Below are 288,358 nucleotides of genomic sequence, written 5' to 3'. Positions count from 1 at the left end.
CTTGTCCAGACAATTGTTGCACAAAATATCCACCCCCCTCATAGGATTCACCGGTGACGCTGTCCCGGCGGAAGGTGTCGTTGAGCTGCCTGTGACTGCGGGCGTCGCACCCGCAGAAGCCACGGTGCGACTCGGGTTCTTGGTCGTCCGTGTTCCCTCGGCCTACAACGCTATCCTCGGACGACCCGGCTGAACGCCCTTCGCGCGGTGGTCTCTACGTACCACTTGCTCATGCGGTTCCCCACGGCGGTCGGGATCGGAGAGGTCCGAGGTGACCAACCGACCGCACGGCAATGTTTCCTAGCGACCCTCAAAGGGAAGAAGCCCGAAGCCCTAAGCGTCGAGTCCCTTGATGCCAGAGACGAGGTGGCCTTGCGGCAGGGGGAGCCGGCCGAGGGTGTGGTCGAAGTTCCCCTCGAGGAAGGCCGCCGGACCGGGTGGTCCGGGTCGGCGCCAATCTCGACCCGGGAGCTCGGGCCCGGTTGGTGGAATTCCTCCGAGCCAATGCCGATGTATTTGCCTGGTCGGCGGCCGATGTACCTGGGATCGACCCGGAGGTCATTTCTCACGCCCTCAACGTCGACCCGACCCACCGACCAGTGAAGCAGAAGAAGAGACACTGTGCCCCGGATCGGATCCGGGTGGTCGACCAGGAGGTAGACAACTCTTGGAGGCAGGATTCATAAGGGAGGTGAGTTACCCCGAGTGGCTGGCAAATGTTGTACTTGTCCGGAAGGCGAGCGGGAAGTGGAGGATGTGCGTCGACTATACCGACCTGAACAAGGCGTGCCCTAAGGATAGCTTTCCGCTTCCGCGGATAGACCAACTGGTCGACGCGACTTCCGGATATCAGCTGCTGTCTTTCATGGACGCCTTCTCCGGTTACAACCAGATAATGATGGCCCCACAGGACGAGGAGAAAACTGCCTTTATAACAGACCGGGGGCTGTACTGCTACAAGGTAATGCCCTTCGGTCTGAAGAATGCTGGCGCCACTTACCAGCGCCTCGTCAACAAAATCTTCAAAGAGCAAATCGGCCGGAACATGGAGGTGTACGTGGACGATATGCTGGTGAAGAGCCGCCATGCAGACCAGCACATCGTGGATCTGGAGGAGACTTTCACCACCTTGCGGAAGTTTCGCATGAAGCTGAACCCAGCGAAGTGCGCCTTTGGCGCTTCGGCCGGGAGGTTCCTCGGTTTCATTGTCAACCAGCGGGGTATCGAAGCCAACCCGGACAAAATCAAGGCCATCCAAGGTATGTCCCCTCCGACCAAAGTAAAGGAGGTTCAGGAGCTCGCTGGAAGGGTCGCCGCGCTGGACGATTTGTGGCAAAATCGGCCGAACGCTGCCAACCATTCTTCAAGGTGTTAAAACGCCCGAAAGACTTCCTCTGGACGGCCGAATGTCAAGCAGCATTCGACCAGCTCAAGGAATACCTGGCGTCTCCTCCCCTACTGTCCAAGCCGCAAGAAGGGGAGATGCTCTACCTCTATCTGGCGGTCTCCCCAACCGCGGTCAGTGCGGTGCTGGTTCGGGAAGAGGCAAAGCTCCAGAAGCCTGTGTACTACATCAGCCGGGTCCTACGGGATGCCGAGACGCGGTATACGAAGGCTGAAAAGATCGCCTTCGCGCTGCTGACCGCGACCAGGAGGCTCCGCCCCTATTTCCAGGCCCATTCTGTCACCCTCTTAACTGATCAACCACTACGACAGATCCTCAGCAACCCCGAGAATGCGGGACGGCTGGTGAAGTGGGCAGTAGAACTCGGTGAGTTCGACATCCGCTACCAGCCTCGACCCGCCATCAAGGCCCAGGTGCTCGCGGACTTCCTCGCTGAGTGCACGGTGCAGGAGGCGGAACCTAGACCGCTGGAAACGCCCAGTCTCGACCTCCCGACCTGGACGCTTCACATCGATGGGTCATCGAACCCCGAGGGTGGAGGGGCCGGGCTGGTCCTTACCAGTCCTGATGGAGTGATAGCCGAGTATGCCTTGAGGTTTGGATTCCAGTTACCAACAACGAGGCGGAATACGAGGCCCTAGTCGCAGGACTCAAACTCACCGGGGAGCTCGGCATCCGGCGTTTGAAGGTCTTCACCGACTCCCAGCTGTGGTCGGGCAGGTCCGTGGGGAGTTCGAGGCCCAGAGCCCGACCATGCAGAACTACGTCCGGAAGGTGCAAGCACTCATTCCCGACCTCGGCAGTGTCGACATCCAGCAGGTTCCCAGAAGCGAAAATGCCAGGCCGACAGGTTGTCCCGCTTGGTGGGCGCAGAGGCGCACAACTTGTCGAGGGCAATCTACCTGGAGACCCTGGATGCCCCGAGCATCGGCGAGCTGGAGCGGTGATGGCGATTGATCCGGAGCCGTCTTGGATGGACCCGCTCGTCGCCTACCTCGCCGAAGGGATCCTCCCTGAAGACGAAGATCAAGCTCGGCGACTTGTCAGGAAGTCCGCCCCACTACGTACTCTATGAAGGGAGGCTGTATCGGACCTCGTTTACCGCCCCCCTCTTAAGGTGCCTCCGCCCCTCGGAGGCGGCCTACATCCTCGGCGAAGTCCATGAGGGGCGTCTGCGGATCGCACTCGGGGCTAGGTCCTTGGCGCACAAGATCATGAGGCAAGGCTATTATTGGCCTACCTTGTTGGAGGACTCAAAGGATCACGTACGGAAATGCGACGCCTGCCAGCGCCACGCCAACGTCCAGAGAGTCCCTTCTGTCCCCTTGGCACCAATCACCGCACCCTGGCCCTTCGCACAGTGGGGAATGGATATCTTCGGACCATCCCCCGTCGCTTCCGCCCAGCGAAATTCTTGATTGTTGCAATCGACTACTTCACCAAGTGGGTGGAGGCAGAGCCGCTGGCCACTATCATGGAGGTGCAAGTCCAGAAGTTCGTGAAGAAAAACATCATTGTCCGATTTGGGGTACCCCGGGTCCTCATCTCGGATAATGGTCGACAGTTCGACAACAAGCATTTCCGTGACTTCTGCGAGGAATTCGGGATCGAGCATCGGTTCACATCTGTGTCGCATCCCCAAACCAACGGTGAGGCCGAGGTGACAAACCGGACAATCCTCCAAGGAATTAAGGCGCGAATCGGTCGGACGGGGCAAGCTTGGGTCGAAGAACTCTGAGAACGTTCTTTGGGCGTATCGGACCACGCATCGGACCCCTACCGGGGAGACGCCTTTCAGCCTAACCTATGGCACGGAAGCGGTTGTCCCCGTGGAGCTCGGACTCCCCTCGCCCCGGGTGGCTACGCACCGACCCGAGGCCAATTCGGAGCAACTCCGAGGAACCTGGACCTCTTGGAAGAAGCGAGGGAAATGGCGCAGGTTCGGATGGCGATGTATCAGCGGAGGGTGGCCCGATATTATAACTCCAAGGTCGACCAAAACTTTCAGAATCGGAGATCTGGCGCTAAGGCGAGCCAAAGCATCTCAACCCGCGGAAGGTGGGAAGCTGGCGCCAAATTGGGAAGGCCCGTATAGGGTTCGCTGGGTAAACCGACCTGGCTCCTACCAGTTGGAGGCCCTAGATGGTCGAGAAATTCCAAGGAGCTGGAATTCCGCTAACCTACGGGTGTATTACCAGTAGAAAGACAAAGCCAGAAAGACAGTCAAAAATGTATAGTCCTTTTCATCTCAATAATTTCTGGTTACAATGGCGTGTTCGTGTGATTACAAAGAATTCCTAGAGGGGAATTGGGGAGTAAAGAAAGTAAGAAAGAGGTGGGGACTCCGTTAAGCTGAAGATCTGGGATCCCGACCCTCCATCCGAAGCAGCTGCAATCCCACCGGGCGTGGGTGCTTCCCCCGGAGGCCGCCATCGACGCCTCACGCAAAAGACGAAGAGCCGGCGCGGACGAAGAAGAAGTTCGCACTGCTTCTAGAGGAACGCCACCTCCAAGGGATATTCCGGTCCTCCCCAGGAGAAGGGGAGGAAAGGAATACAAGGGAGAAGAGCGCGAGGGGGGCGCGATCCCCGGATGAAGCGTCTAGCGCAGAGCTCAATCGGGAGGTGGGACTGAAAAGAGGGGGGATGTGATCCCGGATGAAACGCCTAGAGCGGAGTTCCGCCGGGGAGAATCTCCTTGTTGATCCCAGATGAAACGGCTAGTTGGCGGAAGTCGCGAGGGGCGCGCCTCCCGTTCCTCCGGCAGGGGTTTCCCAGCCACGCACCCGAGAGGAGGTCCACGATCCATGGCAACCTGAACAGCTCCGGCTTGGCAGGCTCCACCGCACCTGCACTTATATTATAGCCAAACTGTGGCCCCCCGGTCGTTTCCGATGCGGGTGGCTCCAATAAATGCGAGCGCATCAAATCCGGAGCCGTTCCGGCTCTCGAGGCGTATCCTCCCACGACCTCTAAGCGTCGTTCTCCTTAATTGCATTCTTCATGCAGGACACTCCGGGCGGCGTCTATCCCACGGCCCACGTATCTCCGCACGCGCCCAGGCCGCATCCGCCTCGAAGAACGCGCGTATCGCGGCCGCTTAACTGGCACTCCTCGCAAGCAGCAACTGGCCGATCCGATTTCCCAGGTAACGCCTCAATTAGCATTTAATAGCCTTCTGGTGTTCCCCAGGCGACGCTTCGAGAGGAGGAGAGAATAACGATCGGCAGCTGGCACGGAGAAACCCCGTCGAGCGGCAAGTGATAGGCGCACGACCAACGAGTGGAATTCCCCGAGGCTCGGCCCTCGGATGCCAGGCCTAACCCGATGATCATCCCCGGAAGCAGACTAGCCTGAAGCCCCGACCGGTCGCCTCGCTTGCGCCAGCCTTGGCCGACCAACGAGCGGAATTCCCCGAGGCTCGGCCCTCGGATGCCAGGCTAACCCGATGATCATCTCGGAAGCAGACTAGCCTGAGCCCCGACCGGTCGCCTCGGCTTGCGCCAGCCTTGGCGCCGACCAACGAGCGGAATTCCCCGAGGCTCGGCCCTCGATGCCAGGCTAACCCGATGATCATCCCAGGAACAGACTAGCCTGAAGCCCCGACCGGTCGCCTCGGCTTGCGCCAGCCTTGGCCGACCAACGAGCGGAATTCCCCGAGGCTCGGCCCTCGGATGCCAGGCTAACCCGATGACATCCCGGGAACAAACTAGCCTGAAGCCCCGACCGGTCGCCTCGGCTTGCGCCAGCCTTGGCCGACCAAACGAGCGGAATTCCCCGAGGCTCGGCCCTCGGATGCCAGGCTAACCCGATGATCATTCCCGAGGAGCAGACTAGCCTGAAGCCCCGACCGGTCGCCTCGGCTTGCGCAGCCTTGGCCGACCAACGAGCGGAATTCTCCGAGGCTCGGCCCTCGGATGCCAGGCTAACCCGATGATCATCCCGGGAGCAGACTAGCCTGAAGCCCCGACCGGTCGCCTCGGCTTGCGCCAGCCTTGGCCGACCAATGAGCGGAATTTCCTGAGGCCTAACCCTCGGATGCCTGGCCTAGCGCCGGAAGAATTTCCTGAGGCCTAACCCTCGGATGCCTGGCCTAGGCCTAACCCTCGGATGCCTGGCCTAGTGCCGGAAGAATTTCCTGAGGCCTAACCCTCGGATGCCTGGCCTAATGCCGGAAGAATTTCCTGAGGCCTAACCCTCGGATGCCTGGCCTAGCGCCGGAAGAATTTCTCGAGGCCTAACCCTCGGATGCCTGGCCTAGCGCCGGAAGAATTTCCTGAGGCTTAACCCTCGGATGCCTGGCCTAGCGCCGGAAGAATTTCCGAGGCCTAACCCTCGGATGCCTGGCCTAGCGCCGGAAGAATTTCCTGAGGCTTAACCCTCGGATGCCTGGCCTAGCGCCGGAAGAATTTCCTGAGGCCTAACCCTCGGATGCCTGGCCTAGCGCCGGAAGAATTTTCTGAGGCCTAACCCTCGGATGCCTGGCCTAGTGCTGGAGGAACTTCAAGAGTCAGGAGTCGGCGAGACGCTACCAAGAGTTAAAAAGAGGAAGGACGAAAGTGAAATGGGGAATACTTTGTTTGCTTTAACTTTCGTTGCATCAGGGCCGAGACCCATACAACATGGCAAAACGCCAATATACAAAGAAAAGAACAAAGAAAAAGTACAGAGGGTCAGCTTGGAGGAACCCCTGGATCGGGAACGGCGAGCACGTCCGCGAAGGGTAGGGAGACGGTTGGAGAACCGGCAGGTAATGGCATCGGAGGGGAGTCGAGGAGGGAGACCCCACTCAAGTCAATTCCGGGGTATTTAGTGGACACCCTTGCCAGGCCTTCATCGAAGCCTAAGGCAAAGGAGTCGGACCCCGCATCCGACATGTCACGGATGAACTCGGCGGACTGACGATAGGCCTGTACCGCCTGACGCCCGATTTCTGCGCCCTTCTCGGCCAGCGCCGCCTCCGCTCGCTCCGTAATCTGAGCTTTCGCTTCCATGACCTTCGCCACAATCCGGTCGTCCGCCTCGGAGGAGACCCTCAGCAGATCGGCCCGAGCCTCCGTGTGCTTCGCCTCGGCAGCGACGCGAGCAGCCTCAGCCTCCTCCAGGCGCGAGTGAAGCTCCTGGTTGCTCGCACGAGTCCCCTCCAAGGCCGACTCCAATTCGGCCATCTTGGCTTCAAGAGATCGGGTTCGGTTGCGGGCGTTGTCGGCCGACTGCTGGGCCTCCTCCCACCTTTCCCAGAAGTCGGCAGCCTTCCGGGACTGCTTTTCGGCTCGCTCCTCCGCCTTCCTGATCTCGCTTTCGAGACCCGAGGCAACCTTGAGTTGCTCCTGACCCTCCAACAGTTGCCTCTCGAGGGCGGCGAAGCCGAGTGCCCGCTCTTCGGCCACCTGGAGCCTCGCCTCGAGGTCCCTGGTCGTTCTCCCCGCCGCAACCTGGCCTCCCTCCTCTACAGCTTTCAGTCGGCTCTCGGCCTTCGCCAGGAGCCTCGCCTATTCCTCGTGGCTCTCCTCCAGACGGATCATGTACTGGGCGAGCTAAGAGACAGGAAAAATGAGAGCGTCAGACGGGGATCAATAGAGCCTATAAATGACGAAAGCGACCAAAAGAACACTCACCGACATGAGACAGACGCAGCTGGCAGCTCCGACTTCAGGGATCCTCATCTGCCGGACCTGCCTACGGTCACCCTCCAGCAGCACCGTCTCGATGAGGTTTCGGGCGCCGGCGAAAGTGAAGGCCGACTCCGACTTCGCCCCGGAGCCGGACGGTGGTTCTGCGGCCTTACCCTTACCCATTGCTTGAGGGAGAGTCATGCCGACCGTGCTCGGGGCGGGGGCCGCGCCAGAAATCGACAGGGTCCCGCTCGGTCGGGGCCTCGGCGCGCCCCTCCTTCTCGTATCATCCGAGGCCGACCGAGTCGAAGGCCGGGCTGGGGACCGAACACGGGCGCGCCCGGATGACACCTCCGGAAAAGCGGTAGTCTCATCACTGGAGGGCTGATACGGCGTCAACTGTCGGTCCGAGCCCGCGGCGTCCCCCTGATCGGTGGGCCCGGACCCGTCTGTCGGCGTCGGAGTCGCCTGCTGGCGGGGCTTCTTCGCCGGTGGGACCCCGCTCGGAGGAGTCCGTTTCTTCCTCCGGACCGCTTCCAGTAGGGATGCCCTACTAACAGCCATTGCCCTGTCCGACTGCATGACGTCGTCGATTTCTGCAAAAAGAACGAGATGGTTAGAAACTGAGAAACTGATGGAAAGAAGAAACGAAAGAGGAGAAAAGAGCTAAAAAAGAAGGAGTGATGGCGGGCTCACGGTCGGCGGGGACCGAGCTCAGACCGACGTTCACCAAGGCATCCTCGGAAATAAGGCGAGCCACCGGGGGGAGCCGGCCCTCGGCAACCAACCTCTTCAAAACGGCGACACCATCGGACTCCTCCCTTGACAACCTCGATAGGCCGATCGGGGACTTCATCGGCGTCTCCCAGGTTGTCCCAATTCCCCAAAAGGGATCTACGTCGATGAAAAAGAAACGCTCCTTCCAGCCATGAATGGAGGAAGGAGCCTCCTTGACGAGGCCGCACCCTCGCCGCGCCGCAAAGCACCACCACCCTCTGTCCCGGGGGTGGCCGTTCAGGCCGTAGCATTCCCAAAAGACATTCAGGGTGGCGGGAACCTCGTGCATGCGGCAGAGAACCTGGAAGGCCGTCAGGGTACGCCATGAGTTCGGCACCAGTTGCGTCGGCGCCACTCTTAAACCTCGAAGCACCTGCACGGCTAAGTCCGAGGGGGAAAAGCGGAACCCAGCCCGAAGGATGTCCTCATTGATGGCGACCTTCCCTGGAGGAGGATGGGACATCCTCTCCTCAGGCCCCGGGAGCGTAACGTTGCAGGCTTCGGGAAGGTGGTACCGGGCCACGAACCTATCTAGGTCTTCGGGGACCAGCTCCGACTGAATGCGGTCCGCTCTTACTTCGTCCATCCCTAACGGCCAGAGAATCTACGGTCAGGACGGGGTCAAGAGGGGAGAAGGGACCGGAACGACTGGGGTACACTAATACGAAAGGAGAAAGTACGGAGAGCCCTAAATTGAAGAATGGGGCAACTCACCGGAAGGGAAGGAAGAACGGCTCCAAGAGCATCAAAAAAGGAGCGAACGAACAGTCCGACAACAACGGCAGCAGCACAAGGGAGAAACTCGAGGATGCCTGTGGAAAGAAAGGCAGACGGGGAGGGCCCCCGGTTAAATAGGTGGAAAGGCGGGTGACGCCTCGGTGACGCCAGAGGACGCCTGGCTGCCGAAGGATCGTTCGCGCCCCAAAGGCGAATCGACGCCATTAAGGAAGGATGTCCGCCGAAATCCGCAGACTGCCAGATCAGCGACAACCGCCATACGCCATAAAGAAGGCGGAGAGCTCGGAGCGCGCGCGCCTTTTCGAGGGATGGCGGCAATCTCGAAGCGTCACTCCCTTCACCCGTTCCCCTCCTGGTTCCAGGCTCGGAAGTGGGGGGCTACTGTTACGGGGGAACTTAGCCACCATGCCCCACGTGACCGGCACGCGCGCCCAGGAAGACTACGGCTGCCCCTTGATCCAGCAATCCGACCTCGGGTCGGATATCTTCGGCTCCGCAGCCCGACCCCGAGTCGGCTGCCCCTTGATCCAGCAATCCGACCTCGGGTCGGACATCTTCGGCTCCGCAGCCCGACCCCGAGTTGGCTGCCCCTTGATCCAGCAATCCGACCTCGGGTCGGATATCTTCGGCTCCGCAGCCCGACCCCGAGTCGGCTGCCCCTTGATCCAGCAATCCGACCTAGGGTCGGATATCTTCGGCTCCGCAGCCCGACCCCGAGTCGGCTGCCCCTTGATCCAGCAATCCGACCTCGGGTCGGATATCTTCGGCTCCGCAGTCCGACCCCGAGTCGGTTGCCCCTTGATCCAGCAATCCGACCTCGGGTCGGCAATCTCTTGACAACAACAGACTGTTCCCCTGAGGCACGCCGCGGCCCCCTGCTCCACTACTTCCTGCAACGGCCGAATCCGGCGCTGCCCCACGATCCCCTGTAACAGCCGTACAAAGCGGAGCTCCACTACGCCCTGCCATGGCCGTACCCAGCGCTGCCCCACGACGCCCTGTAACGGCCACGTCAGTGGCAACCCCATCGTGCCACACGATGACCAATCCCCAGAAAAACCCCCCAGCCTGATATATATGGGGCTGGGGGGGAAGGGGGAGGGTAAGAAAGATTTTCCAGAGTATCATCTTACCTGCTACCTCTCCTTCTCCTTCTCCTTCGATCTCCCCTGACTTGATCGTCGGAGGGCCCCCACTACCCTGGTGGTGGTGCGAGGCTTGCTTGCAGGTTTCACGGCGGAGGGCGGAGCGCAACCAAAGCAACTCAAAGGGAACCCCGTTCACACCGCTGTGCCAATCGTTCTCGGTTTGGACCCCCAGCAACAAATATGATGCTCGAGCTTCGAAGCCACATAATCATTTGGCCTCCACGGGTGATCCACGCGAAGCTCTTGGATGATCGACATCCTCGGAATTGCTAGCTCGCGAGGATGTGCTGTAATCTTGAAACAATCAACCCTTGATCGTTCCTTTGAAGGCAACGGAGGAGGAGATGAAGGAGATCAAAGAGAGCTTGTGACCTTCACGTATTCTCTCCTTTTTTTCAAAACTTAGGCTATCCAGAAATTCACACACACACATATGGAGGAGATCGCATGGAGGGCCTCTTTTTGCCAAAAAAACCCACACCTTCCTTCCTTCTTTGCACCAATTAATTGCTATCAAATGGCAATTGAAATCCCCATCAAATAGGGACCATGTGTGGTGGAATAAAAGAGGAGGTGTGGCCATTGAATGCTGCATTTGCATCCCTAAGGAATAGGGATTCATTTCTTCCAAAAGAAAGCAGCCGCTTGCCTCCTAATTTTGCGTCCCCTGCTAGGATCTCGCCACATGTCACTTGGCGCCATCAAATGAAGGAATTAAAATCCTAATCAAATCAGGATAAATTCTCTTCATAGCGCCACACCATAGATCCTTGCCATGTGTCATCATGCGCCATCAACTAAAAAGAAAAAATCCCATCTATGGCGTCATTGATGTGAGGGTGACATGTGTCATCTGATTTCCAAAACTGGGTTCCTAATTTTCAGAAATTGATCTCGAATTCAAATTTCAAATATTTGAATTCAGAATCTTCATCAGATGAGGATCTTGGATCATGTCCAATCCAATTGGGTCAAGTCCCATTAATTAGGTCAAGCCCAATCTTCTTGGGTTAAACCCAATCTAATTAGGTCAAACCCTAATGTAGCCCAAATTGAATCTAATTCAATTTGGCTCAACCCAAGCTCTATTACTCAATCAAATTGAGTCAATTAAAAATCTAATTGCATATTAATCCTCCAATAATTCATTAATTATTTTATAGCAACATTTTACTTAGGATAATATGTCAATTGAATTGACCAAATTATCCATGGATGATTCTTAATCGTCCATCAGCCTTTATAATCAACCTAGAAAACTTCTATGCGTGTGATCCCATAGGTTCGAACCTAAGCCGGTAGCACAGGAATGATTTCCTGTATTAATCGATGTGACCATCTAGCAATGGTACCCTACGTCCGGATAGGCCGAATTATTGCGAAGCAATATTCTGAAATCCTGGACTATGGTTACCGTATAATTCATCCCTATAACACCTAATGCCAGGATGACATCAGAGTTCTATCAACTCTGTAATAGTACATCCACTCTGTGATTCAATTTTTACAAATCTTGTGGCATCTCACAAGGATTACCCTGGCCAAGATTTTGCTAAATTGAACACAAGGGCATTAACTGTTGCCACCAGAAGGGGTCAATTCCATCTTGACTCACACATCGACTTCGCAAGTACTTGACTACACCCAGTGACCTTCCGTCCTTGAATTAGAAATTTAGTTAGTCCGATACCAAAGTACAGTGAGTTGCTTATTAATCACCGTGGTGATCTCAGGTCTGAGGGACACATATACCCATATCCACTCGGAACACTCTTGACAGCAGAGCATTCCGAAATTAGTCACGTTCAGTAAAATGTACTCCTACACTTCACCTGTGTGACATATTAGTGTCTTCACACTTCTTGGTTAAGAGGACAACCAACGTATATGTCACACAACAACCTAAACTCGATAATGCTGTTGTCCTATTAACAGCATATCATTTGGTTATGAACTGGTTTAAGGACTCACAGATAAATCCTCCTTTATCATAAAAGAATCCTAAGGACTTCATCATACTACAAGAGTTCAATTAAAGATATACAAAAAAATGATGAATAATGTTAAAATAATACTTTACAAAATCAATCATCAACATGCTGACGATTGACTCTTAGGGTAGAATTTCCAACAACTCCCACTTAGCCTAAAGCCAATCGGCACAGTATCTAATACCCATCTTTGACTTGAAGTCGTTGGACTCTTTGACGCCAAGGACTTTAGTAAATGGGTCAGCCAAATTTTCTTTTGTATCAATCTTTCGAAGATCAATGTCACCTCGTTCAATAATCTCCCGAACCAGGTGATAGCGTCGCAGAATATGTTTGGTCCGCTGATGTGCTTTGGGTTCCTTCGCTTGAGCTATGGCTCCAGTGTTGTCACAAAAAATGGAAACTGGACTATCAATAGAGGGTGCCACTCCAAGCTCGGTGACGAACTTGCGCAACCATACGGCTTCCTTGGCGGCATCAAATGCTGCGATGTATTCTACTTCGCATGTAGAATCTGCCATTGTGTGCTGCTTGGAACTTTTCCAGCTGATTGCACCATCCTTAAGAGTAAAAATATAACCCGACATGCTCTTGCTATCATCTCGATCCGGCTGGAAACTGGAATCAGTATATCCCTCAAGTTTCATATCAGAATCACCATATACAAGCCACTGGTCCTTAGTATTTCTTAAATACTTAAGGATAGATTTTACAACCTTCCAGTGGTTGCTACTTGGATCAGACTGGTATTTACTCACTACTCCTAGTGAGTACGCCACGTCTGGTCTTGTACATGTCATGGCATACATTATAGAACCCACTGTCGAAGCATATGAAATTCTATCCATACTCTCTCTTTCTTGAGGAGTTGTCGGACAATTCTTCTTAGAGACGTTAATTCCATGGCCCATCGGAAGATAGCCTTTTTTGGAATTAATCATGCTGAATCTCTTCAGCACAGTATTAATGTACGTAGATTGGGATAATCCAAGCAATCTTTTAGATCTATCTCTATAGATCTTCATAGGATGTAAGATGCTTCACCCAAATCTTTCATGGCAAATTGAGATGATAACCAGACCTTTATTCCTTGCAATGCAGGGACGTCATTTCCAATTAATAGAATATCATCCACATACAAAACTAGGAATATGATTACTAAACCATTGACCCACTTATAAATGCAGGGTTTTTCTTCATTCTTAATGAAACCATATATTTTGATCACCTTATCAAAACGTATATTTCAACTCCGAGAAGCTTGCTTTAATCCATAAATGGATCTTTGTAGCTTGCACACTTTAGACATCTTTAGATGGAAAACCCTCAGGTTGTATCATTTACATCTCCTCTTCTAAATCTCCATTTAGAAAAGTGGTTTTAACATCCATCTGGAAGATCTTATAGTCTAAATATGCTGCAATCGCAAGCACAATCCGAATGGACTTGAGCATTGTCATAGGAGAAAACGTCTCGTCATAGTCTATACCATAATGTTGACGATAACCCTTGGCAACCAGACGGGCTTTATAGGTTTCCACCTTTCCGTCTGCACCCCGTTTTCTTTTGAAAATCCATTTGCACCCTATGGGTTTAATCCCTTCAGGTGGGTCAACTAATGTCCATACATCATTGACCTTCATGGATTCCATTTCGGATTGCATGGCTCCAAGTTATTTATCATAGTCTTTTCTTTGCATTGCATCCATGTAAGTGATCGGATCCTTATCGTTTTCATCTAGTTCGATACCCTGTTCCGAACCAAGAAACCGTAGTATCTGTTCGGCTGACGTGGTACTCTACCTGATCGTCTTAATGGTACATCCAAAGTGGGTTCTGAATTTGATCTAATCAACTCAGACTCAACTGGTTCAGTGGATGGTGTTGGGTCTTCTATATGTTGAATTTCCCTAAGTTCAACATTAGAGCTACTACTTCCTTCTCCAAGAAAACAGCTCTATTGCTTACAAACAACTTTTGTTCTTCAGCAAGGTAGAAATAATATCCTTTAGTTTATTTAGGGTAACCGACAAAGAAACATTTGTCAGACTCGGCTTCAAGTTTGTCTGTTTTCAAATGTTTGACATAAGCCGGACACCCCCAAACCGTAAGGTGAGAAAGTACCGATTTCTGTCCCATCCACATCTTATGTGGTGTTTTATTCACAGATTTACTTGGAACTTTATTAAGTATATAACAGGCTGACTCAAGCGCATATCCCCAAAAGGATATGGGCAAACTTGCAAACCCCATAATGGATCGAACCATGGCTAACAAGGTTCAATTTCTCCTTTCTGATACTCCATCATACTGCGGTGTACCAGGAGGAGTCCATTGAGAAAGAATCTCATTCTCTCCTAGATATATCAGAAACTCACTGGAGAGATATTCTCCTTCTCGGTCTGACCGAAGAGTTTTAATACTTTTGCCAGTTTGTTTTTCTACTTCATTACGATATAATTTAAATATTTCAAATGATTCAGATTTATGTCTCATTAAATAGACATAAGCATACCTAGAAAGGTCGTCTGTAAACGTAATGAAATATGAATACCCATCTCTAGCATTTGTACTCATTGGACCATATACATCAGAATGTACAAGGGTCAATAAGTCACTAGCTCGTTCACCTTTTTTGGTAAAAGGTGATTTGGTCATCTTACCAAGAAGACATGACTCATAGGTTGTCAATGATTCACAATCATTAACATTGAGAATTCCCTCTTTACTAAACCTATTCATCCTGTTCTTGTTAATATGACCTAGCCTATGATGCCAAAGGTAAACATCCGTGACATTATCTATTCTAGGGTGCTTCCTTGACGTGTACATTACATTAATAGGTTGTGATAGCAAGTAGATGTCATTGCTCAATCGTCCATTCATTACGGTAACACCATTCATAATGATATCACAAGAACATTTCTATATTGAAATTTCATAACCGTTCATGGCCAAGAGGCCTACGGAAATTACATTCAATAAGAACGTAGGACAATTGTGACAATCACTCAAGACAACTACATGAGCATTGAAAACAAGTTTGAGATTTCCTAAAGCTAGAACTGGAACAGATCTTCTATCTCCAATATTCAGGAATCTCTCGCTGTTTTCAAATCTCTCATTGACCTGAAGTCCTTGCAACGAATTGCATATATTAAACGGACTTCCAGTATCTAATACCCAGGTCGAATTATCACATACAGAGAAATTACAAGGTGTTATCATATAAATACCTTGATCAGCAACTGATTGCCCTTTTCTCTTGCTTGGCCTGTTCGGGTCAAGTGAGGCAAGGTACTGAGGACAATTCATCTTCCAATGCCCCTGCTTCTTACAATAGAAGCATTCTGCCTAACTCTGGTCAGCCTTATTTTTTTTGGTCTGACTATGCTGAGTTTTCAGCTTTCTAAGCCAGCTATTAAAATTGGGTCCTATCAGCTTATCACTATCCAATAGCGATCGGTTAGTGGCCATTTCTGCATAAAAGAAAATTGGCTTATTAGTGGATGAATTGACTAAATTCTAAAGACTTGGACTTTAGTCTAAAGGTCCTCCCACTATTTTATACAAATTTGTAGCCTCTATCTCAAATTCGAAAAATTATACTTAAATCTTTAGTGAGCACTCGAACCCAATTGATCGCATATGGGCCCGAGTGTGGCTCGGCTAACCCATATGCACCTATTGGTAGGTTCTAAACCAATTGTTTCACCAAATAATTTCTAGTGATAATTTTGCCCCAGTCTCTTTGGTAGGCGTGTGGCGCCTCCACCGAAGATTCTGGTTAGGTCCAACCATTAAATAATAGGATTTCGTGTAATCAACTAATAGAGGACCAAGCCCGAATGTGGCTCGGCCCACCTGACCACCTATTGAAGGTACACTTGACTCATCATATATCAAATAACAATTCCAATGCCCGATAAGCACCAGATGTGTAACGCCTCTAATGATTATCGAAACTTTGGACTCATTATCATCTAATTTAATGGGAGGCTATGACATAGTTATCCTCATAACTATTTCATTTTAAGGACCTAATAATTTTAGAGGATTTAATTAGGATAGATAAGAAGATCCGGTTAATCTAAATTCTTCCACTGACTTCACCAAGTCAGATTATAAAGAATTAGATTCAAACCGGTTAAGGAGGCACCTAAATCAGTCAAACTGATTTTTCTTACAGGCATGGGTTAGCTCGAATCATTAAATGATCTAATCAAAAATGATTGACCAAATCAGCCAGGTAAGTGAGATCAGTGAAGGGATATGCCATTAACTCGACAATGACGCATCAGTGCGAGTAGCTCCCAATTAAAAACCATCGGTCGAGTCTGCCGAATTTACCTTAGACACTGACTGGTTAATCAATTTTGATTTTGACCATCCTAATGACTCGGGCTCAACCACGAAGCCTAAATCAAGTTTCATCTTGGTCTGATCAAAGACATGGAACCGATCAATCTATAACTATTGTAAATTGAATTGAGTTATCTTGATTTGATCTAATTACTACTTAGTTAGATTCAATCAATTAACTCAATCATTCCATGATTTGATTCTAACCTTAGGTCTAACCCAATTAGAGAACTTGACTTGAACTAACCCAAATGCCCCATGAATTATGCAATGTCATTGAAATTCAATTCACAATTCTAGGTCACTTAATTCTCAATTAAGTGTAGTTTTATGAAAACAAAATTTAGATCATTGTATAAGTCTTAAATCAGATGTTAATTACAAACTTTTAGTTCTTAAAATTAGATCTAAATTTGTGAATTAAACATTCTGATTTCATATTTAATTCATGTTTAAATCATTAACGATTTATGTTCATATATCACATATATCAACTAACATGAATTAACTTAAATAAAATGCATCATAAGCATTTATTTTCAGATCTGATATGTCTTACAAAATCAGAGATTAAAAGGATCATAAATTGCATTTAGATCTAATCTAAATAAGTTTATGATTTCAATTTTACATGTTCAATATATCACATATATTAATCATAAAACATGCATCACATGCATCAAAATTTCAGATCTAGTTAATCATGCATAAACAACAATTAAATTAATCATAAATTTATTTTAGATCTAATCTAAATACATTCATGATTTCAAATTTAATTGCAATGATTAAAATAATTTTAATCAGTCTTTTGAGGTTCATCTTCAAAGATTGCACACAATGGCACCCCTACACGCCATAGGAGATTACATCGAATGGAAAATGAGGGAGATGATCCCTTCTTTCTCCTATGACCGGACGGCCTGGTGATTGATTTATCAGATTACTTTACAAAAGAATAAATAAGTTTTATAACATAAAAATTTAAACATCGAACCTGGCTCTGATACCACTGATGGGGTATTTACAACGGGCTGCATGCTGAAAATTAAAAAATTTTCTTAAAAATCGTGGCTGCACCTGATCGGGTTGCCTACGTACCCCTTCGAAAGGGGGATCAAGCCACACATAGTTCTTAATGTTTAAATCGCAATGAAAATATAGAATTAAACAGTTTAATTCTAGCATGCAGAATAGATTATAAATAAATACTAAGACCGTTTAAACGATTATACATAAAACCAACTATGCATGATTATCGTTAAATCTGAAAATAAGAGCATAAGTAAAGTTCTAAACTCGACTAATTTTGGATCCAATCTATCTCTGAATGCTCATTGAATGAGATCTGGAGATCACTCCGTGAGGAGCCCCAAAAGAGGTATAACCCTCGAGGGATTAAACCCGATTAAAACTTAGCACACAATTATATCTCTAAATTAAAACCTTTATGAATTATAGAGACAAATGAATATGATGCTCGAGCTTCGTAGCTGCACAACCGTCTGGCCTCCACGGGTGATCCACGCGAAGCTCTTGGATGATCGATGTCCCCGGGATTGCTAGTTCGTGAGGATGTGCTATAATCTTGAAACAATCAACCCTTGATCGTTCCTTTGAAGGCGACGGAGGAGGAGATGAAGGAGATCAAAGAGAGCTTGTGACCTTCACGTGTTCTCTCCTTTTTTTTAGAACTTAGGCTATCCAGAAATTCACACACACACATATGGAGGAGATCGCATGGAGGGCCTCTTTTTGCCAAAAAAAACCCACACCTTCCTTCCTTCTTTGCACCAATTAATTGCTATCAAATGGCAATTGAAATCCCCATCAAATAGGGACCATGTGCGGTGGAATAAAAGAGGAGGTGTGGCCATTGAATGCTGCATTTGAATCCCTAAGGAATAGGGATTCATTTCTTCCAAAAGAAGCAGCCGCTTGCCTCCTAATTTTGCGTCCCCTACTAGGATCTCGCCACATGTCACTTAGCGCCATCAAATGAAGAAATTAAAATCCTAATCAAATCAGGATAAATTCCCTTCATGGCGCCACACCATAGATCCTTGCCATGTGTCATCATGCGCCATCAACTAAAAAGAAAAAATCACATCTATGGCGCCATTGATGTGAGGGTGACATGTGTCATCTGATTTCCAAAACTGGGTTCCTAATTTTCAGGAATTGATCTCGAATTCAAATTTCAAATATTTGAATTCAGAATCATCATCAGATGAGGACCTTGGATCATGCCCAATCCAATTGGATCAAGTCCCATTAATTAGGTCAAGCCCAATCTTCTTGGTTTAAACCCAATCTAATTAGTTCAAACCCTAATGTAGCCCAAATTGAATCTAATTCAATTTGGCTCAACCCAAGCTCTATTACTTAATCAAATTGAGTCAATTAACAATCTAATTGCATATTAATCCTCCAATAATTCATTAATTATTTTATAGCAACATTTTACTTAGAATAATTTATCAATTGAATTGACCAAATTATCCCTGGATGATTCTTAATCGTCCATCAGCCTTTATGATCAACCTAGAAAACTTCTATGCGTGTGACCCCATAGGTTCGAACCTAAGCCGGTAGCACAAAAATGATTTTCTGTACTAATCGATGTGACCATCTAGCAATGGTACCCTACGTCCGGATAGGCCGAATTATTGCGAAGCAATATTTTGGAACCCTGAACTATGGTTACTGTATAATTCATCCCTATGACACCTAATGCCAGGATGACATCAGAGTTCTGTCAACTCTGTAATAGTACATCCACTCTATGATTCAATTTTTACAAATCTTGTGACTCCTCACAAGGATTATCCTGGCCAAGATTTTGCTAAATTGAACATAAGGGCATTATCTCCTGTCACCAGGAGGGGTCAATTCTATCTTGACTCACACACCAACTTCGCAAGTACTTGACTGCACCCAGTGACCTTCCATCCTTGAAGTAGAAATTCAGTTAGTCCGATACCAAAGTACAGTGAGTTGCTTACTAATCACCGTGGTGATCTCAGGTCTGAGGGACACATATATCCATATCCACTCGAAACATCTCTTGACAGCAGAGCATTCCGGAATTAGTCACGTTCAGTGAAATATACTCCTACACTTCACCTGTGTGACATATTAGTGTCTCCACACTTCTTGGTTAAGAGGACAACCAACGTATATGTCACACAACGACCTAAACTCGATAATGCTGTTGTCCTATTAACAGCATATCATTTGGTCGTGAACTGGTTTAAGGACTCACAGATAAATCCTCCTTTATCATAAAAGAATCCTAAGGACTTCATCATACTACAAGAGTTCAATTAAAGATATACAAAAAAATGATGAATAATGCCAAAATAATACTTTATTAATTTGTCAATTCATTTACAAAATCAATCATCAACATGCTAACGATTGACTCTTTGAGTACAATTCCCAACAGCAGCCCAAGAGGGGGGGTGAATTGGGTCTCTTAAAAAAATTATTAACGTTAAAACGTATGGAGAGTATGAGTTACTAATATCTTATAGATTCAGCAGCGAAAATAAGATTGCACAAATATGACAGTAAATAAAAGTTAGGAATGCAGTAAGGAATATACAGAGGAAAGGAAGAGAAGAACCACAATCAAAAATACTAAGGTTTATAGTGGTTCGGTACACTCCTAGCACCTACGTTTACTCCTCAAGCCTAGCTTGAGATTTTCACTATAACCCAGTAGATTACAGCCTGATTGTTTTTCGGGCTTACAATCAAAAATTCAGTTGGTTTTCCCAGGCAATCAACCGAAAATCTTTTGTTTTTCAGGATCACAAACAACCCAGTTGGTTTTCAGACAAACCAACCAAAAACTTTAGACCGTTTGTTTTTCCGGGCTCACAAACAACTCAGTTGGTTTTCAGATGAACCAACCAAAACTATCATCCTTGCTGAATACACCCGATTTAGCAACTTCCAATCAAGGCTTGGAACAGCCTTTACAAGTTTCAAATCAATGAAACTGTTACAGCAGCAATTAATCCAACTAAAAGAATGCTGTAACTTGAAAACTTAAAGCTTCAGAGCATATAAAAAATAAATCAATGAAAGCAAAGCTGAAGTCGATGAAGTAGTTTGCTGTGGAAGGATGTTCCAATGTCTGAACAGCAGCTCTTCACGATGCAGTAAGAAACTTCGACTGATCTCCTCACAATAGAGAGTTTCTGATTACAGTACTGGTGAGGAAGATGAATTGTTAAGCTTTTCTTCTCTTTTTCTCAGTGGAAACTTTTTGTTTTCAATGGAATCTTTTCCCTTTCCTTGTTGTTTCCATTCTGAGGTTTCCTCGTATTTATAGACAAATTCTTCGGCGAAATTTGAATTCCTTTCTTTCCGTTCTGATAATAATCTTTTTCTGTTACAGAAGAAGACAAAAGTCGTTCACAGCTTTCCGTTGTGGTCCCAGCAATACAAGGGTCGACTCATGTATCTCAGGGGTCGACTCATTTTCTTTCTAGATCGGCACTTCAAATCATAGAGAGAGCTTTTGCTGTGTCATCTTCAAAGGGTCGACTCTTAATTCTTAAGGATCGGCTCATCTTCATTAGGAGTCGCCTCTTTAAACACAAGGGTCGACTCATCTTCATCATTCCTTGAATAAAACTTATCAGAATCAACTTAAACTTATCCTTTTTGCGTAGAAGTTGACCAAGTCTTTCAAACATAAAACTTTAGACTTCTTCTCAGATCTCCATGGACTAGATTAAGATCAATTTCTTTTAGAACATATCCAATGAGATATTTGTGAAGAACTTAAGATTTTGCAGTGCTTCAATTCTTCTGATTTTTCTTGACTTATAAAACTTCACAATTAAGCCAATGTCATTAGTACACAACATGATCTCAAGTGTTTTGTAATCATCAAAATTCATCCTTTAGGGTTGACACATTTCTATAGACAATTTATTTGCAGAGATAACTTCTAAGGAATTTACTTCATCCTTTCCTAAAATCACTCTAACTGCCAACTGCCTATCAGAATGTACTGTTGGAGTAGGACTCTCTCTAGGCATTCTTAGAACCCGAGCAATCAGTTGCTCATTCACAGTTATCTCCTTCCCTTTCACACAACAGACAAATCCACCTGACCTTCTCTTCAAATAACTATAGAAATCTCTCACTAGGTCAGGATAAGTAGGTAGATCTAATGAGCAGAGATTTCCCCAACCTAAAGCTTTTAACTTTTCTCCAATTGAAAACCCTTCTTGTTCAAAAAATCTAAAATCAATCCTCCTACCTGTTGTCACAGCTTTTTCGGCACAAGATCTAGTGGTTGTGGTAGAGGATGAAGGAGAAGTAGGGATTAAGGGTTCCCTAGGGCTTGGCTCATCATTTCTATGCTTTGATCTTCTTTCCTCATGGGTTGATCCGATAGATCTCTTCCTTCGGACCGCTAACTGCTTTCTAGGTTCCATTCTTGCTAGAAATATTTGAAAATGGGAGAAAAACTCGGTGTGGAATCTTGAAAAATTTAGGAAAAATGGTTTGGAAGAGAGTTAGGGCACGAACGAAATGAGGAGTAGGAAAAAACAGAGTCGGCTTGCTCTTAAGTGAACCATCCCGAACTCGAGCAACTCTAACCTTTTTGTGCGAGTCGGCTCGAGCACGAGTCAACTCGAATAACTTCTCGAGTCGGCTCGAGCACTGCTTTGGAAGAATTTTTAGAAGAAAAAGAATTGATCAATTCGAATAATTTGAGTTGAGTAAATTGAGTTCTAATAGGGATCTTAAGAATGAAAAATCTCTAAGAAAAGGGGTCACAAATTCCTAATTCCCTTCTAAGAATACTAAACCTATCTTCATTCAAAGATTTTGTAAAAATATCTGCGATTTATTTTTCAGTGCTTACAAACTTAATTTTTACATTTTCGTTTTTAACATGATCTCTAATAAAATAATGTCTGATTTCTATATGTTTTGTTCTAGAGTGTTGAATAGGATTTTTAGTTAGATTTATGGCACTAGTGTTGTCATATTTTATGGAAATTTTGCTTTGTTTGATGCCATAATCCTCAAGTTGCTGCTTAATCTATAATACTTGAGCACAGCAACTTCCAACTGCAATGTATTCAGCTTCTGTCGTAGACAATGCAACCATGATTTGCTTTTTGCTGAACTATAAGATTAAATTATTACCTAAAAATTGGCATACACCACTTGTACTTTTTCTATCCAATTTGCATCCAGCAATATTAGAATCACTATATGCAATTAAGTTTAGTATGGAGTCTCTAGAATACCATAACCCTATGTTTTGTGTTCCAATTAAATACTTTATGATTCTTTTAGTAACTTGTAAGTGTGATTCTTTAGGATATGATTGATACCTAGCACACAAACATACGTTGAGCATAATATCAGGTCTACTAGTAGTAAGATAAAGAAGAGATCCGATCATACCTCTATAAAGCTTTTGATCAGCCTTTTTATCTTTTTCATCTTTGTCTAGTTTGCATGAGGGGCTTATGGGTGTGCCTATAGGTTTGCTAGTCTCCATCCCAAACTTCTTGATTATTTCTTTGACGTATTTGGTTTGGTTGATGAAGATTCCCTCCTTTACTTGTTTGATTTGGAGTTCGAAAAAGAAATTTAACTCCCCCATCATGCTCATCTTGAGCTCTTCCTGCATTAACTTAGCAAAATCTTGACAAAGAGACCTGTTAGTAGCACCAAATATAATGTCATCCACATAAATTTGTACCACTAATAAATCATCATCCTTTTTCTTTAGGAATAAAGTAGTATCTACATTTTCTTTAGTGAAGTTGTTTTCAAGTAGATACTTACTAAGTCTTTCATACCATTCTCTAGGTGCTTGCTTTAAACTATAAAGAGCTTTATGTAGTTTGAAAACATAATTAGAAAATTTATGATTTTCAAAATCTGAAGATTGTTCTACATAAACTTTTTCATTTATATAGCTATTTAAAAAGGCACTTTTGACATGCATTTGAAATAGTTTGAAATTTATGGAACATGCAAATGCAAGCAATAATCTAATAGCTTTAAGTCTAGCTACAGGTGCAAAGATTTCATCAAAATTAATTTTTTCTTCTTGGTTATAACTTTTTGCAACTAATCTAGCCTTGTTTCTAATTACAACTCCATTTTCATCCAATTTATTTCTATATACCCATTTTGTTTCTATAACTGGATATTCCTTAGGTCTTTCAGTTAATGTCCAAACATTATTTTTTTAAAACTAATTTAGTTCTTCTTGCATAGCCATTATCCAATTTGATTCAATTTCAGCTTCTTCTATTGATTTTGGTTCTACTTGAGAGACAAATGCCAAATGATTGTTTATATTTCTACGTGATGATCGTGTTCTCACCCCTTGAGATGGATGACCAATGATTAAATCTTTTGGATGACCATATGCATATCTCCATTTCTTGGGTAGATCATGATCTTATTGTTCATTAGTATCTTTTTTAGTTTGTTCAGATTCTTCTTCGTTATTTTGATTTGAAGATTCATTAATAATTATCTTTTCAATTCTATTTTCTAAAATACTTATGTCATCTTCAGGATCTTCTTTTCTTGAAGAACTAGAAGATTCATCAAATACAATATGAATAGATTCTTCAATAACAAGTGTCCTTTTGTTGAAGACCCTATATGCCTTGCTAGACAAAGAGTATCCCAAGAAGATACCTTCATCTGACTTGGCATCAAATTTTGCTATGTTGTCTTTGCTATTATTATGAATGAAATACTTACATCCAAATATATGAAAGTAATTAATATTTGATTTTCTATTATTTAAAAGTTCATAAGGTGTTTTCTTTAGAATAGGCCTAATTAATGCTCTATTTAGAATGTAGCATGCTGTGTTTACAGCTTCAGTCCAAATATATCTTGGAAGATTGCTTTCACATAGCATGGTACGGGCCATTTTTTCTAAGATTTTATTTTTTCTTTCTACAACCCTATTTTGTTGAGGTGTCCTAGGTGCTGAAAAATTATGATTTATTCCATTCTCATTGCAAAAACTTTCAAAATGGTGATTTTTAAATTTAGTGCCATGATCACTTCTAATTGAAATAATAGTTGTGCCTTTCTTATTTAAAACTTTCTTATAGAATTTTTGAAATGCAGAAAATGTTTCATCTTTATGTGCTAAAAATAGTACCTATGTGAATCTAGAGAAATCATCTACTATCACAAGACCATATTTCTTTTCTTCTGTGGTTCTAGTAGGTCCAAAAAGATCTATGTGAAGTAGTTCTAGTGGCCTAAAAGTTAAAACAATGTTCTTAAATTTGAAAAAATTCCTTGTTTGTTTACCTAATTAGCATGCATCGCAGCTTTTATCTCTTTCAAAATTTAGCTTAGGAATTTCTTCAACCAAGTCGCACTCTTATATCTCGGCATACACAATATGTGAGGCTGGCATCTTGCTAGCAAGAAAATAACACCCCAAATGTCCTCATTTTCTCATGATGGGGAGAGGAGAGAGGGAATAAAAGAACCTTTATTGTCAAAGAAAACCTTTCTTATTTGGTGCTTATAGTTCCCGTCCTGGTAGCCCAGTACAGTCACTGCTGGCAGTGATGACATGACCCACCTTTGGCTTTTGTCTTTGCATACCCTACCTTTGCTTTTCTCTTTGCTCGGACAATCCCACCATCATTTTCTCTTTACTCCATAACATGCTATATCGGTCCATACTAGTGCAAACTAGTCATATTATTCCAATACTGAAGAGATATATGATATGGCGAGCATGAGCATACCATGCATCGATAATTCGAGTTAATCTCTCTATCGAGCATACTGATACTATTTCAAAATAGTACCGGAACAACATCCAGCACCAAAATTGTGAGCTTTTTTGATTTTGTTATCATCTCCTTGGCCCATTCCACAACATGCTTTGGCATTTGCATCAATCCCAAACCCTAACGCTAACCTTTGTCAAAAAGCCACCAACCTCTCATCCATCACCTTTCCTCTCCCCTCAAACAAAACCTTGAATTCTCTCTTCTATTCTCTTTCCTCGTGTTTTAATTAGTCACACCATATCAAAGCTAGAGCTAATGATGGAGATGCCGCTAATCCAACTAAAGATTGAGGAGGTGAAGTAGCAAAAACGGATGACAAAGTCAAGCATCATCTCCACCATGGAGCTCCACCAGCGGGATGACTGCAAGGGGATTGTCAACAATGTCTCCGCTCGTGGTGTCAACAAACAACAAAGCTGAAGAATAGGAGCTTCGGATCACTAGAGGCAATTGTTTGCACCATCAAAGAGATGGTGGAGGAAGAGAAAAAGGTTGACGTAGGGAAAGCAGTGGCAAATGTAGCTGAGGAGGAGAACACCATGGTGGTCGAGAAGGAGGACAAAAGTAAGTTAAGATTTTACAAGGAGGAAGAAGAGGGGGAGGAGGACGATGAGAAGGGGAGAAAGTTGGGGTGTTTGACGGTGAATGAGGAGCTGTCTAGATCACAAAAAAGCAGAAGGCAATGATTAGGTTGTTAGCAGTGGCGGGAGCATTTCTTGGCAATCGAGAGCTAGGAACAATGGTTGACGATGGCATGGTTTGTAAAATAGCTACATTTGCCCCCTCTTCTCTCCATCATAAAAAATGAAAGAAGTTTGTGAGTGTTAAACCATTAATTTCTGGCCACTTAGCTACCAGCCAGGCATGCCATGATAGCTGACACATCGATGCATTATCTATCCATGTATTATTTTTGCATTACTTTATCGTTACTCCTAAATCAAAATCTCCGAGCTATTGCATCTGTCTTGTTTCTCTTTTGGAAGAAAAAAACACTCTTATCAAGTATCAGCACCCAAAGCATCCTTTTGGTTATTTGAGCTTATGTTTTGTGTCATTACAAGTGTCATTTGACTTTTTAAACAGTCACCTATGTAAAATCCATATGATTTATACAAGCAACGGCAAATAATAATAATATCTAGCATCCATTAAAGGTGGCATGTAGGTTGGGATTGTCATGCATGTGCAATAACCAGAAAAGAAGGATTGTTGATTTGGTTAGATACTCCTTTTCTCCCTTATCTCTTTCTAATAGTTTTTTATAGATGCAAGCCATGTTAGTTGGCAAATCAAAAACATCAATGTTATTGAGGCCAATTATAGTGATTTTGCATCCATTTCTTGAAAACTCTAGTCACAAGGAGCAGACACCACAAGGGAAAAAAATTATGCTTATTACTTGGTGAAAAAAAATGCCTTATTCTAGATGGAATTTACGGGGTCTAAGAGTCAAGTATGATCCAAGCCCAATATTAAATCATTTATTCTAAGATTCTAATCCATTCAAATATTAGAATGGGTCACACTTGCAAGATTCCACAGCTAGGGAAGGACTTATGTTCATCAATGCTCGCTCTCCCCGTTCTCTCCTCACATGTATTTACTGGTGTGCTTATGAAATGCAGTGTATATATTAGTTGCCATCTCTATTTAGTATATATCAAGCTATGTTACAATCATTCCATTCCATGCTGGTGATACACATACTTGACAGTCACATATGAGACCCAATTGATTTGTAATTATCATAACACCATTTGCAGTTGGTTTTACTATGATCAACACCCCAACCTGACTTGAAAAAAAAAATTGGATGCATTAGAATGAGGCATTATGATAAAGATTTTAACTAATTAACCTGGTTGATGAGTCTCAATTCTTGGGTGCTTGTAAAGCTTCTAACATATACATTATTAGATAATTAGAGAAACTAAATTTGGAATAGCATTAAGAACCAACCTTAAATAAATGTTCTAACCATATTCCCATATAGAATAAGCATCGTGATCCTCTTTACTATGTTTATAATGTTTGTGCTCTAGCGTACTTGTCAAATTTACAAAAAAAAAATCGCAGGCGTTGCAAGCCCACCCCACCACCCATGGCTATGTGAGCACATGTTTCTTGGGTACAGTTGTTATTTGACCTCTTAAAAACTCATCCTCATGGAAAGTCCCCACATTTTCTATGCTACAGAAAAGGACAAACAATAATGTGTATCATCTCTTAATGGTAGAACGGGATGTCATTAACTTGTTGCTTTGTAAGACCCAGTAGAACTAGGCCCAATCCACTTGATTAACCTAGTTGAAAAGTATGTCGGCCCAAAAAAGAAAAAAAAATTGATGCATGTGTTGCGCACACGTGAAGAGGGAAGTAAGAATTTGACAATCTTTGATTGAATTTTTTCACCTTTTTTCATTGCCCTTGGAAGCCCGATTTCGAACGATGATCGCTAGATGTTTTGTGGAAAAGCATGATGCCCTATTTTCCCTATTTTGGTAAGTCGGCCCCTATTTTTTTCTTGATTGTGGGTGTTCCTGCCATCGGTGTTTGTCGCTGGAGTCTTCCTCTGGTCCCTCAAGATGGCTGGAAGCCATGATTGAAGCTCCAACAACCGTGATGCTGTAGATTCCAAGATATCTAAGGGGTTGAAACCCCTATTTGTTACTGGTTTTAGCACCGTCGGAACTGCCTGTTGCCATTGGTCGCGTATTGGTCGGCCATGGGTCTCTTAACCGTAAGGTACCACCTGCGGCCACTCTCTCTCTTCCTCTTTTTTGGTTAGAGAGAGGCTTGTTCTCTCTTCTTTCTCTCTATTCCTCATTCTTTCTCTCTTGTTTCTCTCTCTATCTGAACTTTCTCTCTCTACTCTTTCTAAGGTGTTGGATCTAGTAAGAGACTCCTCCCAGTGATTTTGGATCGACCCTAATGAAGATCTTTAATCCATGGTCGTCGGACAGCGTGTCAGTTTCCACCTTAGCCCTTGCTGAACACTGTTAGATTTTATCATCCCAATCTTTATTGGACCACTTGTACCCTTGTCTGAGCATGCTTAGATGAATTTCATCTTGATCGGACTGACGGGCACTCCCGCTTGATCAGTCTATGAGAGTGTTAGAATTTAGAATTTTTATTTTAAAAATAATTATGATGAAATTTTAATAAAAATATAAACTTTGAATATTAGACTTTCAGAGATTTTTGGAATTGATTGGATTTGTTAGTTGGATTGGGCTCAAAAGGTAAGTAATGTAACTTTTTCTTTCTATATTTATCAGCAAATTATTAAATAATTTTTTATATGAAATTATTGATGCATAGTACTTCAATTATTGGATATTTCCTTATTCGGAGTATTAAATGACTAATGATTAGAAATGTTGATTTTACTATGCATTATGTCCGATTGATTTTGATACCAGGTAGTTTTACGAATTTTTCGATTTGAAATATGAGATATATTTTTGAAAAAAAAAAGAGTTTTGATTTGAAAAGAAGTTGGACTCGTAGACAAACTAGGTTTTGATACCCAACTAGTGGGTTTATATGTTGGCATTTCGATATCCTGCAAGTGAGGGTTATATATTGGCACTTTGATACCATGCTAGTGGGGGATGTACATTGACACTTTGATATCATGCCAGTACGGTTATATGTTGGAATTTTTATACTCTGTCTTTAGGGGTTATGCGGTGGTACTTTGATATAGTCATAGTTCATAGCTGTCGAGATGAACTTGATATTTTAAAAAAATTGACTTGTGAATAAACTTTGAATTTTGAAATAACTTGATAGTGTTTAGATTTGGTTTTGAATTCATATACTTTGCATGCTTAATTTAGCATAATATCATTATTTTATTGCTTGATTATCTAGCTTAAATGTTCATTACTTATTAGACTCTCTAGCTTATTATACGATTTCTTATTATTTTTTTAGGTTCAAAGAACTAGTTTGACTTGGAGATTTATCGTGGGAGAGCGACTAGAGACAGAATTTTGACATCTTTAGCTTCGATTAGGATTTTTGTTAAAGTTTGATGCAAGATTTTAGAATATTACTAGTTTTGTGTCACATTTAATTTTGATTTAGTTATTTAAATTAAAATTTGAACATTATTATTTAAATTTATTCTGCTTCTTGTTTATGGTATCATGATAAAATGCTTTGCATATTTATAGAAAGAGATTCCTATGAATAAGCGGTAGTTGATACGACCTGCTGGCTAGGGAACTCAGATCAAAGGTGTGACATATTTACAACCCAAAGAAGTGTTGCTTGTTAGGCTAGCTCCCTTTACACTCCTTTCTTCCTTTTCTCTAATAGCCTTTGATGAGAGCCACGCTAGCATCTAGGTTAAGAGTAATGCTCGGATATTATGGCCATATAACATAGAGAAATAACACACTTACATGTCAGCATATATAGTATGTTAGGCTGGTATCTAGCTAGCATGCAATAACATCAAATGTCCTCTATCTCTACTTCTCATGATGGAGAGAGGAGAGGGGGAATAAAAAAGTACTTTTTTTTTCTAAAGGCAAACCTTCCTCATCCGTTGCTCTTGGCGGACTGGTTCCTTGTTGGCCAATACCATCCTTGGTCGCCAGCACTGACACTAGTGCACACGACAATGTCCATACCCTAATCTTTCATCCTCACAGCCCCCATCTTCACCGTTCTTTTTTTTTTGTTAGAACGGAAGTATCATACTAAACATGTACGAATACTGTTAGATGTATGCCCTAGAAGCCAATCTGGCTGACACATTGTTATTTCTAGAGACATAATTTTGTACTTGACTATTTATTATTGAATAAATAAAAGGCATCTTTTCATTCATATTATTTATGTGTCTATGAATTGTCCAAAAAATTAATAAGATGATGATACATATTCTCAAGAGTTGAGAATTTGAGCCATGTATCATTGGTGATTAATTTCTAAATGCTCCTGATCAATGGATCATCACGAGGACGGTGATCGATCCGATCAGTGCACAGATCACTTTCCTTCTGGAAGGACGAGACTTGAGTCCACAGTGTAGGGACACTGAAGTGATAGTGCAGGTGCTTGTTAGAGAACAAGGGTACTGAGCGTGACCAAGACAAGAAGTCACTTGGATGTCAATCCACTCGTCAGTGACTTGCTTGATGTTGTAGTAGTGTGACTGGTCCTTAGACCTGCGGTGCTTCGGCTACTCACAGTGAGGTTATTGTAGTTTGACTACACACATACATGTTTTCTAGCCATATGGGTCCATGCAGTGTAGATTGGCTGCAGTAAGTTCACTGTAGGAGTAGGGTATGCACCTATAAGGAATCTATCGACCTTGGTAGATAAGGAGAGATCCTATGTAATTTATAAGACTGAGTTCGTAAGACCTCGGCCAGGGCAGTATGCACAGTGGAGAAAGAGTTTCCCACTCTCGAACTTAAGTCGAATAAATCTTCACATATGACAGACGATGGGGTTTGACGAGTTGTCCATGACCTCCGTCCTGTAGGGATCCACGATAGTAAGACTGTATCACATGGTAACTGCACCTAGAGGTTCATCATTCTATTCTACTGGGTAGCCACTACATGCTGCTAGGTGTCACTGGTGGATAGTGGGACTCACAGGGATTATCTCGATGATCGATAAACCCTAATGAGTAGAGTTGGAATCGTTCCAATCCATTGAAAGGAGTTTTCAATGATATTATGATAGAGATCATAATATATCTCACTACCAGTCAGAGTAGAACCTATGGGGTCACACACACTAGAAGTATTGACCGATTCGATGGTTGAATAGTGATTAGGAATCACAAATAATCAATTCGATTGATATTTAGTTGAAGAAGGAACAAAGGGAATTAATTAATTGGACTTGAAACAAGAGTCCTACTTCGAGTAGGATTCCTAAAGTCCTAATTGGATTAGAACTGGGAATCTAGTTGGAGTAGAACTGGGATTCCTGCTTGGAATAGGATTCCTACAATCCTAATGAGATTAGGAGTTTTGAATTAAAATTGGATTCCTACTTGGAGTAGGATTCCTAGAGTCCTAATCGGATTAGGACTTCGGATTCAAATAGAGTCCTAATTGGATTAGGACTAAAATTAAATATATCCTAATTTGGATTAGGGTTTCTTAAGTCCTAATTAATTGTTAATCTAATGAATCAACATGACTCCTAATTGGGTTAGGATTGAAGAGTTCAATTGAGTCATGGTTCACTTAAGTTCTAATTGGATTAGGACTAATATAGATTGAACCCAATTGATTCATGTTTTGGTTAATCCTAATTAAATTAGGATTAAACCATGAGAGAGGCACCTAATCCTCTTTGGAAGAGGATTAGGTTAACCAAGTAAGAGGGGCATCAGCCCCTCTCCACTTGGCTAGGGCGACATGAAGAGAGGGGCCGGCGCCCCCTCTTTGGCAAGTTGTCATGGAGCTCCTAAATGTTAGGAGCTCCACTCCCTTTAAAAAGGGGTAAGGGGCGGCTGACCTAGGGCATACTTGAAGCTCTCCTTCCAAGCCGTGGCCTCCCTCCCTCTCTTCCCCCTTGGTTCAGCCGCAAGCAAGGAAGAACATCCAAGGTGTTGGCGGCTTCCTCCCTGCTCCATCCTTGTTCCAACGCAAGGAAGAAAAGAAGGCTGCGTGGGGATTCTTCTTCTTCCTCTTCTTCATCCTTCTTCTTCCTCCTCTCAAGTGCATTCAAGAGTTGAAAGAAAGAGAGGAGATCAGCCATCAAAAGCTATCTCTGCAAGGGAGCTAGCACCCCGGTGAGATAGAGAGCTTGGATCGGTTCGTGCTTCGTGTGGATACCCGTAGAGGCCGGGCACTTGAACGGCTTCAAGCGAACCCTCTTCCTAAAACCACGATCATCAGTTTGCGGTGATCATCTACCTGCACAAGGTGAAGATCTGATCTTCTAATATATTTAAAAGTAATTAATCCTTATCTAACTACGAACGGTCTAGAAACGGCGTTCATGCGATGAACGTCGATCCCGCTTATGCCGATTCCGCTGCCATCTGAATTTTGTTTTGAAATATCAGCGGCATAGGCGGGTTCCCAACAGTGGTATCAGAGCCTAAGCTTCGTAGTTTAAGGTAAGAATTAATTATAAATAGGCTTATTAGATCTGAAAATTGAATGATCATGCATGCTGAAAAATTTCTGCATGCAGAATTTTTCTAGGGTGCTGATTTTTACATGCTGATTTTTATATGATAAAAGGATGATTCTAATAGCATTGTTAATGTGATTACAAAGTATAGAATTATGATTAGCATGATCAGCAACCTATGTCATGAGATAATCAATTAATTATCAGATCTGAAAATTATAATTGTTGCATATGGTGATGATCATAGGATTCAAACCCTTTTGGTATCAAATGTAATGACCTGCGATGTGATCTGTAATGTCATGTAATTTTTCAGATGCTTGCATGCATCTTATTTGATGTTTTGAGAGGCCTGCGTGCCTCCTAAAAGGGAGATGTAATTTATTTTTATTTTTATTTTATATCTGGTTGTATTTCTATGATATGATGTACGTCAACGATCAAGTAGAAGATGATGCATGAGATGAGCAGGGGTCTAAGCGGTTGATGGCGATTGGATCAAGAGTTGGTCAAGGATCGAATCAAGGAGGCTTGGAACCAATTTAAAAGTTGAAGACCAGTTGATCGATTGACGTGCATGTGCTTGTAATACGACCTAACTAGAATCCATGATCATCACCTATTTAAAGTTTAGCTTTAATTATTGCTGCGATTATAACTGCCTGCAATGTGCCGTTTGCATGTGATGTGAATGTGAGTCGGGTAGATAGGTTTACATGTGATGTAGCAAACCCAATTGAGACCTAAATTAAAACCTCCTCAATCAAGTCGAGAGTGAACCGACATGAGCAAGTCATATTAGATTAATTGATCTAATTGGTGTCTAGGAAAGCATGAAAGGTGGTTACTTAATTAGGACCTTACTCTCTGAGTAAGGGGAGCCTCCCACCTGCTTACCTGGCCAATTGTTCGATTACCTCTTATGAAGAGCTCAAGTTGCAAACACTAAGATCTGATTAACCAATATTAAGTCAATAGGTCTTCCACTGTAGTAGAGCTGCTAAGGCCTTTCTGATGTTGATTTGTCTCGGCTGGACACAGTGGTCAAGTTGCATCGGGGGGCTGGACCTCTCTATAGACATGAGATGTTGTAGGGTAAAGGTGGGGTTGGGCACCAATAACTGTTAGGTGAGGACCCAATGACGACTTTATTCCTACGGTTATACGGTGGGTCCGACTTAACTAAGAAATGGGACCAATAACTGTTAGGTGAGGTCTTCATGGCTTAGAGACCAAGAAGCACTGCAACATGCTTGAGAAGCATTGTACAAGAGTTGTACATTCATCAATCTATGTGTCATCAATAACTGTTAGGTGAGGTGGCATGTAAATCGATGGAACCGCAGTACCCACTAGAAACCCTAGCCGTGTAGGATTTCCATTTTCCTACCAGGAGAGTGTGAGGAATTCGAGAAAATAGTGGGAGTTATATTTGTTCTAAAAGGACCTTAGAACAGATTAGGATCAAGTACAAAAGTCTAACTAGAATCTTTACTCTCTGCAGATACAATGTCAGCTTCAAACCCTTTGACCCGTATTCTTGAGACCAACCGATTGACCGGAACCAATTACAAGGACTGGCTTAGAAACCTCAAAATTGTTTTGGACTGTGAAAAAATAGGCTACATACTCGATTCAGATATCCCCACACTACCAGCACGTCCTACTGATGTTCAGTGACAGATGCATCAAAAATGGCTGGATGATGACATTAGAGTCAAGTGCTATATGATGGCATCCATGTCTAATGAACTCCAATGCCAGCATGAGAATCTCAAGACTGCTAGGGACATACTAGCATACCTGCAAGAGTTGTATGGTGAGCAGAGTCGCACAGCTCGTTTTGAAGTGTCCAAGAGGCTCTTCAAGACAAAGATGCGCGAAGGGCAGTCCGTCCATGATCACGGTCTGACTATGATCAAGGATCTTGAGGAGCTTGAGAAGCTCGGAATGAACATGCACAAGGAATTGCAAGTGGATTTGATCCTACAATCACTTCCTGATTCATTTGGTCAGTTTATAGTAAACTACCACATGAATAAGATTGAATGCACTAAGACTGAACTAATCAACATGTTGGTAACTGCTGAGGGAGCCTTGAAAGGTTCAAGGGGCAATGTCCTTACTACTGAGTTGACTTCTGGTTCCAAGAGAAAGTCTACTTGGAAGAAAAAGAAGCCTGCGAAGAAGCAAAAGAAAGACAAGAAGTCAAAGAAGGAAGTTCAAAAGAAAAAGGCCAATGACAAAGGAAAATGTTTCCACTGCAATGTCGACGGCCACTGGAAGAGGAACTGTCCTTCATACCTCGAGAGCCTGAAGAACATGAAAGGTGACAAACCTTCAGAAGGTATAGATTTGCTCATAATTGAAACTAATCTAACGGTTTCTTCTACTTCTAGTTGGGTTATAGATTCTGGTTCTAGTGCACATCTGTGAACTACCATGTAGGGTCTAAAGGAAAGTAGAAGGCTGGCGGAAGGTGTGGTAACCCTTCGGGTTGGCAACGGGGCAAAAATTGCTGCTGTGGCTGTCGGCACCTACCATCTGCGACTACCGTCTGGTTTTAGTTTATTACTTAGAGACTGCTATTATGTACCTGCTGCTAGCAGAAATTTGATTTCTGTTTCATGTCTAGCACAGGAAGGTCATGTTTTTACATTTGACAAAGACTGTTGTTCTATTTATTTAAGAAATAAAATAGTCGCACGTGGTTTTATGATTGACAGTCTCTATCATTTGCATATGGATGTATCTATAAATGTGTCTGAGCAAGTAGTGAATGCCAAAGGATCCAAAAGGTCCAGGGATGAGATAAACCAAAAATATTTGTGGCACCTCAGGCTTGGCCATATTGGAGAAGACAGAATGAACAAAATGGATAAAGATGGGCATTTAGGCTCATTGACTTTCGAGTCATATCCAGTTTGCGAGTCCTGTCTTCAAGAAAAAATGGCTAGATTGCCCTTTGTAGGACATGGGGAGAGGACCACTGAAATACTTACCCTAGTACATACAGATGTATGTGGCCCATTCGATGTGCTAGCCAGGGGACGTTATTCGTACTTCATTACCTTTACCGATGATTATTCACGGTATGGGTATGTGTATCTTATGAGACACAAATCTGAATCTTTTGAAAAGTTCAAAGAGTTCAAAAATGAAGTAGAAAAACAAACTGGAAAACCCCTTAAGGCTCTTCGATCAGATCGAGGAGGAGAATACCTTAGTGGAGAATTCCAGAACTATCTCAAGAAAAATGGCATAGTCTCATAGTGGACACCTCCGGGTACACCTCAACTCAACGGGGTGTCAGAGAGGAGGAATCGGACCCTATTGGATATGGTCAGGTCCATGATGAGCTTCACTGATTTACCTATGTTCCTTTGGGGAGATGCCTTACTCACAGGGATTTATTTATTGAATAGAGTTCCCTCTAAATCAGTTCCTACCACACCGTATGAGATATGGCATGGTAAGAAACCAAGTCTTGGTCATCTCAAGATTTGGGGATGTCCGGCCCATGTCAAAAGACTGCAGGCGGACAAACTAGAGGCTAGGACCATAAGTGCTCGTTTTATAGGATATCCTAAAGAGTCATTAGGATACAATTTTTACGTCTCAGAGGATCACAATGTGTTTGTGAGCCGTCATGCCATCTTCTTGGAAAATCAGTTTATCCTTGATAGAGGTAGTGGGAGGAAAATTGCGCTTAAAGAGAAAGTCTCTGAAAAGCAACGAGTCATGGATCCTATCGAACCCATTCATACAAAGCCAGTACACAATGTCCCGCAACCACCTCGCAGATCAAGTAGGGTCTCCCATCCTCCCGATAGATACTTAGGTATACTAGAAGAGGATACCGAGAAAATGTTCCTAGTGGGAGATAGGGATCATACACAAGATCCCAAAACCTACGATGAGGCGATATCTGATATCGATTCCGAGAAATGGCTGGAAGCCATGAAGTCAAAGTTAGACTCCATGCATTCCAACCAAGTCTGGACCTTAGTAGATCCACCAGAAGGTATTGTACCTATTGGATGTAAATAGATCTACAAAAGGAAAATAGATTCGGATGGAAAGGTAGAGACCTTTAAGGCAAGGCTGGTGGCGAAAGGGTATAGTCAACGCGAAGGCATTGACTATCAGGAGACCTTTTCACCTGTAGCCATGCTGAAATTTATCCGAACATTGCTTGCCATTGCAGCATTTCATGATTATGAAATATGGCAGATGGATGTGAAAACTGCTTTCCTAAATGGACATCTTGATGAAGATATCTACATGGAACAGCCTTTGGGTTTCACTTCCAGTGATGGAGATCACAAGGTCTGCAAGCTGCAAAGGTTCATTTATGGACTAAAGCAAGCATCTCGGAGATGGAACACTCGTTTCAATGACGCAATCAAAACGTTTGATTTCATCAAAAACGAAGAGGAACCGTGTGTTTACAAAAAGGTTAGTGGGAGCGCTGTCGTTTTTCTCGTACTGTACGTGGACGACATCCTCCTGATAGGAAATGATATTCTCATGCTAACCTCGGTCAAGGTCTGGTTGTCAAAAGAATTCTCCATGAAAGACCTTGGGGAAGCATCCTATATTTTGGGAATAAAGGTCTATAGAGATAGATCTAAAAGGATGCTTGGCCTATCACAGAAAATGTATATAGAGGAAGTGCTGAAAAGGTTCACATGGAAAACTCCAAAAGGGGTCTCTTACCCCTTAGGCATGGAATTCATCTCTCCAAGAAGATGTGCCCCAACACATCTGAAGAGATTCAACGCATGAGCAAGATACCCTATGCATCGGCGATAGGGAGCCTCATGTATGCCATGCTATGTACACGACCTGATATAGCCCTTGCTGTGAGTGTCACAAGCAGATATCAGTCGAATCCAGGTGAAGAACACTGGACAGCTGTGAAGAATATTCTTAAGTACTTGAGAAGAACTAAAGATTTATTCTTGGTTTTTGGAGGATCATCAGAGTTAAAGGTAGAAGGGTACACAGATTCAGACTTCATGACTGATGTCGATGATAGGAAGTCAACATCTGGATATGTGTTCTTGTGCAATGGTGGTACGGTGAATTGGAAGAGTTCTAAACAACCGATCATTGCTGATTCTACTATGGAAGCTGAATACATCGCCGCCTCTGAAGCTGCTAAGGAAGGCTTCTGGTTCAAGAAATTCATTGCAGAGTTGGACGTGATGACATCAGATGCCATAACACTCTACTGCGATAATAATGGCGCCATAGCTCTTGCTAAGGAGCCAAGGTCTCATCAGAAGTCTAAACATATAGAGCGGCGCTTCCATCTCATACGCGACTATGTTGAGAAGAAATATGTAGAAGTGCAGAGAGTAGACTCCGCGGATAACGTAGCAGACCCGTTCACTAAGCAGCTAAGTCAGCAAAAGACTGAAGCCCACCTTGAGAAGATGGGGCTTAGATATATGACTGATTGGCTTTAGTGCAAGTGGGAGATTGTTAGATGTATGCCCTAGAAGCCAATCTGGCTGACACATTGTTATTTCTAGGGACATAATTTTGTACTTGACTATTTATTATTGAATAAATAAAAGGCATCTTTTCATTCATATTATTTATGTGTCTATGAATCGTCCAAGAAATTAATAAGATGATGATACATATTCTCAAGAGTTGAGAATTTGAGCCATGTATCATTGGTGATTAATTTCTAAATGCTCCTGATCAATGGATCATCACGAGGACGGTGATCGATCCGATCAGTACACAGATCACTTTCCTTCTGGATGGACGAGACTTGAGTCCACAGTGTAGGGACACTGAAGTGATAGTGCAAGTGCTTGTTAGAGAACAAGGGTACTGAGCGTGACCAAGACAAGAAGTCACTTGGATGTCTATCCACTCGTCAGTGACTTGCTTGATGTTGCAGTAGTGTGACTGGTCCTTTGACCTGCGGTGCTTCGGCTACTCACAGTGAGGTTATTGTAGTTTGACTACACACATACGTGGTCTCTAGCCATATGGGTCCATGCAGTGTAGATTGGCTGCAGTAAGTTCACTGTAGGAGTAGGGTATGCACCTATAAGGAATCTATCGACTTTGATAGATAAGGAGAGATCCTATGTGATTTATAAGACTGAGTTCGTAAGACCTCGGCCGGGGCAGTATGCACAGTGGAGAAAGAGTTTTTCACTCTCGAACTTAAGTCGAATAAATCTTCACATATGACAGACGATGGGGTTTGACGAGTTGTCCATGACCTCCGTCCTGTAGGGATCCACGATAGTAAGACTGTATCACATGGTAACTGCACCTAGAGGTTCATCATTCTATTCTACTGGGTAGCCACTACATGCTGCTAGGTGTCACTGGTGGATAGTGGGACTCACAGGGATTATCTCGATGATCGATAAACCCTAATGAGTAGAGTTGGAATCGTTCCAATCTATTGAAAGGAGTTTTCAATGATATTATGATAGAGATCATAATATATCTCACTACCAGTCAGAGTAGAACCTATGGGGTCACACACACTAGAAGTATTGACCGATCCGATGGTTGAATAGTGATTAGGAATCACAAATAATCAATTCGATTGATATTTAGTTGAAGAAGGAACAAAGGGAATTAATTAATTGGACTTGAAACAAGAGTCCTACTTCGAGTAGGATTCCTAGAGTCCTAATTGGATTAGAACTGGGAATCTAGTTGGAGTAGGACTGGGATTCCTGCTTGGAATAGGATTCCTACAATCCTAATGAGATTAGGAGTTTTGAATTAAAATTGGATTCCTACTTGGAGTAGGATTCCTAGAGTCCTAATCGGATTAGGACTTCGGATTCAAATAGAGTCCTAATTGGATTAGGACTAAAATTAAATATATCCTAATTTGGATTAGGGTTTCTTAAGTCCTAATTAATTATTAATCTAATGAATCAACATGACTCCTAATTGGGTTAGGATTGAAGAGTTCAATTGAGTCATGGTTCACTCAAGTTCTAATTGGATTAGGACTAGTATAGATTGAACCCAATTGATTCATGTTTTGGTTAATCCTAATTAGATTAGGATTAAACCATGAGAGAGGCATTAGGTTAACCAAGTAAGAGGGGCATCAGCCCCTCTCCACTTGGCTAGGGCGACATGAAGAGAGGGGCCGGCGCCCCCTCTTTGGCAAGTTGTCATGGAGCTCCTAAATGTTAGGAGCTCCACTCCCTTTAAAAAGGGGTAAGGGGCGGCTGACCTAGGGCATACTTGAAGCTCTCCTTCCAAGCCGTGGCCTCCCTCCCTCTCTTCCCCCTTGGTTCAGCCGCAAGCAAGGAAGAACATCCAAGGTGTTGGCGGCTTCCTCCCTGCTCCATCCTTGTTCCAATTCAAGGAAGAAAAGAAGGCTGCGTGGGGATTCTTCTTCTTTCTCTTCTTCATCCTTCTTCTTCCTCCTCTCAAGTGCATTCAAGAGTTGAAAGAAAGAGAGGAGATCAGCCATCAAAAGCTATCTCTGCAAGGGAGCTAGCACCCCGGTGAGATAGAGAGCTTGGATCGGTTCGTGCTTCGTGTGGATACCCGTAGAGGCCGGGCACTTGAACGGCTTCAAGCGAACCCTCTTCCTAAAATCACGATCATCAGTTTGCGGTGATCATCTACCCGCATAAGGTGAAGATCTGATCTTCTAATATATTTAAAAGTAATTAATCCTTATCAAACTACGAACGGTCTAGAAACAGCGTTCATGCGATGAACGTTGATCCCGCTTATGCCGATTCCGCTGCCATCTGAATTTTGTTTTGAAATATCAGTGGCATAGGCGGGTTCCCAACAAATACAACCAAAAAAAATCAAAAAGCAACTCCTCCTCGCCCACCTATAAGTGTCCACCCAAATGGTTGGCGGCAAAGAAAGCCGCCCAATCAGCAGCCTCATTGGCCTTCCGGAATACATGCTTCGCCTGGATTACCAATTTATCATGAATCATAGTCCGAATATCTCTCAGCAGTAGGTGGTAGTCGCTGACCCCTCCTAAAATTCGCAGAATCCATCCAATAACCATCGTGGAGTCGTCCTTCAAGAGGACCATCCTTCACCATTTCTCTCTGCTTGGATAATCTTACCACCGCCTCCGCGGACCGCACTGTTATTGATTCCATCCGGCCATCCCACCATCCTCTCGCATATGTTAAATCTCTCCCCTATCTCTTCTCATCTCCCCTTGAACAAAATCTTGAATTCTCTCTCTTCTCTCTCGTTCTTTCTCCCCCATCATTCCAATAAGTTACACAATGTCAGAGTGGGAGTTGGTGATGGAGTTGTGGCCGATTTTAGAAAGATCGAGGTGTGAAGTAGTGGACAGGATGAGAAAGTTCGAACAACATCTCCACCGCGGAGCTTTGCCACCCAGAGGATCATGAGGGGGATGGTCAATGACGACTTCGGTCATAGTGTCGAGAACAACAGAGCCAGAGAACAATGGTATCGGGTCATTGGAGGCCATTATTGCTACTATTCAAGAGTTGGTGGAGGAAGAGAAAAAGGTTGAGGAGAAAGCAGCATTGGAGGTTGGAGAGAAGGTGAAGTCGGCGGTTGTGGAGGATGAGGACGACAAAAGGAATGTTGTGGTTGAAATTTGGCCTGAGGGTGACCACGCCGGAGGAAGCCGAGGAGATGCTAGCTGGGACGGAGAAAAGGGAGACACCTCCTATGCTCCGGGGTACCTACACAAAGCCTTGGCTAGGGATTCCGGCAAAGGCCCTCCGATGGCTAAGTTAGCAGAGCTTTTGGACGGATTTTTGAGAGCCTTTCATGGTCTCTATCTTGCCTTTTATGACTTTTTGTAGCTTAAAATGGCTTACCGAGGGCCTTTTTCTATTTTCTTTTTATAGGGTGAGGGTCTCGGCCGTTATTTGAAATTTGGGGCTGAGCTGCGATCAGCTGGTCATTAGCTGGAGACGGCATGAATCATGGAGATCAATCCCGTGGGCAAAGGATTCGGGAGATATCTTTTCAGATTTATTCTGAGGATGCCCAGGTGGCTGAGGTATGTTCCATCCTCATCATGGGAGGAGATGGTCTTGGCTAGGTGGCGTGTGGCCAAAGCCAGGGCTCACTTGAGGCATACGGTTTTGGCAGTCCTTATGCACGGCGTGGTGTTGGCAGATATGGCAGGGTATAGCTCTTGGCCAATATATTTTGCTTTCCATCATTTGCCCACTGTTTTTCGAGTTTGAGTCATTTCTTGACTCGAGCGAAGGAAGTAATTGAGTTGTCGATCATCCTGTTTTCTTTTTCTTTTCTTGTCATACTTGTAAGATCGGCCACTTAAGACTTTTTGTAGTCGACCATTTTTGTATTCAATCTGACCTCAAGGTCGGCACCTTTTATGCTCGGCCTTTGGCTTTGTATATCATTTTAGGCTTTAACTTAGGCACTCGAACTAAGGTCGAGGTGACCTAAAATTTTTTCTAAGGTCGAGGGAGCCTCTTTTGTTCACGATCGATACTGCAAAGTGCCCCGAGCTTGGCCTGGGACGTCATTACCTACAGTCGAGGGAGACTCTTCAGCTCGCTGTCGACACTGCAGGGCGCCTTGAGCTCAGGCCCAGGATGTCATTACCTACAGTTGAGGGAGCCTCTTGGGCGCTCGGTCAACGCTGCAGGGCGCCCCGAGCCCGAGCTTGGGGTGTCATTACTTGCAGTCCAGGAAGCCTTGTGGGCTCGCGGTCGACCCTGCAGGGCGCCTTGAGCTTGAGCCCAGGACGTCATTACCTGTGGCGAGGGAGTCTCTTGGGCTCGCGGTCGATGCTGCAGGACACCCCGAGCTCAGGTCCGGGACGTCATTGCCTCCTTGATGGCTTCCACAGATTCCTTCGTGCACTTCTCCCATCGCATAGTCGGCCCCTGAGGGACGGAGACATTCAAGGAGTGGCGATGTGAACGATTGGCGGTATAGCTTGCCCCTGTACATGAGGTACCGAGTTGCTTGGCACTCAATTCGTCGGGCTTCAAGCTTATCCGCAGGGAGGATTTTGTTTTATAGGAGGTTAATAAGGGGCTCCATCCAGCTCGATTTGGTTTTTTTTGCACAGGACTGGTGTAGTCTTTGGAAGCTCGGCCGAGCTGGACATCGCTAGCTTTGACAGCAGGTCAGCCCTCGCACTTTCCAACCTAGAAATGTGCTAAATATCGAAGTTATTTAAAGTTGAAGTGATGTCCCGTACCTTTTGGAGGTATTTCATTATCGACGGCTTCCGAGCTTCAAAGTTCCCCAGGATTTGGCTCATCGCCAGTTGGGAGTCGCCGAAGACCTTCAGGCAGAGGATGTTGAGCTCTTTCGCCAACTTTAGCCCTGCAATTAGCGCTAGGAACTTGAAGTGCAAGGCCTGCTCTGCTACTACTCCATTCGAGCAGGTGAGGATGAGGCCTGCACCACTACCCCCGAGGTCAGGGAGCCATCAACATGTAGGATCCATGGCTGTCCGTGACTCTGACGGTCACATCCTCGGTGGGGGTCGGAGGTAACCCTGACCCTCGATCTCCATGAGGATCTTTGATGAGAGCACAAAAGTGCGATCTACATATCAACTAAATTAGTGTTATTGTTGACTGATAATGATAAATTCACTGGTTTAATATTATATTGTTATTTGGCACAGGTCATTATAAATTAAAGTTTAAATGCGCATTTGGTATAGACTGGGTTTAGAGAGATGCATCATGGCCCCAAACCGCGCGGGCCCAATCCTGCCATGATCTAATCGAGCACATTTGCACCATCCAAGGATCACAGAACCGAGCCCGATTTGAAGACATAGAGTAGGAGAGCTAACAGTGGAGTCCCACCAACCGACCACATCCTTCCAAATTAGTCTTCGCGTATCTCATCCCGTAAGATCACGCGAGCCCAAGCATCAAGTTACAATGAGCATCTCATGCGATCTCCAGCTTCATCAAGGGAGAAGAAATGGTCCCACGATCAACCGAGCCGTGCATTCCTCCCAACAATCAAGCCGTTCACCATCCGTCTGCGTTCACAACACGTCGAAGCAGTGCCCCAGCCTCGTTGTCCAGATTAGCACCCCATTCCAGCATCACATCTAGCCAAAGCTCCCACCTCCCGAACTTCAGCGCGTCCCCAACTTCCCTCACAGTCGCTGCCAGCCGTCAGCCCATCTCGTCTCCCATCTCCACGCTCCCATCCTTCCATGATCCAAAGAAGGAAACCCATGAATCACCGACCCCCTCCTCTGCAACAGCCCGGATGACCACCTCTCCTGTGATCGCGTCCAGCTGCGTCCGAGCTTCCCGGATCTCTTCCGTGCCCCAGCGATCCCGTGATCAATCTCCTCCACGATCCGCCCAGCCACGGCATCCCACGCTGCAATCAAGCTCCTCCGCACGTCAACCTCCCGAAATCCTGCGGCCAGCTTCACTGATCCGGCCGTCTGCAATCAATCCAGCGCCCCAGCAATCACGCCGTCCTCCTTCCGGATCGACGCCCGTCTGCAGCTCCTCCGCTTTTCCATGTCCAAGATCCCGTGATGCATCCAGAGATCCAGCCGTCCTAGCCTCCTCTAGCCATCCACGTGTGTCTCGCATTCATCTTCCGCATCCCGGACGACCCTCTTCCCCGATTCCAGCACCCGCGGCCAGCTTGTTCCTCCCTACGATCAAGCTTCCATTACCCCTCCATCAGGGGATCCATCGGCTGGCCAAAGAGGTGGGGGCGATCTATAAAAGAGGGGAGGAGGTCGGCTGGTTTGAGGAGAAAAACAGGGGAGCTCGGTTGGGCCATGAAACAGGGGGGTTCTCGGTTCGGTTTGGGGAAGAAGAGAGAAAGAAAAAAAAGGAGAAATGCTCTGTTTTCTCTTTTGAAAACAGAGCATGTTCTATTTTTTTTTTAGTTTTTAGTCTTATTAAGAGTTTATTTTGAAAGCATGTGTTTTGGGGTTTTTAGTTTTATTTTAATAGAGAGTTTTATTTATACTAAAGTTGTAATTTCTGTTGTTTTTAATTTCCGTTCTTCAAATTCTGTAATCTTTCTTCTTTTTTATGCAATACATTAAAATTTCTTTCATGCAATCAATGTTCCAGTCTTTAATATTCCTAGCACAGTTTTCATCCATTTTATGCCAGAGCTTTCTTTTCCATTAAATATATAAATGCTTTTCGAATTTAAGTACCTATCTTTCCATTAATTTCAAGTAGAAAATATTCTCCGGTAGATCCGAGAATCCGTCAACATCCCCAATGTAATGTTTTTCTTCTATTATTCAAAAATCGATTTTGAATCCGAGTGAACGTTTTAATTTTTATGCAACTCCAATCGTCTCTCTGTGGATCAACCTCTTACGACCACAATTCTTCGAGTAGAACAGGTGAGAGTAAAATTAATTTAAACTTTGTTTGTCGGTTCTAACAACGATCTGTTTAGCGTATTTTTAGTTAAACAGGAATCAGACAACAATCTCTACTCGGGTGGATGTGAGGAAAATGTTTTTTCCAAACTTCTAGAGGGAAGACCTTGGGCAAGCCGGGCTCTTGGGCCGAGGAAGATTTTTCTTGCGCTGGGGGGATCTGCTCCTTGGTTGGCCGTGCTCCTCATGGCGCTTCTTCTGCATATAGGTAGGCCGTTCGGCCGCTTTCCGCCGTGAGGCCATGGCTTTCTCATCCTTGGCATGCTTTCGAGCTCGAGCCAACATCTCTGCAAAGTTGGCAGAGAAGTTCTTCTCGATGGAGAAAAGAAACATGTAGGACCGAGCACTAGTCTTCAATGCTGCCATGGCGATGGACTAGTCGAGATTGTGAACCTCCCATGTAGCCGAGGTGAAGCGATCAATATAGTCCTTTAAGGATTCTCCCTCCTGTTTGATATCGAGAAGGGAGTCTGAGGTCCAGCACTGATGTCGGCTAGTGGTAAAGTGAGTTGCAAACTGCCTGCCCATCTACTTGAAAGATGGAACCGAGCCGGGTCTTAGCTCGAAAAACCAAATGCGAGTTGTCTTGCGGAGAGTTGCCAGGAAGGCCCTACAGAGCAGGACGTCTGTGGCCCTTTGGAGTGTCATAAGGGCTTTGTAGCCTTCCAAATGATCCAGGAGGTCGGACGAACCATCATACAGCTCGATTTGCAGCATTTTGAATCTCAAGAGGATCGGCTCGTCATCGATCCATTGAGGGAATGGAGACTCAGTTATGAATTTGAGCTCGGCGTCGCACTTCAGGCCTTGGTCTCAGAGAGCCTGGATCTACCACTCCAAGTTCTCGACTTTTCTGTCGAGCTCGGCGACGAGCAGAACTCCTGTTGCAGCTCAGCATGGGGTGGACCCCACCTCCGATGGTTGTTCCCAAGCTCGGGGCTTTAGATTTCGACGCAGGCTCTTAGGGTGATGGCTGCGCAATGAGCCCTCCTAGCTTAGGGATTGAGCTTGGTGGAAGCTTCGGTAGTGGAAACGCTCCCTTTGGTCGGCCATCGTGCACTACCTGACAGGGGAATGACATCGTGAGCGCCGTCCTGTGGACCCGCGCCCACAAGGAGGGGGTGCAGGCTGGGCTCCCGCCTGCTACAGGCCTTGAACGGCCGCGGTAAGCATTTGGACTTGCTGGACGAGCAGGTTAAACTACTCTGACTGGACCCAAGAAATTTGATCCGCCGGTGCCCCAGGGGGTGGGCTTTGGAGCAAGTTGCTGGAAGTTGGTGCTCGGCGCCTCGATGCATTGGAAGCTCCTCGACTCCTCAACCTCATGATCACGACTCAGGCCCTTCCTCTAGTGCCAAATTTTGTGGTTGAAATTTGGCCTGAGGGTGACCACGTCGGAGGAAGCCGAGGAGACGCCGACCGGGACGGAGAAAAGAGAGCCACCTCCTGTGCTCCGGGGTACCTGCACAAAGCCTTGGCCGGAGATTCTGGCGAAGGCCCTCCGATGACTAAGTTAGCAGAGCTTTTGGAGGGATCTTTGAGTGCCTTTCATGGCCTCTGTCTTGCTTTTTATGGCTTTTTGTAGTTTAAAATAGCTTACCGAGGGTTTTTCCTATCCTCTTTTTATATGGTAAGGGTCTCGACCGTTACCTAAAATCTTGGGCTGAGCTGTGATCAGCTGGCTATTAGCTAGAGACGGCGTGAATCACGGAGATAAATCCCGTGGGCAGAGAATTCGGAAGATATCTTTCCAGATTTGTTCTGAGGATGCCTAGGTGGCTAAGGTATGGTCCATCCTCGTCATGGAAGGAGATGGTTTTAGCCAGGTGGCGTATGGCCAAGGACAGGGCTCGCTTGAGGCACACGGTTTGGGCAGTTCTTGTGCATGGCATGGTGTTGGCAGGTGTGGCAGGGTATGGCTTTTGGCAGCAAGTATGGCTGGGGCAGCAAGACATGGTCCTTGGTTGGTATGTCATGGCATGGCCAGTAAGCAATAGTTCATGGAAAGGGTCTGGTTAGGCCGGCATGTTCGGCCATATATGTTTGGCAAGGTCGATAGGGGCTGGCTAGGCCAGGATGTTCAGCCACATGTGCTTGGCAAGATCGGTCTGGCCTCTGGTCGAGGTCAGCTCAGCCTTTAACGGGGTTCGAAGTCGACCTGGCTCTTAGCGGGAGTAGGACGATCCATTGCGAAAAAACACTCTTAAACACTCTTTAGAAGTGCCATTTTCCCTCTTAAACATTCGCCAATGTAAAATCAATACTTAATGTAGGTTGGGATTGACATACATGTGTCATTACCATCAAAGATTGTTGATTTGATTGGCTCTCCTTATTTTTTCCCCTTCTCTCTCTCTAAGAGTTTTATAAGCCAGCCATGTCAGTTTTCAAACCAAAGACTTCAATGATGTCGAGAGCCATTGTAGTGATTCTGCATCTGTTTCTTACAAACTTTAGTCACAGAAAGTAGAAATCCAAAGAAAAAATTATATTATGGTTATTATTTGGTGAAGAAAAATACTTCTTTCAGATAGAATTTATGGGGTCTAAGAAAAGAACAAACCTTACGCTAGGGCAATGCAAACTCATCTGTCCCACTTGGAAGGCCCTATGGCTATGGCAATTTTTTTTTTTTTTGGTAAGATGAATTTGCTATACTAATTTCATAAAATAATATCTATATAAATTAAAAAATAAAATATATAAACAATCAGCAGCAGTTCATAATATGCCGCCTGTATGATTGGCCGCAAGACTCTCTCTCTCTCTCTCTCTCTCTCTCTCCTTCTGTCCTCTCATGCGGACTGCACGTAGGTGCTGGCATCGATGAATGTAGGTGCGGACCACGGAATCGCGATTCGAACTGAATGCAGTTGTCCCCCATCGAAACTTTTGATTTGGCCCCCACGCAGGCACGCACCGTCCCATCAAAACGCCCACTACGCCCCAGGCTTCTCTCCCCAGTCCCCACCCCTCCCCTCTTCGTGCCTTCGGTCAAAGCATCCGCATCTCCGTCAAACTTCTCAAAAAATCGTATCTTCTTTTCCCCCTTTTCCCTCTTCCCCTCTAACGGCCAAAGAAAATAAACGGAAAGCAAGGCGTGACCAACATTTCCTGTTCCTCCACGGCTGCTCCACTCAGCCCCATCCAGATTTAAATAAAAAATCGTATTTTTCCTAATTATTCTATTATAAATAAATGGATGAGTATACATGGAACCAGTTAGCAGTGCACGGAAGAATCGAATGACATCATCAGTGCATTGAATGGAGAAGGAGTCATCCATGGGGATGTGGGGGGAGGCCGGAGATGGTGGTGGAGGCGGCTTGGGGAGTGGGAGTATGGTGCCTGGTCCGATCGCCGGAAAGAACGCGGGGAGCATCGCCGAGAGGAGGGCGGCGAGGTCCGGGTTCATCCCCACTCCGAGGCTGAACACCGCCCGGTTCCGTAGCGTCAGCCCTCTGTCATCGCCGGGCGTCCGATCGCCGTTTCTCACCATACCACCTGGTCTCAGCCCCACCGCGCTGCTCGACTCTCCAGTGATACTCCAAAATTGTCAGGTCGGTAGGTTCTGCAGCCATTTGCTTGATTCTTTAAACATTGGTAGCGGCTAACTGCTGCGATGTTAGTTTGTTTCATCCATTACCCATCTATACATGTAGAGTGGTAGTTCTAGAGCCATGGATCTGTAGTGAGACTCTTGTTCTGTGATGCGACACTTTGTGTTCTGTGATGCTGCATTTGTTGCTGATTATAGGCTAAAGAGGGGTAAAAGTAGTTTTGAAAATGAAAATCGTATGGGATGAGGTAGTAAGGAATAACTTGATATCCCTACATCTTTTATAAAGTATGGTCCCAAACAGAGTAGGAAAAGGATTCATGTAGTGACCTCAGCTAGTTTGGGATAAAGGCTTGGTTGAGTTGAGTATTTGTTGCTGCTTATATGATCAAAAGCAGAATGAAACATGTTGCCGCCAATTCTGAGATGTCGACGTGGACCGCCTCCGTGGACTTATGAGACAACAGACAAAGATCAGATGACTTGCCGAATTGGCTTTAGTCGGGCCCTCCGATACTTAAACTAAAGAGGGTTTGAAGTGGGGATGAAGGAGAAAGAAAGAACAAGGAGAGAATATTTCCAAGCTTAGGTGATTTTTACATTAGTCATTATTTTCTTATGGAGGGCCTCTAGATTTATTTATAGCTGGGATTCCGCATCTTCAGCAATCATATCTCAACAAACTCTAGGTTGTGCTGTAACTACCAGCTGACGTGGCGCAACAACCCGGAGGCTTGCTGTAACCGCCCAGCAGTTGGTGGAATTGTTGGAACTCTGCACACATTCGAGTGGAAGGGTTGGATCGCCTTTGTTGTAAGAGGGCTCAGCTCTGCTCCAGCTGGTCATTGGGCTGACTAGTCATCTGGTTAAGCTGAGATACCTCATCTTTGTAGGTCAGATGCTCCTGGTCTGCTCGTCTCAACTCTTCTGGTTAGCCTAGAGGTTCTGATCTAGATGCCTCGGAGAGTTTAAGGGGATCCCCTTGCTGTCATGTAGTTGGTGAGCTTGGACAAATCTCATTGTGCCATCTCATTGTGCCACATCACCTTGGTCATTCAATGCCACAACACTGTCCTCCCCACTTCTGAGCCCAAAGTGCCTCTTTGGTATGGATGAAGAAATAACCATCTATCGGTTTGTGCCGTTTTAAAGAGAACCTCTTTGGTATTACCTGAAGGACGAGTCCTAACACTCTACTCCTAAGGTGTCGCTTGACTATTTGGAGTAATGTTGGTGCGACATGCGTTCGCTGATCTCGATGGGAAGATGACTGATTGAACTGATCCAGGTCGTCCAAAATTCTTTAAAAGAGGGTGGAGGCCTCTACAAATCTGTTACGCTTGAGGGGGTTCTGAATGTTCTTTTTGGTTGCTCAGGGAGACTCCTACAAAATCAGCAGACCATATAACCTTGGACCATCCTTGCATGGTGGTTTGGTGGCTCTTTCTCCTTCTTTTCTTCTGAGGAGGCTGATCCCCTCCATTTATCTTCTTTTTCCCTTGTTGCATGATGACACTCCCATGGATCTTCCTTAGGAAGGGGGTCTTCAACATCACATTAGATGTTCCAGCTGGCACTACGAAGGACCATGGAAAAAGTGGCTGAAGTTGGGGCCGATTTAGGACTTCTCTAGAACAGGCTGGCGGTCGAAATGGTTCCTAAAGACGCCGATGACAGTTGGAAGGTTGCTAAAATGGAGGCCAAGTTAAGGGTGCTAAGGACAGGGCGAAGGTTGCTAAGTTGCAGGCCTCCAGAATCGCAAAGGAGCTGCAGGAAGCCAGGCGACAAGTTGTTGAGGTTGAAAAGAGGGTTCTCTGAGCAGTGGAGATCACCGGTTGATTTTTAGGAGGAGATCACCGAGTCCTTCCTTTAGGGCTTCTAGGAGTGCTAGAACGAAGCAGCAAAGCTCCAACTCGACCTCATCCATCTTATCCCCAGCAGGAGCCATGCTAAGAGGAAGCGAGATTTGACGAGCGAGCGCCCCTCATCGGAGAGGGGAGCGTAGGCCTCTGCATGGTATTCTTTGCAAAGTTGTGAGATGGGGTGAAGGGTAGCCCCTTCATGATCTCGTTGGAGTCATCGACCTTGTCGGGCCAGAGTTTGGCCAGTTCGAGGCACCTCTTTTCTTGTAACTGTCTAGTCTGGTTTTAGACCTGTCACATAATTGATCATTGTTATTGAAATGGAATTATTTTTGAGTGTACTTGTTCTTTTACTTGTTATTGGGATGCTTGCTCATAGTCATGTCAAAGATACTAAGGTGAACCTAGCTAAGCTAAAGATATAAGATTTCGAGGTTGGTTGAATAAAACTAGAAAATCAAGATAGAGCCATAGTCAATAGCATCCAAATATTCAAGATTGGCTGAGTATTTTGAGACGAGGCTGGTTTTAAACTATGAGATTATAACAAGATGAGATCATAGTAAGATGAGGTCACAGTAAGATGAGTGAAGAGAGTAAGCCAGAATGCTTTCTGAACACATGATAGCAAAATTCCATGAAATGCCCAAAAACTTTACATATTGGAACTCCATAAAATCATCAATGCAAGGTTTGCCATCTCGGTACCGGTGCTACACTAGCAGAGTGTCGGTACGGTACGGTACAAAATTTTTTTGGCGTACTGAGTGTCAGTATACCACCCATATCGGGTACTAGTACTAAATTGGTACGATCATAGATCATCGAACTGGCCCGTACCGGCCGGTTCGGGCCGTATCGGATTGGTCCGGCCAGCTACTGGTACAACGGAGCCATGAAAACTGGTATGGGCCGGTTCTGTGCCGGAGACGAAGAAGATGAAGAGAAGGAGAGAGAGCGCGGGAAAAAGAGGGAGGGAGGAGACATGTGGCCGCCATCGGAGAGCCGCGGAGGGACGGCGGGTGCCGACTTCACTTAAAAATCTCCGAATTAAAAAATTTAAAAATTTTTAAGTTGGCAATGAATTTGCTGACTTCATTTAAAATTTTCAAATTAAAAAAACTGCGCCCCCGCAGGTTCCCCTGCCCTCCCTCGGCATTTGCTGTCCCTCCGCGGCTCTTCGATGGCGGCCACGGGTCTCCTCCATCTCTCTCTTCCCCGCGCTCTCTCTCGTTCTCTTCTTCTTCTCCAGCTCCAGCGAGGAAGAGCTGGCTAGTTTGTACTGGCCAGTTTCGGTACGAACCGGAACCCTACCGGTCTGGTAGGTGACCGGTACGCCTACCGATGCCAATACGGCGGACTTTGGTTATAATATTTTCCGTACCGTCCGGTTTGGGCTGGTACGGCATATCGGTACGCTACCTAAATCGGATATTGATACCGAGCCGGTATGGTATGGTATGCCGTACTGCCTGGTTCCAGCCGATACGATGTACCATGCAGTAATGTAAGTACCATTCAGTATGGTAAACATATCAATGCTTCTTTCTTATTGACATACAATGCTAGCATGATATCAGCTTTATGCCAGTACTTAGCATCTAGTCTGTGCCAAACACAAACAAGGAATGACAAAAGCCATCACGTTATGCACTATTATAGTGCCAGCTTGGCATGCCAATGACACAAAATGCTCCAACCCTTGCATACAAAAGTAAATTCTTATATGTATATTTATAAATGTTCTAATATCTGTATATAAAGGATGGTGTGCTAGGTTTGTAAATAATACACATGGTATTTTATTAAAGTAAGAAAAAGATTGTGACAATTTGTTATAAGAAGTGGAATCTTCCAGCAATCTAGCCAATACATGGAATATATGAGAGTTGAAGCATCATGTTTTCTCCAAGTGGTCTAATTCTACAGAATATCCCAAAATCTTTTGCCAATTTAGCACTTCGGGTCAATAGAATCATTACGCTTCATTTTTTGGAGTGCTACAAAGTACAAAGTGTTGTTCCTGTTCCAATGTTCAAGTTTTTAAAAGTGTTGGCAATCCAAAATTCATAAAAACTGAAGGTTAATATGAGGTACAACCCATACAACAACAGATGCTCCATTATCACGGTAAGCATCAAAATGAAAGTTGCAATCTGGAAACATTCTATGCAAAAGATCAATTGCTTAGAAACCCAGTATTTGCTTAGAAAGCCACAACTCGTCACATCAAGTCATGTTCTTCTGGTTTAGTCTTGAGATTTAAAGGCCACGGAATATAGTTCTACTACAAATTCTCATTCAAATCTAATTTGATCTGAATTCTATAACAACCTTGATCACTTCCACTAATCTGTAAGATTAATCAGCTTCAGAACTGACACTAAACTGTTTTTGAGAGGAAACCACCAGTTGAATTGATCCAGATCTGGTTTCAGATCGGTTACATAGTAGTGAAACTGCTGTCTTATCACAGCTGAACAGGTATAACTTAAGAATAGAGGAAAAGAGGAAGTATTATAAAAGGATAAAAGAATAATATAAATAGAATAGGGGTAAGGAAGAAAGAGAAGGAAATGACCTAAATGTGCATTTTGTTCTCATATGAACTCTGTACAATTTTCCTAAGACCTTCACAAAGTTGGATCAGACAAACATCCTTTGGTGAGGCCCCTTAATAGATCATATGAGGAGGGCCTCTTAGCATGCCATGCGCCCCATCCCACAAATCTTAATGTACCAATCTCTTTTCTGTAAGAAACCCACTTAACAGAGAGTTTTTTTTTTTTTTTTTTGCTAGACCGTAACAGAGCTTTTACTAGTGCGGCCAAATCACAAAATGGGAAAAATGATAAGGGATTATTGGGCTTTTTGCTCCAACTCTGATTTCTTCATGCACGCCATATGTTCAAATAATACACTTCTAAGAGATACCTCATTTGGCCATATAATACACACCTCAGACAGAGGTAAAATATTGTACAAAACATTATTTTGCAAATACACAGTCCATGGCCAACTAATACACACACAAGAATTACGTCATTGTGCCATCCAATACTTATCACCATCCAAAATAATACAAATTGGGATCCAACCACCCAAGATCTTGTGTCAATTAAGAATATCTCCAAGGAAGAGTGGCCTATGGGCTGTAGTGTTTTTGTCACCTCTATTATGGGTGATTTTGCCACCTCTGCTGCAATGACAACCAATAGGGTATCTTCTCTTGCCTTATTCATGCCAATTTGACCTTGGGTACCTCCTGGAGGCCCTCGGCATGAGGTTTAGCCTATTGTTGATAATTGATAGTCCCATCCTCATTGGACAATTGCAATGCTGATGACGGTGGAGGCCAGTGGCGGTTAGGAAAAGGCCAACAAGTTCAGCAGATTTTGGACCTTGGGTTTTGACAAAATGAGGAGAGTGAGAGAAAAGAGGGAATGCTGAAGGGGAGGTGGAATGACAGATTCCTGACGGCAGATGAAGCTCTTGGTGTTGTTGAAGTGGAGCTGGGCCAATGCATTGTAGAAGAATGATAGCTAGACCTGAATGGAGGAAAGGGAGAAAACTTGCAAACTTGTCTCCTGCTAGTTTCCTTTCCTTGCTTCTTATGCGAGCGCATATTTTTTCTTGCTTTTAGATTTGCATTTGAATGTATGTGTCAACATATAGAGAGGTCTCCATATGATCAATTAATGCGTGCTTCCTAGATGTTTTTTTCTTCCTTTTAAAAAGAGGCTTGTCCAGTCACAAATCCTACTCTAGGACTCTCTAGAGAGGAACTAATCCCAAGCCAAATACCTGCCTAGAACTAGGAAGATAAATGGTTGGTTGATTACTTGTAGCGTAAATTGAGTTGAATTAGAAGTCCAAACTAGCAAACTAGTCAACCATTTATTACACATACAAAACTAGTTATTTTGGTGTCAATTACATCTCAAAAATAGCTCCTAATTTACTCGTAAAATCTGAAGTGAAACCTAACTGAATTAGGACTTGAAGTAGACTAAAGGCCCTAGAAAAATATTGCCAGTCAAGTCCTTGGGATTAGCATCTTCTCTTTTCAAGAAAATATTAGGATTACTAATAACTCTTTCATAGAATGAAAAAATACATAATTTGGGATTGGCAATTTCATTTTCCAACCATGGCTGGCCCAGTTGCTATGTTCTGTTACTACTTTGCTGCCATAAGTCCAGCTTTTTCTTTCTACCACTCAGACACGAAAGCAAGCAGAATCCCTCACGACTAGTGTTACCTAGACACTTGGCATAGGTGCCAAGTTTCCTCAAATGTTGGAAATGGCAGCCTCCAAAAATCTAGGCATGCATACATAGCACACACATATGTGTATCAGTATGTATGTGTCCTTAGGTGCTTATTCAAGAAAAAGAGAAACATAGACTTATTTATGCTATTTATAAAATAAATTAATGGAATAGCCATGAGTCTATAAGTTGTTAAATTTGTTTGCTAGGTTCACTTAAGCTATGTTGAGATAGCTAAAAATTGATAACTAGCCATGACATATTTATATTTAAAATATAAGGACATTTTGTTTAAAGACTTCATGTAACTTTGATAACCTTATATTAACAAGATAATGATACTTTGCTTAAGTGTCCATATAATCTTGATAATTTTAAATTTAAAATATGAGAATACTTGACATTTTGCTTAAAGTGTCATATAACTTTGATAACTTTATATTAAAAATATAATTATACTTCGCTTAAAGCATTCTTATAATCTTGATAACTTTATATTAAAAATATTAGTACACTTCACTTGAAGCATCCTAAAAAATATAAGGGAATTTAATTCTTTCTTTTTTTCGAAGTGAAGAAGCTAAGTGGCATTGTTGTTTTTGGTTTACCCTTGCCAGAGATTGGCTTTAATCTGTCCATAGTATGCATGAGCTAATGGGTAAATAACTAGGTCATTCTTATGCATGTAGCAGCTTTAACATCAAAGACATACTTGGGTAGATGACATGGAAATATGCAATCTTGTCATGTAAAATAAAATTAGGTGATCAATGTTATATATTAATACTAATGTCAGCAATTTCTGCGTACATAAACTAAATTCTGGCAATTATACTAGATAATGAAGTCTTCTTCTCATTTCAAATGCATATGATGTTTCTCAAAACTCGTTGCTGGATTACCAAACAAGCAAAAAAATGTTTTAGATTTATATTATTTTAGCACAGAAGATTTGTAAAACAGTGCCAAAAATGGATAATGTGGGGACAAACTGGAGGGTTTCTGCTTTTGTATCTTTCTTTATTTTCTTTCTTAATTAGGAATCAGCATCTTACCAAGTTCTAGCTGATGAGCTGGTAAAATATCTCAGCTGGACGTTTTTTTGTTGAATATCATCAAGAACCTTTAATGAGAAGAGAACATAATTGGGAGCTTCATTAGCCTCTTCAAAACATGTATGAATTCTCTTTAGAAGTTACAACAATCTCTGCCCCTTTATTTGTACAGTTCTTTCGATTGCTGTCAAAAGATAGAGTAGCGCTCGTTTGTTGATTTGAGTCAAAGGTAGAATACCTTGACCTACAAAACAATAACCTTTTAGACTGCAAAGATTTGGTTCCCTTTGGAGCCTAGTACAAAGTAGCACTGAAATCATTCAAAAGCTTAGTTTAAATGACTTCAGAGTTTTGTACCTCAGCCAATAACCATCCTTTTTGTTTTTCATAACTATACATATCATTCACTTTCAAAATGCAGACTATACTGCTTCTGAAAACTTTTTTAAAAAATTAGAAAATGAGCTCTTTTATATGCAGGACTCCTATGCGGACTTTGTTAGGATTCAACTCTATCAAGGATTCTTAGATGGCAGCAGATTCATATGTGAAGGGTTGTCACCAAACTGTCCTCAGATTGGTTGGCCACCTTGGTGATTGGGTCTTTGATGGCTATCAAGAACATGGCCTATACGAATTAAAGTATTACTGGAGAGGTTTTCTTTGCCCACCTTCCTATCCTCCTTCACACTATGAGATCTTTATATGACTTTTTCGCGGCCATCTTATTTAAAAACTCTCTCATAGAATTTGAAACTTTCTTATCCTTATGCATTTTGCATGAAAATGTATGTACTCAAAAAACCTACATGCAGACAGCTTATCAGATAACCATGAGCACCCAGCTATCATATGGCAAAGTAATGTAGGATGAACATCATTGTATATACTTTCTTGCTAGTCTTTCCTAGGTGAAAGTTTAGCATGTATTCAGTAAAATAGAATCTACACAATGTTAATGGATTCAAGAAATATTGCTTACATAAATATTTTCGACAATATGATTGTAATGCTCATTATTATAATGACCATGCAAACACTTGAAGATGCTCACGTGTATGGTCTGCCGTACTGGTCCGTACCGACTGGTAGGGGCCGGTACGTACCGGTTCGGCCTAAGACCAATACCAGATCAGCGTGGAATCCGGTACCGGTAGGTTATCGTTGAAGAACTAGTACGGGACCGGTACGGACCGGTATGGAACCGGTACAGGACCGGTACGTATCGGTCGGGCCGCCACCAGTACGCCGACCGGTACCGATATGGCGGATCTTGCTCACGTGCAACCATTTTATGCTTCAATGGTGTTTGGAAACTCTCCCCCATTCCGCCTATGTTGTGCTTAATGTATAATACTTTGTCCATACTTGGTCATAAGCCCAGATAAAAGAGGAGAGTTATGGTAGGTTGACGGCTAGTGCAAAACTATAATCACAACATATAAACATGAATCCTTATGAGAATAGAGCAGGTTGGATGAAATGGAGAAGTACAATTAGAAAATTGTGTGATTGTAAGATACTTGCCAAGTTGAAAGGAAAATTTTGCAGGATAATCATACAACCGGCTATACTTTATGGTACAAAATGCTGGACAGTTAGAAAACAATGCATACAAAATGAATGTGGCTGAAATCAGAATGTTGAGATGGATATATAGTAATACAAAAAAAGATGGAATAAGAGATGAATTCATTTTTAAAAAGTTGGAGGCACCAATTGAGAACAAATTGAGAGAAGAGTGACTTAGATGATTTGGACATTTAGAACATAGGCCGAGAGATGCACTAATACAAAGGAGTGATTTGATACATGTAGAAGGAACGACAAGGGGTCAAGGTAGACCAAAAATCACATAGGATTTGGTAAGAAAGGACCTGATATCTTAACATCTTTTAGGAAGTATGGCTCTAAACTGCACGGGATGGAGGAAACAAATTCATTTAGCTTACCCCAACTAATTTAGGATTAAGGCTTAGTCGAGTTGAGTCAAAAGTTGTTATTGTCCACTCTTGAAGCATCGCAACAATAGTTTTCTCTCTCATCAATTCTTGATGCATGTTACTATAATTTTTCCAGTCTGCCTTTGTTGGTTTCACTCATATCACATTATAAGAGTCATGTGGAGCACTGGATGATGCCCTAGTAGTAACAAATCCTGAACCCTTTTCCTCAAGTGTTCTTGAGGTGCTTCTTATGCTCTTGCTCATTTTCTTTATCACTCTGCCAATGTGTTTTGTTAGCACAAACTATTGTATAATGTCCATGTCCCATTGACCTAATATGTGTAAGGTTGTTGATTTCCCTTTTTAAAGTGTCATGCACACAACATTCTATTTTCAATCAACTTTGAACTTGCACTGCAAGAAAAATCTGTTTATTTCCTTTTTTATTCATATTTTAGATGGCTTCAACATGAGTCACATGCAACATTGGGGGAAGGTCTAGAAGTACCGGAAGGGAACCAACACCACCCACCCCAGGTGCGAAAATCCCTTTACTTGATAACCTAGGGCCTGTTTGGGAAATCCAGCATGATTGGGCTGAATTTCCTGCTGGATTCATGGATTGGGCTGCTCATTTAAGCATGGCTCTATCAACCAAACACATCCCATCCCAAATCCTGTTGGAAGAAAAAAAAATACCTTAATGGATTTTTTTTTCTTCCTGCAGCCTAATACCTGGGATTTAGTCTGGTATTTGGGCAACTCCTTCGAAGATGGAACTAGATGGGCCAATAGGCCCAATTCTTGCAGGATATTCAGCCCAATCCTCTATGAATTTCCAATCAAATCCTTAATTATTCCAATATCCTTTGATCTTGAGAGCCAACTTATATACTTCTTCAACATTCCAAAACTTTATAGCTGCATCTCTGCTGGTAGATACCCTAGAACGGAATTGTTCTCTTTCTTGCAATCGTGTGTCATTAATATCTTTTTGTAGTAAAATTTGCAAAGTAAGAAATCATTCTTGAAAGTTATGTTACAACAATGTGCTTCTTTAACTTCTATGCCATATTTATCTAAGCAAAAATGTCCAACACATGAACTTATTTCTTCTTGTAATTGATCTGGAAAATTCCTTCTCTAGGCACAGCCATCCCCAACTACTAGAACTTTTCAACTACCTTCTTTGGGTCATGAAATTCGGGCACTATATGCTATAAATGCATGTACAGATAAAATCAACTGTGAGGATATTGATTCGTCATTCATGTTTAAGACTCAAACTGACAATGTTTCTGTTCCATGTCTGCAAAGTGCTCAACAGGTAACTTTTGACCCTCTATTATTGCTGTATCAAATTTGCGTACAGTTCACATATCAATATTGAAACTGAGTGTTAAGTGTTATCTTTTATTAGTAATGTTAGGGTTGGTGTGTTGGATCATTCTTGCATATTTTTATTAAAGTTATTTAACATGTGTCAGTAACTTTTTTCCATCAAGTTTCAACTTTGCAGATGATAACATTGAGGGCAAGCAATGTATCCCAGTTTTTATCAGTTTACCTTTTATGTTACATCTTACTAGACTTCAAGGGGTTGGCTTGGTCACTTTGTTATGACTGCAGTAAGCATAAGAATTTTACTTCAGAAACAGATTTCAACAAATACTATGGCCTCATAAAATTATTCCACTGAACTTTTATTGCCATGCTTGCACAGAAGATTAATAGAATTTTGATATTGGAGGTTAAAATTTTGCTAACTGGATAGGACCAACATAATATGAATTGGAATGAAATTAAGAAATATCATAAAAGACCCATAATTTTACATATAATAGAAAAATAGCTGGAGTTCCAACAAATATTGATGTCTGCCTGCAGGAATGTGGATCAAGTTTGGTCATTTTCTAATGTCATGTATACAGGTAACCTTTACATAGGTTATTGCTGTGCAGGAACCAATTTCACATATGTATGGAAACCAACAAATAATCTCAATGTTGCCAAAAAGGTCTAGGGCAGTATGAAACCAATAAGTGAATTAATGTGAAACTAAGAAATTTCATGACGGTTTAATAAAAATGAAAGTAACAATAAAATATTATGGTTATTTTGGCGAGAGGATTATATGATTGTGGATTGAGAAAGAACTTTTGTAATGTAATATGTTCAAGAAATTGTTCTGTAGGTTTCTATTATGCGGGTAAGCATTTTGACATAAGCAACAAACTCTGACCAATTGTTAAATGTTTGGTTTCTATTTCATGATATTATGGATTGACTTTTGATTGTCGTGAATCTAAAGCTGTTTAATGAAACCAAAATTTTTTCTTTGGAGTTTGTTAGAAACGTTTCTTTAACTGTTGTAAACCACTTTGGACTATGTGAATTTTATCATTTTGTGTTTGCTTTAAGATATCTAAACCATTTTACACACAATGAAGAACTTCAAAATATCTTAATCTGATAAGCAAGTTGAAATATTAGGTCTGTTGTATATGAGTTAAAACTTATTTTCCCTTGGTGTTAGCTGATGTTACTGTGTTATTTAGTTCCAACTAACATCTTTACTATCAACTTTGGAGATGTGCTGCATTTACATGGGTTCTAGGTGAAGTTTAGCAACACATGCTGTGCACTGAACAGTTACATGAGTTCTAGGGATCTACACAATTACAAGATCAGCATAGAACTTAGCGGGTGCCATTTACCTGCTTCTACATGTATGTTTTTGTTATTTGAAGTTTTTCAATTTGGTCCTTGCTTTTTATGATTTTGAAGGGCTCAAGGAACACCAAAAACAAGTAAATCTCTTCTGTAATAGGTTAAATTGTCCCTTTCATCTATAATTTTATTTGAGACTACATAATCACAAGAAACCATGAATTGAATGAATAAAATGAGTTGACTAATAACATAGCTATTTACTTCATTTGACTCTATTTCTAAAATCTGCTACATACTTTACAAGATAGAATCTAAAATTCATTGCTTCATAAGAGAAAAGAAAACTGCAACAATGTTTGCTTTCACTCAAAATTGGGGCATCTTTTATTGAAAAGTTCAAAGAGATTCTAATATAAAGAATATGTTAAACTATAATGCTAATGTACATCAAGACCTCACTTTGGGACTCAAATGTGTCCATCATGATACCTGCCATCAAAGGAATGCCTTGGGGCATCTTGATCATTTAAAATTTAAAGAGATTCCAGTCTAAAGGATAGTATATAAATGGGGCTTACTTTGGGTCTTCTTAGAATGTCCATTATGACACCTTCCATTGAATGAATGCCTTATGCATAGGCCTCCATGTATTGGTTGAGTTTTTCTTAGAATGTTGCATCTGATCCATTCAACAAAATTTTAAACCTTACATAAAAGGAAAAGCAGGAAAAAATATCAAATGAAAGAGCTCCAGACCACCTTAATAAAAATGTGTGTTTTGAAGATGATCTACATGGGTTTAATAATATTAAGCATAGGGCAAACCTGTAATGCTATTTACTGGCTTAAAGTGTATATTGAGGTGATCCATATTGATATCAACAAGTTTGCAATTATATGGTTTAGTACATATATTAAATGGTGTGCACCATTGTACTGTGGGAATATCCTACTTGAGTTGTACAGTATCTCACAATATTGTATGGTCTCAATTGGCAATTCATGATCATCGGTGGACATCTTTAATGTAGCCTATCAATGACAGTCAATCTAGCCAAAATCAGCAACATCATATTTGGAACATGATTAGACATATACTAGTTCAAGTAGTCCTAGTCACAAAACTAGCTATAACATTCTACTAACTAGGATTTAAGTGCCCTTGGTACTGAGGGTGCTAGCTTGTGGCTGGTATTGTACATGCCATGCCATCTACCAAGTATAGAAAAAAGAATAAAAGAACTTCTAGTTCCATACTGAGTTGTGTCAACTAAGGTTCTCATTTACAATCTTGGTACCGGACCCCCATGCCAGTACCATGCTGGTACAATATTAGTATGTCCGGTATGTGGGTTAGTTTGGTGTACCGAGATTCTGTAATGCATTTGACATTGGTACGGTATGGTTGGCCTTGTACAAGGAAGTACGCATTTATATGGCGAACTAACCCTTGTTGAATACTTGAATCGACATTGGTTGATATAGGCTAGGATGGCAATACTTGGTACCTATCCAGTGCCAAGTGTTTGTTAGGAGTATGCCCTAGAAGCCAATTTGGCAGACGCATTGTAATTATTCTGGAGGCATGAAATTTGTATTTAGTCTTTTATTAATTAATAAAATCAGGCATTTTCTTCATTCATGTTATTATATGTCCATGAATCGTCCTAAGGATTAATAAAATGATAACACATATTCTCAAGAGTTGAGAATTTAAAGCATGTGTAATTAATAGTTAATTCCTATATAGCTCCTGATCGATGGATCATCACGAAGGACGGTGATCGATCCAATAAGATTAGTGCACATATCACTTTCCTTGGTTTAACCCGCTAAAAGTTAATGAGTTAAAGAAGAAGAAATTGCAATTGGATTGCAATTTAATTGATTTAATTGGACCTAATTAAAATAGGCTTAATCTTATTGGATAAGGATGGAAAGGCCTAATTAATTAGAACTCCTTATTAGATAAGGAACTTAGTCCAATTTGAATCCTAATTGGATTAGAACTCATATGAATCAACTTGAAGGACACATTGGGTTCTAAATGGATTAGAATTCAATTGATAAAGTGGGACCATGTAATTCCTAATTAGATTAGGAGGCTAATGCATGGAAGGAAGGGTTCCCTTCCTTCATGTGTGTGAAGCAAAGAAGGAGGGGCGTCCGCTCCTCCTTCTCACACGCATGAAGAAAGGAGGGGCGAACATACTTATTTGGTCCACGCCACATGGAGGGCTGATAGCCCTCCTTCCCTTTCACGTGGATTGCTACATGGCATGAGGAGTGCCTTTGGATTTTCTCTAATCTCTTTTAAGTAAGGGATGTGATAGAATTAAGTAAGGGGTGTTGCAAAGTTTGGAGGGATGAATCAAGGAGTGATTGATTTCTGAAATTACTCCTTATTTGTATAGGCATGAGATGCCTATTTAAAGGGCCATGGCGTGAATCATAAGTGAAATTGAAGCCTCTTGCTGCCGCCTCCCTCTCCCCTCTCCCTCCTTGGCGTGAGCAAAAGGAAAAAAAGAAGCATCTTCTTCTTCCTCCTCTTCGTCCTTTTTCTTCCTCTCAAAGAAGTCAAAGAGTTGATTCAAAAGAGGAAAATTCAGCAATCAAAGGTGACTTTTGCAAGGGAGCTAGCACCCCGGTGAGATCTTGGAGCGATCTGTACCTCGTGTGGATACCTGTAGAGGCCGAATGCTTGTGCGGCTTCAAGAGAACCAGAAATCCTACGATCATCAGATAGCAGTGAAGTTCTACCCGCTCAAAGGTAAAGATTAGATCTTTATAAATTCTATACAATTAGGAATTGTAGTAGATCTGAAATTAATCTAGTCTTTTAATTTTAATCTCCCTTTAGATTTCATAAATCTGAGTTAGAAAACTATAGAAAATTTTGAAAATCTACATTCCCTAGAACGTTCATGAGATGAACAACCCCGCGTGTGTTTTTCCGCTGCGATCGTTGCAACGCGTGCGGGGATAATCCGACAGTGGTATCAGAGCCGCATTTAAGGGATTTAGATTAAGATTAATAGGCATTATTAGGATTTAATTTAGATCTGAATTTTTTATATGCTTGCTGAAATTTTAGTATGCAGATTTTTTTTAATATAAAATCTTGATCTTGCATGTTGTTTTAATTAAAACAATGAGATTGCAAATAATTAAAACATGTCTTGCATGATCACAATTTTAGTTGATAGCATATCTAAATTTTTTAGATCGGAAATTAGATGCATGAGATGCATTTAATAGAATCAAAATTCAGGATTCACGTGAGAAGAGTCGACCCCAAGCATGCTCGAGTCGACTCCAATCCTATTCGAGTCGACCCGAAGCATACTTGAGTCGACTCCAAGACTAGCCGAGTCGATCCAAACACACTCGAGTCGACTCCAAGGCTAGTTGGGTCGACTCCAAGCATACTCGAGTCGACTCCAATTCTATTCGAGTCGATCCTAAGTATATACGAGTCGACTCCAAGAGACTCAGGAGCTCTCGGGTTAATTGAAGTCCACCCGAGTCGACTCCATATCAACTCGAGTCGACTTCAAGCATACATGAGTCGACCCCTGTTTGAGGATGCGTTTAAAATGTATGCATGAGATGTATGTATTAGTTAAAAAGAATTTATTTGCATGAGATATAAATAAAATCCTTAAACAATAGGACATTTACATAAGATGTAAACTGAAACAATTATGTCATTTACATAAGATGTAATCACATAATATATGAAAGAGTTTCATATTTACATAGGATGTAAACTTGAACCAATGTGACATTTGCATAAGATGTAATTATATAACATTTGGTTTGGGATAGATTGTTACATTAGATGTAAATCTTTTGAGGTCTAAAACCTCCTCAATCAGTCGAGAGTGAACAATACATTAAGCTACCCATATTTGATAAATTGATCTAATTGGTGTCTAGGAAAGCATTAAAGTTGGTTACTTAATTAGGATCTTACTCTCTGAGTAAGGGGAGCCTCCCACCTGCTTACCTGGTCAATTGATCGATTACCTCCTATGAATAGCTCAAGGTTGGAATCACTAAGACTAGATTACCTAATATTAAGTCTTAAGGTCTTCCACCGTAGTAGAGTTGCTAAGATCTTTCCAGCGTTAATTTGTCTCGGCTGGACACAGTGGGCAAGTTGCATCGAAGGGCTGGACCTCTCTATTGACATGAGATGTTGTGGAGTAGAGCTGAGGTTGGGTACCAATAATTGTTAGGTGAGGGCCCAATGATGACTTTACTTCTACAGGAATTATGGTGGGTCTGACTTAACCAAGAAACGGAACCAATAACTGTTAGGTGAGGTTCTTATGACTTGGAGATCAAGTAGGCTACAACTTGCTTAAGAAGCATTGTACAAAAAGTTGTACACTCATCGTTTATGTGTCTCCAATAACTGTTAGGTGAGGTGGCATGTAAATTGGTGGGACCGTTGAAACCTATAATCGCAGGTTTCCGTTTCTCTACTAGAGGAGTGTAAGAGATCCAAGAAAATAGTGGGAGATGTTTGTTTTAAAAGTTCCTAAAACAAATAGAAATTCAAATTCAAGTACAAAACTCTAACTAGAATCTTTACTCTCTGCAGATAAAAATGTTAGCTTCTAATCCCTTGACTCGCATCCTTGAGAGCAACCAATTGACCAGACGTAATTATAAAGATTGGCTCCGCAACTTGAAAATTGTCTTAAGTTGTGAGAAATTAGGGCATGTACTGGACCATGACGCCCCAGTGTTACCAAATCGTCCATGTACCGAGCAGTGTGAGACGCATGCTAGGTGGATGGATGAGGACAATAAAGTTAGGTGCTATATCTTGGCATCAATGTCCAATGAACTACAATGCCAGCGTGAGAACATGAGGACTGCTAGAGACATATTGCATCACCTGCAAGAGTTGTATAGTGAGCAGAGTCGCACAGCTCGGTTTGTAGTATATAAGAGGCTCTTCAAGGCCAAGATGCGCGAAGGGCAGCCTGTCCATGATTATGGTCTGATCATGATAAAGAACTTGGAAGAGCTTGAGAAGCTCGGCATGAATATGCATAATGAATTGCAAACTAATTTGATTCTGCAATCCCTTCCTTCTTCATATGGGCAGTTTATTGTAAACTACCACATGAACAAGATTGAATGCACCAAACTAGAATTGTTAAATATGTTGGTAACAACTGAGGGAGCCTTGATGAGTTCAAGGGGCACAGTTCTCGCTGCCAAATTGACTTCTACTTCTAAGAGAAAGTCTACTTGGAAGAAGAAGTCTGCAAAGAAGCAAAAGACCGAGAAGAAGCTAAAGAAGGATGTTCTAAAGAACAAAAGGCTGCAGACAAGGGAAAGTGTTTCCATTGCAACGAAGACGGCCATTGGAAGAAGAACTATCTAATCTACATGGGGAACATAAAAGGCAAGAAGGGTGACACACCTTCTGAAGGTATGTCAGATATGCTCATAATTGAAACTAATTTAATGGTTTTTTCTACTTCCAGTTGGATTATAGATTCTGGTTCTAGTGCTCATATGTGCACGACTATGCAGGGTCTAAAGGAAAGTAGAAGGCTTACGGAAGGTGCGATAACCCTCCGGGTTGGCAATGGAGTAAGAGTTGTTGCTGTTGCTGTAGGCACCTACCCTCTGCAATTGCCATCTGGATTTAGTTTGATACTTAGGGACTGTTATTATGTATTTGCTGCTAGCAGAAACTTGATTTTGGTATCTTGTCTAGCACAGGAAGATTTTGAATTCAATTTCAATAAAGATTATTGTTCCGTTTATTTGAGAAATAAAATGGTTGCACATGGTTTTATGATTGACAGTCTTTATTACTTACATTTGGATGTGTCTGTGAATGTGTCTGAGCAAACAGTGAGTACCATAGGGTCTAAAAGATCTAGAGATGAGATAAATCAAAAGTATTTGTGGCACCTTAGGTTTGGTTATATAGGAGAAGACAGAATAAACAAATTGGAGAGACATGGGCTTCTAGACTCATTGACTTCCGAGTCATATCCGATTTGTGAATCCTGCCTTCAAGAAAAAATGGCCAAATTACCCTTTGTAGGATATGGGGAGAGGTCCACTGAAATACTTATCCTAATACAGACTGATGTGTGCAGCCCATTCGATGTGCAAGCTAGGGAAGGTTATTCTTACTTCATAACATTTACTGATGATTGTTCTCGGTATGGGTGTGTGTATCTTATGAGATACGAGTCTGAAGCTTTTGAAAAGTTCAAAGAGTTCAGATGTGAAGTAGAAAAACAATCAGAAAAACTTATTAAGGTTCTTCGATCGGATCGAGAAGGCGAATACTTTAGTGGAGAATTCCGTGATTATCTTAAAGAAAATGGTATAGTTTCACAATGGACCCCTTCTGGAACACCTCAGTTCAACGGAGTGTCAGTGAGGAGGAATCAGATCCTATTGGATATGGTCAGGGCCATGATGAGCTTCACTGATTTATCCTTATTCTTTTGGGGAGATGCCCTACTTTTAGCAATTTATATATTGAATAGAGTTTCCTCTAAGTCTGTCCTACTATACCGTATGAGATATGGCATGGTAAGAAACCAAGTCTTGGTCATCTCAAGATTTGGGGATGTCCGGCCCACGTCAAACGACAACAGGTGGACAAGTTTGAGACTAGGACAGTTTGTGCTCGTTTTATAAGATATCCTAAGGAGACATTAGGATACAATTTTTACGTCCCAGAGGATCATAAAGTGTTTGTGAGCCGACATGCTGTCTTTATGAAAAAATAGTTTATCCTTGATAAAGGCAGTGAGAGAAAAATTGAGCTCGAAGAGAAAGTCTTTAAAGAACAACGAGCCACTGTACCTATGGAACCTATTCACATTGAGCCAATACACGTAGAACCTCCTCCACCTTATAGATCTAGTAGAATTTTCCATCCTCCTGAAAGGTACCTAGGTATGCTTACAGAGGAAGTAGGGGAAGTATTCCTCGTGGGAAATAGGGATCATTCTAAAGATCCCAATAGCTACAACGAGGTGATGTTAGACATCGATTCTGAAAAATAGTTGAAAGCAATGAAGTCAAAGATGTACTCCATGCATACCAATCAAGTATGAACCTTAGTAGATCGACCAGAAGGTATAGTACCTATTGGATGTAAATGGATCTATAAAAGAAAAATAAGTTCGGATGGTCAGGTAGAGACCTATAAGGCAAGGCTAGTGGCGAAAGGGTATAGTCCACGCGAAGGCATTGACTATCAGAAAATCTTTTCACCTGTAGCTATGCTGAAGTCCATTCGAACATTGCTTGCCATTGCAGCATATCATGATTATGAGATATGACAGATGGATGTGAAAACTGCTTTTCTAAATGGATATCTTGAAGAAGATATCTATATGGAGCAGCCTTTGGGTTTCACTTCCAGTGATGGTGATCACAAAGTCTGCAAACTGCAAAGGTCCATCTATGGACTAAAGCAAGCATCTCGGAGTTGGAACACTCGTTTCAACGATGTAATCAAATCGTTTGATTTCATCAAGAACGAAGAGGAACCGTGTGTTTATAAGAAGGTTAGTGGGAGGGCTATTGTATTCCTCATATTGTACGTGGATGATATCCTTCTAATTGGGAATGATATTTCTATGCTTACTTCAGTCGAGGTATGGTTGTCTAAGAAATTCTCCATGAAAGACCTTAGCGAAGCATCCTACATTTTAGGAATTAAGGTCTATAGAGATAGATCTAAAAGGATGCTTAGCCTGTCATAGAAAATGTACATAAAGGAAGTGCTGAAGAGGTTCAACATGGAAAACTCTAAAAGGGGATTGCTACCCCTTAGGCATGGGATTCATCTCTCCAAGAAGATGTGCCCCAACACATCTGAAGAGATTCAATGCATGAACAAGATCCCTTATGCTTTGGTTATAGGGAGCCTTATGTATGCTATGCTATGTACACGACCTGATATAGCATATGCTGTGAGTGTCACGAGCAGATATCAGTCAAATCCAGGTGAAGAGCACTGGACAGCTATGAAGAACATTCTTAAGTACTTGAGAAGAACTAAGGATATGTTTTTGGTGTTTGGAGGAGGATTAGAGTTAAAGGTAGAACGATACACAGATTCAGACTTTATGACACACATTGATGATAGAAAGTCTACATTGTGCAATGGTGGTTCGGTAAATTGGAAGAATTCCAAACAACCAATCATTGCAGATTCTACCATGAAAGCTGAGTACATTACCACCTCTGAAGCTGCAAAGAAAGCATTCTGATACAAAAAGTTTTATTGAAGAGTTAGGCGTGATGTCATCAGATGCCATCACACTCTACTGCGACAACAATGGCGCATAGCACTGGCTAAGGAGCCGAGGTCTCCCCAGAAGTCCAAGCACATAGAGCGACGATATCACTTGATACGCGACTACCTCGAAAAGAAGTATGTAGAGGTGCAGAGAGTAGACTCCATAGATAACGTGGCGGACCCATTCACTAAGCAGCTAAGTCAGCAAAAGACAGAAGCATATCTTGAGAAGATGGGGCTTAGATATATGTCTGATTGGCTTTAGTGCAAGTGGGAGATTGTTAGGAGTATGCCCTAAAAGCCAATTTGGCAGACGCATTGTAATTATTCTGGAGGTATGAAATTTGTATTTGATCTTTTATTAATTAATAAAATCAGGCATTTTCTTTATTCATGTTATTATGTGTCCATGAATCGTCCTAGGGATTAATAAAATGATAACACATATTCTTAAGAGTTGAAAATTTAAGGCATGTGTAATTAATAGTTAATTCCTGAATAGCTCCTAATTGATGGATCATTACGAAGGACGATGATCGATCCAATAAGATTAGTGCACAGATTACTTTCCTTGATGGACGAGTCTTAAGTCCACAGTGTGGCGACACTGGGGTGATTGTGCAAGTGCTTGTTAGAGAACAAGGGTACTAAGCGTGACCAAAGTAACAAGTCACTTGGATGTCTATCCACTCGTCAGTGACTTACTTGATGCTGCAGTTGTATGACTAGTACTTAGACCTGCGATGCCTCAGCTAATCACGGTGAGGTTGCTGTAGTTTGACGAGCACATAAACATGGGCCTTAAGGGTTCTTGTGATGCAGATTGGCTACAATAGTTTTACTGTCGGATTAGGGTTGCATCTAGAAGGAATCTATCAATCTTGATAGACTATGAGTGATCCTATGTGATTTATGAGACTAAGTTCGAAAGTTCTTGGCCAGGGCACTTCTGGAAAAAGAGTTTTCCAATCTCGAACTTGAGTCAAATAAATCTGACATAAGACAGACAATGGGGTTTGACGAGTTATCCATAACCTCCGTCATGTCGGAATCCATGATAGAGGTACTGTATCATACGCTAACTGCACTTAGAGGTTCATCCTTTCCGTTCTGCTGGATTGTCACCATATGCTGCTACGTGTCACTAGTGGATTGTGAGACTCGAAGGTATTCACTTGGTGATCAGTGAACCCTAAGAGTAAAGTTGAAATTGTTTCAACCCATTGAAAGGAGTTTCAATGATATTGAGATGGAGATCATAGTATATCTCACTACCAGTCAGAATAGAACCTACGGGTTCACACACATTAGAGGTTTTGACCGTTCCAAAGGTTGGATTACGATTTGGGATCGAAATTAAAATTGATTGTCAATTTGATTGACAATTGATTTAACCCGCTAAGAATTAGTGAGTTAAAGAATAAGAAATTACAATTGGATTGCAATTTAATTGATTTAATTGGACCTAATTAAAATAGGCTTAATCTTATTAGATAAGGATGGGAAGGCCTAATTAATTAGAACTCCTTATTAGATAAGGAACTTAGTCCAATTTGAATCTTAATTGGATTAGGACTCATATGAATCATGAAGGACACATTGGGTTCTAATTGGATTAGAATTCAATTGATAAGGTGGGACCATGTAATTCCTAATTGGATTAGGAGGCTAATGCATGGAAGGAAGGGATAGAATCTTCCTTCATGCGTGTGAAGCAAAGAAGGAAAGGAGGGGTGTCCGCCCCTCCTCCTTCTCACACGCATGAAAAAAGGAGGGGCAGACATACTTATTTGGTCCACGCCACATGGAGGGCTGATAGCCCTCCTTCCCTTTCACGCGGATTGCCACATGGCATGAGGAGTGCCCTTGGATTCTCTCTAATCTCTTTTAAGTAAGGGATGTGATAGAATTAAGGGATGTTGCAGATTTTGGAAGGATGAATCAAGGAGTGATTGATTTATGAAATTATTCATTATTTGTATGGGCATGAGATGCCTATTTAAAGGGCCATGGCGTGAAGCATAAGTGAAATTGAAGCCTCTTGTTGCCGCCTCCCTCTCTCCCCTCTCCCTTCTTGGCGTGAGCAAAAGGAAAAGAAGAAGAAGCGTCTTCTTCTTCCTCCTCTTCGTCCTTCTTCTTTCTCTCAAAGGAGTCAAAGAGTTGATTCAAAAGTGAAAAATTCAACCATCAAAGGTGATCTCTGCAAGGGAGCTAGCACCCCGATGAGATCTTGGAGCAATCTATACCCCGTATGGATACCTGTAGAGGCCAGACGCTTGTGCGGCTTTAAGAGAACCAGAAATCCTACGATCATCAGATAGCGGTGAAGTTCTACCCGCTTAAAGGTAAAGATTAGATCTTTATAAAATCTATACAATTAGGAATTGTAATAGCTCTGAAATTAATCTAGTCTTTTAATTTTAATCTTTTCTTTAGATTTCATAAATCAGAGTTAGAGAACTCTAGAAATTTTTTGAAATATACGTTCCCTAGAAAGTTCATGAGATGAACAACCCCGCGCGTGTCTTTCCGCTGCGATCGTCACAACGCATGTGGGGGTAATCCAACAGTGTTAGTACTGGTCTGACATGGATTGGTATAGGCTAGCACCTGAATCCTTGCTTATCAATGAGCATTGAGTATCCATATTTCTCGGTAACATGCTTGGCTATTATCATTCTCATAACCTTTTGGAAGTGCATATGTGTTTGCTTTGACAAACAATTTAGTTAAGATTATAGGAACACAAGTTAGATGCATAATATTATTATCTAGTTCCAAGGTTCGCTATCTCAGGACTGGATCCTGTACCGGTACCATCCTATTACAGTGTCAGTACATGGTATGGTACGAGACAGTGGGGCATACTGAGTGTCGGAAAGGTACGAGATTACATACCAGTTTGGTACTGGTACAGTACAATATGTTTGGTACTGATCGGTACCGACCGGTATGGCAAACCATATCTAGTTCTCTCCTAGACCTCACACTTTGATATAACAACACTTTGTCTTATTAATTTGTTATAATTTTGTTGAAAATCTTGACATCAGTTTCCACCTATAGCTCATGAAATATAAAAGCCACACCGCCATTTGAAGGATGAATTAAGATTCTACAATGGAAAAACTGCAATTACATTGCTCATACACATTTTGCATCCTTTCCAAAACAAATTAGAACATCCCATGCATAATATGAAAGCAAACACTATAAGCTTTTTGATCCAATACCATTGCCTTTCCATGAAAAGTGTCCCAATCAAGATTATAGGACAACCCTAACAATGCTTAAACTTAAACTTGGAGGTGCACCAACAATCTCAAAGTCTTACTATGACCTGGTGTCAAACTCTATTTGTCAACAAGGAAGGGAGAAGAAAAGAGAGCTCCTTAGAGAACCAGGAGTGATTGATCCCTCTTTGAATCCTGGCAGCAGAAAGGACTGACTCCCTATAATGCTCCTTTTATAGGGTAGAATGAGATGTAGAGTCCTAAATAAATGAAAAGAAAAGGTTTAGATGTGGCCTGGGTAGTGGATGCATGTCTTTGATATTGTAAGTTGAAGCAGATTGAGCCCCTTGTGGTGCATAGGTTTTATGTGCTCTTCTACTCTTGAGGTACACCATGACTCAACATGAACCAGCATTGTGTGCACGAGCAATGGTCTGTGAATACTCGAAACCTATAGTCTTTGGTCATCCATGAATTCTTTCTAAAAATATTTAGAAAATGGAAGAGAAAATTCTTTGTTCCTTGCTTTCTATTTTGGCAGAATACCGTGATAGAGAATAGAAGAGAGATCTCATTCTTTGTTCAGATTTATCTTTAGATAAACACTTACAGAGAGGGGGGGAAGAAAGATGAGACTGTTCTTCATGAAAGAGTGGGTCTCACAATATAGATTTCTAAAAATGTGTCCAATGGACGATTCTGTTTGTTGGATCTCAAGCGAAGCATCTTTTTGAAACCAACTTTTGTTTGTTAAAATCTATCTGGAATCTAAAAGAAAAGATAATCCATAAAAGCAACAAAACAAAAGGGTTATGGATGGATGCGGCTCCAAAGAGAGAATTTGCATTTGTGCCTGATATCAACTCTCGTTGCGACTTTAAAAGACCTCTAGATGCTTTCAATTGTCAAATGGTATTCAACATTCTAAATGAGATATTACATTCCCTACATAATTGAAAATTTTACAAAATTGAAAGAGAACTGGAAATCAAAACAACAAGAGATTTTAGCATTGTTTACCATGCAGCGTAAAGATGCCTTTCAGGCTTGAACCTATAGTGTAGGTTGACTTCCATCTAATAGGAACCATGGTAAGCTAAAGTTTTTGAACTAGATCATTTATAACAACTTTTTGCCAGCGCTGTACATGGTATCGGGCTTGCCATTAGTTCTAGTTAGGGGTGCATGTTAGAAGCCATGCATCAGTATCTTGATTTATGAGTGATTTTGTGTTCAGTCCATATACCCATAGATGGTGACCCTCATTTCACACTCATATAGATGAGTCCTTAAAGGATACCCTTAAGTACCTTAAAGAGATCCTATCTTGGGCTCATTTAGAGTTGCTGCTCTTTCTTAAAAATTCTGTTACAGTTTAGTTATGATCAACTAGGATTTCCAGTCATTCAGTTAGTTTTTGCCCATCGAACATTTTTCATGGTGTTTCCAATTGGAAAGTTGTGTTGTAATTGATGATGACTCCTTTGTGGGCTTGAGCCAAATCCCATTAATAAACTACATATAGTTTCATTTTATGAAAGGATAAACAAATCTTTCTCTTATCATGTAAAATTATTTGAAAGAAAGCAATTGAACTCAATCACTTCTAATATAAAATGGCATCTTCTATTTAATGTCATAATATCATAATTTTGAGCACCTGTAATAAAATGTGCACATTTTCTGGGTCATTGATTACAAGGCACTTAACTTCATGAAGTTTATCGTGTCAGCATTTTTCTTTTTTCACTTCATATACCTGTGCTTGCATGACATCTTAAACAACAATATCCTCTTCAACAAAAAGCATCCAATACCGGTGTTACTGTGGTTTTGGCCCTATAGGGGCTGAAACTATTTTCTATAAGCAAACCAACCTGGTCAGAGACTGGGTCGGCTCGGTTTGGCTCGAACTGAGAGGTACAACCTGGTTCAGCAATTCTTACATATATACCATGGTCATTTTTCTTTGAACTGCTCAAAATATTATTATATATACTTTTAGCAAACAAGATATCATACTCATCATAGTGGAGGTTACAGAAGCAAGGCGTATATGTATTATTCAATAAGAATATCTGAAAGGATAATAATCATTTAAGTTCTACCCCTGCAATTTTAAGGATCCTATACTAAGTCCACAACTTGTTGGAAGCATATGCTATCAGTTTCATGTTCTGCATCAACACATAACTTAGTCCCTTCTGAAAGGTGGGGATGTAAATGGGTGAAGCCCTTGATCCCTGACAGGATAGTCAAAATCAGGATCGACACCAATATCCTCTTTAGCTCTTGGATGCTTGATTTGCACTCTTTAGTTTACCGAAACTTGCTCACTTTTGAGTTAGACAGGTCAAAGGCACGACAATGTGAGAAAAACCTTCTTTTGCAATATCCATCTACTCTTAGGAAGCTATGCACCTATGAAGCATTAGTAGGTCCGCTCGTTTCCACTATCACCTCCACCTTTTTTGGGTTTACTGAAATCATATCCTTAGATATCACAACTAAAAAAGGAGATACTGTCCGGCCAAAACTCATATTTCCTCAGTTTTTCATAGAGATTTTTCTTCCTTAGGATTTGCAGCAATATTCTTAGATCTGCATGCTCCTGGTTCTTAGAGTACACCAGGATATCATCTATAAAGATCAATACAAACTAACCAAAATATGGCCTGAATACCCTATGCACTAGGTTCATAAATACTACAGGAGCATTCGCTAGACCAAATAGTATCACTAAAAGTTAATAATCATGGTCTGGCATACCACCCCATACTGCTTGGTATGGGTGTACCGTACCATACTGGTATAGTACTAGGATGAAATTCAAATTCAAGTCAGTATAATTTTCGTACCATCCTTAACTGAGGCGTACTGTCCCGTACTAAGGTGTACTGCCCCGTACTGAGGTGCGTATCGACCTGTACTGAGGCTCAGAGTGATAAAAATTTAGAAAAATGGTTAGAGCTATTTTGGTACAGAATTCTTACGGTACCGAACCAATAAGGTACCGATATGGTATCCGGTACTGAGGCTGCAGACCTTGTTCATAATGTCCAAATCTCGTATGGAAAGCTATTTTTGGTACATCTTCAACCTTAATTGTCAACTGTTGGTAGCCAGATCAAAGATTAATCTTGGAGAAGTCCGGTGCTCCTTATAGTTGGTCAAACAACTTATCTATCCTTTGGCAAAAGGTAGTTGTTCCATACAGTTGCTTTGTTGAGTTTTCGATAGTTAATGTAGATCCTTATTCTTTACAAATATCACTAGAGTGCCCCAAGGTGATATGTTGGGTTTGATAAAGCCTTTATCCAATAGTTCCTGTAATGGCTACTTTAGCTCCTTTAACTTGGTAGAGCCATCCGGCATGGAACCTTAGAGATTAGACTAGTACCCGACACCAAATCGGTAGAGAAATCTATCTACCTATTTAGAGGTAACTTTAGTAAATCTTCTAGAATGACATCTGGAAACTCTCTCATAATGGAGATTTCTTTCAAATTCAACTTTTTGCTGAGTATCTCACTATAGTAAGGTACCTTGTACACCCTTTCCTTAGTAGTCATCCTCTTGCTTGTGATGTTGAAATAACTCTTAGGGGGAAGCTTATTCTACTACATGCAAAACTAAACTTTGGCTAGCTTGGAATTTGTAAGTTCACCTTGCGTGCAAAACAATCTATTGTGACATGATATGTAGCTAACAAAATCCATTCCAAGGGTGACATGAAAATCCTTTAATATCCAAAATCATCAAGTCTGCTAAAACTTCTTTTTCTCCAGTACTCACAACACAAGATTTGCAAATTGCATCAACTACTATAGTACCTCCATTTGAGTAGAGACATACAACTTGTGCTCCGAAGGTGCTGACATGATACCATTTTCTTAGCAAAACTAGAAGGTATAATGAGTAGGTAGCACAAAATCAAGCAAGACATATGCATTTGCAGAAGATACCAAAATAATATTGTACAACTCAAAGTCTTAGATAAATTCTATTCCTAACTAAATTAGTAAGCATGTAATACAAACAACATTAAGGAAATAAGTATACACACTAATTAGGACACATAATAAATTAATTATCATACTTATCACCACTGAGCTAGAAGCCATGGCATCTTGCTGGGTAAGAGTATAAACTCGACCTTGAGTCTTGGCCTTCTGCCCCTCCGTTGATTTTGTCCTTTTTGAGATGTCTAATTCAAAAAGTATACTTGTGTGGTTTGAGGAATCTGCACCCTTTGCAAGTCCTTCCTACTAGGACAGACCACTACCTTATGGTCCTACTGGCCACACAAAAAGTAAGTCCTGTTGGGATGGACCATTGCCGTTTGGCTTTGTTGGCCATGTGCAAGGCAAGGCATCTCCAATATTTCTATTACTCGTCCCTAAGACCCACTAGGACTGTTCTTCTGACTTTGTTCTTCATCTATCTATTCCTCATGGAGCTCTCTTCCCATTAACAAGGCTTTTGTTCACTATAGCCCCATAGGTGGCTGTCTCGATTGGTGTCACGCCCCCGCCTCCGCGGAGCACGTGAGGCACCGAGTGCCCACGTGGGGGCCACATGAGAAGAGAAAATATGGGACTTTCCTACCAAATATTGTCCGGTTCCGGAGCTTCATGATTTTGCTTTCCTCCCAAAATGCATCCGCAGGATTTGGAGACACCCGCTTTGTTGGGAAAAACTTAAATACGCACGCGGCCAAATTCTCGGGCCACGTGCGCGTTTGAGAAAAAAGGAAACGCCTAACGGGCGTTTGCTGGGAATTAAAAGAGCCAGCGCCCGCATGCGCATTTGAGGAAAAAAAAGGAAATGGCCGCGGGCGTTACGCGGACGCGTTTGAAAACGCATCTGCAAAAGACCATTTTGCCCCCGTTAAAAACCTCTATATAAACCCCTCTATTTCATCTCTTTTCGAAGATGAAAAATTACAGAAAAATAGTAGAAAAACTCTGGAGAAATTCTTCCTCCTCTTAGCCACTTTTGATTTTGATTTTTATACATTTATTCAGTTTATTTTATTCTTTTCATTCCGCTCTTTGCTGGATCTGCAAGTCCGATCGTGTTCGCTTTGACTTCTTCCGAGACGTGCCGAAGTTGTAGGATCGTCGTATCTCAGAGGAGGATTGCCGGAAGATTCGTACGTAGGGGCAAATACTTCTTTGGGACAGCGTCTACGCGCTTCGACCTGCCTTCAATCAGGCAACTTTCTTCTACTTTTATTTTTAATTTAATATTAGTAGATTTGTAGAATTTGAAATTCTATAATATAAATTTATTAAATGCATAGATTTATTTTGTACTAGAATAGATTTATTTTGCATTGAAATAGAATTATTTGGATGCCGAATAATATGCATGTATATTATTCCCTTTAAGATTTTCCATTAATTGAATTTATAGATATATTTGTTTATTTAGATAATATATTGCTAACAATCCAAAGAAGTATTTTTTTATTTTTTGTTAGTAATATATAATTCATTAAATTCTTTATTACAATTATGGCATATTAGATTTTAATTGCAATAATTATTTTTGCTAGCACATCATTAATAATAAATTATTCTAAAGAGGTAATAATTTGGTTAACCTTCAAGAGGTTTATTATACCTTCATTTGGACTCCTCAAGGAGTAAATTCCAGATCCCATTTAAACGAAAAATTCGAAAATTGGTTGATACATAATAATTAATTTATTGAATTGACTTATTAGATCTCAATCAATTATTCTAATAAAGAAATAAATCTTTTAATTCATTGAATTGACATCTTAATTACAATAATTGATTTGCTACAAAATTAGTAATTAATTATTCTAATAAGAAAATAAATCAATTCTAATATATATAATTCATTGAATTGACAAATTAGATTTCAATTACAATAATTGTTTTGCTAGAATTAAATTTAGTAATCAATTGTTACTAATTCGGAAAGGTCAAATGGAAAATTCAAAAGTTAGTTAATCCATAATAACAAATTTAAGTTTGCACTTAGATTATTCTAAAAATTGAATTTGTGTGATTTCTAGTGACTATATCCACTAACTAATAGTGTCTAAGAAAACTTGTCAAAAAAGCATACGTGCCTAAGAAAGGCTGGTACTTAAGTGAACCTAGTGCTCCACCACCGATCTGGAGCTGATCTGACTATTAGTTTTTTGGATATATCAATTAAACATCCAAAGTTCAATATAAATATTAGTGCAATCTTTTGACATAGATTTTTTTTCTGTCTTCAGTTAGGTTTCTGTCTCTATTCTGTAACCCTGATCCCATAGCCTCAAACACTAGTGACCACCTTAGTGCCAAACCGGAAAAAATTGATGGCCATAACTTTAGGAGGTGGCAGAACCAAATGCGGTTCTGGCTCACCACATTAGGGTTAATCTCAGCCATAGGTGAAAGTACTACTGAAGTTGATAACGGGTCCAACCCAACTACCTCTTCCAACACTGAATATTCTGCCTCTACTAGCACACCCTCTGGAACACCTGATGAGATAGATTATCATTGTATCCATAGAATCCTAGATGTTCTTTCTGAGAGACTGTATGATATTTATTACACAGCCAAGAGTGCCAAAGAATTCTGGGACACCCTAGATAGCAAATATGGTCTTGATGATGCTGGGGTAAAGAGGTTCAAGACCTCCGACTTCAATAATTTTAGGATGGTGGACTCAAAGCCTATGAATGACCCCTCCTAAGAGGCCCCTCCTAAGAAAAATCTGAATCGACCCTTCCATAAGAATTTCAAAAAAGAAACTCTACAACCCTAGAAACCCTAACCACCACTACAATGGGAAATCTATTCAATCCCAGGAGCAGAAGAAGAAGAAAGAGGAAGGTGGTGCTTGTTTCTGTTATGTGTGGTCGGACCAACCATTTGTCTCCCCAGTGCTTCTATAAGAAGACTGCATCTCTTCAATCTAAGAAGAAGGGTCCAAACACAACCAGTGCTCGAGTCAACATGATGACTTCCGACGCTCGCTCCTCTGAGATAGCTTTCAGGTCTGTTTCCTTCACTCCTGAAGTTAACATGACTTTATAAGCACTTGATTGGTGGATTGATACCGGAGCTGGTATTCATATTTGTTCGGATCGCTCCTGGTTTTCTTCTTACCAGATCTCAAGTAGAGAAGCTGTGATCATGGCAAACAGCTCGGAGGCACGTGTGCTAGGAGTAGGACGTGTGGACTTAAAGCTTACCTCTGGAAAAGTCCTGTCACTGCACGACGTCCAACATGTTCCAGTTGTTAGGAGAAACCTCATTAGTGGTTCCTTACTTGTCCAGCAAGGCTTTCGTCTTATTTTTGAGTCCAATAAGGTTGTAATTTCTTATGGTGTAATGTTTATTGGAAAATGATTCCTTAGTGAAGGATTGTTCAAGTTGAATGTAATAGCTCCTTCAATAAATGAAAATCTTTTGATTATGAATATAGAACCTCCTTCTATTTGGCATGGGAGATTAGGTCATGTAAATTATAATTCAATTAAGCAACTTATGAACCTAAATCTAATACCAAAAAGTGATCTTAAGAACCATGAGAAATGTCAAATTTGTGTAGAAGCCAAACTCCCTAGAAAGCCTTTTAAATCTATTAATAGGGATTCAGATCTATTAGAGTTGATGCATAGTGATGTTTGTGACTCTGGTAGAACTTCTAGGAGAGGTAATAGATACTTTGTGACATTCATAGATGATCTATCCAAGTTCTGTTACATCTACCTAATTAAAACCAAAAATGAGGTGCTCAGCAAATTTAAAATTTTTAAGATCGAAGCGAGAACCAATAGGAAAAGAAAATTAAAATCCTTAGATCAGATCGGGGAGGTGAATATACATCCAATGATATAACTCAATTTTGTGAAGATCATGGAATCATTCATGAAGTGACAGCACCATATTCTCCCCAATCAAATGGAGTAGTAGAAAGGAAGAATAGGACTTTAATGGATATGGTTAACTCCATGCTTATAAGCTCAGGAGTACTAGAGAAATTGTGGGGGGAAGCTTTAGTTTCAGCCTGTTATATCCTTAATAGGATTTCCTCTAAAAATAATGATCAAACTCCATATGAAGTTTGGAAACATAGAAAACCGAATCTCGGCTATTTGAAAGTGTGGGGGTGCTTAGCAAAAGTGAAAATACCTGATTTTAAAAGAAAGAAAATAGGACCAAAAACAGTGGATGGTATATTCATAGGTTATGCAACCAATAGTAATGTCAATAGATTTCTGATGATTAATTCAGAAGAAAGTGATATTAGTAACAACACCATCATAGAAGCCAGAGATGCAACATATTTTGAAGACACCTTTCCACTTAAGACTAGAGTAGATAGTGGTATAGCTAGTAGCTCTAGTAGAATAAGGACAAGTGAAGTAGAAGTAGAAGCAGAACCTAGGAGTAAGAGATCCAGGATAGAGAAAACATTTGAAGATGACTTCTATACTTTTCTTATAGAGGACTCTCCAACTACCTTTGAGGACGCAATGAAATCTTTGGATTCACCTTTTTGGAGAGAAGCTGTGGACAATGAGATAGAGTCAATTATCCAAAATCATACTTGGGAATTGACTGATCTTCCTCCTGGTTGTAAAACTATAGGGTGCAAATGGATCTTTAAGAAGAAACTTAGGCCTGATGGCTCTGTAGATAAATTTAAGGCTAGATTAGTTGCCAAAGGTTTTACTCAGAGACCTGAGGTAGACTTCTTTGATGTCTATGCACCTGTAGCTAGAATTACAACTATTAGGGTCCTTATAGCATTAACCTCCATCCATAGATTAGTAATTCATCAGATGGATGTCAAGACAGCTTTTCTAAATGGAGACATAAATGAAGAAATCTATATGGACCAGTCAGAGGGATTTGTAATCTCAGGCTAAGAAAATAAAGTTTGCAGACTAGTCAGATCTCTTTATGGTTTTAAACAAGCACCCAAGCAATGGCACTTGAAATTTGATGAAACCATACTGACATTTGGATTTGAAATCAATAGTACAGACGAATGTGTATACCACAAGAGAGTTGGAAATAAATTTATGATTTTGTGCCTTTATGTAGATGATATACTAATCTTTGGGACAGACCTTCAGATAGTTGATAAAGTAAAACAATTTCTAAGTCATAAGTTTGATAATGAAAGATTTGGGACAAGCTGAATTAATTTTAAATACCAAAATAATTAGAAGTGGAAATAGTATTGAGCTATCCCAAAGTCATTATGTTGAAAAAATACTCAATAAATTCAATTACACCGATTGTCAGCCTGTCTCTATTTCATTTGATCCCTCTACTCATCTTAAGAAGAACTTAGGAACTCCTATCCTTCAAAGCCTATATGCTCAAATCATAGGCTCACTAGGATTCCTAACAAACTACACCAGACCAGACATAGCATATGCTGTAAGTAGACTTAGTAGATATACTGTTAATCCAAATAGAGATCACTGGATAGCATTAGAGAGGATCCTTAGGTATCTTAAGGGTACCAAGTCCTATAGTTTGCACTTTAGTGGGTTTCCTGCTGTTCTAGAAGGCTATAGTGATGCCAACTGGATCAGCGATACCCTAGATGTTAAATCCATCACAGAATACGTCTTTCTCCTAGGAGGTGCTGCTGTGTCTTGGAAATTCATTAAACAAACCTTAATATCTAGGAGTACCATGGAGTCTGAACTGATAGCTTTAGACACCACTAGCACTGAGGCTGAGTGGCTCAAAGATCTACTAATAGACCTTCCTGTAGATGAGTCACCTTTACCACCTGTCTTCTTACATTGCGACTGCAAATCTGTAATAGATAAGTGCAACCAAGAAAATGCCAATGTAAAAATGAACAGGCACTTAAAAGTGTGTCATAAATTATTAAGATATAAATTGAAAAATAACGTTATTGCTCTGAATTTTGTAAAATCAGAAAATAATTTGGCTGATCAGCTTACAAAAGGTTTATCTAGAACAGTGGTTCTAGAGTCATCGAGGGGGATGGGGCTTAGCCCATAAAGATAGATCATCATGGTAGGAACCCAACCTTAAAAGGTTCAATGGGTAGAAACAAACCGGAGTGTGACTAAGAGGAGCACTATTTCATATTTTTCTCATCCCTATGGTGCTAGTGTTTATAAAAGCAAGTGGTAGGATGAGTTCGTTTGTATAACTCTTAATGAGTCCGAGATCCAAGAGGCAGGAGCTTCCTTGCTAGCTTTCTTATTAGAACTTACCTATATGTGCAGTCGTGAGGCCGCGATTATGGAAAATGGACGATACCCTAAAAAACACATGATAGATACCTGCGCATGGCCATATTAGCGCAACCCGCTTAGAACTCACATCGGGCTATATTATGTGTGCTGTTGATTTATTCTGAGCCATGGATCAAGGTTCAAGGTTATGACCATCTTGGCTCCACAGATGTAATCAATTGTCACTAAGTGAAGGTTCAAACCGAAAGGTACCTATACCTATTACATAATATAAGATATCCAGCATTTTATTTTGATTTTAAAATTATTTAAGTTTTTGTGGGGGATTGTTGGGAAAAACTTAAATGCGCACGCGGCTGTTGCCCAAGAAGACAACCCAAGAGGGGGGGTGAATTGGGTTTGGATTAATTCTCGACCAATTAAAAACTATGATTAGTAATTAACTGAATCTATTGCAAGTAAATTAGTTAAGTTACTAGATGAAGTGAATGAAGAGAGTGAGAGGACAGCAGCCAATACAAACACAAACCAGTTTATAGTGGTTCGGAGTTAACTCTTGCTCCTACATCCACTCTCCAAGCTTCACTTGGGAGTTCACTATAATTTCTTGGATTACAGCCGGTTGTTTTACAAGTTCACAACCCAACTTGTTTTCGCGAGATCACAACGAACTCGGTCGGTTTTCACAGGCTCACCGACTAGAACCATCCGATTGTTTTTCCGGGATCACAATCAAACCCTTACACCGTTGGTTTTAACTTCGGCTCACCAACTAACCTTACAACCCTTGATTCAATCCCCTGATTGAATCAAGTAAGAAAAGTAGTATTTGGGATTTCACAGAGAAAGCTTCTAAACAAGCAGATGTGATAAACAATAAATGCAAAGTAAAGGTTAGAAGCCCTAAAACAGATTTTGGAATGGGAAGTTGGGACTTCTCGATTTCTGGGTCTCCTCTGGAAAGTACTGGAGATTTGAGGACAGTAGGAGAGCCTTGAAAGCGAAGGAAGTGCTTGTCGGATGGAGTTGAATGCACCTCTTGCTTCTTTTGCTTGTATTTACTCTTGAAAACTCTTGGTAGGTGGAAAATTCTTTTTACTTGAATGGAATAGCTCTCTTCATGTCTACTACTGTTTTCTCTGGCTATTTAAACAGTCTCTTTTGAAAAATAGCCATTATACATTGATTTGTGGCCGTTCTACACAGTCTGCATCACCTGACAATGTATCCGTTGGGGTCGGAATCGACTCGCTCGATCTGGAGTCGACTCGGCTGTTGCTAGAGTCGACTCATGCTTTACTGAAGACGACTCGCCCACTGTTCAGGATTTGAATTAAAGTGATGTCCCGACCTGGAGTCGACTCGGGCCAACCCTAGAGTCGACTCGCCAAGATCTGGAGATGACTCCGCATTTTGGAGACGGCTCGTTCTCAGGATTTCAGAGATCTATTTTTCTGAATTTCTCTCTCGAGTCGACTCGGATCATCTTGGAGTCGACTCGGCTCTCAAAGACCGAAAAACTGATCCTTTGTCTTTCGAGTTGAACTGCCTCGGAGTCGACTCGCATTTTGTTGGGGTCGACTCGGCTGACTTGGGGTCGACTCTCGTATTCTCGGAGTCGACTCGTTCACAGGGTCACTATGTTTGGTTTTCTGCCTTTCAGTCTACTTTCCTCTGAGAGTCGACTCTGGTATGTTTAGGAGTCGACTCACCAAACGTTGGAGTCAACTCGCATCCTTCTGGAGTCGACTCGGTAACAGGGTCTAGAAAATACTTCTCTGTCTTTCTGTCTGTTACTCCCTGGAGTCGACTCGGAATCTTCGGGAGTCGACTCAGCAAGCATCGGAGTCGACTCGAAATCTTCGGAGTCGACTCGGTGACAGGGTCTGAAATTCATCTTTCTGTCCTTTTATCTGTTCTCAGTTGGAGTCGACTCGTAGTGTACCGGAGTCGACTCGAGCTTGTGCCAGAATCTCTGAAACACTTAGAGTCGACTCGCAATCTTCTAGAGTCGACTCGAGCTTTAGATTTTGGCTTAATTGAGTTCAACACTTAGCCAAATGACTTTGAATCAAAGCTCGATGCTCTTAAAGATAAATTCATGTATATTTGCCTGAAACACTAGATTGAATTTATTAGTACAACATTAAATATACTCAAATGCTTTGAGCTCATCAAAATCAAATAGGGGTATAATCAATCACTCCACAATCTTCCCCTTTTTGATGATGACAAAACATTGAGTATTTGTAAAGTGAATTGCTCAACCAACAGGTGATTTATAGTAAAGTTTTGAAATGAATTCAAATGTCTAGTCATTTAATTTATCCAAAATTGAAAGGTATGAAATAGTAAATTCTGAAATTAAAGCTCTCCCTTTCATTTGGAATTATATAAGCCTTCAAATCGTGCAATTAATTGTTTGGCTTATATGTGATTAATGAATTTGCTTTCTTAAGATTTCAGATTCTCCCCCTCAACATGTGCATTCAATTTTGTTTAAGTTTTCGAGACTATTGAGCTTAAATTCTTACTTTCAGAGGAAAAATATGACAATTTGTTCTTGAGTTTGATTCAATTAATCTTCGAATATCCCTTGAATAGATTCTGGAGATTACTCCTTGAGGAGCCCCAACAGAGAGATAATGAGCCTCGAGGTATTGAATCCACTAAGAACAAATTACTTTTTGCTTTAAGGATTTTCTTTTTAGTGATTCCCTTTACATTTCAAATCATCATATTTTCTCCCTCTTTTTGTCATCATAGCAAAAAGGCACAAAACACAGAAAAAGATAAGAAGTCAATTTGCACAGTTTTGAAAGGAAATTTCTATTCATTGTATTAAAGTCAAATTGAGTACAAATGTGAATACATAACAGAAAAAGTCCTCAAGGGACTGTACATCATAAAATCAAAAAAATACACTAGGGTTTTTTAGTAGTGGAGGATGTGGCTTCCGTACTCAGTCTAGTATGTTTCATGACCAAGATTATCCCCTCAGATACGTTCCCTAGTTGTTCGATGATCTCCGAGGTGGCCCTAGACTGTATCGCAGTGAGCTGGGTCACACTTTCCTGAATAGCGTCAAGCTTGGATATTAAGGCATTTGCAAGCCTTTCCGCACCTTGACTTTGGCTACCCAGCTCTTCTCTGCTGCTATTTCGCATCTTCCTCGTGTCATCCTTTATATCACTAAGGCTCCAGTATTAACCTTGGATTAGACTCCTTATGTTGTACATTTCCTCCTTCAGGTCTGCTACCATCTTAGACGTTGCTGCTAAGAAGGGAACGACGTTAGTGGAGGGAGTACTCAGTGGACCTCGGAGCTCTCTCAATAAATCATCTCTCAGCTCCCTCACAATCTCCTGTCTCATCTCCCGGAGCTGCTCAGTGCTGATCCGGACTTCTAAAGGTTGCTGAGGTGGTGGAGCTGTAGATGGTCCAGCTGAAGTAGATGGGAATGAAGGACCAGAAGTGGAAGGAAAAGTGGGAGGAGCTGTGTAGTGGTCTTGGTCATGGTCAGGACTAGGTGAGTGATGAGTGGTAGGGTCGGATGGTGTGGATGAAGATGTTTTCCTAACCCAAACATTCTCGACTTTATGGAACCCCATTCTGTGGAGAGTCCCCTTACCCATGTGATCAGTGAACCTAAGGGAGCGTGTGGGTTCTTTTTTAGGGATAGGTACCTCTAACTCCCTAAAAATAAGTGTGAAGAGCATGCCATATGGGAGACTCAACCTAGGTTTATCTAGGGGTTCACAGATATATTTGTAGATGAGTTTGGAAAAGTTGATGGAAGTGTCTTGGAGAATGTGGAACATCAATGCTAGGTCTCTCTCAGAGATGAAGTCAAACCTACCATTTTTGGGGAAGAGAGTTCTAGAAATGATACTTAGGAGAAGCCGCATTTCAGCCGAAAGCTGATTTGCAAATACCTCCTCTATAGGGGATTGAGGTGGGCTCCCTAAGATGGCCGTAAGGGCCTCTGTCCTATCATGGGGATGAGTGGAAAAAATTTCCTTTCGGGAGAGATGGAGGATTCGAGCAATGAAGTCCTCCGAGATAAAAATAGGGACACCCGCTACGGTTCCCTGGATACCACCGCTACCTCGTGCGACAGTCCCATAAAATTTCCTAACTAATCCTGGGTAGGTAGGGAGGTCTAATGAACAGAAGAACTCTAAGCCCTGAGCCCTAAGGTGATGTCCTAAGATGAACCCTTCCCAAGAGAGGAAGTCAAAGTTGACTTTCCTCCCGGTAGAGACTACCTTCCCGGCGCACGAACGTGAGGGAACCGGCCTAGGCGGGGAAGGAACCAGAGGTGGTGGCCTCACGGGTTCGTTCCGTGCCTTGGACCGTCGCTCGGCGCCGCTCGCGGAGAGAGGTCTCTTCCGGCTCGGGACAACGACTTTTCTAGGCATTTTGACCTAAAAATCGAGGAATGGACAAGAAAAATGAAAGAAAACTCGAGGAAAAGGACCTAAAATGGGTCGGAGACGAGGTCGGAGACGACTCTAGGGTTTTGGAACAGTGGCGGCCGAAAATAGAAGTGAAGAAAAAACGTTTCGATTAGGGTTAAAAATCAGATTCTCGACCTCGAGTCGACTCCAGTAAGACGCGAGTCGACTCGACCGCGGGTCGACTCCTGAAATGCGTGAGTCGACTCGAACTCTGGCACAAACTTAGTTAATTCCGTGCCACTAGTGAGAGATAGGGAAATATTTAAGACTTAAGGACTGATTTGATGATCATAGACAAGAAATCCTATGTCCAACATAAGCTAATCATCAAAATCAATAAATTAGAGAGGAGTATCACAAGAATGGATCAATCACTCTTAACCCTCTTCTAAGAATACAAAATCGATCTTCATTTAAGGATTTTGTGAAGATATCAGCAAGTTGATCATCAGTGCAAACAAATTCAAGCATTATATCACCATTTAACACATGATCTCTTATGAAGTGATGTCTTATCTCAATATGTTTAGTTCTTGAGTGTTGAATTGGATTTTTAGTTAGATTTATGGCACTTGTATTATCACAATTTATGGGAATCTTATTTTGTTTAATACCATAATCTTCAAGTTGTTGCTTGATCCATAAAATTTGAGCACAACAACTTCCGGCAGCAACATATTCGGCTTCAGCCGTAGATAGTGCAACCGAGTTTTGTTTCTTGCTAAACCATGAAATTAGGTTTTCTCCTAAAAATTGACAAGACCCGCTGGTGCTTTTTCTATCAAGTTTACAACCAGCGAAGTCTGAATCAGTATACCCTATTAAGTTTATGCTTGATTCTTTAGACCTATATTTTTTGTTCCTATGAGATATTTAAAAATTCTCTTAACTGCAATTAGGTGTGATTTCTTAGGATTAGATTGATATCTAGCACACATGCATACACTAAACATGATATCAGGTCTGCTTGTTGTAAGATATAGTAAAGATCCTATCATACCTCTATACAGTTTTTGATCTACTGATTTACCTGATTCATCTTTGTCTAGTTTGCATGATGAGCTCATAGGGGTGCCAATTGACTTGTTTCCATCCATATCAAACTTTTTTAGCATTTCCTTGATGTATTTAGCTTGATTGATGAAAATACCTTCCTTGGATTGTTTGATTTGAAGTCCGAGGAAGTAGTTCAATTCTTCCATCATGCTTATCTCAAATTCACTCTGCATTAATTCAGCAAACTCTTCGCAAAGGCGATTGTTAGTAGCACCGAAAATAATATCATCTACATAAATTTGCACAACTAACATATTTTTGTTTTTCTTTTTCAAAAATAGAGTTGTATCAACATTTCCTCTAGAAAATTCATGGTCTAATAGAAATTTGCTAAGTCTTTCATACCATGCTCTAGGAGCTTGTTTTAGGCCATTAAGTGCTTTATTTAGTTTATAAACATGATTGGGGTATTGATGATTCTCAAAACCAGGAGGTTGTTCGACATAAACCTCCTCATTAATATACCCATTCAAGAAGGCACTTTTTACATTTATTTGGAATAATTTGAAATCTTTATTAAATGCAAATGCTAGTAACAATCTAATTGCCTCAAGTCTAGCTACATGAGCAAAAGTCTCATCAAAATCTATACCTTCTTAATTATAGCCCTTTGCTACTATTCTAGCCTAGTTCCTAATCACAACTCCATTTTCATCAAGTTTATTTTTGTATATCCATTTAGTTCCTATTATTGAGTATTTAGTGGGTCTTTCAACTAAGTTCCATACTTTATTTCTTGTAAATTGGTTAAGTTCCTTTTGCATAGCATTTATCCAATTTACATCACTTTCAGCTTCTTCTATATTTTTAGGTTCTAAATGTGAAACAAATGCTAGATGATTATTTAAGTTTCTAAGAGAGGCTCTTGTTCTAACAGGTTGAGATGGATCATCCAAGACTAATTCTTTAGGATGACCGTCAGCATACCTCCAAGCTTTTGTAAGCCCATGTTCGGCAATTACATCTTGGCTTGTTGTAGTTTCTTCAATTTGCTTGGGTTCATCCTCTTGTAGAGTCATGTGATCCATCTTTTCTTCAATTATTCCTGCATCATCATCAAATACTACTCTCTTGTTGGAGGAAGCATCATTAGAATCATCAAAAACAACATGGATGGATTCTTCAATTACAAGGGTTTACTTGTTGAAGACTCTATAAGCCTTACTTGATGTAGAATATCCCAAAAAGATACCTTCATCAGATTTGGAATCAAATTTACCTAAGTTATCTTTGCCATTATTAGGAATGAAACACCTACATCCAAACACATGAAAGTAGTTTATTTTGGGCTTTCTATCTCTCCAAAGTTCATAAGGTGTTTTTTTTATAATTGGTCTTAATAGAACTCTATTTAGTATATGACATGATGTGTTAATGGCTTCTCCCCAAAAATACTTTGGGAGGTTATTTTCACACAACATGGTTCTAACCATTTCCTCTAGGGTTCTATTCTTTCTTTCCACAACTCCATTTTGTTGTGGTGTCCTAGGTGCAGAGAAATTATAAGTTATTCCCTTTTTACTACAGAATTCATCAAATAGATGATTTTCAAATTCCGTTCCATGATCACTCCTAATAGCTATAACTGAAGCATTTCTAAAGTTAGTTACTTCCTTATGAAATTTCTTAAATACTGAAAATGCTTTATCTTTATGAGCTAAAAACATGACCCATGTGTATCTAGAAAAATCATCTACAATGACAAGGTCATACTTGTTTCCACCAAGGCTTGTGGTTCTAGTTGGTCCAAAAAGATCCATGTGAAGTAGTTCAAGGGGTCTAGTAGTAGAGACACAATTTATGGATTTAAAGGAACTTCTAGATTGTTTGCTATATTGACATGCTTCACAAATTTTATTTTTCTCAAATTTTAGCTTTGGCAAACCAATCACAGAATCTCTTTTAACTAATTTTGATATTGTATCCATACTTGCATGACCTAATTTACGGTGCCATAACCAAGTTGTATCATTGACTTTAGAATCACTAGCTACTAGGCAACGGCTATTATTGGCGAGATTTTCAAGATCTACTACATAAACATTGCCACGTCTTATTCCTTTGAATACTAAGCTATTGTCAATTGAGTTGGTTATGATGCATAAAGATGGCTTAAACAGAACATCAAAACCTCCATCACATAATTGACTAACGCTCAGTAAGTTATGCTTAAGACCATCTACAAATCGTACATTATCAACGAAGGTTGAAGGAGTGATTTGTATTTTACCTATACCAATGATGTGACCTTGGTTGTTGTCTCCAAAAGTCACCGCGCCTCCCTCTTTAGGCTCTAGGATGAAGAATTGCTCCTTGTCACCCGTCATGTGTCTTGAGCAGCCACTATCCAAGTACCAACAGTGTTTGTTGACCTTGGCTGCAAGACACTCCTACACAAGAAAATCATACAGTTTTAGGTACCCAAGTTTTCTTGGATCCTTCAAGGTTAGTAATGTTGGTTCCTTTTGGAACCCAAATCTTTTTAATCATTCTTTTAACTTCAGTTTTTTTGTAGTTACATACATTTACTATATGTCCTACTTTACCACAACAAAAACAAGTTATATTTTTTATGTTACTTTTTCCGGCTTTTACAAAAAGTTTTTAAGAAATTTTTGCTTGTTGTTAGGCTTATACCCTAAACCGGCTTTATTAAATACAGCTCTTTGACTATTAAGAATCATTTCTAGTTTTTCAGAACTAAAGGTAAACTTCTCAACTATAGGTTTATATTTTTCAAGTTCTTTTGTTAAGTTCAGTTTTTCTGTTTTTAGTAAATTTAGATCTTTTGTAAAGTTATCTTTCAGAGTTTGGTTACTGTTTTTAAGTTCTGAAACATCTTTAGTTAGTCTTTCATTATCTTTAATTAAAGTATTAGTTTTTTGAGTTAGCAATTGGTTGCTTGTTTTAAGTTCTAAGTTTTCTTTAATGATAGAATCCTTGTCCTTAATTAACTTATCGTACTTATGAGGGTAAGATTGATTAGTTAGTTTCAATTCTTTATTTTTAAGGTATATTGTCTTATATTCATCCATTAGTTAATTAAAAGCATCATACAATTCATCAAAGGTAAAATCTAAATGTGTTTCAGATATTACCTCATTTTCGTTTGTCATAAAATAAAAATTTGCTTTTTCCTCTTGTTCCTCATCTGATGATGATAATGATTGATCGGAGTCTGTCAAAGTGGAGACAAGAGCTTTCTTCTTCTTGTATTTGCTGCCCTTCTTCAGTAAGGGACAGTCGATTCTGAAATGTCCCGGCTTCTTGCATTCATAGCAACCGATTCCCTCACTTTTCCTTTCCTTATCTTTGTTCTTGTTGTAGGAACTTGAGGAACATCTCTTCTGATGAAAGGACTTCTTCCGGTTGATGAATCTTCTGAACTTTCGCACGAGAAGAGCCTCATCTTCATCTCCCTCATTGTCTTCTTCTTCACTGCTGCTACTGCAAGAGGGATCCTTGTTAGAAGTAGACTTAAGGGCAATTACCTTTTTCTTGTGGGAGGACTCTTCTTTACTATGTTGCTTCATTGTGAGCTCATGTATCATCAAAGATCCAAGGAGCTCCTCGAGTAGCAGTTTGTTCAAGTCTTTACCTTCTTGGATCGCTGTTACCTTGGCTTCCCATGACCTTGGTAAAGATCGAAGAATTTTCCTGACAAGGTCACTGTTAGCATAACTTTTGCCAAGGCTTTTTAAGCCATTGACAATATCAGTAAATCTAGTGAACATGCATATGGTTTCATTAGATTCCATTTTAAACAGTTCATACTTATGAACTAGCATGTTTATTTTAGATTCCTTGACTTGATTCGTGCCCTCGTGGGTCACTTCAAGTCTATCCTATATCTCTTTTGCAGAATTGCAAGTAGAGATTCTATTGAATTCATTATGGTCTAAGGCACAAAATAGTACATTCATTGCTTTAGCATTTAGTTGTGCCTTCCTTCTATCACTATCATCCCAATCTTTTTCAAGCTTGGGTATAGTGATGTTATCTACATAGATAGAAGGAATATATGGTCCATTAACTATAATACTTCAAACATCATAGTCTTGGGCTTGGATAAATATCCTCATCCTAGCCTTCCAATAGGTGTAGTTAGTTCCATTGAAGAATGGAGGCCTATTGGTGGATTGCCCCTCACTAAGAGAAGATCCAAATGGGGTTGTCATTTTGATCTTTTACTCTTTTAATATAAGAACTCCGGCTCTGATACCACTTGTTGCCCAAGAAGACAACCCAAGAGGGGGGTGAATTGGGTTTGGATTAATTCTCGACCAATTAAAAACTATGATTAGTAATTAACTAAATCTATTGCAAGTAAATTAGTTAAGTTACTAGATGAAGTGAATGAAGAGAGAGAGAGGACAGCAGCCAATACAAACACAAACCAGTTTATAGTGGTTCGGAGCTAATCTTTGCTCCTACATCCACTCCCCAAGCTTCACTTGGGAGTTCACTATAATCCCTTGGATTACAGCCGGTTGTTTTACAAGTTCACAACCCAACTTGTTGTTTTCGCGAGATCACAACGAACTCGGTCGGTTTTCACAGGCTCACCGACTAGAACCATCCGATTGTTTTTCCGGGATCACAATCAAACCCTTACACCGTTGGTTTTAACTTTGGCTCACCAACTAACCTTACAACCCTTGATTCAATCCCCTGATTGAATCAAGTAAGAAAAGTAGTATTTGGGATTTCACAGAGAAGGCTTCTAAACAAGCAGATGTGATAAACAATAAATGCAAAGTAAAGGTTAGAAGCCCTCAAACAGATTTTGGAATGGAAAGTTGGGACTTCTCGATTTCTGGGTCTCCTCTGGAAAGTACTGGAGATTTGAGGACAGTAGGAGAGCCTTGAAAGCGAAGGAAGTGCTTGTCGGATGGAGTTGAATGCACCTCTTGCTTCTTTTGCTTGTATTTACTCTTGAGAACTCTTGGTAGGTGGAAAATCCTTTTTACTTGAACGGAATAGCTCTCTTCATGTCTACTACTGTTTTCTCTGGCTATTTAAACAGTCTCTTTTGAAAAATAGCCATTATACATTGATTTGTGGCCGTTCTGCACAGTCTGCATCACCTGACAATGTATCCGTTGGGGTCGGAGTCGACTCGCTCGATCTGGAGTCGACTCGGCTGTTGTTGGAGTCGACTCATGCTTTACTGGAGACGACTCGCCCACTGTTTAGGATTTGAATTAAAGTGCTGTCCCGACCTGGAGTCGACTCGGGCCAACCCTAGAGTCGACTCGCCAAGATCTGGAGATGACTCCGCATTTTGGAGACGGCTCGTTCTCAGAATTCCAGAGATCTATTTTTCTGCATTTCTCTCTTGAGTCGACTCGGATCATCTTGGAGTCGACTCGGCTCTCATAGACCGAAAAACTGATCCTCTGTCTTTCGAGTTGAACTGCCTCGGAGTCGACTCACACTTTGTTGGGGTCGACTCGGCTGACTTGGGGTCGATTCTCGTATTCTCGGAGTCGACTCGTTCACAGGGTCACTATGTTTGGATTTCTACCTTTCAGTCTGCTTTCCTCTGAGAGTCGACTCTGGCATGTTTAGGAGTCGACTCACCAAACGTTGGAGTCGACTCGCATCCTTCTGGAGTCGACTCGCATCCTTCTGGAGTCGACTCGGTAACAGGATTTAGAAAACACTTCTCTGTCTTTCTGTCTGTTACTCCCTGGAGTCGACTCAGAACCTTCGGAAGTCGACTCAGCAAGCATCGGAGTCGACTCGAAATCTTCGGAGTCGACTCGGTGACAGGGTCTGAAATTCATCTTTCTGTCCTTCTGTCTGTTCTCAGTCGGAGTCGACTTGTAGTGTACCGGAGTCGACTCGAGCCTGTGCCAGAATCTCTGAAACACTTAGAGTCGACTCGCAATCTTTTGGAGTCGACTCGAGCTTCAGACTTTGGTTTAATTGAGTTCAACACTTAGCCAAATGACTTTGAACCAAAGCTCGATGCTCTTAAAGATAAATTCACATATATTTGCCTGAAACACTAGATTGAATTCATTAGTACAAATTAAATATACTCAAATACTTTGAGCTCATCAAAATCAAATTGGGGTATAATCAATCACTCCACAGCGGCCAAATTCTCGGGCCGCGTGCGCGTTTGAGAAAAAGGAAACGCCCAATGGGCGTTTGCTGGGAATTAAAAGAGCCAGCGCCCGCGTGTGCATTTAAGGGGAAAAAAAGGAAATGGCCGCGGGCGTTACGCGGACGCGTTTGAAAACGCATCTGCAAAAGACCATTTTGCCCCGTTAAAAATCTCTATATAAACCCCTCTATTTCATCTCTTTTCGAAGATGAAAAATTACAGAAAAATAGTAGAAAAACTCTGGAGAAATTCTTCCTCCTCTTAGCCACTTTTGATTTTTATTTTTGTACATTTATTCAGTTTATTTTATTCTTTTCATTTTGCTCTTTGCTGGATCTGCAAGTCTAATCGGGTTCGCTTTGACTTCTTCCGAGACGTGCCGAAAAAGAAGTTGTAGGGTCGTCGTATCTCAGAGGAGGATTGCCGGGAGACCCGTACGTGGGGGCAAATACTTCTTTGGGACAGCGTCTACGCGCTTCGACCTGCCTTCAATCAGGCTACTTTCTTCTACTTTTATTTTTAATTTAATATTAGTAGATTTGTAGGATTTGAAATTCTATAATATAAATTTATTAAATGCATAGATTTATTTTGTGCTAGAACAAATTTATTTTGCATTGAAATAGAATTATTTGGATGCCGAATAATATGCATGTATATTATTCCCTTTAAGATTTTTCATTAATTGAATTTATAGATATATTTGTTTATTTAGATAATATATTGCTAACACGCTTCATATGCCCAGGCTCTGGAACGAGTCTTTTCGATGTGGGACTATTGGGCCTCACACCCTTCCCACCATCGGACAAGAGCCGTCCTCGGCTCTGATACCAAATGTCACGCCCTCGCCTACACGGAGCACGTGAGGCACCCAGTGCCCATAGGGGGCACATGAGGGGGGGAAACACGGGGCTCCCCTGCCAAATATTGTCCGGTTCTGAGGCTTAATGCAAGTGTCCTTCACCCTTCCTCAGTTTTGTTTTCCTTCCAAAACACGTTTGCAAGATTTGGAGACACCCGCATTATATATCTAGGCTCTAAAACGAGTTTTTCCGATGTGGGACTATTGGGCCTCACACCCTTTCTACCATCGGACAAGAGCCGTTCTCGACTCTGATATCAAATGTCACGCCCCCGCCTGCGCGGGGCACGTGAGGCACCCAGTGCCCACGTGGGGGCTACATGAGAGGGGAACATGGGGCTCCCCTGCCAGATATTGTCCGGTTCCGGGGCTTCATGCAAGCGTCCTTCACCCCTCTCCGATTTTGTTTTTCTCCCAAAATGCGTCTGCAGGATTTGGAGACACCACTTCATATGTCCAGGCTCTGGAACGAGTCTTTCCGATGTGGGACTATTGGGCCTCACAATTGGCACACCTCCTCCTGATATTATGCCTTAACCCCATCTCAAATGTATGAGCTCAGCTCTCCTCATCCTCCACCAACTATGGGGCAAACTTTGCCATCTCAATGAATTTGCCCTCATACTGGGGCATTGATGCACCTCTCTGTTTCAGTGGAAGGAACTCTTGCTCCTTTTGTATCTTCACACTTTAGGAAAGTACTTTCCTTATAAGGCTTTATAGAACTTAACCAAGGTGAATTGCTCTGTGTCATTCTCATGTTTTCTTTCCACCATTTGCCACCATTCATATGATTCTTTTTGGAGCATGTAGGTAGGATAAGACACCTCCTCATCTGGGCATCTCATAATTCCAAATACTTTCTCCATCTCCTTTGGCCAATTCTTGACCTCTAGGGGTTTACTAGTTTCTCGGCCTCTAGGGGTTCAGATGTTCAGTAATCCCCTTAAAAGCTGATGGAGCTAGCCTCCTAAACTCACAGCAGCCACTACACTGCCTCTGCTGAGCCTCGGTGTCCTGATGCTGTAGCCGATGCTGTATTTATCATTGCTGCCATTCTGTTGCATGAATTGCCGTCATTCTATTGCATGAATTGCCGCCATTCTATTGCATGAATTGCCATTGCTGCTGCATAAATTACTGTTGTTGTAGTTGTTGCTACTGGATGAATTGCTATTGCTGCATTTCCATCTTCCTTACCATTGTAGCCCCAACATCTTCTTGTTGCTGCATTGCTCCTATAAGAACTTGCATCAGCTGAGATGGATTCACCTATTCTCCCAAGTTTACCTAGATTCTAGATTTATCCCTGCTCATGGGGCATTACTAGCAGGTTCATTGGTGCCCCTCTGCAGTGGGTACCACTAGCGGGCTGGTGAGTCTCATTAGTATGCTGGTTCATAGGCTCTTAAGCTGCTGAGGCATTGGCAAAACCAACATGGTCTCCTGGTATGGCTTTATGCCATCTTAACCTACACTCATGGACATTAGAACCCATAAGTTATAAATAATCCATCTTGCTTGAATAATAAAAGATAAGATAAACATGACATGCATATATAATGTTTATATAAAACAGAGAATGCATCCCCAAACTAAATGTTTACCCCACCTAGGCTCATCCTAGGGTCAAACCATAGTGATTATAACCTCAGCTCTTATACCATAAATTGTCATGTGCCAAACCCGGTCACATGATGGGGCATATGATACGGCTGATTCTTTAAGGTTAACCTCTTGAAACATACATGGCCTTTAAAATAATCCTGTACTCAAGTCATATAGATAACAACAACTATAGAACCAAATATCATCGCATAATTAACAAACTATGGTTTACATCATAGCCACTATTAACTCGAAGTTTAAATAATTCATTAGAAGCTTGATTGCTAAACTTTTCATCGTGCAAGACTTTAGATATATGCAGGTGTCCAAAATAATATTTGAGTTACCACCACCCCTAATTTTAGATGAAAATATCTGTTACTACTTACAAAATTATACTAGTTTACAAGGCCTCTTTCCTAAACAAATCATGATGTCTGGTTTACACCAGAAGTAGCTAGCCTTGCTCCCAGTCACACTCCCATATTGATACCCCCTTGGCCTTTATGCCATAGTATCTGTAAAAAGAAAGATAAACAAGATAGCATGAGAGCCAACTACGTAATCCACATAGACTCATAATTTAATTTAGATCAAATATACACACACACACACACACACACACACACACACACACACACACACACACACACACATAGCGAGGAATTTTTTCTTTCACAAAGTATCCAACGTACATACATACATACATACATACATACATATATGTTTATATATATATGTGTATATATGTATATTTATATGTATATGTGTGTGTATATATATATATATAATTGTTACCAATTTTACATCATGTTCTAGTGATTTTTCTTCTTTGTAGAGGAAGTGGGAGTAGGTTTGTCTTGGATTTTTTTTTCTTTTCTAAATTTTGGAGAGAGAACCATGAGTCCATGGGATCCTAGGAGGTGGGTTATCTTTGACTTGCTATTGTATCATGTCATCAGCATATGGTGGATGGCTTTGACTCAGTTGATCATATACTTTATTAGTTTTAATAAAAACACTCCTAATTTAACTCTTATACCATTCATGTTTATTTTTAAGTTTATATTTGAGACTTGAGAATAAACTTGATGACTGTATTTGTTAAACAGTTAGTGGCACTGTAGAAAGATGGGCATTGCGAGAGGGAGAAAGTTATCTTGGTCAGCTGTCTGAGTGATGTGTTGGGATTTGAATTGGGATTGAGATTGTTTACAAAGAACAAATGTCTTTCTTTATGTGGAGTAGATAAGTTTCCAGATTTTGGAGAAGGAAAGGAAATAGAATATTTAATTAGATAATTCTTTAGGAAAATGGCTTGCTCTTATTTGTAGGAAAATGTTAGAAGGGGGCATATATAGCTGCCATCTTATTTTGAAGGGGGGCCACCTCTTAGACCAAGAAAGGAATTCATGAACTTTGGGAAAGCTAGGGCCCCTGGTGCCCCCTCCCCCTTGGTTCAGCCTATGCTAACATTATGTTGCGGGAATCTTACTGATCTTGATTTTTGGATAAATGGCTATAAATGGAGTGGGTTTGTTGCCTAATAAATTAAATATTAGACCATTACAAGCATATTGTTTTGTTTGATTTCTCCCTTTGTTTGTTAACTTCTGATTGTCCTTGTAATAGCCATTTTAATTTGGTTAAATCCATCAACCACTGTTATTGGAGGAGTCTTTTTAATTATATATTGGCGGACTGATGCTAATTGATGTTTTTGTAGTATGTGGTGGAAATCACATTTAGTCTTGATTAGTAAAAAATGAAATACAAAAGAAAAACATTTATACTGAGCAAGACATAGGTTGGCAGACCATAAGAAGATGCCATTGGCTTGTGAAGAGCTTGCAATCCATGATTTTTGGCGACTTGCTGCATAATAGTCAATTTCATTTCAGGAAGAAAGACGATCCTTTTAGCTGTCTGTGTTTGCTATATTGTCACTTTATCTTGATACTCTCCGCTAGCTGCTTGTAATGTTGATACCTATCCATAAATATTTTTGCCATCGAATTATTGCTTATGTGTAACATTTTGACTTGCTAAGGTTTCTTCATCTAATCTGGGTGAGGATTTAAGGGCTGCTGATATTTACCACCAAGATCACTCTCTGGTCCAGATGCAAATGGATTTTGAGGATCAAGCCTGCATCACAAAACAAGAGAAGGGATACGCCAGTGATTTGCAGAGAGATGTAAAATTTTCTGAAGATAATATGGTGGAAACAAAGTGTAGTTCTGTTCAGACATGCTATCATCCTCCATTAAGTAATCCAGCACATCATCTTGAAGATTTGTCGAATGGAGAGGATAGACAGTCAGGGCAGATTTTGGAAGAAGACCAGTCCTTTTCCAGCTCGGGTGTAGGAAGACCATCAGAAGATGGATATAACTGGAGAAAATATGGGCAGAAACATGTCAAAGGTAGTGAGTATCCTCGGAGCTACTACAAATGCACTCATCAAAGTTGTCAAGTAAAGAAAAAGGTAGAGCATTCACTGGATGGCCAAACTACAGAAATTATTTACAAGGGTACTCATAATCATCCAAAGCCACAACCATCTCGCCGATCTGCATTTGGGTCATCATTTTTAATGAGTGAGATCTCAGATTCTGCTGCTGGCTTTGGGTCTATTACAGATGTTGAAGGGGGATCAATTTGGAGAAATTCTCAGAGAGGATCTAAAGATAAAAATTGTGTAGATTTGAGGGCTGACAGTTTAGAGTTGACATCATCAACATCTGTTGTTACTGAGCTTTCAGATCCTCTCTCGACTGCACAAGGAAAATGCTCAAATATCCTGACAGATATTCCTGAGCTTTCATCAACTTTAGCTAGTGAAGGTGATGATGAAGATGGTGCTACCCAGGGGAGCATGCCATTTGAGGATGATGATGAAGGTGATGAGACTGAATCAAAGAGAAGGTCAATTTTCTATATAGCAATTCTTGCCAATGTCATAGAGTTTTTTTTTTCTTGTTATGAATATTTGGGAAGATCTAACTTTGAAGTATAATTCCATTTTTTTTTTAAGGAAGAAAGAAAGCTGTGTGATTGATAGTAATCCAGCTTCTCGTGCTGTGCGTGAACCAAGAGTGGTTGTTCAGACAGTCAGTGAAGTGGACATCCTAGTTGATGGATACCGCTGGCGAAAGTACGGGCAGAAGGTAGTTAAAGGAAATCCAAATCCTAGGTAAATGTATCAAACCATTTTAAACTCTTTTAGTTGCAGTGACATTTTGCTCAAAGTAAAAAAGGATGGGTATCAAAATTAATTTAATACTGATAGTACTTGCTTTACTAAGTCTAAGGAAAGATGAAAGTTTATGGTTTAAAGTTTTGCCTAGAAACTCCAAAACCAAAAGTGAATTTTCAGATTCTTCTACTTGTAGATGTTTGCCCAAAACTAATTAATGGGGCCAAAGTTATTGCATATGGGAGCTACCACGCCAATTTTGTTTTTTCATTTCTTTCAATCCTCAAAGCATTTCCACTATATTGAACTTAGATTTGCAGGTCTTGGGAAGATTTAGGAGCATTGCACCATTATGTTCCAAAGAGCTTGAGAGGACAATATTGGTTTTGCCCGAGGTTTTGTTGTTCTAAAAATCAAATTAAATAGCTTTTAAATATATCTTTATCATTATGCTTTTTCTTTTTTTTTGTAAGTATCATTATTGTTTTCAAAAAACATTTTTTTCTCCTTGTGACACTTGCAGAGTGATACATCTTAAGATCCAGAACAAGATAATATACTTTTAAATGATATTTGGTTAGTTTTCTTGACTTAATTAACTTTTCCTAATTATCACTGATTTATTTTCCTAATTTTAGTTGATATTTATGTTTTATAATTGTCAAATGAAGCTAAAATTGAGACCATCCGAACCGTTGAAATAAAATTGAAACTCATTTCGAAACTATCCAGCTGAAACAGAAGCTGAAACCAAGTTTTCTAACCTTGGATTGGTGTGACTGTCCCCAGGAATAAGCAGACGAACTGCTGGCACATAGAAAGTATAGTCAACTCTATTGATTGTTGGCCTTCTTTGACAATCTGATTAGTAGATAGGTCACTTGTATTACCCATTTTTTCATGTATGCTATAACATTTGATTTTCTTGGGGATGTATGTTGGATCTTGTGTACTTATTTATCACATTTTCTTAATATATCCTCCAACTGCAGTCTTTGAGACTCCCTCTTATAAGCTTCCTGTCCAGTCTTAACATCTAAAGGGAATGTATGCTGTAGATAAGACATACAAAAGTTGTTTTCTGACATTGCCCAGCAATGGAGGTACATTTGGATGGATCACATAGAAAAGGGCATTAGGTTCCAGGAAATTCATTTCACTTTGTTATGCCTCTTTTCTTATCTCGATCATTTAATATTGGTTAGTTTTCTTTCATAATTAATGTATTTATTATTTAATTATTTCATTGATGTTGCAGGAGCTACTACAAGTGCACACATCCTGGATGTTCTGTAAGGAAGCATGTGGAAAGAGCCTCTCATGATTTGAAGTCAGTGATTACGACTTATGAAGGAAAACACAATCATGAAGTGCCTGTGGCAAGGAACAATAATCGCATGAATTCAGGTAGTAACATGCAGCCTGCCTCTAATGCTCAAACTTCCATGACATTACCAGGATCTAGCAGTGCCTCCGGACCTCAAACACATGTCCAAGATCTGGCTCCTTGTTTTGACAAAAAAATGGAATTTGGCAGCGGAAACTTCACAGCCAGTTATGCTGGGTGCTTTACTGGCAATTCCAAAATTGGGGCCTCTCCCTGTTATGAAATGCAGATGCCTCTTTTGCAGTCTATGTCTTTCAGCACGTTTGGATTGAACAATAGTTATGCAGCTGCTCATCAAGCAATTCCTGTTTCAAATATTATCCAAGACTTTTCCATTTCATTCCCTACAAGCCATGTCGGGCATTCAAACCTCTTGTTGGCCGGCTATGATGTTAACAATCATGGAAGACCTTCCAGCATTGAACTCCAGCCCTTAATCATGCATCAGTGCATAGAGAGTGATATGAAGCACTTTAGGCAACCTAAGCCTGAGCAGGATAATTGAGCTTATGATTCTGCAATTAATAGTCTCTCTGATGCTCAACCTTGGGAAAACACCTATTCTAATGGGCTTTAATTTGCTACTCTCAGGCCATGATTCTTTAAGTATGGACTCTGTGGGCTTGTTTTTCTGACCAGAAATGCTATCTTTTATGTTCTCTTGTTTTTTTTTTTAGAAAAAAAGAAAATTGTGATGAGAAAAGCTTCCTGTTGTCACATGTTTTAATGCAATCTGTAAGCTTTACCAGTATATTGTTCGATTTTGAAGAGTTCCCATTTAAAATTTTTATCTCATTGCAGCCGTTTCTCCAATACTGCCATCATCATCATCATTATCAACAACAAATGATATGCAGCCTTTGTGATCCCTATTATTTTAACTTAAGGAGGGATAACTGATCCTTTATTTGATGTTATTTTACTATTGTTCTTTATTAACTAAATTTTTTTTCCCAATCCTTGATATCAATGGTTGTTAATATTTATTCTCTGATTTGTATGAATTTAAAAACCTCTGATTGCCTCCTGCTTTAGTGGAAGATCAGCCAATACCTTAGGACCGTTTTGAGTTTGTCTTTACAATGCCCGAAGGATTTTAACTTAGGAAATTGGAGATGTTTGGTTTCTGTGGATATTTCAAATCTGGCTCTATACTTATTTTACAGAGGTCTGTGCTTTGGCAAAAATTCTTGAAGCCTTCCTTCTCGGCCTGCGTTTTGCTCATATGATGGGGTTGATTCTTTTGCTGAATACTTCAAGAAATTCTACGAAGGTTTGGCTTGTTGTATTGACTGTCTCCTCTGTCCATTCTTTTGCGCTTTGAAGCCTTCTTTGCTTCTTTTATCTCGAATAGACATGGCTCCAAAAGAGGCCAAAGCAGTAGGGGATCAATGGAGGCCCTTTTTTAGTTCCCAACGACTAACATGTTGGCCCCATCATTGAGAATTTAGGTAACAATAAGTGCAGAGTTGAGTAATACTGTGAGACCGTGGAACTGGGCCCAGTCCACTTGAAGGGATTCATCCCGAAGAAGAAGGAGCTCTTGTTTAGGGGTTCTTCTCTTTCTCATTTGAGGCCATTGAGGAGAGTCGCCACACCCAAGAAGAGGAAGAAGGGGGGATTCTTCTTCGTGTTGCCACCCGAGAGAGAGGGAGAGAGAGCCGAGAAGCCACGGCATAGGTGGCCTTCTTCTTCCTTTGCTGCTGGAGAGGAAGAGAGGTGCCGGATCTTCGTCGGAGCGAAGGTAAGTCCCTCGCCTTCCTCTTCTCTTCTCTCAGTGCTTGACCATGATGTGTTGTGGTTTGGAGTCGGCCAATCACCGGACTTGGGTTCAAAACGGGGTCCTCTGCTACGGCCTATGTGCCCTGGCCGTCGGCGTGTTCGCCGCCGCCAGCCGCCGGGGGTGGCCGGGTTTGCTCTGCCACCTCCTGCCGCCGTCAGGGTCGGCCGTCGCGACCGCCCTTGGGCCCGACCGAGAGGGAAGAAGAAGTGGGTGGGGGGTCACGGATCCCCTATTTCGCCAAAGAAGAAGAGGGGAGTCGGGAGAGGAAGGGAAAAGAAAAAAGAAAAGAAGGAAAAAGAAAAAAGAAAAGAAGGAAAAAGAAAAAGAAAAGAAGAAGAAAAAAGAAAAAAAAATGAATAAAGAGAGGGGGTGGTTTACGGGTATGAATCCGAACTCGGGGTGCTAGGCACTTCTGTAGGATCAGCCATGGAAGGATATTAAAATTTAAGTTTTTGTATACATATATTGTGATGAATTTTAAAATAAGAATATGATTTTTGGATATTAGGCTCTGCGAGGAATTTACGAAATTAATTGGATTTGTTGTGGATCGCATTCGTAAGGTAAGTAATGTAATCCCTTTTCTAGATTTATCAGCAATCTATATCTATTTTACGAATTGCATTATTCTTGATTACGAAATTGATGTAAGGTGTTATTGTCTACTTTTTAAATATTGTATGGTTTTGATTGAGCATATTTGCTTTTGATATGAAATGTATTTGATTGATTCGGCACCGTATTTTTGATCTGGAACATTGAAACATAAAGTAACAAAAGATAATAATGCAAAATAGATTCGGACTCACGGTCGGGCTATGTTGAGGACCCTGTCAATGGGGGCTAATACGTTGGTACCGTAAGAAGATTAGTCGGTGATATAATCCTGCCACAAGGAACATGTGGTCATAGTTCCTGGTTGTTGAGTTGAATCTGATAAATTGAAAGAAATTAAGATATAAACGATATTTGGTTTTGACACTGCATGTTTTCATAACTGAAATATGAAATAGAGAACTAATTGAACTTCGACCTGGCTATATTGAGAACCCCGCCGATGGGGGCAGATACGTTGGCAATTGACTGTCCTGAAGGACTCACCGCAAGAAGATTAGTCGGTATTGATGACCCTGCCACAGGGAACATGTGGTCATAGTCCAGGATCGACAAAATGAATTGAACATGTGAAAGAATCTCGAAACTATGAAAGGAATCTTAAAAATTTAAGAAATATTTGACTTGTACCTTGGAACTGCATATATATTTATTTTCCACATATTATTGCTTGATTTATCTAGCTAGAGTATTCATTACTTACTGGGCTGTTTAACTTATTATACAATTTCTTGTTATTTTACAGATTCTGAGAACTAGCCTATTGGGGTTCCAAAATGAGAGAGCGACTAGAAGGATTGTGGCACAAGTTATCTTAAATTAGGGTTATTTAAGTTGATTTGTTATCTTGGATATTTATTATAATTGCTGGATATTGCGAGGTTTTGTTATTTTGAGAACTAAGTTTGTATGTTGCTAAATTTTCCGCTGCATATTTAGAACTGTGAGACTTTATCACTTGAGTTAGTCAATGGAATGAGATTGTATTTATTTAGTTGAATTATTTTATATATTGATATATTTGGTTAAGATGCCTTGCATAGTCGTGAGGAGAGTTTCCTACGGATGTGCGACGGTTGGCGCGACCCCCGGCTCGCGATCTCGGGCTGGGGGCGTGACAACTTTTATGGTATCAGAGCATAAGTGGATAAAATCTAAGACAAAAAATCTGACATAGGATGAGTGTAGGTGAGTAAACACTAAGGACATTGGACGTGAATCTATGTCAATTGCATTGTAAGCTACTTTCAAGATTTTCTATTAAGCCTTGTGATTGATTATGTATGAGAAGGTTACTAGGAAATTATGATTGAATTTACTTATGAGGTTTGATACATTATGGAAGGTTGGGCAATCTATGAATCAAGTTATAATTAGTTAGATTTGGACCTAAATTAAGTGTAAAAGGATTGGCCATGGAATATTATCATGCATTGTGATTATTTATTATTTAAGTGAACTTGTAAACTCAAAAATTGATATGGAGGTATACTATGATATTGCTTAATTTTGAAGATAATTTTTTTAGACGCAAATTAAGATCCATTTATATGAAGTTGTTTAAGATTTGGGCTATGAAACCTTTTTACAGTGCGTGATTGGAATATTCTTTGAGGTCTGAACCTATATGTGGAATAGGAATGAAACTAGCATGTAGAAGAAAAATGTGCAGGGTGATATTGCAAATAGATCTATTTCTTATTGAAGAATTGATTTTATTGGAGATTGTAAAGTATTCATCTTGGAATAATCATTAATACTTTTAATTGTCGTATTTGGATCCAAATAATAGATCTCTATCGGATACTACGTGATGTATATGAAACTTCAATTTAAAGTTTGGATTTATAAGTTGAACTAGGATTTTTGTCAATATTGTTGAGGTTGCTGATAAAATCTGGATTTGCCTGAAGTATTTGAATTTTAGAGGCTTACATGGTTATGATGGAAGATTTTTGATAAATATCAAAGATCTCGATTAAGAAAACTCTAGGAGAGATGACTGAGTTGATTTTACTTATATCTATTGATTTAAGGTGTTCTATCTTGGTGGAGCGTTGAGAAAATTCTTTTGGTTGTTTTTACTTTTAAGAGTTTGACCTAGAATCGTTTAGTTGAGTTGATAAAAAAAAATAAGATTCAATTTATTTTGAATTATAGTAACTAGCCTATATGGTGTTTTTGAACATATCAATTGACTCGAGGATCAGTCTAGATGGATGTACACGAGGAAAGTTAGAGGACGAAATCAAAAGATCTTTTTGGGCTTTACTTGGAAATTAAAATTTTGGATCTCCTTAGTTCAAAATACAAGGTAGTTTTTTGAATCAGAGTGCGCAACGAAAGCGTAGTGGTCTGAACTATTTTTCTAAGTTGGTCAGAAGTATTATCCCTTTAATTCGGCAAGTTTTAATAACAAAAGACTTGATTTGATTCTGAATTTTTGGATGTCGCTGCACTATCTTAGGTTCTCTAATTTTATGTCATGCTAAGAAAATGATTAACATCTTGAGATTAGAATTAATAGGTCATCGATTTTGATTTTGGATCTGGAATATTTTGGTGTAGACGTCTTTCCTTCTAAATCTGAAGCTTGTACTTCTTCAATTAATATCAACCCTCTATTTGAAAGAACTTGAGGTTGTCAACTGACTTTGATGAATATTCCACTAGGGATGGATTAGAGTTGTTTATGATTTAATCTTGTGATAGATCGATTAATTAAGAGTAGTTGATATTTTGACAAAGAAACTTGATGTTCTTATTCAAAATTAAGACGTTGATTTTTATTTATGAGAGAGAGAAGTTTGATTTACATCATCTGTAAAAAGAACCAAATCTGGATGTATTGGACCTTATTCTTATGATAAGATGAAATTATATTGATAAGTAGAACTATTAGACGACTTGGGTTAGTCTTCTAGTAGAGAAGAATGTTGTTGGTTCTATGAATAATCTGGAGGTAGCTATGTAATTTTCATCAGTGGGTCTTTCTATTGTTGACAATTTTTGGGAGAATCTTGGGCATCTTAAATTTAGTATTAACGGATTGATGGTTACTTGGTTGGACTTAGACTTGGAAGGTTTTAACATGGATCTCCTATTCCTAACTCTAACATTGTTAATCTGGCTATTTGAAAGGGCTTGAGGCTTTCCTAAGACAAAGATTAATCATTATATCATGGGAAAAAAAAATGAGGAGCATTTGATTCTAAAGCTTTCTCCTATCTATATTCAACCGATTAAATTTCTATGTGAAATTAATCAAGAGCAATTAATTTCTTGGAGAAAAGAATTATGACATTTTAATCCAAGGCTGGAAGGTTAGTCTAATTTTGAAAGAGATCAAAAGAACTTGCTATGAATCATAGATGGAAAGGATTAAGTTTTGAGATACCATGATTTTGCCAAAATCTTGTGAGGCTGCATTTCGAGATGGGGATTGTTTAGAAGCTCGGGAATGATATGATTTTTCTATACTTTCAAAATTTGAAGCCTTAAGTGAGTTAATTTCGACGACGAAATTATTTTAAGGGGAGAAGAATGTGAGACCTTGGAACTGGGCCCGGTTCACTTGACCGGCCCAGTCCCAAGTTTCGGCCTCACGTGCGATACGTGAGGCAACGAGATGAAGGGATTCATCCCGAAGAAGAAGGAGCCCTTGTTTAGGGCTTCTTCTCCTTCTCATTTGAGGCCACCGAAGAGAGCCGCCACACCCAAGAAGAGGGAGAAGGGGGGATTCTTCTTCGTGTTGTTGCCCGAGAGAGAGGGAGAGAGAGAGAGAGAGCCGAGAAGCCACGGCATGGGTGGCCTTCTTCTTCCTTTGCTGCCGGAGAGGAAGAGAGGTGCCGGATCTTTGTCAGAGCGGAGGTAAGAGTTCCTAGCCTTCCTCTCCTCTTCTCTTAGTGCTTGGCCATGATGTGTTGTGGTTTGGAGCCGGCCAATCGCCGGACTTGGGTTCAAAACGGGGTGCTCCGCTTCGGCTTATGTGCTCTGGCTGCCGGCGTGTTCGCCGCCCCAGCCGCCGGAGGTGCTGGGTTTGCTACGCCACCTCCTGCCGCCATCAGGGCCGGCAACCGCGGCTGCCCTTGGGCCCGACCGAGAGGGAAGAAGAAGGGGACAGGGGGTCACGGATCCTCTGTTTCGCCAAAGAAGAAGAGGGGAGTCGGGAGAGGAAGGAAAAAGAAAAAAGAAAAGAAGGAAAAAGAAAAAGAAAAGAAGGAAAAAGAAAAAGAAAAGAAGAAGGAAAAAGAAAAAAAATGAATAAAGAGAGGGGGTGGTTTACAGGTATGAACTCGAACTCGGGGTGCTAGGCACTTCGGTAGGATCAGTCGTGGGAGGATATTAAAATTTAAGTTTTTGTATACATATATTGTGATGAATTTTAAAAGAAGAATATGATTTTTGGATATTAGGTTCTGCGAGGGATTTACAGAATTAATTGGATTTGTCGTGGATCGCGTTCACAAGGTAAGTAATGTAACCTCTTTTCGAGATTTATCAGCAATCTATATCTATTTTACGATTTGCATTATTCTTAATTACAAAATTGATGCAAGGTGTTATTGTCTACTTTTAGAATATTGTATGGTGATTGAGCATATTTGCTTTTGATATGAAATGTATTTGATTGATTCGGCACCGTATTTTTGATCTGGAACATTGAAACATAAAACAAGAAAAGATAATAATTTAAAATAGATTCGGACTCGCAGTCGGGCTATGTCGAGGACCCTGCCAATGGGGGCTAATACGTTGGTACCGCAAGAAGATTAGTCGGTGATATGACCCTGCCACAGAAAATATGTGGTCATAGTTCCTGGCTGTTGAGTTGAATCTGATAATTAAAAAAAAATTAAGATATGAACGATATTTGGTTTTGACACTGCATGTTTTAATGACTGAAATATGAAATAGAGAACTAATTGAACTTTGACCTAGCTATGTTGAGAACCCCGCCAATGGGGGCAGATACGTTGGCAATTGACTGTCCTGAAGGACTCACTGCAAGAAGATTAGTCGGTGTTGATGACCCTGCCACAGGAAATATATGGTCATAGTCCAAGATCGACAAAATGAATTGAACATGTGAAAGAATATCGAAACTATGAAAAGAATCTTAAAAATTTAAGAAATATTTGACTTGTACCTTAGAACTGCATATATATTTATTTTCTACATATTATTGCTTGATTTATCTAGCTAGAGTGTTCATTACTTACTGGGCTGTTTAGCTCATTATACAATTTCTTGTTGTTTTACAGATTCTGAGAACTAGTCTATTAGGGTTCTAAAATGGGAGAGCGACTAGAACGATTGTGTCATAAGTTATCTTAAATTAGGGTTATTTAAGTTGATATATTATCTTGGACATTTATTATGATTGCTGGACATTGCGAGGTTTTGTTATTTTGAGAACTAAGTTTGCATATTGCTAAATTATTGCTCCGCTGCATATTTAGAACTATGAGACTTTATGACTTGAGTTAGTCAATGGAATGAGATTCCATTTATTTAGTTGAATTATTTTATATATTGAGATATTTGCTTAAGATGCCTTGTATGCTCGTGAGGAGAGTTTTCTACGGGTGTGCGGCGGTTGGCATGACCCCCGGCTCGTGATCTCGGGCCGGGGGCGTGACAAATACCATCCAAACTTCTTCACCCGCCAATTCGGTCTTGTTCAAGCAATACCTTGTCTACCTCTTTACTGTTTAAATCTGCATTATTGTGATCGAGTTTGATTACCAGCTTTAAGGTGGTAGACCTCTTCCATTATTTTTATCATCAGTTAGGCTCGAACTGTACCTTATTCCTCTTCACACTTAAGCCAGCCATGGCAGAGGACTTTGTGCACTGGTCGGAGGAGTATGTATCACAAGTTTGGTCCGAGTCAACAACTTTTATTGTTGCTTAGATAGATGAATCTGGGTCAAAAGATGAACCTTCCTCCGTTATTAGTAATCCAACTAACGATGCTACTGCCTGACAATTTGTAGATGTTGCAGCTTCAGTCTTTCTTGAGGATAAAGATATGCTTTGAGATCTTATAGATGAAATTAAGAATGATGAAAAATATTATAAGATCAAGTTTGCTGGATTCCTAGGCTATGTTAACAAAGAATGTAAGAGAAGGGCTAAGCTTGAGTTGAGAGCTGATTGAGGCTACATTCAAAGCCAAGAAAAGATGCTCAGAGCAGCATTTTGATCAGTCGATCTATAGTAGACAATTTTATGCATGGTTGAATAGATATCAGGCAGATTATCCATCAACCAAATTTGAAATTGCCGTCTTTGTAGCCCACATTATGTCCACTATGAATGGTTTAGTCATCTAGACCAGGTTCTATTGCCCTAATTGGCAATGGTAGCGATCCATTCAAAGGGGGTGTCTGTTGGCCCCAACGACAAGGGTGAGTTCAAAAATAACTTTCATTGCTCATCTCCTCATAAACCTGATCCTCTTACTTTGTCTTGCAATTCCTCTTTGGGCACCGCTTTTTCATCCTGCAAAGTTTAAGGCCGAGTTATCGGCTTTGCAGCTCAAACCATCAGCTGCAAAATGGAAAAAAACCATGGCTAGTAAGTCTAACTCATCCACTCCAAGAAAGCTGAAATCATCTGATCCATCAGCTCCTAAAGGAAGGCATGTTGGCAGCTCGAGTGGCAAGACACATTCTAATCCCTTAGTGATTTCGAAAAATGAGGTTATTGACCCAAAAGGTTTAATTTTGATAATATAAAATATTTGAATAAAAAGTTTTCTAATCATATGTTTAGATTGTACAAGAATGTTCATAGGAATCCAAGATAATATCAACCCAAAATACTCAAAATGAAAAGAATGTAACTCAAATTTTGTTGCCCAAGATGACAACCCAAAAGGGGGGCTGTTGAATTGTATTATAAAAAACGTTTTATAAAATTATAAATTTTAAAGTAAAACTAATCTGAATTTTAAGTATGCAAAGAGGCATGAGTGATAAGTAAATGCACAAGATAAAAATAAGCAAAGACAATACAAACACAAAAATTTTATAATAGTTTGGCGCCAAATCCAGCACCTATGTCCACTCCCCAAGAAATTCTTCTTAGAAATTCTGCTATAATCTTTCCAAGATTGCAACCTGATTGTTTTAGATGGGCTCACAATCAACCAAGTTGATTTTCATATATAATCAATCAAAACCTCTCCAATCATGCCCCTAGGCTTGAATACAATTTAGTTCCAAGTTTGGATGGAATTTTCTCAAGTTTTAGTCCTTAAAAGTTGTTACACCAAGGAGTAGAAATTTCAAACAGAAATAGCTAATGCTCCTTAATGAGCTGATAGAAACTCGATGGAGCTTGTGAGGATGAAGTAGTTGGCCTTGAATAATGCTCTAAAGCTCTGCACTGAATGCTCTTAGATGTGAAATATATGACCTTTAAGACTCACACTTAATGCACTTCTTGTTCTCACTCTTCTTAATCCATTCTCATCATCTCTTATCTTCCTTGGGTGTTCCCATGCATCTATACCTTCAAAAATTAGTTGGAAGATATTTCTAGCCGTTAGAGAGGCTGAAACAGCTATTGGAGGTAAAAATAGTTGTTTAATTTTGCAGAAAAACTAGCCATTATTGTTGCTAAGTGCAGACGGGTCAACTTGACTTCTTTAGGGGTCGACACCTCTTCTTCAAGGGGTCGACTTGAGAAAGCTCTTATTTTTGCTGTGCTTTGTCTTTCGCTTCTAGTCACAGTAGGGTCGACTCGACTAGTCTCTAGGATCGACTTGTTAGCGTCTAGGGTTGACTTGCGAAAGGGTTGTTTTCGATTGTCTTCTATCATTTGCTTGCGGTTATTTTGGGGTCGACTCAACTTGTGCTAGGGTTGACTCGTGCTCGGCAGCAATCGACTCATGGTTGTTTAGGGTTAACTCATCCACTTCAAAAACTCTCAAAATTTTGAAAAAACTTTTCGAACTTTGAGAATTATTCTTCTAGGTTTCTCTAACCTTTTAACCTCTTTTAGCTTCCTATTAAACAAATTTAGCTTTTCCAAGAATGCAAAATCATTAAAACAAACGTTTTGTACTCGGCAAAATCAATCCATTGAGTCAACATATATATGAAGTTCTGTACAAGAGGAGTTGACCCCAAGAATACTAGGAGCTAACCCTTAAAAGTCCATAGGCTTAAACAAAAGATCTCAGTTTTTGGAGGTTTCAAGAGTCGACCCCTGCACAACGTAGAAGACTAGCATGCCTTCACAAGTTGACCTGGGGATAATTTGAGTCGACGCCAAAACAGTCTCTAGCAAAAGACAGAAGAGGGTGAAAAATTGTACATTTATGAGTCGACCCTAGCAAAAATGAATATTTTCTTGAGACGACCCCTCTACGCTGGCAGGTTGTAATGGCTAGTTTTTCAGTATGATAGAAGTGCATTAAATGACCTCTAACCTTTGTCTAAGGGTCTTCAATGGCTAGTAATTACTCTTTAGTAGTTTCTCTTCATAAATAGGCCTTCAAATGGTGGAAAATATGTGGTGAACTCAAAGAAAAAACAAGAGAATTTAAGGAGAATCAAGTGGGAGAGCATTTATCGAGCGAGAAGCATTCATTGACCAAGAAGCAATCAATCCAACTTTGCCAACCACATCAAGAGCATTCATTGAGCATCCTCAACTGACATCAAGAGGCTTTTTCCAATATTTCAAAAGGGCCCTCAATTGGTTTTATTTCTACTCAATAAGGAGCTTTAATTGTATTCATTGAATATTCATTGTTATTACATTGTATTCCATTATACTTGTGGGGCAAGTTTCACTTGAGCTGAAATATGGAGAGGTTGCTTAAAGCTTGCTCATGCTCGAAAATGAGCGACTAGCTTGGGAAAGCTAGGGTTGTTTGGTCAGTCGTATCCGATATTGTAATCATTTGAGAACAATTGGTGGATTAGAATTTCCAAGTAGAGAGCTTGAGGAGTAGATGTAGGCACTAGGTTTTGCATCGGACTGCTATAAATCTTTTGTATTTATGATGTTTTGATTGTGTGCCTTATTCAGTTTGTATATGACCTTATTTATTACTGATTTCTCTATTCGCATATCCTATACACATTAGTAAGTTATCATTCCACTGCACTTATAGTTTAAACTGCACTCATAATTTAAACTACACTTGTTATTTAAAATTTTGAAAATTCCAATTCACCCCCCTTCTCTTGGGCTGTATAATTGGGTAAAAGTAGTATCAGAGCTTGGTACTCTAGTTCACTTAGATCTAACTATCAAGAGTTAAAGATCACTAGCAGCCTCAATTGGATTCTCTCTTGCTAAGGGAGAATCCACCAATAGTCTTTTTTTGTTTAATGGAACAAACTATACTTGTGGGAAAGCATGCATGAAAATTTTTATTTAAGCACTCGGTTATGGTATGAGGAGTATCATAATCAATGGGCCATACACACACACTAAATTGGTTGATGGCATGCACTCTCCCAAGCTCGAAGGTGAATGTGATAAGTTTGATAAGAAAATGGCCTAGCTTAATGAATGTTCTGTATTCCTCTTTGGATGCAAATGAATTTAATCGAAGTTCCACATGTAATTCTACAAAAGAGATTTGGGATAAGCTGGAGGTAATTGATGAAGGCACTAACTAAGTCAAAGAATCTAAAATTAATATGCTTATACATAAATATGAACTTTTTGAATTGGAATCAAATGAATCGATTATTGAACTGTTTACATGTTTTACTGATATTATAAATAGGCTCAAAAGTCTTGGCAAATTTTATTCTACTAGTGATCTTGTGAGAAAGGTTCTTAGGTTATGGCCAAGAATGTGGGAGGCAAAGGTTATAGAAATCTAAGAAGCTAAAACCCCAAATACTTTGTCACTGGAGGAGCTCCTTAGATCCCTAATGATACATGAGTTGACCATGAAGCAGCACAATGAAAAAGAATCAAAGAAAAAGAAGACAATTGCTCTCAATTCTATGAAGCAAGACAATTGCTCTCAATTCTATGAGGAAATGGTTCTAATCATCAGAAAATTTAGAAGATTCATAAAGAGAAGAAGGCAAGGAATGAGAAAGAGACCAATGGCTAGGGGGAGCCTAGCAAAGAGAAGGAGAAGGAGTAGCTGCTTGTGTGCTATGAATTCAAGAAGCCCAGTTATTTCAAAGAGGATTGCCCACTACTCAAGAAAGCTCCCAATATGCCAAAGAAAAAGACAATGAAGGCTATATGGAGTGATAGTGCAAATTTGAGCACAGATGAAGACACTCATGACATAGCCAATCTTTGCCTCATAGCCTATGAGGATGAGGTAAATTCTGAACATGTAAATGGTTTTATTTTTGATGAACATCAAGAAGCATTATACGATTTATTAGATGAATTAAAGAAGCTAGGACTAAAGAATAAAGATCTGAAAATGAAAAATCATTGCTTGACAAATGAAAGGGATGAAATTTCAAAAGAAAAATTGTTATTAATAGCAAACAATTAAAACTTAAGAAAAGAAGTGGATAGATTGAAACAAATTATGGATAAATTTACTTTAAGTTTTGATAAATTACAAATGATCTTAGAAAATCAAAGAGTGGTCTATAACAAAGCTGGTCTTGGTTATAATTCTTATGAAAGCAGAAATTTTTGAACAATATTTTTATTAACTCTTCCAACAGTAACTTGGTAATTATCACTTGCTTTAATTGTGGTATACTAGGACACAAACCTATACATGCAATTCTAGACTATATAGTAGCACTATTGTAAAAAAAGTTTTGCTCCTAAAGGAACCACAATGAGTAACAAAAAAAAGACCTAAGAAAGCTTGGTACCTAAAATTGAAACTTAAATTTCTAGTTGTAGGTGTCTTGTAGCCCGTGGAACAAAAAGAAGATGGTGTCTCGATAGTGGCTGCCAAAACACATGATAGGTAATGGATCTCAATTCATCACTCTTGAGGCAAAAGATGGAGGAATGGTCATCTTTGACGACAATGACACAGAGAAGATCATTAGAATTGGTTACATTGGCATCACTCCCTCCACTTTTATTGAAAATATTTTGTTAGTTAATAGTCTTAAGCATAATTTACTTAGCATTAGTCAATTATGTGAGAAAGGTTTTAAGACAATATTTGAATTCTCTATATGCATTGTTTCTAGTCCTAATGATGATGGCATAAAGTTCATTGGACATAGACATGGCAATATATATATGGTTGATCTAGATGATCTATCCATGAAAAATATGCAATGCCTAGTTGCAATGAATACCAAAATTAATGAGACTAGTTGGTTATGGCATTAGAGATTAGCTCATGCAAGCATAGATTTGATCTTAAAACTCATTAAAAAGGATCTTGTAGATGGATTTTGAGTCCATTTGCTAACAAAGTAATTATTTAGTTCTTCCCTAATGTCATTGTCACATTCTAACTCTGTACCAGTAGCGCCCACAAGGTGTGAAGTGCAGTTTCATCTCCTTCGCATAATAGTAGATATGTGGTAAAAATGGGTATTCTTGTCACCATCCTTATCCACTACCTCCATGATTTTGATATCAAATTATTTCATGGCTTTTGATAATACGATGATATTCTGACAACTTAGATCGAAGCAAATTCATTACTTTGTTCTAAGCCTCCATTAGTAACTTCTTGTTGTTGAAAAGAGGTCAATTCCTTTTCCAACCGTTGCAATCTTATATGAATATTCTCCACCAATCTCTTGTTCTAACTCCTTGAAGCCTTCTTAGTACTCTTTGAGTTTTTTAGATACTTGCAACATACTAGAACCATGAACTGGAGCACACCAAGCTTCATTAACAATTACCCATGAGTTATATGATAACCAAATATTTTCAAATCAAAAATGGAATAGGACCTCTTTTTGTTTCACTATTTATCAAAATGGGGTAGTGGTCAAAACCAATTATACGGAGATGATTTACTGCGGCCTCTGAAAATTTATTCAACCAATTTTCATTTGCCAAAACCCTATCCAACCTTTCCGAAATGCAAGCCTATCCATCTCTATTATTGCACTATGCAAATTTGGACCGAAAATCTAAGATCTACAAGGCCATTTTCTCTTATAAATTCTCTAAATTCCCTTCTTTCCCTATTATCAAAAAAAAGTGCTCCTCCCATCTTCTCCTCTACAGATAACATACAATTGAAATCACCAGCTATTAATGTTGCAAACTTCAGATCCAAAATCTGGTTTAATTCATCCCATTAGGTCTTTCTATACAAACCATTGGTGTGAGCGTACACAGCTGCTAAGATCCAAGGCACTTCATTTGTATTATTGAAAATACCATAGATACATCATTCTAAAACAAAAGGTGCTTGACCTTGTTTACCATACCTTCTTATTGTCCTACAGCACAGGTTTTATAAACCATGTGTTGTTGCTAGACCACACCAAACTGCGAGTCTGATAAATGGGATTTTGGTGGGAATTTCACCAGTCGCCTCACACAAGGCATGACTACATAGCAATAAAATTAATAATCTTCTAAAATATAAAGATCTCGTGATGCAATCGAAGAACCTGATTAGAAGTAGTAAACAATGTAATATGCAAGAAACACTGAGTCTAGATTGACAGTAATTTCTCTACCAAAGGGAGGGAGCATTTCTATCTTAATACTACACTATTGAGAGGTTTATTAAGTAGCCTAGGTGTTTTCTGTGGGTATTTTGGGAGTTGCAAGGGCATTTAGGCTTATGAAAAATTTCACACGAGAAGAACTTTTTGTATTTTACAAAATTTTTGGAATAGGATTTCAATAGCAAATTGGTCTATTTTGCAATGACATATTGAACATGAGAAAAAGCAAATAATTCAATACAAATATTCATATACATCAAGTAAAACATACATGAGCATCTTGATGCTAAGAGATTGATCCAATAGATAAATGAGACTAGATGATTCAATACAAGGTTTATTCTTTTTGTAAGAGATCCAAATATATAAGCACCTTAGATGTGCCGCCTTTAGATATTACAACCATACTATCTATATAATCACAAAATCAACCATTCATCTTGGATAAGGCTGTATAATCCAGCAATATAAAGGCTATCAGTAAAGGCTTTTAACCTCATGATGTTAATCAATCGTGAATATGCATTCTTCATAAAATAACAAAATTTTGGTAGTTCGTCATTAACAATCCACTGACCTAGCTATGATATAAGCAGAATTTCTCTTTTGTGCTTCCTATTTTTAATGTTGAGTCAATTTTATTGGTAACCACATATATATGTAAGAAACTACCCTCCACATTTCAATAAAGTTTAGTTTTTCTTTGAACCTACCATATTAAAAGCAAAATAACCTACTTAATATAGAAAAATTATATAAATCAAGTAAAAATTTACTCATGCCTGATCCCTTAGAAGATTAAAGAACTAACAAAAACCAAGTAGCAAAGGCCCGCATAGAAATCAGAACGAATGGAAATCAGTAATGGTTTGTAAGTCTCAATTTTCTTTGGGATAAAAGCTGAAATTGCCAATGCACATAGATCATCAGTTCCAACTAGAGGCTAATTTTCATTCCCAACAAGTTGTTAGATAAAATGTTATATAATTTTCCTCACTCTGTATCTCTATTATTTCAGTGTTTATACAAACATAAGTTATTCAGTATTCATACAAACAAATTTCTAAGAGACCAATCAACAAACACCTTGTGACAGGCAGGCGCTAACTCACCAAGCTTCCACAATGCCAACCTTCTCGGCATCAGCAGAAACAGCCGCCTTCTTTACCCAAAACCGCTCAACCTCCGTATCGCCAATATCCTCATCAATTCCATCCCCAAACTCCTCCCAGTCATCCCCAATGCCAGACTCGAACAAGTCCTCGAATCCATCATCCTCTTCCTCCTCACCGTCCTCCTCCTCCTCCTCCTCCTCCTCATCGCCGTCGTCACTGTCGTCGCCGTAGCTGACGTCTCTCCGTCTCTCTCTCCGCATCCTCTTCCCCTCCCGAACCAGCTCCAAAAGACGCTCCTTCTCTGCGAGCAGCTCGTCCTCCACCAGGAGCTTCCCCTTGTGGTCGTAGGCCTCCACGAGGAACACCGAGTCCCGCACCCCCTTCAAGCTCACGTAGAACAGCTCCGGGTGGCGCACCAGCATCGCCCGCAATCGGTTGGGCAGCCCGAAATCCTTGCGGAAGTGCGTGAGGTGGTCCACCAGCGTCCGCTTCTCCACCGTCATCCCCAGCACCTCCCGCACCACCGCGCACGTCCTCTTCTCCTCCTCCTCAGCCGTCCGCCGCTGCCGCAACCCCTCCTCCTCGTCGGCGGCGGAGGCGGCGGCGTAGGGGGAGACCTCCGGTAGCTCCTGGAAGCGGATGAGGTAGTCGCGGTGGCGGCGCTTGACGTTGAGCCCCCGGCGGAGGTGGAGCTGCTTGAACCTGGGGGTGCGGTCGATGATTCGGTCGGAGGCCGGGTTTTGGATGGGAGGGAGGGGAGTGGCGAGGGAGGGGTCCCAGGAGACGAGCTCGAGGGCGCGGCCATAGGAGGTGTCGACGGTGCGGAAGCGGTCGGGGTGGCGGTTGCAGAGGCGGGAGCGGAAGTCGGGAGGGAGGCCGAGGTCGGAGGCGAGGTGGACGAGCTTGGAGAGGAGCAGGCGCCGGCGGGGGGAGAGCATGAGGAGGCGCTGGAGCTTGGAGGCGAGGGAGGCGGCGATACGGGCGCGGAGGAGGGACTCGTCGGCGGCGAGGGCGGCGGCGGCGGGGGTGAGGGTGACGGAGAGGAGGGAATCGGAGGTGGGGGAGGAGCGGGAGGGGGCGTAGAAGAGGCGGAATAGGGCGGGGTAGCGGAGGATCATGGAGCGGAGGGAGCGGGAGGGGGGGAGGCCGAGGTAGGGGCGGCAGCGGGAGAGGACGCGGAGGGGGAGGAACTGCCGGGGCTTGGAGAGGAGGAGGGTCTTGAGCTTGCGGGCGAAGCGGAGCTTGCTGTGCTTCGCAGCGTGGCGGTCGAGGGGCCGGCACCGAGGGATCTTGGTGGTGGAGGACATGGGGAAGAAGAAGAAGAAGAAGAAGAAGAAGGGGGGTTTTGTTCTTCTAGTGGTGATGATGGGCGGGACGTTGATGACGGTGCTTCTCAACGAGGTGGAAGTGGAGGAAGGAAGGGTGGGGGGGAGGAAGGAGGTCTTGATTATGGCGAATTGTTGTTGAGGAGTTGAAGAGGCGATGGTGAATGGGGTTTGTTTTGTGGACGGAAGGGAGACCGCCGTGGCCATGTTCTAGAGGCAGAGACTGAAGAGGAGGGGTTTGAGTGGGGAAGTAGAGGACGAGAACATGCTGATGAGGATTGAGGGTAAACAGCATCTCAAGTCAGGAACTCATAGAATTAGTTGATAAAGAGACGAGTTATATGCCAAAAAATATATATATATATATATTATTGAGGCGCCCCCATCTCCGAAGTTTTTTTTTTTTTTTTTTTTTTTTTTTTTTTGATGAAACGGGCATTTCATACAACTCGGGTACGAATACACCCAATAGAGTCAGAAGACAAAATGCTCCGAAGAGCTCCGGGCAACTCATACTCGCCTGACCATAGGGTACCTCCTGAGTGGCTCGCAACAAATGCCGCCACCCAATCGGCCGCCCCATTGGCCTCGCGATATACATGCATAGCCTGGAAACTAATCTCCCTCACCATATCCCAAATATCACGGATCAGAGGGTGAACACCCCCATGGCTGCACGGGCCCTTTCGGACCCAACTGATCACAGTAGCGGAGTCACCCTCTAACAGGACTGAAGTCGCCCGAAGCACACGCCGCACGTAGCACATACCCATCCAGGCTGCCCGCAGCTCTGCCCCAAGGACCGAAGTATCAAAAATCTGACATCCCCCTGCCACCAACACACCAGAGCTCGGCCCCCTGATAACAAAACCAGCCCCTCCTCTCCTACCTCCATCCAGGACTGAGCCATCAAAATTGACCTTGAGGAAACTCGGGGGTGGGGGCTCCCAGGTAAAAAATACCCTATGTGAAGCTGCCGAAGCAGAGTGGGGGCCCCAGATGTCCCGAGCTATCAAAGGTCTATGGGCTAAGTCTACATGAATAATCTCTGCTGCCTGAGCACTGGCCCGCTCCATCACAAAACGCGGTGCCGGCCTACCCTCGCCAAAGACACGGGCATTCCTGGCCAGCCATATCTGATAAGCTGTACAAGCTGCCCGAATAGCCATGCTGCGCATCAGAGGGGTGCCCGCCCATCGCTGAACCCACTCCAGAAAACAGTCCCTCCGACTCCATGCATCCTCCGGAATCCCAGTCAGCCTCCAAGCATCCCGCGCCCGAGCGCAATGGAAAAGGGCATGCTCCACTGACTCGTCCTCCCCACAATCCGGACATAGAGGAGAGAGGCTCACTCCTCGTCTGCTCAGCACTGAACACGTCGGCACGCACTCCCAAGCCACCTTCCAGAGGAAAAGAGCAGTCCTCTGGTGTAGCCCCACCCTCCACACCCAGCCACAATCTAGGCCTGGCACTGACTCCCGCTGAATGACTCGGGAGACATCACCAACCCCGACACTCGCTCTGCAAGTAGTACTCCAGACCCTGACATCCGGACCTGCAGAAACCGGAATGGGAAGTGCCCGAACTCGCTCTGCCAAATGCTCTCCGAACAGCTGGTCAAGCCTAGCACCATCTCCGAAGTTTTTCAAAATCAACTTTCATATGGTAACAGGCAGCCGCAACAGAGGTGAAATTTAGATTAAGAATCCAAAATCTGGACTGTAGGCTAATTGTAGCTGGTCCGACACTGGGTTCTAGTGCTGTTCTCCACTCCTATATGTTATCTGGAGGTGCTTGAGGGTGTATGTCTTCTAGGTGGTTAGGTGTAAAACCAAGCAAATTGGGCCCGTCCACTTGACCGGCCGTCATTTTTGGTCCAAACCAAAAAGATGAAAAAAGAGAGTAAAATTTCGGCACATGCCGTGCACGTACCGCTCCACTTTCTCCCGAACAAGATGATCCATCTATCTAAAGAATCTAGAACTGCTCAGGAAACTGATCTTTTTTGTGGAAGGTGAGATTTATCTTCATCAAGAATGGCACATTCTACTAGAAAATCAGCTAGCACTTGAGCTTTGTTGGCTGGCCGAGGTTGATAAATGAGATCAAATTCTCTGAGTTCAAGTGCTCATTTTGCTAACCGACCCAAAGTTTCTAGTTTCTGGAGGTTTTGCTTCATCGACTAGCCAGTTAGCATTATAATTGAATGACGCTGAAAGTATGGTCGAAGCTTCCGAGCTGAAATGATAAGAGTATAGGCCATTTTCTCTAGCTTGGTGTATTATATCTCTGCATCTCTTAGGATGCTGCTGGAATACTAAATCCATTTTTATATCCTTCTTCCTTGGTCAATACCGAGCTCATAGCAAAAGGAGAAACTGCTAAATATAAGTAGAGCATTTCTCCCAACTTCGGCTTGGTGAGGAGGGATGGTGAACTGAGATATTCTTTAAGTTTGTTGAAAGCAATACTGCATTTTTTTGTCCATTGGAAATTCTTCATTTGCTTCACGGTTTTAAAAAATGGAAGATATGAGCTGCATTAACTTGGCTCATATTAGTTCGGCTCATATTAACTTGGCTTTGAGTCATATTTTACAATAGCTAAGTCTTTTGCTATCTTAGATTAAAAATATTAGCTGCATTAAATTGGCTAAGTTTCGAGCTAGCTTGATGAGTTTTTACATCATGGATGGAAGGGGAAATCATTTCCAATGGTCATAGGTTAACTCTTCTTAGTGCATCCATTTCTAGTTCATGAATGTACTTTCTTTAGGGCTCCATCGTAGCTTGCCAAGAGATTGGATAAATCGAGAAAACCATTTCTTTGGAAAGGAGAGAGAGTTCTATTATAGTGGTGTTTATCTAGATAGTTGAGTTATCCTTTCTAAGTCAAGAAGTTAGGGCTAGTAGAACTTATAGGAGACAATGGCTCATGATACACCTAGAAACCGACTATAGCCGACGTAGCAAATCGACTAATGAAAGCTCGCCATGAAGTCTCCGACCAACCAATCAAAGCCCTCAACATAGCCGACCCTAGAGGCATACGGTATGTCCTTCAAATTTCAAACTCTCCCCCAACTGGCGACAACTCTATTACAATCGTTAATGGTTTTCATAATTGCATGATGAACGAGCGAGATGTGCAGGTGAAATGCCCGCACGTAATTTTTGGGATGTGCAATTGGTTACCAAAAGTGGCCGATCCATGTATCTAATTTTCTCGGCAATGGGTGCTGGCCCTCGCCTATACAAACAACCCTAGAGAGAACCTCCAAGTGAGTGATCTTGAGCTCTTTTATTTTCTTGCACTACCACTTTGCCGCTCCCATAACACCTCAGTTGTTCCCTAAGGGTTTGTCTGACTTAGGCATTAGAGGGTCCTTTGTCGGATTCTCCAGTTAGAGGACTTTCTTGTCTTGTTTATTTTAGATTGGATCCAACATCAGAGTAAAGGTCTAAGCAATGTCTCCACCATTCGATACTACCTCTGGAACAACCGACATCATAGCCATTACTACCTAAGACACCAAACCATTATTGTGGAGATGGGTCTTGATCTTCGACTGATCTTCATGGTCTAAATAACCAACCATCCGAGCATTTCAATAGCCCAGCCAACTTGGCATCTTGGTCAGATCTAATTTCCATTGGCAATAGATTAGTGCTAGAGCAAGGGTCATGATCCCACTATTGGAGGTTCTATCAATCGACATACAAGTTGCAGCCATAAAGTCATGGAGAGCATAGGTAGCACCCTTAACTACCCAGCATGATGCACCCTTAGATTTTGATGGCTCTTTATAGAGCCCTCGTAGGGCTCCACCTCCTTTGAAACTGCAAGCAGCACCAGTAGTTACTATTGAACAGTTTTAACTGCTCATGTAACAGGTTCAAATACTGACCACAACCATCCAAAATCTATAGAAAATGGCCGCTAGTAGCCAATAGTAACAGCAACAGGCTCGCAAGCCGAGTAACCAAAGAGTCTTAGCATAGTCGAGCTATCAATCTCCATCTCGGAGCCTAGGGTGGGCCTACTAGAGCCATCACTTCCACCCTCAGAGCTCGGGATGGGCCCTACATAGCCACCACTCTCTTTCGCGGAGCTTAGGATGAGATAGGATGCGCCAATCACCAAGCTTACAATCTTGAGAGGGATCAATGCTAGGCCACTCCTCCCCCACTAGTTAGAAAGAGTCCCCACAAGGGTGGTTTACCTTGATCGTAGGATTGAGGAGATGGACCGCCGCCTCAAAGCTTTGAAGCACCACCATGTTGAGATGAGGAATGACATCAATTTCACTACCGAGCCTCCATTCCTGATTAGGAACACAGAAGGGCCTCTCCTCTTCAGCTTAAAATGCCATAGATTGAGACGTACGATGAGACTTCCAATTCTTTGGATCACCTAGAGAGTTTCAAAGATCTCATAATGCTCCAAGGGGTCAACGATTCAGTACTATACAAAGCTTTCTAGCTCACTCTTCAAAAAGCAGCATGGTTATGATACATTGAGCTCCAGCTAAATTCTATTCACTCTTTCGAGTAGTTCAGCTGGATGTCTGCAACCCACTTCATAACCATCTGAAAGCAAAGGAGGGGATCAAAGAGCTTCTTCACCATCAAGCAGTGAAGGATAAGTCCCTCCACGACTATGCCAACCATTTCAATGCAAATACTTCGGAGATTCGTGACCTGAACCACTCGGCCGCAGTTCTTCCATGAGGAACAAATTGAAATCATCTCGATTCATCTTTTCATTCGAGAAGATCTTCTCTAGGGATTACATGGAGCTTCTCACCCAACCCGACAAGTATGTCAACACAGAGGGGCCATGGCAGCTTGGCGAGGCTCAACCGAGATAGGCCTGGGAAGAAAAAAAAAAAAGTGGGCTCAAAATAACCAAGGAGATCCTGACAAAATGCCAAAGAGGAACGAGGAGAGCTCCGACCAACTAAGGAGCCCACCTCTAAGATTTAAGATGTACACACCTCTTAATGTCTCCTGCGCATAAATCTTGATTGCGATACAAAATCAAGGCTAAGCTTCATGGATGCATTCTCAGACTATATCCAAATTCAAATGGCACTCGAGGATGAGATAAAAATCTTCTTCATCACCGACAAAGGACTCTATTGCTATAGAGTCATGTCCTTGGTATGAAATATGCGAAAGACACCTACCAACGCCTGATAAACAAGATATTCAAGGATCAAATCAGCCTCAACATGGAGGTGTACATTGACGATATGTTAGTAAAAAGCAGCCAGGCTGAGCATCACATGACTGACCTTAAGAAAACATTTAAAACCTTGAAGAGGTACCACGTGAAGCTCAATTCAAGCAAGTGCTCCTTTGGGGTTATCTTGAGAAATTCCTCAGATTCGTAGTGACACAACTTTGGATCGAGGCCAATCCAAAGAAGATCCATGTTGTACTAAAAATGACTCCCCTGAGGACAAAAAAGGAGATGCAACTCTTGGTAGGTCGCATCGCAGTGCTCAACAAATTTATGGCAAGATCGGAAAAAAGATATGTACCTTTTTCCAAAGCACTAAAGTAGATCAAAAGCCTTCAGTGGTTCGAAGAATATCAAATTGCATGTGACTAGCTCAAAGCATACCTCATCTCACCACCACTCCTCACCAAACCAAGCTCGGGGGAGATGAACTGTCTTTACCTAGCGGTGTCATCATCGGCACTGAACTCGGTCCTAGTAATTTCTTTTGAAAAATTCAGTTGGTTATACCTGTAAAGATCATGATAATATCAAATGGAGGACTTCCAGCTGAGTTTTCACAGTCATTTTTTTATAAATTTTTCAACTTTGGAGGACTAATAGTTGCAGGAATGTCGAAAAAGCTTAAGACCTTGACAAGGTTAAATTTTCACATGGATAGCATCCAAAGAAAATATACTCGCTGCTAATAATAGTGCAAAAAGAATTGGATGCATCTCTCCACACGCATATTTTGCAGTTCAGCCCCAGAAACTGGGTTATTTCTGTGAGATGTCCTGAAGTTAGAACTATTTGCACGATCTTCGATAATAAAATGGAAAAAAAAACTAAAAGTGAAAAGTTGGCTGGACACTTTTTATTTATATGGCAAATCTAGAAGAAGAGCAGAGTGTGGAAAGGATTAAGGATTGGCCAGAATCTGTTGGTGATGGCCATATGGTGGAGAATTTTGCTAGAGAGAAGTATGAAAGATTTTCCAGATAAATTTTTCTTCTACTGAGGATCTTATCAAAGTGATTAAATCATCAAGGTTGGAAGAGGTTTAAGTGTCTTTAACAAAATATAAGATAGAATCTCATAATTTAAAAGTTTATTTATATAATTTTATGTTTTGTATCTGATTTGCATGTTTTCTACTGCTCATTTCATAGTATCACTAAAATGTAACTAATGGGGCAATCCCTTTTCTTCTGAAAACAAAAAACATTCTAAACTCTCAAACATTTGGTTCACCACTCCTCAATAGAGTTGTCCCAAATATAAATTAGTTTAATGATGATGTGTTTTCCACTGTTCATTTCATTGTCTCATTGAAATGAACTGTGGGGCAACCCATTTCTTCTCATCAAAACAAAAAACATTCCAGCTTGTATGTCATTCAATTGTTGCTGCCTAGCAACCAACTGGACTTATCTCCAACATTTGGTTCAACACTCCTCAAAAGAGTGGTCCCATAAACAAATCAGTTTGATGATGAAGATGATGCAGAAACAACAATAACAACAATAATTGTAACAACTGGGACTCTTGCTCGCAAAACCACAATATGTAACATGCTACTAGAGAGAATTGGTTGAAGAAGAAGTAGCAGCAATAATAACAATAATTGCTGGTATTATGCCTGCATAACCACTATGTGTAACAAGCCACTAGAGAGATTCAGCTCCATCAATCCACTTCTGATAAGCAATTAATGCTTCACGAGGCATGTATTCAGTCACTGTATGGCCAGCACCCTACGAGAAAATCATGGTTTAGATTTAGTTATCCACTAGTAGATAATGAAACAAATTCCATGTCAGAACATATCAGATGTGCATGGATTAGAAACTGATTACCTTGAATGTAGCAAATAATAGATTGTGATCAAACCTAATTGCATACCTGTTGGGAACAAATATTACATAAGTAAAATGAACTTGAAGAAGAAGAAGAAGAGTGGTCGGTGTGCATGCATGTCCAACACTTAATACATGTATGTATGAAAACATGTATATAATGTTTATCTGTACATATGTGTTTGTGCTTGTGTGTATCTGTATATGTAAAGTAACATGAATATACCCTGCTATCTGGTTCTCAACAAACCATGGATGCCATTTCTCAATCACGGAATAGTTGAATGTTCTAATCCATTGAAGGGTTGCAGTGTATGGCATAACCATATCATGATCCCCGCTGAAAGACAAAGCAATTTTTATGTCATGAGCTGGATAAAGAATTCATAGAGAATGCATATTATAAATGAAAAACAAGCTATTGTATTAAGTTTCTGAAGTACTATGTATATCTGCATAGTTTTGCTAAATCATATCAAGTTTCATATTCCTAAAATTGATCCAAGAGGATCATTTGATCCATTGTGAACTAATCTAGCCACTTTGGGTAGGTCTGGATGAACTTCAGTGCAAGATCGACCACATTCAAGACTCAATTAAGTGCAGAAACTTAGGGAAGCCATAACTTCTAATCAGAAACAAAATTTAGTAGTATGACTAAAGATGAAGATAATGTAGGAGCCAAGATCTAGTTTTTGCGAAAATTCAAAATTTTAAAATATTCTTATTATTTTTGGTAATTTGTATCCTATTGTAGTAAGGAGAAGAATCCAATCCGATTTTAGGTTGAACTTTATTGATATTAAAAGAGAAAAGTTCTTATTCTCTTTTGACCAGAAGAAGAATCCAACTCATATAAGGAGGATATCAATAGTATAAATAGAGAGAGTGAAAGGAAAAAGCATAGGCCTTACCTTTAGACCATGATAATTACCACAATTTGCAGATCATAAAAAATAAAGGAAAAGGTCTTAGATCCCCGCTTTCTAAAACTCTTCTTATTTATTATTTTATTTGGGAGATTAGAGTGGAGTGGGTTAAATGAAATCCTCCCTTCTCCCTGATCAAATAAAAAATAAACTAACAATTCTCCAATTAAGTAGCAGTAAGATTGGACATCTAGATGTTGATAATACACATTTAAAGATTAGACATCTAGATGTTGGAAGTTCCAACATGAGTACCAAAGAAGCAATTCTTATACTTCGTGTAATTAATTGACCAGAAAAAATCACAATAGTAGTGCAAACCAATAACATTGTAAACTATTGCTACCTTGGCTATTCCAATACTTTCTTTGAGGAAAGTATGAAGTGTCCTAAAGCCATCTTGTATTGAGCTTCCCACAAAAAAATTAAGCAATATAATTTTGATCATAGAATGTGGTTGTTTACCAATGCTAAAATTCTATGTCAGTAGGAAAATATATGCAAGTTTAAAAATCAGGTACAAAATGTCAATTAGAATGATGTGGTGGGCCTTTTTCTTGATAATAAGCAATGGAAACAATATAAAAGCAGGAAACATGATCGCTCTTTTCAATAGATTAGCATGATAGGTTAGATAACATCCATAATATAAGAAACATAACTTCTAGAAGAGTGCAAAAGCACATGATCCTTTTGAAAATTACTCTCCCAGCCACTTCAATCCATGCACCGATCTAGAGCTTACCTAGCATTGAGTCTCCAATACTACAGGCCAAGGAGATGCCTAGCAAGATAAGCTCGTCTCACAAGCTTTCTTAGATTCTCTCTCAATCAAACTTGGAGATGGAAGACGACTAGCCTTAAGGGGCGCATCCTCTCTCTCTCTCTCTCTCTCTCTCTCTCTCTCTCTCTCTCTCTCTCTCTCTCGGCTTATGTGTACGGGCCTAGATTTGGATGCCTTAAATAGGGGACTGCCCCTCCTTATTTACATAGGAGGGGATGCCTCCTTCTTGGAGTCCTAAAAGGACTTGACTAAGAAGAGGATTAAATGAGGAGGTGTTCTTAATTGGATGCCCCTCTCGAGAGTTTCATTTGTACTCCAACTGAGTGAGAAATAGGAGATACTAGCTTTTAGAGAGGCTGCTCCCCCTTCTTTCTAGAAGGGTGCATAGTGTATCCCCCTTTTGGGGACTCTCTAGAAGCCCGAGGTGCTAGCCCTAAAGGCTACCCCTACATCTAGATGCCCCTCGCTTGGGTGCTACAATAGCATGGGCGGCAGCCACCTACTCTTGTTGGTTACTCTCACTTGGATCTAATCCAAGTGTCCCTAAGTGTTGACCCCAAAGGTTTGATTTTGACAATGCAAAAATATATTAGTAAAAAGTTCACTAATCAATTTGTTGGACTATACTTAAATGTTTATAGAAAGCCAAGAAGAAACCTTTCTATAACTCTCAACATAGAGGAATGAAGTCTTTTTATCCAAAGCTTTACACAAAGAGATTCGACTCCAAAAATATCTTGAAGTGTCCCTTGAATGCTTGCATGTAATAATAGTGAATTTTAACTTGGGCTATCTCAAAAGTCAATTCCTGGATAACCACAAGCCGACCCCAGTAAACTGATGCAGACTGATATGCATTCATGAATCGACCCTAAAGGAACAAGTGTTGACCTTAGAACAATCTCAAAAGATAGATAGAAAGCAATAAAATTTAACTCATTGGAGAGTCAACCTTTGAAGAACAAGAGTCAACCCTAGAAGCAAATGAGTCGACCTCTAAATGGCCCCATACAGAAGACAGAAAGCTATAAAATTCATCATATTTGCGAGTCGAACCACAAAGATCATAATCCGACTTCAGTTGAACAAGAGTCGATCCAAAAAAAAAAGAGTCGACTTTTGAATGGCCATAGACAAAAGATAGAGAGCTATAAAATTCACCGTGTTGGCGAATCAAAGCATAAAGATCATGAGCCGACTCCAATGAGACAAGAGTCAACCTAGAAACAAACGAGTCAATCCCTAAATAACTACAGATAAAAGATAGAGAATAACAAAATTCAGTCTATTGGAGAGTCGACCTATAAAAATAATGAGTCGACTCGTGTCAATGGATGAGTCGACTCCTAACCAAAAGAGTCAACCCCACAATTGTCATAGGAGAAAGACAGAGCACAATAAAAACAACCGCTAGTCTGAGTCAGCCCCTAAATATTATGAGTCGACTCTTGGAGATCGTGAGTTGATCCTTGAAAATAACGAGTTGACCCATATGTGCCTAACAATAGTATCGACTAATTTTTCTATAAATTAGAATGAACAATTTTGTCACACAACAGCTCTTTCGACCTATCTAATGGCTAGAAGAGTCTTCCAACCATTCCTCAATGGTATAACTGCATGGGAACACCAAAAAGAAGATAAGAGATAGAAAAGAGAATGAATAGAATAACTAAGGGAAAAAAGAGCTTCAAAAAGAAAAACATTCAAGTGCATTCATTAAGAGCTTAACGATCACATCATCTACTACTGAGAGAGTTAGTGAAGAGCATTCAAGTCTAATCGAGGACAACCAACTGATTCAAGACTCCATTTATTTCTATGTATTTAAATTTTAGGAGTTGTGATTCATTTATTCTATATTCCTCTTACACTCTGCTAAGATAAGTTTTAGGGTTTGAAACTTAGGAAAGGGTCCATCCAAATATTGAATTAGATTCTATTGAGCCTGAAGAAAGGCTTGGATGTGGTTTTGCTAGATTACTAGTAAAAATCAACTAGGTTGATTGTTATCCTGATTAAGACAATCGAATTGTAATCTGGAAAAGATTATAGTAGAAATTCTCAAGAAAAGTATCTTGGAGAGTGGATGTAGGTGCAGGATTGGCACCAAACTACTACAAATTTCTGTTGTGCATGACTTCTGTGCTTAAATCTCATGCATATTTACGTCTGTTAATTACACGTTGCAACTCACACATACTCATTAAGTTTTATTCCTCTGCATTTTATTTAAAGTTTTTGAGAAGCCCAATTTACCCTCCTCTTGGGCTGCATAGTTAGGCAACACTAAGGTTGTCTCAAGTCTAGTCTTACTTGATCCAAACTAGCTCAATCCCTATATCTACACTATTTCTCGAGCTCGTCTCTTCTCCAATTAAATCTGAATATTACTTGATCCAATTTGTGATAGAATAATTAACTAGAATCTTATTCTAATTAACTTAGAACAAGTGCCACATACTACATGCATTACTGCGATAGGTCAACTTAGGTTTTCATTCACAAAGACATATCTCTCTAGGTCAAGTAGTTATTCATCAACTGCATGGTCCACCATAGAGACATGGTGCCCATATTGCATTATTGAACCTTTTGACGAGCAGGAGGAAACTAGTAGATCTCCCTATTTCTGCATAAGCCATATCTTTCAATTCAGTCTTCCATCATCCTAGCATCCTTCTATGATGATGAGCATGGCATTGTCTCACCCCAAATTATATGGTTTATACTCCATTAGAATCATTGATAATGCAAATATCTTTTTATGAAAACTATTTGCAAATATCTCTTTTGAAATTAATTATTAACTATAATGATTTTGCAAAATTGTTATTTTCAAAATCTTTCTAGTTATTGCCATACTGAGTCTAACATATCTACCATGTCTTTATTCTTATCATTGTTTGCTGAACCGAGTAAACTACCCGGTTCACCATATATCGAATTAAACCAGGATAGAACTAGAAAGTTTGACCCTATTTTCTAAGAACACCCCTCCGAACCACCCCAAACTGGGTGGCTCGAAGCCGAACCAGTGTGAACCAGTCGATTCGCACTAGTTCAAACCGATTTCAGCCCTCCCTCTCTCTTTCAATAATAAGGAGGTCTGAGATTTTGATGATTAAAGAAGGATCCAACCTAAAACAAGATAAGGTGGCTCTTCCCTGCCTCATTTTTTTCCTCTTTCTTTTTCAATGTCGAAAAATATCGAGAAAATTCCAAAATAAGGGAAGGTCATGCCATAATTTTCGATTTTAGTATGATTTCATGATATGCTATAAATTTATGGATAATCAACATAATAAAACTACGATCTTATTCTTGACTTGACCTATGATGACTCACTTGGATCTTTCATTTCAGACTCAATGTCTGAACTCTTCCAACTCTATCAAACTACCACAATTATTACAACTCCAAATTACTTTGATTATTTGGAAAAATTTCTGAGCTAGATCTCCACTTATCTCACTTTTTCATTTTGGTTTAGACTAGAGATATTTCTAAAGACAAAGATCATGAAACACCATAGGAGCTCATTAGATTAAGTCTCAATTCAATGATTTTGAAAGATAGTCTTATACTAGATTATGGCCCAAAAATCAAGTTTAACTTGTAAGATCCCCCTTTAAATTTGATGTTGGGACTCAAGAAGAGGTTCTTTATTATGAATCATTTGATACTCGAGACTCTTAGTGAATTTGTCGGCAACTTAGTCATAAGTTGTTGCAAACTTTAATTACACGTCATTGTTTGCTACATCTTGTCTAATGAAGTAGAACCTTGTCTTAGTATGTATGGGTCATAAATTTGGATGTTCATCTTGGGGAAGTATCAACTGATAGTCTACATAAATCTTCACTAGTTCTTCTCATGGCAGACGGATCATCTTGAACTAATTCTTTAACCAAATTGCATGAAAAGCACATGAAGTGGTATGTATATATGCAATTTCACAAGTGAATAGCATCAACCTGTTTCTTCTTCAAAGCATGTGAATATCCTATCACCAAAATAGGAAACAAATAAGTTAACCTTGTAGCATCATCTAAGCTCTAGTGGAATTAATGCCACCTGGACTACATGGAGATGGAAGATAATTTCTAAACATCTCAGAAATCATTTGGGACACCTTTGCTCTCTACTGGTGGGCATGGAAGGAGTAAAATAATTTTTACAAAGGAAGGACTCCCCTCACAAGAAAATCCTCCTCAGCATCTTCCTAGCTAAGGATTGGATTGTCTGGGACCATCCTACCTTTCAAGCTTGCAAACACATGATATTTTCACATTAATAACCCTCCCTTTCTTTTCTTGTTTCTTCTCTCCTTGATTCTCTTCACAATCACCGTACCATGTATATTTTTTATTTAACAAAATAGTGGTGTGAGAACCTCTCCCTCCTTACAAAAGAAAGTCTTAAATCCAGCTACAATCTCTAAATTCAAGAAGGTTGACATAATTAGAGAGTGCACAAGGTACACCAAAATCAAGTGTATCTGTTAGGTAGATCAAGGTTCTTTTGGCCATTGATATTCTTAATGTAGTGGCTTATAAGACTTATTCCACGAATAATGCTTGCTCTTGTAACATACATTAACTAGTATACGAAAAGGGTTGAATCAACCGTTTCTCTAAGCTTCAAAGATTTTGCCTAACATCCTTCTCTATTTGTTTTATTTCTATCTCAAGGTAAAATCCAGAATTAAGCATTATAACTGACATTACAACTTCATTGAGAAAATGTCTGAACTACACAAAGGCACATAAGTAAAATAACATATAAATGTTTCTTTATAGGAATTAAGAAAGCAACAAAGGTCTTATTAACATATATTTCTCCAAAATTCCTGTGGATAACCTTACACCTGCACACTTGAAAATCTCTGTTAATTTAGACTGTTGATTAATAGTATTTTTGCTATGTGAAAGGATTGCAAAGAAAATTATCATATACTTCCTATGGTTGGGGTTAGTCTTTCAGCTACTGGTAAAATAAATCAACTAGTCCTAGTAATAACTACTAAAAAGTCATTTGCCTTCAAAGCTGTTGAGGAGTACCCTCAATAATTTTTAGGGCAACCTAATTAAGCTTTCGAATAGCTAGAGAGAAACTAACACATTGACACATTGGATTACCATTGCAGAAACCATGGAGACTCTGATTTGTTTAGACTAATTTGTTGGAGTTGTCATGTCATTTTTTGGAAATGAAACTTAGTTTTTCTATGCCACAGTCCTATATTAGTTTTGGGTATGCACTTGATACAGTCAGCATCGTTTGATCATTGAAGTGCAAATTCGATGTAAAGCTATGTCCAAGTTTGATGCACATAACAGAAAATAGAAAAAAAAAACAAAACATTTGATGAGTTTGAGTATTAAATTATATCAATTATCTATTGAATTAATAAAATTAAAATTGCAATAGTTCTATAACCATACCTATAAAAGAAAGCTCTATAACCTTTCATTGTGAGGTTCAAATGGTATGGTGTCAAACTTAAGATGTTCCTCTCATATCTTATTCTCTTTGTGCACCTTTTCCATGGTCCAGACACCGCAACCTATATAATGAAAAAATCATGATCGAAAAACTTCATTCCAATAAATAAATAGAATGTATTGCTGCAACTTAGAATTACAATAAATAAACTTGGTTTGTTCTTGACAGAAATGAATATATATGCTTGGTCTATTATCAATAACATTAAATTTAAAAGCTAAAGAAATTAAATATTTATTACTTTTTCATGCAACATATACTTTCTGTCTTTGTTATTTGTACATAGTAAGATCATGAATATCCAACACAATCAAATTGTTTCAGGTTTTGCAATCTGCATAATAGATGGATTTGAAGGCACAATCATACACAATGTATGCATGCGTGTCTCTTTTGTACATAAAATATAGAAAATGTAACAAATAAAAAATAACTCTAGTATATTTAAATTCCATTTACAATTTAAGGAACCATATGAATCTTTTGATTGTACCTTTTTTATGTTCAAACAATTCCATTAGAAAACAATTTTCATGGTAAATTTTGGAAGTGTACTTATTTAGGACTGAATTAGTCAAAACTATGCAAAATACTTTATTATCTCCTACTGTTGTTTTTATCTCTTGGGAACCATTAATTATCACAACATGTCTTTTCAACTCTTAATTTTGTCATTCCTTAACAGAAGCAATATACCAATTACTTTAGAATTTTGTAGCATACTAGCAACAGGAAGATAATTTTTGAATTCCAAGAGGTGCTTTTTCACGACCAGGCTTAATAGAAAATCCATATCTTGTCCAGCCTTCTCATCAATTGGTATACAATACACCTAATTTTGATCACTTTTCTGTTCATGTATATAAATTACTTAGGAGTCTCTATTGTCAAAATGAAGTTCATCCATACAAGGTACCATCCAGGAGATACTCCATATACTTATCAATACATAGCTTTCTAGGATGTTTACTAGTATAATAGAATAGTGCGTAAGTTGGTGCCCTACGTTTCTATTTAAATAGAAGTGAGAGACCATATGAGAGAATATTTGCAGTTTCAGCCAATGCTAAAATATTTTTATCGAAATGGATCCATATCATTGAAAATAAATCAAGAATCCCTTGAGGTCCAATGATTTCAATTAGTTCTGAATAATTTATTTTTGGTCTATTTTCAACTAGAGAGGAAGGATGGCGAACAGTTGGCAGACTGCAGAGGGAAGAGGATGGGACGGGGGGCAGAGGAGGGAATCCTCCCTCCAATTCTTCTATTTTGTTCGAAACAGGGGTCCTAGATGGGGGCCCTTTTTTTTGAACAATTTAAGTAAAGTTGGCAAGGGGAACTGGAGGGCTAAGCCCCTCCTTTGTCCCTCCCTGGTCCTCCACGACCCTCTACCAACCGTCTGCCACCTTTTGTCTCTCTCCCTCCCTTCCTCCCTCTCCCTCTCCCTCTCCCTCTCCCTCCCTCCACCTCTCTCTCTCTTTTTCTCTCTCCTATTCTCTCTCTCCCTTGCCTCTCTACCATGTTGGGCCATGCTCCACCGCCTTCTCCATCTTTCTCCCTCCCTCCCTCCCCCTCTCTCTCTTATACTCTCTCATATTCTCTCTCTCCCCCACCCTCTTTGTTGTATTGGTACAGGCTCAAGATAGAACAGCACAGGAGCATACTGGACCATGCAATTGGGCAATAAATATGGCCCCGATACTAGCACAGTGATCACTTGATCAAACCAATATGTAATTGCTACAAATGTTACAAATAATAAGATTCAATGTTATAATACTATCTAATATAATTGAATTATTTTTACTATTATTTGAAAGTATGTTTTTTTTTTTACTTTTTAATACTTTTAATATTTTCATCCTAAATAGATATCTTGAAATGAAACTTTCTTTTTTAAGGAAAATCCTAAAATGAAACTACTGTATGCAGAAACCAAATTCTAATAGTATAGTTCAAGCAGCAACAAAAATCATGATTTTGGATCTTCATCCTAGAATCCTTTTTCACTCAAAATAGTCGAAATGTCTTCCTTATTGTTCTTTTTATCATAATTTTTTTGATCTTTGTATCATATTTCTTTTGGGGATCTGAATGCCCACTCTATACATCAAATGTCAAACACTAGAAAACAATAATGTAAGCATTTTATCCACATGAGACCTACTTCAAGTCAATGTAAATCAAAGGAAAGAAAACAAACTATCTGATAATAAACATCATAGGTGTGATCTAGATCCCAAGGGCATTTTAGCTATCTCGGACTTTTGGATGATTCCTGTAAGGATCAGGTGTGCAGATAGATTTATCACAGAGGGGAGTTCTTCTGCAGCTTTACCGGCATGAAGATAGTTTTCACTTATTGACATTTGATGCTTGATTATCCAGCTTATGATTTGTTATCCTATACTATCTAGCTAGTCTTCATGTTGAGTCCAGCCCATGACATGCATGATGTTACTAAATGTTAAAAATTTAAGCTATAACTATGACAAAATAAACTTTGCAGCATGCATGCATGTGAAAGCGATTGCTCTAGACGATAATTTCCTTTTAAAGAAAATCATCAGTGGCCAAATCAACTTTGCAATTGATCTTCACATTTGTCCTTTCTTTTAACGTGCATGCACATGTTCATGCATGCACACGTGTGTGTGTGTGAAATAAATTGTTATAAACTTTTTCTTTTTAAAGAAAATCATTAGCACTTGTTCTTGGCTTGATGCAGTAAATCTTTCCCCAGCTCCCCAGCCTTAAGAATACCTAGAAATCTGTGAACATCTCATCTTATGAGCATTATTATTTAAATATAGGTCATCAAACAATGAAGATTATATGGTTCTAGTTTCCCACATCCATTAATACCTATTAGGAAACTCCCATATCATCTTTATAGGATAAGCCCTAGACAGGGGGAAAACAAGGGCAGGTGTAGAGGGAGGGGAGAAGAAATTAACTAAACCAGAAGGGCTGGGAAGGCATAGTCCCAATACTTTCTCATGCCAATCAGGATTGCAATATCCTGTCCAACCTCAACAGTTACATTCCTTCACTCCCTTCACCTGTACAACTTCCTTGGTTTTCATTAATTGAGGAATACTCCATGAAAAACATATGCGAGCATCCAAACAAGCCAATTGCTAAAAGCCCTAGCCAAACAATTAGGAGGATAGCATAAAATAATATCTTATACATTTGTAAACGGATGGTTATTTTCCAAAACACCAAAATTCTTGGGAGATTAGTCTATAGCACAAGTAGTACGAATCTATTTTATTGTTACAAGAGCATAGTCCATACCGGCATTGCATGCAAAGCTTGCCTGGAGTCTTCAGCATCAAACAGTCTTTCTGGAATTAGTTCATAGATCTGTCAAGAATAATAGAAGTCAGTGTCATCAACAATCATATTGTTGTCAAGAGCTTAACACTTGTAGCCTTTTCCATCACTTTTCTTTAAATAATCTAATAACTATTTAGTCATGAAGTGCGAATCACTTACTTCCATATAATTTTCTGCAAAGTTTAGTTTAACGTAAATAGTTTCTGTTTCCGCAATTTTTTCTCAAAAATGTACACTAAAAAGAACATAAGCTCGGCTTAATAGCAAGAATTTTCCTTCCAAGTGAAAAAGTTGTGACAAACAATCGATGTTGAACTATTTCATAAAGCACAATAAAAATAGAGCTTATAATCAAAACAAGAATTACTAACATGGCAATATATGCTATACTCAGTTCTGCCTTCTAGGTTCTCATACATCCTGATATTTTCATATTGACTATCTTCCAGGCTGAGTCCCATTTGAAAATGGCAGGGTAGGAAAAGAATATGCTCTTTATTCATGCCTTCAATATGCTGCAGTTGAGAAGCAACGTTCGTTAATAGTTAAAACAGACTACAAAGAATCAGATTCTTTGCTTTACCGTCTGAAATATCTCCAAGTTCTTCTGGCAATCAGGGTGGCTTTTGTCCCAATACTTTCCATTGCAAGAATCAACCAGATCCTGTTTCATTTATGAATAATGAAACATTGAAGGTGATACTATAACACAGATATGCAGATGCATGCCTCCATTTTTATAGATGTGCAAGAACTTCTGAAGATCAGAGATAAAGAAATCTAGCATTATATAGAAACTCACCTTGTATAATTCATCCGAAATCAATCCCACCCGATATGCATAAGGTACCATAGCATTGTTTTCCACATCTATATCATTAGCAGCATTGCCTAACGAGTAACCCTGCAACAACATCAAGAGAAGGGAAACATTTTTAGGATGTAGGATGTAGCGAAGTGAAAGGGTAGACACATGTTACAGATAATAGTCCTACTACTACCTATTTGAAGTGGACAGTCTCAGTTATGCCAGCTTCACTATACTAGACAAGCATTTACTTCATTACTTGATGATCAATGATATATGCCAGCACCTGATGACTAAAGTTCTAAGGTCTAATTACATTTGCTACAAACCACGAGCTACCCTTGCATGATCTAAAAAGTTCTACTCCAACTATGAAGTCACTATAAATTTTCATTTTAATTAACATGCATATATTACCAACTTGACAATCACTACAACTGTGTAAAGAACTACGTAACCTTAAAATTTATTGTTGGTCCTCGCCCAGCTTCAATTCCTGACAAACATGAACAAGTGTAGAAAATGGAAAGCACGTGATTCATGGCAATTTATGTAAAGAAAGACCACGTAGAAGAATCATCTTATTTGTGATAAATGTACAGAGAATAAAGGTATTAGGCTGCATGGGCTTACCGTTTACTATCTCCTGCGCTAGTACCGGTACTATCACACCACTATAGGAGCATGCAGCCAAATATAAAGGATTTGGAAGGAACTCAGGATACTCAGAAAACCACTAAACAACATCACATATTAGTAAATAAAGTTGGCTGAATCGAAGAAATTAAAATTATGAGCTTCTTCTAACCTTTATAACAAATTCATACAAATCTGAAATTGTATCAGAATCGTTTGTAACATAGCCTTCGCTAGTGTCAGCATAAGAATATCCAACTCCCACTGGAGAATCCACGAAAAGAACACTGGATACCTATTTCAGAAAGTTTAATGTTTCAACATAAAAGTGAAAATTCTTGGCAAATTATGCACAAGCAAAATAAACAATCTAACATGGCATTTAGTTTACAGAACAAATCAAAGTAGTAATGAGTTCATATTTTACTCAAAAAAAGAGAAAAACAGAACAAGCTTTAGTTCATGATTAAGAGATTCAAGAATAATTAACTCTACCTTACACATGGCAGTTTTATTTCTTATTAGAATTAGAAGTAGGGATTTAAGTTCTTCATGAAGAAAAGGGTTCTAACTTGATCTTGAATGCATGGTATATATGATTCTAGTAGTGTGGGCATCATCATTAAATAACATAATGACTCATGATTGTAGAAAACAAGCAAATGTGCTTATACGAGGTATGAGAAGTGTTTATTATTGGTATATGTTAGGTAGGTGAGAAGATAGAAAATAGTGTCATGATGGCCAGCGAAGGGCTGTAATTTATACACATCCTTGATCTACTTGTAAAAACCAAGCTTTTGTTAACATAACAAATAAAGGCAAGGGTGGCAATGTGGAACCCTGTCTGCAAGAGATATCTAAAATTCAGACAAACTTTATAATGACGCATGCCAGTCAATAAAAAATATGATACTTTGAGAAGGTATCACCTGACGATGCTAGTAAAATTTTAGGTTGTTGTACCAAATGATCTAGGGTCCACTCTACTTCACGAGGGTTTGAGGAGTTAACTGCAATAGAGGCCACCTCCATTGTATAGCCCATTAAGACAGGTACTCAAAATGAAAAAAAAATATAATATTTTGAAAATAGATTAATCATTTTTTAAATAGTGATTTTTTTTGGGAATAAAAATGTATTAGGGTGTGCTTGGTTGTCGAAGGAAAATGTTTTCTAAGGAAAAGAAAAATTCAGAATCAACCAAACAACTCCAAAACTCAATTTTCTGAACCTACCAATTTTTCAAAGCCTTTTCCGAGCAACAGACATACCCTAAGTGAAATATCTAAACCTAGCATTTACGAAAAAAAGAAAGTACTTTCAATTTATATCATCAAATCTTTTAACCTACATAAGCACCTACTAGGGGATATTTGCTTATGTTAAGCACTTCCAACTATGTCCTCTTCAAGTTCCTTTCAAAGTGACCTTTCACAGAAAGAAGAGGTCTTGATTCAAAAGTGTCTCTACTCTCATTTTTAACAACAAATGACATCATCTCAATATATATATTTTCAATTATTTTACATTTTTATGGGTTCGTAAATGAGAACCACAAAATCGTTAAATGGATGAAGGGAAACTAATGCAGTAGGTACTTGAGATGGGTAATCATAAGGTCAGACCACTATATAAGTGAATAATGTGCTTCCCAATGTCAAAGAATGTGCTACATTAAACTAATTCCCGAATGTAGTGAGAATTAGGCAAAAGTTCTCATACTTTATTAGACAAATGTTAGTAAAGAAGTTAGTCTAGGAAAGTAGAATATGTTGGAAACTTGGATTATAGGGTTGTTTTGATGGAACTAATAGAGACAATGGTTAGGAGGAGACAGAACATAACTTGCCTACGAAAGATTATGCAAATAGGAGAAAAAGCAAAAAAAGTTGGTAAGACTGGTAATAAATTTCAGTATATTGGGAAACACAAGAATAAAATAGAGTATGAATTATTGTGGATAAGAGTTTGATATAGTTACTTAAGAGAGTAGGAGATAGAAATCTTGATATAGTTGTAAGAAAAGAGTACATTAATATTGTTACTTCTTATGCTCCTCTGGTAAGATTAATGATGTTACAAAACAACACTTTTGAAGAATATAGATAGACTAATTCAAGAAATTTTTATCAGAGAAGATATTTATTTGAGGAGGTTACAATTTTGGAGATAGAAACAAGGAAGAAAATATCATTTTGGAGTTCATGATAGCATATATGCTAGTGTTAGTTGAACCTTGCTTTCAAAGGACTCTCACTTGGTAACTTTTACAAGTGGATATAATACTACCAAAATAGATTTCTTCCTTAATAGAAAGACTAATCGAGTTTTATATAACTTTTGTAAAGTTATACCTATTGAGAGTTTAATCATCCAATACAAATTGATAGCTTTGGATGTGTGTATTAAGAAATGAAAGAGAAAGATTAAAGAAAATAGGAATCTGAGGATTAGGCCATAAAATTTGATAGGAAAGACGAATGGTTTTTAAGAATAGAATGTTGAAGAAAAGAAAATGGAGTCTAGATGGGAAAACCAATACCATGTAGGAAGAACTGGCTAACAATATTCAGAAAGTGGCTTGTTAAAGTATTAGGAGGATCAAAGATAAAAGACCATTGATAAGGAAAGGGAACTTCTAGTTGGCTATTAAGGTGAAAAGAGAGTGTTATAGAATACTACCTAAATATATATATATATATATATATATATATATATATATATATATATATATATATATATATGAAATCTATAAGCCAGTTAAGAAGTAAGTTAAGAAGGTTGTATGAGAGGCTAGATTCAAAGAGTATAAAATGTTATATTGTAGGTTATAAACTAAAAAAGTGTAGGACGACATCTCTAAGATTGTAAGGCTAAGAGAAAAGAAAACTAGAGATTTTAGGTTAAATGTGTTAAAGATAAAAGTCAAAAGATTTTAGTTAAGGAGGAGGAGACCAAAGAAAGATGAAGTTAGTGATAATACATTTGAAGAAAGTCAGGTAAACAATTCAGGATGCCTTATTAGATCTACAAACGATAGATTAAGTATATTCATAGAATTAGAGTATCTGAGGTAATGAAGGATACGAAAAATAGAAAAATAGAAAAAACGGTTGAACCTGATAGAATTCCTATTGAGGTTTGTAAGTGTTTAGTAGCGTATGAATAATATAGTTAACTAATTTGTTCAAGTTCAAGAAGATGTTTGGTGAATGGAGAAATAGCATTGTAATACCAATTTATAAGAATAAAGATAATATTCAAAATTGTTCTAACTATCGTGGTATTAAACTCAAACTATGCTATAAAATTTTGGAAGATAATGATTTAGCATAGATAAATATGTGCAAACACATGCCATAGATCTTATTACGAATAGTAATACCTAATATCATAAAATAATAATGGTTTGCTAATTAAATTTATTGACAAAAAGACCTAAATCATGCCTTTTAATATGGTATTTATATTTACATAAGAAAACACATGCCATAGATGTTATTATGAATAGTAATACTATAACAAGGAAATAGTGTCAAATTACTAAAATTATTGAATGGGAGAATAATAAATTTACACCTTCACAAAGTACAATTTTACTTATTTAGACTAAACATAATAAACCTACTCTATAGTTACAACCTATAACTAGCCTTCACTCTTGATAGTTCTGATAATTAACGCTAATTTTTCTCCACCACATACATTCATTAGCATGGTTTCTCTATGCTAACTATCAGATCAATGATCATATCCTACCGGTCTTGGCCTATCATAATGTTGCTTGCATTAGTTGTCTCTCTTTATCTAGCCTATAACTTGGTCTCTATACTTGAGAGCATCATGGAGACCGATTCGCCTTAATCTACTGCTAGCTATTCAACTTCATATGCTATATATTATAGTTGATTTATTGGTCTATTCATCAATATCCTAGCTGAATCTACCTCTTCAGTCTGTACAACCACTACAAAGATTTATTATGGATGGGCCCTATCCTGTCTAATAAAAGTTACATGATTTCGATCTATCTTTACTTCCCCTAGACTTGTCCATATAGCGCTTGCTCATGACTTCCAACTAAGTTAATGAGATAGGATGTAAACAGATATAAATAGTAAAACATAAAATATATAGCTAATTTGACCATAAACAATTTTTCATGCATGGATTTGATTATATGTACTACCCATGTACAATCTATTTAAATATGATACCTTAGTCCACGAAAAAGGATTTTGTTTGAGTTTTGCTTGTCCTTTAATATGAAATTGATTATAGTCTATCTTGAACGGACCTGAAACAAGTTATCACAAATAATCAAACAAGTATTTTAGGTAACTAAATTTCTAATAAAGTAGTTTTTGGAAATAAACTATTTCAACTATATTAAATCATTAAATACTTTAGTCAATGAAATAAGACAAACAAGCATATCAAATAATACTACATTTAAAATTAACTTTGAACTTTAATACATTTAGAATAAATTCATAAATAGATCACCTAGTAAACTCTATAATAACACTTAGAACTCATTCGGTAATAGTTAACTTTTAGGTGGTACTTTTGAGATAAATATAAATTTCATTCGTTTACAAAATGCACATTGCAATTCAACAAATATCTTGTGATATTTTTTGTTAACCAATTATATTAAATAAGTTATTTATTAGTAATACTTTTCTTGTTCTTTGATATGATTTATAATTGCATTAAAGATAAAGTTTTATTTTTTTTTTCTTGTAATATTATATAACTATAGTTAGTTTGGCATTTATAATAAAATTATAATATTATTCTTAGTATAACATTAAAATTGATTGGATTTGATTTACCAAATAATAGTTTTTTAACCTATTTTTGATGATTAATTAGTTTAAAATTAGTAAAATAAAAATAAATTATACTTACTATATATCTAAGCTTATATTAATTTTATAACAATTTTGTATACATCAATGATATTATTTTTTTATTAATGAAATTATGAAAATATAAAGTTATACGTACCTTTAACATTATAATTTTGTATATAAACAAAATCTCAAATTATTAGAGGAAGATATTATAAACTAAAAATAAAAAAATTAAATAAAAAATATATGATCTTCGTACCAACTAATTGTACAAGTGCACCTATTCCTGCACAACCAGGACCACCATTTATCCATATTGTAAGTGGATCTTCTAAAGGATTTCTTTCTGAGGAAGCAAAATAATAATATAGGTGTCTTTCATCAGCTTGATTACCCACAGTTATATACCTGTAAGCAAAGAAATTAAAAGTAAATAATTATAACAGAAAATAGTTACCAAAAGTTCAAGCCATATCCAAATATATATCTGAGTTTTGTTATGTAATATTATACTTGTTGTATAAGAATATCTGCAAAACACATCTAAGAGATGTAAAAGTATGATATCTAATAACTTTATGCTTTCAATTTAAGAATTTCTTTAAAATCCTATTGAAATAGATGCATTGTTGTTACCTACGACAACCACTATAGAAAATAAAAATTTCCACTTAAGTAAGAAAACAATTTAGATGGAGAATTTCTCAAGAGTGACAAATGGAAAGCAAAGCAAGTAGGAAATTGCAATATTATAAGAAATTAAAAGAAAACTACAAGTCAAAGGTAGGGGAAGGGCAGTCCAATAAACCAAATCTTCTAGAATAAACAAATTCTTAAATCAGGAAGCTTTATTTCAAACATCCTATTGTCCCTTTGCCTCAAAGATTAAAAATAGTTTTTGGTAAAAGTAGCAAGAGCTCATCACTAACAAGCATCAATAATAAGTGGTTAAAGTAGAGCTACTGCAAGTTGTAGCAATAATGGAGGGCAACATAAAACGTCAATTACAAACGATCCCCCAAATGTCATTACTTTAAAATATGAAAATTTCACTCCTCTCTTTTCTTTCCTTCTTCATTCCTCTCTCCATTGTTTTTTAAGCAATAATATGTTATTTGACACTACCCAAGGTTGAACATGGGATCTCTCCTATGGAGAGAAGGATGCCAACCTGTTAAGATAATTGCTGTTGCACCATCATCCCTCCCTCCATTTATCTAACTTATTTTTATCCTTATGAAAGTTGATAAACACAAGTCTAACAAGTATTCATACTCAAAAATGATAGTTACAAAATCAAAGAATATTTCTTTGTTATTCTGTTTGTTATCTTTATACTAAGAATACCCTCTCACTTATCCTGATATATATAAATCAATCCACTTTCTCTCTTCCCTTTCCAAAGAAAGTTTATTGAGACATATAATATGTAAAGCATAAATAGTTAGCAGCTTGTGATTTGGGTGATTGAAGATAAACAAAATATGTAATAATAGTGAAATGAAGTGGTAGTGCTACTAAAACAATAATATAATGACTAGTTCTATTATGGATCCCTCGCATTACAGTTTAGGCAACCTCTAATGTGTAATCATTTAAACCTTATCCAAAAAAAAAGGCTATTACATAGACAAAATGAAAGCTATTATTTGATATGTTATTTGAAACATTTTTAATTTTTGGGTGATACCTAAGATTTGACCTTTGGACCTCCTTCAAGGCCAAGATGAGAGATTCCAACCAATTGAGCTAACAATTACTAACCTCTTTTTAAAGTAGCTAAAAATAATATCTTATTCCAACTTAGCCACCAATTTGCCACCCATTTCATCAATAGCAAAAGATGAAGAAAAGTCTCAATAAGCTTGTCCACTATTAGATAAGGAGAAGATAAGTTTCTCAAAAACTACATTGACCGGTTCAATGCTAAGGCATTAGAAGTACGTGAGCTGGACCATTCCATCATAATTCCCGCGGCTATAAACAAACTAAAGAACTTATGCTTTAGCTTCTCCTTAGAGAAGAGACTTTCAAAGGATTTGTCCAAACTCCTAACTTGGGTGGACAAGTACATAAATATCGTGGAAACCATTGCTGCTCGGAAAGAAGCAGTGGAGAAAGAAAGCCATAACCGTAAAGATCGCGAGAAGGATGACCCAAGAAAAAAATGCAGCCAAGAAGAGCAAAGTGTTGTACCACCCTGGAGTCCACCATATAAGTCTGAGAGCTATACTCCTCTCAATGCATTGAGAACCCAAATTCTGATGGAGACCTAGGACCGAAACTACTTATGTTGGCTTTGAAAGCTATGAACGCCTGCCAAGAAGAGGCACATGAGTAAATACTACCAAGTCCCCAAAGATTATGGACATGATACAGAGGGATGCCTTCAATTAAAAGATAAGATTAAAGCCCTAGTCTGGCGAGGACACCTCGAATGGTTTGTGAGTGATCATAAGAGCTTTGGTCAAGATAGGCAAACTCCAGAAATATAGGATGATAATCAACTACTTGTCAGGGTGATAGCCACTATCTTCTAAAGACCTTTAGTGAGGAGCCCAAGCCCTTTAGCCTAAGAAAAATGATGTTAGAACCTAGACAAGTTGGGAGCATCCATGTCGAGTAGTTTAACTCGAAAAGTTCTGATCCTAGCAATGGCAAGATATAAAAACTAGTAAGAATTCTATCTTTGAATCTTTATCTTTACTACAGCTAATTGATAGTGTAATTGTATTTAAAATTCTACCAAGGGACTAAAGCATTATAGGTCATACCAATTTATGGAAGTTTGAGACCTCAAAGGATCTCCTATCTTGAAAATCCTAGCTCAATCTAGGAGGTACACTCAGCCCAAACACTAGAAGTGTTCGCTGACTCAAAGGCCTATTAGTATTAGCTCTCAAAAGTCAAGCAAGCTTGCTGAACCTTATAATCGTTCTCGTGTATTCTCAAGGCCAGTTGTCCCTTGAGGTTCAAGCAAGCCCACTGGCCCTTATACTCATCCTCATGTATTGTCAAGGTTCGTTGGGCCCTAATGCACTGCAAGCCCGCTGGTCCTTATACTCATCCTCTAGTATGCTCTTAAAGGATCCAACTTTGGCCTCCCCCCCGGTTGTTGTCTCCTTGGCCTCCTACAAGGCTAGATGAAGCATTTTCACATGATTATGAAGACATATTTCCTAAGGAGAGTCCATCCTACAAAAGTAAAAAAGGGAAAATAAACAAGAAGGCCAAATACCTAAAAGAAAAGAAAGGGGAAGAGTAGAAAAAACAGCATCCAAAGTTGATTTAGAGTGACTTAGTGAATAGATTTTGCAAGAATACCTCTTAGAGTAATGGAGGTAATGCTTAAAGGTTTCTCAAGCATAATGGATTTGCAAGGGACTTTAACCTTCTTTAAAGAATTCTGGATGGTTTCGATTGGTCCGCTTAGTTGTCTTTCTACCAAGATCAACAAACACATGTCGCACCAACATTGCTCCAAACGATCAAATGATGCTTTGGGAGGCAGAGCATCATAACTCATCCCTCAGGGGATCCTACTTCAGAGTTAATGCCTTTATTAAAGGGGCATGGAGTCTAATATATGGTTACTTCCTTCCCTTGAATTAGAAAGCTGCTTTAGGCTTGAAAATTGGCCCAATGACATTTATCCAGCCTAGGCGCATATGGCAACCCACGCACATCTAGAAACTCTCCAAGGCATTATAGTTTGATCTTCTCTGTTGGGATGAGTAAAACTAAGGCGATAGACTTTTGAGGCCGATATCTCTAGGCTCAACTCGGCCACCTATCTGAGCCGAGCAGGATCTTCCGATAAAGGAAGCAGCTCGGTCCCTTCGCCTCAAATTTATACTTGGCCTCAACAATCTCATCATGTACCAAGTTATTATAACACGTCCTCAAGATTGTTATGTCATAGTAGTAGTCTGTTATGGCACGACCCCAAGTTTGTTGAGATATGATTCGTTAAAGATGTGAGATCCCAAGTATAAATAAACCCAAAGGTCCCCTGCAAAAGAGGTAACTCAAAAATCATCATAACTAAGGGAGACTCTGTCTTTTAGTTCTTTCTTTTCCTTTGGTTCCTCTCTAAAACCCTCTTTGATATAAGCAAGGGAGGGCCTAGCAGTTGACCTACACGATTAATTTTGATGATTATAAAACATATGAGTATAAGTTCTAATGGTTTGACTTGCCTTAAAAATAGAAAAGTTGAGTTTTTTAGGAAGTTCAATGAGTTTGAAAGGTTAGAGAAGAAATATTTGAAATATTTTGAAAGCTTCTGTAGTAGAGAAGTCGACCCCAAGTAAAGAAAAGTTGACCCTAGAACCTCAGGAGTTGACCCCTAACTTGCAGAAGTCGACCCTAGAAAGCCACAAGCCAATAATAGAAGATAGTCATTTTTAGGCACTCCAGGAGTTAGCCCTAGGGCTTCAAGAGTCAACTCCAGATTTCAAGGGCTAGCTCTAGCTCTGTAGGGGTTAGTTTCTTTACACTTGATGGCTCCAATGACTAGTTTTCTTGTAAACACAAAGCATATAAAATGGCTTCTAATGGCTATTGGCTTCTCTCTAACAGCTAAAAATAGCTCCTCAATAGCTTTTCAAGCCGTAAATGCTTCCAAATTTAATTGGAGAAAGAGTGGATCGAGGAGATTGAGTGGATGAGAAAAACAAAAAAGAAATACAAGCCATCCACCACTTGTAGAGCTTCAACTTGAGCATTAATCAAAGAAAGGACCATTCAAAGCCTTCACCTACTTTAAAGAGGACTTCCAAAAATCTGTAAAGATAGAGCCTCAATATCTATTTATTGAGTTTCACCACAAGAATAAGAGAAAGCAAGAAAGAAAAATGGAAAAGGGCGGAATTCTGCCCACTTCAAGATCCTAATGTTCGAAGCAATCAAACTCGAGCTACAATAACATAAATCCAACCTTTATAGAGATTAGGGAATCTCATGTGAGGCGTATGATATATTTGAGGATCAAATTATCAAATTACAACAACATAAATCCAACCTTTATAGAGATTAGGGAATCTTATCCTATGGGTACATGCATTTCATATTGTTTGAGGGTCTAAATCTTACCCGGCATAGTGTTTTGAAGGTAGTTGGCCATCGAACCCTGGAAATCGCTTCACCTCTGCATTTGTTGATGCCCCTTCGACAAAAGCCGACAAGAATAACAATGCTAACACATAGTGTTGTATATGAGAAATCGAAAAGCTTGTAAAGATGATGTTTATCATTCTTCTTCTCTCTTCTCTATGTATTCTTCTTTTATTTTGTTGGAATATTTCCACAGAGGAGCTAAGGAGGAGAAGAAGTAACTTTTAGAGTTTTGCGGTGAGGCTAGCTTTATGAAACAACATGCCAAGGGATGCATTAGCGGATGGTTGGATATGCACCACGTTGCACACTTTAAAATTACTAGTGAGATGCCTTTCCATTTCTAGCTATGCTGCCAATGGGATACATTTATATCGAATGGCTAATACAATGCATCTACCCAAATTAAAATGAGTGCAATAAATCTGCATGAATAGAGTCCAAATCCCTTCTCATCACCAATGAGTGAGATAAATTCATTGATGTCTATATAAGGGTGGGTGCAATGAATTTGGATCTTCTCCATTTGAGGATTTATTACCTTCATGCAATGGACTGTAATGGGGTGAGTCCATTGAATCACACGATCCATTTGTACATGGTTCTCGATTTGCAATTCATGGGAACCATTACATCATTGACCATCATCCAAATCATGAAAATAGAGCGGATCTTGAATAGGATGGAATAACTCGATTTGATGATGAGTTCTTGAGAGAGTACTTGCGAGAGAGCTTGCAAAGCATACTTATCTTGATACAAACAGTCATCATGTAATTTTATAAATAAGAGTGGAAAAGGTTGACTCAACTTCAATTAAGTGATGATTTGTGCATGGAAGCAAAAGAGTTCACCTAATTCAGTGGCAAAAGAATTTGGTTAAGGTCACTACTAAGATAAACCAAGCAGGACTAACAAAGCCTCTCTTATCCCGACTAAGAATTAGAGTTTCTCTAATAATGTAGCAAATAAAATATTGTGCTTTTCTTATTTGCATTTTTATGATTTTATGATGGTTTTAGAAGCAAGAAAATAAACAAATGACTAAAAACCTAGTCTAAAATAACTATAATGAAGGAATCAAACTACATCTAAGAATAACTAGCTAGATATCTCACCTACCAATTCTCTCATTCCAACTAGAGTTGCATATGTAGGCTCATGTGTGACGCATCCAAAGGAAAACCAGCTCAAAATTCAATTTCTGCAAGGCTGGGGTCAACTCATGGAAAGCTGGGATCGACTCATGAAGAGCTGGGGTCGACCCCAGTGAAGGAAGGGTCGACCTCAGGAAGTCACAGGGAGAAGACAGAGAGCAGTTCTCTGTTCGTCTCAGAGGGGTCGACCCCAGTGAAGGAAGGATCGACCTCAAGATGTCACAGAAAGACGATAGAGAGCAGTTTTCTGTCGGTCTCAGGTAGGGTTGACCCCTAACAGTCAGGGGTCAACCTGTTAGCATCCCTCATATGCCATGAAAATTTTGAAATAATTTTCAGATTGCAGCGGAAAAACATATGCGGGATCTGTTCATCGCATGAACGTGTTTTAAAACCTTTCGTTTGTAGATAGATTAGAATTAAATTATTTTAAACTATTTTAAAATCATTAAGAAGATCAGATCTTCACCTTGTGCGGGTAGATGGTCTCCGTAAATCTGATTTACGTGGTATTTGATCAAGGCTCAGTGGAAGCCGCACACGCGTCCGGCCTCTACAGGTATCCACACGAAGTACTGACTCGATCGAAGCCTTTGGATCTCACCGGGATGCTAGCTCCCTTGCAGAGATGGCTATGGATGGCTGAAGTCCTCTCCTTTGAATCAACCTTTGATTGGCTTGAGAGGAAGAAGAAGAAGGATGGATTTAGGAAGAAGAAAACAAGACCCGCAGCCTTTCTCTTTTTCTTCCTTTTTGGAACCAAGATGAAGAAGGAAGAGGGCGTCCCAAGCTTTTCTTTTTCTTCTCTTGATTGTGGCTCAAAGGAGGAAGATGGAGGAGGGTGCTCACGGCTGGAATGAGGAGAAAAACATCCATCTTTTTCGAAATTCCATGCTCCCCTTTAATTAGTTAAGAGATAAGGATGAGTTCCTATTTTTTAGGAACTCATCTTTATCTCTTCTTTTTGGCTAACAAGGAGGGGCGTGCGCCCCTCCTCTTTCTCCCACGCACACCCCAAGGGGAGGGGCGTGGGCCCCTCCCTCAAGTTCATTTAAATCTGCTATTTAAATAAATTAAAGGGGGTTTTAATTTGGGTCCATTGTTTGAGTCCAATCCTAGTCAAAATAGGATTTTTGTGAACCCATTTCAATTTCCTCCAATTTCTAATCCAATTAGAATTTAATTGAGCCATGACTCTATTGAACTCTTCAATCCTAATCCAATTAGGAGTCATAAAATTAATTAGATTAAAATTAAAATTAATTAGGACTTAAGAAAATCCTAATCTAATCAGGACTTGTTCAATTTTCAGCCCTAAGACAATTTGGACTTTAGAAATCCTATTCCAAATAGGATTCTAATTTAATTTGAAATCCTAATCCAATTAGGACTCCATGATTCCCACTCCAAGTAGGACTCATGATCAAGTCCAATTAATTAAATCCAATTAATTAAATTAAATTGCAATTCGATTGCAATTGTTCCTTCTTCTAGCCACTAACTCTTAGCGGGTTTTCATTTATCAATCTAATTGATTATTTGTGATTCCTAATCACATTCAACCATTGGATCGGTCAATACCTCTAATGTGTGTGACCCCATAGGTTCTATTCTGACTGGTAGTGAGATATATTATGATCTCTATCACAATATCATTGAAAACTCCTTTCAATGGGTTGAAACAATTCCAACTCAACTCACCAGGGATTATCGACCATCGAGATGATCCCTGTGAGTCTCACCATCCACCAGTGACACCTAGCAGTATGTAGTGGCCACCCAGCAGAATAGAATGATGAACCTCTAGGTGCAGCAATCGTATGATACAGTCCTTCTATCGTGGATCCCTACAGATCGGAGGTCATGGAAAACTCGTCAAATTCCGTCGTCTGTCATATGTCTAGATTTATTTGACTTGAGTTCGATAGTGAAAAACTCTTTCTCCACTTTATATTTCTGCCCTGGCCAAGGTCTTAGAACTCAGTCTAACAAATCACATAGGATCACTCCTCTTCTATCAAGGTCGATAGATTCTATGTAAGTGCATACCCTACTCCTACAGTGAACTTACTGCAGCCAATCTACACTACAAGGACCCATATGGCTAGAGACCATGTATACGTGTAGTCAAACTACAATAACCTCACTGTGAGTAGCCGAAGCACCGCAGGTCAAAGGACCAGTCATACTATTGCAACATCAAGCAAGTCACTGACGAGTGGATAGACATCCAAGTGACTTCTTGTCTTGGTCACGCTCAGTACCCTTGTTCTCTAACAAGCACCTGCACTATCACTTCAGTGTCCCTACACTGTGGACTCGAGTCTCGTCCATCCAGAAGAAAAGTGATCTGTGCACTGATCGGATCGATGACCGTCCTCGTGATGATCCATTGATCAGGAGCATTTAGAAATTAATCACCAATGATACATGGCTCAAATTCTCAACTCTTGAGAATATGTATCATCATCTTATTAATTTCTTGGACGATTCATAGACACATAAACAATATGAATGAAAAAGATGCCCATTTATTATTCAATAATAATAAAGTCAAGTACAAATTTATGTCCTAGAATTAATAATGTGTCCGCCAGATTGGCTTCTAGGGCATACATCTAACACAACCCTGGGATCGACCCCAGTGAAGGAAGGGTCGAACCCAGGAAGTCACAGAGAGACAATAGAGAGCTGTTCTCTATCGTCTCAGGAGGGGTCGACCCCTGTATCTGAGGGGTCGACCCCTGAAGTATTGGGGTCGACCCTGATCTACAGGGGTCGACTCCAGCACTGTGCCAGGCGTGCCATTCAGTCAACGACGGAAATTTTTGGTCTTTGACTGGCTTAGGAATTTCGTGATTTATATTCCTAAGGGTCTAAGTCATTCTTGGGCTAGGTTTAGACTTAAGGGGAGAGAGCATGTAAGTCATGGACTTGGGTTGAGTGCTTTCTAATGTGGCTTAGGGGGAGATTGAGTTGGCTTGGGATTAGACTAAAATTGAGAGCCTATATAAAGGCTTGATGTAATCAGTTTTATGGTTATCACTTGTATTATTTTCTGGAGAAATAAGAGCCGCCAGAAAACTTTCTCCCATGTTCTCTCTTCTCTTCCTCTTCTTCTCCATGAAATTCCTAGTTTGTGATTATGGTTCTTTATCTCTTCTTCCTTCTTTCTCCACGTGGCCTGATGCCCTAGGTTAATGGTTTTCAGGGATCCACATGCTTTCGCACAGCGCCAACAGCATTATCCCTCACGCAAGCTTCCCACATGCCCATTGACATGGCACTAGCTCGAGTAGGGCCTTTGAAGTAGTAGAGGAAAAGTGACATTCAAGTTGCATAAAGGCTGCTAGGGAGTCACACTACAGCAATGCTGAATCATGCCACCAAGAACTCTCATAAGGGAAACTCCAAAAGATTCAAAATGGTTATAATCAAAAAGTGGGAAGTACAAGGGGGTATTTATAGTGCTCTAGGGCCTTACATTGATAAAAATTCTTGAAATCCCCTCAAACTTAATAGAACTCAAATAAATTGCAAAAGAAGGCTTTTGAAAATGAATCCCATGCAATAGAGGCATTTTGATCATAAAAATAGGTCTAACAACAACTATCCTACCAAGAATTGGTCAGACACTCCCATAACTACTTTTGGATCTAACCTAGACTAGCTCAAACTCGTAAATCTAAAGGTAGGCTTTTTATCATTCAAACAAATCTAATAGTGTACTAATTTTAGTCCAATGTCATAGGTTCTACCCTCAAATTACAAATTGGGGCTACAATGATATAGGTTCAATTTTGTAGCACTAACTTCTTCATCTATGTTGCCCAAATAGCAACCCTAGAGGGGGGGTGAATTAGATTTCTTTACAATTTTAAACTTGTTAATTAATTTTAAACTTGCACTAACAAAACTTATCAATTTTGTAGCACTAACTTCTTCATCTGTGTTGCCCAAATAGCAACCCTAGAGGGGGTGAATTGGATTTCTTTACAATTTTAAACTTGTTAAAGAAATCAATGAGTATGCAAGCAATCTAAGAATCAACAAAAATAAAACTGTGAATGGGTGAAAGAAGGTGTGTAAGGCAATCAACACAACAATAGATAAGAAAAATTGAAAGCACAACACAAAGATAAAAACATGGCAGATTTTTAGTAGTTCAAAGTCAAGCCACTCCTACGTCCACTCTCCAAAGCTACCCTCTTGAGAATTTCCACTATAATTATAATGATTATAGTCCAGCTAACTTTTGTACATTAGCCAATCCCTTTGCACCAGAGCAGTACTACTCTTAATTATCTAGGCCACACACGAACTTGGCAATCTTGCAATAGAAACTTCCGTCAGTCAACTTGTTGCAAATGTGTCAAGCATGACAAGTGAAGGAGAAGGAAACTAGGCTACCTTCCTCCCAGACTATGCTCCCATTTGAGAAGCCTCAGTCATATACATGGAGATGCAACTATTAGAAGATAAATTAGCCTCAATCTTTCAAGGAAACACAGAGTTTGATGATGCAATTACATTCTTCATCCAAAACAAGAAATATGGATCGAACTTGGAACTGGGATGGGGCAAGTGTTGCGGTGGTAAATGACCACCAACTCGGCTCCCTTTTTGGAAGGAGCCAGAGTAGAGGATCACAGCTGCGATCTCCTTCAGCTTCTTCGGGCGCAAGGGGAGCAGAGGTGCCACGGCCGTTCCGCGGCAACCCCACGGCCACACGAGCATCTGTCGATTATGCTCAACCGTCGTAGGAATCACGGCAGTGCGCCATTCAAATCACACTATAAAAACCCCTCCTCCTGAGATCACCACCCGAGCTTTCTTCTTCTCCTCCTCCCTTTTCTTTCTCCTCCTTCACATCTGGCCACTGCCTTGAGCTCTGCCAAGCTCTCTTTCCCCTTCTCCCTCTTTGTTTCTTCGAAGCCCTGTTCCGAGATCTACTTCCTATTTGAAGCTCTGACGTCGTCGCGGCCGTTAGTCATTGTTTGAACCGCTCCTTGGCTAAGATCCCTTCTCTCCGTTGCCTCTGTCGCTCGCCGGTGAGTCTTCCTTCTCCTTGCCTTTGTTTCATTGCCAAATAACTTGATTTCTTCCTCTATTTTGGCCCCAAACTGAGGCCACTTTCGGTCTCTTCTTCACACCGATCGCCGCAGCGGTCGTCGGCCGCCACTACGGTCAGCTGGTCGTTGACCGGACGACAGCCTCTGCCACCCAGGCCGGTCACCCCGCCGGCTCCCTCCTCCTTCCTCCTTATTTCCTTCTTTCCTTGTTCTAGGATGAATCGAGAAGAAGAGAGGCCATTTGTGGGCCGTGATGGGCCGTGCCCATTGTGAGCCCAACTTGGGCCCAGATCAGCCATATTGGAGCCCTATTGGGGCTGTACCTATTGTGGGCTAACTATGGGCCCACTGCATCCATTTTGGGCCTTGTTGGGTCATACCCATTGTGAGCCCAACTTGGGCCCAATTCAACCATGTTGAGCCCTATTGGGTCGAGTCCATTGCGGGCCAAAATTTGGCTCAGTTAAGCCACTTTAGGCTCCGTTGGGCCGAGCCTAGTGTGGGCCAAACTTAGGCCCAGTTCATCCACTTTGGGCCCTATTAGGCCATGCCCTTTTGTCGGCCAAGTTTGGGGCCCTATTGGGCCATGTCCAATGTAGGCCAATGCGGGCCTATTGGGCTATGTCTAATGTGGGCCAAGCTTGGGCCCTATTGGGCCATGTCCAATGTGGGCCTATGCGGGTCTATTGGGTCGTACACATTATGGGCCAATTTTAGGTAATGTCCAATAGTGTTTTTGTTTTACTTAGCTCTAAAATTAACAAAGAAGTTAATTATTTTTAATGATATTTAAATAGGGGAACCTGATCTCCCTACCTGAAGTAGGGTTTAAAACGAGAAGAGGTAAGTAAATTAATACTTCAAAGTATATTTTTCAAATTATTGGTAAAATAATTATTAGTTGATTAAATTTCGAAATATGTTTTGTACTTAGTAAAATGGGTCAAGCATGTTAAATGTCATTTGAAAATTTTGCTATATGCTATGAAATTTGTAAATATGACTAGGCAACTTATGAAATCTATTTTTATATGTATATATTCTCAGCATGGCTATGATATATTCTAGCCTTGTCCATGGAGATTGTTCATTGGCCTTGTTGATTTATATCTGTGAGAAAGTAGTTTCGACATCGTTGCCACCGGTAATTAGAATAGTGGTTTTGGGACACCGTTACCACTAGTGATTAGAATAGTACTTTTTGGATACCGTTGTCACTGGTGATTAGAATAGTGATTTTTGGAAAACGTTGCCACTGGTGGTTAACAATAGTAATTTTTGGCACTTTGCGCAATTCATGCCACTGGGTTATGTGGCTGTAGCCTATTGATATTGGAATTTTGATATAAAAGTTTTTGTAAAAATGATAATAAGTTTCAAAAAAAAATATGCTTATTTGTAATCTAATTCTCAGTCATTATTTTGTGTTTTGATTAAATATCTAGCATGCTTTGACCCTACTATAGGGTATTATGTTGCTTACTGGGCTAGTGTAGCTCATGATCATATTTTATCTTTTTTTCAGATCTGGAGGCTTGATGACACGGGATTGGAGAGTGTGCTAGATTTGGAAGATTTTGCTCAATTATTGGAACTTTAGTTAGACTAGCTAGAAAATTTGATTTATGTTGATATATGCTATTTTGAAACTTTGTAAGATTGCTTTGAATAAATTAATGTTTAAGTCAATTTTAAGCATTTGTAATTGCTTGGATATGATTAACTACCTTGCATGCCTGTATGGTCCGTCGTGCGGGCGTGCGGTGTCTATCGCATTCCAGGGTTAAGGCGTGAGAATTAAAAAATCTCATGTGGGATTTTTGGTGTGGCTAACATCATGAAAAATCAACTATCTTGTAAAGTTTGGTTGTACCCAAGAAAGAGCTAGATTGCAGTCGATTGCTCTAAAAAATCGACTAAATTTTGTTAAACTTGGAAGTCAGCAACAAGTTCCTATGTATTGGAATATAGGGTTGGTCTAGCTATACCAACAAAACAACTTGGTTTTGGTTGATTTCTAGAAAAAAAATCATTAGGTTTAGTTGTGAACCCAAAAAATAACAGAGTTGTAATCTTGTTGATAAATTATAGTGAAATCTTCAATAAGGAGGTCTTAGAAAGTAGATGTAGGAGCTTAGTTTGGCTCTGAATCACCATAAAATTTTTGTGTTTAAGTAGTTTATGCTTGTTCGTATCTTGTACATTGATTTATTATTCTTTTCACTGTGCATACTTAAGTTTACATTAGTTTTACATAAGCATTGTTTAAGTTTATAAAAAAAATTGAAAATCTAATTCAACCCTCTCTTAGATTGTCATCTTGGGCAACAACTATTTACATATTTTACAATATCAAAATGTGTATAATCATGTAAAAATATAGAATTTTTTGAGTTAAAATATACATCTTTTATGTGCTCAAATATCATGCAGACAATTAAATGTTTCAAAAATTTTTATGTGCTCCTCATCTCAACAACTTAGATGATAGTTGTGAGAAATCACCATGTGCCAAAGTCAAAGGATTACAATAGATGGAAGTCACATGATCGTTGCTTGACCTAATAGGGTTCGACCATGACAGTCCAACAAAGATAAGTGTAGGAACATAGGTTGAAGGAATGGGAATTGGCCACGGACATGTGCAGGCACAGGCCGATATTAGTTTTATTTTGAGTAGGATTTGGCTTGCAGTTATACCATATGTGAGGTATGTAGAATTCTAGAGGTGAACTTCTAGAACTACTAAAGATTATGATGAGCTGATGTGGATGACTTCAAGAATTCAATGCTTATTCTACAATTTTTGTTATATGTATAAATAATAGATTGTAACTCGAATACGAGGGTTTTTGGCCCATCAATGAAATCAATTTATCTTTGCCTTTAAATTATCTTTACTTTATTTTTAAATTTTTTGCACTTAGTTTACTGGTAAGACTCTAATTTACCTCTACGAGTAGCAGTAGAATACCTTGATCATAATTATAGCTAACATAAATTCTTGAAGACCAAGATATCTGGATCCATGCTACTTTCATCATCATTCTTGATCATTCTATTGCTAGCTAATCTAATACCGGTGGCACTCTCATGCATCTACCACAACTTAGCTATAAAACTTGTCACCACTCTTCACCAACGAACCAATTTTTTTGGCATGCCTGTCTTTCCCCTCCAAATAGTCAAAGTGAAAGCTACAGCAACATTTTCACATGAGTTAAATATGTGATAGTGATGTAAACTTGGAACCCTTACCTTCTAATTACATAACCTAAGTCTCTCTCATGTCAAATTATAGAATCAAAGACCAACAAGATGGACTAAAAGCCACCAAATATCAAAAAAACTTGACATTAATGCACTGAAAATTGTGCTAGAATAAGATCAAAGGTCGATATCTTGAGATTCAAGCTAAGGACAAATAAATATTTAAAATAGCCAAAGATTAAAGTTTATGTATCTATAGTCCTAGAGAGCAATTCTCTCTCATAGTAGCTATCTAGGAGGCCTTGAAAAATGGATTCTATTTTATTTTTTTTGGCTGGATGCTAATTTGTGGCCACTTTAGTAGTGGGGTCCATTTTTTGTTAGCCGAAGTTGGGCCCCAAATTTATATTTTTTTTTTGAAATTATTTTAGCAAGGTATTGGCAGCTCTTTCAGAAACACATCTTTTATACAAACTAAACTTTTTATGTTGATTAAGATCTTGACCGAGATTACATATAATATATCTTAAATCTAAATATCTTAATAGTATAAATTAAGAAATGCTAGCGTACTTGCCACTGTAATATGAAAATATTGACTAATATTCTTTAATCATTCTTTATCTTTTTAGATTGATTTTTGAAAAATAAATTTTAATATTAGTATCATAGCAGTTATTATTGGATTTACATGCCAGTAGGGCTGTTGACGAGCCGAGCCCGAGCCTCCTCGGGCTCGGCTCGGCTCGTTTTACCAAATTTCAGGCTCGGGCTCGGGCTCGGTACCGAGCCCAATATTAGGCTCGGGCTTGGGCTCGGTAGGCACAGCAAAGGCTCGGGCTCGGGCTCGGGCTCGTAAAGCCCGTTTGCCCGAGCCCGAGCTCCGGGATGGGAATGGGGCGAGCGGGGGAGAGAGAAAGAAAGGAAGAAAGAAAAAGAGAAGAACGAAGGAAGGAAAGAAAAAAAAAAAGAAAGGGAGAATGGACTCACCTCGTCGGCGTGCGGCGGCCGCCGACTTCGGCCACGAGCACCGGCACGGCCGAGGACGCCATTACATCCTACCATAGCTAGGCTAAGGGGTGCTGGAGATAGGAGAGTGCAGTGTGTTTGATTGCTTTTTGCTGCCGCGAGTAACAGTGGCAGATCTTTTGCTTGAGGGAAGAGGGGGGAGCGCCTGAGTTTCCCATCGATACACGAATATCCAAGCTCTGGTTCTGTACAGCAACTGGGTGTGAGCTTTTAAAAGCTGGCAAGTGCGGGTGGGTTGGTGGGGGGAGGGAAGAGGGAAAGAAAAAAAAAAAAAGATAAGGTCAAGTACAGCGACGTCAAAGCCATGGTCTCCGAGACGGGGTGGCTGTCGAAGGGGGATGCGAACGAGACGGAGGCGGGGGCGGCGAACGCGGCGGCTTACAACTGCTACCTGGTGCGGCGTGTGCTGTCAGGGAACGCCGGGACGTCGCGGCGGATGTGGACGTCTACCTGTTCGCCCTCTTCAACGAGGACCAGAAGCCGGAGCCCACCTTAGAGAGGAACTACGGCCTCTTCTACCCGGAGACCCAAATCCAAAACCGTGTGGAGCTTGATACAAAGCAGTGAAGTTGCGAGCCCAAACGGGCTCGTGAGCTGCTCGGGCTCGAGCTCGGGCCCGAGCTCTTGATACAAAGCAGTGAAGTTGCGAGCCCAAACGGGCTCGTGAGCTGCTCGGGCTCGAGCTCGGGCCCGAGCTCGAATTTAAACGAGCTTCATTTTAGGCTCGGGCTTGGGCTCGTTTGACTAACGAGCCGAGCTCGAGCCGAGCTTTTATCGAGCCGAGCCCGGACAGCTCGGCTCGTTAACAGGCCTACGTACCAGTGGCACCTCACCTCAGTTATAAAATATGGGTGAGTTATTATTATTATTATTATTATTATTTATTTCCCTATACGGCCAACATAAACCGGCTTTGCTTGAGGTGGCTGAGTTTGCTGCTCTACGGCGGCAGATGGTTGCGAGCAGCGGGAAGCACCGCTGGGGAGGCGCCGTGAAGCAAATCACCAAATCGAACTTCTCCGCAGCCCTCCAACAGATCAAAGTCCACATCCAGGATGCCGACTTCATCGCCGTCTCCTCCCAGAAGACCGGAGACCTCGCCGCCTCCTCCTCCCACCGCTATCCCTGGCGCCGCATCCTTCCCATCGACATCGCCGAGACCGCTTACCTCAAGGCCAAGCTCGCCGCCGAGACCTTTGAGCTGCTCCAGTTTGCCGTCTGCCCCTTCCGCTTCCAAGGCTCCAAAGTCGTCGCCTTCCCGTAAGGATCTCTCTTCAACTCACCCCTCTTATGTTCTTTCTTTAACCTTGCGGCTATTAATTTTAGTTTCCATAATCGAAAATTAGCATTGCTCGCAATTGGAAATTTGAGGATTTCATGAAAAGTTTCGATCTTTTTGGACACTTCTGACAATGGCATGGGAGTTTCAATTTCCTACTGGATTGCTATGCTACTCAATTAAGATGTTGACATCAGCTTGATTTCTATCCTACTTGATTAGAAAATCATCCAGATTGATAAGGAACATATGAGGGATTTCTTTTTCTCGTTTCTATATGCTTGCTAAAATGTGTGAGAATCACTTAGCTGTTGATCATAGCCTCAGATAAGGCATCTTATGCAATCTGTAAATTTGTGTTGCATACTCGCTTATATATTTTCAATGCAATTATGTAGAACTTAGTATACAACAATATCATATAACGTGAAGTCTAGATCTCTTAGAAGCCCTTCCAGCATACCCCAAGATTTAATTTTTTTATCCTTCGAAACTACTCTTCTCTTGCTCCAAAATTCTTGCTTAATTTCAAGATCTATCCATATTTATCATCTATAAAAACGCCATGATTACCTGAATTTTCCTCTTCACCAGTCTAGAACTCTAGGCATAATCCTGTCTATCCTTCTACTCTAATCTGCTTACTGAGGATCAGATTTTAGCATAAGCATATCATATATTGATTTAATTTTCCTGCTGAATTTCTAATCCTAGAGCTTCTGCTCCTTCCTGCCTCTTTATAACAAAGCTTTTTGGTTGGTGTTTGGTCTCTCTGAGCCCAAGGCAAGAGCCAAAAACATCAGCACAAAGGAAACAATTAGATTGCTCCATATTCTCAATATTGCAGTGCTCCTATGCTACTATTTCATTAGTATAAAAGTTGTTCTAGGTGCATTCCATACGATGTGATATGCAATAGCAAGCATGATTTGGTGCTACATTAGATTGTGCTTTATTGTAATAGTGGTATGGGTAGATGTTGGCATCGGGTTATAACTATGTTATTGGCTTTACATTCTTATTGTTGTTATACAAGGCCTCCGAGTTGAAAGAACAGGAGGCACAATTCAATACCATTTAAGACATGAGCTTAAACAAATCTTTTTCAAACATTATTATTGTACCTTTGGAGGTGAACTAGCTATTGGGACTTAAAAGTATATAAGGTGCTTCAAAAGGAAAAAATGGGTACTACTGAATCTTTTTTGGAGTTCCCTTCTCTGAAATGATTTTCTCTTCTTGCATGTCTTTCCTTAAGTATTTAAAACTTAAGTTTTTTTTCTTTTTTGAAATCATCTTATTGATCCTCCCTTGAAAATTTAGTCCCATTCAGGAAAAAGTAGGAAGCCAACACACAGGCACATAAGCCATTGGGTTTTAGGGAGTGTGAGACCCAGGCCTATATTACTTTTGTTTCTAAAGCTCGGTTTTATGTTGAAAGAAGAAGATATTGAAAATCCGTTGATACTATTGTTGGAGCTCAAGCCGTTGAATCCTTTAAGTGTGGGCAGAACACTTTTGACGTCCAACTCTAACATATATGTGTGCTTCTTTTGTCTCTGCTTAATCAAACAAATTTGTGCCTAAAGGTGGCAATATGTTATGTTGGATAAAGGTCATATCAGTGTCTTGAATGAGCATCACTTGGCCTTTGCTCAAGCCCAATCAAACCCACTTACAAGTTGACCAAGGCTGACTCAAACCCATTGGCAAGTCTGCCTTGTTGACCTAGAGTTGACTAATTTACATGCTTTAAGGCTACATAGATGGGGGTTTATGCTACAGTTTGGGCTTCTCTACTAGTCTGTACTGATAGTTTTTCATAGTTGTCATACTACATTTTGTGCTTTTTATCTAGGTTGTAGAGAGATATTGCTTTTTGAGCCATTTTATAAATATCTTGCAAGGACCCGTGTGGGCATGTGTTTAGCCCCACATGTGTGTGTTAGGGATGTCTTAGATACCTAAGCAGAGCCAAGGAACTCAACTAGTAAACTTTTAGCTAGCCCTTTTTGGGTGAGATCCTAGGTCGTTACTAAAGTGGCGTTGAAGCTTATGTTTTGATCTTTAGAGTTTAACGCAAGAAGATTGTAGGTGGGTAGATAATTAAGTATTATGGGATACATTTTTGTACAATTATTGTATAACTGTATTTTAATATCGTTTGTTACCTCAGTAAATTTAGAAATTTCCTAATGTGTTTGTGTTACTATCTAATGGGTGTAGGTTGGAATGGCACAATTCTGTGTTAGGAGGGTTGCCAACGTTATTGGTGACTCCATGCTAGGAACCTTGGAACTAGCAAGCTAGTGGCACTCACCAATAGGCTAATGACACTCGCAAGTAGGAGGGTATCAATAACCTTACCGGGAACTTGCAGGAAACTAGCAGTAGCCTTTGATGTTCCAATTGATGTAGACCTTACTCAGAGTGGTGCAGGAGTAGTAGCAGCAGTTGTAGTAGCAACAAGATGTTGGGGTTCAGTTGTTAGTGTAGTAGGATCTTTGAGTTCAAGAGGCTGGCTCCACCGCCGTTCAAGGAGACCAGGCCAAGTTTGCTCCTTCCCTCATGGCAACCAAGGAGAATTGAGCCTGGAGATTTGAGGATGGGTGGAGGCCCAAATCAAGCAAGAGGTGATTCCATATTAGTTGGATATTTTGTGGAGTAGCAGCATGCAAGACTCTGTTGCTAGAAAGGGGACAATAAGATATGAAGAACAAGGAGAGTAGTTAGAAGAGGAGACACGGATGAATAGCCTCTCAGGGTGGCTAGAGCTCTTATGGATAGGCTTAAGAGATTGAGGACCTAGCACACTATTGTTAGAGATGAGCAAAGAGGTAGTTAATGATATTCCAAGTTTGGCAAGAACATGCAAATAAGGATTTCCAAGATCACAGACATCTCTTCCAACAGCATCATTATCACACCCACATTGAAAAAGAACATGTGGGTCAAAAGTTTCTAACATTCTGAACAGGTCAAAGTCATTCTCGGAGTCACCAAGATGCTTGCTTGCTCCATCAGCTGCAAATGAGGGCAAAGGCTATTGTGGACTTGCCTAAACCAACTTGGTAGGCCTAAGCGATTCTCTGTAGGTAGCTTAGGAGTCTCTTGAAAGAAAATGGAACTATCTTGTCAAAGAAAAAAGAGAGATTGCCATTTGGCATAATTCTAGAGAAAGCCATATGCAATATGGCCAGCCTAGTTCCATGGTGGCACCATCTTTGAAGTAAGTGGAGCCACGGTATAGGACAACTCTGAAGCGAGGCATTCTCTGTAGACTAATGCTCTAGCCGGTATCCAAACAAGGATGGATTGAAGTGGCTTGAGCTGGCTCACTCCATCTTAGAGAACAAAGGAATACAAGCAAGGATCTTGAAAGCAATCTGGAAGGTGAAGTCTATACACTTATAGCCTTCCCGGTATCAAGCCACATTTTTTGAAGTTCAAAGGTAAATAGAAGCCACCCATGCTCCTCCATCTAATCAATCTTTTCAAAAATATCACAGGAAGTAGGGGAACATGAGTTTCCCACATAAAAACAAGGATTGGAACCCTATGGCTTTAGGGTTGACAACTTTCTTTGCAAAACGTTGATTTTTAAAAGTTTCAACTGAATTTTTGTTATTTTACTAGAAGTTGCTCTTTTCCCTTTAGCCTCATGCATCATCCATTTTCAGCATAACCAGGGAAGGCAATGAATATGGTATGCATGCTCCTCAAGGAACACCTTTACCCAGGATTCTCTTCAAATCACCCAACCCAGGATCCTCTTTGGTGTAATAAATGTCCACATTTGTGCATTTTTTTAGAGGCTTCTTTCATAAAGACCATCATAAGTTCTTCAGAATATGAGTTGGTACGGTAAAATAACGTGCATTAAACATGTGCTTCCTTATGCTACAAAATTAAATGGAATATAGAGCATTACTCTGCAGTGGCTCAGGGTAACAGAATTGAATTATAGAGTAGGAATTGTGGCGTGCAAGAGCATTGTCTATGTAGAATTATTTTGCCTTCTTGATGCAAGCTTCTTTAGTCAGCTCTCATAATTGGTTCTTATCAAGTGCAACACTTGCCCCAACCCTAAGGAACTCACTTAGATACCTTTCAGCTGTCAATAGTAGAATAATTAAAACTAAGAACTGCTCAAATAAATGGTATGAAAGTTTTAGGGAAGGGATAGTTTTGGAATGTTCTAGCTGAACCTATAGATTCTTATATAGAGCAAGGTGGCTGACCCTGATAGCATGTTATAACCTCCAACGTTTCATACACTAGGTAGGACATTTTTAGTCTGCTTTGTCTAATTTGAAAAGATTCGCGTTATTAAGCTTCCATTAGTAGAACTATAACTCCCGATGTCTTTATATAATATGTTTTCTATATGAAAGACTTGTATATGTTTGTTCCTTCATTCCTTGTATGTTTGTGAAACTTTAATGACAATCAGCCATGCAGAACTTGTGCTTTCTCATTCTATATTTGTTGATTACTTTGAGTTCTTTAATTAATAAAAACTATAATTAATGATGTCTTTGTACAAATGCTCCTTTATTGAAGCAGCAAATTTTTAGGCATCTATTCATTGAATGTTCGTGAAATTTAAATGACAATCTGTGATATGCAGCTTGTGTCATCTCTTTAAGTACTAATAAGGTCTAACTATGTACATTCCCTAACAACATAAACCAATAAGGTCTCTGTCTTACCTACCAAATGGCTTTTCTATGTTTCTCATAGTTATTCTATAGTTCAAAGTTGCTTTGGCCAAGAATTTAGTACCAACTAAGAGGGTTGGCATCATATTGAATTCCGGATGTAGGGCATCAGAAAACTTTAAATGCATCTTCTGGATCTTAGTATGATCCTTGAAGCTGACACATATAAATGCAATACAGCTTTTTTGGTCAAGGACCATTATCACAGCAGACAGCACATTATTAGTAAGCATATGTTAAACCTTTTTCTTTCTTTAAGTAATGTCAAACAATTATGCATTTGTTATCTGAGCTCTAAGGTGCTCACTATCATTAACAATATCACATTGAAGCTTGTGGGGACAATCTCCTTCATTATATCATATCTATTATTGATTCGTATATACAAGCAGATTTATATGTTAATGCCAAGCCCAGACTACCCACCCCCTGTTATATTAGTTAAGTTCCAATTGAAGAACTTGTATTTATTTTTACACTTAACATGACACTACCCTCACATCTCTGCTGCCAACTGAGTTTTGCAGATAATTCTTCCCACCAAGGTCCGCCGTACCGGTACCGGTCGGCGTACCGGTGGCCGGCCGGACCGGTACGGTATCGGTCCGGTCCGGTACGTACCGGCTGGTACCGGTCCCGTACCGGCCGGTACGCGGTGGTTTCAAAAACCACAGCGCGCGGCGCTGTGGTTCTATAAAAAAAAAAAAAAATCGTACCGGTGCGAACCGGCCGGTTCGCACCGGTACGAGGTGCGTACCGGCTGGTACGGGCTCCGAACCGGCCGGTACGGGCCCGAACCGGCCGGTACGCACCCGTACCGGCCGGTTCGGATAAAAAACCGGAAAATACCGGTATTTTATCCGTTCCGGTACCGGTCCACGGCCGGACCGGTACGTACCGGCCCGTACCGGCCGGTTCGGACCGGTACGGCATTCCATGCTTCCCACCATCCATATCAAAGTCTACATGCTCCAAAGCAAATGCATATCCTTCAAACTAGAAAACCTTTAATCGCTCGGAGGCATCAAACCTGATACCAATGTGCAAGTATACTTTTCTTTTTTCTTTTAGTTTTTCTTTTCTTTTTTCTTTCAGAGGTGGGTGGAGGGGCTAAAATTTCATAGTAATTTCTGTGGCTTGGAACTGTTCATGCAGAAAAATAATTATTCTGAAAATTATTTTTATGGTTTAATTTTATACTAGGGAAATTGGCTAACTTTTCTTTTCAATTATAATAATATCACTATGCTATCTTTACGTCTTGGGAAGAAAAAATCCAAAAACATTGGGTATATGCTTCGATAGCAAGGCCATAGAGATCTTTATGTAGGTTTTACGCTTAAGCTAAGGCCTAAAACTGCCTCTTCGCATTGCATGCCTTTTATCATAACAATGCCAAATCTTTTTTCAAATTCTTGTTCTTATTCTCATTTCTGTTAAAATCTCTGATTCTTTTTTGAATGTAGTTTCTTTCTGATACTACATCAGTTTCAATCTCATCTTTATTATTACAATTTTTTTATCATTGCTTCCTACCTAAAGATATATTTTTGCTTCACCGTTTTTCTCTATTTATTTCCTACATTCCTTTTACTTGCAAATACATTTTTTTTTCAAAATTTAAGCATTTGGTGATTTAAGTTTTTCCATATCTATCACTTCTTGCTTATTTTCGTCATTGTATTTCAATTTGTGGCTTCCCTCAAAATATTCTCTTTTGTTCTTTTCAATTCTCCATGTTATTGAATCTTTCGTCTCTCTTATGCTAATGCATGTCTGAACTTGTCTGGTCAATTTTATTGATCATTTTGTATGTCATTTTTCCTGGAATTTATGGGTAAGCATAATAGAGTATTTCATATTTATCAAACACTTCATCTTTTTTTTTTTTTGAGGCAAGGGGATTCAGCAGAATTCAAACTCCCAACTTGTCCTATTGATACAAATCTAAGCCTCTGTGACAACATTTGCTATTATTCGTTGATCACTTTAACACTTACTTGTTTGTGCAAGTTACATGATAATTAAACCAGATCTCTGCTTCATAGAAAGAATGCTGCAATGCATCAATAATCATGCATGTGTTCAAATAAGCTTTTCCTATTGTATGCAATTATGCATATAATTTTTGTTGTCCATCTTATCAACTTATGGACGTTTAATTTAGACTTTCCAAGGCTCACACCACAGGCCACCTTGAGGCTTAGTCCTCTTTGTAATCATGATCATTGTCTTTATTTGCATATTTACATTTCACGGCTTGCTCATAACACGTTAGCTATTTAATTTCCTGTTGTACAGGTACAACTTTCATTTGTTCCCTCGAGATGAGCTAAATTTGGGCATGCCTTCTTACAGTTTTTCATGTCAGACTTCATTTCTGGCATCTATGGCTCGAGAAGGTTTTGATTTCAATGTCAGCATTTATGATGGTGAGTAGCATGGGAGTGACCCAATGAACTCTTGGAATTAATGAAGAACTATTAAATTTTCTGTTTTCCATATGTTCGGTAGGTATATCATATTTATCCAGAGCTCAAGAATCCATTGCAAAAGAGAGAACTACTCCTCGTGTCTATTCATCATCTTCCTCTCCAAGTCCATCAGTTGCTGATTCAATTTTTATTGGAAGAATCAAGTCTAGAGTAGAGAACTGGAGGAATGCTTGTAAAGATCCATGCAACATGGCAGATGGTTGGTTTTCAGATATACATGTTCTAAGTTCTTTATAAGATCTTATGGCCTCTTACTGTTGTATTTAGCTGTGGTATATAGGGTCTCTAGCTAAATCCCTGCGGAAACTCATCCTAGGTGGTGAAGTTTATGGTTCAAGGCCCTCCTTGAGCATTGATGTCTGCAGTGATCGTCAAGTTCAGCTGGCTTTGGAGGTATGACTTTGAAATTGTTTGGTCTTATAAAACGAGGATGAGTTCATTATTGGATGTGTTTTTTCTTTCATTTTTCTCTCCATATTGTGATGCCAAGAATATGTGACCAGTTTACTCAAGGTACACTTCATTAGATTTTTATTGTTCTTTCTAGGTTGTCCAGGTAGAGTTTTAGTTTGCACTAACAGAAGAAAAGACTATGTACTCAGGCATGGAATGGCACAAAAATAGAAATTCATATTAGCTTACTTCAGTGGCACCAACATACTGGCATGATGCTAGAGTGTATCTGACAATCAAGTATGTTAGATTCCTGTGTTCTGTTTTCTGGTAGAGCTAGGAAATTCGGCCAAGTTATAAACCTGTATTGTGTATCTGGAGAAAGGTGGTTGCTTCCCACTGATGTAATCTTTACTTAGCTCATTTAAGATTGTTCTCTCTGGATGCAGATGGTAACTCATATTTCTGATGACCTTGTACCTCTAGTTGTTCCGGACAAATCTGGGGGTGCCAAGTCAGTACGGGTGGTGCTGACTAGTTCAGAGGAAGATAAGAATCTTCTCATGGTCAGATCCATATTATAATTGTCTCCATTGTGCATGGACTTAAGAAGTTTCACCTAATTACTTGCTAACTGATTTTTTTAATGTTAGAGTGAGATTCAAAATCTTGAGGAAGAACAGAACCTGAAAGTCCGTGGGTTCCGAGAAGTGATTGATCTGATCTCCAGTTCCAAAAAACCAATTATTGCCTACAATTGTCTACATGGTGATTTTATGCAATAAACTTACTGTTAATAATAATGATAATGATAATCAGAGGTTTGCTTTTATCTGCAATTGATACACTGATGGAATTAATTCTTGCAGATTTTACATTCATTCATTCAAAGTTTATTTCCCCTTTGCAACCAAGCCTGAATGAATTTATGTGCTCTTTGAGGTTGGTCTTCTCTAATATAGTTGATGTCAGCCATCTGTTGAAGGAAATTGGCCCTTTGAGAAAAGCAAGGAACCTACCTGCTGCTCTCAGTTACTTAAAGAGGCAGTTTTTTGTGCCCATAGATGTGGAAATTCCTCAACTTGGTAATGTCTTACATCCTATGGTCACGGTTTTCTTGATAAAATAGCCTAAAGATCTATAGAAAGTAGCTTACTGGACACATTCACCAGATATTGACAGAGCAACCAAGAAAATTTTGTGAATACCATCTTTTGACCCTTTTGAAAACAAAAATTTTCTACATTGACTTTGACCTATTTAATTTTCTTTAACACAAATATTATCTTGACTGACTGGTCTAAAAAATTTCTGAAATGCAGCACATATTGTGGGTGTGATATGCTTGACTATATTATCTTCTAGCCTGTTCCTTTTAATTAATTAGATTCCAAGTAGCTTGTTAATACTTGTCCCCTTTTTTTTTTCTTTTTTTTCTTTTTATGCATCAGCTGATGGAAATAGCAACAACAACCATGGACATAATGTCTTGAAACTAACACGAGTGTTTGCAAAACTCGGCATCTTACTGAAAATAGTTCCTGATTGTCAAACTTCACTTGGACAGCACACGGTGCCAATTGAAGAATATGCAAACATCTTTTATCCCATTTCTAATAGCCTTCAAGAAAGTGAGGCTGATGATGTTGATTTCCATATGGATAATGTGAGGAAAATCAGTACTGATGACTTAGTTTTCATTTGGGGATTTCGTGAGGGAACTTCTGCTGCAGAACTAAAAAACCACCTTCGACAAACCCATTCTGTGTTCTCAGAAGACATTGAATTGCAGTTGGTGGATAAGACGTGTGCAGTTGTGGTTTTTCAGAAGTCAGGTTCTGCAGAGGCTTTACTAAAAGAAATAGGATCCGGAATGACTAATTCTACTGCTCCGTCCAAAATAATCTCAGAAGGGCTGAAAGCAGCAGGCTATGAGGCTTATAAGAAGGTTTGCAGGTTGGGTATGTGGGAGGCTGAATTAGCTGATTCTTTGGATTGTGCATTGTCTGAACCTTCTGGTGATCTCACCATTTCTTCTGGGGAGGATGCCTCCGAGATTTACTGGAGCAGTGAATCGATGATTGATCTGAATGATCTTTAGAAAAAATTTATTTATTTAGTTTTCTCAATTCTAACTGTGGGGGATCCAGGTGAAGGGAGCAAGTCATTAGGATGTAAAAGGGTAGTAAGAGGCAGTAACAGCAGTGCGCTGCAAGTGACCACAAGGTCAAAGAACTAAATACAAGATCTTTCATTTTGGATAATTTCTAATACCAAATCCAGAGATCTATATCATCTGTTAATAGGAAGCTTGTGCTGCCCGATGAACATTTACAATTCCAGTTCACAGGTTATTTATGTTTCGGCAAACTGTTGTACTGGTTGTAATTTTGTGTTGAATTTTCTATTTAATGAATGTCAAATACAAGAATTGATGTTTGTTTTTGAGAAAGCATTAGACTTCCATTTTTCATTTGAATGGAAAACTTCCCACATCCAACAAATTTGAAAGAGAATATAGTGTAGAATATGTGCACCTTTAGTATGCTCCATCCACTTGGGGTTTATCTTGAGCGCTTTCTAGGGTTGGTAATTGATTTGGACTGGCCACAAATGGCTCGTCTGGCTTGTTTCCTGCAGCAGTCAAGTTCAAATTAAATATAAATAAGTTGTGTTTTTTCTGGGGTCTGATTAAACTTGCACTGATATTACTCGTTTGTTGAAGTTTTCAGAAGGATTCTGTCTGTCAATTACTTCTCCAGTTAGTGTTGGTTTGATTTATAAAAATTTTACCACAAAGACATATTGAATGGTCGCCATGTTGGTAAATATTCTTAGAAACAGTGGTTTTACTTATGAAATTTTTTTGCTATGATGCTAAAGACATGTATGAGTGGAGTCAAACTGAGCAATATGTTTAACATGATGTACGTGATTTACTGGAAGAGAAAAAGTAGAAAAGCCTTTATAGATAGATGGTGGTGATCCATCAGTAAATTTCTTTTTTTGAAGTATATTTGATAAGTCCACTTCTCAACTATGCAATATATTTATTTTTTTATTCATGTTAGAAAAAATATTTTGCATAAAATTATTTGGCATATAAAATTAGGAATGGATCTAAGTTAGGGCTTGGAAGAGTTCGTTCAAGCAAGCCCAGCAAAACTGAAATGGGTAGTGGACCGGCTATTAAGAAAACATGGGGTCTAAAGTGGAATTGCTCTCCCACATCATTTAAGAAAAAGAGGGGAAAAAACTGTTAAGGAAAAAACTGTAGCCGGTATAAGTGGTGCAATAGCATATTCAATGAGCCTAATGACATGACATGGCAAGATTAGTCTAGCTTGCAGTCAATGTGGCAACTTAGTTGCACTCTGAATGCTCTAAGGGGGCATTTGATAACCCACATAGGATGGTGATTCTTATCTTGAGGTAATCTGATTCTAGTGATCTAAGATCACCATGTTTGATATATTACGGTCTAGTAATTAATAATCTTTGGGTATCCACATATAATCTGTTTGGTATGTCAAAGAAAAAATCTAAAATTATTGGTCATGTTGCCCAAGGTGACAACCCAAGAGGGGGGGTGAATTGGGTTTTTCTAAATTTTTAGTGCTTTATAAACATCCTTAGTTGAGTGCGGTGAATGCTTTCTTAAATTACTTCAATGAATTAAACTATAGCAAAGATGAAAGATAATGCAAGAATAATCACAAGTGAATCCACAACACAAATACCACAATGTATAGTGGTTCGGTGCACCCGAAGGCACCTACGTCCACTCCCCAAGCGTCCCCTTGAAAATTTTACTATAATCCCTCAGATTACATTAGGATTGTTTTTCGGGCTCACAATCCAAAACCTTTACAATTTGGTTTTCCGGGATCACCAAAAACCTATGTTGGTTTTACGGGCTCACCAACGAACCTTCACAATTGGTTTTACGGGTTCACCAACAACCTACGTTGGTTTTACGGGCTTACCAACAACCTACATTGGTTTTACGGGCTTACCAACAACCTACAATGTTGGTTTTACGGGCTTACCAACAAACCTTACAACAAGAATAAAGAACAATAAACTAAAGCTCCTAAATGAGCAAATAAAACAATTATGAGCTACAAAGAAGAGTTTAGAATATAATTATCCCTTTAATAAGGCTCTTCTCTTCTTTGTCAAGATTGCTTCACTCTTCAAGGGTTGGTGGAGCTCTTAATATCTCTTGGAATCTGCTCAACCACTTTCTTTTGGCTCTTTGAATGAAGCAATTGAACGAAGCTTGCCTTGCTAGGGTTTTCTCTTGAATGCACTTAATATCTTTTCAAAAGCCCACTTCCTCTGATGAATACTCCCTCTTAAATACTTCTCCAACCTCCAAATAGACCTTCCTAACCGCTGGATTGAAGAAACTAGCCGTTTATATCCGTTAGGAGTCCAAAAAGTACTTCTGCACAACTAGCCGTTATGCTTCTGCCCGTGCTTGGGTCGACCCAAACTTTTCTGGGGTCGACCCAAACCACTGCTCATCAGACTTGGGTCAGCTCAAGCTTTTCTTGGGTCAGCCCTCTCAGAAAATATAGAACCTTGTATTTCAGCCTTCCTTCACTTGGGTCGACTCAACTCTTTTTGGGTCGACTCAAGATTCAGTTGGGTCGACTCAAGTTACATTTGGGTCGACCCTCTCAAGGATTCCAGAGAACCAGTTTTTGAATGACACAGCCTTTGGGTCGACTCAAGTTCAGTTTGGGTCGACTCAAGGATAGGGTCGACTCAACTTTTACTTGGGTCGACCCAAGTACTGTTCATCCGTGCCATTTCTGCAGAAGTGTGCCAGATGGTTCTTTGAAGTGCCGGGGTCGACTCCACCAATCTTGGGGTTGACTCTTTCCACTCTTTGCTGCAACTTAGAGTTAGATTCATCCATATAATTAATGAAATATACTCCAAGCAATTTTGAATATATATCATGGTAGTGCTACATACTCTTAACAATGAAAATTACTATCATCTCCTTGAGAGTACGTTTAACTTGAAACTTTGCCAAATTAGAATTTAGAATTCGCTATCCCTTTTCTATTGCAAATTTTATCTCATTATTAATCATGAAAATACATCTTGATCTCATTCTCCTAATGTATCATGAGTGTATCGAGGGTGTGCCATTTATCAATGATGTATCGAGTTAATTTGCATTTCTAATTTGATATGGCCTCAATGGTTGTGTTAATTATCAAAATAACATTATCATCCTCAATCTCCCCCTTTTTGATGATTACAAAACATTAAGTGTAAGCAAATTGGAATTCATATGAAAAGTTAGATTTAACATTCATAAAGTACTTTTGGTTCAAGAGTTTCAAAGTAGTCTTATTTCGAGTTTGTATAAATGAACCAAGAGCTCCCCCTATCCTATCCAAATGGATGCCAAATGAGTTTTAGCTTTGCTCCCCCTTACTCTTGTATTTCATTAAGACAAAATTTTCAAAAGTTTGTGTCAAAGCAAGAGTTTCAAGTCATGTATTGAGGCAAGAAAAATCTCTATGATTATGTGCCAGAATTTAGATTTTCTTTTTGTTACATGTCTCCCCCTTAAGTATATAATATATACCTTTTATATTTTCTCCCCTATACTGTTTTTCTTATAGAATTTGCTTCTAGTTTCTCCCTTATATTTTCTCCCCCTTTTTGTTATCATCAAAAAAAATGAATAACAATGAAATGGATAGGATTGTAATGACAATCACGAAGATCATAACTCAAGAGAAACATTGTCTATGCCAAAAGCACTTTGTTCTAGAGAAGAAATACAAACTACCACAAAGAGCAAATATAAGTCAAAACAAATACAAAGTTTGGAAGATACTTTAAGAACATACTTCATGATAATGCTTTAGAGGTAATCAGCTTTAACATAGTCAACATATTTCAATCTAAGCTGATTTATATTCAATTCAAAACATAAAGCATTATGAGCATATACTCAGATTTTTTTTTTGTTGACAATATCAAAAAGATTGCAAAATAATGAAACATTAAGCACAAGGCAATATTTCATTCAATGTATGTCAAATTATTGCAAGCATATGAATCACGTAACTCAAGGCAATAATGTCAGGACAAGATAATGAGTATAGATCAGAGCCAATTAGGATAGTTTCAAAATTATGATGAGATCACATCAAATTTGATAATGTTAACATTCTTTTAAAGTTCTTTTACCTTTCTTAAAAAAAATAAACCTGAAACAATTTCAGGGGTAACAGATATCATCAAAATCAAGAATGAAAAGTTTGGCTCTAAGAATGAGACATTTAGGATGTGAACCAGAAGTGATCTCTAAATGTAGATTCCAAAGATAGTTTTCAAATCAAGTGTAGATGGATTCTTTTTCAAGTTATTTCAAGGAGTATCAAGAATAATATTCAAAGAAAGCACGAATGAAAATCCAACACCTTTTTTTTAATATATTAAGTATATAGCAACGTGAGAGCAATCTAATTAATTTTCAGAGTATAGTATAAGAGCAGATAAAGATCAAAACTTATATACTTGAGAAACATAAGATTATGTTGAATTCTTAATTCTTAATGACTTCAAAGTTCTTTCATGATATAAAAGTATTGGGGCATGATACCAAAATATGAATTTATGCAATGTAGGATACATAAAATTCAGGGCTTTGAAAGTTCTTTTAAAGCTCTCTTAAAGACTTTCTTTTACTCCTTTAAAGATCATAGCATCAAAATCAATTAAAATAAATTGGCTCAGGATTGAAACACTAAAGTGCAAGCCAATAAGAGCTCATTCGTAGATTCCAAAATAAATTTCCAATACTAAGACAAATGGAATCCTTTTCACTTAGTTTTCAAAACAAGTGATTTACCAATTAAGTATAGATGAAAATCCAACTTTCAAAAGATATTCAATGAAGCACAAAGTCTAACACCAAAATATGCTTAAATTGATATCAGTTTGAAACCAATTTGACATTAAAAGCATGCTAAAAGTCCTTTGCCAAATTTACATAGAGTAATCTTTAATGTGAATTTACACGATTAAGTTCTATATGATCTCTTCCTCTAAAATTTTCTTTCTCCTCCTTAATTAATTATCCCATTTGAGAGTTTAGAGTTTGAAGATAATTTTCAATAAAGAGATTGAGTATTTAAAGCTCCCCCTCAAAGGATGCATTTTCTTTCAAACTTTCTTTCCTTCTATAATATCAAGAATGTAGAGTGATCCAGAATTTTTTTTTAAAATTTATAGCAATCACTCTTTTTTTTTAATCTTTCAAGAATAAATTATATTTTCTCTTAATTTTTTTTGAATATGTATGGAAATATTAATCAGAAAATAATTCTTTTGAAGCTCAAATTTCTTTCAAAAGTAATTACATTTTCTTTCCTATAAGAATTATTGGAGTAAGTTGAAATATTTTAAGCCTTAGGATCATTAACTCTCTTCTTTAAAATAGCTTTTCTTTTTAATGATAGAAGCATTTAATTATGCAGGAGTGTATATTCAAAATATTAATTTCTTAGTTATAGTTTTTCAGCAATGTATATATGAAGCACGATAAATCTTTTTAATATCAAAATAACATCATATGTTTAGAACCATTTGTTTGCAATCAAGATTATTAAAAAATACATCATTTAGACCAATTTTAATAAACTTATAAGATAGAAAATGATATGTTTCAGATGCGTATCGGAGCAAACAATCAAGGCATCAAAATTAATTCTATTTTTCTTAGACCGTAGTTTTCATCCAGGAATCCTATTGAGTTATTCCCCAAAATGATGCAATCATTGAAGCATATAATGAAAGTTACAAAAATGCAATGATAGAAGCATTTTTTAAATTAAGTTTAAGCTTTTATACAAAATTAGATTCTGAATTTTATAAAAAAAATTCAAAGAAGCTTTCAAGATTATAATTTGAGATATGCATCTTCTACGTTGTAGCTCATCTTAAATTAATAAGATTGAAAACACATATTTCAAAAATATTAGAGCACATCCAGAATCTTTGTAATTCATATTGAATTTTGGTACAAATTGGAGGACATTATGTATTAATGTTAGACAAATTAGAATCAATATATTCTGCCTAATTTGCAAATTCGGATTATTCTTTTCTTTTATTTTTCAGATGATATTCATTAAAATAGAAGTATCCTTCTCTTCTCCTTTTGCAAATATATTCAACTTTCAGATTTTAAAGGTGATCATGAACGACAAATCTGAAATTTCTTTCAAAAATACGATTAGATGAGTGTAAGAGAAATTCAAAACATCATTGATGGGCATGGAATGCAAGTGAAAACAGTTTTCATTAGGCTTTGGAACACAAGTTATTTCGAAGTCAAAAGTGAAGCAAAAGCTTGTGTGCAAAGTTAAAGCCTATTTCAAATTTATGAATATCATAAAAGAAAAAAGGAATTGCTATTGGTAGAAATGTGTTTCAAACAAGTTGTTCAAGCATAGAGCATTACAAGTTATATTTAAAGAAGATATTTGTTATCTAAATACATAATTCAAAACATCAAGTCACATGCAAAACATAATATGCATTAAGTCATAACATTATGTATTAAAGTATTAAGAACAATCATGTCAAGGATCAAAATCAATTCTTTTTAAGTAAAACTCCCTCTACTTAAATATAATTCTGCATTGATTTTATCCTTAAGATACGTTTTCAAATGATTGGAATTTTATTTGACTTTTCACAAACTCCTTATACACTTTTATTTATCTTGTCATTCATTCCCTCATTTTTATGAATTTCTTTCTTTAAGCAGTCAATGAACATTTTGATCTTCATTTCTGTTTAGTTTTACTTTTATATGCTCTATAGTGCCGGGTACTACCACTAGCCTCTCCATTGGCACCATCTCTATGATGAGCAATATAGAAATGTCAAATCATTTTCTTTAACAACAAAATATTAACTCCCAACTCTCCCTGTTTAAATATAGTTTTTTATGGATTTTATTCCTTTCAAAAATAAGTTTCACAAATGTACTGAATATATTATGCTTGTTTTGTTTTTACTTAAGATTGGAGTATTTACTTAGTTTTTTATTTTTCTTAAGCAATATTCATTTTCTTTCTTTATTTTATCTCTCTCTCTTTTTGTTATTTTCAAGTAGTTTACATGAAAGAGCATAATAAAGAATTTATCTAATATGATGTATATAAATGTATATCATGCAAACAATATTTTCACTATGCTCAAGGATTTATAGCTTATCACAAGTTATTTTACATCAAAATTTAAAGCATAAACTTGTGTATTTCATGGTTATGCATCACATAGGCAAGAGTATATTTCAATTTAGGCAAACCATGAAACAAATTCCAAAAGCATAAGTTAGTCAAAATATATGTAGACATGATATCAAGAAATTAGTAATTAAAGACTTTAATCATGCCACAATATGACTTTGCTCAACTGATTTATAAGAGAGATATCTGAAATTACCGATTCATTCTGTATTCTTTAAGTCAAATACTTAATAGATTTCTCATGTATAAACTTTTGGCTGAAGAAAGTCCTCTCTCTTGTTTGCATATGAATGTTTATTGTACCTTACGTGGAGGTGTCCTTCAAGTTGAAATCTCTCATTTCTTGCTTATAGATCCTGCATCATTAGTAGAATCTTTTTTCTTTCTTGAAGGCAAGTCATTAGGTTGTCCAAGATACAAGAATATTCATACAACATATTTCATAACTATATGACTTGACATAAGATATGACAATGATTGAATTTGAGTCACTCTACTCAAAAGATTGCCTAAATATAAGCAAGCACAAGTCACTTGAACTAAAGAGATAATTTTATTAAATAAGATGGCTCAAGGACACCCATGTGAGGCAATAAGAAGATTTATCAAAGTCAAACCAATTTCTTGTTTTCAGAAGCAATTTAGCTTAGATTCTATTTGCTTAAGATAATTATCAATAAGATATACCAGTTAAGTTTTAATCAAATTATCTTAAACAGTTGTTTCTATCAAAATTCTAGTTATGATTCGGCTTTCAATACAAATAATCTTGTTTCAGGGAGATAGGCAATTTTCTTTTAGATTAATTAAGATTTTATATTTGACTTATGGGAGATGGTTCAAAGGAATTAATATTCATACTTTTAGAATATTTTTATGCTCAGATTAAATATGACGTGTTAACATTAATCAGTAGAATTTGAGATAATTTTATGTAAGGATATTAATCATTCAATCAAGGATACAATGATTATACTAAATGAAACACTTTAAAGATCAGATTTATTAATCTTAGATTTTTAGAATAGTCTTGAGAATTACTTATAAAGAAAAAAACAATCCGTTGTTATAAAACTTTTTAGTAGAATTTCCATTATGATCACGACACATTAATCATTTATGATTAAAACATATGATGCATACATGCGACTTATAGAGTAAATCATAATATATTTCAAATAATCACATAAGGAATGAGTGATATAATGATAAATTATACTCATACCTTCATAAATAATGAAATAAGATTTCAAAAGTATTATGCTCAATAAAGTTTTAGCATGAAATGAACATCAAACATTTATACTAGAGAGGGAATTTAGATTTTTAAAATACTTAAAGGAGAAGGTTATACATATTCATTCGTTGTTTTCTTATCATCATGCAGGCACTAGAAAATTTCATGCTAAAATCGTTGAGATAAAATTTATCATACATTTAAGGCATTTTGTAAATATCCAACATCATAATTGAATTTACAAAAATTAAGCATATCAAGATAATTTAAATTACATTCATGAATGATAAAATAAAATTCATTTGTAAGTCACGTGTCATGGCACCCAATTAAGAGTTTTACATGAGTTTCAAGGGCTGCTTTGATTCATCTACAAGATAATTTTAGTTCTTTAATTTAGGTACCCAAGCCTTTTTGAGTCCTTGCATGTTGGCAATAATTATTCCTTTTGGAACCCATATTTTTTTAATTACCATTTTGTCCATTAGTTTGCAGGTTTTAGGATTACAAGTAATATACTTCTGCATACTCTTGTTAAATTTAAACAACATAGATTTAGCAAAAACAGATAATGAATTTTCAGTTTTCTATTTCTGTTTATTAGTTTCACCAGATTTGTGAAAAACTGTTTTATAATGAATAGTGGAGGATTTAAGAAATATATTCTTAAAAGATTTTTGGGTGTACCAAGGTTGATATCTCAATCCAGCTTTGTCATATACAGCTCTTGAATTTTCTATCATTAAATTCAGTTTTTCAGAGCTGAGAGTGAATCTTTCAACAATAGGTTTCAAATTATCAACTTCTTTAGTTAATTCTTCATTATCTTCTGAAAGCAATTCATTGTTTTTCTTAAGTTTATCATGGCTTTCAGTGAGAAGTTGATTTCTCTGATTTAGTTCTTTATTTTCTTTAATTAAGATTTCAATTTTATTAATCAGTTTTAGTTTTTCATCTATTAGGATTTGATTTTCATTCTTCAAGTTCTTGTTCCTACAAATAAGTTTCTTATGTTCTAAATACAAATCAGAAAAGGCATCATGAAGTTCATCAAATGTAAAATCATTTTTAGTTTTAGCATGTACCTCATATATCTCATCTTCATGTGCCATTAAGCATGAATTTGCAATATGATGCTGCTCTTCTTCTACACATGATGTTTCAGATTTGTTAGTGCATTCATATTTAACTTCAAGTATATTCCATATTTTCTTAGCAGTTGTGCAAAAAGATATGCAATTAAGTTCACTATCATCTAATGCACAAAATAGCACATTCATGGCTTTTGCATTTTGCTGAGCCATTTTTTTATCATGATTAGTGCTTGTGTGTGGTCCATTGAGTATGATACTCCATAAATCATAGTCATGTGCTTGAATAAAAATGCGCATGCGTGCTTTTCAATATGTATAGTTTATGCCATTAAAAAGTGGAGGTCTATCAATTAATTGTCCCTCTCCTAGAAAACTATCCATTTGAGTTGTCATGATCTTTGGCTCTTGATCTTGAGATCAATAATTAATATTAGAGCACCTGCTTTGATACCACTTGTTGCCCAAGGTGACAACCCAAGAGGGGGGATGAATTGGGTTTTTCTAAATTTTTAGTGCTTTATAAACATCCTTAGTTGAGTGCGGTAAATGCTTTCTTAAATTACTTCAATGAATTAAACTATAGCAAAGATGAAAGATAATGCAAGAATAATCACAAGTGAATCCACAACACAAACACCACAATATATAGTGGTTCGGTCACCCCAAGGCACCTACGTCCACTCCCCAAGCGTCCCCTTGGAAATTTTACTATAATCCCTCAGATTACAGTAGGATTGTTTTTCGGGCTCACAATCCAAAACCTTTACAATTTGGTTTTTCGGGATCACCAAAAACCTATGTTGGTTTTACGGGCTCACCAATGAACCTTCACAATTGGTTTTACGAGTTCACCAACAACCTACGTTGGTTTTACGGGCTTACCAACAATCTAAGTTGGTTTTACGGGCTTACCAACAACCTACGTTGGTTTTACGGGCTTACCAATAACCTACAATGTTGGTTTTACGGGCTTACCAACAAACCTTACAACAAGAATAAAGAACAATAAACTAAAGCTCATAAATGAGTAAATAAAACAATTATGAGCTACAAAGAAGAATTTAGAATATAATTATCCCTTTAATAAGGCTCTTCTCTTCTTTGTCAGATTGCTTCACTCTTCAAGGATTGGTGGAGCTCTTAATGTCTCTTGGAATCTGCTCAACCACTTTCTTTTGGCTCTTTGAATGAAGCAATTGAATGAAGCTTGCCTTGCTAGGGTTTTCTCTTGAATGCACTTAATATCTTTTCAAAAGCCCACTTCCTCTGATGAATACTCCCTCTTAAATACTTCTCCAACCTCCAAATAGACCTTCCTAACCGTTGGATTGAAGAAACTAGCCGTTTATAGCCGTTGGGAGTCCAAAAAGTACTTCTGCACAACTAGCCGTTATGCTTCTGCCCGTGCTTGGGTCGACCCAAACTTTTCTGGGGTCGACCCAAACCACTGCTCATCAGACTTGGGTCAGCTCAAGCTTTTCTTGGGTCGGCCCTCTCAGAAAATATAGAACCTTGTATTTCAGCCTTCCTTCACTTGGGTCGACTCAACTCTTTTTGGGTCGACTCAAGATTCAGTTGGGTCGACTCAAGTTACATTTGGGTCGACCCTCTCAGGGATTCCAGAGAACCAGTTTTTGAATGACACAGCCTTTGGGTCGACTCAAGTTCAGTTTGGGTCGACTCAAGGATAGGGTCGACTCAACTTTTACTTGGGTCGACCCAAGTACTGTTCATCCGTGCCATTTCTGCAGAAGTGTGCCAGATGGTTCTTTGAAGTGCCGGGGTCGACTCCACCAATCTTGGGGTTGACTCTTTCCACTCTTTGCTGCAACTTAGAGTTAGATTCATCCATATAATTAATGAAATATACTCCAAGCAATTTTGAATATATATCATGGTAGTGCTACATACTCTTAACAATGAAAATTACTATCATCTCCTTGAGAGTACGTTTAACTTGAAACTTTGTCGAATTAGAATTTAGAATTCACTATCCCTTTTCTATTGCAAATTTTATCGCATTATTAATCATGAAAATACATCTTGATCTCATTCTCCTAATGTATCATGAGTGTATCGAGGGTGTGCCATTATCAATGATGTATCGAGTTAATTTGCATTTCTAATTTGATATGGCCTCAATCGTTGTGTTAATCATCAAAATAACATTATCATCCTCAGGTCATATAATACCAAAGTCTTAGGAGGTTTTTTTATGTATTCTTAGTTCTCATGAATTAATTTATAAGTAAATATACTAATTCTTATAGTAGTTGTATTCGAATAAATAAAGCAATTAAGCAAATCACAACTTTGCAATGTAGAGTCATCATCAGCTCATTTCAACCATCTATTATGTTGCTTGTATTTTCAAAGTGAGAAGCAAATAAGTCAAGATAAATCAATGATGATATGTAAATAGAAGCCAAATATTTTTCTAAGTAATTCTTGCTATAAATTCAAAGCATACTTCTCCTTTAGGTACATAGGTTTCTTGTTATTCTATTGTCAGTAAATGAATGAGAAAGAAAATCCCACCAAAAAAAGGGAATGGAAGAAACAACATTTCATATTGGGTAGAGGAAAAATATTTTGATTGATTATATATCATACACAAATATGACGGTGTAGATTGAATTAAGGCACCATTGCTCTTTCTTTTTCTTGAAGCTATTCTCTATCCTTTTTTTTGGGTCGGGGGTGGAGGGCGCCATGGGAATCAGTGAAGTCAAAGAAAATCAACCCCTCAGAGCTTATACTCTTTGATATTACTAGCCTTTTTGGCCAACCAGTCTGCTACTCCATTACCCTCAATTAATATATGGCTAACCTAAATATTAACAACTTGCCATTTCAAATAGATGATAAGGGTAAATCCAACATCTAGTGCACAAACATAGCTCTAAAAAATTTGTGCTCAAAGAATTCTGATCAAACATCGACAGATCTATAAGACAAAGTTATAGAAAAAATCTATGCATCTTAGATCTTATATATAAAAAAAAAATCTATGCATCTCATATATATAAACAAATCTATATGACAGAAAAATATAATTTTCTGCATAAATATCAATGTTCAGGAAAACAAGAGAGACTCAATCAACTATAAGAAATCAAAAGATCAAAAAATAAAGAAATCAATACCTTACGAAATCAAGAAATTACTATAGCCAAAAAAAAGGAAAGAGAAAGGAAACAAGATGGCAACCCAAATCCCTCGTACATGCTCTTTCTTGGATTTCAGGATAACAAACATTATCTAGAATTTTTCTTAGATTCGAACCCATAGCTGATGATAGAACTAGAATAGATATTTTTTGTTTCCTACTCACGCGGGGTCCCTTACTCTGGCGCTTGGTCTATTGGTTGACCTTTTCAGCCGCTGACTTGCCTTTGCTGCCCTCCTATAGCTTACGCTCATACGTTATTTCGTCTTAATAAGATAACAATAACGTAACAAGTGAGTATTGAAAGAAATGATTTTTTGTTGGGGTTTTCTTTGAGTCACTGCACTTTCCTGGGTGGTACTTTCCTAAAAATTTTCATATGAGATCCACAAGAATTTGGCCAATATCTGACTTCTAGATTGAAGGGTAAAATTATTGCAAAATTTTATCCTAAGATTTCCGCATTGGGGTGATCTTGGATGCCCATCCTCAAGGATGGGTTTCTCATCACCGAGTTGGGTGGTAATTTGAGAAGTGGGAGTGATATGGGATCACTGCAATGTAGGATACTACGATCACTAGGGTGCACCCAAACATAGTGATCTCATCATCTTTACGTAGATCACCCTTGATCTTAGGTGGATCACCCCATATCAAACACCCCCTAAGGTCATTAGATCAAGATCATCCTTACCAACCCAAAGGCCCGGATGAATAGACCAGAAACAACCAATCTCCAAGATCATACGTCACCCAACGTAAAGCCCTACAACTCAAGTGGACATTCCCTTAGCTCGGCATCCATCGCAAGCTAACTTGAATCTTCTCACATCAACTGACAATTTTCCCACCCTGCATGGCAGGGCATCCCCTACATCACCTAGGAGTGAAGATTTTCATAATTACATCTAATTACACTAAATCTTTTAAGTGGTTACAGTGTAATTCTAAACGATCATAATATAATTTCAGATTGTTAAGATATGATTTATAGAAAATTCAGGATCCTTGTATCTATAAACAAGCCATGAACCCCTGCAAGAGAGGAATCACTAAAACACAATTGGAATGATACTCTATCTCTCTGATTTCTCCATCGTTCCCACATAAAAACTCTCTCTAACTTAAATATTGGAAGGCCTGGCTGGAGCCAATTTAGTGAGTCTTCTAGCCCCTTTGTTGTCTTGCAGATCCATGGAGATAACTTGTGTCATCAATCCGAGGATCGGCAGTAATATATTGGCATCTTTTGTAGGAAGAAGATGATATATGTCATGAGGCTCAAAAGGAATAGCCATCGAGTTTTCACCCAGCTAACTCTGACGTCTCCTTACATATCCTTTAGAGGCCTCAATAGCCTCCATAAACTCTAGAAGTTGTTAGCGTCAAGAAGGTCAACTTGCTCGTGTAATAGGTGTAGGTTCTCACAACAATGATGCAAAACCGGCAAGAGTAGCCACCAACCCCCTAGCTAATCAACCGAACCACTAGGATGGCCTAGTCCAAAACAATAACCATCCTCTATCGGGTTACCCTCGCATGCGTTGCGACGATCGCAGCGAAAAAACACGCGCGGGGTCGTTCATCTCATGAACGTCTCTAGGAACGTAGATTTCAAAAATTCGGAGTTCTCTAACTCAGAAGATTATAAAATTTAAAGGATAGATTAAAATTAATTACCTGATTAATTTTTAGATCTACAAAAATAATTGTAAAGATTAAATCTTTATCTTTGAGCGGGTAGATCTTCACCGCTATCTGATGACCGTGAAAATTGGGTTCGTTTGAAGCCGCACAAGCGTCCGGCCTCTACGGGTATCCACACGAATATCTGGATCAATCAAGGTCATGATCTCACCGGGGTGCTAGCTCCCTTGCAGAGATCCCTCTTTGATGGTTGGAACTCCTCCAAGCAATCAACTCTTGATTGCTTCCAAGAGAAGGAAGAAGGAGAAGGAGAAACACTTTCTCCTTTTCTTTACCATGGAAGAATAAGGAGGGAAGAGAGGAACACCTGCCTATCTATGTTTTCTTCCATGTGGCTGATGAAGAGGAGGAAGAAGGAGAACCATGCTCGCTGCCCCTTTCCTTTGCCTTTGCGGATGGAAGAAGGAAGAGAGGGAGAGATGGCCTCCATGATGAAAAGAAGAGTCTTTTTCCCAAGAGGGGCTGGCCCCCTTTTTATTCTTTTTCATCTTGATGCCCTAGGCGTGGCCTCCTCCTTAAAATTAGGAGGAGCCACGCCCCAGCCGGGTCTCGCGTCCTGGACACTCGGGACGCGCGTCTCGGCCATCCGGGACGTGGATCCCGGGAGCACGCCCCACTTGATCAAATCAAGTGGGGCGTGGGGCCTCCTTTGATTGGATGCTGAAATCCTCCTCTAAAGAGGATTAGGTGAATCCAATCCTTATCCATATTAGTCCTAATCTAATTAGGATCCAGTTGGATCATGACTCAATTGAACTCTTCAATTCTAATCTAATTAGGAGTCATCTTTATCTATTAGACCAATAATTAATTAGGACTCATACAATTTTAGTCCTAATCCAATTAGGACTTTAGGAATCCTACCCCAAGTAGGACTCTAATAATTTGAATTCCTAATTAAATTAGAACTTTAGGTGTCCTACTCCAAGTAGGACTCTTGAACCTTATCATATAAGATTGAGCCCAATTAATTAAGTCCAATTGATTCAATCAAATTGCAATCTAATTACAATTAATTCCTTCTTCAACTCACTAACTCTTAGTGGGTTAAATTAATTATCAATCAAATTGACAATTACAAACTATTGTGATTCGAAATCACAATCCAACCATTAGATCAATCAGATCCTCTATTGTGTGTGACCCCATAGGTTCTATTCTGTCTGGTAGTGAGATATATTGTGATCCCTATCATAATATCATTGAAACTTCTTTCAATGGCTTGGAACAATTCCAACTCTTCTCATTCGGATTTACTGATCATCAAGTGAATGCTTCTGAGTCTCACAATCCACCAGTGACACCTAACAGCATGTAGTGGCAACCCAGCAGAATGGAATAGATGAACCTCTAGGTGCAGTTAGCATATGATATAGTCCCTCTATCGTGGATCCCGACAGGATGGAGGCCATGGATAACTCGTCAAATCCCATCATCTGTCATATGTAAAATTTATTCGACTTCAGTTCGAGATTGAAAAACTCTTTTTCTAAAAACTACCTTGGTCAAGGATTTACGAACTCAGTCTCATAAATCACATAGGATCTCTCCTAATCTATCAAGGTCGATAGATTCCATCTAGATGCACCCCTACTCCTACATGAACCTACTGCAGTCAATCTGCACCACAAGGATCCAAATGGATAGGGCCCATATTTATGTGCTCGTCAAACTACAGCAACCTCACTGTGAATAGCCGAGGCATCGCAGGTCAAAGGACTAGTTATACAACTGCAGCATTAAGTAAGTCACTGACGAGTGGATAGACATTCAAGTGACTACTTGCTTTGGTCACGCTCAGTACCCTTGTTCTCTAACAAACACTTGCACAATCACTCTAGTGTCCCCACACTATGGACTCAAGACTCATCCATCTGACTAATTGATCTGTGCACTAATCTCAGCAGATCGATCACCGTTCCTCGTGATGGATCCATTGATCAGGAGCAATTCAAGAATTAATCACCAATGACACATACTTCAAATTCTCAACTCTTGAGAATATGTGTCATCATCTTATTAATTTTTTTGATGATTTATGGACACATAAGAGTATGAATGAAAAGAATGCCCATCCTAATAAATTCATTATTAGGTCAAGTATAAATTTATGTTCCAGAACAAATAATGCGTCAGCCAAATTGGCTTCTAGGGCATACTTCTAACAATCTCCCACTTGCACTAAAGCCAATCAGCCATAAATCTAAACCCCATCTTCTCAAGATGTGCTTCAATTTTCTGCTGACTTAGCTGCTTAGTGAATGGGTCCACCACATTTCTTGTGAGGTCTACTCTCTATACCTTTACTTATTTCTTTTCGAGGTAGTCGCGTATCAGGTTAAACCGCCGCTCTATGTGCTTAGACTTCTGGTGAGACCTTGGCGCCTTAGCAAGTGCTATGTGCCATTGTTATCGCAGTATACTGTTATGGTATATGATGACATTACACCTAATTCTGCAATAAAATTCTTGATCCAGAAGGTTTCCACTACACCCTTAGAGGTGGTGATATATTTAGTTTCCAAGGTAGAATCTGTAATGATAGTTGTTTGGAACTTTTCCAAATTACCGAACCACCATTGCACATATTCTGATGTAGACTTTCTATCATCAATATGTATGTATCTTTCTACCTTTAACTCTAATCTTCTTCTAAAGACTAAGAACATGTCCTTAGTTCTTCTCAAGTACTTAAGACTGTTCTTCACAGCTATCCAGTGCTCGTGGCCTGAATTTGACGGATATATGCTCGTGACACTCACAGCATGTGCTATATCAAGTCGTGTACATAGCATGGTATATATGAGGTTCCCTATAGTCGAAGCATAAGGGATCTTACTCATCTGCTGAATCTCTTCAGATGTGTTGGGGCACATCTTCTTGGAGAGATTTATCCCATGCCTAAGGGGTAATAATTAGCCTTTTAGAGGTTTCCATGCCGAACCTCTTTAGCACTTTCTTTATGTACATATTCTGTGATAGGACAAGCATCCTCTTAGATCTATCTCTATAAACCTTAATTCCCAAAATATAGGATGCTTTCCTAAGGTTTTTCATGAAGAATTTCTTAGACAATCATACCTTGACCTTAGTTAGCATAGGAATATCATTCCCAACAAGAAGGATATCATCTGCGTACAATACGAAAAATACAATAACCCTCCCACTAATTTTCTTATAAACACATGGTTCCTCTTCGTTCTTGATGAAATCAAACAATTTGATTACATCATTGAAATGAGTTTTCCAACTCCGAGATGCTTGCTTTAGTCCATAGATGGACATTAGCAGTGTACAGACCTTGTGATCACCATCACATGATTTGCTGCAACAGCGAGCAATATTCAAATGGACTTCAGCATGGCTACAAGTGAAAAGGTATCCTGATAGTCAATGCTTTCGCACTGACTATAACCTTTCACCAATAGCCTTGCCTTATAGGTCTCTACCTTGCCATCCGAACTTAATTTTCTCTTGTAGATCCATTTACACCCAATAGGTACTATACCTTCTGGTGGATCTACTAAGGTCCAGACTTAGTTGGAATGCATGGAGTCCATCTTTGACTTCATTGCTTCCAGCCATCTCTCGGAATCGATGTCTAACATCGCCTCGTTGTAGGTATTGAAATCCGTACCTTGATCCCTATCTTCCATGAGGAACATTTTCTCTACATCCTCTGTAAGCATACCTAAGTACTTTTTAGGAGGACGGGAGATCATACTAGATCTACGAGGTGGAGGAGATGCTGCATGTACTGGCTCGATATGAATAGGTTCTATAGGCACAATGGCTCGTTGCTTTTCAAAGACTTTCTCTTTGAGCTCAATTTTCCTTCCACTGCCTCTATCAAGAAAAAACTATTTTTCATGAAGATAGCATGTTGGCTCACAAACACTTTGTGATCCCATGAGACGAAAAATTGTATCCTAATGACTCTTAAGGATATCCATTAAAACGAGCACTAATTGTCCTATCCTCTAACTTGTCCGCCTATTATCGCTTGATTTAGGCCGGACATCCCCAAATCTTAAGATAACCAAGATTCGGCTTCTTACCATGTCATAACTCATATGGTGTGGTAGAAATAGACTTTAGAGGAAACTCTATTCAATAAGTAAATAGCTAAAAATAGGGTATCTCTCTAAAGAAACAAGGGTAAATCAGTGAAACTCATCATGGACCTGATCATATCCAATAGGGTCCGATTCCTCCTTTCTAACAACCCATTGAGCTGAGGTATGCCAGGAGCGGTCCATTATGAAACTATACTATTCTTCTTGAGATAATCACGGAACTCTCCATTAACGTGTTCACCTCCTCGATCCGATCGAAAAACCTTAATGAGTTTTCTTGTTTGTTTTTCTACTTCATATCTAAACTCTTTGAACTTTTCAAAAGCTTCAGATTTATGTCTTATACACATATCCATACCGTGAGTAATTATCGATAAATGAAGTAAAAATTATGACCCCTAGCCTGCACATCAAATGAGCCACACACGTCAGTATGTACTAGGGTAAGTATTTTAGTAGACCTCTCCCCATGTCCTACAAAGGGTAATTTGGTCATCTTTTCTTGAAGGCAGAATTCACAAATTAGATATGACTCGAAAGTCAATAAGCCAGAAGCCCATGTTTCTTCAATTTGTTTATTCTGTCTTCTCCTAAATGGCCAAGCCTGAGGTGCCACAAATAGTTTAGATTTATCTCATCTCAAGATCTTTTGGATCCTATGGTATTCACTATTTGCTCAGATAATTTCACAGATACATCCAAATGTAAGTGATAGAGACTGTCACTCATAAAACCATGTGAAACCAATTTATTTCTCAAATAAATGGAACAGCAGTCTTATACAAATCTTCCTGTGCTAAACAAGATACAGAAATCAAATTTCTGCTAACAGCAAGTAACAGTTCCTAAGTATCCTGAGCATCTTTGACATACCTTCTTAAGGTGTGTCACCCTTTCATGCTTTTTATGCTTTCCATGTATGTAGGACAATTCCTCTTCTAATGGCTGTACATAATGCAATGGAAACACTTTTCCTTGCAATCAGCCTTTTTCTTGGAACTTTCTTACCTGGCCTTTTCTCGGTCTTCCGCTTCTTCGCAGGCTTCTTCTTCTTCCAGGTAGACTCTCTCTTGGAAGTAGAAGCCAACTTGACAGCGAGAACTATACTCCTTGAACTCTTCAAGATCCCTAAGGTAGTTACCAATTTATTTAACAATTCTGTTTTGGTGCATACAGTCTTGTTCATATGATAGTTTACTATAAACTGTTCATATGAAGCTGGAAGGGATTGCGGGATCAAATCCGCTTGCAATTCCTTATGCGTGGTCATGCTGAGCTTCTCAAGCTCCTCTAAGCCCTTTATCATGGTCAAATCATGATCATGGACGGACTGCCCTTCGCGTATCTTGGCCTTGAAGAGCCTTTTGGACACTTCAAATCATGCTGCGCGACTCTGTTCACCCTACAACTCTTGCAGGTGATTCAATATGTCCCTGGCAGTCTTCATGTTCTCATGCCATTATGTAGCACCTAACTTTGTTGTCATCGTTCGTCCACTTGTCATGCATCTTACGCTGATCAGTGATCGGACAAACTGGTAACATGGAGATGTCATGGTCTAGCATATACCCTAATTTCTCACAATTCAAAACTATTTTAAAATTGCTGAGCCAGTCTTTATAATTGAGTTTGATCAAACGGTTGTTCTCTAGGATATGAGTTAAGAGTTTGGAAGCTAACTTTATAATCCTCGGAGAGTAAAAATTCTAGTTAAAATTTTGTACTTGAACTCTATTTGTTTTAGGGACATTTAAAACAAACACCTCCTACTATTTTCTCGAATCTCTTACACTCCTCCGGTAGAGAAACAGAAACCTGCAACTCTAGGTTTCAAGTAGAATGCTACGGTCCCACAAATTTACATGTTACCTCACCTAACAGTTATTAGTGACATATAAACGATGAGTGTACAACTTCTTGTACAATGCTTCTCAAGCAAGTTGTAGCCAACTTGGTCTCCAAGTCATAAGGACCTCACCTAACAGTTATTGGCCCCGTTCCTTAGTTAAGTCAGACCCACCATATATCCCGCAGAAATAAAGCCGTCATTGGATCCTCACCTAACAGTTATTGGAGCCCAACCCCATCTTTACTCCCACTACATCTCATGTCAATAGAGAGGTCCAGTCCCCCAATGCGACTTGCCCACTGTATCCAGCCGAGACAAATCAACGCCGGAAAGACCTTAGTAGCTCTACTACGGTGGAAGATCTCTAGACTTAATATTAGATAATCTAGTCTTAGTGATTCCAACTTTGAGCTCTTCATAGGTGATAATCGATCAATTGACCAATTGAGCAGGTGGGAGGCTCCCCTTACTCAGAGAGTAAGGTCCTAATTAAGTAACCACCTTTAATGCTTTCCTAGAAACCAATTAGAACAATTAACCAAATATGGCTAGCTCAATGTATCATTCACTCTCGACTGATTGAGGAGGTTTTAATCGATTTAGGTTTCGATTAGGGTTTACATCTTATGTAAATATGAAACTTCTTTCATATGTTATGCGTTTATATCTTATGTAAATGACATATTTGTTTAGGTTTATATCCTATGTGAACATGAAATCCTTTCATATATTATGTGTTTACATCTTATACAAATGACATATTAGTTTAGGTTTACATCTTATGTAAATGACCTAACCTATTTGGATTTTATTTACATCCCATGTAAACATTGGTTAACATACATATACATCTCATGCATATATTAATTTTCTTTTTAAGCACAATCCTAAACAAAATTATCCTTTAATAAACATGATTCTATGATTTGATCATATCTTATGCATATCATGCAAATATCAATTTCCTTTTAAGCTTAGGCATAAATAGAAATTTATCTTTTATGATCATGAATCTTTGATTGAATCTTATCACATACTTCTTATGTAATTTCAGATCTGGAAATTTTAATTAAATATGCCATCAACTGAAATTCTGATCATGCAAGATATGATTTTAATTATTGCAATCTCATTGTAATTAAAATTAATCATGCAAGATCTAGATTTTCCAAACAAAAATCTGCATGCTGAAATTTAAAATTTCAGCACGCAAAAATTTCAGCAAGCATATAAATTTTTTAGATCTAAATTAAATCCTAATCAAGTCTATCAATTTTAATCTAAATTCCATAAACGCGGCTCTGATACCACTGAAGGGGGAGTCTCTACTCCTACATGGGTTCGTTCCTATTAAAAATAGGGTGACACCTATGGATACCTATCAGAGCACGCATCTCTATATACCTCCGGACGGAGAGCCACGCTTCGTCACACGATTACGCATGAGAGTTTCCAGAGATCGGTCACAACTCTTGGACCTTTGCTCTGATACCACTGTCGGGTTACCCCCGCACGCGTTGCGACGATCGCAGCGGAAAGACATGCGCGGAGTCGTTCATCTCATGAACGTCTCTAGGAACATTGATTTCAAAAATTCGGAGTTCTCTAACTCAGAAGATTATAAAATTTAAAGGATAGATTAAAATTAATTACGTGATTAATTTTCAGATCTACAAAAATAATTGTAAAGATTAAATCTTTACCTTTGAGCGGGTAGATCTTCACCGCTATCTGATGACCGTGGAAATTGAGTTCGTTTGAAGCTGCACAAGCGTCCGGCCTCTACGGGTATCCACATGAAGATCTGAATCGATCAAGGTCACGATCTCACCGGGGTGCTAGCTCCCTTGCAGAGATCCCTCTTTGATGGTTGGAACTCCTCCAAGCAATCAACTTTTGATTGCTTCCAAGAGAAGAAAGAAGGAGAAGGAGAAACACTTTCTCCTTTTCTTTACCATGGAAGAATAAGGAGGGAAGAGAGGAACACCTGCCTCTCTATATTTTCTTCCATATGGCTGATGAAGAGGAGGAAGAAGGAGAATCATGCTCGCTGCCCCTTTCCTTTGCCTTTGCAGATGGAAGAAGGAAGAGAGGGAGAGATGGCCGCCATGATGAAAAGAAGAGTCTTTTTCCCAAGGGGGGCTTGTTCGTCCGATTCCGGTTTAACTAAAAATATGCTAAACAGATCGTTGTTAGAACTGACAAACAAAGTTTAAATTTAATTTACTCTTACCTGTTCTACCCGAGGAATAGTGGTTGTAAGAGGTCGATCCACAGGGAGGCGGTTGGAGTTGCATAAAAATTAGAACGTTCACTCGGATTCAAAATCGATTTTTGAATAACAAAAGAAAAACATTACTTTGAGGATGTTAAATGATTCTCTAGTCTGCCAGAGAAGATTTTTCATTTGAAAATAACGAAAAGACAAATACTTGGAATAGAAGAGCATTTATAAATTTAATAAAATATTTAACTATTCAAAAGAAAACTTTGGCATAGATGAAAACAGTGCTTAGGAAGATTGAAACCTGAAACATAAACTGCATGAAAGAAAATTTCATATATTGCAACTAAAACAAGAATTCTTGAATGCATAAAAATAAATTGCAGAAATTAAACTTACCCTAAAACATGAATTGCATAAAAGAAAAATTAATGGATTGCATAAAAGAACAATTACAATAGTAAAATGAAGATTGGAAGCCTAATGCTTCCTCCTTCTACAAAATAAAATATAAAGACAAAGGAAGAAAAACAAGAAAACTCCCCTTTTCCCTCTCTCCTATTTTTTATTCTTTCTTTTCACAAAACAGAGCCATCTCCCCTGTTTGATTTTCTTTTTGATTTTCTTTCTTCTCTCCCAAACCGAGCCCTCTCCCCTGTTCTTCTCTTTTCTATGGACCCGACGGCCCCCTCCCTCCTCCTTTTCAACAGCTGAGCACCACCTCCTTTTATAGCTCGCCCCCACCTTGAAGCTGGCTTGAGAATCAAAACGGTGGCGGGATCACGGACGCATCATGGACAACGGACGAGGCTGAAACGCCGGGATTAGCATCCGTATCATGGGCGGAAGCAGAGGCAGAGGGGGGTCTTGAATCCGAAAGGGAGAAGCGGGGATTTCTCGGAGGAAGGCGTGGAAGCTTGATCCGTGGCGTGTGGGGGAGAATCACGGGCGGACATCTCGAATGGCTGGATCCTTGGATGCGGACGCGGGAGCTTGATCCGTCGAGGGGGTGATTCACGGATGGCTAAATCACGGGCGGAAGGAGAGGGCGGACTGCCGGTGATGCGTGGAATGAAGTTGGGACGTTGCGGATGGAAGGAGCTTGACGCTGATCGTGGGATGCTGGAGATGCGGGCGTTGCGATGCGGACAAACGGTTGGAAGAAGCTGCTTCGAACGGGTGCCTGGGAGGAGGCGTGGATCACGGACGCGACGTCGGAGGCTTGGAGATCGCTCGGGATCATTTGGAGGCTGATCCGGCTGGAAGCTGGGATTTGAGAGGAGCTTGGATCACGCTGCAGTCGGACGGGGGCGGATGCTTCACAAGCATGGGAGGTTGAGCCGATCACGAGATCCTTGGAGCTGAAAAGATGGACGGCTGCGATGGTGCCGTGATCCGTGGGATGCTAGGAGGACTCGTTGAAGATGCAGACGGAGTGGATTTATTTGGGATGTTGATGATTAGCTGGGCGGATGGCTGAGAAGGAAATGATCGCGGGGCCTTGATGTGGGACTGATTTGGAAGGTGATCTGATGGACGGCGTGGAATTTCATGCTTGCATGGCAGCTGGAAAATTTGTTGAGCTCGGGCTATCGAGCATTGGGCTCAAACCCAATGTTATTGGGTCTCTTAGATTCCTTGCACTCAAACACAAATACAATGTTAATTCATTAATTTTATCATTAAAAATTAATTATAATACTAATTAAGGTGGAATGATGATTGCACTTTTGTGCTCTCATCACACCCCCCAACTAGCTTATTGCTAGTCTCTAGCAATTTAGTGCAAAAATGATAAAATGAGAGTGCGAAAGTGTAATTTATTATATAAATATACTAAGATAAATACTCATTTTCGTAGAGCATTACGATTGCACTTAGCACGTGCAACAAGCCTTTAAACCCCTAGGTTACCCTAGTGGACGAGTGTTGTCTCATGAGAGTTTGAAGTGAAGTTACCTACAAACTTCAATCCCCTTTTTTTTTCGAAATGAAAGTCTAATTTCAAGTATATAACTGATAAGAATTTCAAAAGTTCACAAGGTTTTAATTGCTAAGTAGCCCAAATTCTAGGTTAGTATGCAATTTAAGTTGAAGTTATTAAGTTTTCTGCTAGGGAGTTGTAATACTTATTTATACTTGAGTGCTTAGTGAAGTCTAGACCATGCACCAGCTAAGGTTTCAAATCTCCAAAATATCGCTAATATTAGTAGTTTCCAAGAGTTGGTCGGACAAGACCTATTTGCTGATTTAAAATCATCTTTTCTGCAGGATTTCGAGAGCTGTGGATATTTACTTTAATACCTCATGGGCTTTATATGTAATATTCCAGTTTACTCGAATTTTTACAACGACGGCTTTCACACTATTGTCTTTTTTTAAGGTCAATATACATTTTTTTGTTTTCCATTTTTTTTTTGTTTTTTTTTCTTCTCTTTTTTTTTTGAAAGAGAAATGATAATGTATATATTGTGCACTTTTACTCCTGTGATGATTCCTCCATGTAGCAAGCAATTAGTCGACAATTCTCACACCAGTTGGTATGAGGTGTCGGGCATCAAGACTCCCCTACAGACCTATGCTCGGGTTCCTCATCACAAGCCCGCTGACCTTTGACAATAAGTAGCCCTTTTCGATGTACCTGACTAAATCCACCAAGTAGTTTTTTTTTTTTTTTTTGGATCAGAAAAAGATGGTTCATCAGGATTCAAGGTTGCTACCATATTCTCAACACAATGTCGAACCTATACCTTAGAAAATGCAGGCCACATGTGTTGTGAAATTCAAAGCACTAATTAGCTTACAACTCACTAAAAGGAACTTAATAAAAAGAACTCACTTTGCACTACTTCCAACTAGTCATTGGGCTCTTAGATTTTATATACCCTATGTGTTGTAATTTTTTTTTAAATTCCAAAAAATTTTAACTATTTTTTTTATAAAATTTCAAATGCTTAAAAATATCCCCAAACCTAAATCTAACATTGTCCTCAATGTTAAAGAAAAATTAAAGCAGTAAGAGGACAGAGGAGAAGTTACCTGATATGGGTAGGTAAATTGAAAATTGGGGCAAAATCTCCCAAACCTGCATGTTAGTAATTTATTGAATTATTTTTATTATTATTATTATTATTATTATTTTATTATTATTATTATTTTAATTAGAAAAGATATTTACATGTTGGGTTGCCTCCCAAGAGCGCTAAGTTTTATGTCTTCAGCAGACAATTCCGATTTACTCATAATAGACAGGGTCGGTCAGAAGTGTCTCCTCGACTTCTGGACTCAGATACTCAAGGTATGGTTTTAAACGATGTCCATTGACTTGAAAAGACCTACTATCCTTGGTATTGCATATTACTACTACACCATGCGGATGCACTTTCTCTACTGTATGGGCCAGTCCAGCGAGATTTAAGTTTTCCAGGGAATAGATGTAATCGAGAATCATATAAAAGAACTTTTTGTCCTTGGTGAAACTTTTTACGAGTAATTATTTTATCATGCATGATTTTCATGCGATTTTTGTACTTCTTAACACACTCGTAAACATCGTTCCTAATTTCTTCAAGCTCGTCGAGCTGTAGCTTTCTATGTTCTCCTGCCTTGTCGAGATCGAAATTTAGGCGTTTAATTGCCCAATAGGCCTTGTGTTCTAACTCGACAGGTAAATGGCAAGCCTTGCCATAGACAATCCTATATGGGGACATTCCAATTGGTGTTTTGTAGGCCGTTCGATATGCCCACAATGCATCCGTTAACCTAAGGGACCAATCCTTTCGAGATGGGTTGACAGTTTTTTCAAGGATGGTCTTGATTTCTCTATTGGAAATCTCAACTTGTCCACTTGTTTGTAGATGATATGGTGTACCGACCTTGTGGGTGATGTTGTACTTCCTAGCAAGGGCTTTAAAAATTCTATTGCAAAAATGTTTTCCCCCATCACTAATGATAGCACGAGGGGTGCCAAAGCGAGCAAAGACAGACTCCTTAAGAAACTTGATCACTACTTTGTGATCATTGGTTTTACACGCGATAGCCTCAATCCACTTAGATACATAGTCAACAGCTAGGAGTATGTACTGGTGCCCAAATGACATAGGAAAAGGACCCATAAAATCAATACTCCAAACATCAAAGATTTCTACAATTAAGATTGGGTTCAGGGGCATCTCATTTTTTCTTGAAATTTTTTCTAGTCTTTGACATCGGTCACATGCTTTACAATACTCGTGTGAGTCATGAAATAGTGTGGGCCAATAGAATCCGCACTGCAAACCTTTGCAGCCGTCTTTTTACCACTGAAATGACCACCACAAGCGTGGTCATGACAAAAGGAAAGGACTTTCCTTTGTTCGTATTCAGGGATACACCGTCGGGTGATCTGATCAGGGCAATATTTAAATAGGTATGGTTCATCCCAGAAATACCACTTCACACGAGCTAGAAAGCGAAATTGCTCCTGTTTGGTCCAAGAGCTGGGCATTTGTTCAGTAACGAGGTAGTTGACTATGTCAGCATACCATGGAACATTGGTATGGGAAATCATCATTAGTTGTTCATCCGAAAAAGTTTCGGATACAGGTAAGGATTCTGCAGATGACTCAACAATCAGTCTGGACAAGTGGTCAGCTACTACAATTTCAGATCCCTTTTTATCTCGAATTTCGAGATCAAATTTCTGGAGCAATAGGATCCAATGAATGAGCCTTGCCTTAGCATCCTTTTTTGTGAGAAGGTACTTAAGGGTGGCATGATCGGAATAAACAAGAACCTTAGATCCTATTAGGTAGGGACGAAATTTATCTAGGGCAAAAACAACTGCCAACAATTCTTTTTCAGTGGTGGAATAGTTGAGTTGGGCGTCATTCAGAGTTTTGCTCGCATAATGAATAACATGGGGAAGCTTCTCTACTCGCTGACCAAGACAGCACCTATGGCATAATCAGATGCATCACACATGATTTCAAAAGGACGACTCCAATCAGGACACCTTATGATGGGTGCTGAAGTCAATTCAGATTTCAGTCTTTCGAAAGTAGTTACACAAGTTGGTGAAAAATTGAAAACAGTATCTTTGGCCAACAAATCACATAAGGATTTTGATATTTTGCTAAAATCCTTGATAAAGCGGCGGTAAAAACCCGCATGCCCTAAAAATGATCGAATTTCCCTAATAGTCTTAGGAGGTGGCAATTTAGCAATTAATTCTACCACCTCAATTAATTTGGCCTTATCCACCTCAATTCCCCTTTGTGACACAATGTGTCCTAAAACAATACCTGATTCTACCATGAAATGACACTTCTCCCAGTTAAGAACTAAATTTTTCTCTTTACAGCGTTCTACAACAAGTGTCAAGTGGTACAGACATTCATCAAAATTGGATCCAAATACAGAAAAATCATCCATGAAAACTTCTAAAAATTTTTCCACCATATCGGAGAAAATACTCATCATACACCGTTGGAATGTAGCTGGTGTATTGCATAGCCCAAAAGGCATGCGACGATAGGCAAAAATGCCATAAGGACAGGTGAATGTGGTTTTCTCTTGATCCTCACGTGCGATAGGGACTTGGTTATATCCAGAATAACCATCGAGGAAACAGTAATGGGAGTGGCCAGCTAGCCGTTCTAGCATTTGATCGATGAAGGGTAGAGGAAAGTGGTCTTTCCTAGTCATGGCATTAAGCTTCCTATAGTCGATGCATACTCGCCATCCCGTTTGGACTCGAGTAGGGACTAAATCATTGTGATCATTTTTCACCACAGTGATGCCAGACTTTTTAGGTATGACTTGAACTGGGCTTACCCACTGACTATCAGAAATAGGATATATAATCCCTGCATCTAAAAGCTTGATGACCTCGGCTCGAACTACGTCTTCATGATTGGATTAAGTCGCCTTTGTGGTTCTCTAGAAATTTTTGCATCTTCTTCTAGATGAATTTTATGTTGGACCACAGAAGGACTAATCCCCTTAATATCAGCTATAGACCAACCGATAGCTTCCTGATTCTTCCAAAGGATACTTAACAGCTTCTCTTCCTGTTCTTTAGTTAGATTCGATGCAATTATAACAGGTAAGGTCTTGTTTTCTCCAAGAAATGCATACTTCAAGTTTTCGGGAAGGTCTTTAAGTTCTAGTTGTGGAGGTTTGACATTGGATGACACTAGCTGAGATTCCGAAATAGGCAATGATTCAAACTTGGTGGCCCATCTGCTAGTATCCATCACAGGAATGGAATCTAACAATGCATTAACCTCTTGACTTGACTCACAATCTTGACCAAAATTAGCCAAACATCTTTCTAATGGGTTAGAATAACTCGACTCTTCAAAAGAACTGCTAATCATATTCTCAATCATATGAATTTCTTCCAAATCGTCCATCTCAGTTGACTGACTACTACTATGAAAAACATTGAGCTGGACAGTCATGTTCCCAAAGGCTAGAGTCATTATTTCATTTCGGCAACTAATCACAGCATTTGAAGTGGCCAAAAATGGTCTACCTAGGATCAATGGAATGTGACTTTCTGAATTTTTTACTGGTTCAGTTTCAAGGACTACAAAATCCACAGGATAGTAGAATTCATTAACTTTTACAATCACATCCTCCACAATTTTTTTGGGATACTTCACAGTCCTATCTGCTAATGACAAGGTAATGTTTGTGGGCTTTAATTCCCCCAAACCTAGTTCGGTGTAGACAGAATAGGGTAATAGGTTTACACTTGCTTCTAAGTCTAATAGGGCTCTCCGAATGATGGTGTCTCCTATTTTAATTTCAACAGTGGGGTAACCAGGGTCCTTGTATTTTGGGGCAATCTGTTGTTGAATAAGAGATGAGGCTTGTGCCGCCATCACAGCTTGCCTAGGAATACTGGTTTTCTTTTTCACCGTGGTTAGGTCTTTTAAGAATTTTGTGTAGGAGGGGATCTGTCTGATGGCATCTAGGAAGGGTAATTTTATTTGAACATTTTTAAAGACTTCCATGATTTCATCGTACTGAGATTTTTTCTTTGAGTCTTGTAGTCTACTAGGAAAGGGAGCCTTATGTGTGTAAGTTTCTATTAGTTTCTCCTCTATTCCTTGTGTTCCCTGTTCTTGTGCCTTTTTCTGGGTGGGGTTTGGTTCATGTTTTTCTTCTTTTTCTTGCACAGGAAGTTGGACTTTGTTGTCCACTTGCTTGCCAGACCGTAAAGTGGTAATTGCCTTGACTTCATGGGTAGGGTTTCCATTAGAATCAATCTGAAACTGGCCTCTCGGCCCTTGATTCTGTTGTCTACTAGGGTTAGGTACTGGCTGACTGGGCAATTCACCTCTCTTCCTATCCCCTAGAGAGTTAGCTATTTGGCTCAGACTAACCTCAAGTTTTGCAATCGCTTGTGCATGGAATTGGTTAGTTTGTGTTTGAGCCATGTTGGTCTATTGTTGCTGTTGGATGAAGTCTTGTTGCTGCTTCATCATATTAGCCATCATGGTTTCTAAAGTTGAAGATTGTTGTGGGGCAGGGGTATTGTAAGTAGGTATAGATGGAACCAAAGGTTGGTTCATTTGTGATGGACCTATCCTGAAAAAGTTCCTCTGAAAACCTGGTGGACCACCTTGATGCTGAATAGGTTCGTTCTGCTTGTATGAAAAATTTGGGTGGAACCTATTATCAGGGTGGTAAACTGGGCTGAATGAATTGGGAGTGGGCTTCTTGAAGGCACTATATGAGTTTAGAGCATTTGCCTGCTCAGCCTTAATGTTGGGTAAACTAGGACAACACTCCACTAGATGCTCAGAATTGTTACACAAGATACATAAACTTTGTGACTCTTGATCCACTTTCATGATGGGATTTAACTCTTTTATATGAACTTGAGCTAATGGAAACAGTGAAAGCATCAAACTTTTTGCTTAAGTTGTTCATTCCAGTCACCAGATTGGACATGATATTTTTTAGTTCGGGTCTGCTTTCATTTCATAATTGCCTGGTTTTTTAGACCCGAACTCATCTCTATTTACTTCCTCACCATAGCTACTCCAATTTTGAGCGTTCTCGGCTAAGTCAACAAGAAATTCATAGGCTTGATCCGGGATTTGGTTCATGAACCTACCCTTGTGCATGGACTCAATCATGTTTCTATGTGCCGGAGTTAGTCCTTTATAAAAGAAGTGGACTAGATCAGCCTTGTCAAGCCCATGGTGCGGGCACTTGACTAAAAGATCATGGAATCTTTTCCAAAGTTGGAAAAATTCCTCCTCAGATTTTTCTCTAAAAGTTCTGATGGCATCCTTAATTTTTTCAGTCTTTACCATGGGATAGAACTTAGCCATGAACTTCCTAGATAGTTGTTCCCATGATGTGATGGAATTTGAAGCAAGGGAATACAGCCATGCAGCAGCACGATCCTCTAAAGTCATGGGAAACAACCTTAATTTAATACCCTCTTCATCTAAGTTTTGATTTCTAAACGTTTGACAGATTGTCAAAAATTTGTTTAGATGAATGTAGGGTTGTTCACTCTCGAACCCATGAAACTTGGGTAACATGTTTATTGTTGCAGCCCGAATCTCGAATTGGGCTGCATTATTGATTGGTAATACTATGCAAGTAGGGGGACTAGCAGATGCGGGTGCGAACAACTCATTTAAAGTTCTAATGTGTTCACCCATTGTAGAGATTAACGGTTGGCTTACAGTTCGCAAGTTGTGATGAAAAGTTCTGTCAATCTCAGGATCAAATGGGGTTAATTTATCCCTTAATGACCTTCTACCATGCATACATTATCAACACTTCATTATATTTGACTCTTAAAATAAACGAAATCCTAAGAGAAGAGAAGGGCTAGACACAGATGACCACAACCAACACCACACAACAATTTGACCCTATTAGTCTTAGAACTAAGTGAGGTTTATTAGCTTCTTAAATCTAGTTGCACAGAGATTTATCAGGTTAAAAAGTTTCTGAAATTCTCTCTAGATTAGACAGCTCCTAATCTCCCTTTCAGATTAAGCTTGAGCTTACCAGTTAAGCAATCTAGTAACCAGTGACCAGAAAAGTCCCGGGGTGTGTAGTGGTGCCAGAAGGGATACACCGATACCACAATATCCGTAACAGTTCTCACTGTTGTAAAACTTTTCTAGACATTACCAATTACTAAATTCTCACTGGAGTGGCTTTCAGCCGCTTCTTTCCAAGAGCCTAATTGAGCTCGAAAACCCTAAGGCCAACGTCTAATTGATTTTAATTTAATTTGGCTTAGGATATGTATGCAAGGTGGTAATTTTTGGGTTAAGGACAGGTAATGACTTTCCGACCTTATCTTTTTAATGAATTTTGCCCTTAAATTATTTTATGCAAATACTTAATACTAAATGCAGCAAATAATCAATGGTTTTTTAAAGTTTATGCAATGTCATTAGGTTGTACTGATTAAATGAGCAAGCAATTTTTTTTATTTTTTTTATTTTTTTTAATTTTTTTTAATTTTATGTTGTTTTTTTAAAATTTGTTATATAGGAATAACTTGAATGTAAACTAAAACTAATCCTTATGCGTCAGTCAATCTCCGAATGCCCGTTGAATATGCTCTGGAGATTACTCCGTGAGGAGCCCCAATAGAGGTATGATCACCTCGGAGGATTGCACCCTATCAATTACTAGCAAAAATAATATTTTTTTTAAAAAAAATTTAATTAATTTTTTAACCTTTTTTTTAAATTTAAATTTCAAATTTCGAATCACAGAATACAAATTTTGAATTTAAATTTTTGAATTTTTTGAATTTTGGAAATTTTTTCAAATTTTTTTTCAATTATCTTTTTTTTTGAATTAAATTTTTTTTATTTTTTTAAAAAAAACTTTAAATTTCGAATTTCCAATTTTAGAATTTAATAACTACGAAATTATTAACTAGAAATTATCAAAATAAGAAAAATTAATAAAAATAAAAATAAAAACTTACTACCGGAGTGCGTTCACTTCGGGCATCCAAAATTTGATTTGATCTTCGTGATCGTTCTTGCTTCTCGATTTGCCTCCCCGGCAACGGCGCCAAATTCTGTTCGTCCGATTCCGGTTTAACTAAAAATATGCTAAACAGATCGTTGTTAGAACCGACAAACAAAGTTTAAATTTAATTTACTCTTACCTGTTCTACCCGAGGAATAGTGGTTGTAAGAGGTCGATCCACAGGGAGGCGGTTGGAGTTGCATAAAAATTAGAACGTTCACTCGGATTCAAAATCGATTTTTGAATAACAAAAGAAAAACATTACTTTGAGGATGTTAAATGATTCTTTAGTCTGCCAGAGAAGATTTTCCATTTGAAAATAACGAAAAGACAAATACTTGGAATAGAAGAGCATTTATAAATTTAATAAAATATTTAACTATTCAAAGAAAAACTTTGGCATGGATGAAAACAGTGCTTAGGAAGGTTGAAGCCTGAAACATAAACTGCATTAAAGAAAATTTCATATATTGCAACTAAAACAAGAATTCTTGAATGCATAAAAATAAATTGCAGAAATTAAACTTAACCTAAAACATGAATTGCATAAAAGAAAAATTAATGGATTGCATAAAAGAATAATTACAATAGTAAAATGAAGATTGGAAGCCTAATGCTTCCTCCTTCTACAAAATAAAATATAAAGACAAAGGAAGAAAAACAAGAAAACTCCCCTTTTCCCTCTCTCCTATTTTTTATTCTTTCTTTTCACAAAACAGAGCCATCTCCCCTGTTTGATTTTCTTTCTGATTTTCTTTCTTCTCTCCCAAACCGAGCCCTCTCCCCTGTTCTTCTCTTTTCTGTGGACCCGCCGGCCCCCTCCCTCCTCCTTTTCAACAGCCGAGCACCACCTCCTTTTATAGCTCGCCCCCACCTTGAAGCTGGCTTGAGAATCAAAACGGTGGCGGGATCACGGACGCGTCATGGACAACGGACGAGGCTGAAACGCCGGGATTAGCATCCGTATCATGGGCGGAAGCAGAGGTAGAGGGGGGTCTTGAATCCGAAAGGGAGAAGCGGGGATTTCTCGGAGGAAGGCGTGGAAGCTTGATCCGTGGCGTGTGGGGGAGAATCACGGGCGGACATCTCGAATGGCTGGATCCTTGGATGCGGACGCGGGAGCTTGATCCGTCGAGGGGGTGATTCACGGATGGCTAAATCACGGGCGGAAGGAGAGGGCGGACTGCCGGTGATGCGTGGAATGAAGTTGGGACGTTGCGGATGGAAGGAGCTTGACGCTGATCGTGGGATGCTGGAGATGCGGGCGTTGCGATGCGGACAAACGGTTGGAAGAAGCTGCTTCGAACGGGCGCCTGGGAGGAGGCGTGGATCACGGACGCGACGTCGGAGGCTTGGAGATCGCTCGGGATCATTTGGAGGCTTATCCGGCTGGAAGCTGGGATTTGAGAGGAGCTTGGATCACGCTGCAGTCGGACGGGGGCGGATGCTTCACGAGCATGGGAGGTTGAGCCGATCACGAGATCCTTGGAGCTGAAAAGATGGACGGCTGCGATGGTGCCGTGATCCGTGGGATGCTAGGAGGACTCGTTGAAGATACGGACGGAGTGGATTTATTTGGGATGTTGATGATTAGCTGGGCGGATGGCTGAGAAGGAAATGATCGCGGGGCCTTGATGTGGGACTGATTTGGAAGGTGATCTGATGGACGGCGTGGGATTTCATGCTTGCATGGCAGCTGAAAAATTTGTTGAGCTCGGGCTGTCGAGCATTGGGCTCAAACCCAATGTTATTGGGTCTCTTAGATTCCTTGCACTCAAACACAAATACAATGTTAATTCATTAATTTTATCATTAAAAATTAATTATAATACTAATTAAGGTGGAACGATGATTGCACTTTTGTGCTCTCATCAGGGCTGGCCCCCTTTTTATTCTTTTTCATCTTGATGCCCTAGGCGTGGCCTCCTCCTTAAAATTAGGAAGAGCCATACCCCAGCCGGGTCTTGCGTCCCGGACACCCGGGACGCGCATCCCGGCCATCCGGGACGTGGATCCTGGGAGCACGCCCAACTTGATCAAATCAAGTGGGGCGTGGGGCCTCCTTTGATTGGATGCTGAAATCCTCCTCTAAAGAGGATTAGGTGAATCCAATCCTTATCCATATTAGTCCTAATCTAATTAGGATCCAATTAGATCATGACTCAATTGAACTCTTCAATCCTAATCTAATTAGGAGTCATCTTTATCTATTAGACCAATAGTTAATTAGGACTCATACAATTTTAGTCCTAATCCAATTAGAACTTTAGGAATCCTACCCCAAGTAGGACTCTAATAATTTGAATTCCTAATCAAATTAGAACTCTAGGTGTCCTACTCCAAGCATACTCGAAGTAGGACTCTTGAACCTTATCATATAAGATTGAGCCCAATTAATTAAGTCCAATTGATTCAATCAAATTGCAATCCAATTACAATTAATTTCTTCTTCAACTCACTAACTCTTAGTGGGTTAAATTAATTATCAATCAAATTGACAATTACAAACTATTGTGATTCGAAATCACAATCCACCCATTAGATCAATCATATCCTCTATTGTGTGTGACTCCATAGGTTCTATTCTGTCTAGTAGTGAGATATATTGTGATCCCTATCACAATATCATTGAAACTTCTTTCAATGGGTTGGAACAATTCCAACTCTTCTCATTCGGGTTCACTGATCATCAAGTGAATGCTTCTGAGTCTCACAATCCATCAGTGACACCTAGCAGCATATAGTGGCAACCCAGTAGAATGAAATAGATGAACCTCTAGGTGCAGTTAGCATATGATACAGTCCCTCTATCGTGGATCCCGACAGGATGGAGGTCAAGGATAACTCGTCAAACCCCATCATCTGTCATATGTAAAATTTATTCGACTTCAGTTCGAGATTGGAAAACTCTTTTTCCAAAAACTACCTTGGCCAAGGATTTACGAACTCAGTCTCATAAATCACATAGGATCTCTCCTAATCTATCAAGATCGATAGATTCCATCTAGATGCACCCCTACTCCTACAATGAACCTACTGCAGTCAATCTGCACCATAAGGACCCAAATGGATAGGGCCCATATTTATGTGCTCGTCAAACTGAGGCATCGCAGGTCAAAGAATCAGTCATACAACTGCAGCATCAAGTATGTCACTGACGAGTGGATAGACATCCAAGTGACTACTTGCTTTGGTCACGCTCAGTACCCTTGTTCTCTAACAAGCACTTGCACAATCACTCTAGTGTCCCCACACTATGGACTCAAGACTCATCCATCTGACTAAGTGATCTGTGCACTAATCTCAGCGGATCGATCACCGTCCCTCATGATAAATCCATCGATCAGGAGCAATTAGGAATTAATCACCAATGACACATGCCTCAAATTCTCAATTCTTGAGAATATATGTCATCATCTTATTAATTCCTTGAACGATTCATGGACACATAAGAATATGAATGAAAAGAATGCCCATCCTAATAAATTCATTATTAGGTCAAGTATAAATTTATGTCCCAGAACAAAATAATGCGTCAGCCAAATTAGCTTCTAGGGCATACTTCTAACACCCTCGCCCTAAGAACCTAGGTGCAAGCCAAAGGTGTGGTCACTCTAGCTCTCCCTCTGAAGATGGCTTCCAATCCTGATGACCTTTCTCCACACCGACTGGAAAAAATTTCCAAGTGGTAAGTTGAACTCAATTGCAAGATCAAGGAGACGCAAAACAAGATCAAGGCCCTACAGGGATGGAATATCGAAGTAAGAGATGATTTGGAGATGATGAACGAGCCTGCCTTACCAAAAAAATCATGGAGGAGCCCTTGCTAAAGAAGTTCAAAATACTCAAGTTAAAGCATTACAATGGTACCATGGATCCAATGGACCATCTCAAGAGCTTCAAAGCTCTCATGCTAATCCAAGGAACAACTACTATCATGATGTATAGGGCCTTCCCAACCACTCTCAAGATGGTTGTTGCCTAGTTATGCAACCCAAGAGAGGGGATGAATTAGGTTTTCAAAACTTTGAGCAATAAGTGCAACAGAATGAAAATTTAATGTGTGTGTGCCGTGCAATGAAAAATATAAGCTATAAGTAAATGTGCAAAAAGAATAAAGCGTACAAATTAGACACCACAAATATAAAAGGTTTATAGTGGTTCGGTGCCAACCTTACACCTACTTCCACTCTTCAAGATATCTTTTTGAGAATTTTTACTATAATCTCTCCAAGATTACAACATGATTATTTTGATCGGTCTCACAACCAACTTAGTTGATTTTCAATGAAAATCAACTAAAACCACCACCAAGCCTTTCCTAGACTTAATACAATCTAATTCACGATTTGAATGGACTTTTTTCTAAGTTTCAATCCCTAAAACTTGTCATAACAGAGTATAAGAAATTATAATACAAATAGAGTAAAGCCCCCAAAAATAAAATTAACAAAGAATTGATGGAGCTCTTAGAAGAAGTTGTTGAATGGACTTGAATGCTTTATACCAACTCTCTTTTACAATGGAAAATGTGATCTTTAAGTTCACAGTGAATGCACTTGAATATTTCTTGTTTTTCTCTTTCTTTTCTTTTTTCTTTTTTCTTTTTTCTTTTTGTGCTTTTTGTTCTCTATGTCTTTCTTAGGTGTGTCTATGCATCTATATCTTCAAAAAGTAGTTGAAAAACATTTGTAGTCATTAGACAAGCTAAGGCAAAAATGACCATTCTGATTTATAGAAAAACTAACCGTTATTGTTGTCAGGTGCAGTAGGGTAAACTCGACTTTTTTAGGGGTCGACTCGTGATATTAAAGAGTCGACTCGAGATATCTCTTGTTTTTGCCTATGGGCATTATGAAGTCGACACTTCTATTCTTTGGGGTCAACTCATGGTCCTCCAAGGTCGACTCGCTAACATACTGATTTTGGCAGCTTTTTATCTTCTATTTGTGGTCATTATGGTGTCGACTCATTATGTGGAGTGATTGATTATATCCCTATTTGATTTTGATGACCTCAAAGTATTTGAGTATATTTCATGTTGTACTAATGAATTCAATCTAGTGTTTCAGGCGAATATATGTGAATTTACCTTTAAGAGCATCGAGCCTTGGTTCAAAGTCATTTGGCTAAGTGTTGAGCTCAATTAAGCCAAAGTCTGAAGTTCGAGTCGACTCCGGAAGATTGCGAGTCGACTCTAAGTGTTTCAAAGATTCTGGCAAAAGCTCGAGTCAACTCCGGTACACTACGAGTCGACTCCGACTGAGAACAGATAGAAGGACAGAAAGATGAATTTTAGACCCTATCATCGAGTCGACTCCGATGCTTGCCGAGTCGACTTCCGACGGTTCCGAGTCGACTCCAAGGAGTAACAGACAGAAAGATAGAGAAGTATTTTCTATATCCGGTTACCGAGTCGACTCCAGAAGGATGCGAGTCGACTCCAACGTTTGGCGAGTCGACTCCTAAACATGCCAGAGTCGACTTTCAGAGAAAAGCGGACTGAAAGGCAAAAAGCCAAACTCAGTGACCCTGTGAACGAGTCGACTCCGAGAATTCGAGATTCGACCCCAAGTCAGCCGAGTCGACCCCAACAAAGTGTGAGTCGACTCCGAGGCAGCTCAGATCAACAGACAGAGGATCGATTTTTCGGGCTCTGAGAGCCAAGTCGACTCCAAGAGGATCAGAGTCGACTCGAGAGAGAAATGCAGAAAAATAGATCTCTAGAATCCTGAGAACGAGCCATCTCCAAAATGCCGAGTCATCTCCAGATCTTGGCGAGTCGACTCCAGGGTTGGCCTGAGTCGACTCCAGGTTGGAACGTCACTTTAATTCAAATCCTGAACAGTGGGCGAGTCATCTTCAGTAAAGCATAAGTCGACTCCAGCAACAGCCGAGTCGACTCCAGATCGAGTGAGTCGACTCCAACCCCAACGGATACATTGTCAGAAGGTGCAAATTATGCAGAACGGCTACAAATCAGTGTCTAATGGGTATTTTTCAAAAGGGACTGTTTAAATAGCCAGAAAAAACAGTAGTAGACAACATGAGAGCTATTCCATTCAAGTAAAAAGGCATTTCCACCTACCAAAAGTTTTCAAGAGTAAATACAAGCAAAAGAAGAAAGAGGTGCATTCAACTCCATCCGACAAGCACTTCCTTTGCTTTCAAGGCTCTCCTACTGTCCTCAAATCTTCAGTACTTTCCAGATGAGACCCAAAAATCGAGAAGTCCCTACTTTCCATTCCAAAATCTGTTAGAGGGCTTCTAACCTTTACTTTGCATTTATTGTTTTCACATCTGCTTGTTTAGAAGCTTTCTCTATGAAATCCCAAACACTACTTTCTTACTTGATTTAATCAGAGGATTGAATCAAGGGTTGTAAGGTTAGTTGGTGAGCCGAAGTTAAAACCAACGGTGTAAGGGTTTGATTGTGATCTCGAAAAAATAATCGGATAGTTCTAGTCGGTGAGCCTGTGAAAATCGACTGAGTTCGTTGTGATCTCGCGAAAACAACAAGTTGGGTTGTGAACTTGTAAAACAACCGGCTGTAATCCAAGAAATTATAGTGAACTCCCAAGTGAAGCTTGGGGAGTGGACGTAGGAGCAAGGGTTGGCTCCGAACCACTATAAAATCTCCTTGCGTTTGCATTGGCTATTTGTCTCTTCCAATCTCCTCATCAAGAAGCTTAATTAACTTGCTTGCATTAGATTTAATTATTTACTAATCAAGTTTTTAATTGGTCGAGAATTAATCCAAACCCAATTCATCCCCCCTCTTGGGTTGTCTCTTTGGGCAACAAGTGGTATCAGAGCCGGAGCTCTTATATTAAAAGAGTAAAAGATCAAAATGACAACCCCTTTTGGATCTACTCTTAGTGAGGGGCAATCCACCAATAGGCCTCCATTCTTCAATGAAACTAACTACACCTATTGGAAGGCTAGAATGAGGATATTTATCCAAGCCCAAGACTATGATGTTTGGAGCATCATAGTTAATGGACCATATATTCCTTCTATTTATGTAGATAATATTACTATACCCAAGCTTGAAAAAGATTGGGATGACAGTGATAGAAGGAAGGCACAACTAAATGTCAAAGCAATGAATGTACTTTTTTGTGCCTTAGACCATAATGAATTCAATAGAATCTCTACTTGCAATTCTGCAAAAGAGATATGGGATAGACTTGAAGTGACCCACGAGGGCACGAATCAAGTCAAGGAATCTAAAATAAACATGCTAGTTCATAAGTATAAACTGTTTAAAATAGAATCTAATGAAATCATCACTTGCATGTTCACTAGATTTACTGATATTGTCAACGGCTTAAAAAGTCTTGGCAAAAGTTATACTAAAAGTGACCTTGTCAGAAAAATTCTTCGATCTTTACCAAGATCATGGAAAGCCAAGGTAACGGCGATCCAAGAAGCTAAAGACTTGAACAAGCTGCCACTCGAGGAGCTCCTTGGATCTTTGATGACACATGAGCTCACAATGAAGCAACACAGTGAAGAAGAGTCCTCCTACAAGAAAAAGGTAATTGCCCTTAAGTCTACTTCTTCTAACAAGGATCCTCTTGCAGTAGCAGCAGTGAAGAAGAAGACAATGAGGGAGATGAAGATGAGGCTCTTCTCGTGCAAAAGTTCAGAAGATTCATCAACTGGAAGAAGTCCTTTCATCAGAAGAGAGGTTTCTCTAGTTCCTACAATAAGGATAAAGGTAAGAAAAGGAAAAGTGAGGGAATCGAATGCTATGAATGCAAGAAGCTGGGATATTTCAGAATCGACTGTCCCTTGCTGAAGAAGGGCAGCAAATACAAAAAGAAGAAAGCTCTTGTGTCCACTTTGACAGACTCCAATCAATCATCATCATCATCGGATGAGGAACAAGAGGAAAAAGCAAATTTTTGTTTTATGGTGAACAAAAATGAGGTAATATCTGAAACACATTTAGATTTTATCTTTGATGAATTGTATGATGCTTTTAATGAACTAATGGATGAATATAAGACAATAAACCTTAAAAATAAAGAATTGAAACTAACTAATCAATCTCACACTCATAAGTATGATAAATTAATTAAGGACAAGGACTCTATCATCAAAGAAAACTTAGAACTTAAAACAAGAAACCAATTGCTAACTCAAAAAACTAATACTTTAATTAAAGATAACGAAAGACTAACTAAGGAAGTTTCAGAACTTAAAAACAGTAACCGAGCTCTAAAAGATAACTTTACAAAAGATCTAAATTTACTAAAAATAGAAAAACTGAACTTAACAAAAGAACTTGAAAAATATAAACCTATAGTTGAGAAGTTTACCTTTAGTTCTGAAAAACTAGAAATGATTCTTAATAGTCAAAGAGTTGTATTTAATAAAGCCGATTTAGGGTATAAGCCTAACAACAAGCAAAAATTTTTTTAAATTTTTTTTGTAAAAGTCGGAGAAAGTAAAACCAAAAATATAACTTGTTTTTGTTGTGGTAAAGTAGGACATATAGCAAATGTATGTAACCACAAAAAAACTAAAGTTAAAAGAATGATTAAAAAGATTTGGGTTCCACAAGGAACCAACATTACTAACCTTGAAAGATCCAAGAAAACTTAGGTATCTAAAACTGTATGATTTTCTTGTATAGGAGTGTCTTGCAGCCAAGGTCAACAAATACTGTTGGTACTTGGATAGTGGCTGCTTAAGACACATGACGGGTGACAAGGAGCAATTCTTCATCCTAGAGCCTAAAGAGGGAGGTGCGGTGACGTTTGGAGACAACAACCAAGGTCACATCATTGGTATAGGTAAAATACAAATCACTCCTTCAACCTTCGTTGATAATGTACGGTTTGTAGATGGTCTTAAGCATAACTTACTTAGTGTTAGTCAATTATATGATAGAGGTTTTGATGTTCTGTTTAAGCCATCTTTATGCATCATAACCAACTCAATTGACAATAGCTTAGTATTCAAAGGAATAAGACGTGGCAATGTTTATGTAGTAGATCTTGAAAATCTCGCCAATAATAGCCGTTGCATAGTAGCTAGTAATTCTAAAGTCAATGATACAAGTTGGTTATGGCACCGTAAATTAGGTCATGCAAGTATGGATACAATATCAAAATTAGTTAAAAGAGATTCTGTGATTGGTTTGCCAAAGCTAAAATTTGAGAAAAATAAAATTTATGAAGCATGTCAATATGGCAAACAATCTAGAAGTTCCTTTAAATCCATAAATTGTGTCTCTACTACTAGACCCCTTGAACTACTTCACATGAATTTTTTTGGACCAACTAGAACCACAAGCCTTGGTGGAAACAAGTATGGCCTTGTCATTGTAGATGATTTTTCTAGATGCACATGGGTCATGTTTTTAGCTCATAAAGATGAAGCATTTTCAGTATTTAAGAAATTTTATAAGAAAGTAACTAACTCAAGAAATGCTTCAATTATAGCTATTAGGAGTGATCATGGAACGAAATTTGAAAATCATCTATTTGATGAATTCTGTAGTAAAAAGGGAATAACTCATAATTTCTCTGCACCTAGGATACCACAACAAAATAGAGTTGTGGAAAGAAAGAATAGAACCCTAGAGAAAATGGCTAGAACTATGTTGTGTGAAAGTAACCTCCCAAAGTATTTTTGGGGAGAAGCCATTAACACATCATGCCATATATTAAATAGAGTTCTATTAAGACCAATTATAAAAAAATACCTTACAAACTTTGGAGAGATAGAAAGCCCAAAGTAAACTACTTTCATGTGTTTGGATGTAGGTGTTTCATTCATAATAATGGCAAAGATGACTTAGGTAAATTTGATTCCAAATCTGATGAAAGTATCTTTTTGGAATATTCTACATCAAGTAAGGCTTATAGAGTCTTCAACAAAAGAACCCTTGTAATTGAAGAATCCATCCATGTTGTTTTTGATGATTCTAATGATGCTTCCTCCAGCAAGAGAGTAGTATTTGATGATGATGCAGGAATAATTGAAGAAAAGATGGATCACATGACTCTATAAGAGGATGAACCCAAGCAAGTTGAAGAAACTACAACAAGCGAAGATGTTATTGCCGAACATGAGCTTACAAAGGCTTGGAGGTTTGCTCACGGTCATCCTAAAGAATTAATCTTAGATGATTCATCTCAACCTGTTAGAACTAGAGCCTCTCTTAGAAACTTAAATAATCATCTTGCATTTGTTTCACATTTAGAACCTAAAATCATTGAAGAAGCTGAAAGTGATGTAAATTGGATAAATGCTATGCAAGAGAAACTTAACCAATTTACAAGAAATAAAGTATGGAACTTAGTTCAAAGACCCACTGAATACTCAATAATAGGAACTAAATGGATATACAAAAATAAACTTGTTGAAAATGGAGTTGTGGTTAGGAACAAGGCTAGACTAGTAGCAAAGGACTATAATCAAGAAGAAGGTATAGATTTTGATGAGACTTTTGCTCCTGTAGCTAGACTTGAGGCAATTAGATTGTTACTAGCATTTGCATGTAATAAAGATTTCAAATTATTCCAAATGGATGTAAAAAGTGCCTTCTTGAATGGGTATATTAATGAGGAGGTTTATGTAGAACAAACTTCTAGTTTTGAGAATCATCAATACCCCAATCATGTTTATAAACTAAATAAAGCACTTTATGGTCTAAAACAAGCCCCTAGAACATGGTATGAAAGACTTAGCAAATTTCTATTAGACCATAAATTTTTTAGAGGAAATGTTGATACAACTCTATTTTTGAAAAAGGAAAACAAAAATATGTTAGTAGTGCAGATTTATGTAGATGATATTATTTTCGGTGCTACTAACAATCGCCTTTGCGAAGAGTTTGCTGAATTAATGCAGAGTGAATTTGAGATGAGCATGATGGAAGAATTGAACTACTTTCTCGGACTTCAAATCAAACAATCCAAGGAAGGAATTTTCATCAATCAAGCTAAATACATCAAGAAAATGCTAAAGAAGTTTGATATGGATAGAAACAAGTCAATTGGCACTCCCATAAGCTCATCATGCAAACTAGATAAAGATGAATCAAGTAAATCAGTAGATTAAAAGCTGTATAGAGGTATGATAGGATCTTTATTATATCTTACAGCAAGTAGACCTGATATCATGTTTAGTGTATGCATGTGTGCTAGATATCAATCTAATCCTAAGAAATCACACCTAATTGTAGTTAAGAGAATTTTAAATATCTCATAGGAACAAAAAACATAGGTCTATGGTACTCTAAAGAATCAAGCATAAACTTAATAGGGTACACTGATTCAGACTTCGCTGGTTGTAAACTTGACAGAAAAAGCACCAGCAGATCTTGTCAATTTTTAGGAGAAAATCTAATTTTATGGTTTAGCAAGAAACAAAGCTCGGTTGCACTATCTACGGCTGAACCCGAATATGTTGCTGCCGGGAGTTGTTGTGCTCAAATTTTATGGATCAAGCAACAACTTCAAGATTATGGCATTAAACAAAATAAGATTCCCATAAATTGTGATAATACAAGTGCCATAAATCTAACTAAAAATCCAATTCAACACTTAAGAACTAAACATATTGAGATAAGACATCACTTCATAATAATCATGTGTTAAATGGTGATGTGATGCTTAAATTTGTTTGCACTGATGATCAACTTGCTGATATCTTCACAAAACCCTTGAGTGAAGATCGATTTTATATTCTTAGAAGAGGGTTAGGAGTAATTGATCCATTCTTATGATACTCTCCTCTAATTCTTTGATTTTGATGATTAGCTTATGTTAGACATAGGATTTCTTGTCTATGGTCATCAAATCAGTCCTTAAGTCATAAATATTTCCATATCTCTCACAATTGGCATGGAATTAACTGAGTTTTTGGTTATGTGTTAGAGTTCGAGTCGACTCGTGCATTTCAGGAATCGACTCGCGCATTTCAGGAGTCGACTCGCGGTCGAGTCGACTCGTAACTTACTGGAGTCGACTCGAGGTCGGAAATCTGATTTTTAACCCTAATCGAAACGTTTATTCTGCACTTCTATTTTCGTTCGCCACTGTTCCAAAACCCTAGAGTCGTCTCCGACCTCATCCCCGACCCATTTTAGGTCCTTTGCCTCGAGTTTTCTTCCATTTTAGGTCCGTTGTCACTCGCTGGAAGAGACCTCTTGCGTCGGGCGGCGCCGAGCGACGGTCCAAGGCACGGAATGAACCCGTGAGGGCATCCTCTCCGGTTCCTTCTCCGTCGAGGTCGATTCCCTCGCATTCGTGCGCCGGGAGGGTAGTCTCTACCGGGAGGACAGTCAACTTTGACTTTCTCTCCCGGGAAGGGTTCACCTTAGGGCATCGTCTTAGGGCTCAGGGCTTAGAGTTCTTCTGTTCACTAGACCTTCCTACCTACCCAAGGTTAGTTAGGGAATTTTATGGCACTGTCGCACGAGGTAGCGGTGGTATCCAGGGGACCGTAGCGGGTGTGCCTATTTTCATCTCGGAGGACTTCATTGCTCGTATCCTCTATCTCTCCCGAGAGAAAATTTTTTCCACTCATCCCCATGATAAGACTGAGGCCCTTACGGCCATCTTAGGGAGCCCACCTCAATCCCCTATAGAGGAGGTGTTTGCAAATCAGCTTTCAGCTGAAAAGCGGCTTCTCCTAAGTATCATTTCTAGGACTCTCTTTTCCAAGATTGGTAGATTTGACTTCATATCTGAGATAGACCTAGCGTTGATGTTCCATATTCTCCAAGACACTCCCATCAACTTCCCCAAACTCATCTACAAATATATCTGTGAACTCCTAGATAAACCTAGGTTGAGTCTTCCATATGGCATGCTCTTCACACTCATCTTTAGGGAGTTAGAGGTCCCTATCCCTGAGAGAGAACCTACACGCTCCCTTAGGTTCACTGATTGTATGAGTGAGGGGACTCTCCACAGAATGGGCTTCCATAAAGTAGAGGATGTCTGGGTTAGGAAAACATCTTTATCCACACTATCTGACCCCACTCCTCACCATTCACCTATCCCTGACCAGGACCAGGACCACTACACAGCTCCTCCCACTTTTCCATCCACTTCTAGTCCCTCATTCCCATCTACTTCAGCTGGACCATCTACAGCTCCACCACCTCAGCAACCTTTAAAAGTCCGGATCAGCACTGAGCAGCTCCGGAAGATGAGATAGGAGATAATGAGGGAGCTGAGAGATGATATATTGAGAGAGCTGCGAGGTCCACTTAGTGCTCCCTCCACTGACGTCGTTCCCTCCACAGCAGCGGTGTCCAAGATGATAGCAGACCTTATGGAGGAAATGTACAATATAAGGAGCCTAGTCCAAGGTCAATATTGGAGCCTTAGCGATATAAAGGATGACACGAGGAAGATGCGAGACAGCATCAGAGAAGAGTTGGGTAGCCAGAGTCAAGGAGCGGAAAGGCTTGCAAATGCCTTAATGTTCAAGCTTGACACTATTCAGGAGAGTGTGACCCAGCTCACTGAGATACAATCTAAGGCCACCTTGGAGATCATCGAACAACTAGGAAATGTATCTGAGGGGATAAGCTTGGTCATGCGACACTCTAGATTGAGTACGGGAGCCACATCCTCCACTACTAGACGATCCTAGTGTATTTTTGATTTTATGATGTACAGTCTCTTGAGGACTTTTCTGATATGTATTCATATTTGTACTCAATTTGACTTTAATACAATGAATAGAAATTTCCTTTCAAAACTGTGCAATTTGACTTCTTATCTTTTTCTGTATTTTGTGCCTTTTTGCTATGATGACAAAAAAGGGGAGAAAATATGATGAATTGAAATGTAAAGGAAATCACAAAAAAGAAAATTCTTAAAGCAAAATATAATTTGTTCTTAGTGGATTCAATACCTCGAGGCTCATTATCTCTCTATTGGGGCTCCTCAAGGAGTAATCTCCAGAATCTATTCAAGGGATATTCGGAGATTAGTTGAATCGTACTCAAGAGTAAATTATCAGATTTTTCCTCTGAAAGTAAGAATTTAAGCTCAAAAGTTTCAAAACATTTAAAGTAAATTCAGAAAACTTAAACAAAATTGAATGCACATGTTGAGGGAGAGAATCTGAAATCTTAAGAAAGCAAATTCATTAATCACATATAAGCCAAACAATTGATTGCATGATCTGAAGGCTTATATAATTCCAAATGAAAGGGGAGCTTTAATTTCAGAATTTACTGTTTCATACCTTTCAATTTTGGATAAATTAAATGACTAGACATTTGAATTTATTTCAAAATCTTACTATAAATCATCTCTTGGTTGAGCAATTCACTTAACAAATACTCAATATTTTGTCATCATCAAAAAGGGGGAGATTGTGGAGTGATTAATTATACCCTTATTTGATTTTGATGAGTTCAAAGCATTTGAGTATATTTCATGATGTACTAATGAATTCAATCTAGTGTTTCAGGCGAATATATGTGAATTTACCTTTAAGAGCATCGAGCCTTGGTTCAAAGTCATTTGGCCAAGTATTGAGCTCAATTAAGCCAAAGTCTAAAGTTCGAGTCGCCTCCGGAAGATTGCGAGTCGACTCTAAGTGTTTTAGAGATTCTGGCACAAGCTCGAGTCGACTCCGGTACACTACGAGTCGACTCTGACTGAGAATAGACAGAAGGACAGAAAGATGAATTTCAGACCTTGTTACCGAGTCGACTCTGAAGATTTCGAGTCGACTCCGATGCTTGCCGAGTCGACTCCCGACGGTTTCGAATCGACTCCAGGGAGTAACAGACAGAAAGACAGAGAAGTGTTTTCTAGACCCTGTTACCGAGTCGACTCCAGAAGGATGTGAGTCGACTCCAATGTTTGGCGAGTCGACTCCTAAACAAGCAAGAGTCGACTCTCAGAGGAAAGCGGACTGAAAAGCAGAAAATCAAACTCAGTGATCCTGTGAACGAGTCGACTCCGAGAATTCGAGAGTCGATCCCAAGTCAGCCGAGTCGACCCCAACAAAATACGAGTCGACTCCGAAGTAGCTCAGATCAACAGACAGAGGATCGGTTTTTCAGGCTCTGAGAGCCGAGTTGACTCCAAGTGGATCAGAGTCGACTCGAGAGAGAAATGCAGAAAAATAGATCTTTGGAATTCTGAGAACGAGCCGTCTCCAAAATGCCGAGTTATCTCCAGATCTTGGCGAGTCGACTCCAGGGTTGGCCTGAGTCGACTCCAGGTTGGAACGTCACTTTAATTCAAATCCTAAACAGTGGGTGAGTCGTCTCTAGTAAAGCATGAGTCGACTCCAGCAACAGCCGAGTTGACTCCAGATCGAGCGAGTCGACTTCAACCCCAACGAATACATTATTAGGAGGTGCAGACTGTGCAGAACGGCCACAAATCAGTGTCTAATGGGTATTTTTCAAAAGAGACTGTTTAAATAGCCAGAGAAAATAGTACTAGACAACATGAGAGCTATTTCATTCAAGTAAAAAGGCATTTCCACCTACCAAGAGTTCTCAAGAGTAAATACAAGCAAAAGAAGAAAGAGGTGCATTCAACTCCATCCGACAAGCACTTCCTTCGCTTTCGAGGCTCTCCTTCTGTTCTCAAATCTTCAGTACCTTCCAGAGGAGACACAGAAATCGAGAAGTCCCTACTTTCCATTCCAAAATCTGTTTGAGGGCTTCTAACCTTTACTTTGCATTTATTATTTTCACATCTGCTTGTTTAGAAGCTTTCTCTGTGAAATCCCAAACACTACTTTCTTACTTGATTTAATCAGAGGATTGAATCAAAGGTTGTAAGGTTAGTTGGTGAGCCGAAGTTAAAACCAGCGGTGTAAGGATTTGATTGTGATCCCGAAAAAACAATCGGGTGGTTCTAGTCGGTGAGCCTGTGAAAACCGACCGAGTTCGTTGTGATCGCGCGAAAACAACAAGTTGGGTTGTGAACTTGTAAAACAACCAGCTGTAATCCAAGAGATTATAGTGAACTTCCAAGTGAAGCTTGGGGAGTAGACGTAGGAGCAAGGGTTGGCTCCGAACCACTATAAAATCTCCTTGCGTTTGCATTGGCTATTTATCTCTTCCAATCTCCTCATCAAGAAGCTTAATTAACTTGCTTGCATTAGATTTAATTATTTACTAATCAAGTTTTTAATTGGTCGAGAATTAATCCAAACCCAATTCACCCCTCCTCTTAGGTTGTCTCTTTGGGCAACACATTAGCTTCTAGTGATCTTCATGAGTTGACTCGCTAACATACTGATTTTCACATTTCTCTATCTTTATTCTGAGACTGTTTTGGGTCCACTCAACTGATCCAGGGGTCAACTCATGAAAACACTATTTTTCACATATCTCTATCTTTCGTCTGAGACTGTTCTAGGCTCGACTCAACTGATCTAGGGGTCGACTAATGAATGCATGCTAGTCTTTGTTCCGAAGTCGATTCATGTTTTCCTAGGTTCAACTCTTGGAATTGCCCGAAATTAAGGTCTTCTAGTTTTGTGGGTCAGCTCGCAGTGTTCTTGGGGTCGACTCCTCTTAGATCAGAGCATCAAAAACTTAGGTTTCATTCTTCCACATTAAGAGTTCTGAATTGATATCTTCTTGACTTTCTGTGAGCATTTTTGTACACTTCCAAGCAAGTGATTAGTAAACATTTTACTCAAATATTTTGTACCAATGAAATCAAACTTTTTGGGTCAACAAAGATGGCTTGGCTTTGGTATTCGAATCTTTGACCAGGCTCGATCAGTTCCTTTGATCAATTCAACCACCAATTTGTCGGCCACTTCATAAATAATAGGAGGCAGAAGAAGACTTCGATTGGCTTATTTGCTATCAAGTAAAGAAAAGATGAGTCCCTCTGAAGCTACATGAACTAATTTAATATGAAGCACTAAAAGTATGGGAGTTGGATCACTGCATCATGGTATCCATAGCAATGAACACATTGAAGGGCTCATGCTTTAGCTTCTTACTGGAGAAAAGCCTTCCCAAGGATCCCAAGTACTAAAAGTATGGTGAAGATTATCTATTTGAAGCTCTACTTCAGGAAGCTAAGCTCCAAAAGGCCATAAGAGCAATCCTTGGAAGCTTACATACCAAATAGAAAAATTCATCCTGAGCTACCTCAAAAGTCGACCCCAAACTTGCAACGAGTAGACTCCAACACACTATCACTGACTGATACGTCTTCACTTGATTCTAGCAGATCGCGAGTTGACCCTATAACAGTCTCAGAGGATAGACAGAAAGTTAAAAAATTTATCACATTGACGAGTCAACTGATAAAACACTCAAGTCGACTCCAACTTAGCAAGAGTCGACCCTAGAATGGTCACAGAGAAAAGACAGAGAGCTAAGAAAATCATCACATTGGCAAGTCGAACCATAGAATTCATGAGCCGACTCCAGTCAAACAAAAGTCAACCCAAAAAATAGTCAAGTTGACCCCCAGAACAGCCACAGTGCAAAAATAGAGAGCAGTGAAACTTATGTTAGATGTATGCTCTAGAAGCCAATATGGCGGACACATTATTAATTTTGGGACATAAATTTATACTTGACTTTATTATTATTGAATAATAAATGGGCATCTTTTCATTCATATTGTTTATGTGTCTATGAATCGTCCAAGGAATTAATAAGATGATGATACATATTCTCAAGAGTTGAGAATTTGAGCCATGTATCATTGGTGATTAATTTCTAAATGCTCCTGATCAATGGATCATCACGAGAATGATGATCGAACCGATCAGTGCACAGATCGCTTTTCTTATGGATGGACGAGACTCGAGTCCACAGTGTAGAGACACTGAAGTGATAGTGCAGGTGCTTGTTAGAGAACAAGGGTACTGAGCGTGACCAAGACAAGAAGTCACTTGGATATCTATCCACTCATCAGTGACTTGCTTGATGTTGCAGTAGTGTGACTGGTCCTTTGACCTACGGTGCTTCAGCTACTCACAGTGAGGTTATTGCAGTTTGACTACACATATACATTGTCTCTAGTCATATGGGTCCTTATAGTGTAGATTGGCTGCAGTAGGTTCACTGTAGGAGTAGGGTATGCACCTACATGGAATCTTTCGACCTTGATAGATGAGGAGTGATCCTATGTGATTTACAAGACTGAGTTCTAAGACCTTGGCCAGGGCAGTATATACAGTGGAGAAAGAGTTTTCCACTCTCGAACTCAAGTCGAATAAATCTAGACATATGACAGACGACGGGGTTTGACGAGTTATCCATGACCTCCGGTCTGTAAGGATTCACAATAAAAGGACTGTATCATACGATAACTGCACCTAGAGGTTCATCATTCTATTCTACTGGGTAGCCACTACATACTGCTAGGTGTCACTGGTGGATGGTGAGACTCACAGGTGGATGGTGAGTTGAGTTGAAATTGTTTCAACCCATTGAAAGAAGTTTTCAATGATATTATGATAGAGATCACAATATATCTCACTACAGTCAGAATAGAACCTATTAGGTCACACACATTAGAAATATTGATCGATTCAATGGTTGAATTGTGATTTAGAATCACATATGATCAATTAGATTGATAAATGGATAACCCATTAAGAGTTAGTGGTTAGAAGAAGGAATAATTGCAATCGGATTGCAATTTAATTTAATTAATTGGATTTAATTAATTGGACTTGATCATGAGTCCTACTTGGAGTAAAATTTTTGGAGTCCTAATTGGATTAGAATTTCAAATTAAATTAAAGTCCTACTTGGAGTAGGATTTCTAAAGTCCTAATTGTCTTAGGGCCGAAATTTAAACAAGTCCTGATTAGATTAGGATTTTCTTAAGTCCTAATTAATTAATCTAATTAATCAAATGACTCCTAATTGGATTAGGATTTAAGAGTTCAATTGAGTCATGGTTCAATTAAATTCTAATTGGATTTGGATTTGGAGGAATTAAATTGGGTGCACTTAATCCTATTTTGAATAGGATTGGACCTTAGAACTAGTCCTAACCCAATCCCCACTTAATTTGATTAAGTGGGGCCAACCATATGGGAGAAGAGGGAGGGGCCTACGCCCTTCCTTTGGCTGGTGGCGTGAAGGAAAAAGGAGGGGCTATGCCCCTCCTATTTTGAATTCACAAAGGGATAAAGATGAACTCCTAAAATTTAGGAGCTCATCTCTATCCACACACCATAAAAGAGGGGTTCAAAGGGGCTCCAAATTTTTCATGATTTTTCTTGGAATTTTTGGTAGCAAGGAACCTCCTTCCATTCCTCCTTTCAGCCACAAAGAAGCAAGAAAAAAGAAGCTCTTGGCGTGGTCTACTTCATCCCCTTCCTTGGTTCCAACGCGAAGGAAAAAGAAATGGCTGCGGATTTTTGTTCTCCTTCCATTGAACCATCCTTCTTCTTCCTCCTTCCTTAGGCATTCAAGAGTTGATTGATAAGGAGGATATTAGCCATCAATAGCCTTCTCTGTAAGGGAGCTAGCACCCTGGGGAGATCCAAAGGCTTCGATCGACTCACTACTTCGTGTGGATACACGTAGAGGCCGGACACGTGTGCGGCTTCCACTGAACCCTCATCAAATACCATGTGAATCAGATTTGCGGAGACCATCTACCTACACAAGGTGAAGATCTGATCTTCTTAATCATGATTATAAAATAATTTAATAAGAATTTAATCCTAATCTATCTATAAATGGTTTTAAAATACGTTCATGCGATGAACGGGATATGCACATGTCTTTCCACTGCATATCTGAAAATTTTTAAATTTTCAGCGGCATGTGACAGATCCTAACAGTGGTATCAGAGCCATGGTTATGTAGATTAAGATTAGGATTAAATTTTTCAAGGCATTTTAAATCTGAAATTTAAAAGAATATGCTTGCTGAAATTTATGTATGCAGAATTTTCAGCTTGCTGATTTTTCTGCATACTGATTTTTGGATGCTTAGATTAATGATTCTAATGCTTTGATAATGTGATTATAAATATTTAGAATTAAATCTTGCATGATCAGCAAGTCATGAGATGAAATAATCAGTTAAATTACAGATCCGAAAATAATTTTTATGCATATGATGCATATGGTGATGATCATGGATGGACCTTTTTGAATGTGCTGAAATATTCTGCGATGTTTTGTGATGCATGTAATTTTAATTTTCAGATACCTGCATGCATCTTAAATTCATGTACTAGAGATCTGCGTGTCTCATAAAAAAGGATTGTAATTTATTCTTTAAATTTTATTTAATTTTTAAAGCAATCTGGGATGTAATCTGTGATGTGTGTTGCACGTCGATTGTTGATCGATATGTACATCAACAAGCTTAACATGCGCGGATCGAGATCAAGGGTTGATTGAAGATGGATCAAGGAGTTGATCACAATTGGACCTAGGGATCAAGATCAAGTCAAGAGTTGAAGACGATCAAACCAATTGACGTGCATGTGCTTGTAAAATGACCCCATTCTGGATCCATGATCATCAACATTATATTTATTTTGTTGATAAATGTCTGGATGATTAATGTTTATGTCTATGCGGGTAGATTTATATTTGCATGAGATGTGAATACGCGATCGAGTGAGACCGAATTATAAACCTCCCTAATCAGTCGATAGTGAACTAACATGAGTTAGTCATATTTGATTAATTGATCTAATTGGTGTCTAGGCAAGCCTATAAGGTGGTTACTTAATTAGGACCTTACTCTCCGAGTAAGAGGAGCCTCCCACCTGCTTACCTGGCCAATTGTTCGATTACCTCTTATGAAGAACTCAAGTTGCAAACACTAAGACATGATTATGCAATATTAAGTCCATAGGTCTTCCACCGTAGTAGAGCTGCTAAGGTCTTTCCGGTGTTGATTTGTCTCGGCTGGACACAGTGGGCAAGTTGCATCGGGGGACTGGACCTCTCTATTAGACATGACATGTTGTGGGGTAAAGGTGAGGTTGGGCACCAATAACTGTTAGGTGAGGACCCAATGACGACTGGTGCTTTCGAAAAAATGTTCTCCCAAGTACAGGAGATTCGCACAAGTAGTATAACTCGGAAGTCCGAGGTCGATTCCTCAGGGAACGATCTATGGTTTATTAGCATAATCTCAGATTAATTAATTCAGTTAATTTGTTGATTAAGATGATGTTTTGCAAATAGAAAACAAATCAGTACACAGAGAATCAAAGTATGGATAGATTAAGATGGAGTAGGGATCTGGAATCCCCCTTGATAATTTTGCATTCAAGAAATAAATTCTTCAATTCTTGATTAAAGATATAAATGTAGGATAGATCAAAGCATGGGATATATTTGAGGGACATATGAACTCTAATTCTAAGCATTTATCGTGCCTATTACATCAACGACAAATCAAATACTAAAGCGGTCCACATGTCGATCAATATAAACCATTAAAGAACTATCTACAAAATAATTATGCAAGAATCCATAATATATTGGAAATATAAATCTATAAGAATTAAAGGTTTAGAATTTACTTCAAAGATAGCAATACATCAAGGGTTCCTCCATCACCCTTCACCTAAAGGATTAGCCAGCCATCAACATCAAAGACTCTCCCCTGTTACTCCTCTCTCTATTTTTTTTCTTCTTTTTCTTTTCGGAAATAGGGCATCCCCTGTTTCCTTCTTCTCTTTTCCTTCAACCCCAGCAGGCGCCCCCCCCTGTTTTCTTTTTTTTTGTGGGAACAAGAACAACCCCCCCTCTCAGCTGACTACCTCTTATAATCAACTCTCTCCCTCCATGGATCTTCAGAATGAGCTGGAGATCAATGCATTAGAGGCAAACGGCTGGATCATGGGCGCGTGAGGCTGAAGCATTGGAGCTAATCTCGGCCGGATTCGGCGCTGAGAACGGCCGTGATGGAGGAGGCGGACGGCTGGGCGGTGATCTTGGAAGCTGAAGATTTGATTGCAAAGAGGAGCTGGGAGCAAATGGAAGAAGAGGATGGCACGGGATGCTTCACGGGCTGCCGGGACGCTTCACGGACAGCCGAGAGTGATCGCGGGCGGATCAGGAGGCTGGAAATGTGGAGCGGATGCGGAGGGATGGATGGGCGATCATGAATCTGGAAGACGCGCGGATGGATCGCGATCTCTTCCGGATGCGGAGGCATTGACACGGGACCTACAGGAGGAGCGGACGGCTGAGAATCAAGAAGCTAGGATGCTCGCGATCACGGGAGCTAAAGCGCGGACGAGTTAATCGCGGGGGAATTGGACGTTGGTTCGTGGACGCCGTGACTCACTTGCGGGGGGGATAGGTTGCACGCGGGTTCCATCGGAATGAGATGCACAGGCTACTAGGAATCGGTTGCAGTGAACTGAACGGCTGAACTTAGCCTCCTTCTAGTATGCAACTGGGGTTGACCCATACGATTGGCTAGTCATCCGCGGAGATGCATCTTTTTGGACCCAATGCGCATTTTTGTTTTGATTTACGATCACCTGCACCCCACAAAAATATAATATTAATACAATACTTTTATTATTATTTATTAGCAATAATATTAATTTAAGTAATGTGTAAATCGCACTTTTGTGCTCTCATCACACCCCCCAACTAGCTTATTGCTAGTCTCTAGCAATTAACGGGCAAACGAAAAAAAAATGAGAGTGCAAAAGGTGTGGTTTAAACTATGACTTTTTATTAAAGCTAAAGATACAAAACTAAGATACGTACCCATTTTCGTAGGGCATCACGATTGCACTAAGCACGTGCAACAAGCCGTTAAACCCCTAGGTTACCCTAGTGGATGAGTGTTGTCTCGTGAAGGTTTATAGAGATGTTACCCACAAACATCATGAATGATATGACATGCGGTCCTAAATTCTAAGCTAATACCCATGTAATTAATATATATTTTCAAGCATGGCAACTATCAAAGCAAGGGGAAATATGAAAGTGTAGTGTGCATAAAATAGTATGACTTTCTCAGAGTACTAATACCTCCACCACAACATGGTACCGCTTGAATTTAGGTGTACTACTCAAGTTCACAAGTGTTTACTACAGTTTATTAGGGCCTGATCCATCAAATTTTCGGAATATCTCATATTGTCTAAAATTGTCAAGAATGGTTCGCATAAAAAGAAGGAGCTATCAATCCCAACTAAATATCCAAAGTACACAAATGTCCAATACAATGGAGTCAAACCAGCCATTACCACATGTCACTGGGTTCAGCCCGACCAACCCTATTCATGCTTCTTTTTTTTTTTAATATGGTGATTACAATAGTCCAACCCCCTTAGGCTTTAGCAAGGTCCATGTAGCGAGTTTTCGGCCAATGACTCCTGATCCAGTTGGCTCAAGGCATTAGGTGAAACACCCCTCGGGCTTAATTACTCGAACCAGACTACGCCACGAGGTTAGACTTGTCATCTCCACATTTTATTATTATTATTATTATTCAAAATAGAGAAGGTAAACTAGACCACATAATGTGACTGCAACGTGACTATAGGTCAACCAAGGTCAGAACATAAGGCACTTAGATGATCTAGCCAGGGTATTCAACCTCTATCTTTATGTGAAAACCAAATCAAGAACCTTATAGTACGGACAAGGATACTCGTACTTCTTTTACAGATATGGCTTAATAAAAATGCATTAAACAAATGTGAACTCCTGAGGCCTTCCTATAATCATTAAATACATGTGCGGAGATCTAATAATAGGTCTCTGATCAATCATAGTACGCATGTACTCCTTGCCTTAATAGTTGCACAAACTCAATATGAAAATACATGTGCATTTGCTTAGAAAAGAATGCAAAAACAAGTTTATTTTTTATTATTATTATTATTTTTTTTTATGGCAAAATATTTCCCTCCTCCCAACTTAAACATTGCATTGTCCTCAATATAATAGATACAAGAAAATAATATTGGAGAGAAGAGGAATACCTTGAGCTGTTGATATCCAGAAAATAAGACCTACAAAACTAGAAAAATAATTCTAACTAATATACACATACCTTTGCCTTCATGTTCAGTCATAAGAAGGCTCCCCCAAGAAAAAGGAGTCCTCTTCATCTGCAAAATTCTCAAGAAAAGGTTTTAACCTGTGTCCATTTACCTTAAAAATTTTGCCATCCTGTGGATTCTCAATTTCAACTGCCCCGTGTGGAAAAATAGTTTTTACAATGAAAGGACCTGTCCATCTTGATCGTAACTTTCCAGGAAACAGATGTAATCGAGAGTCATAACAAAGAACTTTTTGTGCAGGTTCAAAAGATTTTCTTAGAATTGATTTATCATGCCTAATCGAGAGTCATACGCATCCCGACGAATTTCATTCAACTCACTAAGTTGTAATTTTCTAGCTAAACCAGCATCTAACAATTCAAAGTTTAATTTCCTAATGGCCCAATACGATTTATGCTCTATTTCAACAGGTAGATGACATGCTTTTCCATAGACTAGCCGATACGGGGACATACCTAGAATAGTTTTATAAGCAGTACGATAAGCCCACAATGCATCAGAAAGTTTTAAAGACCAGTCTTTGCGTGATGGATTCACCGTTTTCTCTAAAATTCGTTTAATCTCCCGATTGGCTAACTCTACTTGGCCACTAGTCTGCGGGTGATAAGGAGTTGCAATTCTATGAGTGATACCGTACTTTTGTAATAGGATCTCAAAAGGTTTATTACAGAAATGTTTTCCCCCATCACTGATTATAACCTTGGTCATCCCAAACCTAGAAAATATGTTTTCTTTAAGAAAGTTTAAAACTGGTTTGTGGTCATTTGTTCGACAAGGCACAGCTTCTACCCATTTGGATACATACTCAACACCAACTAAAATGTACTCATATCCAAAAGATGGTGGGAATGGGCCCATAAAATCGATGCCCCAACAATCGAAAATTTCGATAATAGTAATGGGTTGAAGAGGCATCATCTGCCTACGAGTTAGGCTTCCAATACGTTGACATGGATCACATGTCCTACAGAACACGTGGGCATCTTTGAACATAGTAGGCCAATAGAAACCACATTGCAAGACCTTTGTGGCGGTTTTCTTAGAAGCAAAGTGTCCACCACAAGCATCAGTATGGCAAAAAGAGAGTACGCTTTGTATATCATGATCCGGTATGCAACGTCTAAAGATTTGATCATTACAATATTTAAATAAATAGGGTTTGTCATAGTAATAATTGTTTACTTCGCGCAAGAAAATTTTTCTATCTGTCGACCCCCAATGTTCTGGCATCCGGCTTGTAACAAGAAAATTTACAATATCGGCATACCATGGCATACTAGAAAGTGCAAACAACTGCTCTTCAGGAAATGAGTCCTTGATGGAAAACTGTGGCACTGAATTATGAAAAACTAGCCGTAATAAATGGTCAGCAACCACATTTTCTGCTCCCTTTTTATCTTTAATAGTGATGTCAAATTCTTGGAGGAGAAGTATCCATCGTATTAAGCGTGGTTTGGCCTCTTTCTTATCCAGCAAATATTTTAACGCTGCATGGTCTGTGAAGATAACAATAGGAGCACCAAGGATATAAGAGCGAAATTTATCTAAGGCAAATACTACTGCAAGCAATTCCTTCTTGGTGGTGGTATAATTCATTTGAGCATCGTTTAAGGTTTTGCTTGCATAGTAAATGACATATGGCTTATTATCCTTGCGTTGTCCTAGGATGGCTCCTATCGCATAGTCGCTAGCGTCGCACATAATCTCAAAAGGTAATGACCAATCAGGTGGTCGTACGATGGGTGCAGTGCTAAGCATAGACTTTAACTTTTTGAATGCCTTCTGACAGGTTTCAGTCCAATTGAATGGTGTATCAAGGGACAGGAGGTTACATAATGGTCGAGCTATGACACTAAAGTCCTTGATGAACCTCCTATAAAATCCGGCGTGACCCAACAATGATCGAACATCTCTAACCGTCTTGGGTGCAGGTAGCTTAGCAATTAAATCGATCTTAGCTCTATCTACTTCCATGCCCTTCGATGCAACAATATGTCCTAGGACAATTCCCTTTGGTACCATGAAGTGGCATTTCTCCCAATTCAATATCAAATTCTTTTCTATACATCGAGCTAAGACTGCTTGTAAATGTGACAAGCAATCATCAAATGAGTCACCAAAAATGGAGAAGTCATCCATGAACACTTCCAAAAACTTCTCGTTCATGTCTTCAAAGATGCTGAGCATGCATCTTTGGAATGTTGCAGGTGCATTATACAACCCGAATGGCATTCGTCGGAAAGCAAATGTGCCAAAAGGACAAGTGAAGGTAGTCTTCTCTTGATCTTCTGGTGAAATTTCAATTTGATAATATCCCGAATAGCCATCGAGAAAACAATAGAAATCATGCCCTGCAACTCTCTCCAACACTTGGTCTAGGAAGGGTAGAGGAAAGTGATCCTTTCGTGTGACCAAATTCAGCTTTCGGTAGTCAACACACATGCGCCAACTCGTCGGGACACGAGTTGTAACTAGTTCACCTTGTTCATTTTCTACCACCGTCAAACCCGACTTCTTAGGAACAACTTGAGTAGGGCTTACCCACTTGCTGTCGGAAATTGGATAAATAATACCCACGTCAAGCAACTTGAGGACTTCTGCCTTAACCACATCTCTCATTGTAGGATTCAACCTTCGTTGCATTTGCCTTATGGTTTTGGCATTGTCCTCCAAATATATCAGGTGCGTGCAAACTAAGGGGCTAATTCCCTTCAAGTCGGCAATAGACCACCCTAAGGCTCCCTTATGATTTCTTAGAACACCAACTAATTTTCTTTCTTGGGTATGATCAAGTCCAGACGAGATGATTACAGAAAAAATATCTTCGGGTCAAAGAAAAACATACTTAAGTTCCTTTGGTAAGGGTTTCAATTCGAGCTTGGGTGCTTGCTCACGGGATGGTACTATTTTCACCTCTCGAGGCGACAACTTCTCAAATTTTTCTACTTTTGGTCTCCACCCATTGATCATCATGGTGTTCGAAAAATTCATACTAGGTTTGATCAACAAATCATCTTCATCGGTGCCATTGGAACACCAATCAATTAAACTATCATTGGATGGGTCGTTAATTGCTTTAGCTAACAAATATTCTTCTGCGATGGTTTCAACCCAATCAACCTCCTTACTCTCTTCAGGATCATTGGGTTGTTTGCACACATTAAAAATTTTCAATTCTAAGGTCATGTTACCAAAAGAAAGCTTCATGACGCCATTCCTACAATTAATCAATGCATTAGAAGTTGCAAGGAATGGACGTCCTAAAATGACCAAAATTTGAGACTGTGAGTTCGAAGCCGGATGTGTGTCCAATACAATAAAATCGATAGGAAAGTAGAACTTGTCTACTTGGACTAATACATCTTCGATAATCCTCCTTGAAATTTTAACTGACCTGTCAGCTAATTGCAAAGTGACGGAGGTTGGCTTCAACTCACCTACACCAAGTTGCTCATATACGGAATATGGCAATAAATTCACACTCGTTCCTAAATCTAACAATGCTCGCTCTATCCTAAAGTCACCTATGATGCATGAGATGGTTGGGCAACCTGGATCTTTATATTTAGGGAGAATGTTGTGCTGCAAAATAGCACTCACATTTTCAGTTAAAAATGCCTTCTTCTTAACATTTAATCGGTGCTTAACAGTACACAAGTCCTTCAAAAATTTGGCATATGAGGGTACTTGTTTAATTGCATCAAGAAGAGGTATGTTGATCTTTACTTGCTTAAAAAGCTCAAGAATTTCAGAATTAGGTTCAAGCTTTTGCAACGGCTTCAACCGTTGTGGAAAAAATGGAGGAAAAGGATATTCAACTTTCTTGGTAGAAGTTGGGACCTCAACTTCTTCTTTGTCCCTTTCATCGACTTTGGGAGCATCAGAATTAGAAGTGACCTGTGGTCTCAATGGAACGGTTTGATCAATGATTTTCCCATTACGCAAGTCATGATGCTCTTTGCATGTTCTGTATGCGAACTAGAAGGAGCTGTATTATTACTAGCGTGCACTTGTGGGTTAGGTTGGGGTTGAGCTGGAAGCTTACCCTTCTCTTGGGTACTTAGAACGGTAGTCAACATTGACAATTGGTTCCTTATATCTTCAAAATTTCGAGTATTTTGAGCATTGATATTAGCTTGACCTTGTAGAAAAGTTTGTATAGATTGCAAGGTATCCTCGATATTCGGCTTTTGGGAGGGTGGTGATGCAAAAGTAGGATGTGCAGGTGGAGGAACTGAATGGTGTGACTGTGGAGGATGATCATTTCTCCACCTAAAATTTGGATGATTCTTCCAACCAGGGTTATAGGTATTTGAGTATGGATCGTTATAAGGCTTTTGGTAGGAGTTCATAGCATTTGCTTGATCGTGCAAGACTTCTTTGAATGCCGGTATGGTGGGACAATCTGTAGTGGTATGACCCGACATATCGCAGATACCACAACACTCGAAGCTCTATAGTCTTGATAGGCTCAACCTTCCTAAGCTCAATTTCTTCTACCTTTCTAGTGAGGGCTGCCATTTTAGCATGAAGATCATCCTCAGTTTTGAGGTTGTAAAGGCCTCCCTGTACAGAGCTAGTAGGCTTAGGTAAAGACTTGGTGTTTCTATCCCCGTTATCCCAAAGTTGGGCAGTCTCAGCAAGGGAATCCAAATATTCTCATGCCTCATCAGGGTGTTTTTCTAAAAATCTGCCATTGCACATGGTCTCTACAAACTGTTTCAACTGTGGAGATAAACCTTCATAAAAGAAGCTAATGGTTCTCCAAGTTTCGAATCCGTTATGAGGGCATGAGAGAAGAAGGTCTTTAAATCTTTTCCAACATTCATAAAATGTTTCATTATCTTTTTGTTGGAAATTGCTGATATGTCTTTTCAAAAAGTTGGTCCTTTGTGTGGCAAAGAACTTCTTTAAAAATTCTCTCTGCATATCTTGCCAAGTTCTTATTGATCTAGGTCGCAAGGAGTTTAGCCATGTTTTGGCCTTATCCTTTAGAGATAAAGGAAACAATGTCAACTTGAGGACATCCTCGGTGACGTTTGGCACTCTAAATGTAATGCTCAATTCTTCAAAATTATTTAAATGAAGATACGGACTTTCGGACTCTAACCCATGAAACTTGGGCAGCAATTGGATTACCCCTGGTTTGATGTCAAAATGTCCTACATTATCAGGAAAAATTATGCATGAAGGCTGACTAATCCTAGCCGGTTGTAGGTATTGTCTTAGAGTCATAACATGGGGTTCTCGTTCTCGATTGTGGTGACTCCCCGCATCTTCATTTAAATCAGCCATCTCACAAGGTGTGAGATACTGCGAAGGAATTTCAGGGATGTGTCCTAAGGGATGATCTAAAGTTGTACGACTTAATCGACCAGTGTCATCCCTATTCCACTTTAGCATGCAAAATATTTCCCTCTCTTTTTTTTATTTTACTTTTTTAAAAAATATAAGTACCAACTAAAGATAACCTAAAACGATACCTTAAAATAAAAATCTATTCACAATCAAACATGCAACAAAACATTACACCTCAATTTCTAATATTTTTCTTAAATTTCTAGAGTGCTCCTAACTGGTTTGAAGAGGGCACCTAAGCCTTCAATCCGGTCTAATGAACCGAGTTGATCAGGTAAGCTTCCAGGTAAGTGGAGGGGTCACGATGCGTTCGCAAAGGTCCCACTTAAAATCCACTTGCCTCGAACAAATGAACTGTCTCCCTTATAGGGACAAAGCTTGCCTAGACATCAACTAAGCCACAGAGCGAAATTGGTGCAACTTTCGGTGGTCTTCGTCCTATTGAGCTCGAATGTCCTTAGGGGCCAACGTCTAGTTGATTTTAGTTAAGCTTATGATATTTATGCACTGGGGTGATTTTGGGCTAAGGACGAGTGATGAAATTCCGACCTTATCTTTTTAAATGGGTTCAGCCCTTAGACTATTTTATGCTGAAGCCTTATACTATATGCAACAATCAAGAGATTTTTTTTTTTTAATGTTTTATGACATGACATTAAATTTTATTGAATAGGTGATCAAGCAAATTATTTATTTTTTAAAAAAAAATTTATGAGTTGAAGTTTGAAATTTGAATTCTGAAATTTGAAATTTGAAATTTAAAATTTTAGGTTTTTCCTCTTTTTTTAATTTTTGAATAATCACCCTTTATCTTTTCTTAAAGTTTTTTTTCTAAATTTTCAATTAGCAACAAGGGTTAATGAGATATGATAACAATAAAATTCTGATTCTAAAAAAAATTAAATGCAAAAAATTTAAAATAGAAAGCAGCAAGTTTTTGTATTAATCTGATGGTCTTAAAAATGTCAGAATGTCAATCAGACCGTTCAGATTATCAAACAATGTGTCTTGCACTAGTTGACCATATTTGAGTCAAATCAGACGGCTAATTTCTATGATATCAGAGTTTGATGCAGACTGTGCAGGGAATTAAAAATAGTAGTAAAGATTTATTTATTTATTTATTTAAAAGAAAAATACTAACTACTAAGGTAAAAATTAAATCTAAAATTATACTAATTACTCAGCCGTTCCCCGGCAACGGCGCCAAAAACTTAGTGCTTTCGAAAATGTGTTCTCCCAAGTGCAGGAGATTCGCACAAGTAGTATAACTCGGAAGTCCAAGGTTGATTCCTCAGGAAACGATCTATGGATTATTAGCGTAATCTCAGATTAATTAATTCAGTTAATTTGTTGATTAAGATAATGTTTTGCAAATAGAAAACAAATCAGTACACAGAGAATCAAAGTATGGATAGATTAAGATGGAGTAGGGATCTGGAATCCCCCTTGATAATTTTGCATTCAAGAAATAAATTCTTCGATTCTTGATTAAAGATATAAATGTAGGATAGATCAAAGCATGGGATATATTTGAGGGACATATGAACTCTATTTCTAAGCATTTATCGTGCCTATTACATCAATGACAAATCAAATACTAAAGCGGTCCACATGTCGATCAACATAAACCATTAAAGAACTATCTACAAAATAATTATGCAAGAATCCATAATATATTGAAAATATAAATCTATAAGAATTAAAGGTTTAGAATTTACTTCAAAGATAGCAATACATTAAGGGTTCCTCCATCACCCTTCACCTAAAGGATTAGCCAGCCATCAACATCAAAGACTCTCCCCTGTTACTCCTCTCTCTATTTTTTTTTCTTCTTTTCTTTTCGGAAACAGGGCATCCCCTGTTTCCTTCTTCTCTTTTCCTTCAACCCCAGCAGGCGGCCCCCCCTGTTTTCTTTTTTTTGTGGGAACAAGAACAACCCCCCCTCTCAGCTGACTACCTCTTATAATCAACTCTCTCCCTCCATGGATCTTCGGAATGCGCTGGAGATCAATGCATTAGAGGCAAACGGCTGGATCTTGGGCGCGTGAGGCTGAAGCATTGGAGCTAATCTCGGCCGGATTCGGCGCTGAGAACGGCCGTGATGGAGGAGGCGGATGGCTGGGCGGTGATCTTGGAAGCTAAAGATTTGATTGCAGAGAAGAGCTGGGAGCAAACGGAAGAAGAGGATGGCACGGGATGCTTCACGGGCTGCCGGGACGTTTCACGAACAGTCGGGAGTGATCGCGGGCGGATCAGGAGGCTGGAAATGTGGAGCGGATGCGGAGGGATGGATGGGCGATCATGAATCCGGAAGACGCGCGGATGGATCGCGATCTCTTCCGGATTGCCGCTGGGAAGCTTCTGGGATGTGTGAGCTGATCACGGCTGGATGTTGCTTGATCCGGAGGAGCTGGGATGCTGGAACAGAGGAGAAAGCTGGGCATTGATCACGGGACCTACGGGAGGAGCGGACGGCTGAGAATCAAGAAGCTAGGATGCTCACGATCGTGGGAGCTAAAGCGCGGACGAGTTAATCGCGGGGGAATTGGATGTTGGTTCGTGGACGCCGTGACTCACTTGCGGGGGGGATAGGTTGCAAGCGGGTTCCATCGAAATGAGATGCACAGGCTACTGGGAATCGGTTGCAGTGAACTGAACGGCTGAACTTAGCCTCCTTCTAGTGTGCAACTGGGGTTGACCCATACGATTGGCTAGTCATCCGCGGAGATGCATCTTTTTGGACCCGATGCGCATTTTTGTTTTGATTTACGATCACCTGCACCCCACAAAAATATAATATTAATACAATACTTTTATTATTATTTATTAGCAATAATATTAATTTAAGTAATGTGTAAATCACACTTTTATGCTCTCATCAACGACTTTATTTCTACGGTTATACGGTGGGTCTAACTTAACTAAGTAATGGGGCCAATAACTGTTAGGTGAGGTCTTCATCACTTAGAGACCAAATACCACTACAATTTGTTTAAGAAGCATTGTACAAGAGTTGTACACTCATCCATTTATATGTCATCAATAACTATTAGGTAAGGCGGCATATAAATCGGTGAGACCGCAGTACCCACTAAAAATTCTAGTCGCATAAGATTTTCGTTTCTCCATCAGGGGAGTATAAGGGATTCGAAAAAATAGTGGGAGCCCATTTGTTTTTAAAGTCCCTAGAACAAATCAAGTTCAAGTACAAAGTCTAACTAGAATCTTTACTCTCTATAGATCACAATGTCAGCTTCAAATTCTTTGATCCATATTCTTGAGACAAACCGACTGACCGGAACTAATTACAAAGACTAGCCTAGAAACCTGAAAATCGTTTTGAATTGTGAGAAATTAGGATATGTGCTCGAGCATGACATCCCCAGATTACCAGCACGTCATACTGATGATCAGTGTGAGACGCATCAAAAGTGGACAGATGATGACATTAGGGTCAAGTGCTACATCATGGCATCCATGACTAATGAACTTCAATGCCAGCATGAGAACATAAAGACTGCTAGGAAAATATTGACACACCTGCAAGAGTTGTATGGTGAGCAGAGCCGCACTGCATGCTTTGAAGTATCCAAGAGAATTTTCAAGGCAAAGATGTGCGAAGGGCAGTCTGTCCATGATCACTGTCTTTCTATGATCAAGGACCTAGAGGAGCTTGAGAAGCTCGGTATGACCATGCATAAGGAACTGCAGATAGATCTGATCCTGCAATCCCTTCCTGATTTATTTGGTCAGTTTATAATAAACTACCATATGAATAAAATTGAATGCACGAAGACTGAACTACTGAATATGTTGGTAACTGCTGAGGGAGCCTTGAAAGGTTCAAGGAGCTCTGTTCTAACTGCTGAGCTGACTTCTGGTTCCAAGAGAAAGTCTACTTGTAAGAAAAAGAAGCCTGTAAAGAAGCAGAAGAAAGATAAGAAGCCTAAGAAGGAAGTTTACAAGAAAAAGGCTAATGACAAGGAAAAATGTTACCACTGCAATGTCGACGGCCATTGGAAAAGGAACTGCCCTTCATACCTCAAGAGCCTGAAGAACAAAAAGGCAGACACACCTTCTGAAGGTATGTTAGATTTGCTTGTAATTGAAACTAACCTTACGGTTTCTTCTACTTCTAATTGGGTTATAGATTCTAGTTCTAGTGTTCATTTGTGCACTACTATGCAGGATCTAAAGGAAAGTAGGAGGCTGGTGGAAGGTGCAGTGACCCTTCGGGTTGGCAACGGGGTAAGAGTTGCTGCTATAGCTGTGGGCACCTATCCTCTACGATTACCGTCTGGATTTAGTTTATTGCTTAGAGACTGTTATTATGTTCCTACTGCTAGCAGGAATTTGATTTTTGTTCCATATTTAGCATAGGATGGTCATATTTTGACATTTGACAAAGACTGCTGTTCTATTTATTTCAGAAATAAATTAGTTGCACGTGGTTTCATGATTGACAGTCTCCATCACTTGCATGTTGATCTGTCCGTGAATTTGTCTAAGCAAGTAGTGAATGCCATAGGATCTAAAAGATTCAGAGATGAGATAAACCAGAAGTATTTGTGGCACCTCAGGCTTGGCCATATTGGAGAGGACAGAATGAACAAAATGAAGAAAGATGGGCTTCTCGGCCCATTGACTTCCGAGTCATATCCAGTTTATGAGTTTTGTCTTCAAGAAAAAATGGCTAGATTGCCCTTCGTAGGACATGGGGAGATGACCACTGAAATACTACCCTGGTACACACTGATGTGTGTGGCCCATTTGATGTGTCAGCCAGGGGTCGTTATCCGTACTTCATTACCTTTACCGATGACTATTCACGATATAGGTATGTGTATCTTATGAGATACAAATCTGAGTCTTTTGAAAAGTTCAAAGAATTCAGAAATGAAGTAGAAAAATAGATAGGAAAAACCCTTAAGGTTCTTCGATCAGATCGAGGAGGAGAATACCTTAGTGGGAAATTTCGAGATTATCTCAAGGATAATGGCATAATCTCACAATGGACGCCTCTGGGTACACCTCAACTCAACGGGGTGTCAGAAAGGAGGAATCGGACTCTATTGGATATTGTTAGATGTATGTCCTAGAAGCCAATTTTGGCTGACACATTATTAATTTTGGACATAATTTGTACTTGACTTTATTATTATTGAATAAATAAAAGGCATCTTTTTCATTCATATTGTTATTGTGTCTATGAATCGTCCAAGAAATTAATAAGATGATGATGCATATTCTCAAGATTTGAGAATTTGAGCCATGTATCATTAGTGATTAATTTCTAAACGCTCCTGATCGATGGATCATCACGAGGACGGTGATCGATCCGATGAGATCAGTGCACACATTACTTTCCCTATGGATGGACGAGACTCGAGTCCACGATGTGGAGACACTGAAGTAATAGTGCAGGTGCTTGCTAGAGAACAAGGGTACTGAGCGTGATCAAGACAAGAAGTCACTTGGATGTCTATCCACTCGTCAGTGACTTGCTTGATGTTGCAGTAGTGTGACTGGTCCTTTGACTTGCGGTGCTTCGGCCACTCACGGTAAGGTTATTGTAGTTTGACTGCACACATGCTGGTCTCTAGCCATATGGGTCCATGTAGTGAAGATTGGCTGCAGTAGGTTCACTGTAGAAGTAGGGTATGCACCTATAAGGAATCTATCGACCTTGATAGATAAGAAGAGATCCTATGTATTTTATAAGACTGAGTTCGTAAGACCTCGGTTGAGGCAGTATGCACAGTGGAGAAAGAGTTTTTCACTCTCGAACTTAAGTCGAATAAATCTTCACATACGACAGACGATGGGGTTTGACGAGTTGTCCATGACCTCCGTCCTGTAGGGATCTATGATAGTAGGATTGTATCACATATTAACTGCACCTAGAGGTTCATCATTCTATTCTGCTGGGTAGCCACTACATGCTGCTAGGTGTCACTGGTGGATGGTGAGACTCACAGGGAATATCTCGATGATCGATAAACCCTAATGAGTTGAGTTGGAATCGTTCCAACCCATTGAAAGGAGTTTTCAATGATATTGAGATAAAGATCGCAATATATCTCACTATCAGTCAAAATAGAATCTATGGGGTCACACACTAGAAGCATTGACCGATCTGATGGTTGAAAAGTGATTATGAATCACAAGTAATCAATTTGATTGATAATAAGTTGAAGAAGAAATGAGAATTGATTAATTGAACTTAAAACACGAATCCTACTTGGAGTGGGATTCCTAGAGTCCTAATTGGATTAGGACTGGGAGTCCTACTTGGAGTAGGACTGGGATTCCTACTTGAAGTAGGATTCCCACAATCCTAATTAGATTAGAATTTTGAATTTATTTTGGATTCTTACTTAGAATAGGATTCCTAGAAATCCTAATTGGATTAGGACTTCGGATTCAAATTAGAGTCCTAATTGGATTAGGACTAAAAATGAATAAATCCTAATTGGATTAGGATTTCTTAAGTCCTAATTAATTATTAATCTAATGAATTAACAAGACTCCTAATTGGATTAGGATTGAAGAGTTCAATTGAGTCAAAATTGATTTGAGTTCTAATTGGATTAGGACTTACCTAGATTAGACCCAAATAGTTCAAGATTTGGTTAAGCCTAATGAGATTATGACTAAACCAAATAGGGCCCTCCTAATCCTCCTTAGAGGAGGACTAGGGCAACACAAGAGGAGGGGCTCACCTCCTCCTTTTGCTTCTTGGTGCGGCATGAAGAGAGGGGTCGGCGCCCCTCTTGGAAAGGGATCAAGGGCTCCTAATTTGTAGGAGCCCTTCATGCTTTAAAAGGAGACTTGGTGGCACCCTAGGGCATTCAATTGAAGCCCTCTCCCCTCCAAGCCGTGGCCTCCCTCTCCTCTCCCTTGGATCAGCCGCAAGCAAGGAGCAAAGAAAAAGTGGTGTTGGCGGCCTCATCTTCTTCCCTTCCTTCATCCAACGCAAAGGGGAGAAATAGGCTGCAAGGTACTTTGATTCTTCTCCAAAGATCCATCTTTCTTCTTCCTCCTCCCAAGCACAATCAAGGGTTGATCAAAAGGGAGGAGATCAGCCATTAAAAGAAGTCTCTGCAAGGGAGCTAGCACCCCGGGGAGACAAGAAAACCTTGATCGGTCCTCTACTTCATGTGGATACCCGTAGAGGCCGGACGCTTGTGCGGCTTCAAGCGAACCCTCTTCCAAAACCACGATCATCAGGTTGCGGTGATCACCTACCCGCACAAAGGTGAAGATCTGATCTTCCTAATGTTTCAAAAGTATTTAATCCTTATCTAACTACGAACGGTTTTTGAACAACGTTCATGCGATGAACGGTTGATCCCGTACATGCCTCTTCCGCTGCATCTGAATTTTTTTAAAAAATTTTCTGCGGCATGGGCGGATTCTAGCAGTGGTATCAGAGCCTAGGTTTCGTAGATTAAGGTAAGGTTTAATTATCTAAAGGCATCTTAGATCTGAAAATTAAAAGGTTATGCATGTTGAAAATTTTCTGCATGCAGATTTTTCAAGGTTGCTGAATTTTTGCATACTGATTTTTATGTGATAAGATGATGATTCTAATTGTATTGTTAATGAGATTACAAAGTTTAGAATCATGATTAGCATGATCAGCAACCTATGTCGTAACATAATCAATTAAGTTTCAGATCTGAAAAGTATAATTGCCGCATATGGTGATGATCATAGGATTCAAACCCTTTTGGTATCAATTGTAAAGACCTGCGATGTGATCTGTAATGTCATGTAATTTTTCAGATACTTGCATGCATCTTATTTGATGTTTTGAGAGGCCTGCGTGCCTCCTAAAAGAGGATGTAATTTATTATTATTTTTATTTTATATCTGGTTGTATTTCTGTGATGTGATGTGCGTCAACGATCAAGTCGAAGATAGTGCATGAGATGAACGGCGATCTGAGCGGTTGATGGCGATTGGATCAAGAGTTGATCAAGGATCGAATCAAGGAGGCTTGGAACCAATTCAAGGGTTGAAGACCAGTTGATCGATTGACGTGCATGTGCTTGTAATATGACCTAATTAGAATCCATGATCATCACCTATTTAAAGTTTAGCTTTACTTAATGCGTCGATTATAACTGCCTGCAATGTGCCGTTAGCATGTGATGTGAATGAGAGTCGGATAGATAGGTTTACATGTGATGCAAACTATTAGACCAATCCAAATGAGACCTAAACTAAAACCTCCTCAATCAAGTCAAGAGTGAACCAACATGAGCGAGTCATATTAGATTAATTGATCTAATTGGTGTCTAGGAAAGCATGAAAGGTGGTTACTTAATTAGGACCTTACTCTCTAAGTAAGGGAAGCCTCCCACCTGCTTACCTAGCCAATTGATCGATTACCTCTTATGAAGAGCTTAAGGTTGCAAACACTAAGACCTGATTAACCGATATTAAATCCATAGGTCTTCCACCGTAGTAGAGTTGCTAAGGTCTTTCTGATGTTGATTTGTCTCGGCTGGACACAGTGGGCAAGTTGCATCGGAGGGCTGGACCTCTCTATAGATATGAGATGTTGTAGGGTAAAGGTGGGGTTGGGCACCAATAACTGTTAGGTGAGGACCCAATGACGACTTTATTTCTACGGTTATACAGTGGGTCTGACTTAACTAAGGAATGAGACTAATAACTGTTAGGTGAGGTCTTCATGACTTAGAGACCAAGTAGCACTGCAACATGCTTGAGAAGCATTGTACAAGAGCTGTACATTCATCAATTTATGTGTCACCAATAACTGTTAGGTGAGGTAACATGTAAATCGATGGGACCGCAGTACCCACTAGAAATCCTAGTCATGTAGGATTTTCGTTTTCTTACTAGGAGAGTGTGAGGAATTCGAGAAAATAGTGGGAGGTACATTTGTTCTAAAAGACCTTAGAATAGATTAAGGATCAAGTACAAAAGTCTAACTAGAATCTTTACTCTCTGCAGATCATAATGTCAGCCTCAAACCCTTTGACCCGTATTCTTGAGACCAACCGATTGACCGGTATGAATTACAGAGACTGGCTTAGATATCTCAAAATTATTCTGAGTTGCGAGAAAGTAGGCTATGTGCTCGACAATGACATCCCCACATTACCAGCACGTCCGACTACTGATCAGCGTGCGATGCATGAAAAGTGGACAGACGATGACATTAGGGTCAAGTGCTATATCATGGCATCCATGTCCAATGAACTCCAATGCCAGCATGAGAATATGAAGACTGCTAGGGACATACTAGCCCACCTGCAAGAGTTGTATGGTGAGCAGAGTCGCACAGCTCATTTTGAAGTATCCAAGAGGCTCTTCAAAGCAAAGATGCACGAGGGGCAGTCTATCCATGATCACGGTCTGACTATGATCAAGAACCTGGAGGAGCTTGAGAAGTTTGGTATGAGCATGCACAAGAAATTGCAAGTAGATCTGATCCTTCAATTCCTACCTGATTCATTTGGACAGTTTATAGTAAACTACCACATGAATAAGATTGAATGCACTAAGACTGAACTGATAAATATGTTGGTTACTGCTGAGGGAGCCTTGAAAGGTTCAAGGGACAAAGTCCTTGCTGCTGAGTTGACTTCTGGTTCCAAGAGAAAGTCTACTTGGAAGAAAAAGAAGCCTGCTAAGAAGCAGAAGAAAGACAAGAAGCCAAAGAAGAAAGTTCAAAAGAAAAAGGCTAATGACAAAGGAAAATATTTTCACTGCAATGTCTACGGCCACTGGAAGAGAAACTGTCCTTCATACCTCGAGAGCCTGAAGAGCAAGAAAGGTGACACACCTTCAAAAGGTATAGACTTGCTCATAATTGAAACTAATCTAACGGTTTCTTCTACTTCTAGTTGGATTATAGATTCTGGTTCTAGTGCTCATTTGTGCACTACCATGCAGGGTCTAAAGAAAAGTAGAAGGCTGGCGGAAGGTGCGTGTGGAGTGATTGATCATAACCCTATTTGATTTTGATGAGCTCAAAGCATCTGAGTATATCTCTTGTTTACTAATGAATTCAATTGAGTGTTTCAGTGAAAATCTTGTCTAAAGTGTTTCTAGACTTGGTTCATAATATTTTGGATAAGTTAAAAAGTCAGTTTGAACCAAAGTCTGAGACTCGAGTCGACTCCAGAGTATTACGAGTCGACTCCAAGCGTATCAGAATCACTGGCACGGGCTCGAGTCGACTCCGGATCATTACGAGTCGACTCCGACTGAGAACAGACAGACGAGCAGAAAGCATCAACTCAAAACCTGTCAGCGAGTCGACTCCTGAAGTGCGCGAGTCGACTCCGATGTTTACCGAGTCGACTCCGGAGTAGTATGAGTTGACTCCAAGGAGTTACAGACAGAAAAGTCAGAGAGCGAATTTCGACCCTAAGATTCGAGTCGACTCTTGTGGAACGCGAGTCGACTCCGATGGTTGGTAGGTCGACTCCAAAGAAAGCGAGAGTCGACTCTCAGTGGTTCACAAGGCAAAAGTCAGAGAGCAGTTTTCGGACTCTGAGATTCGAGTCGACTCCCGCAATGCGCGAGTCGACTCCGAGACAGCGCGACCCCAAAAAGACAGAAGACCGAATTATTGTCTCTGAGAGCCGAGTCGACTCCCAGACAGCTCGAGTCGACCCCAAGGCAGCGCTACACCAAAAAGGCAGAAGGCCATGTTTCGGAAACTGAGAGCCGAGTCGACTCCAGAACAGTCCGAGTCGACTCCAAGACTGGACGAGCCAAAAGACAGAAGATCGGGAGTTCGGGCTCTGAGCGCCGAGTCGACTCCCAGGATTGTCGAGTCGACTCGAGTGGGCCAGGTTGAAAATTGGCTCCGTGGACTTCATGGGATGAGCTGACTCCGAAAATGCCAAGTCAGCTCCAGAAGTAGGCGAGTCGACTCCGGGTCAAGTCGAGTCGACTCCCAGTCGAAGAGGCCACTTTAATTCAAATCCGGAACAGTTGCCGAGTCGACTCCAGAAAAGCATGAGTCGACTCCCGCTACAGCCGAGTCGACTCCTGATCGCGCGAGTCGACCCCGACCCCCAACGGACATATTGTCAGGTTGTGCAGAATGTGCAGAACGGGCAGAAAAAGGTGTCTAACGGCTAGTTTCCGTGGGAGATGGCTTAAATAGCCACAGAGGACTGTAGCAAGGCAGAGAAGCACCATTCCATTCAAAGAAATCAAGCATTCATTCTCTGCATACTTGTCTTCAACGAAAAGAAGGAAGAGCGCCATTAACTCCATCCAACTTCCTCTTCCTAGCATTTTAAAGAAGCCTCCTCCTGCATTCAAGTCGACCAGACATTCCAGAGGAGACTCAAAGTTCAAGAAGCCCTACTCTACTCCAACTCAAAAGTGTTTGAGGGCTCTTAACTTCTCTCTAGTTTATATTGTAGCAAATCTGCTTTTTAAGAAGCTCAGTTTTTCTGTTTGTTTCTTATTCTTTCCATATTGTCTTTGCTTGGTTCAATCGGGGGATTGAATCAAGGGTGTAGAGGTTGGTTAGTGAGCCGAGTGTAAAACCAACGTGTAAGGGTTCGATTGTGATCCCGGGAAAACAATCAGGGTGGTTCTAGTCGGTGAGCCAGGAAAAACCGACCGAGTTCGTTGTGAGCTCGTAAAACAACAAGTTTGGTTGTGAGCTTGTAAAACAACCGGCTGTAATCCAAGGGGTTATAGTGAATTCCCAAGTGAGACTTGAGGAGTGGACGTAGGAGCAAGGGTTAGCTCCGAACCACTATAAAAGCCTTGTGTTTGTGATTGTTTGTCTCTTTCTTTTACTCTCATTTCATTCACAGCACATAGCAATTAATTAACCATCTTGGTAAAGCATTAATTAGTCATCCACAACGTTTTAATTGCAAAATTATTTTAAAACCCAATTCACCCCCCCTCTTGGGTTATCTATCTGGGCAACAAGTGGTATCAGAGCCTAAACTCTTCTACCCTAAGAGTCAAAGATCAAAATGACAACCCCATTTGGATCTTCCCACATCGAGGATCAGTTCACCCAAAGACCCCCATTCTTTAATGGATCCGATTACTCATATTGGAAGGCTAGGATGAGGATATTTATCCAAGCCCAAGATTATGAGATGTGGACCATCATAGTGAATGGACCATACATCCCATCCATCTATGTAGAGGGTGTCAATGTACCCAAACTAGAAAAGGATTGGGATGACCATGACTTTAGGAAAGCACAACTCAATGCCAAAGAAATGAATGTGCTTTACTGTGCATTAGATAGGAATGAATTCAATAGGGTCTCTACTTGCAATTCTGTAAAAGAGATTTGGGATAGACTTGAAGTGACCCATGAGGGCACGAATCAAGTCAAAGAATCCAAAATAAATATATTGGTTCATAAGTATGAACTATTTAAAATGGATCCTAATGAAACAATCACTTGCATGTTCACTAGATTCACTGACATTGTCAATGGCCTAAAAAGCCTTGGCAAAAACTATACTAACAGTGATCTTGTCAGGAAAATTCTTCGCTGCTTACCAAGGTCATGGGAAGCCAAGGTGACGGCAATCCAAGAAGCTAAGGACTTGAACAAACTTCCACTTGAAGAGCTTCTTGGATCCCTAATGACGCACGAGCTGACAATGAAGCAGCACAGCGAAGAAGAGTCCTCCCATAAGAAAAAGGTAATAGCTCTTAAATCTACATCATCTAACAAGGACTTGTCTTACAGTAGCAGCAGTGAAGAAGAGAATCATGAGGGAGACGATGATGAGGCTCTTCTCGTGCGCAAATTCAGAAGATTCATCAATCAAAAGAAGACCTTTCATCAGAGGAGAGGCCCCTCAAATTCCTATCGGAAGGATAAAGGTAAGGAAAGGGAAAATGAGGGGATTGGATGCTATGAGTGCAAGAAGCCGGGACACATCAGAGCTGAGTGTCCTCTACTAAAGAAGGGGAGCAAGTACAAGAAGAAGAAAGCCCTTGTCACCACCCTATCGGACTCCGACACATCATCATCCTCATCGGATGAGGAACAAGTAGAAAAGGCCAACTTCTGCTTCATGGCCAATGAAAATGAGGTAACATCCGCACCACATTTAGATTTTACTTTCGATGAACTGTATGATGCTTTCAATGAATTAATGGATGAATACAAAATGATAAACGTTAAAAACAAAGAACTAAAAGTAACTAACCAAACTCACCTCCGTAAGTATGATTCATTAGTTAAGGATAAAGATGTTCTTATCAAAGAAAATGCAGAACTTAAAACAAGCAACCAAATCTTGATACAAAAGAATAATACCTTAACTAAAGAAAATGAAAGGCTGAACAAAGAAACATTAGAACCCAAAAACTATAAACATATAAATGAGAGTATCACAAAAGAACTAAATGATCTAAAAGCAGAAAAACAGACACTAACTAAAGAACTTGAGAAATATAAACCCTTGGTTGAAAAATTTACATATAGTTCTAAAAAATTAAATATGATACTTAATAGTCAACGAGCTGTATTCAATAGAGCAGGTCTAGGATACAAACCTAAAAACAAGCAAAAACTTCTTAGTAACTTCTTTGTTAAAGCAGGAGAAAGTAAAATTAAGAAAATAACCTGTTTTTGTTGTGGAACTGTAGGACATAAAGCAAATGTATGTGACTATAGGAAAGGAAAAACTAAAAGAAAAATCAAAAGGGTATGGGTTCCAAAAGGAACCAACATGACTAACCATGAAGGACCCAAGAAAACTTGGGTACCTAAAATTATATGATCTGCTTGTGTAGGAGTGTCTTGCAGCCAAGGTCAACAAAAATTGCTGGTACTTGGATAGTGGCTATTCAAGACACATGACGGGTGACAAGGATCAATTCTTCACCCTTGAAGCTAAGAAGGGAGGTGCTGTGACTTTTGGAGACAACAACCAAGGTCACATCATTGGTATAGGTAAAGTACAAATTACCCCTTCTACTTTTATTGATAATGTTAGATATGTTGACGGTCTTAAGCATAATTTATTAAGCATTAGTCAATTATGTGATAAAGGTTATGATGTTATGTTTAAACCATCACTATGCATCGTAACAAACCCAAATGACAATAGTTTAGTTTTTAAAGGAATAAGACATGGAAATGTGTATGTTGTAGACCTTGAGGATCTTGCCAAACACAACCCATGCTTAGTTGTTAATGAAACTAAGGACAATGATGCTAGTTGGTTATGGCACCGTAAGTTAGGTCATGCAAGCATGGACACAGTATCTAAACTAGTTAAAAGAGATTCGGTGATAGGTTTGCTAAAATTAAAGTTTGAAAAGAATAAAATATGTGAAGCATGTCAATTTGGCAAACAATTAAAGAACTCCTTTAAATCTATAAATTATGTCTCAACCTCTAGACCTCTAGAACTACTACACATGGACCTATTCGGACCAACTAGAACCACAAGCCTAGGTGGAAATAAATATGGTCTAGTTATTGTAGATGATTATTCTAGATACACTTGGGTCATCTTCTTAGCTCATAAGGATCAAGCTTTTTCAGTTTTCAAGAAATTTCATAAAGAAGTAACCAATGCTAGAGATACTTCAGTAATAGCTATTAGAAGTGACCATGGTACCAAATTCGAAAATCATTTATTTGATGAGTTTTATAGTAAAAAGGGGATAACACATAATTTTTCTGCACCTAGGACACCACAACAAAATGGAGTTGTGGAGAGGAAAAACAGAACTCTAGAGAAAATGGCTAGAACTATGTTATGTGAAAGTAACCTCCCTAAGTACTTTTGGGGAGAAGCTATTAATACTTCTTGTCATATATTAAATAGAGTTTTATTGAGACCTATTATAAAGAAAACACCTTATGAACTTTGGAAAAACAGAAAACCAAAGGTAAACTATTTTCATATCTTTGGATGTAGGTGTTTTGTTCATAATAATGGAAAAGATAATCTAGGAAAATTTGATTCTAAATCTGATGAGGGCATATTCTTAGGGTACTCTACAACTAGTAAAGCATATAGAGTCTTTAATAAAAGAACCTTAGTTATAGAAGAATCCATACATGTTGTCTTCGATGATTCTAGTGATATCTCTTCTAGTAAGAGAGTTAATTTTGATGATGATACGGAAATTCTTGAAGAAAAGATTGACGAGATGACATTACAAGATAACAGTCAAAAATTAATTGAAGATGCATCATCAAGCCAAGAGACTATAGTAGATCATGGGCTAACTAAAGCTTGGAGGTATGCTCACGGGCATCCTAAGGAATTAATTCTAGATGATCCGTCTCAACCTATTAGGACTAGAGCATCCCTTAGGAACTTAAACAATCATCTAGCTTTCGTTTCACATTTTGAGCCTAAACGCATAGAAGAAGCTGAAAAAGATGTAAATTGGATAAATGCAATGCAAGAAGAATTAAACTAATTTACTAGAAACAAAGTATGGAATCTAGTTGAAAGACCTTCTGAATATCCAATTATAGGTACCAAATGGATTTATAAAAATAAACTTGATGAAAATAGAATTGTCATAAGGAATAAGGCTAGACTAGTAGCAAAGGGCTATAATCAAGAAGAAGGTATAGGTTTTGATGAAACCTTTGCTCCTGTAGCTAGACTTGAGGCTATTAGATTATTATTAGCATATGCATGCTCTAAGGACTTCAAACTATTTCAAATGGATGTAAAAAGTGCATTTTTAAATGGGTATATTAATGAGGAGGTATATGTAGAACAACCTCCTGGTTTTGAAAATCATCAATACCCTAATCATGTATATAAATTGAACAAAGCACTTTATGGTTTGAAACAAGCACCTAGAGCATGGTATGAGAGGCTTAGCAAATTCCTATTAGAACATGAGTTCTCTAGGGATAATGTAGATACAACACTATTTCTGAAAAAGCAAAACGAAGATATGTTATTAGTGCAGATTTACGTTGATGATATTATTTTTGGTGCTACTAACAATCGCCTCTGCGAAGAATTTGCTGATTTGATGCAGAGTGAATTTGAGATGAGCATGATGGGAGAGCTGAACTACTTCCTCGGGCTTCAAATCAAACAGTCTGAAGGAGGCATCTTCATCAATCAAGCCAAATATATCAAGGAGATGCTTAAAAAGTTTGATATGGAGGGGAACAAGTCAATCAGCACCCCCATGAGCTCATCATGCAAATTAGACCAAGATGAATCAGGTAAATCTGTAGATCAGAAACTATATAGAGGTATGATAGGATCTTTATTGTATCTTACTGCAAGTAGACTTGATATCATGTTTAGTGTTTGCATGTGTGCTAGATATCAGTCTAATCCTAAGGAATCACATCTAATTGCAGTTAAGAGAATCTTTAAATACCTAATAGGAACTAAGAATATAGGTTTATGGTATTCTAAAGAATCTAGCCTAAAATTAATAGGATACACAGATTCAGACTTTGCTGGATGTAAACTTGATAGAAAAAGTACCAGCGGGTCTTGTCAATTTCTAGGAGAAAACTTAATCTCATGGTTTAGCAAGAAACAAAACTCGGTTGCATTATCTACTGCTGAAGCTGAATATGTTGCAGCCGGGAGTTGTTGTGCTCAAATCTTATGGATCAAACAACAATTAGAAGATTATGGCATTAAACAAGATAAAATACCCATTAATTGTGATAATACAAGTGCCATTAATCTAACTAAGAATCCAATTCAGCATTCAAGAACTAAACATATTGAGATAAGACATCACTTCATAAGAGATCATGTACTGAATGGTGATGTGACACTACAATTTGTTTGTACTGATGATCAATTAGCTGACATTTTTACAAAACCCCTAAGTGAAGAGAGATTTAGTGTGCTTAGGAGGGGATTAGGAGTGATTGATCCATGCTAGTGGTGTTTTCCACTAGTTCATTGATTTTGATGATTAGATTGTGGTTAATTTAGAGTTTCTTTACAATGATCATCAAATCAGATCATAACTTAGTGATTTTTCCTCATTCGGCACGAACATAGCATGATTTTTAGGTCGTGCCAGAGTTCGAGACGACTCGAGTAAGTTTCAGAGTCGGCTCGTAAGGGGGAGTCGACTCGCACATTTACGAGAGTCGACTCGAAAATAATGGCAGCAGAGGGGGAGTCGACTCGCATACAGTAAGGAGTCGACTCGAGGTCAACAGGCGCCTAAGGAGAGTCGACTCGCGCATATTTTGGAGTCGACTCGAGGTCGAGTCGACTCGCGACTCAGTGGAGTCGACTCGCAGTCGGGATCCGACTTTTTAATCCTAACTCCATCGTTTAGAAAACACTTATTTTCACCGCCGCCACTGTTCAAAACCCTAGAGCTGACTCCTAGAACGTCTCCGGCCGCCCCTAGGTCCTTTTCCCGTTGATCCTTCATCGTCCATTAGGATTTCATACCATTCTAGGTCAACCATGCCTCGCAAAGCCACTGTCCCAAGCCGGAAGAGGCCCCATTTCGCGACCGGTGCCGAGCGGCGTTCCAAGGCTCGGAACGACCCCGTGAGGCCACAACCTCCGGCTCGTTCCCCGCCGAGGGCCGTTCCCTCGAGGCCGTGTGCCGGAAAGGCGGTCTCCACCGGGAGATACGTCGATTTCGACTATCTCTCCCGGGAGGGCTTCACTATAGGAGATAGACTTAGGGCCCAGGGTTTAGAGTACTTTTGTTCCCTAGACCTCCCCACATACCCTGGCCTAATTAGAGAGTTCTATGGTACTGTCCATAGGGGGAATGGGGGAATAGAGGGAACCGTAGCCGGTGTCCCATTGTTTATTTTCGAGGATTTCATAGCCCAAATCCTCCACCTTCCACAGTTAGGGGTGGCTCCCACACACCCCGAAGATAGGACTGAGGCCCTTACGGCCATTCTAGGGCATCCACCCCAGTCCCCTTTAGATGAGGTGTCCGCCAGCTCACTTTCAGTTGAGATGCGGCTCCTCTTGAGCATCATTTCTCGGTCTTTGTTCCCAAAGACCGGACGGTTCGATTTTGTGTCTGAGAGGGACCTAGCCCTCATGTACTACATTCTTCAGGATACCCCCATAAACTTTCCCAAGATGATATATAGATACCTATGTGAGCCACTAGATAGACCTAGGCTCACCCTCCCCTATGGCATGATGTTCACCCTTATCTTTAGGGAGGCCGAGATCCCTATTCCTGAGGGGGAACCCTCTCGCGCATTGCGATGGACAGATCGCATGCGTCCGGGGACCCTACACAGGATGGGGTTTCGGAAGGTAGAGGGGACCTGGGTTAGGAAGTCTTCCACCTCCACACATACCACCAGACATTCCCCTAGTCCTGAGCCAGACTCAGATTATCCTGACTTTCCCTCCACTTCTGCTCCTACCACCTCAGCCGGACCCTCCTCCTCAGCTCCTCAGCCCATGGAGGTCCGGATCGCTCCTGAGCAGCTCCGGGAGTTGCGCCAGGAGATAGTTAGAGACCTGCGGGATGATCTACTTCGGGAGCTCCGAGGTTCAGTGCCTGCTCCCTCTCCTGCACCATCTTCAGCGTTGGTCCCTTCCTTGACAGCCATGACTGAGATGACGGCCCATGTGCGGGAAGAGATCGACAATGTACGGTTCCTGGTCCAAGCCCAGTTCCATAGTGTTGCTGGTGGTCCAAACCGAGAACGATTGGCACAGCGGTGTGAACGGGGTTCCGTTTGAGTTGCCTTGGTTGGTGTTGATTGCGCTCCACCTTCCACCGGAAAACCTGCAAGCAAGCCTCGCACCACCACTGGGGTAGTGGGGGCCCTCCGACGATCAAGTCAGAGGAGATTGGGGGAGAAGGAGAGATAATAGTAGCAAGTAAGAGAATGCACTGGAAGTTCTTGCTTACCCCCCCTCTCCCCCCAGCCGCATATATACCAGGCTGGGGGGTCTTTCAGGGGGGTTCGTCATCGTGGGGCACGATGGAGCTGCCACTGACACGGCCGTTACAGGGCGTCGTGGGGCAGCGCTGGGTACGGCCATGACAGGGCGTAGTGGAGCTCCGCCTTGTACGGCTGTTACAGGGGATCGTGGAGCAGCGCCAGATACAACCGTTGTAGGGAGTAGTGGAGCAGGAGGCTGCGGCGTGCCTCTGGGGAATAGCCTGTCGTTGTCGAGAGATGTCCGACTCGGGGTCGGGCTGCGGAGACGAAGATGTCCGACTCGGGGTCGGATTGCTGGATCAAGGGGCAGCTGACTCGGGGTCGGGCTGCGGAGCCGAAGATGTCCGACTCGGGGTCGGATTGCTGGATCAAGGGGCTGCCGACTCGGGGTCGGGCTGCGGAGCCGAAGATGTCCGACTCGGGGTCGGATTGCTGGATCAAGAGGCTTCCGTAGTCTTCCTGGGCGCGCGTGCCGGTCACGTGGGGCATGGTGGCTAAGTTTCCCCGTAACAGTACCCCACTTCCGAGCCCGGAACCAGAAGGGGAACGGGTGAAGGGAGTGATGCTTCGAGATTGCCGCCATCCCTCAGAGAGGCGCGCGCGCTTCGAGCTCCCCGCCTTCTTTATGGCGTATGGCGGTTGTTGCTGACCTGGCAGTCTGAGGATTTCGGCGGACATCCTTCCTTAATGGCGTCGATTCGCCTTTGGGGCGCGAGCGACCCTTCGGCAGCCAGGCGTCCTCTGGCGTCACCGAGGCGTCACCCACCTTTCCGCCTATTTAACCGGGGGCCCTCCTCCGTCCGCCTTTCTCTTTACAGACATCTTCGAGTTTCTCCTTTGCGCTGCCGTCATTGCCGTCGGACTGTTCGCTTGCTCCTCCTTTGACGCTCTCGGAGCCGTTCTTCCTTCTCTTCCGGTGAGTTGCCCCATTCTTCAATTTAAGGCTCTCCATACTTTCTCCTTCTGTATTAGTGTACTCCAGTCGTTCCGGTCCTTTCCCCCTTCTTGACCCCGTCCTGACCGTAGATTCACTGGCCATTAGGGATGGGCGAAGTGAGAGCAGACCGCATTAAGTCGGAGCTGGTCGCCGAAGACCTAGATAGGTTCGTGGCTCGATACCACCTTCCTGAGGCCTGCAATGTTACGCTCCCGGGGCCTGAGGAGAGGATGTCCCATCCTCCTCCAGGGAAGGTTGCCATCAATGAGGGCATTCTTCAGGCCGGGTTCCGCTTCCCCCCCTCGGACTTAGTTGTGCAGGTGCTTCGGGGTTTAAGAGTGGCGCCGACGCAACTGGTGCCGAACTCATGGCGCGCCCTGACGGCCTTCCAGGTTCTCTGCTGCATGCACGAGGTTCCCGCCACCCTGAATGTCTTTTGGGAATGCTACGGCCTGAACGGCCACCCCCAGGACAGAGGGTGGTGGTGCTTTGCGGCGCGGCGAGGGTGCGGCCTCGTCAAGGAGGCTCCTTCCTCCATTCACGGCTGGAAGGAGCATTTCTTTTTCATTGACGTAGATCCCTCTTGGGGAATCAGGGCAACCTGGGAGACGCCGATGAAGTCCCCGATTGGCCTATCGAGGTTGTCGAGGGAGGAATCCGATGGCGTCGCCGTCTTGAAGGGGTTGGTTGCCGAGGGCCGGCTCCCCCCGGTGGCTCGCCTTATTTCCGAGGATACCTTGGTGAACGTCGGTCTGAGCTCGGTCCCCGCTGACCGTGAGCCCGCCACCATTTCTTTTTTAGCTCTTTTCTCCTCTTTCGTCTCGTTCTCTCCTTCAGTTTCTCAACCTCCGACCACCTCGTCCTTTTTGCAGAGATCGACGACGTCATGCGGTCGGACAAGGCAACGGCTGTTGGTAGGACGTCCCTACTGGAAGCAGTCCGGAGGAAGAAACGAGCTCCTCCGAGCGGGGCCCCACCGGCGAAGAAGTCCCGCCGGCAGGTGACTCCGACGCCGACAGACGGGTCCGGACCCACCGATCAGGGGGATGCCACGGGTGCGGACCGGCAGTTGACGCTGTATCAGCCCTCCGATGCCGAGACTACCGTTTCTCCGGAGGCATCACCCGGGCGCGCCCGAGATGGACGGGTCGGACGTGATCGGTCACCAGCCCAGCCTTCGACTCGGTCGGCTCCGGATGATACGAGGAGGGACGCGCCGAGGCCCCGGCCGAGCGGGACCCTGTCAATTCCAGGGGCGGTCCCCGCCCCGAGCATGGTCAGCATGACTCTTCCCCAAGCGATGGGTAAGGGTAAGGCTGCAGAACCACCATCCGACTCCGGGGAGAAGTCGGGGTCGGCCTTCACTTTCGCCGGCGCCCGAAACCTCATCGAGACGGTGCTGCTGGAGAAGGACCGCAGGCGGGTCCGGGAGATGAGGGTCCCTGACGTTGGGGCTGCCAGCTGCATCTGTCTCATGTCGGTGAGTGTTCTTTTGGTCGCTTTCATCATTTATAGGCTCTGTTGATCCCCGCCTGACGCCCTCGTTTTTCTTATCTCTTAGCTCGCCCAGTACATGATCCGCCTGGAGGAGTGCTATGAGGAACAGGCGAGGCTTCTGGCGAGGGCCGAGAGCCAACTGAAGGCAGTAGAGGAGGGAGGTCAGGCTGCGGCGGGGAGGACGACCAGGGACCTCGAGATGAGGCTCCAGGTGGCCGAAGAGCGGGCACTCGGCTTCGTCACCCTCGAGAAGCAACTGTTGGAGGCTCAGGAGCAACTCAAGGTTGCCTCGGGTCTCGAGGGCGAGATCAAGAAGGCGGAGGAGCGGGCCGAGAAGCAGTCCCGGAAGGCTGCCGACTACCGGAAGAGGTGGGAGAAGGCCCAGCGGTCAGCCGACAACGCCCGCAACCGAATCCGTCTCTTGAAGCCAAGCTGGGCGAATTGGAGTCGGCCTTGGAGAAGTCCCGCGCGAGCGACCAGGAGCTTCATTCGCGCCTGGAGGAGGCTGAGGCTGCTCGCATTGCTGCCGAGGCGAAGCACAAGGAGGCTCAGGCCGATCTGCTGAGGGTCTCCTCCGAGGCGGACGACCGGATTGTGGCGAAGGTCTTGGAGGCGAAAGCTCAGATTATGGAGCGGGCAGAGGCGGCGCTGGCCGAGAAGAGTGCGGAAATCGGGCGTCAGGCGGTACAGGCTTATCGTCAGTCCGCCGAGTTCACCCGTGATATGTCGGAGGCGATACAGGCCTATCGTCAGTCTGACGAGTTCGTCCGTGACATGTCGGACGCGGGGTCCGACTCCTTTATCTTAGGCTTCGAGGAAGGCCTGACAAGGGTGTCGACTAAGTACCCCGAAATTGACCTGAGTGGGATCTCTCTTCTAGACTCCTCTCCGGTGCTATTGCCTGCTGATTCTCCAACCGCCTCCCTACCCCCTGCGGACGTGCCCGGCGTTCCCGACCCGGGGGTTCCTCCAAGCTGACCTTCTGTATTTTTGTTCTTTTCTTTGTGTGTTGGCGTTTTGCCAAGTTGTATGGGTCTCGGCCCTGAAACAATGAAAGTTAATGCAAATAGAGTTTCTTCATTTCACTTTCGTCCTTCTTCTTTTTAACTCTTGGTAGCGTCTCGCTGACTCCCGACTCTTGAAATTCTTCTGGCGCTAGGCCAGGTATCTGAGGGTTAGGCCTCAGAAAATTCTTCCGGCGCTAAGCCAGGCATCCGAGGGTTAGGCCTCAGGAACTTCTTCCGGCGCTAAGCCAGGCATCCGAGGGTTAGGCCTCAGGAACTTCTTCTGGCGCTAAGCCAGGCATCCGAGGGTTAGGCCTCAGGAAATTCTTCTGGCGCTAAGCCAGGCATCCGAGGGTTAGGCCTCAGAAAATTCTTCTGGCGCTAGGCCAGGCATCCGAGGGTTAGGCCTCAGGAAATTCTTCCGGCGCTAAGCCAGGCATCCGAGGGTTAGGCCTCAGGAACTTTTTCCGGCGCTAAGCCAGGCATCCGAGGGTTAGGCCTCAGGAACTTCTTCCGGCGCTAAGCCAGGCATCCGAGGGTTAGGCCTCAGGAACTTCTTCCGGCGCTAAGCCAGGCATCCGAGGGTTAGGCCTCAGGAACTTTTTCCGGCGCTAAGCCAGGCATCCGAGGGTTAGGCCTCAGGAACTTCTTCCGGCGCTAAGCCAGGCATCCGAGGGTTAGGCCTCAGGAAATTCTTCTGGCGCTAAGCCAGGCATCCGAGGGTTAGGCCTCAGGAACTTCTTCCGGCGCTAAGCCAGGCATCCGAGGGTTAGGCCTCAGGAACTTTTTCCGGCGCTAAGCCAGGCATCCGAGGGTTAGGCCTCAGGAACTTCTTCCGGCGCTAAGCCAGGCATCCGAGGGTTAGGCCTCAGGAACTTCTTCCGGCGCTAAGCCAGGCATCCGAGGGTTAGGCCTCAGGAAATTCTTCCGGCGCTAAGCCAGGCATCCGAGGGTTAGGCCTCAGGAACTTCTTCCGGCGCTAAGCCAGGTATCCGAGGGTTAGGCCTCAGGAACTTTTTCCGGCGCTAAGCCAGGCATCCGAGGGTTAGGCCTCAGGAACTTCTTCCGGCGCTAAGCCAGGCATCCGTGGGTTAGGCCTCAGGAACTTCTTCCGGCGCTAAGCCAGGCATCCGAGGGTTAGGCCTCAGGAAATTCCGCTCGTTGGTCGGCCAAGGCTGGCGCAAGCCGAGGCGACCGGTCGGGGCTTCAGGCTAGTTTGCTTCCGGGATGATCATCGGGTTAGCCTGGCATCCGAGGGCCAAGCCTCGGGAGATTCCGCTCGTTGGTCGGCCAAGGCTGGCGCAAGCCGAGGCGACCGGTCGGGGCTTCAGGCTAGTCTGCTCCCGGGATGATCATCGGGTTAGCCTGGCATCCGAGGGCCGAGCCTCGGAAGATTCCGCTCGTTGGTCGGCCAAGGCTGGCGCAAGCCGAGGCGACCGGTCGGGGCTTCAGGCTAGTCTGCTCTCGGGATGACCATCGGGTTAGCCTGGCATCCGAGGGCCGAGCCTTGGGAGATTCCGCTCGTTGGTCGGCCAAGGCTGGCGCAAGCCGAGGCGACCGGTCGGGGCTTCAGGCTAGTCTGCTCCCGGGATGATCATCGGGTTAGCCTGGCATCCGAGGGCCGAGCCTCGAGAAATTCCGCTCGTTGGTCGGCCAAGGCTGGCGCAAGCCGATGCGACCGGTTGGGGCTTCAGGCTAGTCTGCTCCCGGGATGATCATCGGGTTAGCCTGGCATCTGAGGGTTGTCAGGCCTCAGGAAATTCCGCTCGTTGGTCGGCCAAGGCTGGCGCAAGCCGAGGCGACCGGTCGGGGCTTCAGGCTAGTCTGCTCCCGGGATGATCATCGGGTTAGCCTGGCATCCGAGGGCCGAGCCTCGAAAAATTCCGCTCGTTGGTCGGCCAAGGCTGGCGCAAGCCGAGGCGACCGGTCGGGGCTTCAGGCTAGTCTGCTCCCGGGATGATCATCGGGTTAGCCTGGCATCCGAGGGCCGAGCCTCGGAAAATTCCGCTCGTTGGTCGGCCAAGGCTGGCGCAAGCCGAGGCGACCGGTCGGGGCTTCAGGCTAGTCTGCTCCCGGGATGATCATCGGGTTAGCCTGGCATCCGAGGGTCGAGCCTCGGGAAATTCCGCTCGCTGGTCGTGCGCCTGTCGCTTGCCGCCCGACGGGATTTCTCCATGGCCAGCTGCGATCGTGTTTCTCCTCCTCTCCAAGCGTCGCCTGGGGAACACCAGATGGGCATTAAATGCTAATTGAGGGGTTACCTGGGAAATCGGATCGCCAGTTGCTGCTTGCGAGGAGTGTCAGTTAAGCGGCCGCGATACGCGCGTTCTTCGAGGCGGATGCGGCCTGGGCGCGAGCGGAGATATGTGGACCTAGGGGTACAGGCCACCCGGAGTGTCCTGCACAAAGAATGCGATTAAGGAGAATAACGCTTAGGAAATCGCGGGAAGATACGCCTCGAGAGCCGGATCGGCTCCGGATTCAATGCGCCCGCATCGGAACCACCCGCATCGGAACGACCGGGGGGCCGTAGTTTGGCTATAAATATAGGTGCAGGTGCGATGGAGCCTGCCAAGCCGGAGCTGTTCAGGTTGCCATGGATCGTGGGCCTCCTCTCCGGCGCATGGTTGAGAGACCCCTACCGAAGGAACGGGAGGCGCGCCCTTCGCGACTTCCGCCAACTAGCCGTTTCATCTAGGATCAACAAGGAGGTTCTCCCCGGCGGAACTCCGCTCTAGGCGTTTCATCCGGGATCACGTCTCCCCTCCTTGAAGTTCGGCCTCCCGATTGAGCTCCGCACCAGGCGTTTGATCCAGGACCGCGCCTCCATATGCTCTTCTCCCTTGTATTCCTTCTCTCCCCTAACACTGGGGAGGACCGGAATATCCCTTGGAGGTGGCGTTCCCCTGGAGGCAGCGGGAGCTTCGTCTGCGGCGGCTCCTCGTCTTTTTCGTGAGGCGTGGATGGCGCCTCTGGGTAGGAGCAGTGTGGACTTCTCCTTCGTCCACTTCTTCTTCATCCGCGCTGGCTCTTCGTCTTTTTCGTGAGACGTCGATGGCGCCTCCGGTTGGAGGCACCCACTTCCGGTGGGATTGCAGCCGCTTCGGATGGAGGTTTCGGGATCCCAGATCTCCAGCTCCTCGGAGTCTCCACCTCTTCTTTACTTTCTTTACACCCTAATTCCCCTCTGGGAATTCCTTGTAATCACACGAGCACACCGTTGTCACCAGAAATTATTGAAATGAAAAGTGTTATACATTTTTGAACTGTCTTTCTGGCATTGTCGTTCTACTGGTAATACATCCGCAGGTTAGCGGAATTCCAGCTCCTTGGAATTTCTCGACCATCTAGGGCCTCCAACTGGTAGGAGCCAGGTCGGTTTACCCAGCGAACCCTATACGGGCCTTCCCAATTTGGCGCTAGCTTCCCACCTTCCGCAGGAACACGCCTTACATCATAGTTTGCCATAGTGAGGGAGATCACCATGGCGTCATCGTGGGGGGTCTGAACCCCCTTTACATCTTCATCACAAAAAGTGATTACATTACCGACCCTCTGCCTCTTCGCGACGGCTGCCCCTGACGCTTCAGTCGAGCCCCCTGCGTTCCTCTCGGGCCGGGGGTAGCCCCCAGTGATAGTGTGGATCACGCCCACGACGGGTCGATTCTGCTCCCGAGGCTCCTGAGGGGCCGGGTCGGCCGGACGCGAGTCTGCGGGGGGACGTCGGTCGTTCACATATCGACCGAGACGCCCTCGGCGGATGAGAGCCTCGATCTCGTCCCGAAGCTGGAAGCAGTCTTCGGTGTCGTGGCCGTGGTCCCGGTGGTACTCACAGTACGCCCGAGAGGGCCTCCTCCCAGGAATCTTCTTCATCTGTCTCGGGACCGGGAGGTCCTCCCGCCCCCTGATTTCCATGAGGATCTGGGCCCGGGGAGTCAGAAGAGGAGTGTACCGGTTGAAACGTCGGGGCGGAGAACGAGGGCGTAGGGCGCCGTGGTTCCTCGCCGGCGACAGGCTTCTGCGCCGACGTTGAGGCGTCGGGCTCCTCCTCTGGCGTGCCTCTTTTCGCCTTTTCTTCCCGAGCTTTGGAGGGATCTCGGCGGCCTCCTTGCTCCGGTGGGCGGCCGCCTCCTCGGCGTCCGCATACTGGTTCGCCCGGGACAACAGCTCCGGGAAGCTCCGCGGCAGGCGTTTGTCCAGGGAGAAGGTGAGTCTGCCCTTTCAGAAGCCACGCTTCAGGGCTGAAAGAGCCACCTCCTGGCTCAGGTTCCGGACTTCCAGCGTAGCCTTGTTGAAGCGGGTAAGATAATCCCGCAAGCTTTCTCCCTCGTTTTGCCGGACATCAAAGAGGGAGTCGGAGACCAGTCGCCGCCGGCTACTGACGGCGAAATGGGTGATGAAGAGGCGAGTAAACTGGTCGAAGGACTGGATTGAGTTAGCCTCCAAGCCGGCGAACCACGCCCTTGCCGGGCCACGGAGGGTCGCCGGGAAGGCCTTGCAGAGGAGAGGATCTGATGCTCCGTGGAGGAGCATAAGGGTCCTGAAACTCTCGACGTGATCCCGCGGGTCCGCCGCCCCGTCATAGGGCTCGATCGCCGGCATTTTAAACCCCGGCGGATTCGGGGTCCGCAGGATCCTCGAGGCAAGCGCCGGCTGGGAGGAGATCTCCAAGTCGGCGAAGGGATCTTTGGAGTGGCCCTTCAGGACCTGGAGTTGTCGGTGGAGATCGTCCATCCGCCGGTCCAGGGAGCGCGACCGATGGGTGGAAGACAAGGAGCACCGAGAGGGGGACCGACTGGAGCGCGGGTTCCTTGAGGACTGGGGGGTCTGGGAACGCGCCCGGGCCCGCCTCTCGTACCCCGCGCAGCTCCGATGGGAAGGTCCCGGCAGAATGGACCGTGCTCGAGAATCTTCCTCGCGCCGGCGCTCCTCCCCATGGGAGAGGAAGGAGCGCGGGTTGAGGAGGACAGGTAAGCGCTCAGGGAGCAGCGGCTCCTGGGCCCGCTGCGGCGCCCGAGACATCACACCCTGCAGGTTCTGCACTGCCTCCACGAGGGTGCGAACCTGCTGGGCTAACTGGTCGAACTGAGCGGCTTCGACCATCTGAATGGGAGGTGGAGCGGTGGAGTGTTGCTAAGAATGTGTTGGAGACGCAGCGGCCTCCCGGCCGGAGGCGCGAGAGGCCCCGCGACCGGAGGCATTGGAAGCTCCACGACCACCTCGCCGTGCCATTACGATCGCTCTGAGATTCGGCCCTCCTTCTAGCGCCAACTATTGCTGGTGGTCCAAACCGAGAACGATTGGCACAGCGGTGTGAACGGGGTTCCGTTTGAGTTGCCTTGGTTGGTGTTGATTGCGCTCCACCTTCCACCGGAAAACCTGCAAGCAAGCCTCGCACCACCACTAGGGTAGTGGGGGCCCTCCGACGATCAAGTCAGAGGAGATTGGGGGAGAAGGAGAGATAATAGTAGCAAGTAAGAGAATGCACTGGAAGTTCTTGCTTACCCCCCCTCTCCCCCCAGCCGCATATATACCAGGCTGGGGGGTCTTTCAGGGGGGTTCGTCATCGTGGGGCACGATGGAGCTGCCACTGACACGGCCGTTACAGGGCGTCGTGGGGCAGCGCTGGGTACGGCCATGACAGGGCGTAGTGGAGCTCCGCCTTGTACGGCTGTTACAGGGGATCGTGGAGCAGCGCCAGATACAACCGTTGTAGGGAGTAGTGGAGCAGGAGGCTGCGGCGTGCCTCTGGGGAATAGCCTGTCGTTGTCGAGAGATGTCCGACTCGGGGTCGGGCTGCGGAGACGAAGATGTCCGACTCGGGGTCGGATTGCTGGATCAAGGGGCAGCCGACTCGGGGTCGGGCTGCGGAGCCGAAGATGTCCGACTCGGGGTCGGATTGCTGGATCAAGGGGCTGCCGACTCGGGGTCGGGCTGCGGAGCCGAAGATGTCCGACTCGGGGTCGGATTGCTGGATCATGGGGCTGCCGTAGTCTTCCTGGGCGCGCGTGCCGGTCACGTGGGGCATGGTGGCTAAGTTCCCCCGTAACACATAGCATGAGCGAAGTCTCGAGCACCACTCGGAAGATGCGCGATAACGTCCGACAGGATATGGGCACCACTACCCAGGGGGCCGAGCGCTTGGCGAATGTGCTCATCGACAAGCTGGACACACTTCAGAAGTCGGTGACCGAGCTCGATACGACACATAGCAGGGCCACCCCGGCCATTATCCGACAGCTCGAGCACGTCACCAATGCAGTCACACTACTTGCAGAGCGCATGCCCCGGGGACCCGCATCCTCCTCGAGGAAGCCTTAGATCATTTTGTGTTATTTTGACATGTACTTTTTTGCTTTACTTATTGTATTCTAAAATGTATTTACATACACATCAATACAATGAGTAGACATATTCTCTTCAATTGTGTGCAATTCGATCTCTAAGTGATTGTTTGTTCTGCTTACCTCCTTTTTGATATGATGACAAAAAGGGGGAGAAATATTTAGTAGATATGTAAATGGAATCAACATAAAAGAACTCAAAATGAGAATCAAAAATTAAAACATAATTTGTTCTTAGTGGATTTGGTACCTCGAGGCTCATTATCTCTCTGTTGGGGCTCCTAATGGAGTAATCTCCAGAATCTATTCAAGGGATATTCGGAGATTAGCTGAATCCTACTCAAGAACAAATTGACAGATTTTCCCTCTAAAAACCAAAAATTTCAGTTCAAAAACTTCAATGCATTAAAAGAAAATTCAGAGAATCAAAACAAAGTTGAATGCATATGTTAAGGGGGAGAATCTGAATTTTTAAGAAAGCTAAATCATTAAATATATATAAGCCAAACAATTGATTGCATGATATGAAGGCTTATATAATTCCAAATGAAAGGGGGAGCTTTAATTCCAAAATTTATTGTTTCACACCTTTCAAGCTTGGATAAATTAAATAACCAGACACTTGAATTCATTTATGGATTTTATTTCCTTGTTTATTGAGCAATTCACTTTACATATACTCAATGTTTTGTCATCATCAAAAAGGGAGAGATTGTGGAGTGATTGATCATAACCCTATTTGATTTTGATGAGCTCAAAGCATCTGAGTATATCTCTTGTTTACTAATGAATTCAATTGAGTGTTTCAGTGAAAATCTTGTCTAAAGTGTTTCTAGACTTGGTTCATAATATTTTGGATAAGTTAAGAAGTCAGTTTGAACCAAAGTCTGAGACTCGAGTCGACTCCAGAGTATTACAAGTCGACTCCAAGCGTATCAGAATCACTGGCACGGGCTCGAGTCGACTCCGGATCATTACGAGTCGACTCCGACTGAGAACAGACAGACGAGCAGAAAGCATCAACTCAAAATCTGTCAGCGAGTCGACTTCTGAAGTGCGCGAGTCGACTCCGATGTTTACCGAGTCGACTCCGGAGTAGTATGAGTCGACTCCAAGGAGTTACAGGCAGAAAAGTCAGAGAGCGAATTTCGACCCTGAGATTCGAGTCGACTCTTGTGGAACGCGAGTCGACTCCGATGGTTGGTAGGTCGACTCCAAAGAAAGCGAGAGTCGACTCTCAGTGGTTCACAAGGCAAAAGTCAGAGAGCAGTTTTCGAACTCTGAGATTCGAGTCGACTCCCGCAATGCGCGAGTCGACTCCGAGACAGCGCGACCCCAAAAAGACAGAAGACCGAATTATTGTCTCTGAGAGCCGAGTCGACTCCCAGACAGCTCGAGTCGACCCCAAGGCAGCGCTACACCAAAAAGGCAGAAGGCCATGTTTCGGAAACTGAGAGCCGAGTCGACTCCAGAACAGTCCGAGTCGACTCCAAGACTGGACGAGCCAAAAGACAGAAGATCGGGAGTTCGGGCTCTGAGCGCCGAGTCGACTCCCAGGATTGTCGAGTCGACTCGAGTGGGCCAGGTTGAAAATTGGCTCCGTGGACTTCATGGGATGAGCCGACTCCGAAAATGCCAAGTCAGCTCCAGAAGTTGGCGAGTCGACTCCGGGTCAAGTCGAGTCGACTCCCAGTCGAAGAGGCCACTTTAATTCAAATCCGGAACAGTTGCCGAGTCGACTCCAGAAAAGCATGAGTCGACTCCCGCTACAGCCGAGTCGACTCCTGATCGCGCGAGTCGACTCCGACCCCCAACGGACATATTGTCAGGTTGTGCAGAATGTGCAGAACGTGCAGAAAAAGGTGTCTAACGGCTAGTTTCCGTGGGGGATGGCTTAAATAGCCACAGAGGACTGTAGCAAAGCAGAGAAGCACCATTCCATTCAAAGAAATCAAGCATTCATTCTCTGCATACTTGTCTTCAACGAAAAGAAGGAAGAGCGCCATTAACTCCATCCAACTTCCTCTTCCTAGCATTTTAAAGAAGCCTCCTCCTGCATTCAAGTCGACCAGACATTCTAGAGGAGACTCAAAGTTCAAGAAGCCCTACTCTACTCCAACTCAAAAGTGTTTGAGGGCTCTTAACTTCTCTCTAGTTTATATTGTAGCAAATCTGCTTTTTAAGAAGCTCAGTTTTTCTGTTTGTTTCTTATTCTTTCCATATTGTCTTTGCTTGGTTCAATCGGAGGATTGAATCAAGGGTGTAGAGGTTGGTTGGTGAGCCGAGTGTAAAACCAACTGTAAGGGTTCGATTGTGATCCCGGGAAAACAATCGGGGTGGTTCTAGTCGGTGAGCCAGGGAAAACCGACCGAGTTCGTTGTGAGCTCGTAAAACAACAAGTTTGGTTGTGAGCTTGTAAAACAACCGGATGTAATCCAAGGGGTTATAGTGAATTCTCAAGTGAGACTTGAGGAGTAGACGTAGGAGCAAGGGTTAGCTCCGAACCACTATAAAAGCCTTGTGTTTGTGAGTGTTTGTCTCTTTTTTTTACTCTCATTTCATTCACAGCACATAGCAATTAATTAACCATCTTGGTAAAGCATTAATTAGTCATCCACAACGTTTTAATTGCAAAATTATTTTAAAACCCAATTCACCCCCCTCTTGGGTTGTCTATCTGGGCAACAGTGCGGTAACCCTTCGGGTTGGCAACGGGGCAAAAGTTGCTGCTGTGGCTGTGGACACCTACCATCTGCGACTACCGTCGGGTTTTAGTTTATTACTTAGAGACTGCTATTATGTACCTCCTGCTAGCAGAAATTTGATTTCTGTTTCATGTCTAGCACAGGAAGGTCATATTTTTACATTTGACAAAGACTGTTGTTCTATTTATTTTAGAAATAAAATAGTCGCACGTGGTTTTATGATTGACAGTCTCTATCATTTGCATATGGATATATCTATAAATGTGTCTGAGCAAGAAGTGAATGCCAAAGGATCCAAAAGATCCAGGGATGAGATAAACCAAAAATATTTGTGGCACCTCAGGCTTGGCCATATTGGAGAGGATAGAATGAACAAAATGGATAAAGATGGGCTTCTCGGCTCATTGACTTCCAAGTCATATCCAGTTTGCGAGTCCTGTCTTCAAGAAAAAATGGCTAGATTGCCCTCTGTAGGACATGGGGAGAGGACCACTGAAATACTTACCCTGGTACATACAGATGTGTGTGGCCCATTCGATGTGCAAGCCAGGGGACGTTATTCGTACTTCATTACCTTTACCGATGATTATTCACGGTATGGGTATGTGTATCTTATGAGACACAAATCTGAATCTTTTGAAAAGTTCAAAGAGTTCAGAAATGAAGTAGAAAAACAAACTGAAAAACCCCTTAAGGCTCTTCGATCAGATCGAGGAGGAGAATACCTTAGTGGAGAATTCCGGGACTATCTCAAGGACAAATGGCATAGTCTCACAATGGACTCCTTCGGGTACACCTCAACTCAACGGAGTGTCAAAGAGGAGAAATCGGACTCTATTGGATATGGTCCCGTCCATGATGAGCTTCACTGATCTACCGATGTTTCTTTGGGGAGATGCCTTACTTACCGCAGTATATCTACTTAATAGAGTTCCCTCTAAATCTGTTCCTACCACACTGTATGAGATATGGCATGGTAAGAAACCAAGTCTTGGTCATCTCAAGATTTGGGGATGTCCGGCCCACGTCAAAAGACTACAGGCGGACAAACTAGAGGCTAGGACCATAAGTGCTCGTTTTATAGGATATCCTAAAGAGTCATTAGGATACAATTTTTACGTCTCAGAGGATCACAATGTGTTTGTGAGCCGTCATGCCATCTTCTTGGAAAACCAGTTTATCCTTGATAGAGGCAGTGGGAGGAAAATTGAGCTTGAAGAGAAAGTCTTTGAAAAGCAATGAGTTATGGATCGTATTGAACCCATTAATACAGAGCCAGTTCACAATGTCCCTCAACCACCTCGCAGATCTAGTAGGGTCTCCCATCCTCCCGATAGATACTTAGGTATACTAGAAGAGGATACCGAGGAAATGTTTCTAGTGGGAGATAGGGATCACATATAGGATCCCAAAACCTACGACGAGGCGATATCTGATATCGATTCCGAGAAATGGTTGGAAGCTATGAAGTCAGAGTTAGACTCCATGCATTCCAACCAAGTTTGGACCTTAGTAGATCCACCAGAAGGTATTGTACCTATTGGATGCAAATGGATCTACAAAAGAAAGATAGATTCGGATGGAAAGGTAGAGACCTATAAAGTAAGGCTAGTGGTGAAAGGGTATAGTCAATGCGAAGGCCTTGACTATAAGGAGACATTTTCACCTGTAGCCATGCTAAAATCCATCCGAACATTGCTTGCCATTGCAGCATTTCATGATTATGAAATCTGGCAGATGGATGTGAAAACTACTTTCCTGAATGGATATCTTGGTGAAGATATCTATATAGAACAGCCTTTGGGTTTCACTTCCAGTGATGGAGATCACAAAGTCTGCAAGCTGCAAAGGTCCATCTATGGACTAAAGCAAGCATCTCGGAGTTGGAACACTCGTTTCGATAACGCAATCAAAACGTTTAATTTCATCAAAAACGAAGTGGAACCGTGTGTTTACAAAAAGGTTGGTGGGAGTGCTGTCGTATTTCTCGTACTATACGTGGACGACATCCTCCTGATAGGGAATGATATTTCCATGCTAACCTCGGTCAAGGTCTGGTTGTCAAAAGAGTTCTCCATGAAAGACCTTGGGGAAGCATCCTATATTTTGAGAATAAAGGTCTATAGAGATAGATCTAAAAGGATGCTTGGCCTATCACAGAAGATGTACATAGAGGAAGTGCTGAAAAGGTTCAGCATGGAAAACTCTAAAAGGGATCTCTTATCCCTAAGGCATTGAATTCATCTCTCCAAGAAGATGTGCCCCAACACATCTAAAGAGATTCAACGCATGAGCAAGATCCCCTATGCATCAGCAATAGGGAGCCTCATGTATGCCATGCTATGTACACGACCTGATATAGCCCTTGCTGTGAGTGTCACAAGCAGATATCAGTCGAATCCAGGTGAAGAACACTGGACAACTGTGAAGAATATTCTTAAGTACTTGAGAAGAACTAAAGATTTATTCTTGGTTTTTGGAGGATCATCAGAGTTAAAGATAGAAGGGTACACAGATTCAGACTTCATGATTGATGTCGATGATAGGAAGTCAACATCTGAATATGTGTTCTTGTGCAATGGTGGTACGGTGAATTGGAAGAGTTCTAAACAACCGATCATTGCTGACTCTACTATGGAAGCTGAATACATCGCCGCATCTGAAGCTGCTAAGGAAGGCTTCTAGTACAAAAAATTCATTGCAGAATTGGATGTGATGACATCAGATGCCATAACACTCTACTACGATAATAATGGCGCCATAGCTCTTGCTAAGGAACCAAGGTCTCATCAGAAGTCCAAGCATATAGAGCGGCACTTCTACCTCATACGCGACTATGTTGAGAAGAAGTATGTCGAGGTGCAGAGAGTAGACTCCGTGGACAACGTGGCAGACCCGTTCACTAAGTAGCTAAGTCAACAAAAGACTGAAGCCCACCTTGAGAAGATGGGACTAAGATATATGACTGATTGGCTTTAGTGCAAGTGGGAGATTGTTAGATGTATGCCCTAGAAGCCAATTTTGGCTGACACATTATTAATTCTGGGACATAATTTGTACTTGACTTTATTATTATTGAATAAATAAAAGGCATCTTTTTCATTCATATTGTTATTGTGTCTATGAATCGTCCAAGGAATTAATAAGATGATGATGCATATTTCTCAAGAGTTGAGAATTTGAGCCATGTATCATTAGTGATTAATTTCTAAACGCTCCTGATCGATGGATCATCACGAGGACGGTGATCGATCTGATGAGATCAGTGCACATATTACTTTTCCTATGGATGGACGAGACTCGAGTCTACGGTGTGGAGATACTGAAGTAATAGTGCAGGTGCTTGCTAGAGAACAAGGGTACTGAGCGTGACCAAGATAAGAAGTCACTTGGATGTCTATCCACTCGTCAGTGACTTGCTTGATGTTGCAGTAGTGTGACTGGTCCTTTGACCTGCGGTGCTTCGGCCACTCACAGTAAGGTTATTGTAGTTTGACTGCACACATGCATGGTCTCTAGCCATATGGGTCCATGTAGTGTAGATTGGCTGCAGTAGGTTCACTGTAGGAGTAGGGTATGCACCTATAAGGAATCTATCGATCTTGATAGATAAGGAGAGATCCTATGTGATTTATAAGACTGAGTTCGTAAGATCTCGGCCGAGGCAGTATGCACAGTGGAGAAAGAGTTTTCTACTCTCGAACTTAAGTCGAATAAATCTTCACATACGACAGACGATGGGGTTTGACGAGTTGTCCATGACCTCCGTCCTATAGGGATCCATGATAGTAGGATTGTATCACATATTAACTGCACCTAGAGGTTCATCATTCTATTCTGCTGGGTAGCCACTACATGCTGCTAGGTGTCACTGGTGGATGGTGAGACTCACAGGGAATATCTCGATGATCGATAAACCCTAATGAGTTGAGTTGGAATCGTTCCAACCCATTGAAAGGAGTTTTCAATGATATTGAGATAAAGATCGCAATATATCTCACTACCAGTCAAAATAGATCCTATGGGATCACACACACTAAAAGTATTGACCGATCCGATGGTTGAAAAGTGATTATGAATCACAAGTAATCAATTCGATTGATAATAAGTTGAAGAAGAAATGGGAATTGATTAATTGGACTTAAAATACGAATCCTACTTGGAGTGGGATTCCTAGAGTCCTAATTGGATTAGGACTGAGAGTCCTACTTGGAGTAGGACTGGGATTCCTACTTGAAGTAGGATTCCCACAATCCTAATTAGATTAGGATTTTGAATTTATTTTGGATTCCTACTTAGAATAGAATTCCTAGAAATCCTAATTGGATTAGGACTTCGGATTCAAATTAGAGTCCTAATTGGATTAGGACTAAAAATGAATAAATCCTAATTGGATTAGAATTTCTTAAGTCCTAATTAATTATTAATCTAATAAATTAACAAGACTCCTAATTGGATTAGGATTGAAGAGTTCAATTGAGTCAAAATTGATTTGAGTTCTAATTGAATTGGGACTTACCTAGATTAGATCCAAATGGTTCATGATTTGGTTAAAGCCTAATGAGATTATGACTAACCAAATAGGGCCCTCCTAATCCTCCTTAGAGGAGGACTAGGGCAACACAAGAGGAGGGGCTCATGCCCCTCCTCCTTTTGCTTCTTGGTGCGGCGTGAAGAGAGGGGTCGGCTCCCCTCTTGGAAAGGGATCAAGGGCTCCTAATTTGTAGGAGCCCTTCATGCTTTAAAAGGAGACTTGGCGGCACCCTAGGGCATTCAATTGAAGCCCTCTCCCCTCCAAGCCGTGGCCTCCCTCTCCTCTCTCTTGGATCAGCCGCAAGCAATGAGCAAAGAAAAGGTGGTGTTGGCGGCCTCATCTTCTTCCCTTCCTTCATCCAACGCAAAGGGGAGAAATAGGCTGCAAGGTGCTTTAGTTCTTCTCCAAAGATCCATCTTTCTTCTTTCTCCTCCCAAGCACAATCAAGGGTTGATCAAAAGGAAGGAGATCAGCCATTAAAAGAAGTCTCTGCAAGGGAGCTAGCACCCCGGGGAGACAAGGAAACCTTGATCGGTCCTCTACTTCGTGTGGATACCCGTAGAGGCCGGACGCTTGTGCGGCTTCAAGCGAACCCTCTTCCAAAACCACGATCATCAGGTTGCAGTGATCACCTACCCGCACAAAGGTGAAGATCTGATCTTCCTAATGTTTTAAAAGTATTTAATCCTTATCTAACTACGAACGGTTTTTGAACAACGTTCATGCGATGAACGATTGATCCCGCACATGCCTCTTCCGCTGCGTCTGAATTTTTTTAAAAAATTTTCTGCGGCATGGGTGGGTTCTAGCAGATATGGTCCGATCCATGATGAGCTTCATAGATCTGCCTATGTTTCTTTGGGGAGATGCCTTATTATCTGCGATTTATTTATTGAATAGAGTTTCCTCTAAGTCCGTTCCTACCACACCGTATGAGATATGGCATGGTAAGATGCCGAGTCTTGGTTATCTCAAGATTTGGGGATGTCCGGCCCACGTCAAACGACAACAGGCGGACAAGTTAGAGCCTAGGACCATAAGTACTCGTTTCATTGGATATCCTAAAGAGTCATTAGGATACAATTTTTACGTCTTAGAGGATCACAATGTGTTTGTCAGCTGACATGCCATCTTCTTGGAAAAACAGTTTATCCTTGATAGAGGCAGTGAGAGGAAAATTAAGCTTTAAGAGAAAGTCTCTGAAAAGCAACGAGTAATAGATCCTATAGAACCTATTCACATAGAGCCAGTACACGTAGTACCTCCTCCACCTCGTAGATCAAGTAGGGTCTCCCATCCTCCTGATAGATACTTAGGTATACTAGTAGAGGATACCGAGAAAATGTTCCTCATGGGAGATAGGAAACATGTGCAGAATCCCAATACCTACAACGAGGCGATATCTGATATCGATTCCGAGAAATGGCTGGAAGCCATGAAGTCAGAGATAGACTCCATATATTCCAACCAAGTCTGGACCTTAGTAGATCCACCAGAAGATATAGTACCTATTGGATGTAAATAGATCTACAAAAGAAAAATAGGTTCGGATGGGAAGGTAGAGACCTATAAGGCAAGGCTAGTGGCGAAAGGGTATAGTCAGCGCGAAAGTATTGACTATCAAGAGACCTTTTCACCTATAGCCATGCTGAAATCCATTCGAACATTGCTTGCCATTACAGCATTTCATGATTATGAAATATTGCAGATGGATGTGAAAACTGCTTTCCTGAATGGATATATTGATGAAGATATCTATATGGAGCAGTCTTTGGATTTCACTTCCAGTGATGGTGATCACAAGGTCTGCAAGCTGCAAAGGTCCATCTATGGACTGAAGCAAGTATCTCGGAGTTGGAACACTCGTTTCAATGATGCGATCAAATCGTTTGATTTCATCAAGAACGAAGAGGAACCGTGTGTTTACAAAAAGGTTAGTGGGAGTGCTGTCGTGATCCTCATACTGTACGTAGACGACATCCTCTTGATAGGAAATGATATTCCAATGCTAACCTCGGTCAAGGTCTGGTTGTCAAAAGAGTTCTCCATGAAAGACCTTGGGGAAGCATCCTATATTTTGGGGATTAAGGTCTATAGAGATAGATCTAAGAGGATGCTTGGCCTATCACAGAAGATATACATAGAGGAGGTACTGAAGAGGTTCAATATGAAAAACTCCAAGAGGGGTCTATTACCCCTAAGGCATGTGATTCATCTCTCCAAGAAGATGTGCCCCAACACATCTGAAGAGATACAACGCATGAGCAAGATCCCTTATGCTTCGGCAATAGGGAGCCTCATGTATGCCATGCTGTGTACACGACCTGATATAGCCCTTGCTATGAGTGTCACTAGCAGATATCAGTCGAATCCAAGCGAAGAGCACTGAACAGCTGTGAAGAACATTCTTAAGTACATGAGAAGAACTAAAAATTTGTTCTTGATTTTTGGAGGATCATCAGAGTTAAAGGTGAAAGATACACAGATTCAGACTTCATGACTGATATTGATGATAGAAAGTCTATATCTGGATATGTGTTCTTGTGCAATAGTGGTACGGTAAATTGGAAGAGTTTCAAACAACCGATCATTGCTGATTCTACCATGGAAGATGAGTATATCGCCGCCTCTGAAGCTGCAAAGAAAGCCTTCTGGTTCAAAAAATTTATTGCAGAGCTAGATGTAATGCCATCAGATGCTATCACACTCTACTGCGATAATAATGGCGCCATAGCTCTTGCTAAGGAGCCAAGGTCTCATCAGAAGTCCAAGCATATAGAGCGGCGCTTTCACCTCATACGCGATTACCTCGAAAAGAAATATGTCGAGGTGCAGAGAGTAGACTCCGCGGACAATGTGGTGGACCCGCTCGCTAAGCAATTAAATCAGCAGAAGACTGAAGCCCACCTTGAGAAGATGGAACTTAGATATATGTCTGATTGGCTTTAGTGCATGTGGGAGATTGTTAGATGTATGCCCTAGAAACCAAAATGGCAAACACATTATTAATTTTGGGACATAAATTTGTACTTGACTTTATTATTATTGAATAATAAATGGGCATCTTTTCATTCATATTGTTTATGTGTCTATAAATCGTCCAAGAAATTAATAAGATGATGATACATATTCTCAAGAGTTGAGAATTTGAGCCATGTATCATTGGTGATTAATTTCTAAATACTCCTAATCAATGGATCATCACGAGGATGGTGATCGATCCGATCAGTGCACAGATCGCTTTCCTTATGGATGGACGAGACTCGAGTCCACAGTGTAGAGACACTGAAGTGATAGTGCAGGTGCTTGTTAGAGAACAAGGGTACTGAACGTGATCAAGACAAGAAGTCATTTGGATGTCTATCCACTCGTCAATGACTTACTTGATGTTGCAGTAGTGTGACTGGTCCTTTGACCTGCGGTGCTTCGGCTACTCACAGTGAAGTTATTGTAGTTTGACTACACATATACATGGTCTCTAGTTATATGGGTCCTTGTAGTGTAAATTGGCTGCAATAGGTTCACTGTAGGAGTAGGGTATGCACCTACATGGAATCTTTCGACCTTGATAGATGAGGAGTGATCCTATGTGATTTACAAGATTGAGTTCTAAGACCTTGGCCAGGGCAGTATATACAGTGGAGAAAGAGTTTTCCACTCTCGAACTCAAGTCGAATAAATCTAGACATATGACAGACGACGGAGTTTGACAAGTTGTCCATGACCTCCGGTCTGTAAGGATTCACAATAAAAGGACTGTATCATACGATAACTGCACCTAGAGGTTCATCATTCTATTCTACTGGGTAGCCACTACATACTACTAGGTGTCACTAGTGGATGGTGAGACTCACAGGGATCATCTTGATGGTTGATAATCCCTGGTGAGTTGAGTTGAAATTGTTTCAACCCATTGAAAGAAGTTTTCAATGATATTATGATAGAGATCGCAATATATCTTACTGCCAGTCAGAATAGAACCTATGGGGTCACACATATTAGAAGTATTGACCGATTCGATGGTTGAATTGTGATTTAGAATCACATATGATCAATTAGATTGATAAATGGATAACCCACTAAGAGTTAGTGATTAGAAGAAGGAATAATTGCAATCGGATTGCAATTTAATTTAATTAATTGGATTTAATTAATTGGACTTGATCATGAGTCCTAGTTGGAGTAGGATTCTTGGAGTCCTAATTGGATTAGGATTTCAAATTAAATTAGAGTCCTACTTGGAGTAGGATTTCTAAAGTCCTAATTGTCTTAGGGCTGAAATTTAAACAAGTCCTGATTAGATTAGAATTTTCTTAAGTTTTAATTAATTAATCTAACTAATCAAATGACTCCTAATTGGATTAGGATTGAAGAGTTCAATTGAGTCATGGTTCAATTAAATTCTAATTGGATTTGGATTTGGAGGAATTAAATTGGGTGCACTTAATCCTATTTTGAATAGGATTGGACCTAGAACTAGTCCTAACCCAATTTCCACTTAATTTGATTAAGTGGGGCCAACCATATGGGAGAAGAGGGAGGGGCCTATGCCCCTCCCTTGGCTGGTGGCGTGAAGGAAAAAGGAGGGGCCATGCCCCTCCTATTTTGAATTCACAAAGGGAGAGCTCATCTCTATCCACACACCATAAAAGAGGGGTTCAAAGGGGCTCCGAATTTTTTATGATTTTTCTTGAAATTTTTGGCAGCAAGGAACCTCCTTCCATTCCTCCTTTCAGCCATAAGGAAGCAAGGGAAAAGAAGCTCTTGGCGTGGTCTACTTCATCCCCTTCCTTGGTTCCAATGCGAAGAAAAAAGAAATGTCTGCGGGTTTTTGTTCTCCTTCCATTGAACCATCCTTCTTCTTTCTCCTCCCTTAGGCATTCAAGAGTTGATTGATAGGGAGGATATCAGCCATCAATAGCCTTCTCTGCAAGGGAGCTAGCACCTTGGGGAGATCCAAAGGCTTCGATCGACTCACTACTTCTTGTGGATACCCATAGAGGCCGGACACGTGTGCGGCTTCCACTGAACCCTCATCAAATACCACGTGAATCAGATTTGCGGAGACCATCTATCCGCATAAGGTGAAGATCTGATCTTCTTAATCATGATTATAAAATGATTTAATAAGAATTTAATCCTAATGTATCTATAAATGGTTTTAAAATACGTTCATGCGATGAACGGGATATGCACATATCTTTCCACTGCATATCTAAAAATTTTTAAATTTTCAGCAGCATGTGACAGATCCTAACAGTGGTATCAGAGCCATGGTTATGTAAATTAAGATTAGGATTAAATTTTTCAAAATATTTTAGATCTGAAATTTAAGGAATTATGCTTCCTGAAATTTATGTATACAGAATTTTCAGCTTGCTGATTTTTCTGCATGCTGATTTTTGGATGCTTAGATTAATGATTCTAATGCTTTGATAATGTGATTACAAATGTTTAGAATCAAATCTTGCATGATCAGTAAGTCATGAGATGAAATAATCAGTTAAATTACAGATCTGAAAATAATTTTTATGCATGTGATGCATATAGTGATGATCATGGATGGATCTTTCTGAATGTGCTGAAATATTCTGCGATGTTCTGTGATGCATGTAATTTTAATTTTCATATGCCTGCGTGCATCTTAAATTCATGTATTAGAGACCTGCGTGTCTCATGAAAAAGGGTTGTAATTTATTCTTCAAATTTTATTTAATTTTTAAAACAATCTAGGATGTAATCTGTGATGTGTGTTACACGTCGATTATTGATTGATATGTACATCAACAAGCTTAACATACGCGGATCGAGATCAAGGGTTGATTGAAGATGGATCAAGGAGTTGATCATAATTGGACCTAGGGATCAAGATCAAGTCAAGAGTTGAAGACGATCAAACCAATTGACGTGCATGTGCTTGTAAAATGACCCCATCTTGGATCCATGATCATCACCATTATATTTATTTTGTTGATAAATGCCTGGATGATTAATGTTTATGTCTATGTGGGTAAATTTATATTTGCATGAGATGTGAATACGCGATCGAGTGAGACCGAATTATAAACCTCCCTAATCAGTCGATGGTGAACCAACATGAGTTAGTCATATTTGATTAATTGATCTAATTGGTGTCTAGGCAAGCTTATAAGATGGTTACTTAATTAGGACCCTACTCTCCGAGTAAGAGGAGCCTCCCACCTGCTTACCTAGCTAATTGTTCAATTATCTCTTATGAAGAACTCAAGTTGCAAACACTAAGAAAGGTCCATCCAAATCTAAAATTAGATTGTGAAGTTTTAGTTGAATGTTTGAAAAAATCAACTGGGTTGATTATGAACTCGAAAAAAAATTGGTGTAGATTTTGGTTGATTTTCTAAAAAAAATCAACTAGATTGTTTGTGAACTCAAAAAATAATCGGTTGTAGATTTTGGTTGATTGACCTGAAAAAATCAACTAGGTTTGGTTGTAAATCTAAAAAATAACTGGGCTGTAATCTGAATTATAGATTATAGTAAAATTTTCAAGAAAAAAATCTTAAAGAGTAAACGTGGGTACAGAGTTGGCACCGAACTAGTATAAATCTTTTATGTTAGCATTGCTTGATCTATTTGCCTTTATTTTTAGCCCACTTAGTTATTAGTTATTTGCTGAAATTTATTTTTTTGTATCAAGCATTTAATTCTCGTGCATTTAGTAAAATTTTTTGAAAAACCGAATTCATCTGTCCTCTTGGGCTGCATAGCTAGGCAACAAGAAGAACATAAATCACATTGTGGAAGCATTAAAATAATACTTATTCTGAAGTTAAAAAAGTTTAGGTTCCAAAAAGAACTATAATGACGAACATGAAAGGACTTAAGGAAGTTTGGGTATCTAAATACAAAACTTAATTTTCTATTTTGCAAGTATCTCTTGCAATTGTTGGAAACAAAACGAGTGGTACTTGGATAGTGGCTGCTCAAGTCTTAGTTCATCTCATCATAAGCTAAAGATGGATAGATTGTGACTTTTGGGGACAACAGTAAAAAAAATCATTGGAATTAGCTGTGTTGGTATTGACCCCTCTACCTCTATTGAAAATGTACTTTTAGTTAAAGGTTCGAAACATAACTTGTTAAGTTTTAATCAATTATGTAATAAGGGTTTTAAAGTTTGTATAGAATTATCATTCTCCGTTGTCACTAGTTCCACTATTGATGGAATCAAGTTCATTGGTCATGGATAGGGTAGTATGTATATGGTAGATCTTGAGGGTCTATCCAAACAAAATATATAATGCTTTGGGGCAGTAAATTTCAAATGAAACTAGTTGGTTATAGTGTCATAGTTTAGCTTATGCAAGCATGAATATGATTTTTAAGCTAATCAAGAATAAAATGGTTGATGGTTTACCTAAGCTAAAATTTGGAAAAGCTAAAATATGTGATGCATTCCAACTAGGTAAGCAAATTCGAGTTTCATATAAATCCAAAAAATTGTTGTTTCAACTTTTAGGCTATTAGAACTTTTGTATACAGATTTGTTTGAACCTACTGGAAAAACTAACCTAGGTGGTAAAAGATTTGGTCCTGTAATTATAGATGATTTCTCTAGATTCACTTAGGTTCTATTTTGGCACACAAAAATGAAACTATTTATGCTTTTTCAAAGTTTCATAAAAAAGATCAAACTAAAAAGGGTTTTCAATAACTTGAATTCAAAGTGATCATGAAACTGAATGTAGAAACCAAAATTTTGAAAGTGTTTATGATCAAAATAATTTTAAAAATAATTTTCTACACCACGAACTTCTTAACAAAATAGAATAGTTGAAAGAATGAATAGAATATTAGAAAAAATGGCCTATATCATGTTGTGTGAGGGTGATCTTCAAAAATACTGTTAGGCTAAAGCTATCAGCACAATATATTACATATTGAGTAAAGCATTAATAAGACCAATTTGAAAAAAGCACCCTATGAAGTTTAGAGAGGTAGAACACTTAATATAAGCTATTTTCATGTTTTTGGTTCTAGATGCTTCATATTGAATAATGGTAAGGATAGATTACGTAAATTTATTGCTAAATCTGATGAAGGCATTTTTTAGGTTATTTTATAACTAGTAAAGCATATAGAGTATTTAATAAAAGGAAACTAGTTATAGAATAATCCATACATGTTATTTTTGATGAAACTTTCCCTCTTTCATCAAGGAAGAAAGTATTGATTGATGATGATGCGGTTTCACTGGAGAATGACATGGAGCACCTTACAATCAAGGAACCTACAATGGGGAATGAAGAGAAAGATAAGAGAGGAGCAAAAGGTCAAGATCAGGATGAAGAAAAGAATGGAAACATCAAACTTCCCAAGTAAGACATAATTTACCAAAAGATTAGAGGCATGATCATAATCACTCTAAAGAATTGATTATTAGTGATCCTTCCTATAGGGTAAGAACTAGATCATCTATTAGAAATATATGTAATCATTTAGTTTTCATTTCACAAATTGAACCTAAAACTATTGATGAAGCTAAAAATGACCATAATTGGAGTAATGAAATGCAAGAAAAACTAAACTACTCTGAAAGAAATCGAGTATGGAATTTAGTTCTTGCACCTAAAGATCATCCTATAATTAGAAAAAAATGGTTTTTTATAAATAAATTAGATGAATTAAGTAATATAATTAGAAAAAAGCAAGATTGGTCGCACATAAGTATAGTCAACAAGAAGGAATTGATTTTGATGAAACCTATACTCCTATAGTTAGATTAGAAGCAAAAAAAATGTTAATGACATTTGCATGTTTCATGAATTTCAAATTATATTAAATGGATGTAAAAAGTAAATTTCTAAATGGTTATATTGTAGAAGAAGTGTATATTGAATAACCATCCAGTTTTGAAAACCATAAGCATCATGACCATATTTTCAAGTTGACTAGAGTATTATATGGTTTCAAATAAGCTCCTAGAGCATGGTATGATAGACTTAGCAAATTTTTATTAAAAATAGTTTCATAAGAGGAAAAGTAAATACCACACTCTTTATGAAAGGAAAAGATAGTTATATTTTAATTGTTCAAATTTATATTGATGACATCATAATTGGTGATACCGATGAAATACTAAGTGAAGAATTTGCTAAGTTGATGTAGAAAAGGTTCCAAATGATCATAATAGGTGAATTAACTTTCCTTCTCAAACTTCAAATCAAGCAAAGTAAAGAAGCATCTTCATTAACCCGACCAAATACATCCCGGAGATACTTAAGATGTTTGGCATGGAGAGTGTAAAGGCAATTAGTAAACCTATGAGCTCCTCTTGTAAGCTTGATAAAGATGAGGGTGGTAAGCCTATTGGATTAAAATTATATGGAAGAATGATAGTCTTTTTTTTTATTTAACTACCAGTAGACCTGATATATTATTTAATATATATCTACAAGAATGATACCTACATGATGCATGGGGTGAGAATGAAAATAGAAATTTAATTTTATGTGATAGAAGAATAGTAAGAACTTAAAAAATAGAATGAAAAAAATAGAGTCGTGATACTAACCCACCTGCTATCTTCGATCAGCATGACCCTAAACTCAAGTTCGAAAATTTTTGTATGTGGAGGAAAATCAATAAGAGGTGAAATTTTTCTATTTTTAGGTTCCAAAATATAAGAACCAAATGTTTTGTGACATCTTTTTTTGGCACAACTTTCAAAATATCAAATTTTTCTGTGATACAAATAATTTTTTTTATTCTTGTAATTATTAGTTTTTTCGGATGTGGTATTCTTTTCTTTTTGAATGTTCCTTTTGGAATGAATTTTTATCATTTTCAGAGAGTGCTATTAAAAATATAATTTACTCATGGAGAAACTATTATGAATGAATTATTTTTTTTTTTATCTTTTGGTGCGTGTGGAGTTCCTAAAAGAAATAAGAAGCGGATTTTTTAAGTGTTTTTTTAATGCTTGTAGATTGTTCCTTTTTGAGTCAAACATTTTTATTCCTTGTTGAAGGGTCCCACTAAAAAACTATTTTTTAAAAAAAAATTGATGATACCAAACAATTGAGTATGGTACTAATGGTTTTATTTGTTTTGGAAAGAGATAAATATCTATTTGTAGGAAGTTCTTGGTATTTGATTAGATTGAGAGCCTTTGAAGTAATTATTTCAATGTTTGGAGAAGCTTTCAAAGCATATTGAAAAATTCAATGCAAGTGGAACCGGCTCTAGCCCTTTAGGATCCAACAATAGGATGACCATAGGGTGAAAAGAAAGATTGATTTTATCGAATTGTTAGAAGTTGACTCTAGATCTGATGGAGTTAACCCCAGCATATCAGGGGCCAACTCCAATATGCAAGAGTCGACTGGTATATGACTAGGAGTCAACCACAATCTTGGAGGAGTTGACTCCACGTAGCTAGGAGCCAACTCTTTAGTAGCTAACTACTTTCAACAACTAGTTTTCCAGGGCATTCAGAATTCTACTTTCAGCCATTAATGAGACGAGAGAGTTGTCCAATGGCCAAAAAAGGATCCAAGGCATCTTTTATGTTATTTAAAAAGCTTCAAAATATTAATGAGAATTAGTTTTTTGAGAGAATTGAATATAGCAAAAACACCTTACCAAATCTCATTGAATAGAGCTTCCAAGCAAGAAAAGCATTCAATCGGTTCAATCCTTGTTTCCCTCCATATTTGAAAGAGCTGAATAGTGTACATCAAGCTCGCAAAAAGAAGCTACTTGCATTTGCAAATATTTCTTGTGATTTGTAAATGACTTGGACAAGTTTCAAAGAAAATTTTGAAACTTGGGGAAGAGGCTTGATTGTACCTTGAAACAAATTATTATAAGAGATTGGGAATAAGTTTAGGATGTTTATTTTGTCAGTGATAGACTAACGGATTGTTGTAATCAATGGAATGATTAGTGGATTAGAATTCTTAAGAGGGTTTACTTGGAGAGAAGATGTAGTAGCTAAGTTTGGTTCCAAATTTCTATAAAAATTTATGTTTGTGGTGTGCTTGATTTACTTACTTATCTTTGTTAGCATCCCTCATATGCCATAAAAATTTCGAAATAAGTTTCAGATTGCAGCGGAAAACATATGCGGGATCCGTTCGTCGCATGAACGTGTTTTAAAACCTTTCGTTTGTAGATAGATTAGAATTAAATTATTTTAAACCATTTTAAAATCATTAAGAAGATCAGATCTTCACCTTGTGCGGGTAGATGGTCTCCGCAAATCTGATTTACGTGGTATTTGATCAAGGCTCAGTGGAAGCCGCACACGCGTCCGGCCTCTACGGGTATCCACACGAAGTATTGAACCGATCGAAGCCTTCGTATCTCCCGGGGGTGCTAGCTCCCTTGCAAAGGTGGCTTTTGATGGCTGAAATCCTCCCTTTCAATCAACTCCTGAATGCCTAGGGAGGAGGAGGAAGAAGGATGGATCAAAGGGAACAAGAACAAAACACTTTCAGCCTTTTCCCTTTTCTTTTTGTTGGAACCAAGAATGGGAGGAAGAAGGGCCACCACGCCTCCCTTTCTTTTTCTTTTCCCTTGCGGCTGAAAGGAGGAAGGAAGAGGGAGATGGTTGCTGCCGAAATGCCCAAGGAAAGGATGATGAAGAGGGGTCACACGCCTCCTCTTTTAATCCCTAAAGAGATAAGGATGAGTTCCTATTTTCTAGGAACTCATCTTTATCCCTTGGTTTGGCGAACAAGGAGGGGCGTACGCCCCTCCTCTTTCTCCCATGCACACCCCAAAGGGAGGGGCATGGGCCCCTCCCTCAAATCCATTTAAATCTGCCATTTAAATAAATTAAAGGGTGTTTTTAATTTGGGTCTATTGCATGAGTCCAATCCTAGTCAAAATAGGATTTTATGCACCCATTTCAATTTCCTTCAAATCCTAATCTAATTAGGATTTAATTGAACCATGACTCTATTGAACTCTTCAATCCTAATCCAATTAGGAGTCATAAAATTAATTAGATTAAATTTAAAATTAATTAGGACTTAAGAAAATCCTAATCTAATCAGGACTTGTTCAAATTTCAGCCCTAAGACAATTAGGACTTTAAAAATCCTATTCCAAGTAGGACTCTAATTTAATTTGAAATCCTGATCCAATTAGGACTTCATGAATCCCACTCCAAGTAGGACTCATGTTCAAGTCCAATTAATTAAATTAAATTGCAATCCGATTGCAATTATTCCTTCTTCTAACCACTAACTCTTAGCGGATTTTCAATTTATCAATCTAATTGATTATTTGTGATTCCTAATCACATTCAACCATCGGATCGGTCAATACCTCTAATGTGTGTGACCCCATAGGTTCTATTCTGACTGGTAGTGAGATATATTGCGATCTCTATCACAATATCATTGAAAACTTCTTTCAATGGGTTGAAACAATTTCAACTCAACTCACCAGGGATTATCGACCATCAAGATGATCCCTGTGAGTCTCACCATCCACAAGTGACACCTAGCAGTATGTAGTGGCCACCCAGTAGAATAGAATGATGAACCTCTAGGTGCAGTTATCGTATGATACAGTCCTTCTATCGCGGATCTCTACAGACCGGAGGTCATGGATAACTCGTCAAACCCCGTCGTCTGTCGTATGTCTAGATTTATTCGACTTGAGTTCGAGAGTAGAAAACTCTTTTCCACTATTTTCTGTCCTGGCCAAGATCTTAGAACTCAGTTTTATAAATCACATAGGATCTCTCCTCATCTATCAAGATCGATAGATTCCATATAGGTGGATACCCTACTCCTACAGTGAACCTACTGCAGCCAATCTACACTACAAGGACCCATATGACTAGAGACCATGTGTATGTGTAGTCAAACTACAATAACCTCACTGTGAGTAGCCGAAGCACCGCAGGTCAAAGGACCAGTCATACTACTGCAACATCAAGTAAGTCACTGACGAGTGGATAGACATCCAAGTGACTTCTTGTCTTGGTCACGCTCAGTACCCTTGTTCTCTAGCAAGCACCTGCACTATCACTTCAGTATTCCTATACTGTAGACTCAAGTCTCGTCCATCCATAAGGAAGCGATCTGTGCACTGATCGGATCGATCACCGTCCTCGTGATGATCCATTGATCAGGAGCATTTAGAAATTAATCACCAATGATACATGGCTCAAATTCTCAACTCTTGAGAATATGTATCATCATCTTATTAATTTCTTGGACGATTCATAGACACATAAACAATATGAATGAAAAGATGCCCATTTATTATTCAATAGTAATAAAGTCAAGTACAAATTTATGTCCCAGAATTAATAATGTGTCCGCCAGATTGGCTTCTAGGGCATACATCTAACAATCTCCCACTTGCACTAAAGCCAATCAGTTATATATCTAAGTCCCATCTTCTCAAGGTGGACTTCAGTCTTCTGCTGATTTAACCGCTTAGTGAGCGGATCTGTCATGTTGTCCACGAAGTCTACTCTCTGCACCTCGACATATTTCTTTTCGAGGTAGTCGCATATGAGGTAAAAGTGCCGCTCTATGTGCTTGGACTTCTGATGAGACCTAGGCTCCTTAGCGAGAGCTATGGTGCCATTATTATCGCAGTAGAGTGTGATGGCTTCTGATGGCATTACATCTATTTCTGTAATGAATTTCTTGAATCAGAAGGCTTCCTTTGCAGCTTCAGAGGCGGCGATATACTCAGCTTCCATAGTAGAATCAGCAATGATCGATTGTTTGGAACTCTTCCAATTTACAGTACCACCATTGCACAAGAACACATATCCAAATGTAGACTTTCTATTATCAATATCAGTCATAAAATCTGAATCTGTGTATCCTTCTACCTTTAACTCTGATGATCCTCCAAAAACCAAGAATAAATCTTTAGTTCTTCTTAAGTACTTAAGAATGTTCTTCACAGCTGTCCAGTGCTCTTCGCCTGGATTCGACTGATATCTGCTAGTGACACTCACAGCAAGGGCTATATTAGGTCGTGTACACAGCATGGCATACATGAGGCTCCCTATTGCAGAAACATAAGGAATCCTGCTCATGCGTTGAATCTCTTCAGATGTGTTGGGGCACATTTTCTTGGAGAGATGAATTCCATGCCTAAGGGATAATAGACCCCTCTTGGAGTTTTCCATACTGAACCTTTTTAGTACCTCCTTTATGTACATCTTCTGTGATAGGCCAAGCAACCTTTTAGATCTATCTCTATAGACCTTAATCTCCAAAATGTAGGATGCTTCCCCAAGGTCTTTCATGGAGAACTCTTTTGACAACCAGACCTTGACCGAGGTTAGCATGGGAACATCATTCCCAATCAAGAGGATGTCATCCACGTATAGTACGAGGAACACGACAGCACTTCCACTAACCTTCTTGTAAACACATGGTTCCTCTTCGTTTTTTATGAAATCAAACGATTTGATCGCATCATTGAAACGAGTGTTCCAACTCCAAGATGCTTGCTTTAGTCCATAGATGGACCTTTGCAGCTTGCAGACCTTGTGATCTCCATCACTGGAAGTAAAACCCAAAGGCTGCTCCATATAGATATTTTCATCAAGATATCCATTCAGAAAAGTAGTTTTCACATCCATCTGCCATATTTCATAATCATGAAATGCTGCAATGGCAAGCAATGTTCGAATGGATTTCAGCATGGCTACAGGTAAAAAAGTCTCCTGATAGTCAATGCCTTCGCGCTGACTATACCCTTTTGCCACTAGCCTTGCTTTATAGGTCTCTACCTTTCCATCCGAACATATTTTTCTTTTGTAGATCCATTTGCATCCAATAGGTACTATACCTTCTGGTGGATCTACTAAAATTCAGACTTGGTTGGAATACATGGAGTCTATCTCTGACTTCATGGCTTCCAGCCATTTCTCGGAATCGATATCTGATATCACCTCGTTGTAGGTATTGGGATCTTGTACATGTTCCCTATCTTCCATGAGGAACATTTCCTCGGTGTCCTCTACTAGTATACCTAAGTATCTATCGGGAGGATGGAAGACCCTACTAGATCTACGAGGTGGAGGAGGTACTATGTGTACTGGCTCTATGTGAATAGGTTCTATAGGATCCATAACTCGTTGCTTTTCAAAGACTCTCTCTTCAAGCTCAATTTTTCTCACAATTTTTCCAAGAAGACGGCATGTTGGCTCACAAACATATTGTGATCCTCTGAGACGTAAAAATTGTATCCTAATGACTCTTTAGGATATCCAATGAAACGAGCACTTATGGTCCTAGGCTCTAACTTATCCGCCTGCTGTCGTTTGACGTGGGCCGGACATCCCCAAATCTTGAGATAACCAAGACTCGGCTTCTTACCATGCCATATCCATACGGTGTTGATAGTCAACTTTAAAGACCACGCAATAGCACGTATCTAGTAGGATAGTGATTACGGGTATCGATCCACAGGGATTGGGGTATAGTTGTTTTTCCTAAAATAAAAATATTTAAAATGATGAATTTGTGAAGACTATTAAACTAAACAATTCAATAAAAGAAAATGCAATTAAAAAGATATCAGTTTGGGAGAACCTAGGGCAAGGAATTCACCACTAACATCGAAACAAGGGTTATTTATATTTTAATTTATTCTTGGATTAACATGCAAATTGGCTACAAGCCTAATAAGCATTTAAATAAAAATTCACAAAAGTAATTTGGGCATAATCCATCTTCAGTAGGCATGAAATGTCTACCCTAATCTAAGGTGGCAGCACATCGCATCTTCCCTAAGCATGGACTATCTTATATTTACTTAGTGATCATAAAGAACAGTTGTACGAACATCATACTTAAAATCACAGAAATTAAATATGATTCAAAAGAAGATTTCCATTAAAAACATTAAGTTCATACAACCCCAAGAATATAAATAAAATATAAAACCAATGTCCCTGTGTTAGGGCTGCATCCAGCCCTAGAGAAGAGATCAGCCCTGCATGGAGAATTGAACAGCTGCACTGCAGGGGGACTTCATAATGATTGGCTCCTTCCTCCCGTCGGCTCTCTCCTCTCTTCTCTGTCTCCCGTGAGAACTTGGCTTCTCCCCTATTCCGAAGAGATCCTGGAACCGGACCCCCAAAGCTTGCCTTCCCTCTCGGTGGAGCTTCCCCTTTTATAGCTTTCACACCCTTGTTATCACGCAGGGGATAAGGATGAAATGAAACAGAATGCGGTTGAAGCTAGGGTGATTCTCGGCGTTGGAGTATATCATGAATCCAGGGAATGAGAGGAAGGAACCGAGCTTCTTCAACGCATGGGAGAAGATCTTGGATGCGGTGGATGATGATTTGAATCTATCCGTGACTGCTTGAAGCTTATCTTCCTGCTGGCGAGAATATGGGATGCATACGAACGGAAGGAGGTTGGGAGGAGCTTGATTCGGTGAATCATGCTGAGAGATGATGCGGAAGAAACCTTGAATCGCAGACGGCTGGTGGCTGTGATCTGCGGACGTGAAGAATCCGGAAGATGAAGTCTATCCGGACGCTGGGAGTTTGGTTGGATTGAGATGAAGATAGATCACAAACATGGAGGAGATGATGTTGTTTTGTTGCTGGGATTCTGAAATGCTTTGGCTGAAAGGCTGAGATCCATTCGTGATGCTCATCCCGGCTGGACACGAGATATCCGGATGCGAGAGAGGTTGGTTTCGTTCATGGGATACGGGAGGAAAGGAAGACGGTTGGGATTGATTCGGAAGAGATTATCCCCGAAACAGGGGAATGGAAGAAACTTGGTTTGATTCAGAAGAGATGAAGCTGGGAGATGAGTGGATCACGGGAGGATGAACTTGATTCGGTTGAGAACAAGATCTTTGGATGCTCACGGAATGGGAAGAGATCTTTGGGTGATGCAGATGAAATCTGGGAGGAGGTGTCGTGGAAGATGAACACGGAATGGACTCGGTTCTGGTTGAATATCGTAGAACAGGGGAGTTGGGATTTACGGAATGCTGGGAACGAACTTTGTTTTGAGGCAAGGTTTTAGATGAATGTCTTCAATGCATGGGAGCTGGGAAGGGATGGTTCCGGAGGGAGGTTGAAGAAGTTGGCTTAGGCTTATCCATGGGATAAGGAGGATCTCGGTTGATTTTTTTAGATGCTCACGGGATGAAGTTTGGTAACGAAAGTTGGGAGATCGAGAGTCACGGGAGCTGGGGAGATGGTTGGAGCGTGAGGAGTGAATGGAGCTTTAGGATTTGTGCAAATATGTTGGTATGCTTTGAGATTGGAGGGATAAATAATTGAAGGAATTTTATTGTTTTGAGATTAAAATAGGAGAGTTGGATCATATGGAAAAAAAGTTAGGTGACTGAATTAGAGGGTCTTGATTTGCGGGGTGCATGTGGTTTAGGTCCAGAAATAATCCTTAATGAACTTGACTCAACCTGCATACATTAGACTCAATCAGTAAAATTAAGCAAACTCGAATTATTTTTAATAATGCCGTAATGAAGGGAAAAACATTTTCTTATGTTTAAATCTAAAAATATATGTATAAAAATAATCATAAGTGCCATGAAAAATAGATTACTTAATACATTATTTAGCACTTATCACACCCCCAAACCTACATTTTGCTAGTCCTCGAGTAAAATAAAACTAACTCACTTTCGCAGGAATCGCGATTGCATTTACCGTATGCAATAAGGCTTTAAACCCCTAGGTGGCCCTAGTGGACGAGTTTTGTCTCGTGAGGATTTCCGGCTCAGATACCCACAAACTGTTGTCTCTACCCAAAGAATTTATTTTATTGTTTTATAAAATCTAATTTCAAATGCATAAATGCCAAGAATTTCAAAAGCACACAAAGTTTTAATTACCAAGTCAGCCCAAATCTTAGGTCAGTATGCAACTTAAGTTGAAGTTATTAAGTTTTCCGTTAGAGAGTTGTAAGGCTAATTTATACTTGGGTGCTCGGTGATATCTGGACCATACACAAGCTAAGGCTTTAGATCTCCAAAATACTGCTAAAGCTGGTAGTTTCCAAGAATTGGTCAGATATGACCTAATCACTGATTCAAAATCATCCTATCTTGCAGGATTTCGAGAGTTGTGGATGTTTACTTTAATACCTCATGGGCTTTATCTGTAATGTTCCAGTTTACTCGAATTTTTACAACGACGGCTTTCACACTATCGTCTTTTTCAAGATCAATATTATAATTTTTTTCTTTTTTTTTTTTTTTTTTAGATTTATAAATTACGCACTTTTACTCTTGTAATGATTCCTCCATGTAACGAGCATTCAGTCAACACTCCCACACCAGATGGCGTAAGGTGTTGGGCATCAAGACTCCCCTACGGACCTATGCTCGGGTTCCTCATTACAAGCCCGCTGACCTTTGACGATAGGTAGCCCTTTTCGATGTACCTGACTAAATTCACTTTTTTTTTTAAACAATAAATATGGGATAATAGTGAATTAGATAGGAATGATTCATCAGGACTCAAGGTTGCTACTAGACTTAGCAACATAATGTTGAACCTAATCCTTAGAAGTGTAGGCCATGTGTGTTGTGAAATTCCAAAGTAAAAATTATCTTACAACTCGCTAAAAGAATATTTAATAAAAAGAACTCAAATTGACTTACTCCTGACTAGTTATTGGGCTTTTTAGATTTTATATACTTTGTGTGTTTATTATTTCAGCACTAAAGCATAGAAATTAGGTTTTTTTTTAATTTAATTTTTTTTAATCAAAAATTCGAAAAACTTATTCGAAAATGCGAAAAATTTCTTCAAAAATTCGAATCCTATACCCCCCAACCTAGATCAGACATTGTCCTCAATGTTTTTTTAAGTATTATTATTTTTTTAATTTTTTTAATAATATTATATTATTATTTTTTATTTTTTTATTATTATTTTTATTTTGGATAAAAATATGATGCATATGGAGGATAGAAACATTGTACCTTAGTTGCATTAGTAATATGAGGACTTCTGAAAAAAAATACGACAAGAAAATGTGCAAAAATAATCTATGAAAATTGGGTTGCCTCCCAACAAGCGCTAAGTTTAACGTCTTCAGCCAGACGCAGTGCATCCTTAATTATATCATGCCGGGTTCATGCCGAGTTTTCCAAAGAAGAAAATTTGTGGGAGACTGATTGTCGAGCACGGAGTTGACTGCCCCTATGGTCTTGTCGATATCAAAGTCAAAATGGGCCAAGCATGCATTAAAAGAAAAACACATCAATTCCTTATATTTATCCTAAAATCACTAGAAAGCTGCTAACTGGTTTGAAGAGGGCACCTAAGCCTCCAATTCGGTCTAATGAACTAAGTTGACCAGGTAAGCTCCCAGGTAAGTGGGGGGGTCACGATGCGTTGCACAAGTTCCACTTAAAAACCACTTGCCTCGAACAGATGAACTGTCTCCCTTAAAAGGACAAAGCTTGCCTAGACATCAACTGAGCCACAGAGCAAAATTGGTGCAACTTTCGGTGATCTTCATCCTATTGAGCTCGAATGTCCCTAGGGGCCAACGTCTAATTGATTTTAATTAATGTGATAGCTATGTGAGAATTGATTCACCTAATTTGGGCAAGAATCTGGTGATGAAATCCAGTTCTTATTTTGTTGGGGTGATTGCCCTTACTATGTGCGGATTAATTGGTGTATGTGTATCAAGCATGCATTCACACTTTTGCTGAATTTAAAATCAAACAATCACCACACAAGGAAATTTAAATAAGAAAGGTTTAGATGTTACCAAAGGGAATTTCTCCAGCAATTTTTTTTTATTTTAAAGCAAACCTCTACAGCCTCCCTTTTCCAGCAGTTCTCTTTTTGATTGTCCCAGATGTCTTCTTCGATTCCTGATTAAATAATACCAAAATCAAAAATTAGTAAGAGAGAAGAAGGAGATAAGGAAAGTAAAAAAAAATAGAAAATATTTTTATTTTACTTTAAATATATATATATATTTTTTGAAAGTTTTTTTTTTATGAAAAGGAAAACAACTATGCTAGCAATCCCCGGCAACGGCGCCAAAAATTGATAGTCAACTTTAAAGACCACGCAATAGCATGTATCTAGTAGGATAGTGATTACGGATATCGATCCACAGGGATTGGGGTATAGTTATTTTTCTTAAAATAAAAATATTTAAAATGATGAGTTTGTGAAGACTATTAAACTAAACAATTCAATAAAAGAAAATGCAATTAAAAAGATATCAGTTTGGGAGAACCTAGGGCAAGGAATTCACCACTAACATCGAAACAAGGGTTATTTATATTTTAATTTATTCTTGGATTAACATGCAAATTGGCTACAAGCCTAATAAGCATTTCAATAAAAATTCACAAAAGTAATTTGGGCATAATCCATCTTCAGTAGGCATGAAATGTCTACCCTAATCTAAGGTGGCAGCACATCGCATCTTCCCTAAGCATGGACTATCTTATATTTACTTAGTGATCATAAAGAACAGTTGTACGAACATCATACTTAAAATCACAGAAATTAAATATGATTCAAAAGAAGATTCCCATTAAAAACATTAAGTTCATACAACCCCAAGAATATAAATAAAATATAAAACCAATGTCCCTGTGTTAGGGCTGCATCCAGCCCTAGAGAAGAGATCAGCGCTGCATGGAGAATTGAACAGCTGCACTGCAGGGGGACTTCATAATGATTGGCTCCTTCCTCCCGTCGGCTCTCTCCTCTCTTCTCTGTCTCCCGTGAGAACTTGGCTTCTCCCTTGTTCCGAAGAGATCCTGGAACCGGACCCCCAAAGCTTGCCTTCCCTCTCGGTGGAGCTTCCCCTTTTATAGCTTTCACACCCTTGTTATCACGCAGGGGATAAGGATGAAATGAAACAGAATGCGGTTGAAGCTGGGGTGATTCTCGGCATTGGAGTATATCATGAATCCAGGGAATGAGAGGAAGGAACCGAGCTTCTTCAACGCATGGGAGAAGATCTTGGACGCGGTGGATGATGATTTGAATCTATCCGTGACTGCTTGAAGCTTATCTTCCTGCTGGCGAGAATATGGGATGCATACGAACGGAAGGAGGTTGGGAGGAGCTTGATGTTAGATGTATGCCCTAGAGGCCGGACGTTTGAACGGCTTCAAGCGAACCCTCTTCCAAAAACCACGAATTCAGATTTGCGGTGATCATCTACCCGCGCAAGGTGAAGATTTGATCTTTCTATTAGTTTTAAAAGTTTTAATTCTTACCTAATTACGAAAGGTCTCGAAACAACGTTCATGCGATGAACGTCGAACCCGTGCATGCCGATTCCGCTGCCATCTGATTTAATTTTTGAAATATCAGCGGCATGGGCGGGTTCCCAACAGTGGTATCAGAGCCAGGTTTCGTAGATTAAGGTAAGAATTAAATATCTAAAGGCATATTAGATCTGAAAATTGAATGATCATGCATGCTGAAAAATTCTGCATGCAGATTTTTCAGGGGTGCTGATTTTTTGCATGCTGATTTTTATGTGATAAAAAGATGATTCTAAATACATTGTTAATGGGATTACAAAGTTTAGAATCATGATTAGCATGATCAGCGACCTATGTCATGATACAATCAGTTAGTTTTCAGATCTGAAAATTATAATTGTTGCATACGGTGATGATCATAGGATTCAAACCCTTTTGGTATCAAATGTAATGACCTGCGATGTGATCTGCGATGTCATGTAATTTTTCAGATGCTTGCATGCATCTTGTTTGATGTTTTGAGAGGCCTGCGTGCCTCCTAAAAGGAGATGTAAATTATTTTTATTTTTATTTTACATCTGGTTGTATTTCTGTGATGTGATGTACATCAACGATCAAGTTGAAGCAAAGGCATGAGATGAAAGGTGATCTAAGCGGTTGATGGCGATGGGATCAAGAGTTGATCAAGGATCGAATCAAGGAGGCTTAGAACCAATTCAAGAGTTGAAGACCACTTGATCGATTGATGTGCATGTGCTTGTAATACGACCTAATTAGAATCCATGATCATCACCTATTTAAAGTTTAACTTTATTTGATGCTGCGATTATAACTGCCTGTGATGTACCGTTTGCATGAGATGTGAATGCGAGTCGGGTAGATAGGTTTACATGTGATGTAGCAAACCCAATTGAGACCTAAATCAAAACCTCCTCAATCAAGTCGAGAGTGAACCGACATGAGCAAGTCATATTAGATTAATTGATCTAATTGGTGTCTAGGAAAGCATGAAAGGTGGTTACTTAATTAGGACCTTACTCTCTGAGTAAGGGGAGCCTCCCACCTGCTTACCTGGCCAATTGTTCGATTACCTCTTATGAAGGGCTCAAG

At 40.3% G+C, this 288,358-nt stretch overlaps 4 protein-coding genes and 1 non-coding gene across 7 annotated transcripts; 3 read left to right on the top strand and 2 right to left on the bottom strand.

The window, feature by feature from the left end:
- Positions 1 to 47,611: 47,611 nt before the first annotated feature.
- On the top strand, positions 47,612 to 101,008 carry LOC103713914 (probable WRKY transcription factor 2). 2 transcript variants are annotated; one of them, XM_039131014.1, is made up of 6 exons: positions 47,821 to 47,951; positions 57,543 to 57,621; positions 58,232 to 58,411; positions 97,678 to 98,555; positions 98,665 to 98,823; positions 100,085 to 101,008. In XM_039131014.1, exons 3-6 carry the CDS (start codon positions 58,355 to 58,357, stop codon positions 100,716 to 100,718), a joined length of 1,728 nt encoding a protein of 575 aa, XP_038986942.1. In that variant the 5' UTR covers positions 47,821 to 47,951; positions 57,543 to 57,621; positions 58,232 to 58,354; the 3' UTR covers positions 100,719 to 101,008. The 2 variants fall into 2 exon arrangements, with proteins under 2 accessions (XP_038986941.1, XP_038986942.1); XM_039131013.1 differs by lacking the exon at positions 57,543 to 57,621 and having other exon boundaries at positions 47,612 to 47,951.
- Positions 101,009 to 116,151: 15,143 nt separating this feature from the next.
- On the bottom strand, positions 116,152 to 117,993 carry LOC103713913 (protein WHAT'S THIS FACTOR 1, chloroplastic). The gene has a single exon (XM_008800965.4). It carries the CDS (start codon positions 117,870 to 117,872, stop codon positions 116,334 to 116,336), a length of 1,539 nt encoding a protein of 512 aa, XP_008799187.2. The 5' UTR covers positions 117,873 to 117,993; the 3' UTR covers positions 116,152 to 116,333.
- Positions 117,994 to 124,246: 6,253 nt separating this feature from the next.
- LOC103713928 (serine carboxypeptidase 1) lies at positions 124,247 to 146,948 on the bottom strand. Its single transcript, XM_008800980.3, has 14 exons — positions 146,714 to 146,948; positions 141,879 to 142,027; positions 140,978 to 141,057; positions 136,930 to 137,052; positions 136,755 to 136,857; positions 136,580 to 136,617; positions 136,116 to 136,217; positions 135,897 to 135,977; positions 135,685 to 135,828; positions 135,272 to 135,340; positions 131,908 to 132,029; positions 124,974 to 125,087; positions 124,748 to 124,793; positions 124,247 to 124,645 (listed from the first exon to the last, which is right to left on the bottom strand). The coding sequence occupies exons 1-14, from the start codon at positions 146,872 to 146,874 to the stop codon at positions 124,559 to 124,561; spliced, it is 1,419 nt and encodes a 472-aa protein (XP_008799202.2). The 5' UTR covers positions 146,875 to 146,948; the 3' UTR covers positions 124,247 to 124,558.
- Positions 146,949 to 158,095: 11,147 nt separating this feature from the next.
- Positions 158,096 to 168,542, top strand: LOC103713912 (poly(A)-specific ribonuclease PARN-like). Of its 2 annotated transcripts, XM_008800962.4 has the most exons (8): positions 158,096 to 158,462; positions 165,504 to 165,634; positions 165,717 to 165,896; positions 165,978 to 166,090; positions 166,540 to 166,656; positions 166,744 to 166,858; positions 166,960 to 167,175; positions 167,542 to 168,542. In XM_008800962.4, the coding sequence occupies exons 1-8, from the start codon at positions 158,155 to 158,157 to the stop codon at positions 168,189 to 168,191; spliced, it is 1,830 nt and encodes a 609-aa protein (XP_008799184.1). In that variant the 5' UTR covers positions 158,096 to 158,154; the 3' UTR covers positions 168,192 to 168,542. The 2 variants fall into 2 exon arrangements, with proteins under 2 accessions (XP_008799184.1, XP_038986940.1); XM_039131012.1 differs by lacking the exon at positions 166,960 to 167,175.
- A 60,987-nt stretch (positions 168,543 to 229,529) lies between these two features.
- LOC113463090 lies at positions 229,530 to 229,638 on the top strand. The gene has a single exon (XR_003386780.1). It is a non-coding gene; the product is annotated as a small nucleolar RNA R71 (small nucleolar RNA).
- The last annotated feature ends 58,720 nt before the right edge of the window (positions 229,639 to 288,358 follow it).

Source organism: Phoenix dactylifera, chromosome 10 (assembly GCF_009389715.1).
Source record: "Phoenix dactylifera cultivar Barhee BC4 chromosome 10, palm_55x_up_171113_PBpolish2nd_filt_p, whole genome shotgun sequence".
In the NCBI taxonomy this organism is placed as follows: domain Eukaryota; kingdom Viridiplantae; phylum Streptophyta; class Magnoliopsida; order Arecales; family Arecaceae; genus Phoenix; species Phoenix dactylifera.
This window is presented reverse-complemented; position numbering and strand designations above follow the sequence as displayed.

What these genes read in the sequence shown, in the direction of transcription:
- LOC103713928 (XM_008800980.3), bottom strand. Translation starts at nt 146,874, where the DNA reads ATGATAAACATCATCTTTACAAGCTTTTCGATTTCTCATATACAACAC. An exon ending in AGTATAGCATATATTGCCAT is followed by an intron (nt 135,341 to 135,684) that starts GTTAGTAATTCT and finishes TATTCTTGACAG; the next exon opens with ATCTATGAACTAATTCCAGA. An exon ending in TATTATTTGCTACATTCAAG is followed by an intron (nt 124,646 to 124,747) that starts GTAATCAGTTTC and finishes ATTTTCTCGTAG; the next exon opens with GGTGCTGGCCATACAGTGAC.
- LOC103713914 (XM_039131013.1), top strand. Translation starts at nt 47,658, where the DNA reads ATGGAGAAGGAGTCATCCATGGGGATGTGGGGGGAGGCCGGAGATGGT. An exon ending in GAGACTGAATCAAAGAGAAG is followed by an intron (nt 98,556 to 98,664) that starts GTCAATTTTCTA and finishes TTTTTTTTTAAG; the next exon opens with GAAGAAAGAAAGCTGTGTGA. An exon ending in AAAGGAAATCCAAATCCTAG is followed by an intron (nt 98,824 to 100,084) that starts GTAAATGTATCA and finishes TTGATGTTGCAG; the next exon opens with GAGCTACTACAAGTGCACAC.
- LOC103713912 (XM_008800962.4), top strand. Translation starts at nt 158,155, where the DNA reads ATGGTTGCGAGCAGCGGGAAGCACCGCTGGGGAGGCGCCGTGAAGCAA. An exon ending in TCCATGCAACATGGCAGATG is followed by an intron (nt 165,897 to 165,977) that starts GTTGGTTTTCAG and finishes TGTGGTATATAG; the next exon opens with GGTCTCTAGCTAAATCCCTG. An exon ending in TGCCTACAATTGTCTACATG is followed by an intron (nt 166,859 to 166,959) that starts GTGATTTTATGC and finishes TAATTCTTGCAG; the next exon opens with ATTTTACATTCATTCATTCA.
- LOC103713913 (XM_008800965.4), bottom strand. Translation starts at nt 117,872, where the DNA reads ATGGCCACGGCGGTCTCCCTTCCGTCCACAAAACAAACCCCATTCACC.